The sequence below is a fragment of the Poeciliopsis prolifica genome, unplaced genomic scaffold (genome assembly GCF_027474105.1).
Source record: "Poeciliopsis prolifica strain line A6 unplaced genomic scaffold, Auburn_PproV2 SCAFFOLD014, whole genome shotgun sequence".
Classification (NCBI taxonomy): Eukaryota; Metazoa; Chordata; class Actinopteri; order Cyprinodontiformes; family Poeciliidae; genus Poeciliopsis; species Poeciliopsis prolifica.
The window spans coordinates 1,306,389-1,529,916 of NW_026562389.1; the positions used below are offsets into that span (position 1 = coordinate 1,306,389).

Below are 223,528 nucleotides of genomic sequence, written 5' to 3' on the forward strand. Positions count from 1 at the left end.
TGCCTATCTCCATTTTCTGTGCAAATAATCATTGGCTTCTTGGTCAATTCCCAACTTTTCCAAACATATTCACAGATCAAATGTTCATAAAATACCATTTGAATTCATATTCATTTGGGTCTGTCTAGGAGTAGCATTTACCTTAAGTCTGAGATTACTGTATTCAAGCAGAGTAATCTACTGGAGGTCAGATGTTAACGACCCACATTATAAGATCCTATCAGAACCCTTCTCTAAAATCTCTTCAATTAAGAGTTCATACCTTGGAAGGTATTCAATAAACCTCAATGCCTTCCAAGTGTTTTTGTTCATGACAATTAGTACAGAAAAGCACAAATGAAAAGAATAATCAACTTTTTTTTTTTTTTAGAAATCACTTATTTATTAAATAAATAAATACTGCACTTTATTACACAATAAGTTATTTAAGACATTGTTACCTAGGTGATAATGGCTCTTAAATGGTTCTAAAAAGACCTGGTATAATGTCATTCTACATAACCTCTCGTTCAGAGTGCTGAGACCATCTGTCAAATAAAGACAATAAGAAACAAATCACAGTTTTTTAAAAGGTAGCGTAATGTTACACCCCTCCCTCCTCAGACAAACATGTACTCATTTAAACCCTTCAACATCCACACCAGTCATTTCTTTCCACAGCTGAGATGGCTTGGACATACACTGTACATCATTTACAGTATCTTGCAGTCAAGCTCAGTTTAAAGATCAGAGCTTCGTTTTATGCTTCTGGAATCAAACCAACTTCTCCTAAACACCTAAGCTGGTGCCAGCCCAGCTTAGGAGCCTGAAAGCTCAACATGTGGGGTTCACATTCGTACCAACGTCCACGGTCCTCTCTCTCTTTTCCAACAGTACAAATCAGCCCTTTGTTTCCCATCAACATTCATTGTGCTACATTTCGTTTTCCCAGGGTCTTACAGTCTCTCTCTCCATTACACTTTCACCTGCACCAACGCTGAGTCATGACAGTGAAACGGTGCAGGAATGTTTATATATTTTGCTCAAGTCCAACGCTGAAAATTCCCCCGTTCTCTCGCAGGTTTCCTGTTCCTCTGCAGCACTGCAGTGACACAGTGGGTGGAATTTTCAGTTTTTCAGTCCAAAGCAATTTCTGTGGGTTTAGCTGCATCTCTGAAGGAGCATATTGAGGGAGTACACCAAGCGCTGCCGCAGGTCGCTGGGGCAGCCAGACGTCAGCAGGGAGCTGAGCTTGAACGTTTTAGAGACTCGTTCCTCGTTGATGTACGTCAGCATGTACTCATCCCTCTGGCAGCAAAGGATGATCTTGGTGTGATCATGGTAAAAGTTAACCTTTGGAGGGAAAAATAAACAGAAACAAATTTAAATATTTTACCTTTTATCTATATCTGATGTGCAATTCAGTGGAGAGAAATCGTCATGGCTTGCACTCAAACAGTTCCTCTGAACATGCCCAGTAACAACTGTGTTTTCTGCAACTGTGGGTGTGTTTACCTGGAAAGTGCCATCGTTAAAGAGCATCATGAGGGCGCGGTCTGACTTGAGCCACTGCAGCAGGTAGAGACGGGGCATGTGTGAATCTGTTGTAGTACCAAGGTCCCCACCCTGAGAAAGCAAAAAGACAAATACCTTGGGATTAGACAGGCTGCAACTTGAACATTTCTAATGTTCTAGGGTGTGGAGAATCGAGGAGAAAAAAATAACAGCAAGAGAGATACAGTTTAGCTTGAGGGACTGGTATTTCCACTTACATCCATGAGGTTTTCCTCCATGTAGTGGGAAAAGTACTTCAGCACAGTCACTTGGCCCACAAAATGCTCAGGAACCTCGCAAGTGGGAAAGACAGAGCGCTGGCCTAACTCTGCATAGTAATGAATGGTCCTGAGAAGGAAGAGAAAACCGGGTGTTACACATCCAATTTGTAAAACCAACAAAAACATGTAGCACATTTTGACTTTTGGGAACAATTTTTGTGAAAACAGGAGCTGAATATGCCAAAACTAACACAATCTTAGGGTAACTCCTCTTTCTCTCTGTAAACCTGACTGTACCACTAAGCCAACAGCTTTAACAACAAAGTATAAGTGTTATGATAGCATAGACTACTGCATACTTTCTATCAGGCAGGAGGCTCATGTGGGTGCCATTGTTGAAGAGAACGCCAACGGTGTGATCAGACAACTGGTAGCCGAAGCCGTACTTATTGGAGTAGTCCACCCATTTGGTCACCCACTGAAGACTGCAGCTGTTTAACGTCTGAGGAGTGTCATTTGCTGCAAGGAGAGAAGAAAAGTCAGGATCAGAAAACAAGTAGATGGAAGTTCTTGGGCAAGTCTCAAGCATGACAGGGCAAAGCTAAAGGACATAAGTTTCAATTTTACTCACCTTTAGGCATATTTTCTAGGCATCCTCTTAACACACTGGCAACGGTCTCAGCCACGCTCCCTGTTGTGTTGTCTTCAAGACCTTTGGAAACAAAGACAGAGAACCGTTTACATGGAGCAGAGGTAAAAGAAATAAAGAAACACATCCACTCAAGATTTATCACACATAATCTTTTCACTCATGATGTAACTTACATTCACTGCTGCTGCTACAGCTGCCCAGACTCCCCCTGACAATCAGACGAATGGTGTCTTGCGTTGCTGGCGACTGACTCTCTGTTGCCAAGGCAACGGGGCTCCCGGCAGATGGCGGAAGTAGACTTTCATTCTGAGGTGGGAACGAATGACGACGAGGCTTAGATTCTGCAAGTTTAGATCATCTCTTCCTACTATGACTCAGTAGTCACCCACAGATTTCAAAGTGCCTGTCTTTAAAGGTTGAGATTAAAGTGCTTTCAGCTAGTTCAGAAACTGTGCTTGTTAGAAAGTTTTGCTGCAACTACAAAGGGTGATTCATTGGATTCTCCACAGCAGGGTATCTCAAATCCACACAAGTTTTAACTGCTGAGTGACTAATGCACCTGCAAAAGTAGCCTACCCACGCCCTTGTAAATATCGGGCTGTTGCTTTCTTACCTCAGACATCTTCTTGCTCTGCTGTTGACTGATGACCGTCCTCTCCAAGTCGTGCTGCAGTTTGTAGATCTCCTCCTCCTCCTTAGTTAATTTGTCTGCAAGAGAACAACAAACATAAATCCTCGAAGCTGCACAAACTGACTCTTTTAAGGTTGCATGCAGCCATCATCTGAGTCAACTCAGTAGTTTTTATTATTATTATACTCACTGAGGGTCTCGTAGTATTTGACCTTATCTCTCTTCCCACCGAACAGTGCAGCAGCAGCTTTCTTAAAGAAGCTCTTTGCAGGACTGGAGACGTGGAAGTCTGGTGGTGAATGGCAGCAGCTAGGCGACAGACGCTCTGGACTGAAGCCCTGTGGAGAAATGGGGAAAGTGGGTCAGTGTGTGGACAGATAATTACAGGGCCAGAAGGGTCATCTCTGAACTCCCACTATCTGACATTTGCAGACGGAAAGCCAGAACAAACCGAACAGAGGTCTAACCTGGGTGAAGAAGTCGTGCCTCAGAATATGGTCTAGATTGGGTCTATCCTCTGGTATCTTGGCCAGCAGATTGGCAATGAGCTGCTTTGCCTGCGGTGACAACGAGGAAGGGAGCGAGTACCGTGCTTCTCTTATACACCGGTAGGTTTCCTTCAGGTTGGTGGTTTCAAATGGAGGTCGGCCCAACAGCATAGTGTACCTGAAATAGAATGCAAGAGTATACGGTTTAGAAAACATATCTTCTATCTTCAAGCGGTATTCACTTGTAATTTATGATTATGACAAAATTTACTGAAGCTTTTTGCAGTCCCTAAAGGTGGAATAATAGGAACCCAACTCACATTACACAGCCCAGAGCCCAGACATCTGATTCACAGCCATGACCCTGCTTGTTGAGGACCTCAGGGGACAAGTAGTTTGGAGTCCCGCAGATCGTCTTCCTCCTGTTTCCCGCCGGCTCCAACTTGGCAGCGAGACCAAAGTCTCCGACCTTCAGTTCCATCGTCTCACTAACAAAAAAGTTCCCTTTGGGGGAAGAAAGACAGTAATAACATGAACACTTGCTAAACCAACCAAAGATCAAAGGCATGGTACTACACAATTACTATGGATTTGAAGAGAAAAGATGTTTGGTTATAATAAATCACACATACATGTACAGATTTGCAAAGAAAAAAAATTTGTTGCATAACTTTTGTGGATAAAAATTTCTTACCCAGTTTAAGGTCCCTGTGAAGAATTTCTTGTTCATGCAGATACTTTAGTCCAGAAACAATCTGTCTCAGGTAATACCGCACTTCTGGCTCGGTAAGCACTTTGCGCGCCTTCAGAATGTGTGCCAGGGACTATGGAAAGACAAAATAGCAAATATTTAGATATATACACCTACTTTAAGACATGCTCCATCCTAAATGCAACTCTGTGAGCTTCATTAAAAAGTCAAAGGTTATTATATTATGCAATAAAATACATAAAACTGGTAATATATTTCCTTTCTATGCAATGTCTTCTTTATCTTTCTTATAATTGCACTCACTTTTCGACTGCAGTATTCTAGCAAGATGTAGATGTTCTCTTTGTCTTCAAAATGGTGGTAAAAATGCACGATATTTTTGTGGTGCAGAACTCTGTGCAGCTCAATTTCTCGGTCGATCTGCACACAGAGAAAGGACAACACCGTCAAGTCTGTAACCAAAGACTTTTGAGTAACAACATGCCCGTGGGTGCGCACAGACACCGCAGCAGCGCGCTTACCTTCTCCCGCTGGTGAGGCTTGGAGACGCGCGCATGTGGGATAATCTTTGCTGCGTAAACTTTGCCGGTGGAGAGGTCTGTCATCTCATAACATTTAGCAAATCCTCCCTGGATGAAAGAGGGGAAACAGCATTGTTAAAACGCCGTGCCGTCGGGATGAGACGTAAATTCCAGCGAGCCGAGGGCAGATGCCGAGCTGTGCGCTACCTTTCCCAAAACTTTCCCCCGGCAGTAGCACTTCCCCGTGGCCGGGTCGGTGATGATCCTCGCCATCTCTGACGGAGCGCTGCGCTCCTCCGTTCTCTTCCGCCGAGGCTCGCAGGACCTCTGCGTCGATTCGCACATGCTGCTGCTGTTGGTCTGTTGGAGGACGGTGCTTTTATGTACTTCCATTGGAGGACTGATTCTCTTCCCGCATACAGAATGCATCTCGGAGAGGCGATCTGTAAGCTTTTATACCCGCTCTCCCTCCCTCCTTGTGCTCTCCCAGCTTCCCTCCTCCTCCTCCCTCACCTACCCAACTCCTTCTCTCTCTCTGTCTCACTCACACACACACACGCACACACACACACGCACACGCACTCTCTCTCCATCTCTAACGTCATTGTAGGAAACGGGAGCAGGAGGTCTGACTTTTATCGATTACCTACCAGACACACAGAGACTGGCCGTTGATAGTGACACAGATGTAAAATACCAATGTAATAAAATAGTGATTTGATTTATTTATTTTAATTGCTACATCATAACCCCAATTATTTATGAGCAGTGGAAAAATGGGAAATGGCTTTTATTTTATTTACATTGCGATTTATCAAGTCCAGAGGACCCCAAAGCGCTTCTCACTGCGTTCACGCATTCATGCACACACATACACACCGATCAATGAAAAAAAATATTTTAAAACCGATCTGTTCACGGAAACGGTAAAGTGAAAATGTTAGAATCATTATGGTAAAATAAAAAAGGACATCTAATCCGTGTGTCTAATCCAAAATGTCTGCATGGCACACGTCAAAACCAATCTGCATTCCGAACAGCCTGGTTTTAGGCTGTGGGGTACCGAGGCCAGTTTAGAGCTATAGCGCCCTCAGGTGGATATTTTTGAGTGAGGTCGGAAAAAATGTGTCAGCATAATACACATATTAGATGTATGACCACTAACAGGTGAAGTGCATGGCTCTCTCTGTCTGGTGGGATATATTAAGTAGCTAGAGAACCTGTTGTCTTCAAAATGAATCCAAGCAACAAACTACATGAATATATCCTGTCAGAATTCACACAATCTCTGTAACAGTTGTCTGATGGATCAAGATTGTTTCTTTCTTAGACCGCTTTTGATAGATGAAGACCACTGTAAGCACCTCTTCAGATCTACAGTTTTGGATATTTATATATGAAATATGCGCAAGTCTGGGAAGAAGATAAGCCACGGGCATTTTGATTTGGGTAATGGTCTGCTGGGATACCCAGTATCCTACCATCCACATACATGATAGTTTGACAGATACCAAATTCCCTGTAGCCCAGTGGCAGACTATAAACCATTTCAAAGGAACAATATGTCTTGATGGATGAAGCCTCTTCCAGTAAGATAAAATGGTTCAGGAATAGTTTGAGGAACACATGGTTAAGATAGTAGCCTTACTATTCTCCCAAGATCTTGGTGAGGAATCTATGGGATGTGCTTGGCAAACAAGTGAGAGTCATGGAGGCCTCACCTTGAAATATACAAGACTTGAAGGATCTGCTGCTAATATGTTAGCACAGCTTTAGGGGAGTGGAGTCCATGATTTGACTCCAACAGACCCCGCTTCCACAGTTAACACAATTCACAGAAAAATGTCCAACGCCTTGAAATTCACTTTCTTGACATTTAGTGAAATAAGGCAATTACAAATGCCTTCTGATAGCCTTAGAGGTAGAACAAAGTCGAGCCATATTGACATTTAAGAACTTGCTTTATTAATATTCAGACAGTGTGCTGCATAGATAATCAGTGTTGCCTGTGCAAAATGTATCATTTTCAATTAGGTTATAAGTGTTCTCCAATGTAAAAAAAGATCTTTCCAGATATTTACCAATTATCAACAAAGTAAAGACCTGTCCAAGGTTTTTTGCCTCAATTTCCTCATGACAATCTTAGAACGTTTTGCATTCTAAGATTGTCACTTGCGATAATCGTAACCGATCACCCTGCAGTGTGTTGTGTGTTACGACTGATCGGGTCCAGTCAGTAGAATGTCGGGACCTCTCCCATCTAAAGCGGACATATTCAACATATTGAATTGTCTTGGCTGATTATCGCAGCTTGTGGGGTTTTCCCTGACTGGTAGCCTTGTGGAATGTGACAGGTAGCCAATCAGAAAGCACAGATTCCCCTCTGTACTTTCCCCCAGAAATTACGGAAGAGGAACCCCAAACAGCTAACTTAAAATAGATTAAAATGTTTTATGAAATACTGAACAACAAATAAATCATAATATTCAGCATTCTTCATAAACCTCCCCTCCCCCCAAAAACAATGCACTAAATCAAGGATGATTATCAGAATTAAGGGTGATTTAGTGCAGTATCGGCCACAGCATCCAACTCATTTCTTTGGTGGATTTCTCAAATGTGAGCGCACAGAGCTGATCTCATAAGCAAACGTCTGGTCAAGTCCAGAGCCGACAGCTGATTTTTGGGGCCAGTTAGGGAAAGGAAAACGGCAAGAAATGACCAGCGCATCTTGAGGAAGCTCCTTCAGCAGCTTCTCTCCCAGCACCTCCATCTGTTAACAGTCATACAAATACAATAACAGTACAACGATATAGTGGCAAAATTGAAGTAAGGAGAAGGTTTTCAAAAGAGAAATGTCTTACCACTCCTGGAGCAAGGAAAACGGTCACATTGTTGTACGAAGACAAATCGGTCTAAGACAAAAGATTAAAACACTTAGGACTTTGATCACATATTGTGACTTTCTGGATTCCTTTTTCACATTTAGGAATATTACAACCACAGTGTATTTTATTTGAACAGACCAAATCAAATTTGGGCATAATTTAAAATAAAAGGAAAATGTTGATTGGTGCACATGAGTCAATTTATCTACAATAGTGTTTGCCAAAGACCCAAGACCTGTCCACACAAACTCCATGCTGTGATTACAGTCAAAATCACAATTGAGTTGTAAAAGCAACAAGAAGAGTAAAACATCCAAGCTGGTGTTTCACTCTTGATACTGAAACACCATCTTTCACAGTGGAGGCCAGTATGTTCAGGGTGATGTGTGGTGATAATTTTCCTCTATTAAGTTTATTGCAAGTACAAAAAAAGATGTAGTTTGATCTTTGACCAAAACACCTTCTTTCACATGCTTGTTGGGTCTTCTCCAGGAGATGTGAACAAACTTTCAATATGACTTCTTGCTGCTCTCCATCAGCAATAAGTATTTTTCAGTAATCCTTCATAGAGACTCAATTTATCTAGGGCCTAACAGTTGTCCTGTCAGCAAATACACTAGCTGTGGATCTCTGCGGCTCCTCCAGAGCTACCATTGGCCTCTTAACTGTTTCTCAGGTATTTTGATGGATATTTTTGAAAGGCATGAGAAGATTGTTTTTGTCCAAGCCTTACCTTCCAGAAGTCCTTCTTAACAAAGGTTACTTGGCTGGAGGGGATTCTTCTCCAATAGGCTTTGCTCCTTGCATAAGCCACTAGAATTGAGTTGATCTCAAACCCTGTGCACTGAAAACCAGCAGAAGAGGCTGCAAATACCTGGAAAAACCACAACAAACAAGGCAACAAGGAAAGTGCCTATTCTGTTGCCATTCCAGATTTTGATAAACTTGTTTCAGAGAGCCCCTCTCCACTCACCAATCTTCCATCTCCAGCTCCAAGATCTGCTAAGCGCCCTCTTCTCCCCTGGAGCAGGTTCATAACGTTGTGTGCTTGGTCTTTACTGGAGGGCAAATATGGAACCTGACCCACATAGCAAATATTCAGATGAATTCTCTTTCATTTTTACTTGGCAAACTCAGTTTAATCTGTGACTGGTAAAAATCCACTTCTCTTTTTGTTTGTCTTGATTTTACTCTTACTCTATATTTTCAAAAGAAGGGTGGCACCGGCTCATAATGGTAGAGCAAGTGGTTGTGGGCCCATCGTTGCCCGGTCAGAATCTTAAAAAGCTTGAGTGAACTTATGCAATTACAAAGATTGGTTAAAGAACGGGTCATCACTGAATTCCTCACTGCTAAATCTACTAAATACTATGGTAATATGACAAAGTCGAAGTGATTGAAAACCCCAACGTAGTGAGAAGTAACAAGGTCACTTAAAATCATAAAGCTCATCATCACGAGTGTCTGACCTCACATTTCTAAAACATGTTGAAAGACTTCCTAGAAGAAATAAAGCTGCAAAAGTGTGAGTCAAAATTATATTGAACCCTATGGACTGAGAATATGATGTCCATCAAGGTCATCTGAGTGTAAAGGTAGACGTGCAAATTCTGTCGGCAGGATACCTGCTAACGTAAAAATCAAGTGAGCATTGGATAGTGAAAAATTTTAAAATGTTATAACATTTAACTTTGAAAATAGAAGCCATAAATAAATTACAGATTAACTTATTTGGTTGGTGGTGCAATTACCAATAACAAAATTAATAATTACAGTGTACAGACTTACCGTTTTTTTTCTTTTCCCACATTTGATGCTGGCATGGAGCACTATGCTCCAACATAAGCAGATTATTGTTAATCAACAAGTCAAAGTGTGTGTCTCTTTAACTTGTTTGTTAAATTATTATTTCAAGCATGCATGTTTAATAGATTGAAGGGGAAAAAAACACCAGGCAAAAGAAAAAAAAAAAAAGAAGCGCCATTTTGTACCTTAAGATGCCAGGGGATTTTACGGAAGCCAGGCACAGTGAAAACACTCCATAATCCATAAAGACCTGTGAGGACGGCGCCTGTACAGGCCGACACGATGGGATGGGATCTGCTGGTGGGAAAGACCCCACAGTAGTCCTGAATGATCAGCTCGATTGAGTCCTCCATTGTAAAAACTGTGTGAACACCTGTACAGAAAATAAACAAAAATGTCTTCTATATTTAAAGACTTATAACAACAATAGAGTTTTATAAGAATAACAGTAACCAAAAAGGCTTTGACTTCTTTGTTTTGATTAAATTAGCGAAATAAATAATATTTTCAAAGATGATGGTTATCTGCACTTTCTTTTTTTTTTTTTAAAACAGGAACTTTGACACAAAAAGTAACAGGAAGGATTTTCAGCAACTTAATACAATCCTAGAGCTTATTGATGTGATTAGAAAATGTTTTGTGTGGTTAATCAGAAATGTAGGAAGATGAAATTAAACACATAAGATTCCCACCCAGACATAGCAGCAAGAGCTTTCGACATGGAATTCACAATATGGCAAATATATTGGATGTCCAAACTCATCCAAATTTTATATATTTGATTAAATCATGCATTTATTTACATTTTTTAGTTGGAAAAATGTGTGACCAGGCTTTTTAAAACACATTTTAAAAAACATAAACCTACTAGGACAGCGTAAGCCTGTCTTACTGGCTCTGGGAAAGAAGCCATTGAATTCAAAGAAAATTTGAGATTTCAAAATAACTGGGGTAACATTGAATAAAAGGTGTTACACCTTGCTATTTTTTTCCCAATGTGAGGTAACAGACTTAGTTCTTGTAAGGACAATAAGCTGCAACAAACATCCGGGGCAGAATGAGTGGAAAAAGGGAAGCGTGTTATCTCAAATTGGCTGCAATTGAGGGTTGACCCAGATCCTATTGAACATTTCTGAAGAGAAGAAATTTCATTGAAAAGCTTACTCCTGCAGGCCCAAAAAAGTCTTGTCAATATAAGGGAAGTGCTGAATAACATACAAACAAGGCTCTCAACAGTACATGATAGGCAGATGCTGCCATTGTTGCGTAAGGTTCTGCAAGCTTTAGAGCAAAGCAACAATAGCATGAACCCAATGTTGATGCTGTCAAATAACGTGAATGCTTTATTGCTTTACTTTTCATAATCTTGTCCTGCTTTAAACATTTTCCACAACGCTGCCCCCCCCCTTCCCGGTGCCTTCGTTAGTCTTCTTGATACTTTCAGTTCTGTGATGTTCTCTAACAGACCTCTGTATTCACACTGTGGATAAATTACACATCCCAAAATTCTATTTACTCCAAAAATAGAGTAAATAAAGTTTCACTGAGTACAATGAATGGCATTTTACTGAGTGATAGGAGAAAGGGGGTACAAATGCACACCATGCACACCATCGTTTTTAAGATTTACCTCTACAGTTTCAACTCCTGTCACATAAACAATACACTTTGAATGCTTTGATTTTAATGTGACTTATTGCAATAAAATAAAATAAAAAATAAATCAATTCCAAAGAAAAGAATGATAATGAACTGCATCTACTGTTCATTTTTGTTTCATTGGCTTGTCCACAGAGAACAACGCGCAGAGCAGTCGCCATCAGCAGATGGAGCTACAGCGACCTTTGGTTCTCCCTGAAACCTTCTAGAAAAGTTTGGCTTAAACGCGTTGGATTAAACATAAATAAATAAAAATAAAACATCGACTCTTATCCTCGCATATATGTTCCCTCTTGGTGAAAAAAATAGAGCTACAAGGTGGGATTTTCGCAGAAGTCGCTTGTAAACAAAGTGAAACGTTCAGGATAAGAACTCGCCAGACGGAGCCGACCGATGCGGAACATGCCAACGAAATGCTACATGCAAAAGCGGTGCTGAACGCACACAGAAGCACTCTTCAAAGTAAGGAGATCTTTGTAAAACACAGCATAAAATGCATGAAATTGCGAGCACACATGTCTGAGCTGCCTACCTGCTCCGCCCCTCTTTCTGCTGCACACGGGTCGAGCAAAGGCCAGTCAGTCATGATAATCCCGCCCTGTGACAAACTAACAGGTCCTATCAGCTGCCTGCCAAGGAACGGAGACTCTCTGCCTGGCAAGATGAAGTGTATATTTAATCCCTGGCCTGCAGTTACGTAATATCTGATGTGCTGTGACTCTTAGGATCATTAAAGTCCACGTATTGTAAATCTGTACTTTAATGTCTGTGCATTAGCGCGCAGACGTCTAACATGTCATCTCCCCATATTAAACAGCATTTAATATGTTATCAAAATACAGCATCGATTTTCTATTCCCGTTTTCTAATCTACATACGAAATCCTGAAGTCTCATTTTAATTGCAAAACATGGACATTCATTTGTCTCGGAAGCTCTTCCTCCTGCCTCCATTGTAAAAACCCAAAATATTAATATTCATCAGCACTCAGGTCGCTCTTATTTTCTCTGTCCCTCTGAAGCGGCGCTGACTGCTTCAGGGGCGTGGGCACGCCAGCGAAACGGGCTGAGTGACGCAAACAGCGAGGGCCTATTATGTTTTGCTTCCTGGAAAAAAAAGGGGAGGGAAAAAAAAATCCTGTCCATGTTGGAGTTGATGTTCACTGGGGGGTGAGGGGGGGAACAAATAAAAGACATACAGGTGGAATATTAGGCTACTGAGGATCAAATGGACTTGTATGGGAAGGTAAGGTTGTTAAATTCACGTAACTGGAAAACTTTTAGACAGGGTTTTTTTTTTTTTGTTTGTTTGTTTTTTTTACAATGAGAGGGTGTGTCTCAGATAAACTGAAATCATTCAAACTGGGGCTGCTGTCTTCATGCGCTTTCCAAACTGTGTAAAAAAACAAAAACAAAAACAAAACAAAAAAAACTACAAGACCCGTGTTCTTTGTTCCCGTGACGTAGCTGATAACATGACACGCGCTTCCTTTCGCTCAGCCGAGCCAGCATCATCATCACCACCACCATCATCATCAGCAGCAGCAGCAGCAGCCTCCAGATCGGAAGCGGAGGGGACAGCTCCCAGGTGCTGAAACTGGTTCGGAGACAGAGAGAGAGAGAGGGGGGGAGAGAAATACCGTAAAATCAGCGTCTGCGGTATAGATTCAGAGAAATAAACCTCTATCCTGCTTATCAGGGGCAAATACAGGTCGAAACGAGGCCTTCGAAACAGGTTTGTCCACACAATGTCCTTTTAGTTTCACATATGTGGAATATTTTTTTTGTGAAACGATAGAATGATGTCCTCCTGCTCAGAACAGCCAGTCTATGTAGTTCTATCTGGCATGCGGCTTCTTTGCTCAGCAGCGCTTGATTATTATAATTACTATCATTTTTTGCATAACCGGCTTATTATGGCGTGAAAACGGTGTCCTTGCAAACACAGACACGCGCGCACACACGGGGTCGAACAGAAAGCGAGTGCAGGACGGGCATGATGGAGGTCCGGCATCTTTTATTTAGCGCAAAGGCTGCAGGGAGAGACGGTCGCACATGTTTAGGGACGGGAGCTGGACTGCCCGGTCCAAACATTCACCTTGGAGGGAGCGATGACCGCTCTCCAGTCATCTCCCCCAGTGCAAGGTGCATCCTCTGAGGTGGCTGACTGCTGACTGCTGGCGTGGAAAAGCTTATGTCAGAGTGAGAGCTTTCAGTACTCTGTGTACAATTGTAAACAAGTAGAATCAAAGCGACATATTCAATTTGATTGGGTTGGATTTTTATCCTTTTTTATGAGTTTAAAGGCATGGTCCCATTTTTTTAAGGTGAAGTCATAATCAGAAGTAGTTGTCTTACTCTTGGTTGAAAAATATTAGAAATAAAAGTTTTTTTTTGTTTTTGTTTTTTCAGAAGAGACCATTGTTCAATGCATTGCTGTTTTCTCCGCTGAACAACCTCTCTGTCATTTTGCTTATGTTGCCACAGATTGGAAATTAATCATATTTAACAGCTAAAATCAATTAGTAAACTGCCTGCCAGCTTCTAAAGTCTGCTCTTGTTAAATCCTGCTTCAATGTTTGCTGATCAGTTTTGTCTTCAGGATAGAAAGTAGGAATTGGTTCACAAAAAAGGCAGATTGTTCCAAAACCTGAGATGTGTCGTTTATTGGAAGAAACTTTCTCATGATTAATTCACTCAGCTTGCTAGCAGACTTTAGCAGTAGCACAACTGCTAAACTAACTTAAGCTGGATATGAAAATGTCAAAATCTATTTTATTGAGGTGGCATTTTTAACCTTCCCCTAGCACATTTCAGCTAAGATTAAATAGCAATCCCTGCCTAAGAGTTAAGGCTTAGTTTGCATTTGGCCTTTTCCCGTTGCAAAATAGAAATTTTAAGTTGCTGAAAACCAAAATCTTTCACAATAAAAATTCTTGACATTTGTCCAAATCAAGAATCTGATATTTTAATTTGTTCCCTTTTGAAGAAGTTTATGTCCTTGGGTAGAATTGACATAATTTTAATAACCGATTTCCAGTACTCTGAAAAACTAGTGATATTTTATGAGTCACATGTTGGCCTTTTAGTAATAACATAAATAAAGACTTATTAGTTTATTTAGAGATTTTCTATGGTGGGAAGAACTCAGCTTGTTATCTAATACTCATTAAGCCAACAGCTTGCTGTGTTGGTCATGCTGGTTTTCCTGACGCAGCCTTCTGTCATCTTTTATCTGTATCCTGTAAAACAAGCTTACTGTACTCTGCAACCAACATGTAGATTTTATAATTGTCCACTCTCCTTTCTTGCAACTGCATACAAACTGGTTACTGTTATTTTAATGACTTGCCAGAAAATCATTTTCTAAAAGAGCAATGTAGGAAGTTTTCATTCCCATTGTTTTTGATTTTGGCAGATGGCTGCCACTCAGGATGTCAAGGGGAAAGGAGAAGGAGGAGACCAAAATTTCGACTACATGTTCAAGCTGCTCATCATCGGCAACAGCAGCGTGGGGAAGACATCTTTCTTGTTCCGCTATGCTGATGACGCCTTCACGTCAGCTTTCGTCAGCACAGTGGGCATCGACTTCAAAGTTAAGACCGTATATAAGAATGACAAGAGGATCAAACTGCAGATCTGGGTATGAAATATTCACTAACACTGACATTAAACTTTCATAAGCCACAAAATGTTTCATAGCTGATTTCTGTCTGGCCTGCACTAGCTGACAAGCTAAGAGACCACAAAGCCAAGTTCTGGATGTGTTTCCGTCTCTTTTTCAATACACAGAGATTATTTTATCCAAACAAATTCCTGTTTCATTTTTACTGTGTAATATTTCATTTTATAAAGATCTGTGATAACAGTGGGTGACAAAGGGATAGACACCTTTTATAAACAGCAAGTATTTCTTTTGAATTTCCAAAGAAATAATCTCCTTATGTTTGCTGCACAATTCAACTGATCAAATCAAAGTAAATCAATCCTTTGTTGAGGCACCTTAGATTTCATTTCAGCTTTTAATATTCTGAATTTCCTATTTACATGTCAAAAATGCATTGGACCAAGCACATATTTCAAAATAAATTGCTTACATGCATTTTTTAGGATGGCAGAACTTCCCCACAAGTGTAGAGGATCAAGAAAAGCTCTTGCACAAATATATTACACTGGAGAAGTGTACGAAAGCATCAATAGAATCATGCATACATAATATGGCATGGTGACGATTGTCATTACTAATAGAAAAAAAAATACAACAAGAGAGCCAGTTAAAAAGCTGGATTGTCTGATAGAAGAAGATTAAATTGGTCATGGAGGCTGGTGAAAGGCTGATGGAAACACAAAAGGAGCTGTAGAAAATTCTGGTTGGTACTGGATTGTGTTTTACAGGTGAAAACTATTTCATATTATTCCATATTCTATTCCACAAGTTAGGGAAATGACTTACATCAGAACACGGTAGTGGCAGCCTCATGGCATGGGCCTACTAGTTTTTTAGATTTTGGATTTTGCTCAAGGGGATGCAGTTATAAACAGTCATTTCCAGCCCAAAGCCTTCAGGTGTCAGACAGAGGGCTCAGGATGAAGAGCGATTTAAATCCCAGCATCACAGTGAGCCCGCCTTATATTCAAAATAACTCGAACTGGATGTTCATCAAAATGAAGCTGCAGACAGAATAAAGCTGCTGAATTTATTCAGATCAAGTGTGTCAGGTACAGTGAGCACATATTGCCAAGACAATATATGGGATGCTGACAGGCTCAGTTTACAAAATCCTAACAGTAAAAACTATTCTTTGGCAGCTATCAATTTTAGCTTGTGTACGTGATGCAACCAGGCCTTTGCATCCGTTTTGTTTTAGATTTTTCCTTTTAACAGGGTTGTTCAGTTGAATCATAGAGGAGACACACTCCTTCCAAAATGGAAACATTTTTTAAATAATTTATCCCGGGCTCATTTTTAATCTGGTATTTTTAGATTCAGTGTAATTTGTATCCCGGTGGCCTCCAAGGTCTCTTGAAGAGCTTAGATTTTGTTTGGTTGCTCTTGCAATGTGATTCCTGTCGCAGAAAGGTTGTTGTTCTATATCAAGAGTCCATTTGATCCGTGTTTGTCCCATTCTCTGCCCACATATTTCAAAGATGCCTGATACATCAATGAGAAATAAGAAAAGTACACTTGGACCGTGTGAGTCAGCTTTTTGGCTTGGAGGGCAAATAGAGATTGCTTACATACAGAGAAAAATCTCACTCTTGCATCTTTTCACAACATTTTGCATGTTTTTTTAATGAATAATCCACTAATTGATAAATATAGGACTAAGATAAGAAACTATAATCCCCACATAAAAACGTAGCAAAAGCGCAAATGAGTGTCCTAATCCCTAGAGATCTGTAAATTCATGCATACAGCAGACATAGAGGATGATGTATTTCCTTAAAAAGTATTCTTTTCAACACTGATCTAAGTGTGTAGGCAGATGGAAATCTCAGCATTACTGACAGCAGACTAGTAAGTGTTAACGTGGCACATTGCAGGGAGGAACACAGAAACGACACCTTGCTCTGAACGTGTGGGAAACTGAAGAATTTGAATGTGATCAATTAGGAGTTTATCTGAGGTGCAAAAGCAGATTGTCTCCCTTTACCTCACAGACTGTAAATGTAAAACATCCAAAAGACTTCCGGTCTCTCTCTCTTCTTTTTTCCATGTGCAGGCTTTGCCCGTTTTGGGGAGCAGTAGTCACCTTCTGCAGCAATTATCCGTCCTCAGAAAGTGAAAAATTTAGTTTGAACAAGAAGATGAAAGCTAATCTGGATAATGTGTTTTCATCAGCAGCAAAGGCAAGCATAGTCTGGAAGAAAAAAGGATTGCCCTTGCATCCAGATAATTGGCCTGTCTCTTTTAATTGGCCTAAAAAGAGCTGAGACATAAAATAAAAGTACCTTTTAAGGTGATGTGTATTGGCTAAAGTCTTTGCACTTGTCACACGTCATAATACATTTGGACTTCTCGCTGCAAATGTGTGAGACTGTGGTGAATGAAACTGACTGATGGCGCTACCACAAAAAATGAACACTTGCAGAACAAGAAGGCTTTTGCACACAGCATATTTCTGCTCGCTGCCTAGTAGAAGTCAGCCACTTTGATTGATTTCTGCTGAGCACCAGACGACAAGCAGAGCTTTTTAAAGCGCTCAAATTCCATGGATTTAAGCAGATTTATTTATTTTTTCAGTTTCACTGTGTTTTTTAACAATGTCCAGTGAAAGAAAAACACTTGAAGCTATTGGGTAATGGTGAAGTCTTCAACTAAAATCTCAATGACGCAAATTTCAGACAGGAACGCAGACTGGGGTGAAATGTGCAGATGAGTAAAGCATGACGTGGTTTATGCACAATAACAAGAAAAAAAAAAGCTGAGGCATTTCCATTCTTTGCTTTTATACTGATTGGCAAAAATATCCACTCAGCTTTAGCTTGTTTCCACAGGCTCTCATGTGATAACCATTTTCATGACATTCAATTGAACATAACTCAAAGTCACTTATAATCATATAATGGAGGGAAAAGACTATATAGTTTACAGGATTTTTTGTGTAACATTCAGTTTTTACTTAATACCCCCAACTCAATATATTGTTGAAGTTGAATTACAAGTTGTTTAAAGCTGTCCCAGGTGAGCTTTTACGAGGGGTTTTATCTGTTCTCTGTGGTTTAGAGAACTGATGAGCTGACAGGACACGCCCAGTGTTTCCACATTGTCTGACCGTTCCTCGGGGCGGGGCTATTAGTGTATGTCTCTACTAGGTTTGGCAATGTATCTCAGACTCATTCACTTTTTAGATTTAGATGTAGACTTTGACTGGACCATTCTATCACAAACAAATCTATTATCTAAGCCATTTCATATTATTTCTGGATAAAGGTTCCTTATCCTCCTGGAGGATGGACTTTGCTCTCAGTCAGGTCTTTAGAGCTTCAAACAGGTTTTGTTCCAGGATTGCCCTGTACAAATCGCTATCCATCTTTCCATTAACGCTGATCAGCTTCTGTGTCTGTGCTGAAAAACAAAACAAACAAACAAACAATGCCCACAGAATTATGTTGACACCACTGCATTTCACATCAGGAATTTTCTGCCAGAAGCTTTGTTTTGCATATAGGTGAAATAGTTTTAACTTGAACTAAGGATTGCCTTAGGTTCCCCATATTCCTCTTGGATAACAGATTGAATATTGCTCCAAGAGGTTCAAAGCTTGGAGAAATTATTTTATGACCAATTCCCCACTTAGCTATTACAATCTATTTTTGTATGTCCAAATATGTTAAAGTTTGTGCTAACAACTCAACTAAAAGAGAAAAAGTTTTTTTTCCCCCCCAAGTCACTGTTTGTTGAACAGAACATTAGTGAGCATTACAGGCTGGTGCTGGTTTTGGTCTTTGCATAATCTGACAGAAAGTCCCAGCTGCAGCGAGGGACCTGAAACAGAGCTGACCGGCTGTGAGCAGCGTCTCTGCAGAGTGAAGGTCAGATGTGTCCTCTGGCTATAACAGGCCCTCTGTTGTGATGGTGTGCAGGCAAACAGAACACCAGATTACCGTGGCAAACACAATCCCGAGCTCCCTGTTTACCGTCTGTTCGTCAAGAGCCAAGAAGAGCAGCCAGTATTCCTCTGCCATGATTCACAGACAGCATGGAAACACACTTGTTGTGGGTGTAAGAACAAAGCTGTAAACATACAGAATCAGCATGAGGAACAGGAGGGATTTCTCATTATATAACCCATAAAACAACAAAACTAGTGTACAAATCCGGTAAGCCACCCCTAACTGTAAATACACTTTTTACATTCCCATTTGCTTCCTGAACATCTTTTGACTGTGACACATGGATCACTGTGTGTACACAAATACTTTCTTCAATTGAAATGGCCTTATCTCTATATTTGGAACTTTTTGGATGAAATGCAGGTGATGATCTTTGCCTCACTGAACACCACTGATTGATTCTTGTGGAAAGAACTAAATCAATTTCACCAGCTAAAACTGAGGCCACCCTATCACTGCAAAAGCCAGTTCAGCTATTGGTAAAGTGATTAGTTCCAAATAATGAGCACAAAAGAAGAGCAAACTTTAAAAAACTGCAGCCATGACACCAAGCAGATCAGGTTTTGTGTGTATTAATAGCAGTGCATTAATAATGTAAATGCCGGGTCATGAACACTGTGGTCCAGTGTGTGCAGCTTCAGCTGTGCAGGGTTGGGTCGGTGACACTAAATCATGATGTCTGTGTAGGACACTGCAGGCCAGGAGCGCTACAGGACCATCACTACGGCTTACTACCGTGGTGCCATGGGCTTCATCCTCATGTATGACATCACCAACGAAGAGTCCTTTGGCGCTGTGCAGGACTGGTGAGTTTGTCTTGTTTTATTCATTTATATTCACTCTCTAAACCCAGTAGACTGGATATTGACATTTCGTAAATTTTTGAAGTTATTATCTAATGTGCATCAAGTTATGGTCATCAGTACAGTGATGTTTGAAAAGCGCGCTCCCATTTTATCTGCTTCTGAATACTTTGTGTGAAATCTGACAGGCTTCCTCTGCAGTTTGCGTGTTTACCTTTTATGGAAACCTTTGAAGTTCAAATTTCAGGTCCATTCATGAGTCACATTTGCAGGCTGAACCGTAACTCTGAGCCAAACGTCTGTTCTGTTGACTCATTCATGTCTAGAACTGGGATAGTAACATCCAACTGGTCACAGAAATTAGGTTTCTGGGTTAGTGTTCTTACTTTGAAAAACAACACGCCAGAGACAGAATGTATTTTAATGTTCACTAATCAGGTGTCAAATTGTGATGCATTTCTGACAAGCCAAAGGTCTTGCCAGCTCAGAATTGGCATTTTGTTCGAGGTAATTCTGTAAGTAAGATTAAGTAAGATTACATCATTTGATATGACCTTCACAATGTGCCATAATATCCAGAGCCACCCCTCATTTGTATATTTAGCTTTTAAGGAGTCAAAAGTTATCCTAACCTACAAGAAATGTTGGGACTACTATACAAAACTGTCAACATGGTTGGTGTGTTCTGGTCCTCAGTGCTAGTTTTCCTTTTGGTCTCATCTGATTTATAAGGACCAGACAGAGAATTAGAAAAAAAAAAGAAACATCCATGAACTTTGAAATATCTTCCAAAAGACCATCACACTAGAGCCAGGGCTTCACCTCACTTTCTCACTTTTAGATCAGTCAATTTTACAGCTACTTACATGAAAGATGTGTTTTTTTTTTTGTTTTTTTTAAATAAATCAAATCTTGGAAGTCTCACCTTATTGCAGATACAACACTGTAGGTAAATGGCTGATGTTTTGCCCTAATGTAAGCAGCCAGATTTGAATCAAATCCCCGTGAACCAGGCAGGTTTTTCTCTTGGTCTACTTGTGATGGTTTCAGGACCCTCTGACTCTTTGAAGGTTTACCGGGAGCCGTGCTCACAACAGGCCTGGGTTACCTGAGAGCTCACTTAGCAGGGAGAGAGGACAGTGGAGTGAAATGCATAAATGCAGCGCTCCTCTTTTGTCTTTGCCGCCAGCTTTAACTCTTCTTTCTCTTGTTCCTTTTGACAAGGTTGAAGGGGGAAAAAAGGAGGTTACCATGGCGATGGCTGCATCCTAAGCTGTCGCTCAGTTAGTCTTTTGACAAGCTCATTTCATGCCTGAGTCAGAGACAACCCGCAGGAATATTGTACCACTGAAACTAAATGTTGAATTGAAAAGAAATGAATAAACATTTCAGATTTTGTTTTCTACTCGTGAACCAGCAGTGAGGAGACGAGCTCTAACGCCGTGTTGCCGTCTCTCTTTGTTACTCAGTCTTTTTGTCTGCTTCTCTCGCTCCTGTTTTCTGTTCATGGTGTGTTTGCTGCCCTACTTTCAGTAGGAGTGCAAACCCTGCAGCAGCATGTTCCTTAAATTCCTGCTCATGTTCCAGGGTTCAGAGAGGTCAGATTAGAGCAGACCTAAATAATAACTTTAAGCTGGGGAAATTTTTTGATATATAAAAACAACTGACATAACAGTAATGATCATTTTGTTGTACAAAGAAAAATCATTTTTAAAACGAATGGTGTTTTAACACTTCAGCATGAGCAAGTTTTGAGTGCTAATGTAAAAATCTTCACATTCACTACAAAGTGCTCCTTTTAACAATAATTTGTGTCAAAAATATATTTTTAACAAACAAATGTTTTCGTTTTGTTCATACTAGTACTAGTCATTTTACACATTTATAGTTATTCTAGTTCACGTAAGGGAATATCTTCACACATAAATTCTGTATGTGAATGAGGATAGTTACCATTATTGTTAGAGTGAATATGATAATGATGATGATGATGATGATGATGATGATGATGATGATGATGATTGGCACCAGGATTGTAAGCAAGATAAATAGTATGAAGATGCAGAGGAAGCATAATGTATAGGATAATGATGCAAATTATGTCATTTGATAAAAATGAGGATGTTAATTATAGGAATGATGATTAGGGTTGGTGATTATGCTGAATTTCAGTTGCACAGTGTTTGTTGATACCTTATCCTAAAAAGTGCGTAATGTGCAAGGACTAAATAATGACCTATATTTGAACAAGAAGTGGCAACATATTTTTGCTTGACATATATTTGAAATTGTCCCACTTTTCTGATAAAGCCATCGGTTGACTCACAGCATGAGATGAGCCAAAGAACATGAACGTAATCGCAGTTCATGACCGCTCCAAATGGCAGACAAACATTGCCTTCTTCTTCCATCTTTCCATTTTTGAAGGGTCCTGTCAAACAGATGCACAGCAACACATATCTCTTTGTTTCTCTTGCAGCAGACCCCACGGAGATGATTGGTCTCTGTGTGTTTGCTTCTGATTCTGTGCAGGTCGACCCAGATAAAAACCTATTCTTGGGATAATGCTCAGGTAGTGCTGGCTGGAAATAAATGTGATATGGAGGAAGAGAGAGTGGTCTCAGTGGACAGCGGACGCCTTCTGGCTGAACAATTGGGTAGGTTGTTCAACAACATCCCCAGCTACAGGTATTTTAAATTATTACGCAATACATAGAAAGAGTTGCATACAAACTGTATGCACCACTTGCAGAAGTTTACATCCGCCTGGAACTTTCTCACATTCTGCCATGTCACTATAACAAACCCTAGTGCACATTATTAGAAATTAACTGGATAAACCTACATAAATATACAATTTATCATTTAAGGTACCGAGAGAAAGTTGATCAATGGTTTTCAACTTCCAAAAAAGTCTGTAAAGTGCGGATAACTCTGTTTTCTTTTCTGTAGGTTTTGAGTTCTTTGAGACGAGTGCAAAAGACAACATCAACGTCAAGCAGACCTTCGAACGTCTCGTCGACCTAATTTGCGACAAGATGTCTGAGAGCTTGGACACTGATCCGGCTGTCACCACGGGAGCCCCCACCGCCAAACTGACAGACAGCGCTCCACCCCTCCAGCAGCCTGCATGCAACTGTTAGTGGCCGGCAGTAGAAAGCTGTCAGGGCAGGAGAGTGCAGGAGGTCTGCGCTCTGCCAGAACCGCCCTCACCGGACTGCAGTTCAAAGCCTGTTTAGTAGTAAAAATTGCAAAGGCTGCTGCTTTATCTCCCAAACGTTATCACCTTATATAATAAGCAAGTGCAGTCATTACTAATGTAAAACATATAACATCACAGGTTATCTAGACTATAGGGAATCAGCATCCTTCAGCTAGTTAGTTCAATAATAAACCAATCCTGTCTGGCAGGACTTGAAATAGTTCAACACTTAAACTTACACAAGTTGTCCTTCAGACCTTTAATATCTTTATGAATACCTATACAAGAAATAGAATCAGAGAGTGCTTTAATATGTCTATGAAGTTTTCTGTATGGTGTAAATCGTCCTTTTTTTCTGGGTAATTTTGACTCCTAGAGTGGCCAAATCTAGGATTTAGCGCACTAGGCGATGTAGCGGCTTTCCTTTGTGTAACGACTGTCATAATAAGCCTCTGGCTGTGACTGTGCAGTAAGTGAGCGTGGATTTGCATGAATGTGCCATGTCATGTTGCCATTGATTAATCAACTACCTTTTGGGGGAAAAAAGTGGCCTTTCAGCATCTCCAACTCGGCCTCTGTAAGTCCCTCTGTAAGTCCTGCTTCCCGTTGGAATGAACCGAGTCTGTGTAACTGATGGGAGTACAGTTTCACCCTTTGCTGTATGTAGATGTGTGAAGTCTTCAATAAGTATCTGAAAAGCAACTCAATCCTTATCCTCTGCCTTTGATGCAAAGAGCATGCTGCCAAAAGGTCAAACATGTGTGCTGTTTTATCTGAAGATAGGCCTTAGCCAAAGCTCCTCATCCTCAACTCCATTTCATCGAAGCACAGTAAAGCATTCTAATAAAAGTACATGATGCGTCCTGGCATGGAATAAACAGCCATAATTTCTTATTCAGCATGACTTGTGCTGCAAAATTGAACCCCTTCTTTAAAAAGAGGAGAACAAGATGTATGTTGCTTAAAAAAAAAAATCATAAATATTCACCACCTTGGTTTTTAATAAATCTGTGCCGTGTAAAAGTCGTAAGTAGTTCAAAAATTCAAAGTTTCGGAGTTCATCTCATAAATTCATAAAAAGTGCCAAAAACATTACGGTTCAACTAACCTCTTAACCGTCCGTGAGCAAACTGGTGTCCTCATGACGGTTAAGGGGTTTTAACATTGTTGGTTGCTTGTTGCATAGGGAAACAAAACTACAAAAATGTAAAAAAAAAAAAAAATGCATGAAGTCAGTCCTGACGTATCGGTGTAGAATTATACTCTGAGACACTGTAAATATCACTCTGTCTTACAGATTTAGGAGCATTGTCATGGCACTCGCTGTGAAATGCAATGGGCCAACAAGTGCAATATTTTATGGATGAAACCCTGTAAATAGTTTCCTTCTGTCATCTTGTCCAACAGCTCCATCTGCAGTTTGCGAGAGAAAATAGGATGGCGTAGTTTTGAACATGCTGTGTGCTCTCTGAAAGGAGTGGGAGCTTCACTGACAACCTGCAGTCACTGAACGTTTGGTGTAATGTGTATAGTGGACATAAAAGACTGCAGACCCTGTTTAAAATGTCTGATTTTTGATCTGAGAAGATGAGTCCAAGATAAATCCTTTCAGAACGTTCCACTAGAACCCAGTTTGAGCTGAAAACAAACAACCCAAAGCATCGTGCTGCCTCCACCATGCCCTACTGTGGGTATCTTATTTTGGTGATGTGCATTGATTTTCTGTGCCAAACAGAAAGTTCAACCAAAATATCATAACACATTTTTCTACATATTTTTGGTGACATTTAATTTTTTTTGTGCAAAATTTATATTGACTGGGATGATTTAAAAAATGCTTTATGTCCTGCCACCTTGTCTCTGTGTTGCTACATGCATGGCAGACAGCTCTTTAGCATATTTACACTTTATATAGTTCTTAGCCTGCCGAAGAACTTTTATTATCTTTTTATTATCTTGATCAGATTTAATGTTTTGCAAATTCTTTGTACCCTTCTTGTAACTGATGCTGTTTGACAATGAGCTCCATCTGACGCTTTAGAAGCTGTTTGCAACCCGTGTGGTTTTCTGTGGAAAAAGTCTAAAAGAATGACTGAACTTTATTCGATGTGGATCAGGGGGACTTTAAATGATGGCAGGTGTGCAATGACTCCAATTTAATGCGGGTTGGAATGTGGCCACATCCAGTGTTTTACGAAAGTGAGCAGACTGGTGCAGCCGTATTATGGGAGTCAGATTGTTTTTAATATGGTTTTTAAGGTTAGAGGTCACATTAAAGGGGTAAACATTCTGAAATCATCTATCTTGACTTCTTTGTTTAACATCACAAAATCCTCCCACTTTAACAGGGATGTAGACCTTTTATATTTACTTTTACTGTGTGGATGCGTGTACGCGTACATGTGTGTGTATATATGTCTGTCTGCCATCCTGAAGAGATGAATTAGAGTTCTATAGTGTATTGTTTATGTATACCTTTTTGTACAATTGTATTTGCGTACTGTATGCTGTTCCTGCTAACTGTTGGGTGTTGACTGAACTTCTGTTATGTCAGTGTTGTGCAAATAGTCAGGGAGATAAACCTAGTCCATGCCATATGCTGTACTGTTAACACAAGAAAAGGGATACACTTAAACTTGCACACAAAGTGTGTTTGTTAACATATGTGTGTGTCTTATAATATAACATGTTGGAATAAATTATAGTAGATCCCAAGAAAAGATTCATTTCATAGAGAAAAACAGTCAATAGGATAAATAAAATCTCATTTTAGAAACCTTTACATATAACTGAATATATTTCTTGGAGTGCAAGCAAAAATGAAATTGTATGTTTTTGAGATTATAGGAAATAAATTCAGATTCTATGACGGGGTCTCCGTTTTATTTGTCTTCTTCACTGACTGTTATAAAGCACGATAGGGGGCGCTGGAGGCTGGTGAACAGTACAGACCTCTGTTGATGCACTGGAAGTGGCTTTTTTGAGACAAAGTGCGCCACCTAGTGTTAAAATGAGATCTCTACAATTTCTTCCATTTGCTCTTCCTGTCAGACATTTTCATCAGTCAAAATTATAACACGTGCTCAAACACACGCGCAAACATACATTGACATATGAAATAAATTCACTGTAACCCTCAGCGAGCTTCTGGCATCTTCTCCTTATAACTGGCTATTGTCTAAGATGGAAGATCTCATTAAAAGTGGTTGATTTCTGTGTAACCTAAACCTCTGATCTTTAAGGAAAGGGCTATGAGAAGGTCATTTAGGAAGCTTAATGTAAGACTCTATTATTCTCATTTTCATGGCTTTATGACAAAACTATTGGAACAGCCCGTCTAAAGATTTCCGCACCCGTCTCAAAGTGTTTCTCCTCAGGTGACTCCAAAATGGTTAGGGTCATCGCAAACAACCAGGTTCAATCCAATCAAAAGCGACAAGATGCTGATACACTGCTGTCACAGTTCACATATTTTCTATGCTTTACAGAAAGAAATAAGCCCCTGTTCCACATACCTACTCTTACAAGTTGGACTAAAGTATGCTGCTGTCAAAATGAACAATCCTAATGACCTGCTTGAAAAGATTTTTTTATTGTCACAAGTGGCCTTTATTTGCGAGAGGTCAAACAGGAAAGCGGTTAATGAGACAGACAGAAAACGTGCAGCTAAAGTCATCAGGTTTGGACTCAAACCTGTGACAGCCACGTAGACGACTATGGCTTCCATACATGGGCGATGCTTTGCCGCCGCACCCTGGCAGCAGCCTCCTTCAAAAAATGTTTCATGTTCACCTGCAACAAAGATGAAGAGTTTTGGTCAAAATAACAATAATGAAGTTTATGAAAAGTTAAGCTTCGAAACCAAAAATAAAAGATGTATTATAAGACCAGATTTTTTTTTTTTTTTATACCAGTGTTTGTTATAGTCAAAAGAAAATGAGTCAGCCAAAATGGACAGTCAGAGAACAGAAGAACTAAATATAGGACAATAAAAACCCAGCTGCTGCATCTAGTTCTTACTTTATCAAATGTAAACATAATCTGCATAGCGAACATTTAGGACTAAAGGTTTGCTATGCATCTCTTGTATCCATAAAATAAATACAATTCTTATAACATGTAAACTTGAAGAAAACATCTAACTAAACTTATTTATACACAAGAAATCTCTTGAATTGATACAGAAATTTGCTTTTGTCTCTCAGACGGCCTCAAATAAAATAAAAACATTTGAAACAATAACAACCAACCAGTGAGTAGGCAGAATCAACCCATGCTTTTATTTATTCCATTGCATATAAAAACTTTTTTTCATTCTTTTTTGTTTTGTAGATAAAGTCGTATGATCTACAGTGCTATCCAATAGACTGCGATTAACAAGGAATTCGTTAAAATAACATTTTAATTGTCCTGTGAAACGTCCAGACAAGTTGGCATTCTAAAGACATAACCCAAGAAAATAATTGTCCTGAAGACCATTTCTTGTTTTTCTGAAGTTACAGTTTGTGTTTTCCTAGCACACCTTAAAAAAATAGAACACATAATGAGAAAAGAACCCACAATTTCCATTGGTCCAGGGCTGTTTAAAATCTACAGTATGTGTGTCAAAATAAGAGTCCTGCTTTCAGGACAGTGATGCAGTCCCCACTACCCCCCACCCATTTTCTCCAGTACAGAAATATAGCAGACCCCTCTTCTGTCCAGGCAGAAACATGTCAGTGGTCCTGGATATTGCAGGTCACGTGAGTGGAAGTGTGAGCCGAGCATGGATGAGCAACACATTGTCAAGTGTTTCAGCCAGAATTAATGCAGCAGTGGCTGAACGTGCAGATGTGTCCCAAAGCCTCTGTGCTTCGGATGGCCGTAGTCGAGCACCAACTACACACTGCTGTAACGCCCCATTCAGTGTTTGGTAAAAATTTAAGCTGTGATTCAATCAGAAATCTGACAGCAGAGAGTCATTCGACAGCTTGAGTCTCGTCTTTTGAGTGCAGACGTAGAGCGTAAGTACAGTGTGAGCCGTTCAGACCAGCAAAATAAGAGTCTTTGACATCCAGCTACAGGCCACAATCACTCATGTGGTGAATGTATGGCTTGTGGTTAACCTGAACGCCTCAACAAACCTCTGCCCCTAATTGTGACTAATGAAAAAAAGGCATCTTATCTCCACACGTCGTCAGGCCAACCAAAGCCAAGCAATTCACCCAATGCAGCAAAGGAGAACTAGAGAATAAAAAAATTAAAAAGGCTAAAAAGTGTATGATGTGTTAAATTTTAAGGCACAGCCCATGGGCCAAGGAACAGCTTCTTTTTAAAAAAACAATTTGGCTTTCCTCTCTCACTCGTTTTCTCTCTCTCTCCTTTCTGAGCTAGTTCTCAGGTGAGCAAAAAAAGTTTATGGAGCGTTTTCTATTCTTTTCTTCATCTTTTTTTTTTTTACACCGAAGCTCATGTTAATAAACATTCTCTCAACAAGAGGTACATAATACAGCCACGCCATCACCAAAAGGGATGATAAGAATCAACCATTTACAGCAAACTGCATTATGATAGTAATAACATTAATAATTATATATTATATACAGCACAATAAATATATGTTTGTAAACAGCAATAAACCAGAAATTCTTATTACAGGTAAGGGCATTCGGTGAGGATGAAAAGAATAAAATTAAATATTGGCACAAAATAAAAGTTAAATAATTTGTTTTCTTAAATGGCATATCAGTAAAACAAGACCCTCTTTGAAAAAGCAGTGTGCAGTATTTCAAGTTGTTGTTTTTTTTTACCTTTTGTTTTTTCTATTATTAGTTAATATCTTCCAAAATATTTTATTTTGTACAAGGGGAAACGAAAAAAAGTGAATTTAGGTGTAATAACTGGCAAGCTTATGTTATCTATGCTACAGTGAAGTATCGACTGTACCACCTTTATATTTCAAAAACAACTGTAACAAATAGAAAAATATATAGCAATAAATAATAGCTTCGAGTTAGAATGACAAAAAACATAAAAGAGGAGACAATGATGTTAAGCCTGCATTCAACAAGGAGTCGGTGTTTGAATGGGTTAAAAATATTTAAAGAGATGGTATGCAAATGTATTAGTGCATTTAAATACAAGGGAATCTCAATAAATTAGAATATTATTAAGAAAATGATTTAAAAATAATTTGATTTATTAAACAATAAATAAAATCAAATTTTCAGTCAATTTAGCTGAATATGCTTTACGGTTAATTCAAATCCAAGCGTCTCAAAAATGTTTTCCCATCACTTGTGCAGTTTTTCTTTCCACTTGAATTTTCTATCAATGTTCTCTCTGGCTCTCTGTGGTGAACCAGCTTATTTAAAACCGACCATTTGTGGCATAGGAGTAAATAAAAGTACTCCTACTTTTATTTATCTAATTAAATATGCAGATTTTTCAACAAACTAAATTAGAATTTTCCTAATATAATCAACAAAAGCAACTGAAATAAATACATTAAACTTATTACTATTTCACATTTTGAAGTGAATTGCTGAAATCAATGAACTATTCAGTGATACACTAATTTACTGAAATGCACCTGTAACAATGTGGAGAATGGTCTTATCTGATATTTATGCTGTGCAGCTGATTGTCTTGTTGAAAACAAAAACAGTAAACTGGACTTAATGGCAGGAATCTGATGAGAAATGAATCGTTGAAGGCTAAAGATAAGCAGCAGGTGCCGATGTATAAACCAAGCCAAACAGCTAAGAAAATAAAACTAATTTCTCTTTACTTTGTTATAAAATCACCCCAGTCATTTTCGACACCATTACTATTTCTAAACATTTGGAGCACTAGTCAAACCTCTAAAAAAGGTGCTTTTTGTAATAACTACAAAGCATTGCATTGTCTCAGGATGTGTTCAAAAGAACTATAGGCAACAATAAAAACATTTAAGGGCTTACTCCAGGTTATAAACGACTCCCATGAGAAGCGAAGCACAAGACCTCAGGATTCTGCTTCCTTCTCAGAGAAGATTTTCTCTAAAAATAACAGTTACCAAAAAGAAAATACAGATTTTAAGACACAGAGCTAATTGAATACAAGTATAGTGGTACAGGAGTATAAATGCTTTTGGAGCTCTTTTGAACAGCTTCCAAAAGCTTTACATCTGACACATGTCTCCCTCTACGTTTCTACAAGGTTCCTCAACTTCTCCTGTTTAATTTTGACAGCAAAATTAAACTCTAGAAATGGAAAATATCTGAATCTTACATACAATACAAAAAAAAAAAAAAAAAACTAGAGGGTTAGGACTACATCATGGTGGTTCAGATTTGAGTTTTTGTCAGTCAGGTTATGGAGGAAGACTTCCACATTGCAAATGTAGTTTAAAAACAGCATCCCAAATGTGCTGCACCGACCTGTCGGGTTTTGAGCAAAAGCATTCTTTATAATTTATTGTGGAAGGGGAGGAACATGATCAAGGAGATATATAAAAATAAAAGGGAGACTCTCTCCAATAACTGACCCTATGAAGTTATTGGCACTTCATAAAACATAAAGACACAGGTGAACTTTCTGGTGAGGCTGAGACAGAAGCAAAAAACCAAAAAAAAAAAAACAAACAACAAATGTGATGTATGAGCAGCACTGAGGAGACCGTCCGCATGTACAACTAAAGAATGTAAGGAGGAGGTGGAAATAAAGACACACCACTTCAGTACGAATGGGAATGAAAGAGAGTTCTTCCTGAGTGCAAAAAAACTTGAAGTAGTACCAATGGGCGTGTCTAAATAAAGGAGACGAGAGGAGTAACCCAGGGTGAGGAGCAGCGCACGCTTTGGAAACACAGACGTATAAAAAACAGATTTCACAAAACTCAAAAAATATTCTATAAATAATAATCTGTCATTACTAAGAGGAGCAGTTAATCAAAGGCTGTCCATAACTGCTATGTGTCAGGGGATTTCTTCTCCTCTTCGTCCTCTGCCACCTCTTCATCTGCAGCACACGGCTCTGAGCAGGGGGTCTCCCCCTCCTCTTCTGCACCCCCCTCCTCATCGTCATCGTCGTCGTCCTCCCCCACCTGTTCGTCCAAAGGTATCTCTGTTGATTCGGAGTCCTGCGTACAGAGTGTTTTAGAGTCAGTACAGCTGTTTTCCTCTTCTTCCTCTTCCTCCTCCTCCTCCGGCTGGCTGCCACTGTCCTTTTCAGTGTCGGACTCCCCGTCCTCCTCCAAGGTCAGCTCAAACTGGAACTTGTCTGCTCCTGGGGGTCGAGTGCTGTCCTCTGGCTCATCTAAAGCTGGAGATGGACTTTGGGGGATAGTGCTTTGGTACCACTCTCTATTGTCCTCCAATGTGTCCAAGATGTCTTGTGCGTCCGGATGGACAAGGTCAGCCCACGTCTCCCACAGGGGGTGGACGATATAGTCTATGAACCCAACCTGCAATAGAAATGAGGTTCAGTCAGTGTTGAATTGCTTTGCATGTAGGCGCATCTTTTTTTTTTTTTTTGCCATCCTGGAATCATCACCTGGCTCTTTTCTACAGAGGCGTTGTGTTTGTCACACATGGGGCTGATCTCCATCCCCCTCTCTCTTTCTCTGTCCCCTTGGCTGAAGAACTCCTCCATGATGCGGTCCGTCCACTGTCGGTACAGCTGAAGAGGCTTGGTGGGGTTGCTTAGGTCAGCACAGTGGACCATGTTCTGGAGAACCTGAACCCAGACAAAATCTGTCAGTTATCCCCTGATGGGCTCTGACTGATTATCACCAGCTTGAACAAATTCATTAAATCGATTAATAAAATAGTCCAAAGTGGACTATTTTTCACAATGCATTGCGAGAATTAAAGCTTAATTATAGTCATGATTCTACATGTTTACAGGGGAAGTATGAAATGATTCACAAAGTAAGACTGGGGTCCTGATGGAGGCATTTTGCTAATTGAATGAAGTGGAGTTTTCCCCCCAAACAATTTAGCTGTTTTGCAGCCTTCAGAGTGACATTTATAAAGAGGGAGAGGATGTATTGGGTATTGCAGTCTGTTTGGTTTGTCCTGTGATCTGCTCTGCATCTAAAACTCAAAAATGCCCACATTTACAATACAGGAGCTTTTTCTCTGAGTTAAACTGAAATAAACCATGAGCAGAAGTATCAACGACTCATACCACAACAAAACAAAGATATGCAAGCTTTAGTTTAAATCACAGAATAAGCAAGACAGAAATTAATTGATGTCTGTAGTTGTTTGGTTTGAATTAGATATTGGTTTAAAACCAAGGGATGAAGCTGTCATTTTAGCTTTCTTAACCCCAATAACCCATGATGGGAATTGACATTTCAGGGCTGTTATGAAGAAGACCTGGCTTTGGATAGAAAATAGATATCTGAATATCCCTGATAAGTGAATAATGCAAGACAAAATCACAATACTAATCTAAAGCCAATATCGTTATTTTATTGTTTTTTAAAGGTATCAAGTTCCAAGCTTGAGTTAATAGACTTGAACATACTATAAGACCGATACTGTCAGAAATAATAATAATAATAACAAAAACTCATTATTGTTTTATTTTACTTTTTTTTTTCTGGACCTTGAAGCTCACCTGTATCCTGTCAGAGTAGTTGTCCAGCAGCAACACACCGGAGCTGGTCACTTTCTTTGTTTCCACCATCGTCTTCAGGTCAGCCAGCAGATTCATGTGTTTGGACATGTCTGTTGCTAACACCTATAAACCCCCAGAAGAAAAAAAAAAAAAAGAAAACAGAGCACATGCAACTCAGTGTTTTTTTTTTAGGGTTTTTTTTTGGCAACAAAACAACTCCTTTTGTGATCATTGAACTTACGATGTCAATGACCATCTTTCGCAGTGATTGTCGCTGTTTTTTGGTCAAGTTTTGGAAGATGTCACAGTTCTCCTCTTGCAGTAGCTTGAAACCAACTGCTAAGTGGTGGTTCTCCAACACTGATGAGTCATTGTACATCAAGGCTAGCTCTGAATCTGCAAGGAAGACAGAATCAATTATTTTAGGTGTTACGTTTAAGTAGAAAAATATGTCTGATGCTCTGTGAAACGAGCACCATCATGTTTCATGCATAGCTTTCCTTTACCAGCTTCACTTGCTCTGACCGTTGGAACGCAATAATGTGAAAGAGGATCAGAGTGAAGAAAAGGGATCCTTATCTCTTGCTCTTTTGGTTGACAGAAGATCGGTCGGGTGATTCCTAACTAGGATGACTCATACCGTCTTTACTGCAGGGATCACCTATTTGGGCTTTCAGGGAAACACTGCACAGTTTGTGTATGTTCGTGTGAGGAGTACGAGACTGGATTGTGTCCATTCTGAACTGATTAGTAACAGTCTTTTGCAACATTTGCCTGGAGGATGGTTGTTTAAAGCGATGCCGCCCAGTGGACATAAACTCTGTGTTTTTGGTATAAATTGCCAAATTAAAGCGGCGTCCCCCGGAGCCATAATGAGGGTGAGTCAGTTAAAGAGGCATAGCCAGGGTTGAGATTGTTGCTCAAGGACACATTTAGTAACACAACACCATTAGCCCTCTATGTTAGGCTTGAAGCTCAGCTTACCCTTTCTCAACATTTTGTTGCACTGAGTCAAGCTTTTACTTTTCTGGCTTTAGAGATATTCTTTTTGTGATTTAAGCCAGTTTCAACTGGAAGACACCAGAAATTTAGAGCTTATGCTTCTGAGTTTTATTTGTAAAAAGAAAATTAGAGGTGAAGGATCATTTCCTTTCCACTTCAGAATTATACCCAATTTTGGGTTGATCTATTATATAAAATCATAATATAACACGTTAAGGTTTCTACTCTTTGCTTCACAAAATGTAAAAAAAAAAAAAGAAAAAAAAGTTCAGGCAGCATGAATACCTTCACCAGATGCTGTATGGATCATTTTAAATTGTAGAAAATTCTGTTTGAATTTCTGTATTTGTTAACCTGAGTTTCTATTTACACTTACTGGTGTTGATGAGGAACTGGTTTGAGACTCCGGGATGGTCCACATCATGAATTGCACTGGCGAAGATGGCAGCGAGGATCTCAAGGTCTGTGAACACAGCCTGAGAGGAGAAAAAGCGGAGCACAGGCAGGGGGGAAGGAGAGAACATTGATTAGACTTCGAGTAGAGGGGGTTTGATTGAAGCTACTGTAAAAAGCATGCGATGCGTGTTTATGAGCAGACATCTGAAAACGTCTGTGCACGCGAGTTTTACCTCAAGGGCAGGGGTGGATAGCAGCACGTGAGTTGACTGGGTGACGTCAGCAGCATGGATGTTGTTATGGTAGGCCACATCGGCATGATAATGGTCTTCTAAGGTCATCAGGTATGTTATGAAGGTGTCGAGTGGGATTTTGAACGTTTTTAACAAGTCTCTCTCCTGAAAGTCAAAAAAAAAAAAAAAAAAAAAAAGATCAAGAAACAGAAAGCGTTTTTTTAAAGGAAATAATTGTTTTCAAAGGGAATAATATTCTGAGGTAAATCTAAAAATATTTACCTGAAATATTGTGTACATCATGACTGTCAGTGGCCGATTCCCAGAGAATTCTGAGATTTTAAAAACATTAAGGCCCCATTTGTTCACATGTTCCAGCTCCTACAGAAAGATTTAGACACACAATCAGAACATGTTTAAGTGTGTGCCAGGCCGGGGCTGTTTCCACCAGTTTCTGTGAACATGCAAACACACCTTTGCCAGCTCATCCTCAGTCTCCGTCTTGACGCCGAAGCGAGGGATGTTTGAGTTTGTGAGGCTGGAAGAGTGTTGCAGCTTTTTCACTCCGCTGATCTGAGACATGGGCTTGTTCTTCTTCTCCTTCTCTTTCTGTGTCTGCGGGGACGGCATCTCCACCTCATGTTGTTTGTCTGCGCCGTAACAAATGAGTTGATTGTGAGAACAACTATTAAGAATTTTTTTTTCTAATCCAAGTAATTCCTGAGTCATCACTGACCGAGAAATGTGCTGGAGATGAATTCAGACACTTGGTTCCCAGATCGGCTCATCTCTGATAGGTGAGTCAGCTCCCGATTCAACATCCTCTTAAACTGAAACGAGGACACACACACAAACATGATGGCTTTGACAGCTTATAATACAGAAAAAAAGCATCAAAGTAATTTCTTTTCCAGCTGCTCACAAAATCTGAGTTCAGGTGCACCTTGATTAACAAGACCAAAAAAGTTTACTTATTTCACCGATTTCATTTGAAACATTTAAATGAAATGCGTTCATTTTAAAGATTGTGGCTTACACCTAATTTTCTGAGAAAGGCAGCAGTTTACATAAATCTAATAAAACTGATTTTGACTGATTTTCATTGCTGCTTTGGTATCTTTTCCCACCGTTATCGTTTTTCTTCCATTACACTTTTCATTCAACAAGATTGATAGCGAGCTGCCTGAACTGACCGCTTCTTTAGCAATGAATTTTTGTGTTTTAACCTCTCTGGGCGGAGTGCCATTGACTGCCTGCTGAACCTCCGTAAAGTGTAGCATAACATTAACATGGGTGGCAAAGTAATTTTCAATTGGTATGATGTCATTTTCTAATTTTCAAAGAAAATGAAGATGCAAAAAGAAAGAAAAATGGGAAAAATTAAATCCCCCACCTTGCGCACCTATATTGAAATACAAATATCATTAATAAGAATGAAGGGAGTGAAAATAGCATTGAATAGTCCAGTAGAGTTTATGTATTTAACTTCACAGAGGTTTGAGTCACTTGCCTGTTAAGTGCACAGAAACCGTGGAGTGCTAGTTACATAAATCAATTTCAGTTGAAGATATTTAAATTTTAGAAACGTCTAGCCTCATCAGAGAAGCAGCTCCCAGGAGTCATGTTTTTTTGGTTTAACACACACACAAACACACAGGATGATTATAGAAAACTACTCCAACAAGCACAAATAAACAGTAACCCAGATTGCCATTTTCTTTTAATTTTTCCACTGCCACACTGCCAGCCTCTTCATCTTGCTCCTCTGCATCCTCATTCCCTCTTCTTTCCCCAGGGCTGTGCCTATCTATAAACACAAACCCAAATTTAGCCCTGGCTTTTGATCTGGGGACCCAAAAGACATTTAAATCTTGATGAGATTGTTGTAATCTACGGATTTTCTAACGTAGCTGCAAAATTGAGAAGGATGAGCATGCAGAGCACTGCAGATCACAGAAATCTATCGCAGAACTGATATATTTTATTAAACAACAGTCTCTTTAACCAGGCACAAACATATCAATATAATTTATTATTTTTTAAAAAAAAGAATGTCATAACTATGCAAATCAACAAAATCATAAGAGAAAAAAAGCATTTGAGTTTTGAGATTCTACTGTGTAAAAAAAGAAAATTATTATTACTTAAGAAATATAGACAAACCTAAGCATCTTCAGTAATGCTGACCTGTAATAACCAAATAATAACCAAACATAAATGAAAAAAGAGAGAGATTCTCTATGGCCTAGAATCTAAATCCTATGCTTGTTTTCTGAGCTTTATATGTAAACCTTTCATACATTGTTGTTTGTTCTTCTCAAAGATAAGTCCCAATTGATAAGGGCTCCAGAACAGTCACACATACAAAAAATTATTCTGAGGTCGACGTTTTGGTGCAGTTCTAAATATAGCTGATTGTGTGTTCGTTAAAAGCATCATCCAAATCTGTCTAAAGCTTTAAAAAAAAAAAAAAAATCATAATCAAGCTCTCTTTTACACATACTGTATAGCGCTAATGTTGGTGTAAAAGATGAAACGTTGAACCTAAAAAAAAAAATAAATAAATCTACCTCGGGGTAACAATTCTTACCTTTATGTACCCCCAGGAAACAGAAAGAAGATAATTTGCTTCAGGCATTTTGACAAAGTAGATCCAGAAACAGAGAGGGTACAAATATATGTCCTTGTGAAGTGCTCACAGACAAAACAGAAAAACAAAAGCAGCCCAGTCTACTTTCCTCTACCAAATGCCAACCTTAGGAGCCCTCAGAGCTCAGTTCAGAGTTAAGCATTTGAGCAGGGTCCACAAATGAAGCTTCATGTTCCGGTCCTGTGAATATCCATAAACATGTGCCGATGTCCCAGAAAGCAGAGAAGAAACGCAGATTCTGGATGATAAACAGCGGGGATGTGGCTCAGAAGGTCCAAACACTGCATATTGAGATCACACACACATACACAAACTCTTGGATGTAGGGACACTGCTGGGGCTCTGAATAATTGATGATGGTGCGGAAACTTGGTATATGCCAAAGCAACAGGACAGTAAAAAAAAAAATCTATGAACTCCTCCCAAACAGGACGGGCTGCCTGCTTCTGTGTGTATGACACACTCTCCCATGTGAAGAGCACAGGCTGCCTCTCTCACCATGTCACACAACGGCAGCAAATCAGGGTAGAGAGCCTGAGCTCATCATCACCTCTGATTGGCTTGGATTGGAACAGACTTGAGACTACCTGCTGCTTGATTGGCCACCACTGAAGTCAGTGGAAAAATCTACGCTTTTCCCTTTTCCTCTAATTCCTACAGTGCAGCAGGATGTTGTTTCGTGCATGTAATGTGCAAAAAGTGCATCCATATTGCGTTAATCCTGTGAAAACAGTATGTGTGCTTGTGATTACAAATGAGTAGCCTCACCTTTTGTGCAGCATGATGTAAAAGTACAGGTTACCTCATCCAACATGTTGCAGTAATAATAAAATAATCTGAGGTCACCCTCCATCCGAGTGTCCATGGGCGGTGAGTCACGCTAGCATCAATGATGTGATGATGTAAATATGGAGAAAAAAGACATAAATCTTACAAAAAGAATGAGCGTCAGTTATCTGAAGTGGCCTCAACAATACAGAAACTGCACAATGTTTTTCACTGCACTCAAAAGGCTTAATTTCAAACAGATGTAGACATTTTAAAATATGGTATTTTCCTGAGAAGTGCACAAAACCTAGGACTTTAAATAACATATATTTGTCATATTAATATAAATGTGTTTTATCCTTCTGACCAAGAAGCTGAAAGAAAATTTCAGATCAAAATTCTTGAGAAAGAGACAGCTATTTTTGTTCATTGCAAATAAATTGGTGCTGTTCAATATCAGAGAATAAGGGACATTAAATTAATGTCGAAACCTAACTACATCATCCAAGGCAGCACTGTAGAACAAAAAACAGAGAAGGGCTGTTCTATGTGAAGTACTGGGGAACAATTTCAGGGGAGATTTGAAAAAAAAAAATGCTAATATGCACCAACATGCTTATGACTGAAATGTACTGAGAAAGTCTTAGTAAGGGCCGAGTATGCAGTTTTTCCACAAGTGCTACAAGAACCGTAATTCCTAATTGTTTTTCTTATCTATCTATCTATCTATCTATCTATCTATCTATCTATCTATCTATCTATCTATCTATCTATATATATATATATATATGTATATATATATATATAGAACTAGCATGAACTGCACTGAAAATATAATATATGCCATTTATCTTCAAGCTGTTAACATTTATTTCTCATAAACATATAACTGAATGGAAGGACATCATATTGTTTGGAAAATGTATGAGAAGGAAGTCTTTTTTCCTTTATATGTGTGCATACATGCATTATCTTAGTGAGGGCACAGCGGTTGCATGGATTGAAAAAAGACCGAGCATGTCTCTGCTTACTTTACACCCAGACTCAGCAGCCGGCCTGGTACTGTGAGTAATTTACAGCTACGCTGGAGCAGATGAGACCACCTGCTAACTGACATCCAGAGTCTTTGACTAACTCTGAGCCAAGCAGGCCAGCACAAGCTCTCCACACACAGACACACCTAATACGCTTGCAATTTATCTCAGGGTGAATAATACAGAAATAGTGCTCAGAGACACCCCTCCCTGTGTAACTCACTTTCACCGTCACAAACACACACGTACAAAAGCACCAGCTTAGTCAAGAGGTGTGAACACACACTATTGGGTAAAAATTGGAAAGTGTCACACCTATCTTAGTTGTGACTTGTGTGTAATTTGTTCCTCAGAGGAGCAACCAAAAATACCCATTCCCTGCTGTACATAGCCCTCAACACCTTCGTGTCTCTGTTGATTTTTTTCTTCTCACATTCAGCATTTAATCTGGCAGCAGACACCCCGTCTCTTCACAACACAGACAAACTGCAGTCCGCATCTTCAATGAAAATACAGCAGTCAGTTCTTACTCCATTCCACATAGTTGTTATAAAGAGGAGACATGAGGACATACATTGATAAACAAGCTACTTCTGAGCAACCTTAAAAGAAAGAAAGTACAAGAAGTTCAGCTGCTGTAGAATGAGTTTTAGATGTAAGAATAGTCACTAAAGAACACAGTGAAGGCCTGTTTTAGAGGCTGCTTTATTGTTCAGTCCCAACAAGCAGCTTTTTAAATATTCTGCATCAGTGCCCCTGCTAAATCATCTACAGATAGATGTTATCGGTAATTTTTTTTGTACAAAGGAAGAACCCGTTAGAAGCAGTTTTATTGATTGCAGCTTACAAAGTTGTGGTGGAAACCAGACCTCTGAAATAAGAAAATGTTTTTGAGATATACTACGAAAATTTCACAAAATGAAAATGAGTATGCTCAAGCATTATTCTTTAATCATTAGAAGAGCTAAAGAGACAAACACAAACAAATATAAGCAATATATTGGATGTTGAAGCGGTGTTGTCACTGCAACTCTGTTTATTGGATTTAGTTGAAATGTTGGTAAACTCAGTCTAATTTCAGTGCTTCTTGTTTTTATGGAGAAACTTTTATCAATAAATAAAAAAAAAATCCTAACAATCAAAATGGTTTTCACCCTTAATTTTCACAAATTGACTAAATAGACACTGTTGCTTCTTTGGCATCTCATTTCAGAAAATATAAACAGAAGTAAGAATGATCTAAAATGGTTAAATGATCTTTTAGATCATTTAAACCTGAAATGAAGTTGTTCATTTTTTAGTAACACAAAAACCAAAACAATCAATGAGCTAGACAAAAACTCAAGAGATGTGCAAAAAAAGCAGATAATGGCCTTATTCACTTATTTTGAAGTATTAGATGAAAATTTAAACAAAAAATGGGCAATAATATTTTCAAATATTTTTCAAGAACTCAGATCATATTAAATAAATCTAAAGTGGGCCATCCTTAGAAAATGTAAAATTTTCTTCCAAATCATTGGTTTATGAGCTTCATGATCATATGCATCACCAATTATGAAAAAAAGAGAAACCAAGCATTCAGTGAAAATCCCTGTTTATTCCTTAAAATAGCTCAAAGTGACACTTTTGAAAATCTCTCCCCTTTTATCTACAGTGACCTCCAAAACTGGCGACTTAAGCAGCACACAGTGTTCTCTCAGCAGAGACCGAAAAAGATTTAGATCCCTCATCAATTAAAACGATTTATTGAATACTTTCAAACAAATACAACATGAATGTAAAGTTCGAGTTTGAAATGTGAAAAACTACAAGAAGCATGCCCTTGAATACAGCCTGCCAAGTAACGCAACAGTTTCAGGTCACAACTTGCATCATCATGCAGGTTTGTTATTAATATAAAGATTAGAAATCCAAGAAATGAGGACAAGTTTTGCTGTAATTGTATGCATTCGGGTTGATTGTTTTCTTCTAGTCTCTAACGTTCCTTCATAAACATCTGAAGAGTTATGTTGACAAAAAAAACAAAAACAAAATAAAAAGTTTGCGGGCCTCAGACACCAGGTGATCACTAAAGATGTTACCTGTGATGTTTGCGTATGTATGCGAGTTAGTGGAGAGATAGCGGGGCGGCCGGGCCTGTGGCTGTTACCATGACAACTGGAGATAGCTCTGTTGGTGAGCGACGATGAGGCAGAGCTGTACTCTTGATTTCTCATCTCTTTTAGAAATCTCCTCAAGTCTAAATGAGGCCAAGTTGTGGATGGGCTAATGTTAGAGGTCAACACTGTGCAAGTCCTTTGTCTTGTCTGCCCTCGCCATCTCTCCTCATCTTTGGTCTTGTGACATCACGGTGCGTGACATCACGAGGACCGAGTGCTCATCAGCATTCAGAGCGACGCAGCAACCTCCTTCCACTTACACGAGCACGCGCACACAACACACACTGGACACAACTGAGCATGCTCATACCTGGACTCCCTGCCTGCATGACAATGCTATCCCTAAGAAAACAACACGAACGATTTAACTTTTGACGTTGATGTGCTACAGAGTACACAGCAGATGCAGGTCATGACAGCTTGAGCACGTTGAATTTCTACCCGAGAGGCTCACACTTAAACAAGAGGACATTATTTAAGTAATACTGCACTGATAGCTACCACACATACGACAATCAATAAAATCAACAGTGCATGATGTACTGGAGCTTGCTGTTCTTTTCTTCATTTATCAAGATGTGCTGATCGTGAGCATTATGCTAACAATTGAACAACTACATTATTGTCTATGACAACATACCAGCATATGCAGCACTCAACAGAGTACATGTAAGAGGAGTGTCCTTGGAAAAGGTGTCGGGTGAGGACTGACGGCAAATAAAAATGAATTTTCTTTCATAAATTATTTGAAAAGAATTGAGATCACCCTACGTTTTGAGCAAACTCAGCATACAGTTATCTAGTACAGAAAAAACAGTCTAATTTTAGGGTCAATTGACCCTGACCTGCGTCAGACGGTCAGAAACTCAGAAATCCAATCGTTTTCCTATCAGTGAACATGACACCAAGACATCACTAGTCTGGCTACACACTGCAGGGTGGAGGTTTGAGTGAAGTAAAGAGGAAACACAGAGATACTACATGATATTTAAAAAGGGAAATACATGTCTGAAGTTTATTAAGGCTGCAAGAGAGTAAGCAAGACTTTTCATTGGACAACTTGTTATGGAACAAGCAGGGATGCTGAAATGTTGGTTTCTTTTGGGAAACCTTGAATTTAAGGCAGTCATAATAATTGTATAACTTTAAAATTAAAAATGCCAACTTTTAATCATTTCGCCTTTGTTATAAAGTAGTAATAAAATCTTTCATTCCAGGACATTGGTATAATGCTGTTCTTACATAGTATTTTAGTGCCTAAAAAGAAACTGGGATCATTTAAAATCTGTATCCAGAGGTCAAAACTTTTCAAAATTAAAGTCAGCAAATTTTGGCCAGTCAAATTTGATCATTGGATCTTTGTAGCAGACCTTGCTTACATATATTTGCAACAGTGCAACTCTAATAGACGCAAAGTATGGAACACACTAATCCTGAATACCATCTATATATACCATCACACCCAACTTCAAAACTTCAATGGACAAGTTCAGATAGGCATTTTGATGACCAATAACAAACAAAAATATTTTAACTCTTTGAGCAGGTAACTCGGTGAGCCAGCTGCTAAGTTGTTCTGAACAACTTAGCATATTAATTTTTAAATTATTATTTGATCTTATCAACAGACATTGCAAAGAGGTAAATAACAAACAGCGGAAAAACATTTTTCACATCCTTACCTTGTTTGAGGCCATCTCGCTGACCGAGTGTCTTGTCTGCAGCGTCTCCAGCTGGTCCAGGCACCAGTCCAGCTCCTCCAGGGTCTCGGTGGCCAGTTTCTGGTAGGCCTCCTCTGCGGGGGCAAGACAGGAGGGCAACGGGTCAGTGTGGGCCCGCTTCAGAGGACGAATGGCTGGTCCGGGGCCTCCCACCCCACAAACGGTTAAGCTGGGATACCCCGAGTAAACATATGGGTGACTCTTCATAATGGAACAGGTGAGCCAGCTGTAACGGCCTGGGAGAGGGGCCTTCTCTGTCTTCGTATGCCACCTTGCAGCACAGCTGGAGCACACCTCGCTGACTTTTTGCAAAAAGTTCAGTTCTGCACTCTCAACCTTGGATTTTTCCTTGAACGCAAACTCAGCTTCAGGCCCCTGGAGTGTTGTGGTTGTCGACGGGTGGCGATCTGCCACCCTGTTAGTTCTTTGCCCAGATGTTAAGCCTCAGCAGATGTTGACACGGACTAAACACAACAGCAGAAACTTGTCAGACTCATTCATGAGCAGCCGTACACAGCGGGATGTAGAGAGTGTATTCTCTCATTCTTAGAGGAAGTGTAATTCCAGTCATGTAGCAGGATGAATAACAGTCTGTTTAGCAGGCCCATGTCTGCTATCGGATGGCCAGAGAGGAGACAGGGATGATGGGAAGAAGATGATCTGGTGAGCACCTCAGAGCCAGTCAGCATCCACAGGAGTCCAACGGTCCAGCACAGACCAAGCATGTCCACTGCACCAAGACATGGTCAAACAGCACAAAGACATTTCACACAAACACACACACTTGGAAGCAAGCAGACACACACACACACACCCTCACACCAGCTGAAAATCTACCCATAACTCATCCTGGTTTTGTCTCCTTTGCCCCCCTACCAATAATAAAAAAAAAACACAAACAAAAAAAAAACCATCCACAGTATCCAAGAAGCAAGTGGGTACAAGCTGGCGTTGTGTGTCTGTGCCGGATGGTGTATCCTACAGATGCTGTGTAAATAGGTGGGGGAGGGGGGGGTAAGGAGGGTGGGCTGCTGTTGCTTCGGCGTCCCTGGTAGCCAAACGTGCTGCTCTCCCCAAGCTGTACCTAAAGCCTGAGAGGACTGCGCCGTGGACGGGGAAGGGAGGCACACAAAACATGGAGTGGATAAAAATAAAAATAAGAAGAGGAGCCAGAACTTGCAGCTCCAAACGCTGTGTGTGTGTGTGCATGCATATGTGCTCCGTGTACAAACACCAGCAAAAACAAAGAGGTAGTTGACAAAAATATGATAAAAGTCTCAGCTTCACAAGCTTTCCACGTGACAAATTTCTCTGTTTTTTCTTTTTTTTGTCTCAAAACAGAAGAGGAAATGTCACCTTGCCAGACACCAGTTTGTACTAATTCCCTTCATAATGAAGAAAGCAAAGGATTTAAATAGTTTGTGAAAGGAAGTGGTGGTTAAAAGGTTGGGAGCTGTATCATTTCAGCACTGCAGCAAACATTTTCTTGCATGCCTAAATGTAGCAGCAGTGCTAAACATGTGGAATTTCTGTTTTTTTAACACTGAATTACTGATGTCTTATTGCTGCAATCGCATATGTACATTTTATCTCATGAATATTTCGAAATTCAAGAACAATTTCGGTTCAATTAATCTGAAATGTGTTTTTAGATTATGCAAAATGTTCAGAAAGAACTGCTCCATCCTTGCACATTTTTGAAAGGACAATTTTTGGTTACTCTTGACTCTACCTCTAAATCTTTATCATCTCATATGCAAAAGTCTCTCCTGCTTCACTGCCTTTAACACATTCTCTTTCCCTTTCTTGCATTTTATGCTTCCTCCACTGCTCATCCTTCCCTTCGCTCCCCCCCCCTTTTTTTTGCCTCTCTTCTTTCAACCTTTCAGCCTCCCTTTTTTTGTGTCACCGTCTTTCTCCCCCGGTGTGGTGTCAGTGACTCGGGTGCTACTCTTTCTGACAGCAACTGCACTGACGTCAATGACATTCTTCTCATGCTTAGTGCGACATCAGACACCGGCGCTCGGAGAGGCCACTCTGCTGCACAGACGCAGGGCTGGAGCCAAACTATGGAACAGCTTAACGGCGGAGTTGGAGTGGCAATGGAAAGGAATGACATTCAAAGAGTAACAGGAGGGGAGGAAAGGGACAAGCCAAGAAAAGGAGGGACCCTGACCCTTGATCAAGGTAAAAGCATGTGAACCCTCACACATTTTAACCACAAACTTCACTGCACTGAATAATGAAGGAAAATAAAACAGTTTTTTCCTTTCATCAACAGTTTGTAGGGTGCTGAATATAAAGGCAAAGCACACTTTTCAGATTTTTATTTGCAAAACGTTTTGCAAACCATGCATTGTTTTTCTTGCTCAACATAATCCTACCACTTTCTATGAATTATGGAAACACCTTCCAAAAACATGCAGAGGAACATATATTATTATAATTTAGGTTATTTCAGACTTAGGTAGATAGGTTTTTTTAAATTTCCTAATGTACTTCAACAAGTAAATCTAACAAAACTAGAAAACCCCAAGATCCTCAAATCAAATTGTAACGTTATTGCTCCTGGGAAAATCATTGAGATAATATTAATTATGTTCTTTTATTGCTTTGCTCTGGAAGCTGGCTTGTTGCAGAGTCAGTATGCGTTTACATATGATGATCGGTCAATACTCTGACGTAATGATGCCCATGACTCACAGCTGTCACCACTTTATGGCAGGAGCAATAATGACTTGCAGCAATAGGATTGTGTGCTAAAAATAGCACAATGTCACTGGGACCCCGATATGCAAGCAGGTCATGAACGATTTCAGATGCGACACTCAGAGAACTGCTTTAGATACATTTTTAATCTTGAAGGGAAATGTGACACATTCACTATTTTGAGTACCCTGCTTTGTACTTTCGTACTAAAATCAGTAAATATTTTCACTTTTATGTAAAAGTGCTTTTTTTTGGTTCTGTGGATGTCTTTGCTATCGTGATCCTTGTACTAACTGGGAAATGTGAAAGGTTTATCGGTTTTGAAAGTCATATGGAAAGTCTTGGCAAACATGAGCTGGGTTACAGCGACTGGAAGTGTTGTACTGTGAAGAGTGAATCTTTTTGAGCCATCTGATACAGTCTGCACAATGCCATCTTCAGAAAACCCATTCAGAAGAGGCCAGACAGGTTGTACAGTGAAAGATGGCTGTCTAACAGGTAAAGGACAGCTCTGAATACACATTCAATAATCAATTACTCTTATGTTGGCACTGATATGTCTATATCTGAAAAAAATATATAGTTGATCACCATGAATATGAATAATTGGTCTTGTTGTCTGTCTAAGCAGTTCTTAGAATTTGAAAAAGTAAATCAATAGTAAAAAAAAAGGAAATGTATTTTTTCAAATGAACTCAGAATATTCATAAGGATGGAAACAGAAGGTGAGAACATCTGCTCATGAAAATAAGTACAGTGTATAACAAGTAAATCTAATGAAATGAAGTAACATTTCTTACCTGTAAAGGTGGTCTTGGTGATAGGGGGTGGGTTGCACATGGGTGATCTCCTGTCACAAACAGGCACATAACATTAAATGTCATTTAAAATTCTAACATTTTGCAGAACATTGAAACACAATCCATAACAAAGAAAAACAACATCTAGCGTTGGCTCAGTAAATGCAAAGAACCTTGACTGTTTGGAGCTACTGCAAAGAAATCACTCAACAAGCTATTGCAGTACTAAAAACAGACAGCAGAGGGCAGACAGAGCCAACTGTACAAGGCGAGTGTGTTTGAGGAATCCATTGGCTGAAATACAACACGAATTTAAAAACTGTGCCTTCAGTGTTTTATAATCTTATGAAAATAATAACCACTGTGATTCACGTCATTGCACTACTGTATTTCTACACCATCCCCGACGAAACAAACTGGTCAACTTTTTGTAGGGTCCTGAAAATAAATACATTGGATAACTTGTTTACATGTTTAGAAGCTAGTAAAATATCTCCTACATGTTTAGATGTTTAAGGTTGGAATAATCTAGAAATTAGGGGCTTCATCATGCCTGATTTTATCTCAGTAATCACAAGTAATGAAAGCAACTTACTTATTAGATGCTCGGTCTTGCTGTAGATTGGTTAATGCACCAAAGTTGTTCCGTACAGTTCTCAAGCTTGCAAGAACCTGAGAGCAGGATATGATTAATTAGGATTTGATCAGGCATTGATCATCACAATTTGCAACATTAAGACAAATTCACATACCTGTGCAAATGGCGTTACAATCATATCGTCACCATGACTGAAAGAAATAAAGAAAGTGGAGTCTATGTTAGTGGAAACTCCTATATTGCTGAAATTTAACAATATGTTGTGCTCTGGAACCTATGAAGCTGTAGATAAGGGGTAGTAAAAAACTGTCACCCCAATGTTTGTACTGTGGAATAGTAAGTAACTGTCTGAGCTCAAAGACCTGCTGCAAACAGAAAAGCTCAACAACTTTGATAAATAAGGAAGAGCAAGGCCTTTGAGAGCTTTGAAAACAAATAATGAAAGTTTAAAATGTATTCTGTAATGGTGGGGTAGCGAGCGTAGTGAAAATACTTTAAGAAAAATATTAAATATATTGGAAAATATGAGAAAATGTTAACAAAAAGTAACATCAGAGCCTAGTTTTTTGTGCTTTTTTTGTGCTTAATCGCAGCAAGGCTGCTGTGAAGGATGTTAGCTTCTATGCACCTGTGAAAACATCCCTACATTTTTTCCCCCATTTTTCCTTCTCTTCTTTTAAAGGAAAAGTTCTTATTATTTAAAGTTGTTTTTTGTTGAGATGTCTTAATCAGACAACAATTTACTCCATTATCAGTTACTCAATTATTTAGTTTCTTTAGCTGTCCAGCATTTTAGTCAACTGTTGTTTTTAAATCTGCTCTTGAAAAAATGTGACTTTGACTTCAAGGTTTAAGCACTTTTGGTTGAAATGTAACTTTACAGATTAAATATTAAAATCACACATGTTTGGTTTACCTGCATTGATTGTCTTGGGTGTCAAATGTTTACCTAAAGTTTGAGGCTCAATAAGGTTTAGCTAAAAAGCCTTGATTAAAGTTGATACCAACCCAAAAGGGAAACTACAGCTACTACTGATGTAACCAATAAACTGAAGACAAAGATACACACAGACTGGCAACAGGTGCAGGGGAATGATGACAATGGCTATCCTGTTGCAAAAACACCGTAGCGACAACATTTCCTTCATTTGTACTTTCAGCATGTGAACTGATATTTGTGGGATAAAAATCTAATGAGATCTAAATCTCATTAGATTTTTAGGCCATTATTTCAATGTGCAGTAATATGATGCTACATATTGTCAAAATGTGTTTGTGCCACATGCTTGCTCAATTAAATGGGCATGAGTTAGTGTTAAGTTATGTGACAGCACACAACCATCTGCTGCTCATGCACTGAGGTCTAGAACCGGTCCTTAAAACATCCAGCTGTGACAGATCCACCAAAACACAAAAAGCCCCCACTGAGATTAACAGATGTACATTTTATTTGGGTGGACTGTCTAAGTGTTATAAATGAAAGGAAAATCTTTGTGCCACTCACATGTCACTGGCAATGGAGGAGTTTCGGGACATGGACTTGGGCGAGAGGTCGTAGTCGCTGTCCGAGCGGTAGAGGAACGACTCTCTCCGCTGGCTGTGGACAAAGTTGGCCTGCAGGATGAGGCCTGAGCCCGGGCTGGCCATCGGGTCCAGGGGGCTTCGACCTGACGACGTGCCATTGTCCACATCAAAGCTGCAGGCAAAAAAAAAGAAGAAAAAGGGGTATTAAAATCTGAACAGGTGTTTTTCAGAAGGTTTGTAAACGATTAAACTAAGAACTTTGCAATCCGTTGGTGATTGGGGATAAATATTTTACAAAGCTTTGTAGTTATCTTTATATGGCAGCACTGTTCAATATTTTGAATATGCCTGGAATTCAAGTGTTGAGTCTGACTTATTTATGATGTTGTATAAAGTTCTGGGAGATATAAAAAAATTCCACAGTTACATTCTTAAATGTAACTCTTAATATATCTTAATATATATAAAATAAAATCCCGATTGTGAATTATATATATATATATATATATATATATATATATATATATATATATATATATATATATATATATATATAAAAGACATCAAATCATTGTAATGTGATTACAAAAGTGGGTTCCTACGGTTCCTACTCTATTTTCAATCACTTAGGCTTATAATTTATCACAGCAGGTTTTCTCACTAGTCCTGGACCATATAAATCTGTTCACACAGAACCACACTCAGCATGCTTTATTCCAACCCTCCTCAGTACTACAGGGAATACCTTAGTTCTGATACTGCTAATGACTCACAGCTAAGCAGTGTTTTTTAACCAGTGACACCACTTCCTATTGGGATGTCATGCTGAGCTCCTTAGTCTCCAAGGTGATTGTGCACCCAAGTGATGACTAATGCATATCTACAGAGACGTCTCCCTCATCGCCAAGGCTGGGACGCAATCCTATAATCTGGTCTGGGGAGGATGCTAAGGTCAGTGTGGGATTCCCCTCAACACAATGCGTAATACCCAGAAGGGTGACGTCTTCTTATCTTATCATAATCATCACAGTGATACATAACAAATGAATGTGCAAACCTGTGCACATGTGACAGCCTAAAATATGCAGAGTGAACACTTATTGAAATTAAAACTTTAAAAAAAATTTGACGGTATGTAGACAGGCTATATGTTGTTGAAAGTCCCCCGATATTAAATGTACTTGTGTAAATAAAAGCATTCATTCAAAGTAATCTGGCTCCTTTTCTTTAACTCCAAGATAAAACCTAACTTCTTCAGATAAAGTTGCAGAATGCCTGCAGGTATGGAAAAACCCTGGCTTGGTTTGAAAAGACAATAGAATAAAAGTTGGCAAGTGAGACCCACAAATGTGCGAATATGTTGCCTACTTTGTATGAGAAAGTAGAGAATCGAGTGTATGGGTTTTACTTAAGTAAAGCCAATGTATCCAGAGTTACATTCTTAAATGTAACTCTTAAGTTCCAACAGTACAACTGCTATATTATCTAACAAGAAATAAATTGAGAAATTAAAGAGGTCAAGCAGAGTACAGCAAAGTTGCTCTGTTCTCCTCATGAGCTTTAATTGTGTTTTTGCCATTAAAATTTCTGGATTTGGAAATGTCAACTTTTTACTCTGTGTTAACGTTTACATTCTGTAGGGTATGAATCTGAAGACTGATGTTTTGCCATGTTAGCCACACCAAACACACCAATGTCTAACAGAGTCAATGCTATTCTTGTATCATTTGTTTATATCACTGTTCTCTTTATAAACATCGAAGATCAAAAATTAGTGCAATCTGTAAAATATCTAGCTGTAGTCACATCTTATCAAGCTCCTCGAAAGCCACACTGCAACACAGGACATGCCAGGCATATTTTCCTGAATACTTAAAGGGCTAAATGATCCACCTTCTTCCTGTGATATAACTGATGGCAGAAGCTGACTGAGAGTGAGCTTTTGTTGGGGAATAGGATAGTTTGGCTGCCTGCCTGGAGCAAAGGGCAATTGTATTGTCCTTCTTAGACAAAAAAGACACACAAAGTACTGCAGAAATGACTGGTAACTTCTCTCAAAAGTTGCTCTCTACCCTCTCAAAGAGCACCAATCGGTCTGAACCTCCCTCATATCACCCATTTTCACACTCTTATCAAGCCAAGTAATCATTCTGCTGTCTTTACTGCAAGTGTGAGAACCCCAACTCACACCAGTGAAAGATAAGTCATCACTGCTAACACAGGCCAGCTCGTCATGCAGCTGCTCTGTGTGGTAAGTGCACATGAATGAGTACATCCTGCATGTGAACAAGAAAAAGATTTCAAACTGAGACAGAGAAAGTGTTGACACAGAGCCTCTAGCATATGTTTAACATCTGATCACACTCTGACGTCAAAGCCCAATCTCAGTCTCACCTAAACTGCATGTGTGGTTTTACTCTATAGACACACCCTCCCTCCTCTGGCATAACAAATAAGTCTTGGAGCAAAGTTAGCATAGTATTGCACCAACATTGACATCATAGTTGGAATACCTGTTTTCCAACAAAGTAAATAAAGAAAAAAAAAGAGAGAAAAGAAGGCCAACACTATAGTAGAAATAAACAGAAGACTAAGTGAGTGAGCACAGACTAGCGGGTATTGACAATAAATGGATGGATGGATGTCAGATAGTAAGTGTTTCTGAGATTGCTACCTCTTTAAAAACTTGGAATTTTTTTCAAGAGTTGTCAGTCTTAAATAAATATGTTGCTAAAATTTGGTGTCAATATATCAATTATCATTCCAAAAACAACAACAACAAAAAAGAAAATCATCCAAATTTAAAAACAATGTGCTGTTATTTCAAAAACATTATAAAACTGTTACGATCATCCAACGTCATTTTTCTGTTGTTGGCTTTAGTACAACAAACGCATAATGAGAGCTGATCGGACTGTGGTTGTCGTAATAAACATAGAAAATACCCTTTTTCTTTTTAAATCTACTTAATCAAACTTTTAATCTACAGAACTCATTAATGGTTCCTGGGAGCTCACCAAGCCAAAAATATGTGTGGGCTGCTTTCTGAAAGCTAAGTTACTTAGTACTTCAGTGAGTGGGAAAAACTACAAGACTTTCTTTATCTCTTTAAAAAGATTTCGAACCATGGGAACATTCTCCATCACTTTTAACCCTTCAACCCTTCCGCGGTCTTAAGAAATGGGGTCATTTGGACCCCATTAATTTTTTTTTTGCACTGACATTGTGTGGGCTTTTACGAGTTATTTTTGCGTGTAGTTTCAAGAACTGACAGGGTGAAACCCCACTTTCCCAATGTCCGACAGTGACATTTGCCAAGGTTACAGCCTGATTAATAAAAAACAATAGCACATAGATAATATGTCTCACAAAGAAGAAATTGACTAAAATACAACTAATGCACTGACAGTCCAGTCAAACATTTTCATTAGCCGTTTTCTATGTCTTATTATTATAACTATATTATTAATTATTAGTTTTTGTAGTTTGACTCTGCGAAAGACAAAATTGTCACAGTTTCTTTATTTTACTGTAAACATTTTGAATGAAAAGTTTTGTATTCTGTGAAATTCTTGTTGCATTTAACGATCCTTGTTCTACAAACAGCCCAAAGGAGGTGCAGGGTTCGATGCAGATGTTATTTTTTGTTTGTTTTAAGTAACAAATTTTAAAGTGGAGTTCCCAGATATGAGCACATCAAAAATGATAAAATGATTATTGAAAAACAACTACATAACAGGGAACAACTCAGATTCTCAATGTAGCTCCTTTGTGACTCTTCAGGAATAACTATTTTTTCCTCCACAACTGAAGTACTGATTTAAACTGGCATATAATTTTCCTAAGTCTTTGTACATTCAGTGACTGGTTTTGGTTGACACATTTGCTGTTAAATTTCTCATCTTTATTCCTTTTCATCACCCCCTCACACATTTGCTCTCAAACACTGAATTAGTTTATCTCCTTACTTCCAAAACGCTGAGTCTACTCTGAATGATCCACTTAGTTAAAAATGGCAAAGTGGGGTACTGCTGTCAAATTATTCTGGGACACGACCTACATTTAACAGCTATTCTGCAAATGTGGATCTTAGTGATACCACTACGTAAGAACAGGACTTTGACATCTTTTTGTGTTCTAGTTTGGGAGCAGAGCCGCTCATTCCTGTAAGTGAATGAGCGGTTCACTTACAGGAACCGCTCATAGAAAACTAAATGACAAAAAATGAATATGCTGCTTATTGTGGCATATTTTTAATGTAGAAAGTGGCCTGTAACAATGTTCTGCTGAACTTTTCACTTTGTAACTGGAGTCAGGAGTTGACATAATTTGATTTGAGGGTCAAAACTCAGAGTTTGTGAGTCTGTGCCATCTTTATTCTCTTTCTGAGGTCAGCTGGTCCTATTTGACAAATAGACAAAAACAAAGCATTTCACTATTATGTCCCCCAACCATGCAGGGAATCAAACTCCATAATATACATATTAGTATATATTCATTAATCTTTGTTTTTACAGCTTTAATCTAAGCAAGATTAAAACTTTCTGAAGTTAGCTCAACAGTGAGGAGAGAAACATTTCTCTTCACCGTTTCTCGCTAGCCTGCTTCCTTTTGTGTCCATAGCTTTCTAAAAATAAAGCAAGAGTTGTCTTCCCGCTGTCTGCTTTTGCACACAGCTTGTAAACATTTGGGATTCTGGGTTTATAAGATCGTTTTCTATTATTTGTTTTAAAGCTCTTGGTTGAGTTAAATATAAACCGCACACTCTTTGCACTTGGTCGCACATTTAAAAGAGACACACAGCTATGTTTGTGTTATGTAATGTGACCAACATTGTTCTCATGGATACACCCTCAGGTGGGTCAGAATCCCATCTATCCTCATCCTTACTGATCTGCTTAAAAAGATACGCTATGCTCTGTGTAACAGCTCAGAGCTTAAAGTGAATCAGTGAACTAACCATTTTCTGTTTTGGTGTAAGAGGAGAACAAGGAAAAAACGAAGAGGTGAGTGAACAGTGAAAAATAGATGGAGACAGAAGGAAAGGACGTGAGCAAGGTGTTGCACTGCGTCCTGTGGCATGTCCATGACCTACGGTTTTAAAATGGCAGCAGAGTTTTTATTTCAGGTGTCCCAGAGGAATGAGCTGCTATGAGATTATCATAAAATTATTGCCTTGAGTGAAAATTAAACTGAAAGATATAACATGATATAATTATTTTATTACAGACAAGCAATGATGCTACTGCTGCTAAAACATTAGAACATATTGATTAACAGTTATGATATGGTTATTTTATTTCAATACAGAGACTCAAAGATTTAGAAACGACTCCTGAACTTTGTTGTTTTGCACCAACACAAGTAAAATGTTATACATTTCTTTTGCTGTGTTTTTCTTAAAATAACACCAATTATGGCAGGTTGATATTAACTTAATTATTGTTATAATTAATTATGTAGTTGTGCTCTCTCCTCAGGTAACTGGGCTGAGGATGACTGCTGAATATTTAGTCTTCAAATACAGGTAGTGAGGGTAAAAATTCACCCAAAAAATTATTTTAGATTAACATTCAGTGTAAATAAATACCTGCAACAAATCAAGCAATAGCAAGCTCTATATCTACCAAGATTTAGAAAATAAATATTTTTGCTCTGGAAACCATCCACTTAAATTGTTACTGTTCAATCAGTTGGATGCATTAAAGATTTTTCCAAAAAATTCCTTAAAAATATTATTTTTACTGTTATTATTATGATATAAGTATCTTGTACTTATCGAATTCTTGTATTTGTGACAGAGGTCGTCTTTTTGTCTTTTAGAAAATAGCAGTGACTGTGACACTGTTGCAGATCAAAGCAGATTGGCTCTAAGTCAAAGGCAAGCCATACCTACGACCTGCAACATATTATTCATGTTGGGGCAAATACTTTTCTTCTTTTGCCATCTTGTTTGAACAGACTGGAGGAGGAGGCAAAGAATTTGTGACAAGGCCATCAACCACAAAGCAGATCGGACCAAGCAGATAAGGACTGACCATTCACTGATAACGACGCCTGTTTCCTGTCTGCACTGCCCACCCACACAAACACACACACACGCACATGTATTCATAGAAGTAAAAAAAAAGTCAAGGCAGATAAATGCTGATTTGCCAATACCCAACAGCAAGGAATAGCCAAATTTGTATTTGGCTCCAACATTAGGAGAAAAATTGAACCATAAATTCATAAGTATGAAAATCATTCATGCAAATCTTCTTGAAATAAAAATCACCTTAAAACAGCAACATTTTTGCCATAATTCCTGGAACGTTGGTAGGAATTTTTACTGCTTGGGGGACGAGTACTCCTCAGTTGACCTTTTTTTACATAGCAGGACGCAATCAAATCAATTATTAATGGCAGTGTTTCATTCCCTGGCATCCTTTCTCCCGCTTTCCTTCAGACTCTGTGAGATAAAAATAATATGAATCGTTGTCTTTAGTCGTAACACTGCTCTGGCACCTATTGTTGCGGCTGCAACACGGAGAAAAGTTAGTCAATCATGAGACGCATAAAGAGGTCACCATGGCAAAGTGCCGTCTTCTTGGTTCATATGGGTAAAAGCAAAGCGAGCCACTTCAGCTCCAATACACACCAGGGGTCCACTTTGCTATGAACCTATTTTCCATTCCATTCATCATCTTAGGAGTGTGATACTTAAATGCTAATTTTAGAAAAAATATTAACCTACACGTTATGCCTTATGAAAGGCCTGATGTTCAGCCATTGCCAGAAACTGTTGAAACAAATTGCTAGAAGAAAATGCAACAGTTTTTGCATCAATTTGTTAGGGATAGGCTTTAAACAACATTCATGAGTTGAAATGAAGAAAGTTTTTCTGAGAACCTCAGTTAAGATGTGCTAATCACATCTTCCAAGGTTAAAATGTTCAGCTCACTAGCTCTGTGACTTTAGAGCTTTTTGCTCCACAACAGAAAGTTTCTAAACAACAAGACTTGGGACAATTTTTATACTTATCTATATTACTTTTAACTTAAGGAGTTATTTTAGTAAGAAGAAAATCAAATAATAGAAAACATCCTTCACAGGACACAACTCAAGACAAACTAGAATAACTAACACTTGACTTAGCTAACATCTTTGAATTCTTACAAAAATGCTTTTTGTATTTGCTACTAATTTAAAGTGTTGAACTTGACATTCAAATTATATGTTCCTCATTAACTTTATATCGGCAATACTTTTAGATAATTTAAATGCCAATGTTCATTATACCTTAAAATTTCTTACTAAACTGTAACGTTGGCTAGAAAAGTCAGATGCAAACAGTCTTTTCTTGCTTATTTCTCCCAATTTACATCTTCTAATGATTTGATCTATGTTTATTCTACAACACAATGATGGACACCGACACTCTGTAATTATAAAACATCTATTTGCTTAGTTGAGACAAACAGGTCTGTTTGGATTTCTTTATGTTGAGTCTTGTCATTGTCTTACATAGCAATGCACAGCCTCACACAGCTGTTCATGGGAGTTTGTGCAACCCCCCCCCCCAAAAAAAAAACAAAAAAACATGAACCTGAAGACATCTAATCAGACATGTAAAGGCATAATATAAGCTATCGTGATACAACACAGTTATGTTTTTACTGGACTTAAGCACATACTTTTGATCCTCTTCATAATACTGCCCATCAGTGATGTATTTTTCATCTTAAAAACACTCAGATATCTGTCATGAAAGAAAAAAGGCAATGTTAGAATTAAATGAAAGAAGCCTCCACAAAACAGTAAATGGCATAAAGGAGGGCAGGACAGATGGAGTAGGCGGTATGCCTTGTCCAGCTGAGTATTGCTTTTGGTAGACATTCAAAAAGATGGCTCATACAAACCAAACACTGCCAGATTCTCAGCTTTTACTGAGAGCAAAATAAAAGACATTTTGCAGTCAGCTCTTTTACTAAAACCAGTTTTATAACCACTCACTTTACTGTAGGTACAGTAACATGTCCCACCGGCAGAAGCACTATAACAGCATGAGACTTGGTTACTATGTCTTCATTTTACAAAAGCTGAGTAGGTTGAAGAGCAGACTGGTAAACTGACACGAGACTATAAGACTCTACCAGGTTTAAACACATGTCTCTTGTAAAAACCCCACAACTTTATGAGCCTTTTATTTTGAGTATTTTAATTGAGTACAAACCACAGTTATACTCAGTTACCATATTTCTGAAAGAGTAATGTAAAACATGTGGGTGCTCACCTTCAGTGTTGGAGCTTCAATTCATATATTTTTTTTACTGACAAGCAAGAACAAGCTGCAACAGGAGGGAAAAGGAGACAAAAGGGGAAGGGCAAAGCGAGTTCTGCCCCTGAGGATGCATTTAGCATCCTGAATTCAACTACAGATAAATTTAGCTCTTCAGTAGATATGCAAAAACTGTCTGTAGCCTGGACTCAGAGGACTTTCAACTTCACCGAACCCAAGCTGTGACGGTCTGGTTGAAAAGACTACATTTGTACTTTGTTTTTATTTTCGGTGAACTAACATCAGCTGTGTACTAGCACCAGTGCAAACAATGACAACAATGGTAAGAATACTAAAAGCAGGCCAGTTAAAGTACAATAAATAGGCCAGATGAAGAAAAGAGATAAAATATATTATTTAAAAAGAACTACAGATATGTCAAGACATTTGTTCAGGTTTTCAGACACCAAGGCTATCAACAGAAAACAATAAGATTTAATAAAATGGAGAAAAGTTGTGATTTTATCATTTTTGTTTCCATACATCAAGATGGATTTGTAAATTATTTCATAACCAGAAAGTTTCAAAGATGATGATGTACACTACTTTAGAAATACATAGCAGCTGCTGTATCAGTAATGCCAGCTGAGTTGGCATCACTGAATAACAAAATAAAATGCTAGAGTTTTAAATGTCATCTCAATAATTGTTTGGTCTTTGTTTCAAAAAAATAAAATACTTTTGCTGCTCTCTTAAAACACAAGGAATGTGCTTCTAACATAAAGCTCTGCCTCCAATGCAAAAACAATGACCACTAACAGAACAAATACCAGGAAACATATTCTGACTCAACTAAAAGTTATTTTAGATTTTGAAAAAAAAAATCAGAATTAGCTCAAATTGGATGTGATTTGTTAAGTCTTTACAAATAACAGGGATCAGAAGTCATCCACACTCTGACTGGAACGTCTCTATTTTTCTCAATGTAATTTGCTTCACTTGCTGATAGAAATGCTTGCATCATCAAAGTAAGTGTATGGTGATGTCAAAGGCAATCTCATCCTCTGACAGAAAAATGAGTAGTGCCTTGCACAGAAAAAAACAAAAAAAAAAAAAACACTCTAGTGTGCTCTAGGAGCAGGATGACAGCTTTTAGACCTAAACTGAAAAGAATGTGAATAAAAGGAACTACAATTAACAACAAATTAGCACCAAATAGAGTTGGAAGATAAAGTTTCTTATCAATTTACCATATCCCCTCTGTGTTCTTCAAAGAGCTCGTGGAGCGAGACCGAGGCTTAAGAATGATACTCATCTTCTGATTTTTCCTTCCACATCCACACAGACGACATGTGTAAACTCCTTGTGTGCATAAAGTCGCAGACACCTTCTCCAGCGAGCTACCGGGATCCCATTGACCGGCCGCCGCTGATCTGAGGCGATCCGGATGGAGCGTCCTTCCCCCAGCTTAGCAGAGTGGTCCAGACCAAACAGTTCTCCACACTGCTGCTCCTCCTGAAGCTCTGGTGGTTCGGCAGCAAGTCGGTTTGTTACCCGGCTCTCCCTCTCACTCACTTCCACTTATCGTTCATGCCAGAGCAGCATGTGATCGTCCTCTTTCCTAATCCAGCCATGCACTCACTCACTCACACTGCTGCTGCTCTCCTTCCTTACTCTGTGCCTCCCTTTCAAGTCCATGTGCTTATTTTTTCCACCCACCGAAGGGCTGAAATAAGATGCCAGTTTCTCAAGACGTACGTGACGGCCTTTCTGTCCGACTGTTTCCCTTGAGGTTCTGCCTGAGAATGACTGAGTGGGGAGGGGTTGTTTTGGTAGTAGTAATTGTTTAAAGGGCGGGCCTTCTCTTATCCGTGAGCAGTCTTAACAATCATCTCATGCGTCAGTCACTCGGCAACTGCTGTAACCTAAAACCAAGCACTAAGCATTCCAACAGTTCTTTAGAGCTGTGGCAAAGATAGCGTAACAGAAGCAGTGAATTGCATTAAAATAGAAAAACCAAGTGTCTTTTTTTTCCTTTTTTGGTAGAGAAACAACTCTACCAAAAGTTGTTACTCTACCAAAAAAGTAGAGCAACAACTCTCTGCTGGTTTAGTAATCTAAACTAGCAGAAATAAAACTAAGGATTAACCACAGGAAGAAAAGACAATATGAAACAAGAAAATTGTTGTTGATAGTGAGAAATGACCAGCCATTTAAAAGTAAAACGAGAGCACAAAATCCCCCATCTTTAAATTATTTTAATACATATTTGCTTTAGGGTTAAACAGGTCTCAGTGCAAACCATCAAACGTCTGAGGCAGAACACCTGCTTTCTTCTGAGATAAGCCTCTTAAAAAAGGCAGCAAAGAGTCTAGCACACTTTTTGAGGCCATTTGGGCTTCACATTTTCAAGTGTGCAGAGTCTTTAAAAAGCAGCCAGAAAAACTCAGATATCAACCTACTCATCTCCTTCAAGATTCAGTTATTTATTTTGTTAAAGTCTGGAAAATTGGCTGAACTTAAGAGCAGGCTTGGGTTCTGTTTTTTTATGTATTCTTGGAGGGCTTCACCCATCATTCCATGAGTTAGTAGTCATCACCTGTGATCTATTTTTGACAAGCAGTAATTTTAAAGCAATTTTCCATATTCAGCCCTAGCCTACTTTTAGGATATGTGGTTATAGGACTCCAGGAAATCATGTCTTCAAGACACAGGTGACTTGGATTTGTTTTGGTTTGATCTGGAATAATAATTTGGTCCAAACCCAGATCAGAACTGTGTCCCTATAAACAAGATAAAGAAAATTTTAAAGTTTTCTCACTGAAAAATTTTGATTTGGTTTATTTATTTACTTAATGTGGTTACCTATTGAGAATTAAATAAAACCACAGAAATCAAATAGGAAATAGATTAGACTCTGTACAAAAAATATTTTTGCTACGAAGAGAAGACATGTCAGCTCCAGATCTAGACAAATGGAAACGGATATTGTCAAGAAAAAAAAAATGTTCTTTTATTTTGAAAGCAGTAAAAATACTTGTCATTAACAGCAGTTATGAGAGGATAAATAATGAGTGTGTGAATTCAGCAGACTGAAGGCAGAAAAAGGAAATGCTAAAAAGGGTTTAAAGAAGTTTGGCAAATGCTGACAGTCTCTCCAAATGTGTAGTTAAATGCCAGCAGACTTCCATTACAATACATCCGTACATGCATCACTTTTTTATACTGCATAATCCTGTTTGGATTAAGAACCAGGATTAACCAAACTGGGGACAATCTTCGCTTGGACAAGTTGACATGTTCATCACAAGGCAATCCACACTTGCACCAATTTGGACAACAAAACTCAATGCCATTGAAGGAAACTCATTCATGCCAGAGAAATCCAATGCCTACATGCCTAATGCATTAAGTTTACAAAGTAAAAATGTCTAAATGTTACCCACTCAAGATGATATAAAGTCAATTGCACAAGCTAAAGGGTTGCTTCCACTGCACCATAGCCAACTGATGTACATTAGATCATCACAGACTGGAAACTCCACATGCTCAGAGAAATGCCTGGATAACTTTTTATTGGTGGGAATTGACCTTAAATGGGACACTGTTACTTTACAGCACAACCAAAAGAACCTAAATTTAATCACAAAAGATCGTTGACTTTTTTTCTTTTGTATTTCCTGTTTTTCCCTCTCAGACTCATGTTTACTTATACATCAGATGATGATATAAACATTTCAGACTGCTTTAATAAAGTGACCTATGTAAAAGCCATTCAACCTTATTCTGTTGAGGCAGCAGTTCAGTTTTGCACAAATGACCTGGTTTTTTTCCAAGACTTGATAGAGAGAAGTTTCATGCAGTGGGCTTACTGTATGAAATATAAAAGAAAAACTACACATATGTGCGTGTTATAAAGTAAATATTTGGAGTTTAATTGATATTTCAGGATCTGTGTGCAGTGATTTAGTAGATATGTATTTTACTACTTCTTCTTTGGCCATTCAAAAGACATCCAGGGCTTCAGCCACAAAAAGCCCACGTGTAAGGGGCACTTATTAAAAAGTAAGTTACACAAGCAGTCATAATGCTTAGGGTGAAGTAAGGCAGACTGAAGCAGTTTAGAAATTGGTGACAAGGGGGAAACTAATCCTATTACCAGTCTGCAAATTTCATGTGCTCAGTGAAATGACAATTGAGAAGAACTAATCTCTGGTATAAACTGAGCAAAATGGCAGCCTGTTGTTTTATAGTGAATTAAAAAAACCTAATAAAATTTCCACAAGTGCACTGTGACATTAACGTTGCATTTACTGTGGAGTTTCTGACAATGCATCACAGTCAGAAACATAGTTGGTATTTATAAAATAGATCCACGAAGCAAAAAAAACAAAAAAAAAAACAGCTTCATAAATTCAGGTTCATCTTTCTTCAGACTGGAAATAAATATGTTAATGTGTCTGAATGAGCAGTCTTGCTATTTTCTGAAATAGCAACAGCACTTTATTAAGATTAAATGAGTACCTTTAGCCCTCTCCAGGCAGATATTGCAGATTTGCAACAGCTCAGTGCTACTTAGCTAGACTTTGCAAGTAATTTGAGCCTGAGAGGGTTAAACACAGCTCAGAAACAGGGGTCTAAAATTCCAGGAGCACAATTCTGAATTCAACATGTAATCTGCATTTAATGTGAAGCAATACAGTAAAAACAACACTCTTCAAACTTTTCAACACAGGTACATTCACATAAAGAATATTTTAACATTGAAGATGCTTTACTGCCACCTACTGGTTGCACGGTTATAAGACGAGTCGAATATTGTACATGCAATATTGTTTCTAGAAATGATGAATTCATCATAAGATACCTCATGACGTTAAAAATACAAAATTTATTTATTGATTTATATTTGAGACATTAGCCGTTAACTGTTTTTCATCTCATTTCAAGTGCTTGTGAACACTAGATTTGACTTTTCCTCCTTTACGTTTCCTTCAGGTCAGTTATGAAATATTTTTGCTGGAGGTTTTAAGCCATGCAAAGATAATCTCTTTTCATCAGGAGCTGTCCAGAAAACTGAAAATATTAATATTTTAGCATTTTAAAATTACCGGTGTTACATTCTTATCAATTCTGAAACGTTAAATCCAAAAGAAACAGATAACATCAAGTATAACATAATTTTTGAATCATGCTCACTGAACTTTATTATATGTACAACTTTTCAACAAAGTCTTCAAAAAATCTTTAGGTACATTATAAACTAATTATTACATAGAAATAATTTTTTAAAAATCTAATAAGTAAAACCTAATGAGTTTAAAATGCTTTAGACAACAGTTGTTTTTTTTGTTAAAACATAAACACATTACTGCCACCTACTGTTTCAATTAGTTATTGTTATAAACCTAGAGACATGGGCTAAGTTAACAGAGTAATTGAGAAAGTTATAGATTTTCTTTTCTCCTCCAAGAGCCAGACACACACATATCCATTAAAGGCTGAAATAAATAGCACTTAGAAAAGGGACAGCACAGATGGCTGGTAAACATTATTGACCAGATTACATCCATATTTGTATGTATGGAACCGCCTGCCAATAAAGCTGCATCCAAATGCTATGCAGGTGCATATACCGGCGATTATTTATGTCAGACATAGAAAACAGGCAAGAGGGAACATCGAATGACAGCCACTTACTGGGACTGTGGACAACATGTTAGAGAAATGATGAAGAAAAAACAGGCATAATGAGCTCCTAAAATGTATCTTTGAGCTTTAATGGACACAGAGTGGTCTGATGATTAGCCTGGCCTCTGCTCATTAGTGAACACATGGTCACTTGTTGGAACCTGCTTATCTCTCAATTATTATATATTTGGCTGTGCTTTATCAAAAGCTTGGAGAATACTTTGTTTTCCTCACAAAGCACTATGGAACACAAACATAATCCTGGAAAAAAAAATGACCTGCACTTCAGGCCAACACGATGAGTTTTACAAAGCAAACAGCAAAACTGCAGAGCTGCAGCCACCAAGCAACGGCCGTTTACACAACTCTCCGCTCCAGTTCTGTGTTGTCCAGGTAGAACTATTTATCAGCATATTTTCTGATAAGACAGAGAACACATAAACACACACACTGTGCAGATAAATACCAGTAATACAAACACACAAATATGTTTGGGGCATATTTGAACCGAAAGAATACAAGCACAAAGCGATGAGCGAGTTCTTCGATTCTCATTCTTTTATTTCAGTTACCAAATCTCAACTTGTCACATGCGACCAAAAGCCATATTCCAACTATACTGCATGTTATAGGATGTTATAGGAAATAGCTCAACAGCAGATAGAAATCAGATTAAAGTCTGTTTACCAACACACCTTCCTGCAAATAGTTTCGGTGAGGAGCCATACCCTCTCCGAGCACGAGGTTTGATGTCGATGGGCTTGTTCGTGGCGTAGGGTGAACCATTGGAGCAGGCGTGGCGGTAACGAGCTATCTTCTCCAATGACAGATAATCCGAGTTCACAGGCAAACTCATGTTTTTCTTAAATGAGTTATACAGCACATGCACTTGTGTGTAGGCTCAGACAAAAGAGGAAGAATAGATGGAGTGAAAAAGCTGTTAAAGCTTCCCAACTTGACAGGAGGGAGGTGTGTGAGGACAGGAGAAGAGAGGGATCAGAATGGGTGTGACTTAAAACAGAAAAAAAAGGAGAAATATGGAGAGAGAGAGAAAGATGCAGACAAGGGAGGAGCAAAGTACAGAGGGAAAGCAAACTAATTTAGATTTTCTCTCACACAGCCACTAATAGTAGGTATTGATAAAGAAATCACATTCAGTGGTGTACTATAGATTTGGTGCAAACATATTCGGTGGAATCTTCTGCTTACAAGGCTTTATCAGCATGATAATTGTTACAGGGGTATGAAAATGAAATTACCAAAAAAAAAAAAGAAAAAGGTTTTGAAAGCCCACACCAAAAGTTAATCATGTTTCTAAAATGTGATGCGTGCTAAATGTTGACTGGTTCCATACATGAAAGCAAAATAAATTTGAAAAATTTACAGTTCACCTATAAAATCACCCCTTTTTAACTATTTCAAGCACCTCCGGCTGACATGCCTGAGGATGTCCCAGAGTGCTGTATGATGCATGCAGTTGTTTTAGCGCCAGCACTTCTACAAATGTCAGTCAAATACACTGTTAGTCAGGTATCTTAAAAAGTTCCTACACCTTTCTCTCGCGTATAAGAAAGACACACTTAGCTGGAAATGATGTCTTGTAAGGATCAGAGATTTAAAACCTTATGACTGTCAGCAGGAAGCAGCTGACTCCAGGTTTACTCAAACAAATAGTCTGAATGAGTGACCCGCTTATAACTACTAGTCGTACTTGTGTTACTTTATAAAAACAGAACTTCAAGAAGGTGCAACATGAGCAAACAGCATATAAAAATAATTCTAATTTTAAAAGGTCTTAAAAATATTCTTGCTTAAAATTTGAGCAAAAATCTAAATAAAACTTTTTTTGAAAATCTTGGATGGAAGGTAAATATGCTTTACTTTAAAAAACTGGAATTAGATCATGTTATATATTTACGTTTTAGAAGTTTTTTGGACCGTGAGAATTTAACTGTTGAATAAAAACCTGCACCAAAACCATTTTAAATTCTTGATTTATGATGAGGGTTAAAATATTTTTGAGATCCAAGAAAACAAGTCAGCTTTTACATACACTTTTAGATGAAGCATCTCAGATGAGCCGGTAATAGCTTTTTTGTACCTTCAGGGGGCAACATTGCTCCATTAAACATCAGAATCATTTGGTTCGCAATCAGAGCATTTCAGATTTAGATCACAGGCTTAAATTTTTATTAGAAAAATGTGTAGCATAAAATTTGTCAAATTAAGAGGTATAAGCAACAATACATGATCAGGAGAAAGATTCTTTTCTCTAAATAATATCAGAACTACTTAATGCCAACTGGTCTTATTTGTCACAGTTGCGTCCATCCATCGGACCTAAACCGATAGAACCTGAAGAGTTTCATTCTGAGCTGCCAGCAGGTGGCAATCGTTTCCATAGAGAAAACTCAGATGTAGGTGAGCAACAGCCCAAACCAGGAGCATCACAGCTGCACAAACACGCAGAGCAGCAAATCTCCTCGGAGCTCCAGCTCCTCCTCAGCTCTGACAGAAGCAGCCAGCATGTGACAACAACTCCTGCGTGGACAGGGAAGGCTGTCAAAGTCAAAGATATGCAGACAGATGATGACAACGCTCTCCATACTTCCTGAACATCTGAACACATAAGTTGACCACACACACACACAAACCACACAAGAGTTGGTAAACAGCAAGTATTAGAAAAAAACCTCACCACAGCATGTTAAACGCACACAGATCATCACACAAACACACTCTGGGACACATGCCTAAGTTTGCCCTGCTGCCGAGTCGGCCACAGACTGGTGGTTGTACTGACGTGCCGAGACGCAGTGCCAGGCGACTGTCGTCACTCAGACTCCCAATGGGTTAAAGCCATGAAAGCAGAACAACTGGATTTGAAAACTGAAACCTTTTCACACCAGCTGAGCAGCTTAGGTGAAAGGTTACGCACCAGCCTTTCAAATTACATGAATGATAGATGTGTGCAAGTTTATAAATTCTTAATTTTGAAAACACCGCATTGAACTATTTGAAATAGGTAAAGTAACTACTGTTTAGAGACTCAGAGCCCTTGGCAACACTGCAGGCACTGCAAAAAGCCTGAATATGATTACAATGATTGCATGTTTGTCTGCTGAGTATGTAAATAAGCCAATGTGACGTGATTGAAGAGGGGGAACAATTGAAAGCTAATTGAAATTCAAGGGAAACTGCATTTACTTAAAATAGGAACTGCTCTCATTTAAAGTTTTGTCACTTTAAAATGGGCTGCTAATATGTATGTCAAGGAGCAATTCCTCAGATAGAGTCACGCTCCATGCCTGCCTTCATAGTCCCTCTGCTGGATTCATGTTTATAATGTGGTTGCTATGGCAGAATTCAAAAGGGACAGGTAGGAAGTTACAACCAATGAGCCCTCAGTTGCTAAGGACATGAGGGAAGATTGTGTTATGAGAGATTGAGAATGACAGGGTCAAGGATGGAACAACCGAAGTTATACAATCAGGGTTGACTGTGCAAGGGAAATCTGTTTATGATGATGAAAAGCATTGTGGGGCAGGATTTCACATTGGGTTTGGCCAACAAATTAGTTATTAACAACATTCATTTAATATTGCACAATATAGTCCATGACTTACCTGAACTCTATTTATACATCACGCTGACTCAAAGGCCACAAAGCGGATTTAAGCTGTTCGTCTCATAGACTCAGCCAAGCACAAAGAAGAATAGAACGCACCTCTACTGCAGAATGAGAAGTGTAGAGAAGTGTGGAGAGCTGAATATCAATCCAACAAAAGCTCTTAGTCATGGCACACATGTGTGTTCTTGAAGTGCTTACACATTTTTCTGCAATTGGTGAGAATATGGCAATACAAAGAGAAAGAGACAGAGAGAAAGAGACAGAGAGAGAGAGTGAGAGTAGAAGGGAGCGAGAGTCGTGATGAGTTAAAGCTGAAGAGATGCTGGACTGAATGAATTAGAAAAGCATGTAGTGTGACCGGCATGGAGAAATCAGTGCTACAAGCACAAAACCACTTGTGTCAGGGTAGACCTCAGAGTCAGATCCACAGAAGAAATAACAAAACCAGCTTGACAATTTTATTTTTGATAATCCAGTGTTATGTGTGATCATTATTCAGAAACAAAACCCAACGGGCTGCAATTTATAGTCCCTCTAGCGAGGCACCTCAGTACAGAATGTACTCGAAAGGCAATGTTCTGGAATACAAAAGCAAATCCCCCCACAGACTTGAGGATTTGCGTCCCCAGGTTCAACACGGCGTCCAGGGGCCAAAAGAAGAAAAACATCTCTCCTTGCTGGCGGGTAACTGCTGTTAATGTGTAAGCAGGAGGGTGTTGATATCCCACAGCCATTTTAACGTTTAAACAGTGGTACACCAACAGAAGTCACACACACCACCAACTCTGAAAGCATAAGGCTTCATAATCTACTTTAATGACATTTTGTGGTTTTATAATCTGGAACAGTTTAACTCTTCCCAATCCCATGTCTGCTTGCTTCTCTAATGGCACAACAGAGTGAATGAAATCATATTAAAATTTAATAGAAGATTGAAGAAATACCTCTGATTACTTAAAAGCCAAATGCCAGGAATATTTGTCAGAAATTCCACTTTTCAAAATCAGTTTATTGGATTCTGGCAAGCCAACTTTTTTTTTTTTTTTTTTAAATCACCTTTATGTATTGGCTATGTGTTTCTGTATTTATCATATTTTCTGATCAAACTGACAGATTATAAACTTGAAATAATATATTTAAATAAATATTTAAAGAGTAAATTTTGGGAAAATTAGAAACTTGTGAAAGCAGGAAACACAATCGTGGACTTGAGCATTTTGCCTGAGAGGCTTTTCCATCGCACAAATGCACACGTAGTTGCAGCTCAAGTGCACCTCAAGCACATGGTGAAGTTAATAGGTTTAAGTTGGCAGCGGCCCCTGTGATGTCAGAGTAATCCTTCATTAAACTGTGATGACATCATTGGGCTGCTCGGCGTGTGAAACCTGCATATGGCCACATATTTACAGGCTGTGTGCAGGGGGGGATGCCCTACCACCTTGCACAAAGAATGCCCTGAACATGTAATCCAGATTAGGCTGTTCTTCAAAACACATGCAGAGTACCAGTGTCACAGCAATTTTACGAAATATTCTGGGATCTGATATGCAATTTAATAAGTACGACTCTGCAGTTGTGTTAACAGCTGTACCCCCTTCAGTGAGGAGGCAAATGGAATGGGTCGATTTGATATTTGTCCACCTTAAGTAATAAGAATGTGAGCTAAAAGTAACAGTGAAGATTCCAGTTATACATTCATATTTAATAGATTAGGATAATATTAAAATGTTGCTGCATTTCAATGAGTGTAACATTCTACCGATTAATTACAGAGACTGGTGTATTCAATGCTTTCAAATGGCTTTCCAAAAAAAACAACATTTGACATGAGAAGATAAAACAGAGGAACAGGCAAAAGCGGCTGGAGAGAAGGAAGTCTGGGTCTTTGCTTAGGCTGCAGCCCACGACCCATCCTGGGGTGAGAGTGGATGGATGGATGGACAGATTGACAGAGTAAATCGTGTGTCCTCACAGGAACGGATATTTTATTATGTTGAATGGGTTTGTAAGCACTGAAAAGGACCTGAAATTTGGCCAGTTATACTACCTAAAACTATCTCAACTTTTACACTGTGAGGCAGGGAGCGTTATTCTGAATGAGGCTACAATCATCAGCGAGTACTGTTTCTATGCCAGAGTGCACATAGTTTGAAACAGTATTTTGGTATGTGGACAACATCAAACTGACATCAACAAGCTCAGGGTTTTCTGACAGAAAATTGCATCAGATGATAAAATTGACCCATTACAGAATGATCTTCATCAGAAAAAATTAGAGGTTGCCTCGACTGAAAACATGTTACCGTCTAAATAATGCTCCAACATTACAAAAAATAAGAAGGCATGTTCCCCTTCTTACTGAGGGACATCCCTGTGACACTCAATAAGAAGCTTGCATGAGATTCAGCAGGGTTAATCACATTTTGCATGGCCAGAAAAAAAATACTGCAGATGTTGTCAAAGTCTATTAAAACCCTGTGACAGTGTTCATTTTGGTAATGTTTAGTAAAGCCTAATGTGACAAACTAGACTGAGACTACTTGGGTAGCTGGAATATTTAATATATTCCATGCACACTTGTAATATAATCATTTTAGTTATGTCATATCCATTATTTGCATTATGCTGGAGGGATTTAGTATAATGTGAAGGCACACAGAAAAACTGAGCAACATTGAGAACCAATCAGCTGTTATGTTTTCAACCCAATGCCGTTCAATTTTGGAGAACAAAAAGCTGAAAAAAATGCTAAAATACTGCAAAAATAAAACATGTACTTATATCTGTATGTTCATCTAGTTCAAATAATAAATGCAGTTGTTCAGTGTCCATCCATCCATATTATGTAGCACACAACACCAAGCGATGTGAGAGTCTCTCCTACTGTATTGGACAGGGAATCACAATTATGATCAGTCAAGTAAAGTCACAACGATAAAGAAAATTATGCAAGCTAAAAATTGACCATAAAAAGATCAAATCTACAGCACTTAAATGGAATGAACCAATGATCAGCGGAATCAGCTAAATTCAAAGTCAAACCATCCAATTTTGTGTATGAGCATAAGCTGGAGTTACAAGCTAGCAAAAGTCCATAATATTTCTAAATCCGGTGAAGTATGTGTGTGTAAGTGAGGGGACACCCTCTACAAGCCTAAGCCTTTTAAATCTTTTTCTGTGCCTCCTCGTACATGCTGTCGTCATCATGGCAATCCTAATCCCCACCTTCGTCAAAAGCAATTCCCTCATGAAAATGCACAGTGTCATGCCAGTGTTTTTGTTCTTATAAGAGATAATTCCCCTTACATTTGTGATGCTTTGGGCTTCATCTCTGAAACTTGCATCACAAGAGAGGTGGCAGAACAAAGAAGAAAACAGCTGAACAAATACGTGTTGAATCAGTCGATTTCTTGAAGTCAACAACTGTTTAGAAATTGTCATTTAATGGGCGTTGCTGTTCAAGCTTGAGGCTTCTAAAATAAAAAATAAAAAAATCAAAGCAGGTCCAGCCTCTCTATTTCACCGTCTTACAAAAAGCAGGGAGTGACACAGACACCCGTCATACAAAGTTTATCTTAATGAAAACCCCAGGGCCTAGGCCTTTACACTGCTTTAAAAAAGAACAAAAAAAAAATCTTTTCATTTCTTTACAACTGAAAAAAAAACATCTAACCATAGGAAACTGCTTGGTTTTATACAAGGAACCTGAAACCATCTGGGCTCGAGACAAATGGGGACGGACAGTACAGACAGTGCTGGTCCGTAAGGATATCTCATGGCTTCTTTTGATTTTCCATCAGCACACTTAAATGTCAGGAAAATTTGATCCCTTTTTAGTCAGATAACAAACGAAGTGTTGTTTTTAACCAATAAATATAGGTTAACAAGAACATAAAAATATGTTACAGGTAAAATACATTTTGCCAGGGATATTTCTAACACAAAAGGGGAGTCACGTAATAATATTTCTCAATTAATGCAGTGGTGTATGTTTGGTTTAGCACTATGCTGTCACTGGACACTGACTTTAAGACAGTTTGTGATTAATGAAACATTTAATCTGTCAAAAAATAAATTTGAAAAGGAAGCATTTTGATTTTGTCGTGGGACATTAAGCTCACCTTTTTGCAATGAAAACACAATCCATGTACTCATCACACTTGGACTGGATTGTTGTACACTAATTACAAATTTTGAAACAATGTATTGTGATGCTTTTATGGTATTTCCATCCATGCATTATCTACACCACTTATCCTACTGTTGCCTTTCAATCATCCTGAATGAGTCTGCCCATTTTGAGGCATTATTCACTGGATGGATATTTTCTCTTTCTGAGAGATGATTGATGTGAAAATCCCAATAAAGGTGCCATGTTTAAAGTGGCTTAAATCCCATTTCTTCCCATTTTGAAAATCAGCTCTAAAGTCATCTTTACCACATTTGTCTAAATGTGTTGCTGCCCTTTACTGATTCATTCAATATTTGCATTAACAAGCAAACGTACAAGTTTACCAAAGAAGGTGCCAAGGAAGTGTATATAACATTCAAGTTTTTAACTTTCTCCTCTAATTAACAGCAACATTTGTAACACCTACTTTCGATTTATACCAAGCTATCAGACGAACCACCAGCTAACCCCCCATCCTCCAGCGTCTGGTGTCCACAATGTGTTCTTATTGATCTGTCCATCTTGTTGCCTCCCTCCTGCAGATAAGACCATGATTGAATACCCTGTCCAGCAGCTGCTTTGCAGACAGAGAGAGTGGCAAGTAAGGGGACTAAAATTGGAATGAAATTGGTATTTAAAATGATCCCAAAGCCCCCTAGGGGTCTTTGTCTGGAACTGAAGCCCTTGTGTCCATTTCATATGCACTCCAGTGAGGCAGTTATGTAACTATAGTGCCATATAGTTATGCCCATTAGCACCACTCATACTGCTATAGCACATTCAACTGATGTCTTAGTGTTTTGTGTTTATTAATTATGATAAGTGAAAACAGAGTGGCTGTAAGAATTAAAGTGCGCTCCTGAGTGAATTCAGAGGAAACAACCTATGCACTTTCCTTTAATTTCAAGCAAAATAAGTAATGCAAAAGTAAATACTTCTAAATGCCAGCTGTATCACTTTGTTGATGACAAATATGCACAAAGGTCAGCTTATTTTATTCAGAGAGATGAATAAAATAATACGCTCAGTTATCTTCATAATCCAAATGCTGCGTGTGTTTGGACTACACTGGTCTGCCAAAGCTTGTTTTTGGCACACCGACCGAGGATAACAGAGAATGAGGACAATTCTCATTCTGCACGCTTGAGGTGCAGAACGAGCTCATCTGATAGGTCTCATGGAACACATGAGAAGTGACAAAGATGAAAAACAAGGGGAAATCTACTGTAGTGTAAATAGGTGGCACAAAAACACAATGTGAAATCCAAGAGAAGCAATGTGTGACACACAAATTGGATGATGAAGCAAGCAGAAGGCTGGGACAGAGAGGAAGGATAGGCATGCCAGTAATAACTGACTCACTACTCGTATGAATTAAAATATAAATAACACTGGACAAACAAAGAAATGACCATCAGTGGGAGTGCAGAACTAAGTGTGAAATGGTGAGCTGATTGTTTATTAGTTCAAAGCAGGGAATGAATCAAAGTCCAAAAGGAAAAAAAAAAGGTTACAAGAAGTGACATCAGCAGGGGCATACTTGTTATGCTTCAAGTATTTTCTAAATCAATTTAACACTGCAACACTGAGGAACACAAACCAACAGAAGCTTTCTTTGCCTTACTGCCTAAAATCTGACTGACTGAGGTTGAAATGCCATACAAATATTATTTTGAAAGGGTGGACACTTGACATGCTTTAATAATTAATTAGTGACAGACCCACTTATGTTGAAAAATAAAATAGAAAATTAAGATCCCCAACCTGTCAGTCAAAAATTGGGAGGTGGTCGTTAAGCTCTGACTCGAAATCAGCAGATCAAATATTGAAACATCTTTTTTCTTATTATTTACAAGATGCATCAAAACTAAAATCCCCCACAAGTTAGTGTATTAAACATATATATGTAAATATGCAAAATCTCAAAACTCAATTGTCAAAGGAATGTAGTTACTACAAGTTTTTCAGTCAGGTTTTGTTCCTGTAGTTTAATTGTTACTGTAATGTGCACGAGTACTTTCATTCATTGTGAACAAGAGCAAAGCAGCAGGACTAATGTGAGAAAACGAAGTGTTGAGAAAAGGAATGTGTGGAGAAAAAAAGGAGTGTTAGACTGTGTGGCCTTTTCAAGTGGGGTGAATTGCTAGCACCCTTAATAAGACTGCATAAGGCAGGCAGAATCTCCCCGGCACAGCAGGGTGGCAGAGATTGATGCTGGAAGTGAGCAGCAGACCTGTATTTCATTCCCACACATGCATACACTCTTGCTCATAGCTCACAGAGTGAAGGGAAAACGATGACAGATGAGTGCATCTCCCGAAAACCGACAGAAAGTCTCTGACGTCCCCAAACAGCACATTTTAGAATCTCTGCCTCAGTTACGACACAATGAGTCGGAGTGATGGAAAGCAACCGAAAACCCAGCTGAGGCTAACTCATCGGAGCTGGAATCAATGACAACACACCATGGGAGAAGCATCAAAGAAATGAGATAAAAAATCCATGCGTCTTGTTATCTAATAGATAAAATACATCTGAGGTAGCGACTGCCGGGGCCACCAGAAACAAAGAAGGATGAGGGAAAAATGAAGTAGAGAAAATAAAATCTGAAGTTCTTAAACACCTTGCATACAGCAAATTATCACATCGCAAACATCATGCTACAAGACTGTAGTAAATAGTAGAAGACGGGAAGAGAGAGGAATCGTGAAGCAGAGCATCTGCAATCTTTGTTCTAAATATAGCCTCTCCTTTTCCCTCTCCCTGCTCTCTGAGGCACTGGATTCACTTAAGTGGATTACTACACAGACTTTTCATCTCCTTTCTGGTTAGTGTTTAATGAAGTTTAGGCAATCATACATCTCAGTTTGTTCATTGCTCAGCTGGAGGCAACACCCAGTGTCAGAATGCGGGTTGAACTGTTACAACATAACTAAAAGCCAGTGTGCATCTGCATTATTCATGGAGACTGTAGTAACTCTGAATCTTTTTTTAATATTATTAAGCATCAGCCTTTCCATTTTCATCCTACTAATAACCAGCTGTAAATTTCTGTAGTGATGACATGAAATTAGTACATTAAAGAAGGTAACTGCTCCTGTGTCTGATGAAACCTGTAAACTAAATACTAGTTCTCTGTTCTAGGGGTGTAATGAGAGCTTGTAGAATGAAATTTTGCAAGACTTAAAACATCATAGATTTTATCTAAGAGGATTCAGTCTCACAAAGAGCTACTTAATTGATATCAACATGATTGTGTGCAATCTATTACTAGGAAACCATTTTATAAAGAGCTATGTTTGGAACTCTTATTTTGTAGTGAGAAAGGAAGTAGTACTGTGGTCTTGAAAGTATCTACAAGTAAAACGTTTCAATGGGCTGAATAATTTTTAGATGGAATCTAAAAATCTATCTCCGAATTTTGCTTGGCAGGATTTTAAATATTTTAGCGTATCAAATGTCAGACAAAGTACAAATGGTTTGACAATGGCAATGACAATACACTGAGTGGCGAATAGTTGGATGCTAATTAGGAGCTTCTTCTTTCTCCCAATAATCTCGATGGCAAATGGTACATTTTCTTAGTAATAAGAAATCAGATATTTCAAGTTGCCATATATAAATACAACAAAATGTCAGCATTTCTGTAAAGTCTGAATTCCAACAAGGAAAGTCGGTGGCCACAGAACAGCAACTGGTACAGAGTCTATGGCTGCTACACATGTAACTCTACATCAAGCCAGTAAACAGAGATTCTTTGAAATACAGTTTAGAATTGTTGAAAAAAAATGTATTAACAAAATTCATAGAAGGCTGCCTAGAAAACTACTGCAGATGCTGTAGCCAGAACAAACGTACAAAAATGAGAACAGATACTTGTCTTAGATTGGAGTGTAAAGCATTTGCTTGTTAGAAATCTTTAAATAACATTGGTTTTTCCCAAAATGGACCTTTTTCTTTCCATTTGGCATTCACATGCTCCAAACTAACCACCGTCCCCAAAGCCTGTTTGTTTGTGTACATGGGGAGCATAGAACAATGACCTGCAGTCTTCAAGTTCTCAGATGAAATCCAAAAGGGCTTGTATCATAGTTATTTTGTTCTGTTTTTAGAAGGTATTATGCTTTGTCTAATTTTACTCCCTAGTGAATGGTGGTTTTTGAAAATATCGTTTTAATTAAATTTGGCTCAAATTAGCCAGCAGTTTATATGCTGCTATCCCTACTAGCATGTAAACTACTAAGTTTACTTGCAGTTTATGTGCATGTAAACTGCATGCATATAAAAGAGCATTAGCAGTCCTTTTGCTGATGTAATGTTTTCATTTGTTTTAGGAGTCAATGTTAATAAATCTGAAGCTGTTACAAAGATTCTGTATTCATAGTAGAATGAAGGATCATGTTTATCTTTGTATTATTTTAGATTTTAAACAAGAGGTAACCAAATGTAAGTAAACTTTAAATCTTGAACTCGCATAAAAAATGTCTGCATCAGATATTGGGCATGTATAATGTATTTTAGTTAATCCACAATCCTTGTTCATTACATATGACAAAATATGAAAACAACCCAGTTGGGATCAGCTGACTCATGTGTTAATATTTTGATTTTGTTCTCTTCAATGTACTTGTTTTAAACTTTTAAGTGGCCTAAAAGATCAAATTTAGATAAAGTAAATTCAAAGCTGAGTGTAAAAATAACTACAATGCTCTACTGTTGTGAGGCTTGTTGAGACACAGAGTGGGCAACGTGTTTCAGAGACAACTGTTGTGGCCATCTGAACTTTACAGCCCCTGCAATAGTTTCTTTTTTTAGCCTTCAAAAGCTTTACCTTGCATATTTATGTGCAGAAGAGTGCATATACAAAAGCATTCTTTAAACTGAAATAAATTCTGTCTTACTGTAGTCCTTATGATCCCTTTCCTTTTAGTGCCGCACAGAACAACACAGGTCTGACAGAGAGTAAAGGATGGGTCCATTATCAAGGTGCAATGAATAATACAAGTCTTCCTGAGAGCTCCTTTTTTCACTTGCACACACAGATCTAAAAGGCACAAGGCTAATAGATTTGCTGTGTAGAAAAAATTATTTTCCAAAGTCTGAAGGAAAGTCTGAGAGCCCAATATTCAGTTTTTCAGACAAATGCTTGCATCTGAAATTTTTAACAGGACTGAATAGTTACTGCCAACTAGACTGAAAATAACTTGTAGTTATTTGCAGAACTCAGAATTCTTCTGAGTTAGAATTCTTCCAACTATATATTTTCCAGGCACATTTCATATAAGCATCAAGTAACTATGTTACTTTCAGTTGTATAAAAAAGTATGTATCAAACATAACTTAGAAGAAATTTGACTTTGAAATTTGGCATCTGTCTCTTTGAAAAGTTCCTACTCTTTCTGACTGTCATCACAACAGTGCTCCTCCATTAGGTTTGTGGGAGTAAGAGTTTGGGCACCTCTGAATTGCTGCAATGGGATAGTTAAGAATTCCTCAAACACATAAGGCCATATACTCCAGGCATGTTTCTGATGAGGAGACGTCATTATAACATAATGTGAAGCTCAAAAAAGTCGATTTCACATAATAAGCTCTCCCTCCTGTCAGGCCCCACCTCTGCTGACTGGTAACTACATCTTAGAGTTGTTATTGGTGACTTTAACCAATGGTTATACCTGCAAGAGCAAACCAGCATGTTGAAATAAAATAATTCCATGTTTATGAATTAAAAGTTTACTTGCACTCTGCTTCCATAATAAAAGGCCAGCTCTCTTTCTGTCTCTTTCTGTGTGCTGTGGTGGGTCTGGCTGGCCATGCTTATGCTTTCCACTCTCCTTACCATAGCTCTGAGCTGGAAAATTCAATAAACAATGCCGTATAAAATATTAAAGCCGCAATCTGCTCAGCTTGATGTAAACACTTCAATCCAATAACTGGCAAAACTGTATATGCCCTTCTCTGCAAGATGAACAGATGGCCCAACCAAATCAGGAAAGTAAATTTGCATCACATGGTGTACTTTAAGATGTGTCTGAGTCTAAGGAGAAACATAACAGGAAATTATGGCACAAGGCTTACGGACAGTAATAACAGGTAAAAGAAGTTTATACCAGTTAGGACAAAAAGCTGACAGCTGCGTGAGACAGGAACAGCATCGACTTGTTCAAGGAAATGACACATCGCTGAAAACCCTTTGTAAAAATTAAACTCACTGGAAAAACCATGTTAGGAATACAAACAATATCCACGTCCCAACATCCCCTCCATCTGACGTCACTGGCTGCTTTGCGTCCCGCCCAGTTTACAACACAGCTGAAAGACAGCTACTCCCAGTATATATGTACCAGCCTTAGGAAGAAAAACCAACGCAGGACAGTCAAAACAGTGTGAAAACACATGAACTAAATATCCTACTGCCGCCCCCGCTCCGTGACACCAGTGTGCTGTTGCATTACAACACCACGGTGTGCTTTTGCTTGCCATTTCTGAACTGCCTTTGAGTTTATGGATCAACGAGAACATTTAGTGTGGGGTGAAAATGACAGGAAATGTCTGGCCCATTTAACAATAAATTTTCTTGAATACATGTGAGCTGTGCTTGGGAAAAACATAAAAGGAAAACAGGGATAGGCAAGTCACGAGGAAGCGCTGTGCATACAATTAAAGCAAGAAGTCGCCATAGAGTCCTACAAAAAGTATTTTTTGTGGGACAAAAAGTATTTTTTTGTGGGACTCTTGTTGCTGTAAACTTACCATATCCACGAGTGTCGTCTAACAGGAAACTGACTGAGGTGCATCATGGACCTGTCACAGGGAACACCTGGAGACTGTCCCGGCTTCATTCCAGAGCTGTGTCAGGAATGCCCCGCACCCTTGGAGCCCTTCTTCTTCTATAAATTAAAGTCTCCTATCTATAGGTCCTGCACCATGCTATCTGCAGACCCCTAAACATGATATAGTGTTCCATAGTTGTGTGAAGTTCTCCTATGTGATGCATTCAGACCTGTCCTTGAGTACAGAACTTCTTGCTTCTTTTGTTTGGTCCCATCATTAGAATAAGTTCCTACTTGTCTCTCAAAAGGCAATCTTTTAAAAAATAATAATCAAGCACAGCAGAATCCATAAAAAAAGAGAGAAAAAAGCTGAAGTTGTAGTATGAAGACTTGAGCCTTGCATGAAGTCAGTTTCTCAGTGAAAGTGTCAGCGGTGCCAACAGGCAGGCGGCCACCCGGCAGGACCAACTAAGCTCTCCAGCCGCTGCTCTTTTTTCCGTGGGATTCTTCCTGCGAAGGCTTGGAAATTACTGTCCCACATCCACATGGTGAACTGGTTCAGGAACTCATTCTTAGCGTAAACATTCCTTTTCCTGAAAGCCAATGACGCCGGTTGGAGAAGGCAGCCACAGTCGCAGCAGCATGACAGAGCATGTTGCACACAGAGAGTCAGTCACACTCACAGGTTCGCTTTCACACTCTCAGCTCTGCCACCTCGCCACCCCTTCTCCTTTCTTTGTCTCTCTTGTTTGTCTCTGCCTGTCTGTTCTGCCCAGGGAGGAAATTCAGGAAGGAGGAAGGGAGTATAAAAAAAGAAAACAGTATAGCGTCTCTTCAGTTTCTCTCTTACTCTCTCTTGACTTGCTGCTGATCGTCTTTCTCTCCTTTCCTCCCTCCTCCCTCACGCTAGTGGGATGTCCTGACTCTGTAATAGGTGTGCCCGTTGTACTCAGTAAGCTAAACCTAATGATCCTCTTAAGGCTTCATTCAGAGGAACAGGTCTGCACAAACACAATTTGCATAAACAGAAGAGTGTATACGGTAACAAGAACACACTTTCCTGATCTTTCTTACAGCCTTCCTTTGTCATGACAACAACTTCTCCTGTTCATTATGTTAGTCTGTTTTGTTTTTATGACTCTGGGAAAAACTAGTCTGTCTCTGGCTTCTGCATGCCAGTCCATGAACCATGAAATTTTAAACCACACAACAATGCAAAAATGTATTTTTTATTTATTTATTTTTGTTCCAGTAAATGCATCCAAGTATAAAACATATAGTTGACGCATGTGTGACGAAAGCAAGCGGGGGTTTTATGAAGGCACGTTTGCTTCTCCAAACCAGTTAAACTGGATGCCTTTTTTCCTTGCAGCAACCTCATGGATAATTCTGGTTTTACACATGATGACTCTGCATATGTTGGAATCTGTTTTTGCATGTCGGACTTTGTACTTCTTTCTAAGAGTGTGTACAGAATGAGACTGGAATTGGCAAAGATGCTAAAAGTCGAGGTTGGAGTTACCACTCCCAGGTTGGGTCTGAGTTTTCTCATTGAAAGCCAAAGTTCCAGTCTTTGTGGTCTGAAAAACAGGATCCAGCGCTGCTTCTTGCACACATCCTGCCTAGCATACGCGTCACCAGCTTCTTAACTGCTGCCAAAATGTCCAGCCACCTCACCACCCTCTGTCTAAACTGGTACATTTCAGTTAAACCATCATGAGTGGTAGATATCAGGGCTGTGTGGTAACTTAAGACAGGCATGTGTCAGTTTGGGTGGGAGGTATGCAGTTAAGTCACTGAACTTCACACCTCAGGCAGAAGAAAATACAAGGTGAACAGAGTTCACTCATAAAACGAAACTCTTAACAAAACTGAGATCTTGATATCTGTTGCTGGTCTTATGTTTGCAATCAGGTCAGCCATACCAACAAGATGCAAAATGTTGATATGTGTGCATTTTTACAGTCACTGTCTTTTTCCTTTTCCTTTCACAACTATTACATGCCTCAAAGACGTTTCACTAGATGCACCTGTTTGGTATCAAGTTGGACCCCTTTACCTGCAGACATCCCTTAATTACTTGTGGTACAGGCTCAACATGTTCTCTGAAACATTCTTCCAAGATTTTGGTCTGTATTTACATAGAGTTTTGTAAGATGGAGTATTATTCTGCTGGAACTGTCAGAAAGGAAGGGCCGTGGTTGGCTGTGGTGGTTAAGTGAAGCTCAATTGGTACTAAGGGGCCTAACGTGTGCCAAAAAAAATCTCCTACACCATTATACCACATGTATCAATCTGAGCGATTATTATAAGGCAAGATGGTGATTCCTTACACATTGTTTAGTCCCAACCTTGAGCCTAACATCTGAATTATCAGACCAGGCTGCAGTTTTATTATCTGATATTGTCCAGTTTGTGTGAGCAGGATTATATTAGAGCCTCACTTTCCTGTTCTTAACTGACAGAGGTAGTCCTCAGTGTGGTAAACTACTGAGGACTACCTCAAAAACCATTGGTTTTTGGTTTATCCAAAAACCAATGGTTTTGGTTAAAGCATTGGTTAACTGCTTTAACCAATGATGAAAGGCAACACTGTTGCCTTTTCATCATCTCAAACTAGTTTAGTCATTCTCCTTGAATATCTGACATGGACATGCATTTACATGACCGCAACTCCCTCTTATACAGACCGTTCTCTGGAAACCCAATATGTGCTTGTGCATGAAAATCTGAGAAGAGCAGCAGTCTATAAAATATTCAGACCACCCTGTCTGGGAGGAACAACTATGCCACACGCAAAGTCATTAAAGTCATCTTTCCTTAGGATCTTGATCCTTGGCTCAAAATATAGGTTGTTCTGATTACATCAAGGGAAACTAACCACATCGAGTTCTGCGACTTGCCGAGTCTCTATTTGTGCTAACACGTGACCACAAATGGAGATCTAATAAAGTGGTCATTGATTCTGTATAGATCACTTTGTTCTGAGTTTTCCAAATCTGGCTGGATGTCCTTTATTGTTTGATGATGTTCATGACACAGTTTTCTTTCTGTCATGTGACCTACTTTGACAATTGCACTTCCAAATACAGCTACAGCTATGTGTAGCAAATGAAGCTACACATAGCATAACTCCAGTACTAGTTGTTATATGTTACAACCTTAAAAGCAAATGACTCAGCAGGAGAACAAATCTTCCTGGAAGTTTTATCTACACAAGATTAACTGGAGGTGAACAAACATGCACACAATAACTAAGCTCTTCAGGTAGGCTCTCTGGTTGTAAACATAGTTGACAAGAGGATGAGATGCAACTCAAATTGAGATAATATTCTAAGGAAACATTAAAAGATTAAAAATTAAATAAATAAATAAAAAAACTCGAATGAAGACTCAGACAAGGACTCTGCATCCACAGTGGCTCTCATCTTAATCAGCCATCTGATTAAAATGAGAGAGAATCTTTATCAGAACATCCCTTTAAAAATGTATCAAAAAAATTCTTCATTTGTTTCCTAGACCATGTTATTAAACCCATCTCACATACAAGCTGAGTATACACAGTATGTTTCAGTGCAAATGCATGTGCCAGTGTGTGGTATTGCATAACTGTTGTTGCCCCGTGTTCTGCTCAACACTTGTAAGCTGTCACGACTCATCCTGCAACCTGCGTGAGACCAGAGCATAGAGGAAAAAAGTCAACTGAGGGAAAATTTGAGCTTCCAAACAACAGGAATAAAGAAAGCAAGCGTCAGGGAGAAGCGGGAGAGATGGAGAGCGAAACAGTTGGAGGTTGTTCATAAGTCTTTTGAGCAAGATAAAAATCAGTAAAGACAAGGACGAGATGGAGGAGCGACAGTGTAGAAGCAGCAGAACAAGGAGGTGATTTATGAACAATAAAAGTAAATGCAGCTGTGACGGAAGGACACAGCAGCCTTGAAACAACAATATGTTCCCCAACACAGCTGACATCATAACTTATAGCAACAATAAAGTCCTAGAACAGCATTAACCTATCAACATCTGTGACCCCAGCTTGTAAGCACACAGTTTCCATCCAAAAAATATCACATCATACTCCAATCAGGGCAGTCTTTTCCATTACATTACCACTCTGTCTATGTAGCTGGGGCTCAGGGGGAGGGGGCCGGATTACACAGCGGCACAAGTATATATTGATTTCATGTGTACTGACATTTAGCAAAGTACTTTTCTTCATTTTCTGCAGATCGATTGTCCTGAGAACACAGGCTCAACACCCTCTGCAGAGATGGGTCCAGCTTAGCCCTGCAGCAATACCATGACAGCTGCAACTCCTGCTGCTTGCAAAACAAAAACATTATGTATGCAATGCTTTACATGACAAAAGCTCTGAAGGCACATAAAACTGGCAACACAAAATCGTTCCAGCTTCTATGAAAACTAATCACATTATCAAATTGCTGTTCATTAGCAGATTAACCAGAGAATAAATCAATCCCAACAAATGCACCTAGAATCTCAAGTCAATCCATTATTACATTGGAATAAAAATCTTACATATTTAGATAGTGAACAGCCAAGAAAGTCTCACAGACTGACAAAAAAACTAAACCTCATGCAATTATTCCCCTGAGGTAGGAAAACTGCCCATCAGTCAGCATGTTGCTGTGGAAATGCCTCGAGCCTGGTCCTCCTCCTTGCCATTCACAGATGGTAATGCAGTGGCATTTCAGCAAAAGGTTAACTCATTCCCTCCTTTTCAAATCAGATATTTGTAATTAGATTCCCACATCTAATAGGAACATGGCGGTTTCAAGGGCCATTCTGTAAAATGTGAAGAATGTTTAAGTAGAGAAAAAAAATTACTCACTCATTGAGTTGAGAGGTTTTTCTGACACTTTGATTTTAAAGTGGGCACAAAGACAGTGGAGGAGGGGATTAATTCATAAAAAAACTGGTACATTAAAGCTCAGTGTGAACTGCGCATGGTGTAGCAACAGAACATAAGCTGTGCACATTCAGACAGACATTGGAGAATCATAAATTAAATAAGTAATCATATACCCCATAAATATAACCTTTCACAACAGAGTGGCAAAAAGATTGTTACATTTTCTAAAGAAGGCTATAAGAATACCCCTTTTCAGTTTGTCGCCATAGATGGAGGAGACACAAAGCATGTGCAAAAATAGGTCTCAGATGAGACAACCTTGAACAATTTTGGTCAACATGCAAAATATGCCCTAAACATACCAGCAACCCTGCAATGAAATGGCTAAATAAAAGGAGACTCGTGTGTTAGAATGGACTAGATTTAAATTTTATTCAGAATTTGTAGTTATTGCGTGTGTTATGAAAATAATAGTCAAGGTGACAAAGCTTTCTAAATGTGCCCCGAATTTACAAGAGATTTACAGGTCAAAATTACAGCAAAGAAAAGATTGAGTGTTCAAATCAGATGTTAACTGTATGGGAAAAGAATGAGACAAAATCTGAAAGCGCAAAACCCATCATCGAGATAAGAGAACAAACCTTAAAAACACTTGATGCAAAAGTATGTGCCATGCTTTTTACATTGTCTATTGCCAAAAAGAATATCTTGCTATATGTATCTCATTTGCATTGCTTTTTTGATAAAAGAATGAGTAAGCTGCCATCTATTTACTTTACCACAGTAACAGTTAAAAAAAGAATTTTATATAAATATTTCCACACATCGATGTGTAAATTATGTAAGTTTAAGATTTTTTTTTAAATAAACAAGATGTAATACCACTGTGAATTTGAATGGAATATAAAAACTCCAAATCTTCCTTTTTCATTGTTCACAGCATAGAAAAAAAAGAAATTTGCAACCATTCATCAATCAGCTAGGCTGGATTATAGGCCACCATCTGTGCTTTATTGCATCATTAATACAAAGTTAAAAACCAGTACTCCAAATGGCGATGTCTGCTGTGAATGCAGGCATCGCCAAGGCAGTTTTTTCCCCCCTCAATGAAGGTACAGATGGGAATGTACAGAAATATCAGTGATCCATTACCACAGGCAACTTTCACTCTAACACCATCTGGTAACGGTGACTCTCACTAACAGTTGGAACGATCAGCTTCGTTCTTCTTTATGATACCTTAATTACCAGATTGATAGTTACAGGAATCATAACTTGTCCCCAAATAAGCTGACAATAGCAGGTGAAAACATATTGTCTGTTCTACACAAAATGTAGGTTGTTGAGTAACAATGCTCAAAATGTTAAAACCAAGATTAATGTATGACCTCTTAGAACTGTGTAGACATATTTTTCTCTTATCAGTTGGATTCATTTTTTTTTTTTTTTTTTGGTTGTTGCGAGGTCCATTGTGAATTCCTCAGGACGTTTTAGCACAATAGCCTTTAGGTAGGTATCTTTGGTATTCCACAGTTAGACGTCACAACTTCTAGAGACGCGGCTGAAAAATGTTTGCTATGTTTTAGGTAAAATATTAACATGATTAACTTATGGACCTTAAAAAATAATATGTGAAGCTATTTTATAATAACAAAAATTCCAAATTAAGTGGGTCAGGGATTTTAGTGTTAACTTCTGACTATTTTGGTGATTTTAGCTTATAGGAAAAGAAAACTTAAGTTTAAGTAATTATAATTTTTAAAAAAAATACTTATAATACAATGATGCATGCCTACATAAAATGGCATTTCCATGTACAATGCACAAAATATACTAAATTTCTGGATTTTGGAAAAAGGTTTTTCATTTGCATTATATATACACCTATAAAAGTCCTTTAGCTATTCAACCTCATTCTGTCATCCATTGCTCCTTTTGCTTATCACTTTATTTATGGAGTTGGTAAGAACATCATGAAAGCAAGTTTTCAAAACAGGACGTCATTATTTACAGGCAGCAATCGTTACTTCCTTAATTATTCCCAAAACTGACCTGACGGAGACAATCATTTGCCATTTTCCAGTTAAATACACTAATCAATGACACATTTCAGGAAACTCTTATGTAATGTCATGTTCAAACTGTACTAATGATAAAAGCCAACATTTAAATTCAATCAAGATATTCTTTATATGTCCCAAAGGGAGATTAAATATGATTATAACTCATTTTATGCACGCTTTTTCAAAGAGTTGTAACAGGCAAGGTGTAGGAAAGATGTGTTGTCATGGTCATGCCAAATTTAACAAAAATGATTTTTTAATTTTAGTCATTCTTCATGACTTTGCTGTACTGGTTTACTGTAAACGCGTCTCAAAATGTCAATCCATTTTGAGACGCGCTCAGTTTGCTTATCCCTTTCTGTATGGAGTTAGTAAAACCTTCCTGAGCATATGTTTTCAAAACAGTGACTGCAGACAGGAATTATTGCATTGCTGGTATTCCACAGTTTGACGTCACGACACTCAGAGGTGTGTTGACACGTGACACAGTAAAAAGCCACAAGCCGCAAAGTCTAACTTTTGAATTTTCATTGCTGAACAAAAACTATGCTTTAATGAGTTTTACAAGCGAAACAATAGAGAAGTGCTGCATCTTTTTTTTGTGCACGTCTCTGATTAGTTAAGGGTAATAAGGAGGAAATTTGGCAGTTAAGATACAAATTTTATCTGGCATTAAATACCCAGTTTTAACTCTGAGCATCATCATGCAGATTACATACAATTTTATATCTTATTTTTCACATCTGAAATTGTTTTGGCTCTGTGCAGCACAGCGGAACATGTGTTCAGTTCTTACGCAGTGAAGCATTTGTCGGAATTTTGTTCGGCCTCATTGACTTTTTGGCAACACATCCTCTGAATGGGATCGGACACTGACCCTGCTCCTCATTTACAAGCTGTCAGAGACCTGTGAATATGCCAGTATGGGCTAAAGATGACAATGATTATCAAGTGTTCTATCAATTGCCAGCATTGTGCTGAGAATCTGCTGCTATCAGAGCATAAATGCTCCACTACACACTTGAATGAGAGCTTTGTGCCTGGGCCATCAAATTAAGCTCAACCACTCACGCGGTTGGGGTGAGTGCATTTTGGAAGCTTGACACTCTGGGAGCTCTGTAGTAAAATCATAAAATTTCACTTCTCGCCAGCTTTCGTCTACTTTATAATTTAAAGTTCTTCACTCGTTCAACAGCCTGTTGCTGAGATAGCAAAAAAAAAAAAAAAACCTAGCTAATACATAGGTTTGTTACATAGAAAGTAATGTATTTGGAGTACTTGGAATAATGCAAGACTAATAAAGAATATTTCACATAAATGTTCACCAAAGTGATGTTAACTTGACTTCTCCATCAATGACACCAACAACAAGGGGTGTTAGCCACAGGCGATCATTGCTAGTGATCTAGCCAAGGAATATGATGGAAAAATGTAGTGGAAGGACGAAATGTATGCACAAGCTACAGGAATACGCCCAGCCTTGACAGGACTGTGAAACAAAGTTGATAAAAATTTTGTAGAGCTTCACAACAATGGCTGCAACTTTCCCATTTTTTTATTAGCTGGTCATGAAGCAAAGACAACAAGGTTTCATTAGCATTCAATTATTTATGCAATAGTTGCCTACATCAAATGCTGAATTTATGTAATATACAGTACCAAGACTGATATTTCACTGTATTCAAAATATTTTTTTAAAATCAGAATTGCTTCATTGCTCAAGACTGTTTGAACAAAAAATGTGACTTTGGTTTTCTGCTGGTCTGATGTAATACTAGAATTTCTTTAAAATTAGCAGAAAAAAATGCTTGAATTACATAACATTACCAATTTGATATGCAGATTCATATGTAATGTATATATATATATATCAGTTTCACTAAAAGTTTAAAAGACCTATAGCCTCTTTTGCTTATTTTAAAGAAGTATGCGTTTTTAGCTTTCACAAACGTCAGTGAATCTAATATGCTATAAAAAAGAGGTCTAATGGAAATTTATTTTGCTGGAACAAATTTATGATAGATGTACCAGATTAAAACAGGATCAGATTTAATTTTATGGCTCATTAGATGTCCTTGGACATATTAATCACCTCTATAATGGCGTTTTGTAAACAGTTTCAGTCTAGTACCCTCATGTTTCATCTGTTGTAGTTGTCATGTTTCATATTTGATAACATTGCTTCAAGCCAATTAGATCCAACAGATGTAAAGAAATGACTGGATAAATTCAATTTATGTGCTGCACAAACTAAGGTGAGTATAAACCTGTTGAAGACATAATCAACAACTGAAAGCAACCCGTTAAATAATCTACACACCCTCCATTTCTAACCATGGTCTCAGCTCTGTTGCTCAACAGCTCCAAAAATAGACTTTTCCTGCATTGCACCATCGCCATGTCACTGTTGCTGCCAAAGCGCTTGACTGGCTCCCTCTGGACAGTCTGACTAGTCTGAACCTTAATCACAGGACTGGATGAACCCAGTACATATTGGGTGTGATTAGATGTTCCCCTGAGAATTTATATGACCCAATGATGACCTGCAGTGATTAATTGATAATCATTGGCTCAAGGGACAAGAGGAGTCTGTGGGTTGCAATGACCGTTACGTTTTTGCTCTCAGTTGTCAGTTTTTAAATTAAGGTTTTGTTATTTGTCATTAAGAGCTGGAGCAATAAAATGTAAATGCAAAAGATTACCTTGGGATTTGCCAAATTGTCCATTTTACAAGCGTTGGCATATAACTGATGCATTAATTAACAGGCATTATTTATTTATTTGTTTATTATACTACACAGAAAGCACATCAAATATTTTATTTCTTTTGACTCAAGAAACACTTATTTAACTTACACAGAAAAATGTCTGGAGCAGTTTAATCAGCTATTATTAACTTATAACGATTTATGCACTTAATCAATGTGTTTCACTGGAGGGCCAAGTAGCACTGAAACTTTCAGCATTTGTGGATTCATTCTTCCCAGTGGCACAATTGCTTATTTTCACTCTCAGACAAAAAAACAATAATAATAAAAAATTCCAAATCTTCATAACCTATAGTTCCAAACTGGTGAATAAAAATGTTAAATGGGCCACCAACTAAATACACCCTTACATTAAAAATCCTAAGACATATGGTTATTTAAAATAATAGACACTATTTAATAGATACATAAATTTCCTAATACAGCAGTTATGTAATGCAGCTCCTTCATGTCTATTTTCTCTTCAAGTACTTGAGCTACACCTTTTGAGCACTGAGCTCTGGATGCAGAAAAAAGGTCAATATGCAACTTCACTGAGTAAAAATTGATTTTTTATTAGTTGTATGTTTATGGAGAACTAGTAAGCAACCTCCATCACTCTGCTCTTAGGACCCTGATAAATATCTAACATCTAACACAAAACTGTGCCTCCCTCATAGGAGAATAATTCAAACACAAAGAAATGTTTGAGGCCTTAATCTTGAGAGCATATTAAAAGCTAGACAGATTTCTTTCATACAAATGGGGATACCTATTTTGTGTTTTAAAAAGAGCAAGGGTAAATTGGTCTCATGGACATTTGTTTCGTCTTTCTATAAACAGGTTTACGATGCATCCAAACACCACTCAATAATTTTCTGAAACATTAAGAGTTTGTTTTGTACATCGCATGTTGATTGGGATTGAGGATGTGAAATTTTGTAAGTAAAAATAATGTTATGCAGTAGAAATAACAAAAGTAATTGTTGACTAATTTCCTGCCATGTACACAACATGGGACGTTTCTGTCATGCAAATTTCAGTCTGGATGACAGTAACAGCAGTTACTGTAGCTGAAACCAAATAAACAAATCAAACAAAGAGATAAGAGACTAAATATTATGGTTCTGAGTGAAAGAAATACAAAAGTGACTTATCTGGTTGAAGAAATCATGTGAGTGACTACATCAAGTTTTCTTTATTTTTCTGAGGCTGCCCTAAATCTCATTAAGGGGTATGAATTATAAAGGAGAACCAGCATGTAGGAAAGAGCTCTGTGGGGGATTTGTCTGACATTAACCTGGTGAAGTAACTACATGTTATAGGAGAGATATACAGAGTGTCAAAAGATCTTCCCCTGAAAGCGACTCATTCACTCAGCAAACCGCAAGCTCATACAAACACTTCTTCAAATATTTAGATATTTGTCTCACATTTCAGTTTGGATGTGTCCATGAAACAAGCAAATGCACAAGCAAATACATACAAATAAGATATCAAACTGCTGGGACACGGATAATTATAAGATTGGAGGAGAGACACATTAAAAAAGGTTGAAAAAAAATGGAAAAAAAACAACTTTAAACTAATTTTAAAAAGAAATGTGCATAAAGTTTGAGATATGCCTTGATTATCTGCTTAATCTTTAACTGTGTGACTATTTTCAGATTTCCATTACATTTAATTCAGTATATTTCTCTCTTCATTTGTTCTCATACATATGGAAGCCCGTTTCCGCCACTCTGTTAAAAAAATTAAATAAAATTATCTCATTATAATGAGATAGTATCTCAAAATAATGAGATAGTATCTCATTATAATGAGATACTATCTCAAAATAATGAGATACTATCTCAAAATAATGAGAATAGTATCTCAAAATAATGAGATACTATCTCAATATAATGAGATAGTATCTCAAAATAATTAAATAGTATCTCAAAATAATGAGATAGTATTTCAAAATAATGAGATAGTATCTCATTATAATGAGATACTATCTCATTATAATGAGATAGTATCTCAAAATAATGAGATAGTATCTCAAAATAATGAGATAGTATCTCAATATAATGAGATAGTATCTCAATATAATGAGATAGTATCTCATTATAATGAGATAGTATCTCAAAATAATGAGATAGTATCTCAAAATAATGAGATAGTATCTCAATATAATGAGATAGTATCTCAAAATATTGAGATAGTATCTCAATATAATGAGATAGTATCTCAATATAATGAGATAGTATCTCAATATAATGAGATAGTATCTCAATATAATGAGATAGGAGACTGTGGAGGTTGAACCCCCTTTCGAATTGGTTCAGTCCACCTGGACCGATTTGACGGTACCATCGGTCGCGCCTGCCGCCTGGAATCACCTAGCTAAATGTAGCTATTTACAACGGTAAGAATTGTGGTTTTGTTAATTTAAATTAAGTCTGCAATATAAGCTAGCATAGTATAAAGTAATCAATTTGTTATACTGACGACGGTAGCTAATTTTGAAGATATCAAAATTAGCTACCGGTTTCTGTTTCTTCACTTCGTCAGTGCACAACTGACTTTTCGTTGATTGTAGTTAATATCTGAGGATTACGTGGTACGTTTATTTGCTGTAATGATACATGTTCAGTCTACCACAAAGTGTAATAACTGGTGAGTAGTTCCTAGATGCTGCATCACGCTCCCAAACCATTGCGACGCCAAAACGATACCTCTAGCCTATGTATTTTTTTAAGTTAAACTAAAATATGTCGTGGCATTTTATGTCACGTACTCTGTCAGAATCTCTCTCTTTTATTAAATTTAAATACTTTATGTACCTGGTCCCCAAGCAAATAATAAAATAATAAATAATTGTTTTGTCTGTTTGCAAATCAATTTCTTTGATTAATCAGTAAGTTCAAGTAACAAACAAAACATTATGTGCTTGGTTTTGTACAGTGCAGGTTGTTTCAGAAAGAGAAGAGTGGATGGTGTGCACCAGCTGGATTTTCACAAGCCTTAACTCATCACACAAGCGGTATAAGTGACTTCTCTGCTATAGTGTGTTTCTCCAGTTCTCCATTGAAAGACCTTTATGCTCCTCAGACAGCTTCATTTTATTTTCTTTCCTTTTCTACTGCTAAAGACATTGTCAGTATGGAACGGTACAGTTCTTTGTTATTACCAATAAATATTTTCTTATCTTTTCTGTGAATTTAAAGAGGTTTCTCAAGATGTGTCCATTTAAACCACTGTATATGCATAAATTTGTGTAATTACACAAATAAAATAACTGTGGTAATAGTTATTATAAAACAAAAGTTTAAAAAGATGCATTCCATTTTCTGTTCACCCTTGTTCCTATTGGGGTTGGGAGTTGCTGCTGCCTCTCCAGCTTCGTTCCAGGCGAGAGGTGGGGTCACCTGGACAGGTTGCCAGTCTGTCACAGGGCAACATAGAAACAAACAGGACAAACAACCATGCACACACACACTCACACCTAGGGAGAATTTGGAAAGACCAATTACCCTGACAGTCATGTTTTTGGACAGTGGGAGGAAGCTGGAGTACCCGGGGAGAACCCACCATGCACAGGGAGAACATGCAAACTCCGTGCAGAAAGACCCCGGGCAGGGAATCGAACCTATGACCTTCTTGCTGCAAGGCAACAGTGCTAGTAACTGCACCACTGTGCAGGCCCCCTAGTAAAAATCATTTCACAAAAAAATAAATAAATTGCGCTTAAAGGAATTATGAATGTCCCGGCCCGGGGTCTTTCTGCATGGAGCCTGCATGTTCTGTGCATGTGTGGGTTCTCTCCGGGTTCTCCAGCTTCCTCCCACAGTCCAAAAACATGACTGTCAGGGTAATTGGTCTTTCCAAATTCTCCCTAGGTGTGAGTGTGTGTGTGCATAATTGTTTGTCCTGTCTTTCTCTGTGTTGCCATGCGACAGACTGGCAACCTGTCCAGGGTGACCCCGCCTCTCGCCCAGAACGTAGCTAGAGATAGGCACCAGCACCTCCCAACCGCACTAGGGACAATGGTGTTAGAAAATGGATGGATAAATGGCATTATGAATTATAATTAATTTTTCAGGAAAATTATAATTTGTAGTATGACTTGCTTTACATTTTATTGGAAACATGATGGTCTTGTGTATCTTCACCTTCCAGTGTATGATCACAGAATGGATGACCTGAGTGATTTCCTGAGACAAAGAAATATTCCTGAGGAAACTATTGAGACCATGCTGAGAGAGAAGGTACAAGCTAAAAATAAATCAGTATTTCAAAAATTACAGTTTGTTTAAGGCATGTGTCTAGCAATGTTATATAATTGAATTCAAATAATTTGCATGCAATTCTAGTTCCATAAGTTTTAAAATAAATAATTTTTTATTCTTCTTGTTTAGATTGATAGCAGTGTCATCCAACTCATGACAGATGAAGAGCTAAAGAGTTATTTGCCATCATATGGAGACCGCATCGCCCTATTAGGATACTGTAAAAGGAAGGAAACTGGTCCCCCAAACAGTCACAAATCAAAACTGTTTGAGCGCCTGAAATCAAAGCTGGGTAAAAGGAAAACTGCTCATCAAGATGGTTGTGGTCTGGAAAAAGAAGAGCAATCTGAAACAAACGTTAAGAAGAATGCTCTGAAGTCAAAGAGAAAAATAGAAATAGGCTGGCTGCTTTATGATGAAGACCAACAGGCTTTTAAACAAGTAAGAGCAAGAAGAGGTGGTGGAACAAGGAAGGTTGATGTTTCAAAGGATGCTAAAAAAAAGTGAGTTAATCCAAATAGCTGTTGGCATTTTCTTTCCAAATGGAAGAATAGAGAAGGGTCCATAGCAGATTTTGAAATAGATCTGAAAGATTATCAGGAAGTGGCAGTTGATGACAAAATCACTGTTGGACAAATGTTTCATGTTACAAAAAACTGACTATTCTCAGGTTTTACCTGACCACCCATAAAAAGAAGGCTAACCAGTCAGTCAGTCAAGATGAAGTTTTGCCTTCACCATTTTTTCAGGATCAAGCCAGTTCTGTGAGTCAGCCCTCTTCTTCATCTGCTGTTAATGTTGCAATGACCAGCCAATCCACAATGTCCACAGAAGTAACTCCTGACTTTCTATTTATTGGAAACATAACAAATCATGACAATATAAACTTTTCACTTCAGTCTACAGAGCTTAGGGAGGAGGATTTGGATAGCAGTGGCATAGTGTTTCTAGGACCATTTTCTGACAGTGAGCCACAGATTTTGGACGATACTTTGCCAACTCCCCCCAATCCACATCATCTGCCAAAGCAGTGAAGGAGATACTGATAGTTCACAGAGGACAGGTACTTCCTGAGCTCATAGCACATTTCTGTGATGACAGACTTTTAGATAGAGACTTCGAAATCCAGCTAGTACTGCCAGATGGAACTCCTGAGATGGGATATGATGACGGAGGAGTCGTCAGAGACTGTCTTTCTGAATTCTGGAAAGAATTCTATGACCAATGTACTACAGGAAAAAACTTACAGAGTGCCTTTTCTGAGACATGATTATGGACAGAGCCAGTGGGAGAGTGTAGGCCGAATAATTGTTTTTGGATGGACAAGAGAGAAATATCTTCCTATGAAGATTGCACCTGTCATACTAGAGCAAGCAGCCTTTGGACAGGTAAAAAGTGATGTAGTGGAGAATTTCCTTAAGTGCATGCCTGAATCTGAGCGCTTTGTGTTTCAGTCATGGCAGTCAGACTTCAGCAGTGTTGACCAAGAGGAATTGATAGAGATTCTTGATAACTACAGTTGCAGACGAATGCCAACTGCCAGCAACGTAAATGAAATCCTCCAGGAGCTTGCACACAAAACACTTGTCCAAGAGCCTGCTTATGTTATTGAACAGTGGGCCAAAACACTCAGTAACACCGGGAACAGCTTCCAGGATCTTTCTTCAGTGTATGAAAACTTACAACCAAATGCAAGAAAAGTTTTGAAGTCCATTGTCTTTCCTCAGGAAATGAGTGGTCATCAGAAGGACATTCAAAAGTATGTTAGCACATATATCAGGAACGCAGATTTGCAGCATCTGTCCTTGTTTCTAAGGTTCTGCACAGGTTCAGACCTGTTCTTGGATAAGAAAATTCTTATTGATTTTACAAAGATTCAAGGGTTTCTCAGAAGACCTGTGGCTCACACATGTAGCTGTGTCCTCGAGCTGTCAATCTATTATGATAGCTATCCAGATTTCAGTGCTGAAATGAACAAGGTTTTGGACTCTAATGTATGGGTCATGGACATTATTTAAAGATTTAAAGTGATGGAGGAAGAGGAAAAAAAAGAGATTAAGGTGGCTATTTAAAGTAACAAGTTGCCTATCAAAATCTAAGTAGATGTTTTCCCCCAAAATTTCCTTATCAGAATTTAAGGTTTTACAGATAACAATTTACCAGGGTGATGTTACCATTCCCAAATTTCTACAGATGTTATAAAAAGGGATCACCTATTTGTGAGAGGTGAATGTTTGTTTGTGCAGCACAGCTGTTAGTTTGTTTAAGGGTAGATTGTCAAAACTCCATATATGCACAAGTTCTGCAAATTCAGATCTGTTAACTGTCAGTGGAATGTCAAAATAATGGATTTTTGTTGAAAGAATACAAAATAAAATATTTTGAATAAAGTGTAGGGTCTGTTATATTTTGCTGTTGCACTGTAAACATATTTATTGGCCATAATACTGAAAAACATATATACGGTACAGACCAAAAATTTGGACACAACCTGCAAGAAAGCTCATTTACTAACCTGACAGGTCACACCTGTGAGGTGAAAACCATTTCAGGTGATGACCTCTTGAAGCTTATCAAGAGGTCGTCTGTGATTACTGTGATTTGCATTAATCATATTTACCTTTTGCAGTAATCACAGCAAAAGGTTGCTACTTTTGAAGAAACTACAATATAAGGCACATTTTCAGTTGGTTTACACTTTTTTGGTTTAGTACACGTGTCAAACTCAAGGCCCGGGGGCCAAATCCGGCCCGCCGTAGCTTTTTATGTGGCCCTCCACAGACTACACTAAACACTAAGTGTGAATAAATATTATATTATCAATCCTATCAATGCAGTTTTTTATCTGTTTACTGCCAATTTATATCAACCAATCCCTCCAATTTCTTGAGTATTTAGTTGATGTATGATTATAGTCCATGATTTATACAGCGAGTAAATAAACAGTCACATTTATTATAAGTTCCTGAAGGGAAATCTTCAATAATATTATGTAATTTTAAGAATTCATTGACATATTAACCGTTTGTGAACAAGTTTTATCAACTCATTCTGGCACAACCAGCCCTTTAAGAGCCTTCATGATCTTGATTTGGCCCAAAACAAAAATGAGTTTGACACACCTGGTTTAGTCCATATTTCCACATGTGTTAATTCATAGTTTGATGCCTTCAGTGTGAATCTACAATGTCAATAGTCATGAAAATAAAGGAAACTCATTGAATGAAAAGGTGAGTCCAAACTTTTGGTCTGTACTGTATGTCAAGAGTAATGACAACATTTGTACTCTTATCGAATTAATACCAACTGCAAACAATCATGTTGGTAGGAAAATTGTCACAAATGGTTATCTGTTAGTAATAACATGATTAAAACATTGCCTTGTACATATAACACTTTCCCCGACTAAGTAAGGGTAAGAAAACAGAGAACCTGCAAATGCTGTCACTATTTAGTGCTGTTTTGAAGAAGAGGCTTGTATTTTTGCAATAATAAAGAAGATTTAATACATAGAAATTAGTAGATTGACCTTGACCTCAATGTTGAAGGAAACTAAAATGTATTAGTGTTTTTAAATAAACCATAGAAACAAATTGTAACTCATTCAAGCATTTAAGTTTTACAATCGCAATGTTTACACAGGACATACTGACATAATATCTGACTTGTTAACCTGGGCGATTTAGAGAAACTATTCCCTCAGCCCATCACTGATCATTTGGCGGAGTCTTACATAAAGATTAGTAATTTCATATACATCATCTGTCATTACCAGTCTGTGCTCTGTCATGAGTTCAGTGCATAAGTGAAATACATCGACATCACAGGGAAAGTCCTTGAAATGACATTCTTCTACACATATTTCCAGCTTTGTTAGATTAGCAGACTGTAAAAAGTTTGGAACCCCATACAGGTTGGGAACACCATGCATTAATGTGGGACGACCAGGAGGAGCCCGAGGATTATTTGTAGATCGTATTCGATGGTCATTCCATGTATGAACAACTTCATCCAGCTCCATCTGTATGATAAAAAAATTGAAAAAAATAAAATAAAATAGTTGTTAAAAAAATTCATGCTTCTGTATTATTTGTAACTTATTTCAGATTTGTGTGCTAAAAGTAAGAAGTAAATTTATAGTACCTGTATTGTTTGTAAGAAGCAAAACTGGATCAGTGATTTGTCCAGAAAACTGTCAACAAAATAGCCATCAGCTTTAAGCTGGTCGAAATGTTCCATCCAAAACTGGGTACATTCACTTCTTAAAGTGCACCACCATCGCTCTATCCTTTGATTTCCTGTACTCGGACCGAGAATAACAGAGTCAAAACCATTTTCATTCTCGGTGTTGTGCAGAAATCTTTGCATCGCTGCCACATAAGTGTTCTCTGTGCCATGATCCATTCGTATCTTTTGAGGAAATCCATTATACTCCATCACAGCGTCAATGAAATAGCCAGCAATAATGTGAGGATCACTATTAGTCTTATATGCTTCGAGCCAGATCATTTTCCTTGAAAAGCCATCTATGCATCCATTAATACATATCCCATAAGGCTTTAATTTATCGTACCCATCGATGTGCCAGACATAGTTTGGTCCCCGACTGACATATAAGCGTCGTCTCAAGCGATTTTGTGCACGCAGGTCAACCCGGTTGGGATCCAATAGGCGCATCAAAAGACGTACTGTTTCTCTGTCTGTGACTATGCCAGCCATCCAACATTTCTGGTGCATCCACCTGTAGCCGTGCTGTCTCCCAGATCCTTGTAGTTGATGCTCTATAAAAGAGGCCACTTCTGCAACATCTGTCTTATTTTTTCTACGCCAAAGGCGCTTCTTTTGCAGTCTTCTCTCCAGCGTCCGGAGACTTAATTTGACATTATGGGTTTCTTCCAAAACTCCCAAAATTTCAAGATTAGTAAAACCACTTCTGAAGTATTGCTCAATGATGTTATCAATATCCATTTCTTTCTATCAAGCTGAGCATATTTCAAACTATAGGGCCAACTAAAGTTATCTCATTATAATGAGATACTATCTCATTATAATGAGATACTATCTCATTATTTTGAGATACTATCTCATTATAATGAGATAGTATCTCATTATTTTGAGATGCTATCTCATTATAATGAGATACTATCTCATTATTTTGAGATAGTATCTCATTATAATGAGATAGTATCTCATTATTTTGAGATACGATCTCATTATAATGAGATAGTATCTCATTATTTTGAGATACTATCTCATTATAATGAGATACTATCTCATTATTTTGAGATAGTATCTCATTATAATGAGATACTATCTCATTATTTTGAGATACTATCTCATTATAATGAGATACTATGTCATTATTTTGAGATACTATCTCATTATAATGAGATACTATCTCATTATTTTGAGATACTATCTCATTATAATGAGATACTATCTCATTATTTTGAGATACAATCTCATTATAATGAGATACAATCTCATTATAATGAGATACTATCTCATTATTTTGAGATACAATCTCATTATAATGAGATACAATCTCATTATAATGAGATAGTATCTCATTATTTTGAGATACTATCTCATTATAATGAGATACTATCTCATTATTTTGAGATACTATCTCATTATAATGAGATAATTTTATTTAATTTTTTTAACAGAGTGGCGGAAACGGGCTTCCATACATACACAAGAAGTGCTCTAATTGAATAAAATTATCCAATGCATAAAACAAAAAAACGACCGCACAATCACATTCCTACAGTTTTCCAAACGTATGTAGAAAAGCAAAACCACAGCACAACAACCTCCATGAGTTCAGCTACTTGACAGGCAATCCTTTCTCTCACCAAGTAATGAGCAACGAATCCTTCAGCGTGTCAAATCCGGCCTTGAATAGATGCATCTATGTTTTCACACGCTGCATTCATTGTCTGGAGATTTGGCTGGGTAAAAGGGTTTGGGTTGTCCATCAAACACCACTAAGCTGAGAGAAAATGTTCAGCAAGAGGGAATGCACGACGAGATGCACACATTTGTAACACATGGTTTTACCATTTACCATGGTTTACTTTTAAGGCATAGATGAATTTCTTGTACAAAGTCCCAATGAGAATCCAAAAGCTTTGGAAGACACCTGGAAATATTTATGTTGCAAAATGATGAACACGCTGACATTTGTTTAATGAGTTGTTGCTGTTTATTTTGTGTCATGGTGGATGGGTGTTTAGTGTTTTTCTCATGAGGTTTTATGTTCAATCTTGTTCCACAGGTTTCTGCTATTCGTTGTTTTGTCTGTGGGTTTGAGTTCTTAGTGTCCCTGTGTCATGTTTTATTTCAATTAGATCATGGTATTGTTTCCGTTGGTCTCAACTAGTTCTCATGTCTGGTCTTGTACATATTCGTTATCCTCGTCTCCCTTGTCTCGGTTTTGTTTTAGCCTTGATTATCTGCATGCTTCAGTCCTATTATGTTGTAAAAAGTAGAATCAGTGATTCTTTAGTTTCATTTGTGGGTTTTTTATATCTGTTAGTTTGGTGAGCCCTCATGTCAAGTGTTAAAAGCCTGATGTAAGTTTAAGAACATTTTCATCATGTCTTGCCTAAGTTGTCGTTTGCATAATGGCTTTTCCTTGCCTTCACCGTCACCATCATGTATTATTCTTGAGGTATGAGGAACCTTAAGAATAATACAAGACTCTTGTTGTATGAATAGTTTTATTATGCCCTTATGAGGCCCGTTTCCAATTCCAAATGCAAAAGAGACGTACCCATCAACCACCTCATTACTTATGCCTGTTCCATCTGCTCCAACATAAATAGTGAATCAGCCAATCACATTGCAGCAATTTGAGGCTTTTAAGAGTTTCTATGTGGAATATACTATTTGCTGAAGTTCAAAATGAGAATCAGAATGAAACAAAGGTGAGGCATGGTTGTTGGTGCCAGAGGAGACATGTTGAGTGTTTCAGATTTTCACTTCTACACTGTCACCTCTTATCTATAAAGAGTGTGGACTGAAGAGACTATAGGATCTTGTGAGTGGATGTTGTGTCGATATAAATGCCTCGTCGATGTTGGAGTGTGGAGGAGAACTGGTGCACTGATCCATCCCTTTATGACCGCAGTGTGCCTGCGTTCTGCTGGCTAATTCCAGCAGGATAATGAACCATGTTACTGAGTTCAAATCATCCCATCCTGGTTTCTTCAGCCTAACAAGTTCACTGTACCCTAGAGGCTCAGCAGTATCAGATTTAAACCAACCAAGATACTTTAGGATCTAATGGAACAGGAGAATTGCATAATAAATATGCAGCAGACACATCTGGAGCAACTGTGCCATGCTATCATGTGAATATATACCTAACTTACTGATAAATGTTTCTAACAAGGACAAATAATTAAGTCAAAAAAGTCTGATGTTGAAACCATGATCTGTACTGCGTAAGAGGTGATAATATGGAGGTCCAGATGAGGCAAGGGGGGCACTGGTATAGAGCATGACAATGTGTGAAGAGAAGAGAATGTGTGAATTGTGTCAAGCCATGAAAGTGTTTCTAAGTTTTCCAAATGTGTGGATGATCATATGAGAAACAAGTTAACTCTTTTGGTAGATTTCATTATTTTCTGAGAAACTATCATTCATTTAATACTTTTTGTGAGTAGGAAGGATCAACACAGAACATTTTTGTCAAGAAGAAAAAAAAGGATTCGTGGGTAAATCTGGTTTCAGTTTAATAACCAGAACAATAGTGCATGAATAAAACGCCTGCCAAAGTGATGAATCACTGTGAAGTAAACTGTAAAATTGACTTCCGCAATCAGAAGTAGGCTTATAATTACAGTGTTCTAGACTATGTATATTCACTTCAAGTGTCATTTATTCAACAATAATTAATTCATAACTTTTTCAGACATACAAATACTAAAATATTTATTTAACACTAAAGCTGTGTGCCAGCACAAAATTTTATCCTCAAAGAGTCAAATTTAAAGAAAATACTTTGATTTTTAAAATAGCATTAATACAAACAATCCTAATTCTATGTGTGATATGTCAGAGGACATTGTACACCTGAGTGAATCTGATAGACATTGCCAAGGATTAGACAGCTGTGACCATGACTCCGTTGTCTGCTGCAACGGGCCTTGTGACATTTAAAAGTCAAACTTTCAGCTAAATCTCACCATCACCACAGGAAACCTGTCAGCACAGCAGAACCCCCAGGCAGGAGGGGACTGCTGTGAGCCCAAGACATCACATGGAACATTTTTACTGCGGGTTGAAGAATGAAGGAGCATTTAATTGAGTCAGTTCCCCTAAATATTTTAAAGAGTCAGTGTTGCAACTATAGAGTTTTAAGATGTGTTAAGAGCCTTAAAAAGTCTGAGGGTGGGTGAGAGGCTCTGTGTGTGTGTGAGGTTCATTATATGCATGTGAAATCTGGGGGAGGTTGGGGGCAATTAAGGTCGGTGGAATGAACTTCTGACATCATGCTAGACTGGAAAAAGAAAGCAGTTCTCACAAACAGTCTGCTCTGAAATCAAAAATATTTTGGTGGAGATTTTTCAAGTGAGCCGACTACTGAAGTGAAGAATAGTTCACACTCAAACATAAACAGATGTTGAGCACAGGAGGAAGGAGAGTCGTTTGAGATGACTACGTCTACGCCTTCCGGTTTAGCGTTTGCACAACTGTGGTTAAAAACATCCGAGTCGTACTGGGTATGTAGTCCACAGCAGGCTTGCATGTGCGCACATGCGCTCATTTCTTGTTATGCACCTGTGCGTTTCACATGATAAGACGAAAAAACAGGATGGGATCATGAATCCAGCACTAAATCTAAAATTGTATATCTACCACACTGTCTTTGTTGAAAAATAAATTACCAGAAAACTCAAACAGAAGAGTAAACTAACTACATATGAGGCTACTGTGATTTATATGTGTAAAAGCACATATTTTTAATCAAGAAATAATTTGTTTAAATGATTTTTATTGTTTTTAAGTTTTTGTTTTTAGCAAACCCTACAACTGTTTTCCACCAAACTAGTAGTCTGAGTGTTGTGACCAACATCACCATGTAGAAACGGTAACTCATTACGGATATAGTAATAATGCATGTGAATTAGCACATGCATTGGCAGTTACAGCAAACAATAGTTCAGTTTCACTTCATCCAGCCTGATAGGTATGGATGATGTTAATATCTAGATGAATCTTTTTTGATCAAGTGTAGCTACTCAAAGAGTAGCTACACTTAAAAGTCAATTAATAGCCAGGGTAGCTACTCAAAGAGTAGCTACACTTGATAAGACCTGCATGAAAATATATTAACATATTTTTGTTCAATTATTCCCACCAGCAGATGTTGATGCTCCAAGGCACAATGGCTCCTATCGACCCTGATAAAACTGTCATTAGATGTCCAGCAGTTTCTGTCCCGGCATGTTTCACCAGGGGATGTCCACTGTATCAAGGGAGGCATGACTATTTACATGTCGTTTGTGTCAAAGGCTGCCTCAGATTTTTTTAACATTATAAAATATTTCACAGCAATAGAATCACAGCTCTGTGACATTAGCTGTACTACCTATAAGTGCACTTGAATGTGAAATCAGTGATCTAATAAGAAAAAAATGTAAAGAATCTCATGGTGAAAAGTTCCATCTAACATACTCTGTCACTTATTTAACCAGGAATGTGAAATAATTGGATTATTGATAGAGCATTTAAGCTTGATTATAGATTATGAAGTATATAAAGGGCAAAAAACAAAGGCAGCATTTCAAAAATACCGAATTTAGAAATGACAGGATTTTACGTGCCACAAAATACTAATTTCTTCAAATTTAGGAAGACAAGGTAATCAGTATCGACAGGTAATACATCTGTTAGAATCATCAGTAACTTCACTGTTTTGATTGCGTTTTTAAAATGTTTAAATTTTCAGCTTATTTTGAGTTAAGTAATTAAAAATAAAAATAATCTTTAAATGTTTTCCCTGTCAAAGTAATAGGTATGAACCTACCTACTGGAAATAACTCAAAGGTTTGACTCAGACTTTCATCAAAGGGGGAAAATTACAGTTGTCCTACTTCCAGTCTACCAATATTGTGAAACCAATGACTTCCACGTCTACGCCTGGAACTACAATTAGCAGCTATAATTGGAGGAATCACACTGAGGATACAATTTTCAGCCCCGCTGAGTGTGACTAACTCGGAAATAGTGATATAATTGACACCAAAAGTGACATCAAACACATGAAAACAACAGTATCAAATGTATGATGGAGAATTATGTCACCAAAATAAATATTTGTTGTAGGGTTTTTTAATCCAGACAACAGATGAAGATTTAAAAAGATTAAAAATAAACAAAATACAGGAAAAGTTCATTACAGGCAACATAGAAAAAAAAAATCAATATAAAAAAAAAAATTCCACTTGAAAAAAAAAACACAGAAAGAGGTTTGAAGGAGTGAAACATGAAAATATTAAAGATCTAATTCATTTCATAGCAGTCTAAATAAAGCACGCCTTTGAACTGAATGCCATCTAAAGTGGAAAAAAAATTACATCTTTTGTGCCATCCTGTTTGAGAATTCTCCATTCGTGATGTTCAGCAAAGACATTCATGCTGCAGAGAGCTACTGCCTGGAAAAAGGAGGAGCCATTCCAAAGATTGACATATTTCACCAAAATATTTATACTAGGATTTTACACATCATAGAAAAGCTGGAAGTCCTTGACGTTACAAGACAAAATGGCATCCAAGCAGTAGTATTTCCATGGATTATCCTCAACACACTTTGAAACACATTTAATTTACACAGAAATAATAATATTACTATTACAATGATACTATAATACTTTTACAAATAATTAATTAATTGTGACTGTGAATCCCATCAGTTCAATTTGCCACAAAATGTCACTTCTGCATACTTACCAACATTTAGATCATTGACGGATCTGATATTATAATTCTATGCCTTTGTTGCTCAACTGTTACTGAGTAACATTAATAATTATACATCTACTGCCTCAGCAACACATCTCCCACCTGGCAGGGAGTACAGAAGCGTCTCTGAACTCGTAACCCATGGGTGGATGCTGGGGTGTTGGAGGAGCAGAAGCAGGACAGAGCATGGTAATTCATTACCACTGCATACTGAAGCAGTGGTAATGCTTCAGTATGCAGTGGTAACCTCACTGCATACTATACTCCATATATGCGGCCATATATAGACTCTCCAGAATCTATCTTTGAGAGTTTGTTTGATGTAATATAAAAAAATATTCAAACGTGAAATAGGAATTGAGCTGGAGTTAATCGTCATTTGTCAAAGGGAAAAGTATAATAAAGGTTCTCTATCTGTGTTATATAATTTTTTTAGAGGCAACATAGAAATTAAGATTTAAATAAATTACCTATACATGTCATAAAATTATAGAAAAGTAAATTTACATTGAGTTCAAATATATATAATATGAAACCTTCACATTTTTAAAGCATGAAAACATTTTTTTAGAGTGTACTGCAACATATGCTGGTGAAATGATAATATGCATTGGCGGGACTGTGCATTATCTGTTCATATGACATTGTAAGTGTAAATTAGTCTATTGCATTAGAGACATCACTGGCCTACTGATGCAAACTAATGGGCTCGCTTTTCAAAACCCTAAAATTGTCTAGCTTTTCCAAATCATTCTGCAAATATATTTTAAGACAATACCAAATAATATTCTGTACTGAAAACAGATAACTAAAATACCAGACAAGGTTTGTGTATGGGATATTTTCCAACAGATAGACACCAATGTTTTTAGGGTAGTTTAAGCATTTTTATGTCAGTCACTGTTCCAAATTTTCTCTCAGAAAAGCACACATCTCTGCAAAGTGAGAGCAGCAGAGATGGGCAAATAAACAACAAACCTTTAACACCAAGATCATTTAAATGTCAGGTTATAGGCATTATTAAAAGTGTCAGCAGTAATAATGGACACATGCACCTCTTCCAAATGCAAATCTGTCATTACTGTAACAGAGTCATGTCACCTACAGTATAGAGAAAAGATAGCTTGTTGCAGACGTCAGTCAACTGTTGTAAATAAGAGAAAGTTTGCTTGAGCCATTGTGAAACAGACAGCTCAGCCTGTGAAAATAATGGCCTCTAGTCATTCAGTTGTGAGTTTGTGGTGATATGGCTACAGCTTTGGTATACCTATACATACTGCTCAATGAATAAAAAGAACTGCACATAAGAAGGAGACTTTAGGCAGCTGCTGTTTAATAAATTTACTCAAACTATGCAAAATAGACGTATTTCACGGTTAAAATTAAGTGTTCAGAAGATCTTTAGGTACATCTCAAAATATTCGAGCATGGTCAAAAAATACTGTACTTTTTGGAAGTAATTTCTTAAACTGAGACACAATATAGAAATTCATTATATATGGAGCAAAATATATAATAAGACTTTATTTTTAGTGACTTTGAATGATTAGAGATTATAGAATTACACACTAAAATAACTATCCTTCAATAATAATTTATTGAGATGACCCAGCGATGACATTATAAATAAATGTTTTTTCTACAACTTCGAAATCTTGTAGGTTTTTTTTTTGTCTGATATATTCGTCATAAAAACAGGCAACAGAGTAGCTGCAAAGTGTAGAACTGAGCTGTTTTAAAGTGACTGGTGTGGAGGGAGTACTAATAAGCCTCTATAACTATGCGGCAGCTATATCACTGGGAGGAAGGTATACTGCAGAGAAGGAGTGGGTGGGGATCAATGCATTGAGAGGGCACAATTATACAGAAAGAAGGTACAGATAGAACAGAACATAAAACGTCAGAATAAAAAAGTGAAAATGTTCGACTAGAGAGAGCTGGAGCCTGCTGGCCTGCTGGAACATCACGCTGAGCTCTGCATCGGCACAAATAATCCCTTAAATCCCACTCAAACACCACGGCTCCAAAAATATCTATACTCTCTCCAGTTACAGCATGCATACACACACACACACACACACAAAAACAAGTCGTGAGAGACGAAGACAGAAAGATGGGAGAGTGAGAGAGGGGCCAGTGGTGAGAGAATAGCATAGTTGCATAACGGCAGCAGCATGGGAGATACCAAAGGGGAGCTCTGGGGCCTTTGCAAGTTGCAGAATGACGCATTGCTGTCACACACTCTTACACACACGTGCGCACACATGCCACCCTCATTGCAGTCACACAGTGACACTGATGTACTTTATACGAAAGAGGCCACTCCCACACTTTTGTCAGTTAAAACTCCAAAAACACAGGATTGACAAATTACCTTTTCACTACAACACTGTTGGAAGCAGAAGAGAAGACATACAACAGCTTTTGTCAATATGGCTCATGAACTCTGCTGGGATCAGAAGCGATAGCAATCATGGGCAACTAAGCTAATAAGCAGTTTTAGATGCTTTTTGTTTGTTTGGTTTTTTCATGTAGACTACTACAATGATGTTATAATCCCTCTCCCCATTTTCTCCACAAGGGTTTTGCTTCCCCATGCAGCTTATTGCTAAATGTTTATTAGTGGATTTTTAAACTTTGCAGCAATGAAAGGTTGAAGGTAAATATCTGACAAAAACTCCAACTTTGTCATGCATGTACAATTATGCAGTTGTTGAAGAACAATAAGGTGAAATGCTGCAAGCGCCAAAATGAGAGGTGCTGCAATGGCCTGCCTGAAACAAGAGAGAAAAAAACAAAAACAAAAAAGAGTAGTGGCAAGTAAAACTCTTTCAGCACCATCAATCTTTGTCTTTCTGTCAACCGGCCTTTATACGTAAAACATGCCCGTCTAGCAATCAATCTCCTTTAGTAGCTATTTTCACATCCAGGCATGACTGCGAGCATACAAACCTGCACGCAGAACACAACAACCTCGAGCTGAGGCGAGGCGGGATCGATTGATGAGCTATGAGGAAGGCAACGGGCATTCTTCCCATCTAGGAATGTGGAAATGGGCAACTGTAACGTGCTCCACTACAGCACAGGAAATCAATATCCTGCAAGTTAATGAGATAGACCCCCCACCCTAGGCATCTGATTAGATAAACAGATTAGCAGTGAAACACAACATTGCCATTAGGTGAAAGCAGCACAGGCACATGCTGCTTATGATGGGGCTATTATAAAGACACGCAACCTTATGGTTTGTGATTAACTTAAGATAAATTAATAAGATTTCTCTATGTGTATTTAGACTGGCTAAATATTACAGAAGAAACGCCAACATGCACTAATACCAAAGAAAAGGAATGGCGATGATGATTTATAGTAAATTACTTAATTGATTTCCGCAATCCACAGACGCATAATCTCACTAATAGGCACATCTGAAAAGACAGTAATGATGCTGGGAATTTCAGTGAATATACAGTTAGTATTCCTATACCTCAAACCATTGATCTCAATATAATCAATTTAAACCAACATATAGCAATGAACAATTGCTCTAAAAGGTGTAGCATGCATGTTTTTTGAGAGACCTAATTTAAAGGAGCAGACAAAGAACTTCAATGAACAAGCAGCATAAAAACTACAGAACACACTATGCAGATTATGAATAAAGTTCTGGGAACGCTTAAAGAATGCTTCGGTAATAAACATTTATAAAGCTTTGAACACCACACAGAGAACTGCTTAAGCATTTTACTGACAACTTAAAGAGTATGGCCCAACTACAAAATATTATTGCTAAACCACCTCAATGGACAGATGAGGCAACAAGAGCATCAGTGAGAGAAATAACTAAGCAGTCCATGGCAAGTCTGGACAAGCTACAGAGATCCACATCTCAAGTGGGAAAATTTGTCTCTATGCACTCTACAAGTTTGTTTTTTGTGACAGAGTGTTAGAAGACATTATTCAAAGAACGTCATAAGAATTTGTGTTGCATTGAGAGGAAGCTCATATATTAAGGTCATCTGGTTTGCAGTTGCAGCTAATTGCTGCAAGCTAGTCTGAAGGAGCAGAGTGGGTGAGTCGTAGGGCAGGGAGGGATGTTCTGTGAGGCAGAAACTTCATAAATCATGAGACTCAACATTACCTTTGGGGAGATTCATCATATTTTCTGATACAATCACAGCTGATTTGTCACTTACCTAGAAAAAGACAAGAAATGGAGAGATACAGAAAGACAAGGGGTGAGGGGAGACAAAACAAAGTGAGTTGTAATTTTAATAAAAGAAAATAATTAGAAACACTATTCCAATCATGCTTTCTCTTAAGACTGCCTCTTTAGCAAAATGCATGCATAAACACTTGAAATAGTTTATTTGGCTAGGGATGGTTATCAATACCCTGCAGTGGTAAGAAAAGCACCCCCTCTATATCTCCTTGGTGCATCTCAATGCAAGCCTATTGATCCATGCCAAGTCTCAAATATTCAGCTCAACTTCACACTCCAACACACTGTGTGCTCTCTTTCTTATCTGTTGACATAGGCCTAGAACCTCCTCCCTAAGGAAAAAACATGTCTGCAAATTTATGACAATCTCTCAAAGAGCATCTGAAACTGGAACGATATGGAGAGGGATGCGGCAAAGCTGACAGTCAGAGAGACTGTCTTTATGCTCTGACAACAAGGCCAGAGCATAAAGAACAGTTTTGGAGTGCTGCAGTGGCTCAGTAAACACGGCTAGAAGGAGAGCAGTGCTTTTTTCTGTTTGCCTTGACTTTTTGGATAGAAATGCATGTACTTTTCAGCTTCACTGGACACCAATTAGAGAAATTAGAGACAATTTTAATCAAAAATAATTGTAACTATTTTCAAGACACAAAATTATTGAGTACTGTATCTTTCATTGTAAGATATCGAATGAAGCAATACATATGTTTTGGTGTGATTTTGTCAGTGAAATTATTTCTTCCATCAAATGTCAGGAGCTAAAACAGCCCTTTGGATCAGAGTAGATCCTGTCACATCACTGGACCCCATTGAGCACCAGAAAGATTTGTCTCAGAAATAAGTGTAATTCCTATATCCATCCAGATAACCGGGACTTCTTGGACCAATGGAGGGGTTGTAGTCCACAAAACTTTATCACTATGGTTATTAAGTCTTTAATGTTACAGAAACACTGAATTAAAAAAATATATAGTCAGATATGAAGAGGGAAGATAAAAATTTTACATTTCGCACTTGTTGCACTATTTTACATTAATTGTCTCCATATTACCTTATTTATGAATCTGACATGATAAATAATTTAAATTAAGCATTTTTTTGCATTATATAATAATGATTAATATTCTGATTTCATCCAGAAGAACATCTGATCTATCATCATACAGTAAAAATCAATACCATTACAAAACTCAGCATTCTGTTAAGCTGAATAAACACCCACTTCCCCCGTTCCTATTTTCTACTTCTATTGCTGTTCTGATGCATTGTAGGACGATCGAACCAAAATGTCATGTAGGCAGAGAAAGTTGGAGGGGGGCATTGAATAAAGAAACCCTGTCTTTTACAATACCACCTAGCAAAAAGGTGAGAACAAATTGATACATTAAATATAGCAAAATAAAGAAAATAGAGACTGAGGTACTTGCTGATTGAGGAATTTATTAAATGATTGGAATCAGATTAAATAAGCCTAACCTTGTTTAGTTTGTTGTTGGTGTTCAGTCTGTGAAATTATGTCCGTTGCTCATTAGCTGAGCCGATTTAAAAGATTTTTTATAACATTTTTATTGATATAATTAATTAATCTCTGACATTTTTTTCCTCTCGATTGTTTTCTTTAATATTTACAATAATTATTATTTGTCTGTAACAAGTGTTTTTCTCTGCTCTCTGTGAGAACTGCACAGAAGTAGTCACTACAGTTAACATTCAAGTAAAGCTTTGAGTTTATCAAGATGGAGAACTTCTTCTCAGTTATTTCAAAACACAGAATAAACATGCAAGCAACAGACTAGTGAGCACATCAGCAAATTGCTTTGTTAAAAGATACCAGCACTCACAGGCAGACATTAGTTTCTTTAAGTCTGCAGGTGTGCGTGTCAACAAAATAACTAGCAATGTCCAGAAAAACACACTACAGAATCTGAAAATTACTGAGGAATGAATTAAGTTAATTAATAAAAAGCAGCATAGTACTTCAGAACAACTGAGTAGTAAATCACGCATAGAGTTGATTTTATTGACGAGTCAGACTTGGAAAAGAGAAATCCTGATCTGGACATCTCCAACAGAAACACATACTGACTGAACACCAGTGGGGGTAAAAATAAACGTCCAATAGGGGGCGCCTTAAGGCTAAGTGGTATTTAGACAGTGGTCCTTAATGCAGCTTTTATAGATACTGTACATCTTCCTCTTCTCTCACTCAGCACACTTTCCAATACAATCTCTAAAAAATGTGGACATTAAATTTTGATTTTAAATGACTTCTTCATATGAGTTACCTTACATTATCCAATAACAAAAATAAATTAACTTTAACAATGACATGAATACTTTGGTTTATACCATGGACGTCAAACACATTTTCATTTTGGGACATGTCAAGATCCTGAATGTCCTGAAAGAGCCTATTGTGGTAGAATGAGAATGTATTGATAAAACTACCTGTTAAACTGTTAGCTAAAATGTGAATAGATAGCAATCTCTACTTTTGATAAGTGCTTCTCAAAGTTTAATATCAAAACTTTTCACATTGATGTAATTTGGCAGCATGAAGATAAAAAGGTCCTTTTTTGTTTGATAAAATATTCAAGAATTGTTACCTTGAAGGCTCTATTCATATGTCCTTCTGTAGCATAGAGGGACACAAAAGTTGTGACAGGCACAGATTTGTTTCTCAGGCCTCGAGTTTGATACATGTGGCCAATACAATGGAAACCTGGTCTACTTTTGCTTATTGACAAAGTACAAGTTAATTTCCTTTTCTCATCAGGCTACAGTATTAGATTGTTTTCTAATAAAATGGACTAATAAATTGTCACATTGTTTTCTATTTTTCAAAGACTAATTCTGATGACAGATTTCTCAAAATATATAAATAGATCAATAATTCTTCGTTACCATTTTCATCCCCAGCATCAGTGATTATTCTTTGAATTCTCAATATAAAAGGGGCAAAGAGCCGCTTAAAAGTGGAAGCCAATAGAGATGTTTCCCCATCCAAACTGTCAGCGGCGACATTTATAGAGATATAGCAGATTTACAAGAAGGGAAGAAAGCCGCTGAAATGAGGTTAAGGTTACACAAGTTCTCAGATCTGTTCTTCAATATGGAAAACCAGGGCTGAGTGTTTGATGCAGAAAATGCCAAGTATACCATCTAGAGTAGAGATGTTTGAGTTTACACAACATCAGTATTCACTTTTAAACAAGCACAGTGATATCAGGAAATGAACCTCAGTCTCCAACATGTAATAATCAAAAACTATAAGCTGCTGCTGTCAAAGTAATTCAAAAGTAAGCATACATACATCATGCATCAACTTGCCTCCAGAAATTATCACACTAAACTTGTGTGAACAAAATTAAGAAAATACAACATATACCAATGGCATTTCAAAAAGGCTCAGACATTATTTTTCATGAACTAAAGCACTCCTTCCATTTCTGAATGCAGTGCCTTATTTCCTGTTTATGTTGGATACATTTTCTACAAAGTAAAAAAAAAAAGTTTCTCGAATTGTATTCTTTATTATACAATTACTTAATGTGAACACTCAAAAATCTTGGAAACACTTTGCCACAAGTTGAAAAACAATGTTCTGATTGGATATTTGCAAGACAAAAACATGTTTCTTTATCAGGGAGGTCCTTCGTCAAGTGTTGACTCCAATATAGATGATTTTAATCATTTAAAACTAACATTTTTGTATATTTTTTATGTTTTTGATTATTAAAATTAACTATTTGGTAAGATTCTTCTAGATATGAACAGAGCTGAGCAAAAAAATGCTGAATGAGTTTGATAATTACCACAACACAGTCCTAAGGTATCAATCCATTATTATTTATTTGTGATACTGAACTCAAATAAAATAACTCTTATAAATAAAGGAGATTTATTATAAATAATTGAAGAATTGTGGCTCCACATACTGCCTGATGATGAGTCACATGTATTGCTTGTCTAATAGAAATAGCGTAACTTTACTATTATTGTAATTTTTTGCGTTTAGATAAAATAAGATGTGCTTTTTTTTGTTTTTTCACACTAGTTAGCATTTTGCTATTGGTATATGGTTTGAGATAGTAAACTGTATATAAAAATGATAAGCCTCAACTACAGTCTTATGACTGAACTGTTTTCCAGAATAGATTAATCTTATACGCTTTCTTTCGGCAGCCATGATATCATTTGAATTCTTGCATCTCAGCAGGGACAACATGCACAGTGGAATCACACTATACTCGTCCTGCATACATTTATTGTCAAATATTAAAATTATAGCTGAATAAAGCAGTTAAAGATTCTTCAGCTCAAGGTTCTTTAGAGCAGGAGGAAAAGCAGAACTCTCTTCAGTTCACCGTTTCTAATGAGGCATGTTTCAGTGGTGGTTGAACTCTCATTAGGTGATTTATGGCATCACACAGTCATAAACTCTGAAACTTCTGGTCCTACATTGAAGGACGACAGCTTGTGATCGGGAGCAGATGTGGAAAACAGGTGTGTGCAACTTTAGATACAGCCGAAGCGAGATAATGATGGCTTTTAATCAGCAGCCCCCAGCAGGAGGCTGCAAGTCTGCAAAGCTGAAGATCTTTCAACTAAGCTCTGTTTGTGTTTTATATCCATAAAAATGTGCCTAACTGCTTATTATTGTTTTAGAGAGCATCTCTGAATGAAACTATGCAGCAGTAATGAGGGAGAAAGATCAACAAGGAACCAAAGTTTATGTACCAGCAACACTTCACCACAAAATACTGTTCCATGGATAATTCCAATATGAATGCACCAAGCAAGAGAGTGTGACGCAAGTGATTCCACAGCCACAGACCACTGTACCACAAAGTGAAAAACGTTCTCTTTACTTAGGTGATTTTACATGTCTTTAGTTGTTTTACTCAAGTTTCTTAACCATGAGAGAAAAATATCTCAAAAGATTACCACAGTGAATTCAAATTTGAGGTTTCACCTGTAAGATATACACAAGCACTTAAGCTGCAAAGTAAACAAAGGCAGGTGATGGCGGCTGTAACTAACTGTAGGAGCTTATCCGCAGTGACTTTGTCTACAATTGGAAAACCACTAATACAAGCCTTCCCGCCCTTGGCAAGCATCGCAGTTATGTTTGCCCTCCCACAACAAACTGCCGACACGCTCACAAGATAAAGCACACACTGGGGAGAAAAAAAAGTTTCCAAACAGTTTCTGAATGCAAACTTCATCTTCATGAATGTTTTTGTGAAGATGAACAGCGTCGTTTTAGAACATCAAATTGGGAATGAACAAAATCCAGATTTCATAGCTTCTTGGCAGTGTTTTTCATCAAACTGCATAGCTCACAGTATGCAGGCGTTTTTTTTTTTGCTGCATCACACCAAAACATGCAGGTCAGCAGCTTATAAGAAAATAGCCTAATGCAGTGGAACCTGCTGACGCTTGGAAAATAAACAGATTTATGGTGGATCCTCTATCACTTGCTACCTCAGCCCTTATGGGAGATGAATGAAAATGTTTATCTTGTTTACGTCTAAATACGTGATGAAACTTTGCTTAATATCAGCATTTATAATATAAAGTGCCATGATAAAGTATTTGCATAGGTCAGGCCTATTTACTCTCTGACCTGTAGAATCAAGAAGTCACTTACTACTAAGTAATTATCATTGCTGGTGTCACATCTAAAGAGCTAACTGGAATGTAAAAGTCTGAGGGAGAATTGGTGACACCAGTATATCACTTTTGTTACCTTTATTTATCTCATCTGTGGCAATAAGCCAATAGCCTCTTTCATGTCATGTTTTTATGCCAGGGAAACAGAAAGATCATTAAAAATGTGGGATTGATGCCACTAAAGATTTTGTTAAAGACATCCATTTCTTAATATGGGGTGTTTACACTGTGGAATAAGTTAACTTAATGGCTGGACTTTTCTAAAATGTGCAGTGTTAGATTATACTAGTGCAACAACAGATTAATTTAAGAGTTTACAAATGGTGCCATTAAACTTGGGTGCTAAAATAGCTAAAGGGATAGCCTGCTGGCGTTAGCTTTTTGGGAAGCCCTGAGGCAGGTCCCAAGACTGGTCCAGCATATTAACCATAAAGTTAGCTCAAAATCCAGTCTGTCCATTTGCATTCACTGTACATTATTCCTCCTGTTTTTGTTTGAAATAATCTGTCTGTCAAACACCAATGTTAAGACAGGATTTAGCAGATTTGCCCATCAAATCAATTTCACCCTTGTATTGTAACATGGAGACAAATTCATGCACACATAGACATGACAAAGTCTGCACACGCGAGATGCCAGCAAACATCTCTTCCTCTGAGAATGGCGTCATTTCGCCCGAATCAGGAACACAACAGAGATAATTAGGTGACATTGTGTCTCATGGCTATTTAGACATCAATGAATTAGTTCTTGGCATCCATCTTAGAATAGGATGCAACAAGCAGAAGTTAAAATCCAGTGTGCTGACTGGCTTTTTTGCATGAACAACACAGCTCAGCAGGAACACTGGAAATCTGTGTGCAAATATTTAAAGTCACAGAAAAATGTACCCACATGTCAACAAAACAACCTCGACACAGCCTAAAAATAACCTCTTCACAGTAAGACTTCATAAAATGGATGTAATCAAGGTCCACAGTGGGCGTGCCTGAGCTTTGAAATTGATCCATAGGTACTCATTAAATTACGTTGATTAAATAAGGTATCAAGTTTCAAGACAAGAAAGGCAAAGGCACACAAACATAATCTATTCACAAATCACAGGAAAGCCGAGAGGTGTTTTGATCGCAAAGCCTTTCAGCATGCCTGATGCTGCCTCGAGGCTCTGTTGATATGAAGTGTTCATCTCAAGACTACCTGCTTGTTGTCACGGAAACTAATGATTACTTTGACGTTCAGTGGCAACTGGATCAAAATTGTATCTACCTCAAAGTGCATGACAACGTTTAAAATAAAAAATACAAATTTATGTCTGCAACTTCAAGATCGTGAACACGTTTGTCTCCACCTCCATTTCCTAAAGACATGATACTCAACTGTGTAATTTGTCAATCCCAAGTTGTTATTAATGCACATCTTAGGGTGAAGGAAAACAAAAGAAGGAAGATGTGTGAGGAAGTGAAGGTATATATATTAGTTATGCCACCCAGGTGAACATTTTCAGGAGGACAAACCAGACTGTACTTTTTTAGAAAACATGGGTTCTTGTGAAAGTCTGCCCTGGAAGAAAATCAGTTTTTTATACTTCCTTAAGAAAATATTAAGATGTCTTTTTGCTTTCTAAAAATATTTACACATGCTAGATCGTTATCTGCACAACAGAATCTGATCCAACATGACACTGATGCTGCATTTTTACAACTGGGTTATCAGCAAATTTTTAAATAGTAAAGCATATTAAATTGTTCTAGATTATGGCACATTAAATGCCACCACAAATTTATAATGTAGAGTATTACATGTGTATCTGTTTGGGGGTATTTTTTAAAAGCACAGGAAAAAAACCTCTGAAATAATTCAAAGTAGAAATTCACAAAGAGCTCACTCACGCCAGCCACATTTATTTTGCACAAAGAAACAATGGCTTAAGGCCTTTTAAGTAGACAGTGGGCCATGAAAATGAGCCCCTGTTTAAGCCACCTTTGTGTTTCAGATGCCAGCAACTTCATGTCATTGTGTTCTTACACAAACGACACCAGAATTGTGGCAGCATTATTGTTTCCCTTTCTCACTTACTCCCTATTTTGCAACATGATTCCTTTCAGAGAAAAAAAACAGAAGCAGGTCGACTTCAAACCAGATCATTCAATGCATCCCCGGCACGGTTTGAAAGAGTATTATCACAAAGGCTATTAATGTCAGACTGTGGATCAAACATGCATTAAAAAGATGGTCTTTATGTATAAATGTAAATGCAAAAATGAAAAAATAAAAGAACATTTAAGTCCCAGCAACTGTACTGCCACTGTGTGGTTCAGTTTGTCTGTAGATTTACTCATCTCATCACACATTCATCTTTCACCTCAAAACTTTTCAAAGCTCATTCACTTGAAAGTCAAGTTAATCAAGTTATCTATATTGGAAAAGACCATAACAGAAGTCACTTAAATACCTTTAAGATCTGATTTATATCTATTTGTGTTAGATTCTGAATTGAGAGACCAGTATGACCAGTAGGGGGCCTGTGATGTCCAGAGAACAAAGTAGCAAGATCTTGAACGTCAAGTTCCATTTAAATAAAATATGCTTATAAAACATTCTAGAATAGGTTTGCTTAAGCTTGTGCCACTCCATCTGACAAACCTTTTTCTGTTGATGCGTCTGTGTGGGTATTTATGGAACCAGAGTCACAGAAAGACAGATTTGCAAAGAACAGGACATAAATAACTTCAAACACTGAGCTTCATGCCCATCATTAAAACAACAGGGACATACAATCTTTTCATCATTCATCTACTTTGCTTAGTGCTTCTCAATTTTCCACATACAAATAGGGAAATAAAGCACCCCTAAGTCAAATTGAAAGTAGAGGCAATATTTGAGATTATTGACAGAACCAAGGGTTTGTATTCCAAATATTAGTGTGAAGAAATTTTGATTGTGCCACTATATATGTATTTTGGGGGAATTAAAACAAAAATTACCTTTGCAGAGTCATGTCTGAATGCTGAATGTGTGCTTGTATTTGAGTGTGTTGTGGGGGAAGAGCGATGCAATGGTTTCCCTGTGTCTTTCCTGTTTACACTTTGTGTGGGCATTAATGGTGTATGTGTTGCCTAACTGCAGTGCCTCCAAGAGTGCAGAACACATTTATCTATTTGCTGCGAAAAAGAAGAGATGGATAGTTGAAAAAACATTTCTAGAATTAAGAAATGTTCTCAGATTTTTTTTTTTTTGTTAAATTATGTGAATATGAATCTATTATCTAAAAGGTTTGTAGGCTTTAGTACAAATATTTTTTTGGGAAAAAAAAATAATAGAGACAATAGCCTACAGTTTGTGGAACAACAATTTAGCACACCAGAACATGGCCTGGTTGTCACATCCAGAGACAATCTTTTCTTTGCAGAGCGGTCTGACGGCTGCTCTGGGCCAGAGCATCCATTTAAAGCCATGAGAGGCACTCTGTAGCTGTGATCCGTTTAAAGCACCTGTGCTAATCCCTCCACTCGAGGTCAATAACCAGACACTCCCTGAAAGCTAACAAAAAAAAAATCTTTGTTAATGCAGCTGACAGATAGACACTAAACACAGCTGTTGCTGACACATATTCACAATGGTGCATGTCCTCTTAGTATCTTACAAAGTGCCTCTGTTAACTTTCTAAATCAGTACAATTTGGAAGAGTTTCAAGATTTCCAAGTATTTATTGATATTTTGCTACTATCTTGCAGTTATTAAAGTCTGTATAAAAATGCTTGCTCTAAAATTCTAAACACATATTTCAATAAAAACTAAACAATTTTCTTCTTGTATTTCCCAACAAAGGGCTACTGTGGCTTGAATCTAACCAGGCTGAAAAGCTGGACAAATTGTTGTTCTGTGGTGTGAAAGTAATCACTAAATTCATGCTAACCACCTGTTGAAGGCCTGTTATTCAAACAGTTGCCTAGTTCACAAATAAAACTGCCAGTCAACCATATGGCACACAGCAAACTGATTGCAAAACAAATATCAGTCTTTTTATGTTATGCAGATGTAGTGGTTTTACAGCTGCAGGTCATTCAAAAGAGTATGTAAACCCCCTTTACATCCCAGGACTGCAGACATACACTCAGTAGTCACACCATCTAGTACATTGATTAATTGCTTGTTTACAGGAGGAACAAGCAATTAATAGATGGTAGCAACTCCATCTATTTGTCTCCATAGTTGAAGGTGATCTGATAGGGATAAAAAGGGAAATAAGCAGCTTTGAATTTCATAATGGTTTGTTGGTGCTTGATAGGTTGATCTGAGCATTTTACAATCTTGTGATCTGCTGAGATTTTCATACTCACCCATCTCTCAGGGTGACAGAGAATGGTCCGAAAACATAAAAATACTGTAAAAAGTGAGCAACATGGGAAAATGTGTGTTGTTTAAGACTATATAAATTAACTTAAATAGCCACTTAAATAGCCACAATGTATGTAGTAGCAAGCTGTATCTAATAAAATATCCTTCAGAATATATAAACACTGAAAAATGAATTCTCGTTATAAACAAGTCATAAAATGAGGTAAGTAAATCGTAAAATAACAACTAAAGGTTTCATACTGGGATGTGTGAAGAAAACCAAATCATCAGTCAAGCGAAAGAACCGTAGAGAACCTTAGGAACCCTTGCATAGTAAATAAGAAGTTAGGTAGAAACTAGGTCTGGTTTTCAGACATGCCTAATTAACTGATGATCTGCAAGAGTAAGTTCATTTATCAATGTAAGGGTCACCACTGTCTGCTGAGTATTTGGGGATTTCAACTCATGAAACAATAAATGTATGTGTGTACACCATACTGACGGTCTTTTACCCCTCATTAGAATGTGCATCCCAGAAAATCAAACCATTCAAAGTTTAATAAGACTGTGATTTACCTTTCAAATTTGAAATACTATAGTTAGCAAGTAAATTCCACATATATAACTTATTGAACATTATCCACGCATATAAATAAGTAAATAAATGCATATTTATAAATAGATATGCATTTATAAATAAAAAAATAAATACAGATATTTATAAATAATATAAACAATATCTAGATTTTTACATATGTAAAATAACATAATTTGACAAACAGCAAATGGCAAAGAAATAAAGAAATAAGTAGATAAAGAAAAAAGAACAACGGAAAGAAGGAAACAAAAGAAAGAAAAAAGGAAAAATTCCAACTCTGGTCAATAAAGAGATCACACCAACATGTGACATGAAAATAGTGTTATGCCAAGATGCAAAATACCAAATTTTGAGAAAATTGTGAAAAGCAAGCTGCATCTCACCACAACTATGCTGAAATGCAAGTATGTTCAACCAACATTGAAGAACTATCTATGTGTCTTAGGGAGGCACCAGCAACAATTATCCACACTGCTATTAAAATTATGTAACTTTGTATCTTGCAGCCAAACAGCAAAAGTACACCTTCTTTCAGCTTGCTGTTTGGTATTCAATAGAAATAAGTGGGGGAGGAGCAGCACCCACATATTCAGAGACTACTCCAGTCATTTTTTCTGGCATTTTTAAACTTTGCAGACACTTGCCTTCGGTGAGGGTCAGAGGGCCCAGTGGCACCAGTGCATGGCAGCCACAGCCACCAGGTCAACTGTGGCTACTATCCAGTAGCTTGCCACCATCACTCACCATCATCCACCATTGCACCATCTTGCACACACGCGTGTGGGCGTGTGCGTGACTGGGTGAATGACTGCAGTGTGAAGTGCTTTGGGGTCAAATGAACTTGATATGGTGCTCTACATGTGCAAAGCCAAATACCATTTCTACTTTGAACTATAAAAAAATGCATGATGGTAATTTCAAAGGATTTTTAAGTTATTTCTGACCTCCTGGTATACTTTGATATAGTCACCCATGCCTACCATGGAGTTTTATATGCTGACTTAAATAATAGCCAGGTAAAACCACAAACAGTTTTAATTCTTGACAAAGAGCAACAGGGAATTCTGTCTCACACTGCCTACATTTCTTCCATCTTCCTCACCTCGTGGCTTCCGACAGTCATGGGAAGCTGGGTGCAGACCAATTACCTCACACTCAGACCATGCTGTTCATTTTTTATGTTTCATTAAATCACTAAATCAATGCAATCAAAGGAGACAGCCCCAGTGGTCAGGCAGACAGCAGAAGACAGATGATCAGAATGGATGATAGAAACAAGAACACGTAGTTGTAAAGAATATTATTAAAAAAAAAAAAAAAAAAAAAAACCCAGAGCTCACATATGCATTCAAATTTATGTGTGTATTTATATAAAGGACACACACAGAGACACCGCCGGAGCCACCAGATGTATTTGCACTGTCTGTATTTGCACATGCATAACGCACACAAATGCTGGTACATAAAAGATGAAAACCGACTCTCATAAAGAGCAGGATATTGGAAGCAGCTGTGAAAAATGATCAAGGGGTGACATCAATAACAGGACAGTCCACACAACACAGGAGGCAGCTGCATATTAATTGGACAGGCACCCCATTAGAATTGCTCTTAGCAGATATTGTCTCTTTAGAGTGCTTCCATTCAGACACACAACACAAGGTTGGATTGGAGAAGGTGGCTTAGTAGGATGAAGGGAATGTTAAATAGTTGAATATCAATCACTATGAGCACTAAAGTAAAGATAATGTTTTTACCCCATATGTTCAACAGAAGTATCCTAAAAAATGTACATATCAAAAAGTGAAACATATGTCACTGATATTTTTCAAGCATTGTTTATTAGTTTTGATGTTAACGAATGTTGGCGTAAAAGAAAATCCAAAAAAATGATCTTGTCAGAAAATTTCAGTGTTGCTTATGAGTAATGAGAAATGTGTGTTCTGATTCAGAAATATAGCTCTACTGAAAAGTATGTCCATATATGTCAGAATACCTGTAAGTAAGTCAGAACTTTGCTCTATCAGCAGGCAGTGATGGTTTTCTAGTCCAGTGTTGGTGTTTTTGGCACTATAAGAAGGTCTTGGAAAATAAATCAATTTCTTGTCAGCAGGTAATTTAGTTCCTAAATTACTATAACATTACTTGGTGTCATAACAGTAAGGAATAGCAATGTCTGTTGTGGGGTTTACAGTTCTCCCTTTGTTCTTCATAACATGTTTTATAAGATGCAATTTCAACATCATTACATTGCTACAGAATGAGTTTCTAGAGGACGTTTTTAGATGGAAGATTTTGTGTACGGATATTTAATGACAGATCAACACATAAAAATGACAGTCTGAAAAACCTAAGAAAACTGAAGAGATAAAGCACTGTGGAGAATATATATTAAAAAAAAAAACAAAAAAAACAATCAACTTTGGACCTGCTGCACAGACCTGAGGTATATTTCTAAAGAATCTGGAAAATTATTGCCGAGAAGTGGTCTCATAACCCCAACCTCCCAAAGGTAGAGATGGGTTACATTCAAAGATATTGTAGTACAATAGTCTCAGAAATGATTAAGTTTATTGCCTTTTTCACTAGGGCACATTTATATTTCTCTTTGTTCAGTTTGTCTAGAGTTATTTTAAGTTACTCGTAGTGTTTGCTTCTGCCATCTTTTATGAGTCTATATGATCAATTCTAAAATGTAGCATTGCCATTTCCGAAAAAAAAAATAAAAAAAAAAATAAAAAAATCTCAAAGTTTCTGTTTTTGAATGTGCATATTTTTAAGAAACTTAAACAGAACCCTAACTAAAGAGTGTTTCTGTTCCAGTAAAGCATGAAGACTTCAGAGGATATTACTTTTAATTAGTGCTGAGTCTGCCAACTATAATCACGTATGACTAATGAATTTATCACAGTTTTGCAACATTAATGGATCTTACCTCAGGCTAATGAGACTCTTGCCAGAAATAAAATATAGAGAGAATACATCTAAGACTCTTTAAAACAAGGGGGAAAAAAGTTCTAAAATCTTCATGTCTTCCTGAGGAACTTCTAGAACTTCTAGAGGAACTTAAAGAAAGGACAGAAACCAGCTATCTGAAATCCACTACAAAGATTCTGGAACCATTAAAGGCTTACTCTTACACTTCTTATCCATCTTCAGGCTATTCTGCTGCCTGCTAATAGGTCACTGAGTTCTTCTTTATTAATAAAGTCAAAAGGTCTGGTTGGTGTAATGACATGAGGTTTGCAGAGAAAAGATACAAGCAAGACGACTAAAGACAGAAGCAAAGACGTAAAGGGAAAAAACCCACAGAGTGACTACTTTAACAAAAAGATGCCAATGAAATTGGAGACATACAAATAAGAAGTAACTAACACAATTAGACAAACAGGTTTGTGAATGGTGGACATGTTGCGCAAGTACAAGCAGAATCTTCCAAGCATTTTGCTCAATCAAAAACATCAGCATATCAAAAGGCCTTTGATGATACACTGCAGCTGCAGCCTCTTCAGAAAAGATGAATTCTGCTTGTTTAATTAAATCTGAAAGTGCAGCATCTACCACTAAAATACATCTTAATGTGTCTGGACCTGTTGGATGCAAATGCTTATCAAAATGCACATAAGCTCTCATATTTCAGCTCACTGGCAGACCTGATGAGACGAGCTGAGGGAAATCTATCCTGGATCAGGAACGGGAACATTCAGACTGGGTGGTCTTCATATCTACAAACAAACTGGACGCAGCATACATCACTGGAGCTATTCACAGCATTATAGGATCTGGCATTTAGTAGCTGTGAGCTTGACAACCTCTGGCAAAGTGCCAGGATTGATGATTATGTTGTAAGGAAAATAAAAAGCAGAAGGAGGATTACTGAAAGCAAAAAATAAATAAATACTTCACAGGAGTTTGGCATAACTGGGATGTATAAATATTAAAACATTTTGGAGGAATTTCCCCTTTTCTAAATTAAGGAAAGCAACATAATGAGTAACAGCAGTAAACTCAGCATCAATGTTTGTTGTTTAGATAGCTTTTATACCTCATGCTTGCATGGACGGAGAGTCTGGGAGAGAAAAGTTCTTGCATTTTCAAATTTCAAAATGATCCACTTATGTAGTTTATTAGCAGACTTAAATGCAAAATACTTATGAAACCCAACATCAAATTTATCAACAGAAGTCTCACTTCCATATTGTGCTGATAACTCCTGGTAATGTAGAAAAAGGCTTAAAATAGATGCATTGTTTATTTTATTGAATCACTGGTGATATATTCTATTGGATTATACATGTTTAAATATGAATTGCATATTTCTACCAAGTAGAACTGAATTCAAATGAATAAAAAGAATGGCATCTTACTCTCTCTCTAAATTATCTTTATCAGTGATTCAGATAATTGTAAGGAGTGCCGCAATTAAACATTTTTTTTTTTCCGGTTCCATAAGCTGCGTGTCATATGTGTAAGAAATACTGAGCTACAGCAGTGAGTCCAAACAGCGAGACTTGAGTTTAAAAATATTGTTCATGTAATTTGATAAAAAATCTCCAGTCGATTACCATAAAGTAATACCCCCTCATCCTTACTCATCCATCTTTGTTTCACACATGCTGTCACACAGTTACATAATCGCTTTCTTGCTCATGTCATCCATTTCTGACTCTGCCATTACCTCAAAACACAAAGACAAATCTGAGTCATATCATCAGAATCTCATCCAATCTGTTATCGGATAAAACACTGAGGGTCTGCATCAGATGCATTTGCATGCCTTTAATTAGCGTGAATTTCTTTCTATGCAAATAAAGTCTCTACTGTGCAGATGTATTGTGAAGATTGCACCAGCAGTGCACAGGCGGCACAGCACATAAGCTCATATGTATGCAAATCAGAGGCATTCCATTCTGGCAGCTGGAGAGGAGTGTTTTGGATGTTAAAAAGTAGAAGAACCCAGCTTATGGCATTGCAGGACAGAAACACAAGCTTCATAATAATGCAAGTCAAAGAAAGTGAAATCACCAAAACATAAAATATTAATACAGGACTAATATAATAATTCATATGATAATTTTTTTTATTTATAAATAGAGGTTTTCTTTAACCTGAAGTCCCAGTTAGCAGTGGCTGAAAACTCTCTGTGGACTCATGTTAGAGAGGCTGTATGAGATTTTCATTTGTAACAGGTGAACACACTGATGAACAAATCGGTGCTTCAGGGTAGAGTGAAATGGAGTTTCTGAACCAGCACATATTTCGTTTGCGTTAACCAAACTGCATCTGGAATCTTTCTGAGATTCTGCAGCAGTTATTGAGCCTTGAGGTTATTTACCACGGGGTATTTTGGTCCAGATGTGTCATAGATATGTTTATTTTAAATATGCAAGCATGCCGTTTAAACCTTAAAGATATTATTCCTTTTCCGTTTTCTTTCCAGAAAACATAACATTCTATACATCAATTAATCAATTCCTGTTATAGTAAAAAAATAATTCAAGAATTGTTAAAAAAAAAGTGCACAATACCTTAAAGTTTAAATATTAAAAATCTTACTTAGAACACCAATTAAAATACTTAGAGTTGGTTATTGTAATATCAAATACAATTGTTAACCAGAATTTAAATTGAAATAACTTTTTAATGTGTAAACTGTTTTTAAATGTGACACTAAATCTAAATCAACACACAAAGAACCGAATATAACAGAGAACTAAAAATATAAACTTAAATCAATGAACTGACATAAAACTCCATTAGTAACAATCAAGTCCTACAAATATTCCAAATTTGAACCAGTGAAACCCCAAACATTATTTTAAAAGTGTTTTTCCAGAGTTACAGAAATTCTAATAAAAAAAACAACAACAAAAACAGCCTGTAGCTGTAGCAGATTGTGGCAATAGAGCAGTCAGTTGTTTCACTGGTCCATTGATTCCCTTCAAATGGATTCAAATGCTTTTATCCAACATGTCAATCAAATGCTACATCGTTTTTAATGTGCATATAAGAGATCTTGAACAGCGGCTGTGAGGAGTTTTTTGTGAGATTTAATAAAAGAAACAATAACAGCAGAAACAAGAGTGAAACCAGTGCAGACATACCACTCAACAGAGATGATATAACCAAGTAAAAAAGTGAAGAGATTCATGCTCTGCTTAGATTAGCATTACCGCATTTAGCTGTAGGTCCTCTACTCCCACACTCTTACAAAAGCTATCTCACATCATTCCACTCTTTCTACATCTGTCTGTTATTCTACAATCTTTGAATTATTTCTTTCTTAACCTTTTGCCTTTAACAAAAGTGCTGTACTTGGATCACTTAGTTACAGCAGACCCACTTCATCCACCAGTTGGAGCCACCTGTTCTCCCCCCTCTGTGAATCTTCCCGTTTCCTCTTACATAAAACAGACATTGCAATGTTGCAATGCACCATCAGGCACTGTTGTGCAACAACATTAAAAATACCTCAGGGTCGGTGAGGAGGAAAGTTGAAAACATAATATCAGAGTTATTCCAGTGAAGAGAATGGAGTCGTGAGGAACTGTGATTTGAAGGTAAAAAAAAAAAAAAGTGCTGTTCAGTCTCGGCTTTGTATGCATACTGCCACTAAAAAGCTTAGAGAGCAGTCAATAGCTTTCAGAGTGAAAACATTTTTTTTTTCAATCCTGTCTTTCTAAATAGGCAAAGTCCATAACAGCTATATGTGGACATACCTAAAATGAATATCAAACATGTAGGAAAAGAAGATATGGGAGAACAATGAGCATGTGTGAAGACAGAATGTTATTTTCGTTCAAGAAAATAAATATATACAAAAATATAAAATTTTAAGTAACTGGCCTCTCAATGTATTTTTTGACTGCTTTCCGATTTGACAAAATTCATTTGAAAGAACGTGTTATTTAAACCATAATTCTATCACCGTAAGTCACCACAAGCCACAAATACCATCCTGATAGGAAAGCTGCAAGATAAATTACTAGGGAATATGTCTGTATGTTTCATGTGGGTTGCAGTAACTGTGTACAAAGGGGAAATGTCCCTCTCCCTTTCAAACATACTCATTTGGACCCTCATATTTACCATAAAAACTTACTTCCCTCAGCACTGCTTCTATTGGTTTGTGAAAGAGTATTCTCTTGAAAGACAAGAGAGTACTCACATGATTAAAACTCCACTCCGTGTTTTCCTGGATACCTACAACAATAGACCGCACAGCTGGTGTAGGCTGCTGAGAGCTGGACAAGATAACATCAGTTTCACTGACTGCAATTGAGATGATTGAACTACAGATGTGTGTGAAGTGTCTTTCCCGAAAGAAAAAGTTAAACTGAGTCAAGAAGTAGGATCAGCCAAGAAGACAATTTCCCAATCTTTAAGCATCTCTTGGATTCCTTTTTAATACACCGTCTGATCATGGCAAAATCATGGCATCAATGCAGACATGCCAAGATATGGGTACCCACAAACCAACTGCCCAGGCAAGGATAGCTTAAATCAGAGAAGAAGCCAAGAGGCCCAAAGTAACTGGAGGAGCTGCAGATATTAACAGTTTCCCACAAGCATGTAGGATGAAGGTGCTCCACTAAGATGAGACCAAAAGTAAGCATTCTGGCCTACATGCACAACACTAACATGACGAACACCTCATGACATAAAATAGTGTGGTGGCCACATCATACCTTGGGCATGCTTTTATTAGCAGGGTACAGGAGGCTGGTCAGTTAATGAGACAAAGACTGAAAGAAAATTTGTTAGTGGGAGCAGAAAACTTGATATTGGAAGAAGAGGTTTATCTTCCAAGGGGACAACATCCCTAAATACAAAGACAGAGATAAGACTTGACATATAAATGAGCAAATATTTTCAATCACGATTACAATTTTCTAGCATTACCAACATACAAAGTAGCTGACGAAACTTGATATAACTTGAAAAGTGATTTTCACCTATGCTTTCCATGCAATCTGACTAAGATGGGTTTTGCTGAGAAAGAATGTCCAAAGAGTTCAGTGTTGATATTTGAAAAAGCTAGAACGTACAATGTCAAAGCTTGCACTTCTGTACACCTTCCGGTAACTGCTAAGTCCATGACTGAATAACTATATTTTCATTAGTAAAATATTTCAAAGCCATGCATCAGTTTCCCTGTTGTAACTCAACAATCATGTTTGAGGTCCTATCTATCACAAAAATATGCATTAGGAAAAAAAAAAAAAAAAAAATGATGATGTTGTTAAACCTATTAGGAAAAAAACTTCACATCATCATTTTTAAATAGTATATGTAAATATGCAACATAATATTTGTTGCATCAGTGCTAACAATTACATGCAATTAATTTATTTAAGGGGAAAGGAGCCAATTAGTCTTAGAGATGCTTTCTCCAAAGCATTCTCCGAGGAGCTGTAATGTAATTTGTGAATAGTTTTCAGGGAGTTGAGTCCATAAAGCTGTACATGAGGCCAATCGGCCCATGGAGAAGGATTTTCTTGTTAATGAAGTGTGGAGCAGAGCCACTGAGGACAGTGTATGTCACCAGATTTACACCACAGTGGTCCTGTGATTTCCTGCAGCTGTAAAACAATGAGGATGTGATTGGAGTAAATTACACTGCAGTTGTCAACATCCACACCACTCACTGGCGTCTCACGGTGGATTTTATTTTATTTTTTCCTCTGTCAAATTGTTTCTGTCTTTTCCCCCTGGCTTACACATGTACTGGCTAGTTTTCTTCTAACCTCCTACACTTACTTTATCTCTCTGACATTCACTCAGTCACTTTTTTCAAATGTCAAGAGACAACACAAGGGCATGACCACGTCACTCTCTGATTAAGTGCTCTTTCTACTTCCTTATTACTCATTTTCTACTGTGCCCTCTCTCACATATTGTCCTTTTTTCAACAACCTTTAGAAAAGTATTATCTAAAAATATACCAAGATCTGCCTACAGAAACTTGTAGCATATGTATGGCAATTGTCCCTACTGTCTCAAGTACAAAGGTCATTTCTTCAGGAAGATCAAGTGAAAGGTAAAGTAAACACTTTAATAAGACTACAAACTAAGCATGTTTTTGACTTAAGAAATGCCAAACGATGTGGCGTCTGTCAGATTTTCAAAATGCATACAGTTAATCAAGACATCATTCATATCTTAGCACATTCCTTAACCAAACATGCTAGTACGAATAAAATTACATCTTCATGATCTTGTGTACTGAAATTTCCCTGAAATTTGGAGATGGATGGAAGTAAGATAATGTCGCAAAAACACTCATAATATAAAATATAAGGAAAAACCTGTGTATGATTGAGACTGAAATAGGACATTCTGTCAGACAGCATGTGTGCCGAGATAAAAATGGCAGATAAACCTCGAAAATGTCTCTTGTGACAAATTTTTCGCAGGTTTATTGGTGCTCTGTGTAAGATGTCGCAGTCACAGCGGAAGGTGAAGGTAATGTCTTTTTTTTTTTATCTTGACTGTTATTTATATCTGACTGTGATATGCTTTTCTTCAGAAAATAAATAAATCAAGATGTCGATTGTTGGTAGAAAATCCAAAGATTTCCAGTGAAAATATAAAGATTTGTGTCTTGCTGGTGGTATTAGATGCTCTAAGTGAGTTGCATTTTGAGTTGCCAGTTTTCTTTTCTATTCTTGAATTTATTGAATCTAATTGTCTTCTTTCGTTAATTTTATCCCTTGCTGTCATTATTTAATAATTAAATGACAGTGATGATCACACAATGGGAAAATATTAATATTTTATTTATATATATTATTTTTTAATTAGAATAGTGCATATTGCAAAAATGTTGGCATGCACCTTTGTAAACAGGCCCCTGTACTCTAATGCCCTCACACAGTCTAGTGCAACCAATTGTTTTTAGCTTAATTTTCACAAATATTTCACCATTCACAAATGTGTAAGTTATTCTCCATTTTTACAACCAATCCAACTCTACTTATAAGCACTTTAAAAACAGCAAGACCGACCAACGTGCTAAACAAACATCATAAAAGCATCAGACATGAAGCAACCAGACACATGAAAGCTATCATGTGCCATATGTGACCTAAAAGAAGCACTGTTTTCCACAAATAGAAAAAAATAATGTGTAAAAGGTGCTCAGGTCAGATAAAAACAACATTGGGCTGCTTGACCTTCATGCCAACCTTTTTGCGGTAAAAAATGGTACAAGACCCTACGTAGGCGTTCTTCCAGCTGCATGATCTTGCAACTCAGACCAATCAAATGGGCTTGGAAAATAACATTGGAATAACGCTGATGGCAGTATCATGCTTTGGGAATGAGCTGCTTTAGCACACTCAGAGAGCTCGAGTTGATGGGATGATGGATGAAGCTGAACACTTGGCAATACAGGAAGAAAACCAGTTACGAGTCCGCAAATGACTAAGGGGAGGTTCTCCTTACAACAGGCTCTCATTATGTAGCCAGAATTACAATTGTTTAGATGAATATTCATGTGTTGAAATGGCCCAACCAAAGTCTAGACCTCATATTGACAGTCTGTTTTAAGACTTAAAATTGGTCTTTTACATCTCGAGACCATTTTAAATCAGACTCAATTTGAGGTGTACAGAAATATCCTCAAACACCTGCAGCTGCAATTTAATAAAAAGTTGCTTCTGTAGATTGTCTTAGGGGATCTGAGGGAAATGCATGCTACTCTTTTCAAAAATGTATTTGTAAAAAGGGTAAAATCAAAACAACAAAATGTCCCTTATCCTTAACAGAAAACAGCTGGTGGTCTGTAACCTGAAATCAACAACAAAGAAAAAACAAAATTAATACCTAACCCTTCCATTTTTGAGTGCATTTATAATTAAATGACCTCCATTTGTGCTGTGGATATAACTACCAATTATACATTTCGATTTGATCACTGTGCTGAAATAACTGAGTTCCTGATGTGTTTGTGAAGATAGGAATTTCTGAATTGCATCAGGTCTTAATACAGATGCCAGAAGGAAGTCGTTATTTTCTGGCAGAGGAAGAAGTGGGACACAAGACATACAGTAAATGAGAGAGGGAGTAAAAATGGAGGGGGAAAAAAGAGATGAAAATGAAGAGGGATGTTGAAAAAGGAAGGTGTTTTGGAGGGAAAGAAGGAGACATAACTGGTTAGAAGGTGGAAATCAGAGCTGGGAGGAGGGGAAGAGTGCAGAGAGGAACAAATATGACTTGAAGAAAAGGATGACGTGCGGGCAGATGCAACAGAGGCTGACAGACAGCCAGGAATAGACGACTAATTAATAGTCAAAAAATGCAGGCTGGCAGGTGTGGAGAGAAAACCACAGCGAGGGGGAATACATGTAGTAGGTTTCTGTTCTTTACTATAATACGATTTTTTTTACTTTGACTGAAAGAGACCACAACTGCAGAAAAAAAAAATACAGAAATGGGGAACAGGGGAAGACGTAAAAAGGGAAAGACAAGTACGTCTATTAGTATGGCTAATAGACACACAGAGCAAAGAGAGGGCGAGACACTGGAATAGAAATGAGGTGAGAAAGAGCAAAGCAGAAACTCATTATCTAAAGGTGAGAAGTGGGTTTCCAAGGAGATTTCAGAAAAAGGAATTTAGAAGAGGTATTTGCTGACACTGTATTCTTTCGTTCCTCTCTGCATTCAAGCTAAACTGCAAACAAACTTTAATGACTCATAGGGGTTATTCCACAGTAACTTCCCAGTCACATAGTATTAAGTAAAGTTATATGCTTGGAAGTTTGCAATGGGTGCAGTTAAAACCACACATCATGCCAAATGAAGAACAGATTCATGGAACTCTGCATGCAGCCACCATGCTGGACATTTAACCCTCACCATGTATGTGCAACAGTGAAGCGCCTCTGCTTGTGAATGTTGTTGTTGAGCAACATGCGGCGGAGCAGTCGTGGCGAGTTGCGTGGAGAAAGGCGTGGGGAGATGGAGGACGGCGACCGCCGGTGTCCCCGCGGCCTCTCCGGCTGCAGTAGGTTCTCCCGCAGGATCTTCACCAGGTCTTCATTCAAGCCGGAGTGTTTGGGCATGGGCGGCACTGCCAAGGTGTCCTGGTGGGCCACCCCTGTGCCTCCCTGCTGCGCCATGCCTACCCCGGCTTCACCACCACAACCTCCACCAGCAGAAATGCAGATGGGATGTAGGGCGTAAAGAAAAATGGCAAAAATAAAAAACAAATGCAGTAGAGGTGTGCGTTTTCTAAGAAAGTGTCAGCTTAAATGATAAAAACAGCAACAATCCAAAAGCACTCTCTCTGATAAAGTGGGAGGAAAAAATCTGCTGGTATTTTCTCAAACAAGCATCTCCTTTTTTTCCGAAGGCAAATTAATTAAAAGAGAAGGGGAGCTCCCTTTTCTCCCTTATTCCCCATGAACAAAAAAGAAACACAAAAGCCAGCTGCCTTTGTCTGCTCAACACTGGATGTCTGCAGTGGAAGTGTAAGAAAGAAGATGAAGGCAGGATGAAAAAAAATTGAGAGAGAGGGTGGGATGCAAAAAAGCAGGGAATTCCATGTCCAGCTCTTTATCCTCCAGACCTGCAGGAGAATTCCTCCCAATCCGACAACATAAAGCCCAGAAAGAATAGAACTTTGCTAATTCAGTCTATTCGAGCCCGGACCTGCCTGGCAAAATTCATTAGAAACACAGTAAAGAAAAAAAAACAAAAAACAAAAAAGGAAAAAACACATCCCAGAATGACCCAGTCCAGTTAGGTCAGCAGAGTTCTGGTCCGATCAGTCAAAGCAATTTCTCTTTCCCTCCCTTCTCTCCCTTCACTGAGAGAATGACTGCTTACTGCAGCCAGTTTATAAGCTACCGCTCCTTTAGAGCTGAGCAGAGCATGAGTGTGTGTGTTTTTCAGAGAGGGAGGGAGTGAGGAAAAGAGAGAGAGCGTCAGAGCGGACTTGTGTGTGTATGCAGAGAGAAGGGAAGCAATAGGGAACATGGAGGAATGGATGAAGAGATGGTGGGCATGAGTGACAATTTGAAAAAATATTGTATCCAAGAGGTAGATGCATCTTTAAAAGCATGTTTTCTTCACTGAATTCAGTTCAGTAACCCCAAACAAGATTCCATGTGCGAGAGGCAGGACTTCCTGTATATTCACAAATTACCATTTCATTTGAATCAGTATTTGCACACAGTACAAAAAACAAGAACACATGCAAATGATCTGCCAAAAACAATAGTGATATCCACCCCAGTTCTGCTACTCCCTCAGTTTTTTTCTGGTTGCATATAAAATGTCTGAAAGAGTTTTATGGCTTCTATGTTGTAAATGAGATCATATTCTCCCTTAAACTTGGTGTCTTGATATCCATAAAGCATCCGTTAAGCCATAATTCTAACTTTTTGAAACTTTTTACATCCTTAAAAAAATTTTTTTTGTTTTTTTATGGAAGGCATATAAATATAAGATTGACATGACAAACTTTACTTAGGGGGCTTGGATCTTACCAGATTGTTACATAGTAAAACTCCAAGAATAGGTATATATACCTATTAGAAAGGTATATATAGTCCAGCAGGGAAAAAGTAATATCAAAATGAGATCAAATGAAGGACAGAGATGCAAGACGCCATTAAAAATTAAACTGCCTCTTCTGTGACATGTTAAGATTTTCTGAATTCAGGTGCAAGACAACTGAAGGGAGCAGAATTTTCAGCAGATAAGAAGTCTGACTGTATTAGAATGGAGTTTCCCTTTCTTTATCTTTTGAGGTTCCAACCTTTGGAAATATTTGAAGTATTTTCAAAATTTTTAAGTTAAAATAATGATTTAGGGAAATTGTGCCTTTAGCTGTGTTTATGGTGCTAACTAGACTAAAGAAGTATGACCTTCAAAAGACAACTAAAATGTAAATTGACAGAAGATCACAATCACAAAGAACTGCTGAATGGCAATATTTGATAGAATATTACAGTTCAGAAGTTACAGTAATATATTTATTTGGAGAGTTAGCTGGATGCCAACGGAATTAACTGCTGTAAAACACAAGTCATATGTTTTAGCAGGTAAAATGTAAAAGTTCACTTATAGTTATGGAGACTTTGTGTGATTGTAATTGTAGTAAAATGTAATCATGATCAAAAATATTTGCTCATTTATATGTCAAGTTTCAACAGCCAAAACTATCAAAACTGTTGTCCTGTTTTAACATTTTGTTTTCAAGGTTTGTAGAGCATCTAGTTCAAATGAATATATTACCCTCTGTCTTTTCAAAAGAGCAGTACGATGCTCCTTCCTGCTTAGTCTTACTCTTTGCAGTATTTTTGGGAAACTGTCAGATATTTTTTGATGAGTAAAAGCAACTCCCAATGAAGCATTCCAGAGAGAGCTAAAAATATAGATGTAAAAACATAAACACTGAATCTCATTGAATACCATTTGCATTCCTAGGCTTTGTGGAAACAAGACTAATGTATTCCTTTTGCTCACAGTGGAAAGCACAGTGGTGATGCCCTCTACACCATCAGCGCTGGTGTTTACATGGTCACAACAATGTTAATGCACTGTAATTTGCTTATGTTTGTGTTCACAAATGTAGTTTAGCGTGATAAAATGTTCACATCCGGAAGCATCGCCACAGTTCAGCTGATGTCAGTGGGAAATGAGCTTTGGAGGCACTTCTCTTCAACAAGTTTATGCAACAAACTGAGGAGTCAAGAAGGGAGCCAAGGTTTAGAATCTGCCCTCTAGAACACCTTAAATATTGCAGCAATTCATATAGAGATATTTCCCTGACTGATTTTGAATTTGCACAAGTGATTATACATGATATTATAGATGATACTTGCCAACATCAAAGGATTCCTTTTCTGTGACTAATAGCTCTCAGCCTGTTCATGGGTATTCTATTTTATCAATAAATGATGAGGGTGCAGCATCTAGAATTTTTGTGAAATTTGCAAACAGCATATTTAGAGGACAGGAATACTTATTTGATCCATGTGATACATGCTGAAATATTTTCATCCTAAAAAGTAGTTTTGTAGTAAAACATCGGGTTATGGTGATAAGCTTAGCTTTTATAAGCTACAACTTCTGTTTGTACAACATGACATGCAAAAATCTTTGAAATACAAAGTGAAAAGTTGAACAGAAACCTGGAATTTCTCATAACATTACATCATTACAACAGTCTCTGGGACATTGCCTACCAGATTAATGTTCTGTTGATTCAATATTAAATTGCACAAAAATTTCCTATTTTTATGCAATAGAAAGATAATATGAGATAGGAACACCAAGATGAACGAGGGACACACTTAGAAAGGATGATTTCTAAAACATCCAACACACTTTGGTAGAAATTTGTCAATACTACAGTGTTGGCAAAAGATATATTGGCAATATTGTAGACTCTTCCACATCGTTCCTTCTTCCAGGAACAATGTGGAAGAAAATAAATAACTTCATTCACATTGTAAAATTGGACTTTTAAATCCCTCATCAAGAAATAACTGGCACAATTATGTCTGGTGGCATCAATAGTTCAAGTACTTTTTGCCAAAACGACTCTTAAATGTTCTCCTATATCATTTAATGCACAGGTGTCCAACTCCATTGCCCTGTAACTTTTCAAGGTAGGCTTTAAGTCAGGGCTTTTCAAAATATGGGGTGTGTTCTGAGGGGCCCTTGAAAGGTTGGTGGGGTGCACCTTCATGGGAGGTTGTGCGATGAGGGGAAAAAAGACATACCAGAGAGCAAGAGAGATAGAGTATACAGGGGACTAAGAAATCAATGTAATGACTTGACATACAGAACATAATATAGTACTAGGATATCTAGACACAAGAAAGAAACATAATAAACTAAAATCACTAATACAAATTGAACTTAAGTAAAACAGAAACACGGATAATCTAATCAGATAGACTAAGGAACACAGAATAATAATGAAACTAGAATCAGTGAATTAAACCCCAAAACAACCCAAGGTCCTGACAGAGAGAGTCTGAATCAAACAAACACAAAAAAGAAGCAAGTATGACCATGAATACTTGAAGCTCAGACTTTCATGGGCTGGATCCAAACATGCTCCACTGAGGGAGTTTTTTTTTTCTTTTTTTTTTTTTACAGTAGGCTACATGAATAGTTTTCAAAGAACACACTTCACACGTATAGCATTTTAAATGACAAGGCAACTGAAACATAACATGTGGTGCTACACATATCTAAACTCCACAGAATCATCAAAACATACATGGATCTTTAAGCAAAGCAATACCAAAATATTTACATAAATAATAGTGATGTGGTTTGAAGGAGGAGGACCTTGAAAGTCCCTCCTTTAGCTAAATCTGCATTTTCAGCTTTGAAAGGTAGAACAAACTAGACCTTAGAGATCACATTTGCCATCGCTCCTAAACAACTGGGCAAGTATAGCATTTAGTTGTTATACTATTGGTAACATCCAAGATCCTTACAGTGGTTTTTGCAGATGAAGTTACATCTCCTTACATTCTCCATGAGTAGCAGTAAGATAAAAAAAAAAGATAGAGGCTTCTAAGTCATGTCATACTGATACTTTAGGGAGACAGGGAGTCATGGATTACTAATCATCAGGTCCAAGAGACTGATTAACTTCAAAAAAGTAAAGTATTTTCTTACATGCTTTACTGCACTAGTTGTCTGTTTTGTATTTCACATTTAGAAGAAAGAATGTCAGCTATTTCGAAATGACATGGAAAACAAGGCGGGATTCTAATAAGCATCAGATTTCAGGTTTTCTACATCAACAGTTAGCTTTGGAAGTTATACAACTATTAAAGGTTTGTGATGATTCCACTGTTATAATAGATATTTATTTAAAAATGACTAAATTAAGAAGCTATATGTTCCGAGTTGTGTTCGAGTCTTTTACCTTGTTTCATCTGCAATATTTATATTATCAAAGCCAGGTATACAGAAATCCCCATACTCTCAAGCTGACACCAACATTACACCTATTTAATGAATAATTCTATCTTGAGTCATACTTTTTTCCTTTGGCATAATGCTGGTTAAAAATCCTTCCCTATTTACCTAACTGTTTAACTATTATTACTCTGGATAAACTGCAGTTTTATTTGACACTTTATGAGGGAAGTTTCACATAGTCAAAGCTGCGTTTGTGAACTTTAGCCATAATGTGGACATTCTGTAGGATCTTACTTTCAAGCTACATCAGTGAGACTGTGGAACCGTAAATGGAGCAGATTGATTACAAGTCTTGTTATGTCTGAGTGAGGAGAGTACGATAAGCTCCTCAGTGTCACTAAAGGATAAATTTATAGGAGGAGCTGTGAAAGAGACTCACATGACTCTCTAATCTCCATAAAGAGTGAGTCACTGTTGGCAATGATCTCTCATGAAACCATCACTTAGATAACCCAAGGTACACAGAAATATGTTTTCACTTGTAATCTGAGTAAACACTAATGATTATCATATGGCAGCTCATGCTATAATCTCCCAATCTAAATTAATATTTACTTTTTTGTAAATTTATTAGTCAACATAATCACACCAACATGTTACATTAAAACCCAATGACAATCCGAAAAATGACCACCCTCTTTTCACAGCTACTTATATCCATTACTCTTTATCAGCCAGAAAACATCCATCACTAGACATAATGTTTGTCAGATTTTTTTTTTTTTTGCACTTCCTTTCCACACTTTCCCATTTGGCTTCTGCTTCCTGGCTGATTTTCTCTTCCCCTCCTCTGCTTTATAAAATATTTCTCATAGCCGTCGCTTGTTGCTGTGCATGACGTCCATGAGCATTTCCCCCTGGTTACCAAGGGCAACATAGCTCGAGACGGTCAAGTGGATTTGTCAAGAACTGAAGGCTGGAAGAACAAAAGGAAGAAGAGAAAAGCCAATCGGCAGAAAGTGAAGTAGATCCATACACTCAAACATAGCTGTACAATGGAAATGCAGCAGAAGAAATTATTTCTTGGTGCTATGGACTAAAAAACTAAGTTTAGTTCTCTTAGTTAAAATGCTTTTGCTATGGGACTGAAGTTAAATAAATGTTGCTATAAAGCTGGAGTGATGCAAATTAGCACAGTGGGTCAGAAATCTTCCATAAGACAGCTCTATTCATCGATTTCAGGTCAGCAGTAACATAATTTGACAGAAATTCAAATCAAGGCAAGACAAAAAACCTCAGGGAGAAAAACAATGGCCAGAGTTTCAACAATAAAACCAATTTCAACAATGCAGCATCGTATGAGGGAAAGAAATTGCATTTGCAAATATTATAACTGTTAACTTTTTGAGTAATTTCAGATCCCCCCTCTACCTCCACACCCCTAAATAAGCCCATGAAATTTCTAATATGTATTTATCTTGCCTTTGATTCAATTTTATTTCCCTCTCTTGATTCTGTAAACTAAACCAAAAACCTCAACGTTTCAGTGTTTAACTAATAAATGAAATCTGCATGCGTATTCCACAAGTTCTGTGCAAAATATTGTTTGATCTCAACAGATTGGGCGGCTCTCTTTTGGCAGCACACAGTATGCCGTCACCTCAGTGAGCACAGCCTGAAGTCTGGTTCGCTACTGGCAGAGTTCACTCACAAGGCTGACTAAGATTTACTACATTTACCTGTTGCTATAGTTACCATTTACAGACATGTGATGGGTTATGTGACAGTGCTGATGAATAAGTATAAACTGTGTCACACAGTATAAAATCACACTGAGGATATCACTAGAAATTCAATTTTATCAAGTATCACTTGACAGGTAAGGGCTACTGCAGGTTACTGCAGGCCCTAATGTAATATCACTTACAGATAAAATATATCAACTGTCCTGATGTAGCTTTGTCTCCCTCAAGTGGACATCCTTAAAAACTCCCTATCCAGGAAACTGGAATAATGTATTCAGACACAATTTGAGTTCTTTTTTTCTCTATTTTCAGAAGGTCCTGGGTTCGATTTTTGGCCCGGGGTCTTTCTGCATGGAGTTTGCATGTTCTCCCTGTGAATGGGCGTGTTCTGTCCAGTTACTCCGGCTGGCTCCGGCAGTCCAAAAATGTTAGGCCTGTCGCCCATTGACAGCTGTAGATAGGAACTCCTCCTGACCCCAATGGGATCAGGGTGTAAGAAAATGGATGGATGGAAGTAAATTCAGGAAGCACAGCAAAGCATATTAACAAAATAAAAAAAACAATTTAGCAAATATTAAATTCATTTAAGAAATAAAATTAAATTATAATTAAAGCTCAACTCAAGTTGAAAGCCAAAGGGAAGAAATAGGTTGCATATCACATTTTAGAGGCAGAAAATTATTTAAATGTGAAACAAATTACCATCATTGTTCCAACACGTTAATAAAACTCATGAGTCACTTTAAAATTTAAAGATTTTATGTTAAAATTTCTTATAATCTAAGTCATTTTAATATTAGCCAATACACAATTTTTGCTAAACTGATTTTTTTTATTAAAATAAAACTAAACAAATTATTTTTTTCAAACTGATACTTCTGATATTTTTAAATATTTTGCTAAAGACTAAAATGCATGGATGCAAGAGAAGATGTAAACTCCTCGCAGCAAAACCACAAGCTGCCATACAAACCCAGAGCTACTGGAAACCTACTGAGACACCATGCAGCACCAGCAAAAGCTGTTAGTATTTGTTATATTTTCTGAAAATGAAATGCAACAGCAACAGATTAACACTGAGCTGTGGAACATGACATGAAAGTTATATTGCAGCTGACAAATATCTGAATGTAAGTAAATAAAATTACATTTGAGAACACTGCATTGTTGCTAAATCTCTTCTTAAAAAATACATTAAAAGTCAAATTCTTTATGAAGGGAATCAATCACTTCAGAAGCCACAATTCCTGTGAAATAGGTTTACCGCAGAAAATTATTAATACATCGAAGAGGTAAAATTCTGTTAGGGCCCAGCAGTTTTTTCAGATAACAGAAAAGTAACATTTCAGTGAATGAGATCATTAGTTTGATGATGAAACCCTCTCAGCTGAGTAAGTGCAGCAAATTAGACAGTCCCACAGAAATCACCTTTTCATGTCTTGATTAAGTTTCTATATTTGGCCAACAGATGGCAGCAGTTCAAAAGTGATCAGAAACGTGTACAGCAAAACTTCTCATCCATGTCGAGGCAAGCTGTCCCTCATCTGCTGTGCCCAACAATTATGCGGATGTTTATAATATTGCAACTTCTGTTACTCTTTGTCATGTCAAAATGCTGCCCTATTTAGATCTTGATCAGCCATACCTGCTATTTTGGACAGAGAAATGTAGTAACATCTCTATAAAATGGCCACTCATTATTTAACATGAACATGAACAAACATGACACCGTTTCATTTTAATTTCAGAAAAAGTGTGAAAATGTTTACACATTTAAATGGGGTTAATTTAAGAAATTTTAAGCACAATTGCCAAATTAACTTGTTTTCTTTCAAATGGAGGAGGGGGGTACTGCAAATGACAAACCGTGCCACAATAATTATCAGCAGTCCCCAAGGGTTTCATGCAGATAATAATGATCTCCATGACACTGGATTCTAAAAGAATTACAGCAGCTTTGCATCTCTAACCCACAGATAACTGCCTAGCAGAAAAAAGAAACAGAATTTAATCATCAAGATCATGTTGGGTGCAATCGCACAAAATGTCACCTGAAAGCAAAGAGAATGTGAGAACTGCCACCGTTTTCACATTTATTCGTATGAAGGAACTGGTTGTCTCTTTCTAGGTCTGAAACTCTATACCTGAAGGGTATTTTGTATATTACTCTTAATACATGAATATATCTTATTTTTCACACTTTTTTGCATTTCCGCTTTCTATGCCTCCATCTCTTCGTTAAACAATGAGCTACTATTCTATGCAGCTGGCACCTCTGGCCCAACAAGAATATTTTTTGGACAGATTTTTGGCTGGAGCAACAGTACCCAGCCATCAGAGGGACAGTGGTGTGGTCCCTCGCCCATTGACAGTTAAAGGTCACACCCTTTGTCTCCGCAGGCTTAGAACACACATGCATTTTGGCAGATGTGCAGAGGTTCATGTCTACCAAAGTAATTATGTAGCAGTGATGGAATCATTTGTTGCTCTAATTTCCAAAACATTGTAAATTTCCAGCTTTGTCCCTAATTAGCCAAATCTGTAAGTTATCCGTGAATTGTGAGAGAAGGAAAAGAAAAACTATTACTAATGTAAAGCATGCCCACTCAAAGTGAGTGTGCATCAAGACTGAATAATCACCCATTAAGCTAAAAACTTCAGGAAGTTTCAGGCTTCACTGCCAGGAGAAAATGAAGAAACAATAAAGAGCTTGACGGGAATTAATGCAAAGGATCCACCAAAATCTCCTTGTATACTGAATGATGTCTCAGGTTCGGTCATCCTTGTTTTAGAGGACGGTGAGAGTTGTTAGTGAGTGACACAGTGCCATGATGAACCAGCCAGTCATGATGAGAGAAAATGAGCAGGGCGGGGGAAAAAAACTGAAGGGGAGTGAGGGGGGCGAGGGTGGAAAAGTAGCAGAACAGCTTGCCAAGCGAGAGGGGAGCTCAGAGCACGTTGTAACTGAAGCGGAGTGACAGCAAATGAAAGTGGATGAATACAAATGACCACAGGGACGTGGAACAGGGGTTGAGAGGGAGCAAGGGTTGAAGAAAACACAAGAAGACCATGGTGGCTTTGAAAATAACTCATGCTGTTAAACACAGTAGTTCCTGAAAGGATGGAAGTTCTGTGCTGAAGGGGGAGAGTCGGAAAGTGTAGGAGGTCCTTAAAGTGACAGAGGTCTATTTCAAGGATGTGGACATGATTTGAAGTCGGACGTCTTTTAAGTTTTTCTTGACAAATGCACCATATTAACTGCAACAGAAGGTGCTATAAAACCTTCTGTTATATACATTTTTTTTGTTTGTACCTGAAAACAAAAAATACATAATACTCCACCTGACAACCTGTCCTGATTCAATAGGCCAGGCTGTAATCAGCTGTGTGTGGGTAATCAAATTGAACCAACTAATAACAGGTTCAAGGAAACATGCAGCTCAAAATGGTTTCAGAAATAGATTAATATAATGTCCTGTGTGTTTGTGCATCTATCACTAGATTTGATCTTTCTGAACAATGCAGTACAAGAAGCAGCACGGTGGTAAATCAGGTAGTTGTTGCTTATCATGACCTTCCAAGGTCAGATTTGATGACGCATCAGTCTATTGTCCAGAAATGGAATCATTTCTTCTTGGTGATCAGCAGGTCAAATACTGAAAAGTGTTGATTTTCTTCCCCTGCTCATGAAAATAACAATGAATCCCTGCTTCTTTTTTTTTCAAATTCTTTGATGCTTTTTCTTTTGAGTATATGAAAAATCAGATTAAGGTTAGGGATGGATGCTTTGATCCTGCAGACTTAAGCAGCAGCAAACAAGCACTTTTTAAGTGAATGTGCTTGTTTCACAAAATTTGATTCTTTTTGTTGTTCTGCTCTTTTCCAAACAGTGCTGGGAGATTAAAGCTGGTTAAAATGAAAGACAAAAAAAGCATTTTCCTAATAAGAAAGATGGGTGGTGCTCCTATAGTTTCCTTGCTATGACTTTCAAAACAGATGACTTTTCTATATAGCTGTGAAAACAACTTGTTCTGAAACAGCCAGAAATGTACAATCATCTAGAAAAAGACTGGTCAATACATCTTTAGTCACAACAATCCAGCTTTTTTGTTTCAGCAATGATTGAATGTTGCACTTTATATCTACGACACACCTATCTCAAATACATTACTAAAAAACAGTATTGGAGGCCTCTATAACTTCAGAGTAAAAGATTAAAAATGGCAAAATTAAACTAAATGCTTTCAAGAACAAAAAATAGATATTTTGCATACGTTTATCCTTTGTTGAAAGTCCTTAACTTGACTTTTTTGTTTACAACAAAAAAGTTGTAAACAACTTTATTATTGCTGGCATACATAGCTGACATACATAGCTGATTTATAAGATCTAAAGATCTTATAAATCTTTAGATTTACTTAATTGTACTTACGATTGTTTAGTACAATCGTATGTTTCAATATGTGTAATCCATTCAGACAAGCAATAAGCACCCTTCTAATGGTACTGTGATCCTCACATATTCATAGCAATGGACATTTCATTTATATTCAAATTTGCTTTTTTGATCAACTCCAAATATATTTCGTCAATGTTTTAACATACCAATGGCTATTTCAGTCAAATTCAACTATTTCTGTGCAAATAATAGCCACTAGCCTACAGCAGTCCTTGAGTAAAAACCGCCTGCAGACGCATCAAAAAGTTAGACTGAACACATGCCCCACTGGAGACATACAGAGAGTGAATAAAACATCATGAAAGGACATGTTGGGTTTTTCTATTATGTATTTTTGTGTGGAGCTTGCGGCTAAGGTATTGTGAAGCTGTCCTTCTGATCATAACCCTGATCAGGGTTATGTTAAAGCTATTAGTTACACTCCTGCCTATCCCATGATGGCAAGTCAATGTGTTAGTTGTGTTTCTATAAGGAGTTTTCAACTGGTTGCTCTGAGGCAGAATTCAGCGATGTCATAAATTACAATGGTCTGATCTTTTTAGTTGTTTTATAGGAAGGTCAAACTTAAAATGTCAGGTTTATCTTAAAGGTGAATAATACAACCAAAGGTTATCATATAAATATTTCCCACTGTAACCAGAAACCACAGATTTTCCAACAAAATGCTCCAGAAATCAATCAATCAATCAATCAAATTTTATTTGTATAGCACATTTCAGCTACAAGGCATTTCAAAGTGCCTTACATCATAAACACAAAACACAAAGGCATGGAACATAGAATAAAATACCAAAGGAGGTCAAAAAATCATTTACAACCTCCCGTCAACACACCAGACATTTACCAAACAAAATTCCCCCTGCACCCAGCGTGTTCTTAATTACTCAAATTAATGGGAGGGTCTAACAATTAACATAGTCTAAACAATTCCAAATACAAAAATTATTACAAATGTTGATCCTAAATCAACTTAAATAAACTACCCAAAAAAGAAAAATAAATTGGTACAAATTATAATTCACAAAATTTAACATAAACGGCCACGACAGATTGATTAGGAGATGTTGCTCGTTTCAAGAATGAAACTCATCATTGGTAAAAACTGAAAACAGCGACTGAGCGTATTCTGAGCTATTAGGGAAATCAACAAAGTGGCCCAATGGTAGAGTGTAAATGTTTTTGTGCTGTTGAAAAAATACAGCAAAACCAAGATGACCCCAAATGACAAAATGTTTACCATTATGTAGCTGTATGCATTTACTGCAAATCTTGTCATGCAACTTTGCAGACCAACTTGCTGTGATCTTAATGTCTGCACCTGTGCTAAACTCAGGATGATTGGGATAACTCAGTCTTCCAGGAGTAAGCTTAATCATAATTTTATAAGTTCAGTCAAGACACAGAAACAGGCAAAAACTCTATGGAACATTTTTTTTAACAAGAGCTTCTATCAGATTTTACACCATTGGAACAAAGAGCAAAGTGGTAAAACATGTGAACTACTAAGTGATGGGAATAAAAGAGAGCTGAACATAAAAGCTGAGAAATTTATGTCTGCTGATCTTATCAAGCTCAGAAAAGCACAGTAAAAACGAACAGCAGACATCAACAGACTGTTTAACTGAAGATTTCATTTTATGTGAAACTATGAGGTTTGAATTCAGAAAACATTATTAAAATACTTAATATTTAATCATTTAAATATCTAAGGTATTTAAATAATTAGTTGATCCACTAATTGCAAGTTGTCCACCCACATTTGGTGAAGGGAAACTTTTATATGCTTGTATAAAAACAAAAACGGATTTTTTTAACGTATATTTTTCAAAATGCTCTATTAAGAGAACAAGACAATCAACAAGTAAAGGGGAAAAAGAAAAGAGGCTTAGCATTGAACTGGGGATGTGTGAATGGGAGGAGGGCACCATGTGGTAGCAAAGAGTGTGAGTTATGCCAGCTGCCATGAGAGGATAATTCATAAAATGAATGAGACAACTGGGACGCTTAGAAGAAAAATAGATTTTCTTCCGCCCACTTTAAATCATTGTATTCCTCCTGAGGCAGAAATATGATAACATATGTAATGTTCATCTGTCGAATTATTGAGCATAAGCCCTTCAAGGACAGCACTATACTGGATTCACTGTATAATAGCATTGTAGATAAATGTTTTAATCTCATTCCAGGCACACACACATTCACTCACTGCAGTTGCCCATCAGTCCCACATCATCATGTGCCTTTATAGATGCAAATGTCCTACTCTTTGTTTTGTTTTTTCCACAAAACAAAACAATTTCAGCATCCAACTCCTTGGAGAGCAGCAACATTTACCCCTCCACCTCCCACTGCTCATCTACTGCTTCCTTTATTTGTTCTCCTCGACTGTATGCTCTGCCACTGTTGTGGTTGCAGAAGACGTGGTGGGCCTGACCCTATCTGAACCTCATGATAGTAAAAAGAGAAGAGGGATGGGGAGGAGGAGAGGGATATTTATCCTTATTTCCTCCTCTATTGCTGCCTTGAGGCAAGGTCAAATTTAGTGACTTGATGCACATATCTGCTCTCACATGTAACCAAACTACCAGAAACAAGGCAGTAATTACTGAGCTTCATACCTGCTGTAGTTTAACTTTTGAGCTTTACATTTCTAGAAAGATAAGAATACATTTTTTCATAATTCAAAAAATAGGTGATGCTCTAGATAGAGAATACGTAACAAACTTGTATCATAAAATGTTCACAAATCTACGCAAATATTTTAAGTTTACCGTAAAAATAAACCAACATTTCAAGGTTCATCGTAAGATTAGATATTGCACTGAAACCACAGTATCGATAAAAGAACTGTAGCCAGCAAGCACACTGCAGAGCCTCAGTATTACCTGATTATCCTGTTCTTATTTATAACAGATCTCTTTCAGCAAAAGTTCAGGGCTGTGCATGAGAGACTCACATGATCCAAGTATCACAGCTCCCACAGGTTGAACCTTGATGCAGAGAAATCAATACAACCAAATCAGCTCTGTCTTCTATGCTTAACATGTTTTGTCTCACATTTGTTGGTAACGGAGAATTTAATGCAAAGGTAACTGGAAAGTAAACGTTCTTTGAAAAGAGCTCTGGTGAAAATTTATGGGACAGGAGTTGTGATACTAACACGGTAATGTAATAAACAAATTTTTGTTCCAACCATTGGTTCAAGCCATCAAGGAACAGTCCTCACATTCAAGTCAGAGAGCCATCACACAGCAAGTAGGGTTTTCATATCCAATCTAAGCCTAAATGTATTCACACCCTAGCACTCAAGATCTTTGCACTTTCTTTCTTGACAGCACAACGTTTAAGCCATACCTGAGAAGATTGCATGGATTTCAGAGACATTTAGAAGCAGTGAGACACGTGGAGGTTGTCTTTAAGGAAAGAGAAAAGAGCAGAGTGGAATGACAAAATTTTATCACCAAATAGCTTGAGTGACTGTTTTGAAAAGAACTGTGTATCTGAATGAAGCTTTCCATCAGTTCTCAAATCCCACCAATCTTTCCTGTTGAACTGCTGTATCACTCCTACATCTCCTCCAAAAATAATCGCCAGGTCGACCGACTTATTATGAGCCTCACGACAACAGCTAGCCCTGAAATGAATCCAGGTGCTGCTCTCGCTATATCATTAGTAAACATCAGAGAGAAGAACTCAGAAAAACCTATTGCTCAGCAGTCTGGAAGAGATAAGCTTTTTTTTTAACCCCAGTAGCATCAGTTGAGACCTCATGCAAGTGTCACTGTGCTGTAAGATCATTATACTATCCATGGCAATGTCCAAAACGGTTTGTGGCCTGGCGGGTCATAAACTATGACTCAAACATGTAAACTGTTTGCAACTCAAATTCTGAATGTCTCTCAAAATAGTTATTCACTTGTCACACCTCTGTCATGTTATTGACCCAATTACAAACAAAGCAGAAGAAGAAGAACCATTCTAAGTTTATATTTGTAGGAGAAAGAGTTCACCACTTCATAATACCTTTAAAATAGGATTTAAAAATAAATTGTGATATACACGACAAGTCAATGTATGACTCAATGATGCATTGAAGTAGTTTTATGAACAGTACATACTCAGCGCAGATCGAGTCTACTTGGTTATTAAGGTTTTCCATTAGTGATGATTATGTGGTACTGGTTCCTTTTTAGTACCTACTTCGCTGTGTAATAACCAATTACAGACTGATGAAGTCTTTATTGGATGAAACTTATGTCAGAATACGGCTCTGTCTGAAATGAAGACTGAGCAGCTGCCTCAGACCCATCAGTTGATCTATTACAGACATTAATATAGACGTTGCAAAGGCAGTAGCTGGCTTAGAGTTTTCTTTGTACATCTACATTATGCCTCATGTGGTGGAGAGACTCCCTTATCCAGCTTCATTTATTAAAGCCCATTTCATTTGACCCTGACAGAGACCAGTTTTCTATTCCTTCTTTGGAGATGTCTCGCTGGCAGAAAAAAAAAAAAAAAAATATATATATATATATATATATATATATATATATATATATATATATATTCCTTTTTTTGAGATTCAAAGTCCTAAAACAAGCATTCTGAATATTCTGATTAAACTGGATAAAGCTGTAAATTTAACTTCTCTGCGAATGGTTTGTTTACCTGTCTCTCACACTGAAATATAAACTTGCTCACCAGTGCTCGTTTAGATATACAGTGCTTTTCCCCCCTTCCCTCCCCAATTACTTACAACTCTGACATCTGCTCCACTTTCTTCTCATCCAATTCAAAGCTATGAGCCATTTATGCTCTCTAGCAATACTTCAAACAACCACTGTGGCTCTCATTGAGCCTTTCTCTTCCCCTCTGATGTTCTGCTTGTTCGTGTACAAGTAGTAATAGGGTCATAACTTATTCATTTATTTGCTCTTAAGACCCTTTGTGAATATACAGTTCTCATTTGTAAAAAACTTTTCATTCAGCAGTGAAATATTTGCAATAAGCACACTAAATTAGATTTTCTTTGATCAACTGAAAGTACGAAACACTGTTTGACTTTCATATCAGACCCAACTTAGGCAATTCTAGACTGTCAACAAGGACATATTTAGGAATTAGTCATTTAATTTTGCTCTACAGCCTCACCTCATGACTAAAACTCCTAACTTTAAAGCATATGAGAAATATTTGATCATACAAGAAGCTAAATCTTTGTACATTCATAATAAAACTGGAGAAAAAATATATATTTTTCAGGTTCCAAAAGACTGGTTCCAACTGAGGCTCATGCTTTCAGGTGGTTAGTTTAATCAGCCAGACCAGTACAAGGAGGAAGAAAACAATCTGGAGAACTTACTGGAAAGCTCAGGTGCTAAGTACATGTTGAATCACCTGAGCTGCAGTTCACTACAGAGTGCCTGTGTGGTTGCAGCTCTCTGTTTGTGCTTGCTTCTTGGCTGGGGAATTGGTTGTGTGGTTGTATTGCAGATTAACTGATTGGGTGTCCCTTTCTAAGAGAGCACAGCGCTTGTGAATACATATGCACATTTAAACTTCTTTCTTCCTTGGCACCTCATTGAATTTATTAGCACCCCAAACAGACCTGACAAATCCCCATCAAAAACAATGATGGGGGTCTAATCTTTACGTTATCTTTCACTAAAGTAAAGGTTAGAACATCTTGTCATTCAATAGCTTGTCTTACTCCTTGAGGCCATTTATTGACATTGACTTTCCATTTCTTCTTTCACACTTTTGTGAGCATTTACTAACACGCAAAACTATAACTGGGAAACTTTTAGTTTAAATATATCTTTTTAAGATAAATCCTTAGTGGATTTACTGGTACATTTTGGGATTGTGCCCTGTGACAGACTGGTGACCTGTCCAGGGTGTACCCCGCCTCACACCCGGAACATTCCTGACCCCAATAGGGACAAGGCTGTTAGAAAATGGTGGATGGATGGATTTTGGGATTGCTGTAATGTTGTAAGTTCCAGTTATCATTATTAGCATTATTTTATTTATTTATTTTTGTTTTACAGATGGCCCTTCATTTTTCTCAGGCATCCTCTGGTACAGGGTAGTCTGTGGAGGTGATCTGTTAGGACTTCCAATAAGTATGAGCTTATTTTACAGGAATGCTGTAGTTAGTTTATGCCACATATGCGTTTTCTCTTCTGGTATCCAAATCCAAAGCATACTCATTTGTCCAAAGAACAATCAGGATTGTTCTTTGGACTTCTAGAAGTCTAGAACTTCTAGAAGTTCCACAATATAAAAGCAGACAGGGCTTTCTGGTAATAAAATAAACAATTTAATGGGATACTATAAACTCATGTTATCTCAGAGCTAATACTACTTTTTAAGTAATGTTGAAGATTCACAGACAACTTTCAGATCCACAGCTGAGGGTAGCTGTGTCATATTGACTCTGCCATCAATATGAAAGAGTCAAATCACGCAATAGTTGCCCTGCAGCTCACTATGGCTTCGGTTTTACCTACTTTTTGCCATTAGTGGGCTTTAATGAGCAGTAATTTGACAGGAAACTCTGAGGATAATATGTGGTTTCTGCTGATGCTGTGCCCATTCTACTGACTGTGCCATATAGTGCCCCTGTATCTTCAATGTAGCCCAAAAAAGTGGGTTCCTGTTGGTTATACAATTGTTCACTGTCTCGCACAAGATTCAAGTTAATCAAATACACTTTCTGACATTTCATTACCAAATACATCTTTATTCAACTGAAAATTGATCTTAGTATTTCTACAAAAATGTATAAATTTAATTTAAACAATATGGTTCAGTACCTGACACAAACTGTTGGATAATAAAAATAAAAATCTCTGCACATTGCAGCAAAGTTTAAATAGTGAGCAAACAATTAACTGGCCTGTGTTCATCATCATGGGAGTGAAGACATATGTAACAATTTATAGACAGTTTCTTCACTGAAACAAAGCATTTTAAATACCCTTGGACAAAATCTCAGTAGCTCGCATATTTCGTTTCACCTTCCAGCTTCTTCGACTACTTCTCCTCTTTGTATCCATTTCTCTTTTAACGTTTGACATTTAAGAATGTCAACCACACTCTAAAAACAATTAGAACAGAGTGAAGTCAAACGAATGAGGGAAAAACTCATTAAATCAGCAGAGGGTATGCTTTTTTATGATGGGAGCGTCCTCCAGGATTTTTTAATGACATAACCAACAGCAAACATTTAGCTCAATCAACAATAGAAAAAGACCCAATAAACTAATCACTTCCTGCAGGATTTATGCAATTAATCAAAATACTAATGGGATATTTGCTTTTAACAAGTGTAGGAACTACAGCAGACATTTGTCCACAGAGATTTGGATGCTTTGTCACTCATGTTAATTACCAAAGTTCAATGTGAGTGTTGTGCAATGCTTTTCACTGCAGTGCATTAAAATCATTCCTTTGATTTTAATGCACTGCTTTCTTCAACATTGGTCAGGGGGAAACAGAGAAACTAATTACAATGTTTGCTCGAAGAGCTCAAGCTTTCAGAAGCCGGAACGCTTTCAGTTCCACAGCTGCTTTTGATGACATTTACCAATTGTGTCTCAGAGCAGCTTTAATCTGAAACTATGGCCCTCTTAGGTACCCATCAAGCACACAACACAATCAACAATATACCTCTGTAAAAATCAAGCAAGTAGGCAAATCACTGGATTTGCATAGTGATTTAAAACAAAGCTAAATGCAAAGTGATTCTCAGATTAATGTAAAAGAAAAATGCTGAGTAATAAAACCTTGAGTGCAATTTTCAACAAACCTCATATGGGTGCACACATTATTCTGTAATTCTGTGATTATTAAAACAGAAGATAAATATTTATCATTTAGGTAAAAGCTAGAGCAGATGAGACATTTTTTTAGTTTTTTTTTTTTTTAAATGTAACATTTTGGATTGAATGAAGTTGCAAAGTTGTCAGAATATGGTTCAAAAGTTAGTTTTAAGAGATTAATTTTCACCAGCCAGCAGGACAGTGACTTCAAACATGCAAACATAAATCTATTCTTCTGCATGTGTTGAACTTGCCTAAATACAGGTTCAGAATAAATTGAATAAAAAATTGACCTACATCCTATCTGAAAGAGAATGAAATATTTTGAGAATAAAAAAACATGTGATGGTCTGTCATGAGTCTGGTAAACACAATCCCCCTGCTCTACGCTACTTGTTTCGTACACAGGTCTGGGATTAGAAAGTGATGAGACTTTAGTGTGAGCAATTACACCATCCTGTTCAATCCTGTTTCTATAAAAAATGTGCAGTCAGCATTATAATCTTAGAAATCAGGCTGTCAGTTTAAAAATAAAAAAACTGTCTTCTTTGAACTTCCAGAAAACTGCAAAACTGAAGCACAGCGTTTCTTTAAAACAAGGTTAAAAACCCTGCTTGCATATCATTAATGGGCTTATTCCTCTGGATGTAGGCTCAACACAATAGACAGCCATGCCTCAGCCACGCTGCTAAAGGCCACAGAAAGTATTGAGAACAAACGTGGGAAGAGAGGGGAGAAAACCAGCAGGAAATAGACGAGGTAAAAGTGAGAAACAGAAGGAAGAAATTGCTTCACAAAATAAACTGCCGACTTGCAGACTTACACCTTTAGTTGCTACCCAGCAAGTCAGATTCATTTTGTTTGGTCAAAAATAAGAGGTAAATCTGAGGGTTATTCCAAACTTTTAGAAATTTGTGAAAATTGTTTTATTTTTTGTAAGTATCAATACCAATTTTGGTTTTAAAATAAGACCAAATTGATTTATTCTTGATCAACAATGGTTCTTTAATACTTTTGTCTTTAGCGCTGAAGAAATCCCTCCTCACAGATCAAAACTACCATCAGGCCACATAGTAAAATATCAGTAAGAGGAACTCTTCTCTTCACTATTGATAATATATGGAGAGAAAAAAAAAATTAATATTTTCCTCCAGAGAAAGGCTTGCCCATATTTTTCTTTTTTTACATTTTATCAAAGCAAATTTGTAGTTCATGACCATTATTGTTTACAGGCTCAGATGATTACATACCTTGTCATAAGAACAGTCCTTTTTCTTTTCTTTGTCTCACAAGCCATGAGTCACCAAGTTGCACAATAAAGACGCACAAGAAAGAAAAGCTTTACCAAGTGCAACGCTATCTTTTGTCAAGTCTGTCTACATGCTTCTGTTCAACAACAACCACTGACAAGACAGTTTCCAATTATAGCAACCAGACACTCATGAAGAGAGGCAAGTTTCACTGTTCACTCAGAGACTCCAGGGGCAACTTCACTTTGCCATCACAAAGCCACAAATTTACTGGCATCAAAAATGTCATCTCAGTAATAATTCTTGATTTTCTTTTAAAGTATTCAGTTTCTTTAAAGCTGCAGTACATAAGACATAAGATGAAGTTAAATTTTAGGAAAATTTTACCCACATAAAATAAAGATATGGAAAAAATTAAAATAAAAACATAGCTAACATATCCATCCACTGTCTATACCCACTTACGGTCATCTGAGCATCTTTTGAACACCATATCCTACTTGAGTTGTTTCTGACCATGTTCATCACTTCATTACTACTTCATTTGATAGCTACTTTCAGCAAGATAATACACTTTGCTATGAAACTCAAATCTTCTCAATCTGGTTTCCTGAACATGGAAATTTGTTCCACAGTCTCCACAGTCCCACATCTCAGTCCAACATTGCAGTTAGGTTGTAGAAGAATGGGAGATTTGCATCATTTTTGTGCAGCCAAAAAATTTGCAGCAATGTTGTTATACAATTAAAAAAATCTCTGAGGATTGGATCCAGTACCTTATTGAATCAAGACAGTTCTGATGGTATAAAGTGGTTCATCTCAAATCCAACCCAAGACTTGCAATAAGTATCTAATAAAATGGCCTATTTATACAGGTGGAAACATTTGTATCTGCAAGACTGTAGATCAGCAAAACTTTGAAAACACAACTGTGTAACAATCATTCTTTCATCAAAAGACTAGTTTGACTGAATAAATGTGACGTCATAAAGCTCCAACAATCACTACAACTTAAGAAAAATAGGATAAGATTAATTATTTTGCACACATGATAGAAAGCCAGAAACTGAAAGGTGCTCTATTCAGAGAAATAGCTGCAATAATAAAGATAATAAGGAGTTGCTACTTTAAGAAAGTAGCTGCTTCTATCTAACCACCATTAAAAACTATCAATCCCTGTTAAATCAGCAGTCACAAGCTATGGTAGAAACCAGAGACTCATTATTTGCATCATGTAAGGTCCTTGTGATAAGGACGCTGCCAAAAGCAGGCAAGGACAAAACTTGCAAAAAAAATGTGAGTGGAAGAACACTTCTTTTTTATTCAAGTTAGCAATAATATATTTGTTCATGTAAATTAAACACAGACACCGGGGTTTGTCATTATTTGTTTCAGCATAAAGGACAGACAACAAAAAGTTAGCCTTTCAGAGAGACTTGTTTCTGCTGTCAGTGGGCAAGAAAAGAAATACTGCCCCAATATGAAGGACAGTCTCATTAAACAGTGACTCCAGGGAAATAAGCTTGCTTGCATACCTAACCCAATATGGAGCAGAGCATGTGAAATGTTAAAATAAAACTGCTGCTCATCATCTTACAGCCATATTGTGGTGCAGGGAGAAGGAAATGTTGGGAATCATTCCCATTTTGGATTTTATGGCAAAGTTGTTGTAATTTGATAGCGGGTTTAAAATTTATAACAATGGCTAGAATACAAATGGATGCCCTTTCTCTGTAGTACAGGCTCTGCAGTTTGTAGCCAAACAAAAATTGACGTGTGATGAACGAAGTCGGATGTGAGAAGATCAATGAGTCAAGATACTGGTGGGAGTTCAGGGTTTTATGGTGTAGAGAACAAGTTGTGCAAACCCCAAGCTGAGCCATGTTATGCATGTACACACTATGGAGGGATATTCTACATTAGCATTTTAATAGGGTTGTGTTTCTTATTCTTTGTGATGTTGTTTATGTACGCTTTCTTCATTGAACAGCAATATTTATATTGAGAACAACAAATTAATAGGCTGTACTGGTTTGCATTTATGGATCTCATAATAAACCAGGACAAGCACAAAAGAATGCCACACTTTGCAGATTTTTAAATGTAGAAGTAACAATGAGAAACCCTCATTGTTTGTGATTGTAACATTACAAAAAATTAAAAACTCAAAAGGGTATGAGTATTTGCAAGACTTTGTACAGAACAGTTAAATTATCCGGAAGCAAAAGTTTTGTCAGCAAAGAAAAATAAGCAAATTGAAAACCAGGTACAGAAAATAATAGTAGCACAAACCTTCTAATTACTAATCTCTTGGGGATTATTTAATCCGTCATTAATAAACATTTATGTGAACCACTGACAGTTAAAAGCAGTGATGAAAAAAGTTTTGGTATTATTTTATAGTATTATAATGTTCTCCTGTAACTTTTCCAACCGTAACTAATATGTCAGCTCATTTCAGTCGAGTGCTTTGGGAGCATCACCAAAATTGGGCTGATTTGTGCCGAACAGTTTGGAAGAGTACATATTGGTCTTCAGTGTGGTACACTCCGTCATCTCAACTTAAACTGCCAGGAAAGTCAGGAAGACTACACATCAACAAGAACTCCAATAATAGATTTTTTTAGAAAGGAAATCTCATCTCAAACTAATTTTTTTCCGCCCTGGATCTGGTTCTATATTGTTGTCTCGGGTGTTAAGATAGTTAGTAGTGCACATAAAACGTTTGCATTTTCAGAATAACTGAAATAATTCTATTTTGTGCATTTCCATTGCTTTCTAGGTCTAGTTACTGTCAAAACTAAGTGAAATATTTGCTGCAGAGCATTAAACTCAGAGAAAAAGTACAGTAATATGTGCTGCTGTGAAGATGCAACCCCCAGCACAGCTTAGGAATGCACCACTGAATTTTAATGAGCTCCTTCACCAATCCATCCTGCTCCTTCAGAGTCAAAGGTCCTTCAGACGTGACTTTGGACATGGTTTAGTGGTTAACCACATAAACAATTTCTAAAATATAGCTAAGGTGCCACAACTAAAAAATCTACCTCATACCATTTTGACAGTTTTAAAGGTCCTTTTTGTGATATGCCAGAAAAAGGAATTGGTAAGTAGAGATTTCTCCAGCGTTGTCAAGGGTAGAGTGACCACTCTTCACCCTCTCTTGCACACCCAGAAATATTTTATCATGAAAAAACAAACATTCACAAGGAGCAGAAACTAAAGAAGCCACAACTGTTAATCTAATCTTGTTGGTAGGTGATTTTAAGTGAAGGCATTAACATATTGATACAAATTATTTTTCTTTGTGTTAGTTTTGTACCATGAAATCCTGGTACCTATGGTAATCATACGATAAGAATCGTAAAGCAACCTGCAAGCCATCAGTACAAGATCTATGTGTACGGGATATTGCAAAAACATCTCTCATAGTAATTATTAAGTTTAAGGAACTATTTTGTAACTAAATTGTTTATAAATACTCCATTGAGTTAAGTTTAAATAATTTGACAAATAAAAATCAAAATTCAACCTGCATTATTTTATTATTTTTTGAAAATTTTCAAAATGCGTTTTAAGGGTAAAACACCACAAGCACAAGGTGTATTCTTGTTACATAAGAACTTGTTAATGGAGCTACTGGTAAAATAAGAAAATATAACAACATGTGACAAAAACAATTCCAAAGTCTCACTTCTTTGGCAGATTGTCAGCATAGTCTAATCCTTCGTAATCTATTACTTTCCTGATATCAATCGACATTTCCCCCAGTTCCCCCAGTTCCTACTGGAACTGCAATGGTAAGATCCTAAATGTAATAACCAATATATCCCATCACTTTTTCAGCAATAATGACAGTAACTTCTCTGTTTAAATTAAAAGCAACACAAGGTAGCCCATGCATGACAATTTACCATAATGGTTCAGTTTAAAAAATAAATAAATAAATAAAAGACAGCTTTGTCTCCATTGTGAGGCATTAGTCTTATCCTAAAACAGAGTGGAACCTTGAGGAAAATGCACCATTCTGAAGCTAATGGTCGATATTTTTTTCGCTTCAAAGGGAGAATTCTCCACAGCAGATCAGCTCAAAGTAGGCCACAAGCACTTAAATTATAAATTCAGCCACCATTCCCATTAGGCCTCTAGTTTTAAAAAAGTATGCCCTGAAAATGTGAGCACCTACTTAACAGAGAAGGAAACAACTCTATGCAAGTTTGTTTCCATTTTGCCAACTCTCTGCAAGTATTCATCTTAGTGCACTTTCTTCCCTGTCCTTCAAGCATTCTCATGAGATCTCATCAAGAAATGAATGCACCACTCAAATCAAGGTGACTATGGTACCCATTTCCTAAAAGAGCAAGGTGACCTTCTGTGAAGGCATTTAAGGGAATTCCAACAGATTATGATTCCCCTATAACTTAACATAGCTATATACATTTTTTTTTTCTAATGAATCCATTTTAACATAATATCAGCCCCCAACTGAAAAAAATCACATCAGCAGTACAAGTCGAGGTCTGGAGTTCCTGGAGGGAAACTACTGTCAGTAATTCATCTAATGGTTACTTATAGGCTGGGGCGATTTCTAAACTTTTTCCCCCCATCAAGACATCTTCAATTCTATGAGATTGACAAATAGGGAATCATGTTCTGCACATTTTTAAAGGCGGTTGATGGTGTATTGTCAAGTGTAACAGTCTGAAGGGGAAACGCTTCAATCTGGGGGTTTTAGGCAGTCAGCAAGAAAGAAACTGACATTGATGGCAAATGTTTATCTTCAGTTATACTGAATAAGGAGATAGAGTCATTATATCACATTTACTTTAACACATACCCAACACACCAACTGCATATGTGAAACATAAAAGTACAAACAATAACAATTTTTACTTGTAGTACTCAATCAATTGAAGCTTAAAAGTCTTGGAACTTAACAGCAAAGCATCTTGTGCGAAGACACTGCCTATAATTATTGATTTCATGTTAAAATAATGAAAAAAAAACTTTAAATCTACAATTTCACATTTGCCAACTTTATGATGCAGAGCATCAAAGTGTCTTGAGTGAGTGTACTTAAGTGATCTCAGCCCCTAAATCTGACAAACAAAATTACCCATAGCGGTTTTCATAAACATATTATTCAGCAGTAATAATTTTTTACCATGTTACATCGGCGGTATCGCAGTCACACAACATGGTTCTTTTTAGATTGAATGTGATGGAGGAAGGAAAAGAAGGGGAGTCAAATAAATACCCTGGCGCTAGAAGAATACCGCAGATGGTGCATTTCTGATTGTTAAAATGGCATAACCTGCAGACATTATCAAATTTTGCTGTTAAAAGTAACAAGCAAAATTTAGTGTTGTGAATAGTCAAACAGGAACTCATTTGAGGACATGAAAAAAATTAAATTTGCAATAACAAGCAGCATGGGAGGTAGAGTGGCCACCCCATATAATGGCAATTAGTTCAAAATGCAGTCATCCATTCAATTCCCAACTCTGAGACCTTTGCTGCTTGCTTCCCCCTGTCTCTCTCTACCCATTTCCAATTAGATCTGCTGCAAATAAAGGCCACTAGTGCCAGAGAGACACATAAAAAATAGAGAACTTGATAATATTTCTGCAGAATATATATATATATATATACTGAATAATATATAAAGATATATAAAGATGTCAACATCTGGACTGCAAGTTTGGTTGGTTTCATTTCTAACATTTCAGATCTCTCCCCCTTACTATAAACCAAATCAACCAACCAAATTCAGATGTCCCTTGCAGGTGACACTCAATTTTATTGTCTCTGATGATGATGATAATATCTAGAAAAAGACAGGGATATAATCTGAGTAGATTATCTACCAGCAGAGAGGCAGTATCCATCAAAACCAATTCTTCATTCACTCATTACAATGGATGAAATCTATTTCCTGTTAATAAGACTATAAAGCTATGTCAATATATTAGTCATACCCTCATCGTGACCTGATGAGGATATGACTGATGAATCTTACTCATCAGTTATAATATTTAACTGCGTCTCCAACAGAAAAACCTTTTGAAATTAATACTTGCCTTTGGGTTGAAGGTTTAATGAAAAGGGAAACTGAAACCTTTACAAAAAGCATGACTTGGTCATTTTAAATTCAAGTATTCAAGTTCATCACATTTACCACAAAAATTTCAGCAACTTTGTTTTCTTTTTAGAGGTCATGGTAAAGTTTTAGTTTCTGTAGCGCCTCAGCAAAGGAAAAATTAGAAACAGTATTTCTATTTTTTTTTCAGTAAATTTCAACATTTGCTTTAATAAAAAGAATTAGAAAATGTGATTGCTACCTGAAATAATTTAACAGTAATGGCCATGTGTTTTCTGCATTTTTTGTGTCTGTCGTTTTGCATAATGTGGAGATCATTGAGATAACCTTCTAGTTCCCACTTTGACATTGAAAAAGGCAAGGAAGAGGCCACATTCATTTCACCACACACATGCTAGCATATACACATGAATAAGATCACTTTACAAACATGTAGAAGGCTAAGAGCTATTCACCCCTGACCTTTGGTCCATAGCTTAAGTATCTCTCTGCTTGCTGCCTCATAACTAGCAAAACTGCCAGTAGTGCTAAAATGCTGCATGCATTTAAGGAAACGACCCCCACCTCAATCCTTTCTAATGACCTCAAAGAAGTTTGTTTTTTGCCTAACATGCAGTTAACCTTTTAAGCTGTAAAACAAGTTCAAACATTATATTTATTGAATTTTATGACATAAAACCACCAACTGACAGTGATAGACTTGACATAAGATTCACATTGAACAACTTAGTCCCCAAAATAAACAAATAATAAGAAACAATAAAAAAAACTCAACAGTACATATATCAGAACACAAAAACAGAAATAAAACAAAAGCACAAAAAGACTCAGCAATCTGCACTATTCTCTTAATTTCCTTTGTCGTGTTTCAGAAACTGGTGACCAAGTTTCTTCAAATTTCACTCCCTTTCCTGTGAAAGGGAGCGATATAAGTGAGTTGCTCCAGAGTCATACATGATGTCATCTCCTTCACCCAGATGTGGTTTAACGTTTTTGTTTTGTTTTTTCCAGTGTAGAGATATTAATCTAATGGCCTTCAGGAGTCCAAAGTCAATCAATTTAACTGTCTGGAACTAAAAACATAGTTCTCTGGATAAATACCTAAAACACACATTTTAGCCTCAGCAGGTACATTCACTCCAACAATCTTCGACAAAGTTTGCATAACTGAGTTCCTATATTGCTGTAATTTTGGACACTCCCATACACAGTGAAAAAAAAGAGTACAAAACAATAGAGCATTGAATACTACATTTTGCTTCACCTCCGCTATGTTATTCTCCAAAGTGACGATGGACTTTATTTCACCCATACGGTTATCTTTGCTATCCAATTTGTTTCCAAAGCCACTGAACTCTGAATGCAACAACCCAAATTCAGCTAGCACAGTGCTAAGGTCACACATGCCACCAGTGTGCCACCAGCAGTCCCCTCTTTGTCTTGATATGTTACCAAAATATCAGCTGTAGCTGGTTTTTGGGAACAGCGTTTTTGTGCGAATATATCACAGTCCTTGAGAGCGTTTGATTTTGAGATTTTTGGATCCAGTTTAAAAAAATGTTTTCCAAAGTTTTGATGCAGGCCACTCGGCGCATCCACTTTAAGTTGCCATCTTGGCTCACGGTTCCACAATGCCACCTTAGAAATAGTATCAAGTAAGGTTTATTAATTTGACAGAATAGTATATTAGTATAAATTTGCCTTGCCACAGTCAAATTTATCAATTTATTAATTTTTTTTTATGTGAGCTGCTTCAACCTAGTCAAATTGATGAAGTAGTTTATTTCCCCTGTAAGTCCCTGAATGAGAAACAAAACCATATCTATATTTTTTTGGAGTATCCCTTTGATTGCCTCAAAGCAATAACGTTTAATTCTAAATTGCAAATAAAAAGTTGTGTTGGTTATTGACATTAACGTAATTAATGTAGAGTAAAACAGATGCTTTTATAACTGATGAATTCAGAATGAGGAAAGATTATTTTCCATAATTCTTATACACAATATTATATTCCATTTGTCACACCGAACTTCAACATTACTGATGCACAATGAATCATGCATGCACTACAAGATTAGCAATTCATCTCCCACCCAGCCGACCACATCCATACACACACACCATCCACACACACAAACACACATCTCAAAGAAAGTATCCAACATGCAAATCAAACATGACCCTGTGTTTCTTTTGGGGAGTATACTGTACACCACAGAAGGTTTGGCATAACTGCTGGCAATGGCTGGCATTCAGTTATGCATAATTCTTCCAACATGATTATCTTCAAGTGAGATTTATTCCGTAAATAGATTTTTTTTTTTTTATTATTGAATGTTGCTTTCAAAGCACTAAAGCTTCATTTTTAACAATTGTTAAATAATTGTTCCCACATAGCCATAATGAGTTGTGTGATGTAAAGCTGGATAATAAAGTGAACACAGGAAATCAATCAGGGCCTTGACACTAAGATTTATAACTAAAATTAACAGATCCCAAAAGTTTGCAGCAAACATGCACTAACAAAGTGTTTAGTTAATTGTTAACAGGTTCTGTATCATGGTTTCAGTTAGCAAAGAGCAGTATTTATACAGTGATTGAATGATTTATTCATCCTTCCATGCATCTTATTCTATCTCACTTTAACTAAAAGTGAGATTATACACAGATAAGATCATCCTTTCACTTTTGTCAACCACATTACTCTGTAGGAAACATGCAGATAATCTTCAGAGTGGAATATGTCAATGATGGAAGCCTTTTTGAGATAGATGTTCGAAAAATTTTGTCAGGGAAGTACAATAAACTGTACTTTCTCTGACATGGCAAGACATATCTGCAGTTCAGTCAGGCTATGAGAGAGTTAAACATTTGGCGGATAACAGGAAGGCTGAGTAGAATACAATATAGGTATCAAGATTTGGATGTTTCAACCAATGTCTGTCACGGCTCAAGCTTAATTTAAAAAAATCTTGTTTTTTTCTTGAGTCTCAAAGTGAAATAGTGGTTGGCCAGGCACAACATCAAAGTAGAGACACACAATGTTAAAAAACATGTTTTGAAATAATAGTAAAATCCTCTTCAACAACGACCGCTTTCACACAGCAGTGTAAAGTAACCTTTACTCCAAATACAAATTATTTACTGCAGATGGCAAAAAGGCAAGATTAGTTTTTATTTTTTTTTTTTTATTTCTTTTTATATTGTAGCTCTCAAGGAGACACTTGAGTCACCTGTAATCTGTATCAAAGCTTAATAAAAAATAAAAGATCAAGAATCAGTCAGATCTGTTCATTTCCAACTGAAGCACTTCTTTAGCCCTCTGGTTTAAATTTTGAAAGCTGTGTCTATGCATCTCTGCTCACTGTTTTCAATAATCTTTAGCCAGTCTCAATTCATGGAAAGTTTTGCATCATCAGTGCCTGCAGTCTACCAGCACTCAACCATCAACTGAATGTTGTTAGAAATAATAACAGCATTATTTATAAAAGAGGTCAGCAAGAGCATAACAAGCTGTCAGACAAAGGTTCGAAGAGGGAGATTAATTCAGCAAAACAGATTTGTGGGTCCACTTTCCTCCCATCTTTCTTACATCCTTCAACATCAGTCCACTAGTACTAAAAACATCTAAACAAAAGATGTTTTTAGTTGTTATACGAGTAATAACAGGGTTTGCAAATGCAAAATTGATTTGGTTCTGATTTTTTTTTTATGTGAAAATAGTAACAGAATAATGCTTGGTGAAATATAAAAGCAGTTGATAAAAATTAGGCCGATTTATTTGGCTTTGTTAACATACAAGCAAAACCTAACAGAAGCAGATGTTCAGGAGGTGAGCATCCACTGCAGGGCTGTTTTCATGACCAGAGAGGGCCAGTTGACATGAGTGTGTATGGCAGTGTTTGAAATGAGAAGAGACAGATATGACAGGAGACATGAGGCCCTCATCAGGAAAGCATTCAGCAGAAATGCACAGGAGGACGAGGAAAAGGATATGTTCGTGGGGAACAACTCTGTTGGCATGGGGTGATGTGCATCAACCAGTTATTTGCAAGTATGAGTCAGTAAATCAAGAAATTTTAGAAAAATACATTAGGGGAGCAAAATGATTAAAAGAGAGAACGAAAGAGAAAGAGACAGAGCAATTTGTTGTTGGGGGGGAAGAGGGGGAGGAAGAATCAGAAGCTGAACAAATATTTAAAAGCTGAGGGAATTATTTTGCAGATTATTCACGATGCATAAAGTGTGAAGCTGTTTACGGCTGACAACATTTTCATCCTTCATTACACTTTAATATGAAACTCTCCTGTTGTTCAAAGGCTGGTTATTGCATGTTTATGCCATTTAGCTAATATGTATATTAGGGTCACTAAATTACTCCAACTACTGATTTAAATCATATGCTTTAAAAGCACCATTAATTTATATGTGTAACTAAATCACTTCTAGAGAATTCTACTTTAATGGCACAGAAAATACAGACAGAGCAAGACTATTATCAGTTCTCAGCATCTTTATTACAATTATCTAAAGACGCACAATATTAAAACAACTGGACTGATTATGAAAAATGTACCTTGTTTAGTTTGATAGTCCTTCAATGGTGATCAGCCATTTGAAACCTACAAATTTTGTTAACATTCAGCTATTTACATCCCAACCAGCTATTTGAATCCCATTATTCTGTTGTCAAACTAAAGACAGACTAATACAGACTAATACATAAACCCTGGAATCTTAGAGCTAAGACACTCTTTTTGTCATCAATTGTTGTCAGTTTGGATAAATATTGATTGAATAAGCCAATGTAAGTTGCTTATGTTCAGTTTGAAAGACTTTCTATGAAGGCTGTGGTGCTTTATTATGTGACATTCCAGTGAGTGAGATGAATGCAGCAGTCTTTATGATGCTTAAAATCTCAATTAGATTGTGTTCATTTGACAATTTCTGCTACTGTAAGCCTTCTGAATGAAGAGATCATGTTGAACTTTTTTTTTTTTTTTTCAAAATCAGACTGGGGGGCAAGAGGTGGGTTGTACTGAAACCACTCAGTGGTGAAGGAGGTTGAGAGAACTTTTTTTTGCAAATTTCTACCATATAAATCACCACAAAGACAAATCTGAATCAGTCAAAATTGGTGTCAGAAGCGCCAAGCCTTACAAAAACTATATTAGCCACAAAGTCAGAAATGGTGCATCTCATTCAGATATCCTGAAAATAAATCTTATCTGTCTCAAAGCCATTAGTAGACCTCACAACAGACCAGTTGCCCACTCAGCTCCAGTCTTTATCGCCCTGTTGAGTGTAATATGATCAGAGCATCACAGCCAGCCAAGAGCTAAGGGAATTACCCGGCATCAAGCGGGTAGTCTACAAAGCCTTTGGCTCAGAGCCGCTTACAAGAAAGGCTGTCCTTCAAAAATGGTTTTCATGCATTTTATTAGCCCAACAGATGACCAGTGAGAGAGAGAGAGCGCCAGGAGAGAGCTATGAAAAGCAAATGCCTGTTCCTGCTGGTAAAAATGTCCTCTCTGCTTCACATACACTGTCGGAGTTGTGAGATTTCACCATTTCTGCACAGTTCCTCTCTTCTAACAGACAATAATGTTTCCGCAGAGCCCATTACACACTAGCTTGTGTTAGGTGCTGGACATTGTGTAGTTTTGACATTTAATGGATTTGTTCCCCAGGCAGAATTCACCTGCTCCATCTATCAACAGCTATAAACAGTTGATGTGTGCATTAAACATTAATTTTCCTAGTTGTTGCCCCTGATTTCAGATTTATTTGGTTTGGTAAAAGATGACAGCTTCTCAGTGAGCAGCCACACTTTTCCAGTCATGCAAAGTAGGTTTCTCCCACACTTGTGAAGATTTGCATGGACATAATTGTTTATTAAATAAAACATGTGTACAACCTCTTTCACTGACTGAAACGAAGCCAATTAATATGGCATCTTTCCAACACTGAAACTGCTGAAAATGAACATAATTTGTATCAATTACTGCTTCACAAACATGTATCAGAATCAACTTGCCCATTAAATAAAGGCACAAGAGTTCAAACGAAAGCTGTGGAGTCAGATTTTCAACACAGTTTATTGATCAAATGTGTTCAGGTTTAAGAGATGATAAAAAGCCTCTCTAAGTACCAAAGACATTATGAACAACCACTTGACTTGTAACACTTTAGATGTAAACCAGGAGCGAAGTATTGATGTAACATCTAACCCAGAAAAAAATAAGTGGATAACATGTGCTATTTCTAGGTCAGGCATATGTCACTCAAGCTGGTTGCACTCCATTTGAAAGAAACCATCTAAACTGTATCTGACCAAGAAAAAAAATATAAAAAAATTCAGCAACTCCATCAGTAACTGTTACATCAGTAAACCAAAAACTTGCCATGAAGCCTAAACATAAATGCAGATTGATAATAATTAACTGCAGCCATTTCCTGTCAGGTTAGCTGAAGAAAACCAAGTGAAGCTTTCCAAAGGTTGTTTTTGTGTTGAAATCAATATCAGGCAGTAGAACAGACCACGATTTGCAATAAGTGAGGGAGGAAAGCAACAACAGCATTTCTTAGACAGCCATTCAGAGAAGTAAGAGCTCAAATGGGAACATTATTGGTGGATTATCTCACTCTTTCATTTTGCAAGATAAATGGTGAGACGGTTTTCCATCTGTCTCTTATGCTGTGGATATTCAGTAATGTTTACTGTATCAGGAGGTCTTTCCATCTTACTTTTGTGTTGATTTCTTTCTAAACATAGAAGGAACAATACAACATCTTAATTAAAGGAAAAGAGGCACATGTTACCATCCTAGAAAATAAAAGTAGGACATGCATTTGGTATGTGTTGTGTATATCATATCTATATTTGGGTCACATATGCACAATAGTTGCTGACTTTTCTTTAATGTTAGATTTGTTCACTTTCTGTGCTGTCCTGAACAGATTTCTAAGACTTTTCACAAACAGGAGCCAAACCTGAAGGGACTGTTACTCAGGGATCCACAAATCCCTCGTGTAGCTCAGAGATTACATGCAGCTCAAACTGTAATATTAAATAACAAGAGCACAAATCTCAGTCTACACTGTGTTTAAATAAGATCCGTGAATATTCAATAACAAGTTGTGTGTTAGATGTGTACTTGCTATGCCATTCTACATGCACAATGAAATTTCTAATGAGAAATGAGAATGACTGCAACCAGTAATTTCTAAAACTAATTCAATTTCTTTTAATAATTCAGTATCAGTCAGGAAAACTTCAGCTACGGATCAAAGAAAACAAGGTTCCAGGCCTGAAATAGTTTCTAAAAGTTACAAAGATCTTTCAAGCTACAACTTTCACTCACTCACATAATGGCATGCTGTTCAGGTATTCACCGTTTTAGGAGTGCAGGTACTGTTCTAAATACATATTTCCATTTATTTTAAGACAGCTGATGAAAATATGGGAGGTTTTAAGAAGAAAATCAATTAAAGAAAGAAAAAAAGCCTAGAAAGTCACAAATATGAAACAAAATAAACTACACAGAAAGTCTAATTAGCTTAAGCACAATAGCAAAATATGAGCATGTAATTTTGCAGACAGATGGACTTCTGATACTTGAAATGTTGTTACTCCTGGACAAAATCAATTTTCACTACTAAAGCAAAAAAGAGGTGCAGTGTCCCAAATCATTATGCAGGCACTGGAGTACAGGCGTGAGTTAGACAAATTTCACACAAGGACCTGTAATAATGTTCCCCACAGACTGAACAGTTCAGTGGCTCTCAGCATTTATATGAGCCTGGTTTTTCACAATGTCGAAGAGGAAATGGTGACTGCTAGGAAGGCTGACACATTCTCACAAAGAAATCACAGCATCTTAGAATATATACATGCGAGGACTCTCTACGTATTCCAGCTATTAAAAACAGCCAATTTGGCTTTGGTTTTAAAGAAATATTTTAAAAAGAGACATTTAAAATTATCAGTGGACATACTGCTGCATTCAAAGATAAACTAGAAGTTTTGGGTTATTTTCTTACCTGCCAGAAAAAAAAAAACTAGTGACAAGAAACAAAACTTGCTACTAACGACATACAGACTGACCGGGGGATATGTACATGCGTAGTGTAGCACAGTGCTGCTCAAATGGTCAAAGAAATACACAACAGACTTGACATTACATGTAGTTACTGCTCCAAAACTTATTTGGTGAATGATGAGCTGTGAAAGTTAAGTTATTAGATGCTTAAAGTCACATCAGTTTAAGATGTCATTTGTTTTGCACAATTTAAAAGTTAAGCAAATCCTTATGTCAACAGTGGGTGAACAGCATGCATATAAGATTTAAGAGGTGTTATTTTATAAATTACATCTGCCATCCTGATAAGGACTAAGCTGTCAGTTTAGTCCTTATACATATATAGATTTAAATTTATATATGTATAAATAAAGATGTCAACATCTGGACTGCAAGTTTGGTTGTTTGGTTTCATTTCTAACATTTCAGATCTCACCCCCTTACTATAAACCAAATCAACCAACAAATCAGATAAGGACTAAGCTGTCAGTGGTACATTGCTGGTCTAACAAAACATGGCTAATAAAATTCCAAAAAGTTGCTTCTGTGATACATGTGGAATAAATGCCCATTTGGGTATACGACATCAATCATGAGGTGGTTTATCTAAAGATAAATTGTGGTTGTTATGGGACAAAATTTGAAAAAGTCCAAGAGGCATAAATTATTTTATCAAGGCACTGTCATCTTGTACTAACATCCCCCACGTTATTTATTCAGAAGAAAAGAGAAGACCAATCCAGCCTTTACTTAGTGAGGTGTTTTTACAGTCCTGTTATGATGTGACTTCAAGTTGGCTCTTTGATCTGAGAAAATGTTTTCTTTAGTACCAGAACTGGTTAAGCACTGGAGTCTCTTCCCTGGAAAAAACCTACATAAGCGCAAATAAAAAAATCTTACAAGAGGCAGAAATACTATAATAATTAAATTCCTTGTCTTAAATTCTTTAGTTCTCTGGCAGAAAATCTCACAAAGTAAGAAAATAATAGCTCCTCAGCTCATTACCCAGTCTACATAATGTTTGCTGATGAGCTCAACTAATGGAAAGTTTATGACTGCAATGTGTTCATTAGACTTTTTGAACTTGCTTCTCTCCAAGTGCTGCCATACAATGTATCTGAACTGAAATGCTCCAGAAGCCTGTGCCCTATGTCTGTGATTAAGGCAGTGACTACAGATATTTATAGCTTTGTACCCAATAGCAGTTCCTGCCTCGCTCATGAACACCCTAGGGATCTAATGACATAGCCAGGGGTTATTCTTCGTACTGGTTAAAAGCTTCACTCTGCAAATGCCATTCAGAGTAGGAGGACTGGCTGAAGTGGAAAAAAAAGAAAATTCAGAAGCTGATAAATCCAGTACAGACTCAGAGTGGCGGAGTGGCTTCCAATCTTTATGTGAAGGGATACAAATATTCAAATACAATAAACATTATCCATCCCGTCTTCTCCTTTTAGATGCTTAAATCATTTTTGTTTTGATATTTTGCCTCCCACCGAATCACCCCATCTTGAGTTGTGACTGGACGAAAAGGAAAGCAACAATAATCTTCCTCTTCACTGACATCTCCAAAGATAATGAAACTCCCTGCAGCTTCCTCATGGCAGGAGCAGTCAAGTAGCAGGAGAGGAATGGGAGAGATGGCCACCTCCACATCAAATGATGATCCAGATTTTAAACTGAGGTCTCACCGGAAGCCTGGAGCAGAACCATGGCCGGACTGTGACTGCGACATGTCAGTCCATAGACCTCAGGACTACCGATCTTTGCACCACACCAGCTACTTCACCGGCAACAACACAAGTACCTTCCGGGCAAAAATTAACTGTCTCTCCCAATAGGGTAGGCAAATATCAACAGCATGTGTTAAACAAGTAGCTGGCACTTCTCATTAGCTTTCTGTCAGGGTCCAGCCTCAGAAGTTGTTTGTATCTGCCTGTTATAATCAGCGTATATGTCTTATTGGGATGACTTGAAGCTATAACTCGATTGCAGAGGCTTGCATGTGAAGACGTGTGACCTTCTCATGTCTTTTTAATTGCAGCAGTCGGTCAGAAACTGGATTTCAATGTAAACAACACGTGCATCACACACCAGCAGTGTGTAGGTCTAGGAATAACTGAAAGCTGAAAGGATTTCAAGCCCTTAAATGAAGAGAAAGAAGCTTCCCTTCTCTTGTAAACACACAGTTTTGATTTTGTGTTCTGTTTGGCAGCATTTAAACAAAATGTGTTTTATTTTAATATTTGCACTTACTGGCCATTTTTTAAGACAAATAATGAATAACCCAATGATATCGGAGTGATTTTATTCATTTAAGCCTGGTGAAGATGACATGTAGAAGGATTAAAATAGGAAAGAAAGAGCACTTAGCTCTTATCTTAGACAAGAGCTAAGTGGAACCCATTAATCGTCTCCCTCTAAATGCTTACATGTAAGTCAATGAGTCCATAAGGAGGCCAATACCATAACTGTTACGAGGTTAAACATAGCATGGTTGTTGGCCACAGATAGGCTGGTCTGAGTCTTTTAAAAATTGCTGATCAACTGTGAACTGTTACAGGGTTTTTCCAAGGTTGTTTTTTTCAGAGAAAAGACTAAACAAGAAAAAACACCTGGGGAGCATCAGTTTGTGGGCAAACAATGCTCTGTTGATGCAAACTGGTTTTAAATGATAGGAAGGCAACTGTAGCTCAAATAAACTTCCTGTTATAACAAAGATATGCAAAACGCCCTCTCCAACCCTCCATCATTTAATACTTAGAAACTGTTTGACAACAGCAGAGGAAGATCATACAGACTGTCAAGTCATAAGAAAAAAAAAAGAATTTCCACAGACACCAAAGTTGGACAAGAGGTAAGTGGAAAAGTTTTTTCTGGTCCAATGAATCTTTCGCAGCATCATTTACACTGTCGGGTACCCACACATTATTTGTCACCTCTTTCCCTTAACTGCCAGCTGAAATCTTCCTTTACTTACCCCTACTGTCTGATTTTCCTCATAATTTTATGATTGTTCTATGTTGTAAACTTATGTATTTACATTTCTATGTGTTCCCATATTTCTTTACAATTTCTTTGAAGGAGCTTTGGCAAGGTCATGCTGGTAAATGAGAACCGGCTGGCTAACATTTTACGTGATAATGTAAGGATTATTTGTGGCAGTACTAGAACTAATGAAAGATAAACACATAACTGGTGCACATAAAAATAAAAAAAACAACTAATTAAAAGTGTGTTTTAACAGTGAAGAAAGACATGCTACACGGGGCCCAAGGTTTGAATTTAGTCTGGTCTTAGTACTGGAGAGCAATGTGTGCCTGTTACACAATTAGCCTCCTGTGTGAAATCTGATTTGTTTGGGTTAATCTAATTGAAGCCTAATTTACCTCGTGAAGCAAATGTTAATGTTGTTTCTGTGGTCCATACTGCAGATGAACTGCATTCCTTATTTTAGAAATATCTGGATCAATTTAAAGATCATATGGGTGTTTTTAGTTCAGCACATCAATTTGCGCTTCCACCCTGTGTCCCGCTCCCTGTGTAGCTGTTCTGCCTTTGTGACAATAGATGTTTTGTCTGACAGCCAGGGAAGCAAGAGGAGCCAGTGACACGCTTCCTATAGCTGACTTCCAAGATGACTGGACTGGCGGGCAGGCATCACTCATGGAAACCTGCATTTATGGAAGAAAGAGCAACCGCAGGAAACGGCGAGCCATCTGCCACAAACTTCCATCAGTAGTGTTCACTTCAGCCAATGAGCTTGAGGTGGCCTTCTCAGATTTCATTACATTTGGTCTTTTTATTTTCTCCCTCCTTTCTCTCCCATTCTTCCCTCTTTCCCAGAACAAGTAATTAGAGCAGAAAATTTTTCCCCACATACCCAGGCTGTCTTTTGTGTCAGCCTGTATGTGCAGTTTCACTATAACAGCTGTAACTGCATGGAAAGACCCAGCATATGTTATAGGTGTGCTGTTCTAATCCGCACCGTCACATATAGTCAGTGTGCCCTCTCAGGAGAGGTTGTGGTCATTGCGTAATTAAGGAAGCAATAACACCTCTCTTTATAGCACATAGTGGCAGCCCAGGGACTAAGTAACATTTGGCTGCATAGAGATTCTAAACCCAAGTAGCATCAATCGCACAACACATTTTAACATTATTTTCACAGAAAAAGGAGACAAAATGTGATGGGTTCAGGTGCCAGCCCATTTTAATCTTTCCTCTGACCTTTTACTTTTCAAAGCCAGACAATTACTCTAACCAATCTTTGTCACTGCAGAAGAAAAAGCAGTAGAGAGGCATCATTAAATGAACCTATAAAGATATTTATGGATGTCTTCATTTGAAATCAGTTAGTAAATTGATTTGAGATCTATAAGAAAACTGATAAATATATATATAGTTTTTTTCAACCCCTGTTTTTGAACTGATTATTTTGTTTGTAAACATACTTGCCAACAGTATGTGCTCTGATGTACTTTTTTATTAAAATAAAATTGAGATGATCCAAGATTGAGATGCCTCAATCAAGCTTCTTCTTGGCCGATACTTGACTGTCGCTTTCTTTAAGGCTTGCATGTTGGTTCATATTTTGATTTTTTTTTTCTAAAGGACTAACACATAAAGAGGAAGAGCTTCTCTCATGAGAAAAAGGTTGGAGGACTATCTATTTTTTGTGTGTACTATGATGGATGTAAAAGAAACATGCACTTCAAAGTACATTGATTGGTTGGTTATATGGACTGAAAATATACATGATTTTTAGAGGGTACTAATTTTCAGTATTTAAAGTGCATGTATAAAACTATACGCAATGCATTTAATGTTGTATGTTGCAGTCATTAAGAAAAAAAAAACTAAATCAGTCAAAATTTGAATCCTTTGTAGAAACTTCCAAAATAAAAAAACATTTTAAAAAATTTGATCAGTCAGTAACCGGTCGGTGCAAGATTCTCAAAGAAAATCAATTCAATTTCAACATTTCCTCGTTTAGGACTCTGAGTCTTTACAGGGACAAAAGTCTGAAAACACAGCTACAGATATGGATGTTATAATTCTTAATCAATTATATATGTTTTCTGATTATAACCCAATGCTCATAAGGCTGACACGTCATGGCTGGTCTAAATCAAACGGCCAGCTAAGCATTTGAAAGCTTCAATGCTTGGAATACTTCAAAAGGGAGATGAGCTTAATTTATCATCATTTTAAGTGGGTTTGGGTTGATAATACCCTATCAGTTTATTTATTTTGCATTATTTCGTATGCTATCGATCGAACTGCATGTGACATTTACTAGTTTAACCTTTGTCCCTGCGTCTTCAAAGCTTTGCAAATATATTTTCTTTTTTTTTTTTTCTTGGTGCATTAAAAAAGTCATGTAAAACTAAGGAAGCGTAAAAAGAAACAAAGCCAAACCTAGTCCTCTAAAAGTTGCTAGTAAATACAAGCGCATCATTTTAGCTCCACAACGCCCATCATCTCCAGCGCCGGAGAGCAAAGAGAAACAAGCTGAGGAAGAGCCGTTTCCTCTGCTGTTGTTGTTGTTGCTCCTTACCGTCGAAGACCTTGAAAGGAGGACGGCCACGACATCCTGGATTTCTTCAGCCCGGGTCGGTGTCCGGTGTCCACGGCGTAAGTCCGGTCCATGTTCCTCGCGCTGAGGTACCGCTCGGTGTCCGAAAAGCCTCTTTGTCTCACGCGGTCGTTCTTGCGCACTGCCAGCGCGTGGCGGAGCGGAGAGAGCGACGCCTGGTTCTGCTGCCTCCACAGATGTTTGGGCGCCTTTGCACTCACGCCTGTTCCGCCGGCGGCAACCACAGGAGCCGTCCCCACCGTCCCGCAAGCAGGTTCCATCCTCCCTGATCCCGTCGGTTTTAAAAAAATATATATCTACCTATATTTTTTTTCTCCCCACCCCCCAAGTTAAAATACACACTTTCTAAACATGAAATCGGAAGAAATCAAATATTGAGAGATTTTCTCAGGTCAGGTTTCCCCCCCCTTTTATTAAAAAAACAAAACAAAACAAAAAACCCATAGAAGCAGCAAAGTAAAAAAAAAAAAAAAAACAAAAAAACAATGTTCCTCGGTTTCACGTCCAGTATGTTTTGAGTTTAACTCCATCAACTTTGTCCTTAAAACCACGCGCAAACGGGACAGAAGGAGCCCAAATTGAATCCATTTACAAATTACGAGGCAAAGCTCTGTGGCTGCAGTTTGGACAGGGAGAAACTGTCCCAGAATGAGCTCACAGAAAGGAATTTACAGCTGAGCCCGGTGTCCATGTGCTCCCCGCATTGTCCGTGCATCTCTGCAAAGTGCATATGGTCATGCGGCAGATGCTCAGCGCAGGACAGTAGTCCCCCAAGAAACGTGCAAAACTTCTGAGGGTGAAGCCATCCGGACGTGTCACCATTGCTCCTGCTTCTAGGTTTGTCGAGCAGGAACGAACAGCCGACCGGAATATATGCAACAGGAAAATACATTAATCATGAGGGACCCACCCCGAGGTACCTCCCCTAAAATCATCCCGAGTACACCAGGATGTGGGATCGGGCATGGAGCCAGGTGGTTAGATGGTGAACACGTTTCTCAAAACAGTAACAGTTTCTCTCTCTCTTTTTTTTTGGGTGTTGCAAAATTGGATAGAAAGCGAAATGCTGAGCTTATGTGTTCCATCATACAGGTAACATACATACACACACACACAAAAAAAAAGCTGATCAGAGTAAATAATTAAACAGACTGTGCAGGATATGTGTCCATCGCTGCAGGTTACAGGAGTGCAAACATCCAGTCCATCTCGTTAAACCTCCCCTCCTTTGCTGTTTGCCATCAATTCCAGGGCAAAGGTGGACTCGTCTTTGCTTCATGTCGCTCTCCCCTTACGCTCATGGTGCAGCTCGAGCCCATCATCCTGGAAGCTATAGCATTGTTGGCAGTGCAGTGGTACATGTTCTAACAGCAGAAATGTGATCCTCCAGGAACAAGGTGAGGAATAACGGAAGTGGCAGGTATGTGTAATGGTGACAGGACGGCTCAAAGCACACAGAGAATGTGAGCACATCACAGCATGCAGGTGGACTCCATGTTAGAACTCCCAGACAGAATCAGGTTATGTGGAGTCCAACCCATTGGTAGCAAAACAGCAATCCTTCAGTTAACTTATTTTGTGTTCTGGGTGCCTGCAGCAAAACTAGCAAGCAACTTATGAGAACATTGCATACTGAGCAAAAGGCTGAATAACATTTTCCAGATTTGAGTTTCAAATACCAGATATCCTGCTGCGACTTGCAAAATTGCTGAATAATATGCAATGACTACTAAAAATGATCTCTTGATGATCAAGAATGATAGAGATAGGTCCTTTGTTCTCCTTATGCACTTTGTAGCATGTCTAATGCATAATGTTTTGGATTTCTATGACTGCTGTACTGGCATGCAAGACAACTAAGACTATGGCATCAGAATGCAATGCTTATGTTTGGCGAGCATAAACAGAAATCAATAACACGCTAAACTCGAGGAAGAAGCAGATATAGATTGATCCCAGTTTGAGTGCTAAAGAAATGTATCCTTACTGCTGTTTCAGTTTCACCAACCAAGTTAGACTTCAGCATCTATAGGTTTTCAGAAATGTATTCTTATGCAGACATACCCTCGGATCTTCCTCGGTCTGATTTTTATTTTGTTCATCTCCGTCTGAGTGGCATTCCTTGGCGAAAAAGTGCTTCAGCATCCATCTGGGAATGTGTCATAAGTCACTCTCTGTGCGTGCTGTTCACTAATGCCAACCGATCACCTTGAAAGTTCCTTTTTGCATCAATCCTGGTTGATTTGAAATTTTGCCATCTATCATTAATGTTTTACAACACCCACTGGCCACTAAAAGGTTTCCTTTGCAGAAATATTTTTGTGCACTTTTAAAATTTGGTTAGCGTTTTTAATCCTTTTTTAGAAAATCAAAGTTGTATTAATCTGCCCTTTTTCTTTTCTAATTGATTTATTGGTAAAAAAAAAATACAATAAAATAAAAAGGGGGATACACACCTCTTCTATGTGCTTTAAAGTCAAACGTATGCTTGCTGTAGCAACATGTACACTGAGAACGAACACTTCTGTAACTGAATTTGTATATGCATTTCTTTTCTGTTAATTATTGCAGAAAAAGAAAGGTATCCAAGTCAATGACACATAAATAGGTATTGTTATTTTTGAAACATCTTTAATTTCTTTTTTGTGCTATATATTTTATCAGGAGTTTTTCTTTGTTTATGTTGTGTTTGACCGTTGTAGTGAAGATACAGAGTAGTTAGTCCCTGTGGCAAGTATGGTTGTCAATAATTAGTGATTTCCCTTGACTGCTCCAATACAGATCTCATTATACTCACAGGAGATATCAGCAAAGCTTGACTAATTCAAATAAGCAAGTTGTTTGGTTGCAAAAATTTAGTGAAGATTTACAGACATAATTATGATTGGCACAAGTCAGAAAAAGAAATATTTGTGCAGAAATATTTTTGCAGCATAAATTATGCTTATTTGCTGCTATATGTTCCTTTACGCGTGGAAAAATGAACCTAATAAATTCCTCACACTGAGCAGTGCAGAATTTTAATTAAGAGGAAAGGGGCGGGGGAAAGAGCTGGTATTAGACTGGTGTCAGGGGAGAAGAAAGATTTGTACGTCAATCTGAATGATCGTGAAATTGTTCTCTTCAAACTGACTCCTAGTATGAAACATACAATCCACATGACTTTTTCCGTTTTAGAAAATTTACACTGCATTGAGATGAATCTTTCATTGGCTGTTCATTTGGATCAGACAGTCTTAACACATAGTTTTGCATAAGTACTTTTTTCTTGGTTTATTTGTTGAAACTTGACTATGATGCAAATGCAGAGTCACAGCTGTCCGAACACAAAAACGTTCATGTATATGTAAACGGAGCAACGTTTCATCTACTGTTTATCAGCGTCGCATCATTTGTTGTGCCAGCGAACCAACGTCTCTTGGGACTCGTGTCTGGCAGCAGAGTCGACTGATGTTTATGTGGGACTCTGCTACAAGTCCAAACGCAGAAAACACTTCACAGAAATCTGAAGGTGTTGGTGGTTGCAGAAAAACAGTAGAATAACAGCGATTATCCTTCCAAAAGTATTCACACTCCTTTAGCTTTTGGATTTTGTTATATTTCAACATGATTTACATGGATTTCATCTGCCTGTGAATAGCTAAAACCCACAAAAGTTTGAGCCCTCCTCTCAAAAAGCTTGTACCTGCCTATTTTAATTGTTCAAGCAACAAATATATATTGATATGCATACATATCCACAGTGGAAACATTCTTTTGTAGTAAGAACAGATTTTTTGGCCTTACAATAAGCAGCTAAGATTCTTATTCAACTACCTGCATGTTTAGTGTCACAAATTTCTCTCCGAAGCTGAAGATGGTGCATTTAATGGCATGTCCGCCATCCAGAATGCCATTCTCCAGTTCATTGATGAACCAAGGAAGTGCAGCTAAGATGTATACCCCTTGTTAAACACCTTTTCCATCACCAGTTTCCTCTCTGCATGTGTTCTGACTTGAGCCAGTCAGATTTTATTTATGTGATTTTTGTTTGACTGTTTGACTAAATTCAAAACAACAGATTCATGAACCTCATATTGTAAATGGTGAACTCAACAGAGCATGAGACATTGTGTTTTTTTTACACATGAACTGGCCACCTTTGAGTCTTAACCTTATTTTAACTGAAGAATTTGATTTGCAGCACAAAATATGACTTATCTTAAAAACAACTGTAAAATGAAAAAGAAGCAAAAGTCTTACTTGCTCAGTCAGATTAAATGAGTGTCAGTGAATATCAGTTAACTTTTGCCACAGATTCTTAATGCTAGTTTCTCCACCATGCGTAGCATTTTACATGTAGGCAAAAACGTTTTGTTCTTGACATTTTGGTTTTCTAAGTGTTTGCTTAGAAAACCCGACATGTTTTTAATGGGAATTCTTACAGACTTCTAACAATTCTTCTTACCAATCTTCCTTAAAAGGTCAAATATTGTCCACAGTCTTGCCCCCCACTTCTCTGGTTTTCACGATGCTGTTCTGTCATCAAAGTTCTTTAAAAAAATGTCAAAAGAACAACTGTATTTACATTGAAATTGAATTACAAATATGTGATCTTGCTGGATATTATTAGAGGGTGTTAGAGTAAAGGCACAACATGCATCATCAAAATACACTGAAGATTACACTTATGTGGAAAAACAAAAACAAAAATTTAAAATCAACACCTCAACACTCAAATACTTTTGCCTGGCATGTCACACCTGCTTGTTTGTATTCCAGGTAGTGAACGTATTTAAAGAGATGACAAAATCCAAACCAGCTTTAAAATCACTGAAAAAAAAATCTATTGCATCTATTTAAAACTAAAACCTCTAAAAGATCCACATTATATCGAGGTATTTCTGTAAATATGAGAGAACTCTATAAATGATAAAATGCTTATTCAGCTAATACAACTTAATCTCCAAAGAGTGCTCTGAAACACATTTTAGGAAAGCTTTCCACATTCTGATCAACCCATCAAAGTTCACTGACAGTCGGATGGAGGCTGAGCTGCCTCTACATCAAATGCCCTATGCCTTTTTTCACATAATCAGAACAGCAAGATGAATTATTCAGTATAGACAATGTTTTTTCATGACGAATGGCAGGCTCCGTCATAGATACAGGTGAGCGAACAATGCAGATGTTCAATGCATCTATGTGACAAGCAAAATTGCCGAATTGAGAGAACACCTTCTTGTAAATCAAACAGCAATTACGAGGAACAGGAAACAGTTTCCACGGATTTATCATGAAAATAGCTCTGCCCGCTTGAAATTTAACTGCTGGCAACTTATTTTATGTTTTTTGAAGATTTTGTCATGCTTTATTGCCATTTAAAATGCATTTGCAGAAGTGTAATAGTGTTTTTTTGTTGTTGTTTTTTTAAATCATGGAATTAAAACAGCATTTTGCTATATTAAACAGAAACTAATAGCTCATTTGCTGTACCTAAGGTCCTATCATCTGAGGTAAAAGCACAGAGGGAGAGCTGGAAATGTGAAGGATGAAGTTGGTGTATTTATTAGCAGCCACTGCACAGAGGTATGCAGGTAGCACTATGTGTATAAATAAGATTCAGAGCCCTTTTGAAGACTGCCATCAAGATCAAAGTCGAGTCAGAGAGGACCATCATCGTCCCCTGGGTAAATGAGAGGATTCTGTCATGTTTCAACGGAGACAATATGGGATTTTAGGTTTGACAGACAGCTTTGACCACTGACTTCACAGGCTGCTTTAAGCTTACTGGCTGTACTTCGATTTCCAAAATGCATCATGATTTCCCCACTGGACCGCCAGCTCCGATTGAGAAGGCTGGTGGGTGTATATATAACCCTGCAGGGGGAAAAAACCAAGTCGGAGAAATTGTGTTTTCCTTTGCCAAAACTGCGTTGTGCTAGAAGGAATCCCCAGACAGAAGCTGATTATTTTCCCAGATTTGTTTTCCAACACACCCAAGGGTCACAGACACAGTATGTATAAAACTGCTTTGTGTTTTACTTTGAAATAAAATCTACTGATTTCTGGTTGCCTTGGCTTGTTACGTCTGTAATGTTCCCTCTTTTACTGTTAGGATTAGTAAGTCACAGAGGTGAGGAACAGAAATCTGTTAGACCTCAAATGTTTGATGAGTCACCCTGTCTGATGCCAGATGGGGAACATTTAAATACCAATGCCTTGTGTGTCATTAAGCCATTAACAGCAAGGATACTTTCCTTTGCTGCAGACTGATTTCATATTTTGCTTTCCGCCCTTTCTGATGCTCTCTGTTCCTATCCAAGGCCACCCAATTTGTTACAAAGCTGACATTCTGTGAATACAGACATTCTGTCACCTTTTTATGCCACTCTCTCTTGAGGAATAAAACAGAAAGTGCAGATGTAAAAGCTAAACTAAGACTTCTGCTCCTCGTCATTACTGCAAGAGCATCGCTTGGAGGTGCAGTTGCACCAATTGATTTTTTCCAAATCAATTGTTAATGTGGATGTAAATATTGGCTGTTTGAAGGATGTGAAAGATGATTGATTGATTCTTTCCATTCAGTAATTCATTATTGGATGAATTATAAATGAGAAACGCCTCAGTGGACGTACTTTTTTATGGAGGTAATGTAAGTAAGCGTTGGTTATGTCCCTGTACTTGCGAAGCAAATCTTGGAGCATTTCAAAACCAGAAGGTCAGTTTTCTGAATTTACAATCCAGAAAACAATTGATTTACAACAATGACAAGACCTCAGTAAAAAAAAGCACTATTTTTAATATCACCAATTTAAATCTCAGATTTTGATCAATTTGCGATTCTCTTTGCCATCAAACCCCACATTTTACAAAACAGACTGGCGTCTTGATTGAAACTCCCTCAATACTATGGTGTGTTAGGTTTACTTAAGACTTTGGTGCATGCAGCAGTAGCGGACACTCTTAGAAGTTTGTAAAGGTTTATTGAGATCATAGATGGTTTGGCAGGAGGAGCTGGATCCCCACTGGAATAGAGGTAAGAAGCAAGTCTTTGGTCATTGAGATTTTGCAGGAGAAGGACATGGACAATGGAGAAAAGAGTTTATCTTGCTGTTTGGGAGGAGAGATTAAAATCGGAGAAGAGTTAAGTATATCCACAGAAGAGTTTGTGGATATAAACTCTACTGATTAGAGTAGTGATTTTTATCCGTTCTCTGTTCCAGTACTAGGAGCGGTGAATGAAAACTGGAAAGGTAAGTGCATGACAAAGATCTCTGTGGAGAATCTGGAGAGGTTGAAGGAGACCCTGGAGCTTGTCCAGCAAAGAGGACGAGCGATGGAGTGAGCAACCATTTAAAAAATATGCATTACAACAAAAGTCAAGAAAGGATCATCACAAATCTGAGAAAACCTTTTGCCATCTACTTCAGGGAAACCACTCTTCTAAATACCCCTTCGTAGTTTTGGTCACATGAATTGCAAAAATGCAAGTGGCACCTCTCAGAAGAAAAAACAAGAGAAACAACAAACATGCACAAAAAACCTCTTCTTCCTGCACAGAACATTGGGAACAAAACACAATGTGCCCATGCTGAAAACCTGAGCAACACAATTCCAGCTCATTGTGACACCTTCTTCGTTTGGTCTTGTCTGTTTTCAAGTGCCCTCTTCAGTGTTCAGTGGAGTCAGGTTTAATTAACTGCGGTCAATGATTACATATTCTTCTTCAGTCAGAACTTCAATGCATATTTTGGCCTCTTCATTGTGCTGCAGTTTGAGTCAGGGTCTAGGTGATTTAGTGGAAGAAAAAAAAAAAAACATCTCCAGTCAGTCTGACCACCACTACTATTTTCTATTCTGTTTGACTTACTACACATGCAGTTCTGGAATTGCCAGCTCTGATAATTTTCTGTATCTTTCAACTAGTGGAATCTTTTTTTCTTCTGACACTTAACAGTGCAGTCTTGTGGGAAGTTGATGAAACATTGTTGAAATAACAGCAAGAGTAACTCAGAAGTGTTGGACATTTTCCCACCAGTGTTGGACATTTTCCCACCAGCTGTTGATCATTCATAAAATAGTTACTTTTGCTGTTTCTTCCGGCCTATCCATAAGCCTTTAGCTATGTGTCCTGTTATAATCCCTGTGTAATGTCATCTCCTCCACATCGTTATGGGTTAGTTCTCCAAGCAAACACAGACAACATCAACTCCGATTAAAGGAATAATGAACTTAATTTTGTGGAATTTAATTGGAAAACACTTAATATAGTGAACTCTTAGTTATCACTCAGGACTGCCAGAGAAATGCAACAAACAAACCCTCTGCCTCAAATCATAATATTTCATCTTTTATTGCATCAAGTTTCTCTCTAAATGCTAATGACATATAGAGTTTAAACTCAAATGAATAGGTTCATGAATTTTAACAGGAGTGGACTCCTGTGGCTTGTTCAGGACTCATCTGAACAAGCCACAGTGCACAGCATGAGGAGCTTCTGAAAGATTGAAGCCAGTAAATAAACTATCAGATTATCAAAGGGAAAGCAGATCGTCATAGGAGCTCTCGCCATCTAAGTTTCTTCAGTTATGAATGGACAGGAAGGATCTCCTGTTGTGCTCTGTGGTTTTTGCAGTGCTGTTATAGCCAGACATGTTGTGTTGTAGAGCTACAGTTTTATGAAGTGGCTGCTTAAGGTTTTCCATATTGAATTTTCATTTTAAGAAGCACTCTTTTCCAAAATTCAGCTCCAGAGGGTGTTGTGTGGTCTTTAGAACAAAGTGGTCTTATTTATCAGCTTTTTGAAGGAGCTTGCTCTGATGATAATACCCTAACAGATGGCTCTAGATGAGATTGCACTTTCCTCAACAGACCGAAGGATTATATGCGACATCTTGCTGCAAACACTGAAGAACCTGAGCTTCCTCAACAAGGACTGTCTGCAATATCTCTATTTAAAAAGGCTGAGCAGAAATACTGAAAACGCTGGAAAGAATCCAATATATTTCTTTTTTGTGAGCAAAACATCTTTTAGTTTGGGAGTAAGATATGTCAAGCTCAATATGCTATACTCTACCCCCTTATGTTATACTCTACCCCCTTATTATCTGTTTCTAAGACATATTTATGTATTTAACACAGCAGAAAACAGTATATTTTAAGGTACAACGCAAGTATCTGGAGTTGTTAAATTATGTTATATCTCAAGTTGTTACTTAATGAAAGTAGATGTCTCCCTAAATCTTATGTCAGAGCTGAAATGCTTATATTTGATTACAGTTTTGTATTTATTCCTGCTTTTGGTGGAGAAAATGCGGATCTGACATTTGAATAAGGAAGCACAGGACAATAAAATATGCCAACTCATTTTGTAAATTTGCACTCTTACAAAATGCTCTCAAATTTGCAGGACAGTTTCATTACAATGTGAAGAGGCAGAATATCAGCTAAAAATCCAGAAATAAACATAACATCAAAGTTAAAACTGATTAAAATAAACTAAAACTAAAATACTTATTTAGTCTCTGTCTTCTCATCTGCTCAATCAATGACTGTGTGTAAAGCATACCAAAGACAAAGAGCTGCAGAGAGGCGGAAATGTTCTAAGACTTTCTTGGTGAGAAGTGTGGGTGCAATCTTTGGAAAATGGAAGAAATATAAAATGATGATTCTCCTTTGAAGCTCTGTTCAAGAATTTGTCTCAAGCAGTGAGAATTTTGAGAAAGATGGAGAATGAGGCATGTTGTTGATCTGAAGACAGTGCAGACCAAAGTCATAGATGTAACAATTTTAGAACACATAGAGGTCAATGGGTGGTACTCTGTACTAAAATTAAGCAAAAACATTATTTTCTCATCCAGAATACAAAAGATGGGCGATGAATTCAACAGTATAAAATCCTGCATTCTTTGTACATTGAAGTCGGTATCTTTGACAACCAGGCTTTTCTCCGTCTCCCTGAATAGAATATATTGATATTTTTGATTGTGTTTCCACTTCTGTCTGGGAGAGCTTTGAATACAACTGATCATGTTTCTGTTCTGCAAGGCAGAATAATGTCCACAGAATTCATTAGTCTAGTTATGATTTTAATATAATTTTAAATGTTATGTTCTCATTAGATGGGAACAGAAAATTATCAGAGTTAACAAAGCAACGCTTTTAAAACATTATATGTGTAATTCATCCATATGAGATATTTATCTGCCGGTTTTGGTCATGTGACATCATTGGGCTCCACTTATTGTTTCAGATTGGTTATATTGTGACTGATCTTTTCAGGTTTTATTCATTTTATACCATGTAGGGGTCAATATCCTCCTACCTGGTGTTGTCAGCAGAGGTGATGGCGATGAGTGGCGGTGCTCGTAACGGCAGTGTTGTGGGCCGAGGTGGAACTGTGACTGTGTCCGGCTCTGGCTTCCGGTCGCAGTAGTACTGTTCAGCCTGTCTAAAGGCCAAGGGGGGTAGCTGAACTGTCCGACAGGAGAGCCTCCGTACCATAAAGGGCTCCATGCAGGTGACGGGCTCTGGTTCTGGAGAGTCAGACGACTCATCTGACACCTGTGGGAAAAGACATGGTTGTTAAAATCTGACATTATTCACAACTTTATTTTGATAGTAAGATATCAAAATAAGAAAAATGTATAATTTCTCTTCCATCTCTCGATTTTAAACTACTTTGCATTGATTTCTAACAAAAGAAAGGCAAAAAAATCCCATTGCTACTGGAGTTTGTTGATGTAAAGTGAAAAAACTCAAAGGCTATCAACAATTTTACATGGAATTACAATAAACAAAAGTATACAAAGTGAAATAAACACCAAATTGCAGGAGTAATTCTCAGAATGCTTGCAAGAGCTTTGTTGAATTTTCAATATGGATAAGATTGTGCTCTTACTCAAAGTACTACAGGAAGCCACTAGAGCAAGTCTGCCCATTTTGAATTTAATTAAGAAAAGTTTTTCTTTGCTGCATCAATAACCTTGCAGATATGGTTCCCAGCAAATGCAAATATAATAGTCGTGCATTTAGGAATACACATCAAATAAACAGCTACTAAGAGAAATTACACATCATGAATGAGAACACCATACCCCATTTTTACTTGACAAAAGGTTCAAACACAAAGTGATTCACTTGAGAAGAAGTAGAAGCTTAAAGTGAAAATGACACTGCACAGACAAGAGAGGAGCAGAGGGGGGAAAAAATACAGTTAAGAGCTCCAGCTGAGGGCAGAGACAGCCGCCTGAAAAATGAAGACTTTAAACATCTGAGATGAGACAAGAGTGAGAAGACAGAAATTCATTTTACAGTGGCAAGTTAACCTGGAGGAAAGACATCGGGTGGTCAATAAACCATTAAGTGGTTATCAGAAAAGTTGATTCTGGTGCAGTAATGGCTGCAGCAGAGCCTTCCCTCTCAAAACATTCTTCTGAAGCAAGGTTAGCCTCGTTCACAATTAAATGCAACTCTTTTGGATTCTACTTTTGTAAATTACTTCAATGTTTTATATTAAACTTATTGAAGACAAATTTCTATTCCTGATGCTTTCAGGGGGTTGCAAAATTATTCAAACCAACTGAATATTTATCACTTTTTCTCTCCTTAGACCCACAAGCTTCTCTTGAAATGGATTTTAAAGTGGAAGGAAATGATAAATGGTTTACAAAATCTTTTCCAATTAAAAGCTGGAAAGTCTGGCATGCATTAGTATTCAGCCTGTTTACTCTGATATCTGAAAACCAAGATCTAGAGCAACTAATTGCCTTGAGAAGTTGTCTAATTAGTTAATCGAGCCATTCTGTGTGTATTCTAGCCTCAGCATAAATCTAACTGTTCTGTGATAATTACCATGAAAACCAAGCAACATGGCAGACAAGAAAGGGATAAAGTAATGTAGTAAATTGAATCAGGGTTATAAAATGAGAAAGCCTGTTTGAGTAGTTTAGATCTGTGGTGTACAAAGTCACTTCTCAAGGTCTGGTAAACTGCAACTGGTGGACCAACATACCTGAATTAAATGACTGAATCGTTATCCTCTTTCACTCAAATCTAACAGACTCTTGCTTACAGTTTTAGATGTAGAGACAACTCTAACAGTTGCAGGACAGCAGCTGTTTCCCTGCTTCCACACACCTGAATCAAACGATTGGCTCGTTAGCCAGCTTCTGCAAACGTACGGTAACACCATTCAGCTGAAGTTAATTCCAACCATCTTCAGGGAACCATCTTCACTGAACATTGAAGGGAATGATGATCTAAGTCAGGGGTGCCCAAAGTTGGCCCTCGAGGGCCACCATCCTGCATCTTTTAGTTTTCTTCCCGGTGGCAGTAACAACCATTTCAGCATGTCAGTGTTCTTCTTTGCCCTCTCATGAGCCATCATTTGATCCAGGTGTGTTAAACCTGGATCAACTAAAACAGGCCTCGATTTTGGGCACCCCTGATCTAAATCGGCACCAAACAGAAGTTCAATGTCATGTCAATTTTGTGATCTTTGGCCTTGGGGGAAACTCTGACAGTATCTTGCAGGATTTAGGACAAACAGCAATACACCAGCACACACCAATGTGTACTCGTGAGGTAACATGATAAACTGATTCTGTGCTATTAAACTACACAGAGTCATTGTTCTGCATGGATGAAAAATTATTTCTTGGGTCAACCGTTAACATTCTTATTCTACTCAGAGCGTTTTTAAACAGCGAAGTGCCACAACATCATGGACCTTTCGAGAGAGTTTCTTTTATTTCTGCACATCCTGACACAAAGTGTAAGTAGTACAGTCATGTCATTGCTCTACTGAAAGGGAGTCCAACAGCAACATAAATATCTGCAGATACGTTGAAAAACAGAAGGAATATTCTCAGGTGGCCATGCTTTGGCTTTACTTTAAAAGTTTGTTTTGTTGATTTTGTTTTGTTGATTTTGTTTTGTTTTCTTGCTTTGTAGCTTCTCCAACTAATCTCCAGGCTACAATCATGATAAAATGTCAGATTCATGGCACCATATATATTTATGTGAAGGAGATTTGCTCACAGAAGACATTTTAAGCCATTTTAAGACATTTGAGGCTTGTAGCTGTGAGTGTTTTTTGAGCCGTATGGATTTACAGGATCAGGAGACCACAGCTCGCCCCCTAGACAGCTAAGCATTTAAGGAGTTATTTCCTGAGAGGTGCAGGTATGACTGGAGAAGTTTAAACAAAAGGTACTTTATGGCCATACCATAGTACTTGCTGTTACTGCTGCAGTAGAATGATGCTCCTCAGGCTCAGAGGAGACATTTTGCCAAGAGCTACACTGGATTTCACCCTATTTGCTTGGAAATCAGCTTCCTGGATCACCCATTTGAAAGACATATTCCTTATTATGCATTAAACAGTAATTAAATTTGATTGCACCGTCCACATCTATACAAAAAAATCTAAAGAACTTCAGAAGGAGAGAGCATAAAAAATTTGAAATGGAAAAGGCAAAACAAAATGGAAAAATGAGTGCAGATTTGATTGAACTGACTGATCAGCATGCAAGCTTTTTTGAATCCATAACCGTCTTGCAAATGTGCAAGTATATACACCTTTATGATCATTTCTGCTGGTTTTTGCCTTAATTTTGTTCCTTTGAATTTCTCTTGTACTTGAGAAGAAATTACTAATAAAATCAAATTGACTCAAAAATATCTGAACTACTTTAACACAATCTGAATCACCTTGAACTAAAGAGAATTGAAACAAACTTCTGCAAACTGAATAAAACACAAATCAATTGAACTGAAATGTACTGAACTGAAATTATTTGGGGATTCTACATCAAGAGATTCAACAAATTCTTGTAAAATAGCAAGCAATGAATACAATTTCTACAGATATAATGAAATAAGTAATTGGCAACATCAAAGAACTAACAAAAATGAATGAAAACTGATTTTAGTTATTTCCTGGAGCATGACTAGACATCATTTGTATGCATAGAGGTGGAAAATGAAAGAATAAAATTCCAATCTGGTCTTGCTAAGAAAAATTGAATGTCAGACAGCAAAGATAATGCCGAGTTTTTGATGCTTAGATGAAAGATACTAGATACTAGAGGAGCAGAAACTCTGAAATTAATTAGGGTTTTAGCAAACTAAATTTTACATTTATGTACCAATGACATTAATAGCAATGACATTCCCAGGGCTAACAGTAGTAGTGTTTTCTGTCGTCCAACACAATACCAATGATGATAAAACTAAATGAGACAGACTGTATTATTTTGGTTTTATTTCACTGAAATATAGCACTTCTAATTATTAAGAAGTCAGAGCTAAAGATTTCTGAGGTAGGTTAAACAGCCCATGTTTCAAGACACGAACAGCAGCTCTGATCTGAATAGTTCATGTATGCCCTGCAGCAAGTTGTCAAATAAAAAGCCCTTTGGCTGTAAACAAATGCATTTCCTCAGTAGTTTGTGTTCCACTGTTCCCTGCTCCTCACTGCAGCACATGTCTCTATCAGCCAAGAAAATTGCCCTAAAGTACCGACTTACATACGTGTATGTGTGGCTTTATCATCTCTCCCCTCTCTGTCACGACAGCTCTGTCTCACCCGTTACGGCTGACACACCTCAACCCCACCCCCACCACCCGTCCACCCCTGCATGCATCAAGATGCCAATCTTCATCCAGAAAGTCAAGCAGCCTTTCATTTCCACATAATTACCTGCATTAGACTCATTGGCAGACGGTGGCTTACAGAGAGGAACGGGGGAGCCAACATGATTTCCCATCACTTTTCAGTGGGCTGTAGGTAAAGCAGGTGGGAGGTGGAGCTAATGACTCATTGAGATTCAATTAGTACTAAGCTTAAATTCCTTTCATGACACAATCACAGACCACAGAATGAACTTATGTAACGGCTAGCCGATCCCTCTCTCCCCTCGGTTATGCTCCCACTTGACCTTCAGCTGGCTCTAATCCTCTGTAAAACATTCATTAATTCCCCAGTGTCTCTCCTCCAGCAGCTATGATATTAATTAACAAGGGAAATATTTGCATACTTAAAAAAGTGAGCATTCAAATTGGTGCAGCTCAGTAAATTAGAATGTCAGCCAAAAAGTTAACGCACAAATAAACACTTAATTGTCACTGAGTTAACTTTGATGCTTATGACGTCTAGCAAAAATCAAACTTCAAGTACTTGAAAATTTTAATCTTACATGGCGTCAATTCAAAAAGTTATTGTATTTTTCCTTTTTTAGCTAATTATTTCTACTTTTTAGACATGACAGATGTCCAGCTGACAGTTCTTGACACATTCCCCGAGAAGGTTAAGCTTCAAAAGGGCAATGCTAAAGGAGAAATAACCTTTAGCATTGGGTTTTCAGTGTTGCATCCAAGTATAACAATGGAAGGTTTAGAGGGAAGGGAAAAAAAAATATTTGGTAGAAAGTGGTTCACAAGCAAAAGGATCAAATATTGTGAAACAAAATTCATAAAATAGTTTGAGGGAAGGTTCTAAAGTCTAAACTTCAAGACCTTGAGAGTCACGACAAGCAAGATCCTCCAAGAAATTAGCTATAACCGTATTATTCATTGTGTTGGGCCACTCTTGAACCAGAGACACCAGAATTGTCATATCTGGTCCAAGAAGAAGAACTTGACAGTTACTTGGCATTTGAAATAGAAAATTTTGTTGTTAGCCTTTTTTCATCTTTGATGGAACTGATTGACACTCTTTTTTTTTTTTACCATTGATTTACTCATTATATCTGCTGTGTTTTTGTATTTCTGCAAGATATGTTTTTCCATTAAAGAAGTTTTCAGATAATGTTTAGATGTTTCCGCAGCTGTGGTAGAATGAGAGACCTGTAGACATCTTGGGTAAAATACTTAACCTGGCAATTGTCTTAAAGGACTGACATGTCGAATGTACTTTGACCCTGCACCCATGACTAACTGACAAAGAAGAATTAGAAATTTCTCCTGAAATCCTTATCGGCTCTCTTTCCTGCCATAAAATGATCTCCTCCGGGAGGTGAGGGATAGTTCATGAGGTGGGGGTAAGGATTGTCTGGTGGTCCATCTGGCAATTGAGATAAGATCAGACTTTGGGTGGGTCTTTTCCTTGCTGTTACTATATAACGATGTGATGTGTGTTGCTCAGTTTTTACCTTCGAATAAAGAAACCTAAAGACAAAGATTAATCTTTATCTTATTATTGAAACAGATTCTCCTTCTTTGATAATTGAAATTTCCATAACACAGTCTAAGGTCAAATGAAGGTAAACCTGGCTATTAGATGAAAATCAAACTCCCAGAATCTGGAAGAATAGTGAACAGAATCTACTGAAGGGCCAGTGAGGAGGTACCACTGCAGAGCAGCTAACAGGTAATTTGAGACCATGTTATGCTTCCCTCTGATGGTAAGGTTTATAGAGATGTTGACTTGAGTTTCCAGTAGGACTGGACAAACACAGCCAGGTTTAATAACAATTACTCAATTTGATTGCAGCACATTTCTCTGACTCGAAGTTTATAGATCATCTAGGCAGCATCAATGGACCTGGGGTCCATAGATGCTCTACAGAGTATTGTTAAGAGAAACAGGAGACGCACCAGATTCAATAATGCCGATGAGATAAAGGTCACTTTTTGAACAACTTGAGCTTGCTTAAGACCTCAGTGGAACCACAGGTTGATCACCTCAATACGGCTTATGCAGCAGCTGAGGCAGAACGTATCAGGGCCTACACTGTATGGTATATGGAGATTTACCAAACTCCTTCAGTTAGAAATACTGGACCTTTCAAGTGTCCAGTATTTCCTGTGGGCCCGTGTGGGCCCTTCAGTGCAACATCGGTCTTCTATAAGATGCTGTTTGGCGTCCTATAGCAATGTAAAAAAGTACCATAATTGGCTTTAAGAAGTTATGATTTTCCAGATTAGGCCAATGTTTAGGCAAGTCAAGTCAGGTTTATTTGTATTGTACATTTTAGCAATAAGGCAGTTCAAAGTGTTATGTGGCATCAGAGTTTGGATCCCTGTTTTTGTTTTCTGCAGAACAATGAATAAGATGATCAGTTATTTGTTTCATCTCTGTTTTTATCATTTGGATACTCAGTATACATGTGTGTGTTCCTACTGTATCATGATTATGCACATGATCGATTCATTTTCACTCACTTGGCTGTCCCTCCTAACGCCTCCAGTGTCTCTCTATGATAAGTGGGATCAGGGAAAGGTTAATTGGTCTGCAATGACTCTCTTGTGCTCTCAGTGGACTTCATATTATAATCTGTGTTGTCAGGTTGACCTGTTCCAGTGTGGCCAATTACATGGTGTGACCCCAGAGGATGAATTTTCAATAAACAGCGAACAAACTTTAATTTGTGATTAAAATGGATCAGAAAGCATTTAAAATAAGAGGAAGATTGATGATTTATAGAGGAAATCAAGAGCATTGTCTGAAGCATATGAGTAAATATTTTCACGTTTGCAATGAATAGATGTCTATCCATCTATTCATTGCCTATACCCACTTTCCTTGCAAGGTCCTGGAACAGCACAACAGTTGTAGAATATTTTCTGCAAAGAAACTGCAGTTACCTTTAAAAAGTTTGAAACAGACAAATGAGATCATGGGGAAGTGATTATCAACCTTGTTTGTGGAACAGATTTTATCAGCTAAGTTTGCAAAATCTTTACCCTCTCACCATAAAATTAATGCACAATTTCTATCCTGATCACAAGGTTAGTCACTATTTTCAGCTTGACATCGACTCAGTCAGAACTAATGTATGCATCGGCCAACCAGCTCTCTTAAATGTTCAGGTCTGAGTTAAAACATACAACTCTTAACACGTTGAAAATATAGTCTAAAAAAAATTATACCTCACAAGTGAACATGATAAAGCAGTGGGTGGCATTGTCGGCGTGCAGCCAGAAGTTCCTAACTAGAGGTCTTGGTTTGCATGAACTTCTGCATGGAGGTTGTATGAGTGTGAGGTTTCTTGGTCTCACTAAGTTGCCCTTAATTGAGAATGAGTGTGCATGATTGTTAGTTTTGTGTGCCTCTTTGTTGCCCAGTGATGATCTGTTGTACTAATCCCATCCTCTCACCCAGAGAGAAAGATTTTTGAACTACTATTCTAGCAATAAATGTGTGTTTATGAATGATATTAGCCCAATATGTTTGAGAATTTTTTATTATTCAAGAGTAACAAGAGTTAAATACCAGCATTTATATGTGATTAGCTGCTTTTGTTAAAATTGCATAAACAGTGCTGATTGTTTAGAGAATATTTGAGAATACATGCACCACATATTTGACATTCTTAGCCAGATGCTGTCACCATGAACCATGAACTTTAATGGTTGGGTTAGCATTATGACTGGGAGTAAAACTAAAATAAGTTTTGAAGAGTTTATTTCCATTCTTTTATTCAATGTTGTCATGCCATATTTCGCTGGAAGTGTATGGACAATCTGGTGAGTCACCCAATGTGATGCAACTGAAGGAGAAAAATACAAGGAACATCATCCAGACAGAACAAAAGTAGAAGCTATACAATATAAACCACAGGAACAACTCAAGGCACAGAGCTCAAATGAAATAAATCTCAAAGTCTGACAGATGACAATAATGTGAGCAGCTTTAGTTGTTTGAAATTAACAATTTAATTAGCAAGATGAGCTCTTTAAGAATCATGTACAAGAAAAACACAATTTTGAAATGAAACTTGAAGCAAATATTTTGCAATCACCTATTAGTAAAGTGCTTTTTTTTTGGCAAATTGAAGGTTAGCTGTTCTATGATGGCAATGCATCTTCCTTTCAGGAAACACATCCCAATCAGCTTTTCAGCAAAGGCTAACAGTTTAAAAGATCCAGAAGAGTGATACTTCAGGTCCTTAAATTAGCTCTGTGACACAGTGAAACTCTCTTTTGGTCTCAGTAAAAAAGTACCTAATCCAGTTGATCTAATTTTAGGGGAACAGGCAGTTTAAGAAATCGATGTAAAATGGATCAGACTCTAAATTGAGCCCTTACCTTGCAAGATTCCTCAAGATAATCTGAGTCATATTTCATGGAAGTAGTCTTGCTTGACAAAAAGTTTGCATGCACACCCGGATACAACTCCTTGAATTTGTCATTTTAATATCTGCCACCAATATGAAAATGCATCTTACAGAGCAGCAGCTGAGAAAAAAACAGACATCTCACGCTCTGCTTTGATTTACGCTTTTATTATGGAAGTGGTTAAAAATGGATTCAGAATAAAATTTATGAGACAAAAAGAAAAAATAATTCATCCACTGTTTCTGTAGGGGGTTGTAGCCTTTGATGAAAACTCTTGATGTGAGGCTTCACAGAGAAGCAGGTGGTTCAGTACTGGCACCATTCAGGTATTTTTCCCCACATCAAACTCTTCCATATCTGAGGGCTGAGATCCCGCCTTATTATCCTTCATTTTAGAATATTTTCCCCATTCCGTTTGGTCCACTTCTTGCCTTCCACACACAATCTGATGAACTCATTTGATATGAATTCCTTCTCAGAATTTCACATTTTAAGGGTCCTGTTGCACGTCAGACATTACTCATTTCTTATCATAATGCAATGCCGTTTCCAGGCTCAGCCACTTGAGATCCAAAAGGCTTTTCACATGTGAATCTTTTCAAGTTACTCACGCTTATGTTCACGATCGATGAATGAATTCATTTCACTTAGATTCCAGCGAATGGGAAATGCATCAGTTGAATCCTTTATGAGATTGGTTTGACAGCGCTCTCTTTCTTCTTTTGACCTTTTCAGAGATTAATAGGCCACCAAAATTCCGATGGTGTTGCTTGACTTTTGGATGATTTCTGGACAATGTCTCAACTCCGTGGTTTTGTTTGGTTTTTATGACAATTACTCTCACAGACACAGAGTTGGTGAATTATTAGTATGAGGTGTCTGCACGCTACAAGAAGTTGTTTCCCTGCAGCTTTCCCTCTATTTTTTTAAGCTTACATTATCAACAGCATCTGCAAAGAGTGTCTGAGTGAAACCTGAGGCGACGCTAAAAGGCATTCTGTCACTTTCCCACACAGAAACAAATATCATCACCTTTTGACCTTCACCTTATCACAATAACTTCATGGATTTATATATTTTAGACTGTATACATCATAAGTTTAAAAAACAGAAATATTTCCACATGAAAGTTAAAACTCTAGGTCACAGAAACCACTTAGACAACAAAAATATTCACACACTGTCGTTCTTCCATAAGGTACTTCACAAAATATCCGTTATCATGAGATGCTTCAAGGGCTGGATCAAAAAACAGGAATGCACTCTCTTAATTTCCACCCTGAGGGCAGAGTCAGCTCAGTCTGCGCAACTATTCATGATCAGCAACATCATTCGTCTCTGTTCTCTGATTTTATTGCTGCAGTAGATGTTTGGTTTTTTTCTACCAGTGAAGAAACTGAAATGGATTCTGGGGAATACCCTGAGGTAAGAGGAGAAGAGGAGTGACAGAAGCAAGAAAGAAGTTAACATAAAAAAGAAAGATAGATGTCAAGGAAACAAGCGAGGTAATTAAAAAAAACCCGAAACTGATTGGTTCGAGGGAAGTGCAGTGAATCACCGGGCTGAAAAAGACATTTAGTACTCCTGTTTGTCTGAGAGTTCACTGGCAGTTTTCACTTCATTTTTTCTCAAAGCTGTGACTGCACTGGTAACAAATCAGAACATTTTAATTCAGGGTTATTGAATTGGTTGTTTGGGTTTTTTTCCAAGTTTTTGCCCTTTTCTGTTTTAGAATCCTTAAATTGCAGAGAATAATTCATTTACAATTGTTTTTTGTTACTCTGCTGTAACAGGAGTAATTTCTCATAAAACTAGATTTTCTTGCATTTTATGCAGGCACTGTCGGGCTAAAAAATCTGATAGAGGCTTCAGCTTTATTTCATGGTGAGAGTTTCTGGTATTTACAACCAGTGTGAGCATCTTTACTGCAAAAACAAAGCTGTAAAACTGTGGGGTCATAAAAGAAGAGCTCCTTTTGTCTTCTACATTAGACAAATCACAGGGCTTACCAGCAAATTACATTCTTGGCTTCTATCTATCTATCTATCTATCTATCTATCTATCTATCTATCTATCTATCTATCTATCTATCTATCTATCTATCTATCTATCTATCTATCTATCTATCTATCTATCTATCTATCTATCTATCTATCTATCTATCTATCTATCTATCTATCTATCTATCTATCTATCTATCTATCTATCTATCTATCTATCTATCTATCTATCTATCTATCTATCTATCTATCTATCTATCTATCTATCTATCTATCTCTATCTATCTATCTATCTATCTATCTAAAGGTTCAAACTTTTTCTTTAAGTTTACCTGTATAATCCTCTTTCGAACACTTCCTTGAGGCTGTTATGAGTCTGTTGCTACAGTCATATCAAGTTCCCTCTGTATTTTTAGCCTCATCCTAACATATACATATAAAGCCATCATATTTGATCAACTTCTTCTGCTTAAGTAAGTCTCCTGCAGATCCTTCGTCAATTTGTAGACAGCATTTGAATACTCATGCATATTCTGATTTTGATGTAGTACTTTGTGCACATGTCTGCACTCCCATCAAGGTTGCAGAACATCAAGGCTCACAGCATGGTAGCTCTGTAATGTATGTTTCAAAGGCAAGGCAAAACCGTGGACACAGCAGCAGAAAACTCTCCGTCTTTTTTTTTTTTTCTTACACTGGTGTTATTTGGGGAAAATGTGACATGAGAAATAATGGCAGGAAATGTGCGACATTCCAGGCTGGGGATTTGCTGTCTGTTATAAGAGTCATGCGGTCTGTGCATTATCAAACCCTGAATGAGAAGGAAAATACTCTATGCATCCTCATTACAGAAGAACAATCATAAACATGGTAGCTGGGACATTTTTTTTTTCACATTTCAGTTAAAAGTAACAAAAATATGCAATATGCATAAGTATCTAAATGTATTTCAGAATGAACAAACATTATGAAACACACTCCTCTACAATTAGAGGAGTAAGCTGTGCCACCAGGTCTATTGAGAATCTGTGGCAACCAGTGAAAAACCATGGTCAGATATTTTCATTTCAAAACCATTAACTTCACATCGGCAGCCTGGATTGACATATATTCAGCCATTATGGCAACAAAAAATGGTTTAACAAAACATTTACTCATGAAAATGAAAATAAATGCACACTTTTAGATTTTTCTTCATTAAAAAAAACATAAATAACTTTAAAAAATGTTCCAATTCATAATTGCAGTCTCATTGTCTTGATGTTTCATATAAAATTGTAAAACATGAATAAATAACTTAATAAACAAGGTACTGTATGTGGAATAGTGAAGCCAGCAGTGACAGTACAACTCTTTGGGTAATGTTTTGCCTGGATTCAAAAGAACATGCTATTCGCCAGGAGGTTACAGTGACACAAACCAACTGCATAAAAATTGGCAGTGTTCCTTCCTAAAGGATAATGTGGCCTTCAACATGACAAAAATAGTTTGAGGACGCTCTGGGGATCAAATCAACCGAGGCATGTGGGAGTAAAAGAAGCTGCTACTGAATGCATCACAAATGAAACAAATCTGGGAAGAGAATAAGAAACCACAATAATAACTAACAAAATGATTTATACACTAAAATTTAACCACTACTCTGTTTAGTAAGAGCGTTACTAAACAGACTTCTCCCCAAAAACTACATTGCCCAAAGATTGTGAAGCAATTCTTGACTTTAGTCTCCTAATCCTAAATAAAGCACAAAGTAAAGCTAGTGGTGAAATGAGCTTCTATTTGATTGGGAGATTATGGGATGATTTTTCTTCCAAGTTCTGCCCTCTGAATAGCTGTAACATAATCTGCAGTGCAAACACACGACAGACAAAAAAAAAAGTGGTTGGCGGTGTGTTTTCCTGGAGGGATTTCCCCTGTCTTTCTATTACAAAGCTGTGCAATATCACAAGGCAAGAATCGGAGGTCACTCATCAGTCCGATCATGGTAAATGGCAGGGACATGACCTAGAGTTTTCCGCAGCTTCAGGCATCAGTGTGTGTTGCTTGATGCATAACAAAATAAAAATGAGATAAAATGCCAGCAACCATCAGGGGGAGGACAATCTTAGCATCAGAAGTAGAAGGGGGAAAAAAAACAGGAAAGAAAAGAAGCCTGATTTCTTGGCTGAAGCTATTAAACTAGACAAAGTACATTTTCTTTTATTTCATCATCTGGGCAGATGGTCATTATCACTGTGCTGTAATGTGGAAATTTCAAGATATATCGCTGAGCCTGCTAGCAGTTTTAATAAAGGTGTTACAAAGACAAACAATTACAAGCTGCTCTGCTTCAACAGAAGGAAGAGCCAGAGAGATGCCACTTCCTGGAGTAAATCTTCACTCTAAGAGGTCAGCAAACATCTCTGTATCCTCACAAACGACCTTTGCAGGCAATTGTTTAAACATCACTCTTCATTCATCAACCTCTGGTCGTGGAACGAGCACACCGCCAAACATCTCGTGCAAGATTAATCACACTTTAAACACAGGCAGTGAAATGAGAACGGTTAGCGGGGAATAATGTTTTTTCACACACGGTGTAAATTAGAAGATTTAATACAAATCAGACTCTGCATAACGTTTTACCTAAGCAACATTTATATGCAGGCTCAACACAGAAAACTGCGTGAAGACCACACTGATAAAAAAAAAACATAATAATAATTTGGCCCAGAGAGATATTATGAGTGCCTGAGGACATCCCCGTTGTTTGGTGATATAAATTCAATTACATGTTTTGAATTTTCTGCAGATTGCTCCACTGACCTGTGAATAAGCACGTCAATAAGCAGAGACTGAAAAGCAATTGACAATGTCTGGAACGAGTGGTGAGTAGACGGTTCTTATCCACAGTTATCGTGTCGCTGACCTGTTCTGTCAGTTCTGTCTTTCTCAAACTTTTGAGAAACACTTGTGGCAATGCTCAGGGATCACAAAACTATTCAATCAAATAAATTGCCCCAAATAAATACTTCATCAACCATTTTTGTTCAGTAAATGTCTTCATTAGACCAGTCCTGTTTGCAAATGGACTTAGACAAGGCAGTTCAATTCTGATGTTCACAAAAATAACAGTTAAAAACAAATTACATGACAAACAATTTTGAAACAGTCAGCCACCAGAATTTCCACCAGATTTTAAAATTCTTGCAATAAACTTGAAGTGGAGCTAGCAATTGCCTGGACTCTGCCTCCAAGATCATTCACAAACAAACCATTTGATTGTAAAAAACAAACAAAACAAAAAAAGAGTTTCTGTAAGTAGTTCAATTAAAATCAAATGATCAAGTGTGCCAACAAATTTAAAGCTGTTTTGCTTCTTTCACATTTCATCAAGCTCATAGAACTGCACTTTACAACTTTTTTAACAATATAAAAAATTTCATTACATTTTATCGCGTTACAGAAAGCAGAAAACATTAATACTAGTATATTGTTGTCCATTTTCTTTATTTTGTTTGCTCCAGCTGTTCTTTTACCTTTTCATATATCGCTTCTCTCTGCAGAACTGCCCAATCCAATTTTGTTGCTCTTTTATTAAATATCTCGTCATCCGCTTCCCATCTCCTCTTCCTGTCAGCCCTCACCTGCACGTGTAGCTCGGCAATTGGCTTTATCGTTAATTAATGTGATTTTAAGTCAAGACAGATCAAAATCTCCCGCCTCCCTGCTCTCATCAAGCCCATTCGCCTGCTGTCTTACTGTCATTTTTCCTCATTTCCATCTGTTGACTTGCCTTTTTTCACGCCATTCACCTGATCCACCAAGCAAAACCCTTGGTCTGAACGCCTCCCTGCCAGGCTCTAATTGATGATCAAGATGTGCACAGGGAAAGAGACAGAGGAGCCTTTTGCCCATTTCTCTTCCCTCATCAAGTTCACGGGGCCGCAGCCACATCTGCGTTACCATGGCAATGCTGATAAGGTGACTCATGACTATTCATCAATGGCACCGCCTGATTGGACAGCCCCCGGGAGCCTTGGGAAGCGTATTCATCAGTGCAGCTTGTGTCCCCGCTCTACCTTAATGTGACCCTTGGAACGGTGAGGAAGCCTCTCTGCTGCTTTCTGTTTGTTTTTCACACTCACCTCTTGTCTTAATCGCTTCCTCTGGCTTTCCTCCCATCTCTCTAATTAGCTGTCCTACCCATTCTCTACCACTGTTGGGAGGTCAAGTCTCATAGCTGCAACCCAATGACCTGCACGCTTCACGCTAGTGAGGTCACCAATCACATCCACGTCTGACATGAGCTATTACTTTCTTGGCTAATTTAATCATTCATCGTCCTTGTTATTTCACAGCACAAATGAATGGTAAATTTCAGAGATATTCAATAACAATTCCCCAGGACACTTTCTTTCAGAACATTCTCTTCTAAAGCCGCTTCTGAGACATCAAATGTGAATCATCAAACAATTTTCGCTCCGTTGGTGCTGTTTTATTCCATTTTAAAGGTCATTTGCTCTTGTCTCCAACAGTTTTTGCAGCAACCTTTTCTGTTTGTACAGTCTGCTCTGTTCTGCCAATAGGAGTATCTATTTTTGTTTTAGCACACTGGCATGAATCAGTTTGAGCAATTCTTAGAGGCAAAAATGTCATTTGATTTTTTTTTTTTTTTTCCAAACAGCTGACCTTTGGCTTTTCTTTCTGGCAGGAGATTTGGAGAAATTATAGTCATCAGTGTTTTTGAAGTTTATCCGAATGCATTTTCAGTCAGATGTTTATCTGCAATGCAAAAACATTGAAAAAAATAAGGCACGCAGTTTTACATTTTTTGTGGAATTATTCAACCAAAATATTCAACCAAAATAGGAAGAAAAAATGCATGCATGTTGAAAAATATCTATACACCACCACTTGCATTTAATTTATATTTATATATTATTGTATCTGGATCACTCAGTTTTTGATACAGGCTTAGTGTGAAGTCTTTTATTTTGTTTTTTATAGATTGGTTAAGTTTTCTGATGAAGAACAAGATTTCACAAATTTACAAGTCAGTTTAAGTCCAGGTTTAGAAAAGGTAATCCAGGAATCCAAATCTATGTCTCATGTTTAATTGGGATCCTTGGCAACCTGTATCTGGATTTTATCTCCATTACTAAGTTGCAGTCACTGAAGAAAGAAAATAAGTTAGGATTTTCAAAAACAACCTGTGTCCTCCTGGTTTGATGCAGCAAAGCTTCATAGTTTGAGCGGAAGCCGCAACACTGTTCAAAAGAGTTTCCTCCACCTGGCGGACCTGCTGCCTTCACACTATACTGCCCCCTTGTGGCGTACTCCACAACCGCGTTCACCTCAGGATCAATCAAAAATAGATAATAATAGAATAATAGAATAGTTTTTCCTTCTCGCTGATTTTGCTCCTAATAAAGTGTAAATAAACTATTTACAATATAATTGTGGCTGCACAGTTTGTGTGTGTCAAATTAGCAGGTAGCTGATTTGGAAGGAAACATGGAGAGATTATTAACCTCGATACCATATAAATTAGGTGAAATTATTATTATTAAGACAAAACTATGTCCAAATACTTCAACTCCATATCAAATCAAAGCCCAGGTCAGGTAAAATTTGCTTGGGTTCTCATCAAGACAAAACACACATCTAACACACAGAGAAACAGATATGTAGGAGCATTGTGTCTAACTGTGTAATTCTCTTGCACTCAGAAGGTTGTGAGTTGAATTCCTCCTCCATTTCACATGTTACTGGGGGGAGGTGTAAAGGCACTTATCCCCAAGTAATTTTAGAGTGAAGTTTCTAGTATGGTCCTGTGTTTGTGAGAAACTAGGTGGAGCTGGCAAATATCAAAACACCAACTGCCCAGCATGGTGGTGACAACATCTTGCTGTGGGGCTGTTTTACTCCGAGTGGAGTAATGACAGCAGCAACCTGAATTTGGGGCAGAATCATGTGTTTCAGCAGAACCATGATCCCAAACACTCATCTGAACTGATTTAAGAATGGAGAAAGAAGGTTAACACACTCAATTACTTTCTCAAAAATGACCAAAATTGTATTACTCTTCCACCTTGAAAAGACACAATTCAAATAATCAATTTAAAAGATTATTTTAACTGTTTGAATCCTGATAAGTAGTGGATGTTGATCTTACACTGGCACTGTCTTCACATATTGGTTCAATACCTCCTTAAATAAACTACATATAGTGTGATGATATGTTAATGTCCCTCTACACACAGAGGGTTGAACAGAAACTCTCAATTTAAAGGCTGTTTTATATATAGATGTTGAAATATGAAACAAGTGTCAAACAGCAGCAGATCTGTTGAAAGATATTTTAATAAATATATTTAAATATCTTTGTCATATTTGGCCAGACAAATAAGATAAAGATCTGTCTTTATGTCTTTGTCCCTCTCTCTGAAATCATCTCATGAAGTAGACCTACATTTGGACTCGCAGTCAAGGTCAGGAGGATGACTGGATATCTTATTTGTCTGTTAGATTAATCCTGACAGAGCCTGCTGCTGCTGTATCTGATATTCATCCTTCTACTCTTATCTGTGTTGTTTTTGTGAGGGTTTGCTGGGAACCTGCCTCGTCCATCCAGATGGATAGAGGTGGGTGATGGACAGCTTGCACACAACTCTGACAACATCGTGTGAGAGACGATGCGGTGAAGCTGTTGTGGGGGATGGGAGGATGTGATGAAGAGAATGAAAATACCAGCTTTGCACTTCTGCTAAATATTTGTAATTTTGAGCTATACATCTTTCACGAGGCAGAATCTCACCAACTGAAAAGACAAACAGGCGTTAGATGAAGTCACTCTAAACATTATTTTCTGTATGTTTTAGTCAAACAAATATTTAATTGAATTGTATATACTTGAGATATTTATATCTCTTCAGCAATAAAAAACTTTAATCAGCAGCTCTACTGCTGTTTGAAAGTAGTAGCTCAAAAATAGCCTTTGTTCACTGCAGCAGCACAGGAAAATTATTACAGATAGAATAATTACTTTTATATTCACTGTGGTATTGTGCATTAAAATGTGTGTGGTTTTTTTCTATTACTGGTGAAATCTATGTTGTTTTTTGTGAGGGTTTGCTGGGAACCTGCCTCATCCATCCAGATGGATAGAGGCAGGTTTAACCATGTATAAACTTACCATCCGGAACTCCAGATTCCACAAAAATGACTTTTCTGGAATTCACAGCCTTGGAAGTAAAATACTTGAATAAATATTCAGGTTTTACACAAAATAGATTTAGTAATTGCTTCTCCTATTTGAATACAACACTCACTTATTATGAGGAAACAAAGAGAAATCTCTATTCATATTGTTTGTCAACTGCTGATTCTTCGTTCACAAACTACTGTGTAGTTTTCAAAAAAAAAAATGTGGATTTTTTTTTTCCAATTTCCTGGAAATAAAAATGTCAAGGTGGCCATCAACATATAAAAAGTCCAGAAAAATAAGATGGTTTATCTGCTTGAGTAGGCACTAGGCCTTCAGATAAAAGGAAAATATATTTTGAAAAATATTTAGTCATAATGTTGTTGTTTATAGGTTTGTATCAGAAATAAGCACCACTATATAACCTTGCAGAGAAATTTGTGAACATCATGTGGAGCATTGTTTTGGAAAATAGAAAATAAACAATTCACTCAGCATATAAATTGTGCATCAGTATTCAGGGATGTGCATGTAAAATATTCAAGTAAAAGACCTTTCTGCTAAATGGCAGAGTCAAACTGTCCACTCTGAATAGCATGCTCAGAATTGCAATCTTCCTACTACGACATGCATCACAGTTATTGGGTTTCAATGCAATCTCACTGTACCGCTTTAGATGTGAACTGTGGCCCTTAATGGGTTACTCTGAAACTAGTACATCCCAAAACTATAACTGAATTCTGATCTATCCTAAAGCACATTTTACAAACTATAAAAACTGGTGTTAGCTTACACTTTCCCGCTGGCTGTCGTCCCCGGACCGGTCATCCTTTTGCATGTTGCGAGCCACCTCTGGCAGGCCCCGGTCCCTCACAGTTAACTAGAGAGGGAGCTAGCAAAGAGCAAACACAATAAACTGTATACAGATGCAACACTTAAAAACCATACAAAAAATGTTCTATTATATTCAAATTAGTGAGCAATTCACATGGTGTCTACATATCTGTTTGGCACCCCTTTACACCTGGTAAAGATGTGTAAGAAGCCTTTAATTTAATGCAGAAATATAATTTAACATGGAACATTTCTAGAGAATGCCAACCTTTCATCTGAGCACATTTATTCACCAGAAGATAAATTCACAAGTTAAGAAAAAGAGGTTTTAGACAAAATCCCCAGTGGCTCACTTATTGACTTTCCTGCTGGGTGTAATTTGTCTCCAGTAGGATGCCTCCCTCATACAGAATCTTTGATTATTCCTTTTTGCACAGTCACTTTAAATCAGGGATCCCAAGCTCTGGTCGTTGAGAATGGGCCTCCTGCAAAGTTTAGATGTTACATCTGCTTCAGCACAAATGTATCAATGAGTAGCTCATTAGCAAAACTCTGTGGAGGTTTACTACGTGCTGAAGAGGTAATTCAGTCATTTGACTCAGGTGTGTTGGACTGGGGATCCGTATTCAAGATCCCTGCTACTAAAAGTTGCAGGGTGGCCCCTGAGTCCCAGGTGGGATGAGTTGTCTTCTCTGCAGCTCACCCCACTGATTTTCTACATGATTTATGCTGAGGGAATGAAATGGCCATAAATGAACAGTGATGCACCATTGTTGGGGTGATTTGAGACAGTGTCCTTCAGAAAATACCAATTTTCTATGTAAATTACATTTTATTGAAATACTCACTTATAAGAGTATGAATAAAAGATGGAAGGGCCCTTATATTCCAGATAAACATAAAGACAGGGGTTTCAAATTTAAAGTTCATGCAAACTTGACTCAATAAAGAAATATAAAGAATGAAAACTAAAAAATACTTTAGTTCTGCTCCAGGGATTAAACAATACAGACAAAAGCATCTCCCCTGACCAGAGAGAAAAAAGTATTCTGAGTTATTTTTTTTATTTTAAAAGGATTCTAAGAGCAACTAACAGTGCCGCTGATCATTATTGTTTTGTAAATGACTTTTTCTGTATTTTTTTGTTGTGGATCCTGCCCCTTTGCAAATTCCCTCATTTCGTGGATTTCTCTCTGTAGTGTAACTTCAAATTATTCTTTTTTTTTTCTCAATCATTCTAAAAACAATGCAGCTTGCAATGGCAACATACCCAATATCACTTGACATGCCATTGAAGGCATCTGTAAAACTGACTATCCAGGAGTGCCATTAATTTTCCTTGGCACTAATTGGTCAAGGAAAATAATATATTTTAAACAAGAACATTTATTGTCTCCTCAGTTTGCGTCCTTTTCAGTAAGTTAGTGTGTCTTTAACAGATTGAGGATTTCTCCTTCTCTCAGGGGCTTTTAGGTAGAGGAATATAAACGCTTTGATCTCCTGGACAACAAGATAGGTGTGTGTACATGTGTATGTATGTCATACTGTGATAAATGGCCATCATAAAGCGTGTGTGTGTGTGCTGGTAACAAAGGAGACATGCTGGGATCTGCTGGCCTATTAGAATGCATTAGAGTGTAAAAGGTAAAGGTCAGTGAATTATCAGCCAGAGTTACACAAGCGTCTTCTGTTTACCTGGCCTAATAACCCAGAGCCTACACCTGCCCCGTGTCTGTCTTCTTTACCTGCTGTCCACACACCCACACACACACACGCACGCAGACGCACACACACGCACACACACACACGCACACACCCACACACACACACCCCCTCCATGGGCTGCCACCTTATCGTGGTGGGGGGGTTTGCGTGTCCCAGTGATCCTAGGAGTTCTGCTGCCCGGTGCAAATGGGTTCTAGGTGAGGGACCAGACCAAGTGCAGCCCAAAGATCCCTTATGATGATACAACCATTGGAAACAGGGGTTGTTCTCTCCGTACATGAGGTCCCACCCTGGAGCCACCCTGGCCTGGGGCTGGGGCACGCTGGGGAGCCCCTGGTGGCCGGAGGTGGTATGACAATAAAAACCCTTGAATCCCTGAACTATATCAACAATATGTGCACCAAGCAATACATACACTTAGCATTCCACGATAAATGCTTTTAATCTGGTTAAGAATAATAATTGTGCTGTCAATAAATGAGGCCTAATCGATGTTCTTAGTGACCAGAGGAACAATAAGGCCTTAATCAGCCCAGAGGTTCAAACTGATGAAACATGAGGATGGATGCTCTCTATCAAAACATTCCTCACCATCTTCCATGTTCTTTCAGCAAACAGTTGCACACACACATGCACACACACTGTAACACTTAGCCAAGACCAGCAGTGCTGAAATGCATCTGCAACTCCATTTACTGAGTGGAAGGTGTTGTGATCCTGCAAAAGCTTCAAAGAAAGAAAATATTCAATTCCAATTTATGCTCTAAATAAAATCTGAGCAGAAACTTTGGGAACAGTGCCTGTAACAACTTTTGTCCAACCAATATGTCTGTGGTGGTTGGGAAACAAAGCGTTTTGTCCTGCAGCCACATTCGTATTATCTTGGCATGCAGTGGCTTCATCCTGTTTGGCCCATACATGACAACATATGTAAACATGCCTCTGGCGATCACAACCAGCGGATCAGAGACAACAGCAGGCCAAAGTTTCTCTGTCCCTGCGGAGAAAAAGAAAAACTTTCCCCACATCATCAAGCTGCCATCGCCATGCTTCAACATGTATAAGGCGTGTTCACGGTGATGTCTAGCGGTAGCTTCCTGTCATAGATGCGGCTTTCCATGTCAGTCATGATGTGTCCATTTTCTCTCCCCTGACCAAAGAGAAAAAACATTTATTTACTGTGTTCCTTACAACTTTGAAAGCAACGTAAATGTTTCTTACAGAGATTGTTCCGTTCTTAACATTTCCAGAGAGGAGGCATTAAAAAGGCACACAATTAATATTTTGCTTGCTTTTGTCTGTATTGGTTAATCCCTGCAGCTCTGCCAGAGTCAGCATGTGATTCTGGCTGCTCTCTGATTAATCTGTACCAGATTTCCTTCACAGGCGCCAACATCAGAAGGCAGCTGGTTGAGTTCAATTTCTTTTGCGTGTATTTATTTGTTCATCTATTTATTTGTTTGTTTCACTAATTGATTGATTTAAAAAAAGTAATGTTTTAATTCAGTTTCTGTCTTTGTTGACTCAGTTACGATACAACTGCAAGATGTTGGTAGATTTGTTGTGCTTTGCAGATTCTGCTCAGTTGCTCTTTTTGTTGGCCTGTAGGAGCTGTCTGAAAAATCAGCCAAATATTTTAAATGTGCTTATTCTGAAAAAAAAAAGGTGAAAAGCCTTTCATCAGCTGGAACTGCTTTTCTCTGCTAGCGTGTAGCACTTGGCAAATAAAGGTCTGGCAATGGCATGATTTGGAAGAAAGCTGTTAAAGATGAATTAAATAAATTCTCCTCATTTTCATTGGCATTCGAAGAACATCAGTCTTGAAAGCACAAGGCTAATCTAGCACAAATGGAATCAACAGCAGCTGAGTCTGAAAGTGCACAGAGGAGGGAAAGTGGAAAGCATTACACTCCTCATCTTAGTCAGCCGCCATTATTCACCATCCTAGACGCGTCACTGAAAACTGCACTCACGAGATAAAAAAAGTGATTCCAGTACCTAAATTTTCTTACAGTGTTTTTGGATTTTGATATTTAGAAGACACAAAGCATTTGGTAGCTGTGTGTCAGTGTGTATGTGCGTACGTACGTGTGTGTACTTGGGTGTGTGTGTGTGTGTGTGAAGTAGATCATCACAGGAGTTCCTGGAGTCGAACCACAGGAGGCTGATTTCGGTCTGAGCTTACAGACTTCAATCCTGGTCAGAATCACTAACAATGCTGGAAGTGTAATCACAGCAGTTAAAGCACCGACGGAGAAAGAAAATGTTAATTATGTTGTTTTGTGTTGTGTTGTTTTGTTTAGAAATAAAAAAAAAACAACCTTTTTGTCCTTTTTAAATTAAAAATATCTCTATTCCTGTAAGAAGATAAAAGATATATAATTGTCATGCCCCTGCAGGGAGTTTCAAATGGCAGACATAGACTAATAAATGATCTTTTTGACATAATCAGTCTAATTTGCAAAGTATCTTGTAAAGTTTGTAATTTTCAGTTTTTATGATGTAACGCACCTTGAACCACCTTGCTGCTGAAATGTCAAATTATTCAGTCAATTAATTGACTAATTGATCATCTGAAAGGATAACCTCAAATAAATATAAGATTTCTAATAGCGGAGACAAAGTTGTTCCTAAAGATACAAAACAATTCCTAGAGATTTTAGGGTAAAAAAATATACATATGCTGCCAAAGAAATGAGAAAACATTAATTTAGATGAAATGAAGAACACACATCCATCAATGACATCTCTCCCTTATCCCCTGCTTTTATCTCATATAATAAGTTTTGTTTTTACTATGAAGTCAGATTTTGCAAGTGTACTGTTCAAAAAGCAACAATATTGCTTGTTTAGCTTATAAAGGTTCTGAAAAATAAGTTAAATTGATATTATGTTTGACAATGTGTGCATATTCCAATATTTAACCATGAACAATGTACAGTAAAATGCATTTTATTTGCCAGAATGTGTCAGCGGGGAAGGGTGGGTGGACCTTTTCTTCTCCCATCAGAGGAAAAATGAAAACTGCCCTCCATAGATGTGATTTCCTCATATGTCCTTTCGATATGATGGGATTTTCAATTAACTTCCTGCCATTTTTTGGAGAGCGATGAGAGTTTATCCTATTTGATCACATTAAAGGTGAGGGAGCAAAAGGGAGTCCAGCTATGGCTTCTCCTCATCCAGCAGCAGAAGGTCGCGGCTGCTCTAAATTTCAGCTGCTGTTTGAAACGTCTTCTTTCTCTCGTTGAGAACCCACAGCTGCTTATTGAATAATCGGTCAAAAGTATCTCAGCCCTTTATTGTGCCCATTCAATCAGATGAGATGAGCCGGCCTCCGTGGCTGTGTTGAAGCCCGTCACTTTCATTCCATTTGGCGGAACAGTGTGTGCCACGTTAATGAATAACCGTTCCTCTGTTTAATTTATCAAACTAATTATTTGGAGACAAGCCACAGGAAGATTGTACATTACAGATATTAATATTCAAACTTGAATGTCGAATTGGGGAAACACATCTTTTAAAGCTGCCGCAAAGTTCCATCTGAGATTTTATCCAATTAGAATAAATTACAGTTCATTACGTGCTTCATCACAGTGTTTTAGTAAATAGGCAGTGACACTTATCTGAGAACTCCCCACGTACCTTCCAATTATCAGTCTGGTTGACTGAAGTGGAATTTTTTTCGCCTGGTGGCGCTCATTCAAAACACAAATCATCAGCCTCTCTGATTCAGACTGACTTTATTTTAGTCACTGATTGCAGCTTTAAGGCCGCTGCTGAACCAAGTCTAAAGTAAGCTGGGCCCTCGCCTGGCTTATTAACAAACAGTAAAGTAGTCGGTGTTCACAAACATCAGTCTCAACTGCCACTGACTCAAAGAGGGGAACTGAAACTAAGCAGGGGCTCCTCCAGATGATGCCGCCAAATTTAGAAATGGGAAGAAGTTTTTTATACACCTCATTGAATATTCTAAAAATTGCAAATCAATGTAAAAAACTTGAAGTAGACTCGACGTTCTGTGGAGATATTAAAAACTCGGTGATCACTAAACTTTCCAAGGAGATAACGATTCCAAGTACAACTCCAAGTCTCCCAGGGATAGGTTGAAAAAAAGATCCTGGAGCGTTCTAATTTGGTCTTCTGTCTGCAGGTTCAAAACAAATTGAAAATGTTTGGTGGTATGGAGACCATCAAGCATCACTGAAGTTGAGTGTTCAAGTGTGAAAAATGACTAAAGATTCCAATCAAGAGGTCAAAGATCCTTCTAAGCACTAATTAAAAAAGAATTATTACAGCTTTCAAAAGAAAGTGAAGTGACATGAAAAGCTGTAGTATTGAACAAAATGTTTTGTCTTTTTCTGGAAGATATGGCAAAACATGGTTAGCATGTTTTGACGTGTGTGAGCACAAAAAAAGAAATGTTACATGAGGAAATAAAGGGAATTCTGTGGAAGATGAATTCTCTGTCTGCAGGTCTGTGTTTGAAATAAATGTGTTACGTTTGATGTGCTCACTGGTTCCACTGTGTGTGTTTGCTGGGATGAAGGGTGGAGAATTCATATTATTAAACTGCGTTATAGCAAGACGCAACGCTGTACGTAGCATTGCCGGGATCCTGGAGCAACGTTTTCTGCAATGTCCAAGAAAAAAATGTATCAATTCAGATTATGATCAGATTATATTTGCTACAGTTTTAAATGGGGATGCTGAAGAACTATTTATCTATGATAATTTCTCCTTGTAGAAATTACAAGGAGAAATGCATAAAAATATGATTTTGAAATAATGTGAGTATTTATCAGTACCATGTCATTCAAGTCCAAATACACTATAATTAAAAAGCATGAAACGTGAACAAATATGACTTTATTTTAAAATGCAATGAAACCATAACAACTACACGTGTTTTAACCCAAAGTCAGAACAGGGGTTTCCATGTGAAGGGATTTGGAGATTTAACTGCAGCAGTGGATTCACCCCATTTCAGTAAACTGGCAACAGAAGCTACCCTCGCAAAAATAGTTATTATCGTTATGTCTGTAAAGAAAATTGCTAACAAACCAGTATGACTGTGAACCTGCCCTGGGTGAATTCTGGATATTTTTGGACCCACAGGCAAAAAGAGGCCCACAGCCACAACCTTTGCTTATAAATCTTGCTGACACAGCCAACCATTAACTTCCACAGAGATTCAGTTTTAGCATCAAGCGACTGTTGGGAGTTTAACTTTTCATGAACAAAGAGCATTTCTTCTTCCGCCCACTTCTGCAGACGGACTTTATAAAATTGCCAATAATCAACTTTTAGAGTGTCATTCTCAAGATAATAAGCTGGTTTAATTTCAAAATAATGTGTTTTTCTGACCTTCCAAACTGCTGTTGTGCTGTTTTGCTTATGCAAAAGTCTGAGTCAAGCCAGCCAGCTGCACATCCCTAGGAAAACATTATGCATGCGGAATATTACTGCTATCATTTCATACACTCTCCATTTCAGAAAATTACAAAGGTCAGTACTTAAAAACATATAGGTTCAGTGCTTTGCAATATCAAAAGTTTACTGCCGCGTATACTGGCAAACTGAGCATGACTGCAAAACACCCAATTTTATTTATTATTTTTTTGCTCCTCTGAGCATTTTGTCGGTGGGAAAAAGCTTTAAACCATTTCACTGCAAGCCAAGCAGGAATGATAATACAATAACATTTGCTTAGAAATGTAAATTAGCTCTCACACCTCAAGCTCCTTGAAAATAATGGTCTTATATTCAGCTCATTGTCTACCAGACCCAAGAGTGAGTTCATTGTTTTTCTTTTTGTGTGTGAAATCGGTGCCATCAGAAGTGGAGTATTTTGAAAACAGCCTGAAACGCAATAGCAAAACAATAGAAAATTTCTGTGCTTTTATTTCTGCAATGGATAAAAAGAATAGATTTGTCACAAAAAAAAGGACATAACAGTTATTTATTAATAAACACTAAACACAGACCTGGATGTTCAACATGTTTCAGAACAACAATTTTTTAGTGCATTGACAAAAGACAGTAATAAAATATGTGAACAAACACATGGGATTTTAGTTCTTTCACATGATGTGATATAATCCACATTCACAGTGTCTCTTAAAATGCTTGGGGAGTGATTATGTTTTAGACATAAGATGCAGAAAAATCCATAATTTGTACACTTAAAATTTGCACACACCGTGCCACCTGTAGGAATTCCACAAAAACCAGTGAACGCCTTCTACATCCCGACTGGCTGTTTAGAAAGCATGATAGGAAAAAAAAAAAAAAAACTTTCTGTCCTACCATCACAAACATAAAATGGAATAAAATGGAACCTCCTAGAGATTTTATCATGAATTGTGTGCTTTGTTGAGTTGAAAGGATTTTTAAACTTCCAACAGCATTATGTCCACATGATTTGTCTGTGGACATAATGCTGGACTATAAAAGGATGACCATGTGGTAAAGGACCTTATGCTCATTGTTATGTATGTCAGAAGTCGATCCTGTAGGATTGCATCTGTGCTCAACTGTCTGAAAACTTTATTAAAGCAAAAAGCACAAAGTACATTTTCGATAAAGCTGTGATGGACAATACTGGAAAATTGAAAAATGGTTAATAATAACATGTTCTTCAACAGGACGGTGACCGACTACATAGAACGACACTAAAAGTTTACTGAATACAAAGTTAACCTTTTTACATGGCCATCTCAGTCATGAGACATAAATCCCGAAGACAACTTTGAAGGTGAGTCAAATAGAGGAGCACAGAAAAGATCCAAGGACTAGAAAGATTGTGCAAAGAAGAATGGTCAAAGAAGACACTGACTTAAGTCCTTTATTATTACTAAATTAACATTTGCCATTTCACCCTGCTGGCTTGATTCACTCTAATTTTCAGTTACATTTCTCTTCTCTCAATACCTTCATTCATAACATTCTGCACTTTTCTTTCTTTTTCTTTTTTTTAAAAGAAATTTTATAAAATGTCATTTAAAATGTTCTTTCTATTTTTATTGAAAAGCAGCAGATTGCTTTGACTAATCCAAGATGTCTGCTAGTGCTTGTTTATCATTTGCTCTGCTGCCCCCATGTGGTTGAAATTAACAACATACCATAAATGATGTTGCAAGAGTGGATTTATAGCAGGCATTCTAAGTCGGGTCAAACAAAACAGACTGACTGTGCTACTGATAAATTATGTGACATAAATCCTAAACTAAGAGATATACAATTTAATGTCTGTCTCAAACATTAGTTTTGTATTTATAAGTCTGCAGATATTCTGTTTCCGTTTGTGACTCGGTGGCAGACACAAATCAACTAACGGTGCAGACAAACATTTAGAAGAAATGATCCATAGTACTTTTTAACTTTCTCCATAGATACATTTCACAGAGGAAATTGCTGCTTTGTCTTATACCTCCACCAGAGGGCTCTAAAGAGCCACAGTTGTTTGGATGTTTAACAACTCACAATAAATCATTGTTGCCTTTCCGAGCCTCCAGTTTCATAGTACAGTGAAATCATTGCGCTGGTACTGTTTTAAATTTACCTTTCGTTTTCTCACATTCATTCAAAAAGTTGCAATCCATCCATCCCAAACCACAGCACTCTTGCACAAGGCATTGTCGGCTCACCCTGACACACATGGCACCCTGGCTTAATGACTTCACTGACCCGAGGACTCAGTGAAGCCCCGCAGAGCTGCTGATGAGTCACTCCTGACCATACCGCCCGGCAGAAAACAGCAGGCACATGGTGCGAGCTAAATCTTGGCCTGCATCTCTCTCATCATGTTGTGATTCAATATTCACAATGATGAATGGCTGAACATTGCAATTCTGCCCAACATCAAGGTCACAGAGTCTGGTTAGGTCCTCATACATACTGATCTGGAGAGAGAGTGGAAGACAAAGCAGCAGTGGGACCCCCACACAAGAAAGCACTGCCATATGTTTGGAAAATCATAGCTTTTTGTGTTTATGTAAAATTTTTACAAGAAAAACAAACTGTATGCCTCTTCCTCTCCTCCTTCATCCCCTCCCGAAAAAGCTTTTATCGAGACACTTGTGATAAAAAGCTTGCATTAGAGTGTTTTATGTGCAATATAATCCACAACACAGTTGCATTCACTGTGAGGCTAACACTAGAGTCATGCACACCTGCAGATAAGGGAAAAAAAGCCCCACACCATGTCCAACCACATTTATACACTCTTGCCCAAAGCCTGACATGATTTTTCCTTTTGCACAATAACTTCAGACTCTGTGAATGTCTACTGTGTCAGTGTTTCACAGTTTGTTCTGGTGTTACTGTGTTTATCAGGGAGACTTTCTTCCTGAGAAGTTTGTGTTTGAAGTTCTGCAGGACAGACTGTTACAGCATCATAAATTATTTAAAATATCACACCTTAGTGAACTGAAAGGAAACTGAGACATGTTGTCACAACCTATTTTACAAATAACATTGACATTGTTGCTGTTTACTTGCATTTAGCCTCTAAATGCATCACTGCACTACACTTCATCCGGGGCAATCACTTGTCCGACAGATCAGGAAAAACATGGCGAAGTTTGAATCTGGGTTGATTAATGAAACAGTTTCCCCAGTTTTACAATATCTGCAGTGCAAATCTGCAAATTGAAAAAACTATCAAGATGAGTGTCATGGCTGTTTTTCACTTGGACCCAAATGCTGCAAGCTCTGAGGTTGAGAGGTGAAATAAAGAGTTTTCACAGGACATGGAAGCTGCTTGAGTGTGGCAAAGAAGAACCCAGGAAAGAACAACGAGAACTGATGAGGATACACTGAGGCCGAGGTGGAAAAGAGAAAGGAACCGGATGAACTAATCACAAGAGATGTGGGACGGTAACGACAGAATGAGAGCAGGGAAACTGGGGAAAAGAGACTAATTACCAGGGAGGGAGCTGAACTAAGACTCAAACTACAAACCAAGAGGAAAAGATAAAGATCAATGAGATGATTGAAGACAACTAAATACAAATGCACAAAGAACAAAACACAAAAACAACTGAGGAAACCGAACCCAAAGAAATAAACTTATATGGCAAACCATTCTAACAATAATGAACACAAGATAATGAACCTCAAATGGCAAGACATATTGGACATAAATAAACCACCAAGAAATGATCAAAAAACAATAACACGAGAAAGCCAAATCCCAAACACCACAGAAGAATAACAAAAACATTTGGCCTGAATTAAAGAAGAAAGTCGCTGATTAAATTAAATGACACAACAGTCGCACTGGCAGTTTGCCCAAAGCAGCACAGAGGACACAGCAAGCCTGTGGAGGAAGGCGCTCTTGTCATGGTAGAGCAAAGCTAAACATTTTAGACAATATGCAAAACGTTAAGCGTGAAGGAAACCTAACAAAGCAGCCAGAATACACCATAAGATATGGAGGCATCAGCACCATGCTGGAGGGAGGATTTTCTTTCAGCAGGAAAAGAGAAACGAGTCGATGGGAAGTTGGACTGAGCTAAAAACAAGGCAGACCTGGAGGAAAACCAGTTACAGGCTGCAAGAATAGATGTGAGACTGGGTTTACCTTTCAGCAAGACAACGACTCTAAGCATATAGCCATAGAATGGTCCAATCAAAGTCCAGATCTAAATCTTACCAATAATCAATACTTAAAAATGTCATTTAAAATGACTGACAGCATCTTGACTCTAGGAGGGCACATATGACCCACTTTATAGATTTTATTTGTAAAAGAATTTAGAAAAAATTAAAACGTGTGTGATACTGTAGGGTTTAAGAGTTTGATTTTGCTGCCGGTGGTTTCTTTCTCTCCTGTTGTCAAGTTTTGTGCTGTTTTCGGATTTGTGCTTTGTGTTATTCCTGCTATCATCACTTGTGTGTCTTGCTTGTTTCAAATACAACTTCATTTTCAGTTTATCAGCCTGCCTCTTGCCTCTGGTGTCTTGAATGAGACTTCATGCCCTCTAGAGTGAAAAGTAAAGAAGTGCAAAGAGAAACAATAAATGTCCATGTATACTTTTGCAGTTGCAATTGTGGAACATTGCTTTTCTCCGCTGTGTCACCTGAGAAAATATACAGTACACATGAAACCTTGCTGCTTTCAGGTGATTTGTTATCTCAGACTCCCCTTCATATTACGTAAGGAAGAGCTGGCCCCTGAGGCTTAGGTTGGCTTTGGATTAAACTAGAAGAGACGTGAACCTGATTACACATCCGTAATCTTATTTTTATGGAAACATTTCCAGTGGCAAAAACACAAAGCGGTTCTGACTACCAAAGTGATATGAACAAATTGGGGAGTGTGTGGTCTAGAAGAGTGAGAAACATGTTTCCCACCAGACAATATAATCTATCTAAAAATCTCATAGCAGCTTTTGTCTTTTATGACTCAAAATTCAGAACTTGTATAGATTTAAAAAAAAGACTACTGGGATAGCCTGGTATCATAAAATAATCCATCTTGAATCTCTCCTAAACTAAGTTTTGTAAGGCCAACTTACAAAAACACACTGATCCACCTACTCCAAGTCAGTATGTTGTGATGCTTCAAATTCATTTTTGGTTTTCCTGAGGCTTTTGACCCAACATCCCTTGGTGATTTTGCTGGAAACTTTTACAGCCACTGTATAAAGAAAAACTAGGTGAGAGTGGGTAAGCAATACAGTAACATTTCTTTCATTTTGCTATTTCCTTTTGCACTAAGAATCAAAACCATCTTCATATGTTACTATTAGTTGACAACATCAATATTGTGACAGGTGATGAACAAGTTGGTTTTACCAAACCAACCAACCAACCAACCAACCAACCAACCAACCAACCAACCATCCAAACCAACCAACCAACCAACCAACCATCTTCTCACTCAGAATCCAGATGTCAAAATTTGTTATCATGTTAATAAAGGATATGCCTACAAAGAAACAGCCTTGTCTTCAGATGTAAATTACTGCCATTTACTGATAAAATAATTGAAAATTTTGAGAGTCGAGTAAAGTCCAATCTGTGAGTAAATCGATGAAGTCACTGGCTTGAGATTCGACTTGTGTTAACGTTAAACGAGACGTTTCCACTTATCCCATCAACCAGAATAACATCCCTCATTTATGGTTTCATATTTTGATTAACAAAACTTGAACAATTGAACACAGAAGGTCAATGATAAATTAAATTGACAGCATAGTGTTTGATTCATTTTTTCAGTAGTTTCATAACAGTTCCCTGATCTCAGAAGATTATATGAAGTAAAAATAAGCAAGCATGATATTCAGTGATCTCGCTAAAGTTATGTAAGTAAAAAGGACCTTCAAGTAATTTTCGGTCAGACAATTTATTATCTGGTGCTGATTAGTTAGAACAAAGCTTAGCCAACCACAAACTCCAGGATAATTTACAGATCACTTGGGTCATCTGTGTCAGATGTTAAAACTAGTTTGGTCATTTGAAATATTTAAGTATTACAGAAAAACAAACCAGAAGAAATCTGTGAGGCAGGCAAATACTTTTTCACAGCATAATGACAACATTTCAAAATAACGAGGCTGAAATCAGGTTTGAATCTGGAAAAACAACAAACCTTACAACTTGTAGATAATTCATAGCAGGCCCTGACCTAACAAGAACACAGAATGCTCTTGTTTTTGCATAACTCCTGGGCCAGCTGGTTTGAAAAAACAAAAAAACATATTCACCAAAAAGGATTCAGAGGGTGGAGGCTCTTTGCAATTATCATTATGGTTCTGTTTCTGGAGAAATGCATGAAATAATCAGTGTCCAATTCTTAAAATACATTCAGCCAAAACTCTTGCTGTCAGAAGTACTTAACTGCACTTCCTCTGATTTTATTTAGTCCAGGCAATGCAGTCATAACATAGAGAAAGTTCAGCTAATATGGTGCGGGGTAACTCTATCCATCTGTGTCTGCTGGAAACTCTGTAGTCAGGCTTGGAATCTTTATTAAGGGCTCAATGAACTCCTTAAATCTTGTACGTATAGTCTGTTTGTATATATATAGCCTAGTGATTTGTGTAATGGTGACAAACATCTCATTTGATAACATTCAATCTTTCACACACATTTAGTCACCTCCTAAAAGACCTTGAAAAAGTCTCATATAAATAAACATCTTGCAAATAGATTATTGTAAGTTGTTTCACTGCGTGTTCTGGCAGTGAAACGAGAATGGATCATCTTCATGTCAACGTCTGGCCAAGACAGGCCACAGCAGCCTCAAAGTACACGGAAAATGTTGTGTACTTCTGTAGCACTTTATCAACTCCAGAAGACTCAAAGCGTTTCACACAACATTCAGTCATTCACACGCATATAGACACACTGACGGTGGCAAGCTACTGGATCATAGCCGGAGCTGTCCTGGAGCAGTCTGACAGACGGGAGGTTGCCATGCACCAGGGTCTCCGACCACCATCAGCAAGCAAGGCATCAGCAAGTCTCTCCTAAGGACACAACAATGGAAATGGACAGAGTGGGAGCTCAGATGGCAAACTCCTACCACCATCACCACTGTCAGTCGCACACTAGGACGAGACAGGAAAGCTATGAGAACAATAAAAATCCAGAAATATTCTTAGCAGTCATTGTGTTAGGCTCCTTCTGAACCACAGGAGGGGCCTAACACAGAAGTGCCGTAGCTGGCCCAAGAAGACGAACTGGACGGTTACTCAGCGGTCTAAAGTCCTATTTTCAAACGAAGGTAAACTGAGCTGGCTCAGATATCCAGTTGTGATTAAGCATGAAGCATTTTTATAAATATTGTGACTATAGAATAGAATGGCATTTTGTCTCTGAGTTTCAAATCTCTGTCAGTAAAATAATCTACAGACCTGGTACTCTGGAGATCAAAGAGATCTGGGTTAAATTTTACAATTGTTTATGGTGAAATAAACACCATAAACAATGGAAAGGTTTTTTTTTACAGTTTAGGGGAAAAAAACTGTATTATTCTCATTATTTTTAATTTGTTAAAGAGCCAGGATTTGAGATGACCAAAGATAAACATCATACCACTTTTCTCCAGGGACATCATCTTCCCTCTACAGTTCAGGCCATCCAGGCCAGATTGTTAAAACCCATAAATGTGCATATAAAGAAATATTTTAAGTCACTGCAGTTTGTTTTTTTAAAGAAGGTCACAAACACAATGACAGGACATCCAGACCAACAGAGGAAGAGGGAAGGCCAAGTGAATTGTATCCACAGCTGTTTTTCTCTTCTTCTTCTCTGCCCTGTCTCTTGGAGGTCACTCTTCCTGTGTAACGTCGCAAAGTCAACGCACACGAATACTGCAGCTTCTGCGACTGCATGGCCAGAAGTCTTCTCAAACACTCTTCTGTTTCATCAGCCGTTGACCACGTTTGTGTACAGTTCTCTTCTGCTGGTTATAACAATACAGCTTAAGTTGTACTGTTGTGGTTCTCTTGATGCCATCCAGCTGGACTGTGGATCTGTATTTATTGCACTGGATATGGAGAAAGAGAGGGAAGAAAGACTGGGAGGCAATCATGTTTTATCTTTTCATCTGCTCTGACTTCCATGTCTGCATAAGTCGCTCTGTCGTGGAGTGTGCCTAAGATGCTTGCCTTTTATGGCTGTGCAAATAGGAAAGACTCCTTCAGGAGTTAAAAAGTTAAGCAGCACACACTGCACCGAATTTATGACAATGAAACCAAACATCTGGAGTCAGGGAACATCTTTACCCAAGCAACTAATCATCCGCAATTGCCAAAACAATGTTTTTCCTCACTCTAAAACTGAGAAACAGGCAAAACACTAACAGGCTTTTGAGAATCTGCATCAGATTTCCATACATGCCTAGTAAAAGTTAGAGGAGCTCAATGGTCCAAGAATGACCTAAGATCACTGAGTACACAGAGATTTCCTCTCTTATTGTTATGAGAACAGCCTCTCCAATAAAAAGAGGCTTGAGTAAGTGTTTGCGTGTGCTTGTGTGTAACATGTGTGCGTGTGTGAGTATGCATTATGCAGTGCATCAGCGTGAGAGCTTTGGAAGACTTATGCATGCTCTGCCTTGCCAGAAAATTTGAGGAAAACAAACAATGTCTTTATTATAGTAATGAATATGCTTTGGGAAGCAAACAGTTTAATTTTCCATTAATCCCCCCTCCTGCCCCTGCAAAACACTCATAAAATACCAAGAAAGGCTAAGGGAAACCTGTGACATTTCACTTTGCTGGCACCAAACACTGCAGTCTTCCACTGCTGCTTGACCCTTGAACCCTCACCTCTGGAAAATCTTCACTAAGAATACGAGCCCCAGCTCATTTATGTGTTTTTTTTTTCCACAAAGAGTCATCTCAGTACTACAAATTTTGACAAACATTTGAGTTGACACTGTCACTTTAAGTTAAGGTCATGCAGAAGATCAGATTTGTGCACACGGCGTATACGTGGAGACGTTCAAAAAAACGAACCACAGAGAATAACCTGGTTTTTAAGAAGCATGGGAGCAGAGAGGGGTGTGAGCTCTCGTGTTGTGTAGCCACTGCACAACAGGTCTAATAGCCACAGCGCTCAGGTCAGGTGTGCTCACCTTAAACAAAGAGCTTATTGTGCTGCTTGCACCTCATTGATTCACTCACGTGGAGGTGGAGTGCAGCAGCGTTATCTTACAGTATATATTTGCATAGTAGAGGTCAGCCACAACACAGGGCTTTCTGTGTTTCTCACTGCAGTTAAAGACAATCTGGCTAAACGTTAGCCTACAGATATTGTAAACTGTAGGCTAACTCACCTGCTGGAGCGGTACAACAGGCTTAATATGTTGTCAAGTAGACTTAGGTTTTGAACCTTTGAAAAGGTATTGCTCAAGCCTGTAAAATTTTCCGTCAATCCATTCCCATGATTTAAAGTTTTTTTCTTCAGATACCATAAAAATTGTTGGAGTGGCCAGAGTTTTATTTCCAGCAGAATGGGTGATGAAATAAACCACCACATTGCCTTCTAGCTTGCCATGTGTGCTACATGCTACATGGGTCTAAATATGAAAAAATGTCATTTTTGTGGAGCATCAAGTGATGTAACTTCTCTTCAAGTCTTCATGTGAAGCTCTCCATGTTTTCTAAGTCAAGTATGTATTGGGGTGAAAGTTGTAGTATTGATCATGTTCTGCTGTATCAGGATGGGGCTCTTTACTGCGATGTCACCATATTGTTTTATTTTGTTTTCTCCACGCTTATGGATCAATTGGCCATATAGAGATCAATGTCAAATCAGCTGCAAGGACCCTAAAGGCTTACATAATAATTAGCTCAATTAATCAGAAAGTAATTTCTGATACAAAAAATTTTAGCAAGTTCAGCAAGTTGAAGTAGGAAAATCTTCATCAGTGCAGACACAGTGTCTGCAAAGCATATCACAAGTTAAACAATGTTATTGTTGGGTAGTTGCTGCCACATTTGTGTGACACTTTATCTTTTTCAGACAGAAGCCTTGTATTTTACTTTTTTGTGAATGTTAATAATGTTTATCAGTCTTCAGATCATAGCAATATTAGATACATATCCAGTAAAAAGTAGAGTTCAGAGTAAAAACTTTTTGATATGTCCTAAAAAGCCCTTAGGTGTCTGCTGGACATCAAGTTTTTCATATAGGAGTTTGATGCTGAAGCTTTATTTCCTCAAACTTATTTAAAATTCAAGGCATGTATGCAATAGTGAGGATGGTGTAACACATCGGAGCTCCACCTGTTGCTGTGCACTACTGTTCAACTGAGTGAAAAAATGGTTCCAACTTTTTTTCCTTTGTTGCAGGGAAGCTTAAATCTGCAGCTTGACATTGTTTCTGTCCCTAAAAACATCTAGAGAAACACCACACATAATTCTCATTAAGGTAATAGTGTTTAAAAACAATTGGAAAGCTGCCTGTGGCAGATCTTAGCCGACTGCAGGCCACAACCAAGCAAACAGACCAAATAATGACTTGGAATTAAAACAGAATGCTAAAAAGTTATAATCTGCAAAATACAGAAATGAAAACTAATAAATCTATCATCAAAATCCAAAATTATAATATATAAGCTTAATAGTAGTTCTACAGCTGTAAGAATAAAAATAACATTTTTGCCATAGTTTCAACAATCAGTGGATTAATTCATTTTTGTTTTAAATAAATGCCATCAGATCATGCTCTGCATGTTTGTTTAAATCTCCAGAGTAATTACAGTGATGCAGCACTATTTTTAATCAAGGCTGTCTGTGAGATTCTCATACCATCACCAGACTAAACAAAATGCTTTGTTTGCTGTCATAAACAGGACTATGAACTCTACTTCTCATGTGGAGTCAGTCTTAAATTAAGATGTGAAGTAAAAGTCTGGATGATCTCAGAAGAATGCCACAGAAACATGTATTGTCTGCGGTCTTCACATTTGAGAGCTGGCTGGGATGTGAAACAGAAACGGGTCCGTGTGGTTGTCAGAGGATCAGCTGGCTCAAAGATAAAACCTCATGGGACAAATAAAAGTCATGTCTGAGAAAGATGCATATTTTTATCCTTGTTCCAAATTACCTAAAAGCAAGGCCATGCTCACTGATGTCTGCTTTACTTTGCAGCCAAGAACATGGGCTGAAGAAATCTGAATTATTAGTGAGGTAAACATAAACAGAATAACTGTGATAAGTCAACAAGTTCAGGTGGTTTCTTATATTGGATTCAATTTAAAATTAAAGCCTGAACTTGGGAATGACATTGCCCAACCCTTACCTGTTCCCTTACCCTATATTAAACCGATGCCAAACAAAGATGTACTTAATCAAAAGTAAACACAGTCTGGTGAATTGCTAAAAGACAGTCAAATAGACCAAATTTTTATCAAATTTAGCTATTAAAACAGCTGAAACTGTAAATGTTAGATATTATATTAGCATTTAGAGTTCTTCAGTGGGACGACTCCCATGATACCATGCAAACTTTATGTTGCTTGACTCTGTGGGTAGTATCAGTCCACCTGGTCATCTGCAAATCGTCAGTCCGCTCTAGCTCTGTCAAGAGTGGTGTAAACTTTCAGATTTTCCAACACGCTATCATTTGTGTAACTAAAACAAAGATGGTTGTGCTCTGGTGCCTCTTCTAGGTCTCAGTTCTTTGGAAATGGTCCCACCTTATAAGGTGGACTAAAACAGTTGACACCATCAATTGGTTTAACTTTTCATGAGGCATTGCTTAAATTGGCACAAAAAAACTTGACAATGCACTTAATTCCAAACTACAAAAAGCACTTTTTTAATCCAAATGAGAAATGAAGAATTAGAGTTTGTGTAGGTTCTGACAGGAGTAGGAAGGATCTCCAGTGGCAGTCAGAAATACAGTCTGACAAAGTCTCTGTCTGAAAACACTATTATTTTATGGCAGACTGATTACGAGGATGCTCTGGATTGTCTGTAATTTTCTTAATTTCAAAAATATTTTTTTTCAATCATCTCCAAAGTTTGCACCGAAGTTCTCAGAACAGAACCAGTCTTCTTTGTCAGCTAAATTCACTGGTTCTGATGAATGCTAGCCTGAACAAATGACAGTAGAATGGATTGTACACTTCACAAGATTCATAGCAAATATGCAGAATCTTGCTACAATCACAAAGGACTGAAGTTTCCTCAAGAAATGCAGTCTGCTCTATCGCTCTGTGGACTTCTTTACCTTTCTTCTAATATCTTTGGATATATTAGTTTGGATATATTAGTTCTAAAAACAGTGAAATTTGCTGAGTAAAATGCCAAGTGACCAGGCTAAGCATGGCCCATTTAAATACCAACATCTATGGAAACTCAAGAGACTAAACAGATTCATCTTTTTTACTTATGGCAGCCTAACGAAAGAAAACTTCATTTTTACAGCTAGATCAACTCACATGCCTCATCTGTATTGTAGCGTATTCTGCTAGTATTTCCCAAAGAGTCAATTGCTCTGTTACATGCAGAGGATTAAATCACTCTAAACTACAAAGCAAACACCAGCTGGGTTGTTTCTTGTCCACTATGAATTTATGTGGGACTGCAGCACAATTTGGAGCAGGCCTATTTATAGCCAACTATATACCAGCAACGTCCATCACCAGCACCCTGCAGCCTGAAAGTCACAGCGGGATGATTTTTGGGAGGGGGGAGTCCTTGAGCTCCTCTGTCAGTGCGAGGCATTGCAGTGACAAGTTTGCTGATGAGGTTGGTGACTGGGAAGTCGCAGTGCACCGGTCCCCTCTCACAACCCCATCCCTCAGCTGAAGAAGACTACTCCAAGTGTAAGCTTTTACACCCACAACATAAACACACACACGCAGCACGAAAGCTCATATACGGCGGTGTGTGTGTGTATGCCTGTACATGCAGGCGTGAACAGAAACATTCCCTCGCACACTCCACGTGCAAAACTGTACAGAGGTAATGCTTTGACTTTGTGTTTTACAGACGTGACATCAGTCCCCCACATGTTATTGATAGTTGTTTAGTCAGAAATTTTATGAAGCCACCGCTGTGTTGAAATACAGCACTACCACCGGATATCACTTTTCCCAATGACAAAACAAGACACTGAAGCAGCTCACCTTAAGTGATTCAAAAATATCCTGGGAGATTATTTATCCACCTCCAGCTCTTGTCAAGTCTCCCCCTGTGTGTTTCCGAGAGTCCTAATTGAACATCACCAAACAAACAAAAGTATCTGGTGTGCATCTGATGCACAGCAAGTCCCACTCTGCTGCTCACTGATGCTCTCTAAAATAAGGAGGGAACTTTGCTCACAGCTGCCAGGTTTTCAGCCAATCATGTCACATTGCATTCCTCTTCTTGGCCAATCGTGTACCTCTCCTGCTCCACCTTCTCTCCCCTCCTCCTCTTTTGCCTCCTCCAGCTCCTCCTGCGGCTGCTGGGAGTTCACATTGTGGTGGACAAGCCCAAAATCTCTCAAAACTGAGATGACCCTACTGCTGCAACATTCACAGGCTAACACAGCAATACAAGCATTGTGCAAACAGAAAATGAGACAAGGGGAGAAAATGAGTCTAATTGGGAGCGTTTTACATGTTCAAGTTTCTTTGTGAAGAGGTGATTTACACAGCGGTTTAAATTAAAGAGCTGTTTTCCTTCTCAATGTTAGCGTTGACAAATCCCTACATACGAGCTGCCAGTATCAGACATTAAAAGTATGGGATTATATAAAAGAAAGGATGATAGGGGATTACTTTTGGAGACAGCAAATCGTTAAATCCTGTTGGGATTTCTGAGTGTGTCTTTCACCACCAGGAAATAACTCATGACTTAAGCGTAGATAATTCTTTTTCACCTTTATGTGTACAAATTGTGTCGTTGAGACCCAACATCTCATTTACAACACAGACTCGTTTTGAGAAAACAAACAAAATTATAAATCTTAAATCTAGTTTGGCACTATTCTCTCATATCACAGGTTCCAGAGATGAAGAGTACCTCCAGCTATCTGCAGGGAAAACTTTGCTCCCTGAAAAGTGCTACAAACAGATTGTATTCGACAATACATTGGCACATTTTAGCTTGCCTTGTTGAACCCAGTTGTACTCTTCTTGCGTAAGGCTGAAACAGGCTCTGTCATATTTATTTAGCCATAAAAATCTTCACTGATAACTCCACCGACGCAGCCATGCAAAGTGAGACATCTTTGTTTTTGCTTTCTAAGTACAAGAGCACTTTCCCTTTACTTTCCAAGGCACATTTTCACTTCTATAATGATGAATGAATTCCCTCACAGGAGCAGTACATTTTACATTAGGAAGAAAAGCTTAAATATAGGTGCTCAACACATTGCAAATAATAACATAGAGGTTCTTTAAACAGAGAACTTCAATCACACCATAATAGGATATATAATGATGTTGTAGAGAATGCAAAGACAGCAACACATAATATATGCATAGTGAACATCAGAAATAATTCAATCTTATGAAGAGTGCACCCTGTAGGCAGCAGGATCCCATCTTGTCAGTTGTCATGTTGTACGTCTGCAAGAGTTTTAGGTCATTCTTGTCACCCATACAAACAGAAAATCTCATATCGTTAATTTGGTATTTTGTATCAAATACCGCTTTTAACTCAGAATTTCACTGAACGATATTTGTCCGTTCATTGTCTTTCTCTGCAACTGAGATGGAGTAACAGTGATCACAGGTCCAGGACGTAGATATTCCTGGTCTCTCAAGTTCATGTGGGGGGATCCATAGGTGTTCCCAAGCTGGAATAGACACACTGGGTCTTTCCTGGTCCTTCCAGGGGGAAGTGGCTGGAAACCCTTCAAAGAGAGGTGCACCGCAGGGACACTGATTAGATGCCAGAACCCCCTCAACTCACACCTCTCAACCTTTCAACCCTGAAAAGCGGTGGCTCAACTTCAAACTCCAGCACCCTGTGAGAGGGGCTCATTTGCTTTTTATCCTTTCACTCATGTTCCATATCTCATGACCACATCTCATGACCACAAGGGAGTGTTTGAATATAGACAGATGAGCGCATCGACCGCCAGGTGGATGAATACAGGCAAGATTGGATGACTGAGAATATAGTACGCAGAAAGGTCTCCCCTTGCAAGAATAAAGATACTTTTCGTAGAAAATAATGGTGAAGTCCTTTTTTAAATTTCTCACTTAGTTCAGTTATTCAGGCAGCAGAGTTGGTAGGCCATCAGGGAGCAACCAGGCAAATGGGCAAAAGCAAAGCAAGCAAGCAAAGTGCTGCTGCACCAGTCTGTCTGGCCCCGAGGTTTGTCAAACTCACAGGAGCGGAATGGGTATTACGCCTGCAATATTCAAATAGGGTACAACTTGTTCCTTTTTACGCACTATAGGTGTAAACACTAAAAAATAGACATTGTTCTAACTTGATTGAAAGTCACAAGAATGGGGATTCAAACTGAGGTTACTTGAATAAAAAATAAACTTTTCTTAAAAGAAAAGCACGGAGACGAAAGTCACTCAACTGAAGCCTTCGAGACTGATCAATAAGTCTCCTATGGGACTCATAATACATGGCTGGTGCTGCAGAAGCGGACTCCGTCCACTGGGCCAGAACACATCACATTTGTTCCACTGCTCTGCACGCAGAGAGCCTGCAGAAGTTGTTGACGGCAACCACCTCCGAGGAGGGGAGAGAGGTGTTCTTCATGATGCGAGGTGAGAGGACACCATGTTCTGGAAAATCCTGCCCAGAGGAGCAAACACATGCAATTATTGCATCTAATGATGTAAAAGTGGAGGTAAGCAGTTAATGCTTGCGAGGCCTGCAGAACCCACACGGTTTGGAAAGCTTAGACGAATAAAAAGAACCTCGTGCATGTAAGGCTGGGGTCTAACGTCACCATTGTAAGTGTTATGTAAGAGGTGACGTACATTAGAATGTCAAACATTAGCACGAAGTTGAAATAAAAAGGAAAATGTTCAGACTTTTTTGTACTGAGAATGTCATGCAGTAGTCACATAAGCCATGCACTGCAACATCTCCAATTTAGAGACATTATAAAAGAAAGCAGACTCTGTCGGAATGGTGCAAGCCGTACTGGGAGTATTTCAGTCTCCCACCACAGATTATACCTATCCTTTACTTCTAATAAGCCAAACTACATTGAAAGTTGTTTTTTACAAGAAGAAGAAGGTCAGGTTACCATTAGTCTAATCATCTGGAACCTATGATTATCTAAAAATACCAGCAATTTCTGTCACTTCAAAGTTCCTACGTCTCAGTTCAGCAATTCCACACAAACTCCTAATGTATCTGGAGCTTAAGAAGATCCTTAGTTTGACCTGCTTTTTGATTGTTTGAACTTTTTACTCTTTGCGGTCTCCAGCAGCTGTTCTCTCCCACATACTTGGTACTTCTCATTGTTCATTGTTCTCCTTGACGTGCAAGTTTCCAGGGTGCTGTCAACCCCTCTGTTCAGATAGAGGATCAGAAGGCACACCTTTTTCTTTTTCGGACATACTCCGTCCGAAAAGAAAAAGTGGTCACAATTTTGTTCTAAATCACAAAAGGAACTGAGCTCCTGACAGTGGCGCTGCCTCGGAGAATTATGATCTGGTAAATTACAGAGTCCACAAAGACAACAATTACTCTCTGCTTTTTGTTTTCTCTCTTATCTGCAATCACTTCCTCCTCAGAGCAACAACTCTGCCTTTTAATATTGCAACCCGACTGTCATCAGAGGACAGGTCAGGAGACAGATGTGTGACGTGTCATGTAGAAAAAAGAAACATTTGCCATAAAATGCACAAAAATTATTATGATATGTGATAGACCATGTATTAGTACATGATTATACAGTGGAAGAAAATGAAATACATGACTTCTGAAAAATGTTGCATACAGCTGTTCTCAACCCCTTTTACTCTAATGCCCCTAAGTAAAATCCAGTTTAGCTAACTGCATTCACAAGTTGCCTGCTTAATAAATGGAGTCCACCTGTGTTCAATCTGAGATGTTTGTCGGAGAACTCTTAGTGAACAAACAGAATCCTGAAGACCAAGGAGCACAGCACACAGCTAAAGGAGAAAGGTTGTGCAGAAGTGCTACTCCCAATCTAACAACCTCCATCAGAGAAGCAGCACATACAGTATGTCCATGCATGGTCACTGCAGAAGCGTCAGGGATCCTCAGCTAAGGTAGAATATATTGACAGGAAAACTGTAATACTGCAAATGCTCATCACAAATCTATCAGAGGGGCAGAAACAAAGTCATTGTTGAAAGAGCGCCATGAGAAGTCCTGGTTTTGATTAGCCACAAACCACTCAGGAGGCACAGCAAGCATGCAAAAGAAGTTGTTTGAACCAGATACAAGCCAGATTTAAGCCAGATGAATCTGGCTTGTATATCATCATTTTCTCAGTTGCTGATAAACATGGTGGTGGCAGTGTCATGCTGTGGCTATGCTTTTCTTCATCAGGGAAACATGCAGCTGCTAAGACTTTATAGAAAACTTGCTAAAGCTAAAATAAAAAGTGAAACTGACAGAAACCAAAGCAAAAGACATCAAACCGGCAGCATTAAACATACTGCCAGTGCCAGTATGTTTAATTGTTTAAACAAAACATGTTCCTGTGGCAGAATGATCCAATAAAAACCAAAACCGAAACCAATTGAGGATGTTTGGCAAAATCTGAAAAGTTGAAATATACCCTGACATGCAGCTTTAGCTTATAGTGAAAGTTCTATGAATAACAACTTAGTACTGCTGAATACAAATTCAATTCTCAGAATTGTATCTGTTATTATTTTTGAAAACCAGAAATCACCTTTTCTTCCATTTCACAATTATGCACTAATTTGTGTTGGTCCATAGCATAAAATCACAATAAAATACATTCAAATCAGAGGCTATGAAAACATGGGAAACAAGGTGTGAATACTCGAACTCCTAATCCAGTAATTGGTCCAATATAGATTCAAGTAAACCAAATCTGTAAGTAATATGAAAATCCTCCCCTTGGTTAATCTGACCAGACAGTTTCTGGACAGAATCCCTTTATAACACAACAGTGATTAGAAACTGACTCTTTATCATTTTGTTGGCTTCTCCAGCTCTAATATGCTGAGAAGGTGACAGTTCATTTGGCTGGAGCCTCTCATCAAGCAATTAACTTGAAGCCTCTGACAATTAGATGAGACAAAAATGTCACTGAACAAATACAATTAGAGCAAGTGGCACTTATTAAAGCAATCAGTTCAACAGACAGAAAATAAAGCTAATTTGAAAATAAAGCTATTGAAACTTAACTTAAGTCTGACATGGGATGTGCCACAAACAGACAAAACATTAATTAAACTGTGACAACATTTTGAGGTGAAAAACAGTAAGCGATCGTGCTCATTGCCTCTTCTGTGGGCCTTTCTATAGATTCGCTGTGATAATGACCCAGTTCTCTTGCACTAAAACCAGGAGAGGAGCTGCAAGGGTCGCTCGAAGACAGACAGCCGTTGTTGAAACTCATCATTTTATGGAGCGATCATCCATGCCCTTACAGGGCTGAGTGGTCCTGCTGTCGGTTCTCATCCCATGGCTTGAATCCTTTGACCTCTGCACTCAAACTCAATGTTTAGACATATTTAACATAAAAAACAAGGTGGGTCTGGCGTTACTATGAGTTTTTTTCATGCATGAACGGAAGCTCAAGTTTAAAGGACAGGTTTTTGTGTCGCTCTGTTGCAGTAGAAGACCATGCGCGTAAAGTGTCGTTCTTTAAATTTTTGACTTAGAACACAATTTAATGAAATATATTTAAATGTAATCAATAATAAATGTCATTAAAATCTTTCAAACCACTTTCTGCACTGGTGGGTTTTCTGGGACTCATACAGCTGCATGGAAACAAATCTGTTTTGACAGTACAAAAAGAAAATATGTATTAAAGTTATTGCTAATAAGTCAAACATTAAAATGCATTTTAAATTGTAGGTACAGTATAGAGAAATGCATTGCATTGCAGCAAGTTTAATCCAAGATAATAAATTGAAGCTTTTGTTCATTACGGTTGTAAAGAGTATTGAATCAAACCAAGTTTAG

The 223,528-nt window shown here is 37.8% G+C and overlaps 5 protein-coding genes across 13 annotated transcripts; 1 reads left to right on the forward strand and 4 right to left on the reverse strand.

The window, feature by feature from the left end:
- Positions 1-353: 353 nt before the first annotated feature.
- Positions 354-6,606, reverse strand: plk2b (polo-like kinase 2b (Drosophila)). Its single transcript, XM_055039691.1, has 14 exons — positions 4,966-6,606; positions 4,759-4,866; positions 4,541-4,657; positions 4,220-4,349; positions 3,846-4,029; positions 3,505-3,703; positions 3,228-3,375; positions 3,020-3,114; positions 2,580-2,712; positions 2,386-2,466; positions 2,114-2,273; positions 1,752-1,881; positions 1,495-1,605; positions 354-1,332 (listed from the first exon to the last, which is right to left on the reverse strand). The coding sequence occupies exons 1-14, from the start codon at positions 5,185-5,187 to the stop codon at positions 1,141-1,143; spliced, it is 2,010 nt and encodes a 669-aa protein (XP_054895666.1). The 5' UTR covers positions 5,188-6,606; the 3' UTR covers positions 354-1,140.
- Positions 6,607-6,700: 94 nt separating this feature from the next.
- si:dkey-190g11.3 (uncharacterized protein LOC567059 homolog) lies at positions 6,701-12,119 on the reverse strand. Its single transcript, XM_055039697.1, has 6 exons — positions 11,644-12,119; positions 9,638-9,825; positions 8,620-8,724; positions 8,380-8,520; positions 7,623-7,673; positions 6,701-7,531 (listed from the first exon to the last, which is right to left on the reverse strand). Exons 2-6 carry the CDS (start codon positions 9,803-9,805, stop codon positions 7,352-7,354), a joined length of 645 nt encoding a protein of 214 aa, XP_054895672.1. The 5' UTR covers positions 9,806-9,825; positions 11,644-12,119; the 3' UTR covers positions 6,701-7,351.
- Positions 12,120-12,262: 143 nt separating this feature from the next.
- rab3c (RAB3C, member RAS oncogene family) lies at positions 12,263-25,601 on the forward strand. 3 transcript variants are annotated; one of them, XM_055039693.1, is made up of 5 exons: positions 12,263-12,356; positions 14,529-14,753; positions 19,415-19,533; positions 22,063-22,187; positions 22,483-25,601. In XM_055039693.1, the coding sequence occupies exons 1-5, from the start codon at positions 12,339-12,341 to the stop codon at positions 22,671-22,673; spliced, it is 678 nt and encodes a 225-aa protein (XP_054895668.1). In that variant the 5' UTR covers positions 12,263-12,338; the 3' UTR covers positions 22,674-25,601. The 3 variants fall into 3 exon arrangements, with proteins under 3 accessions (XP_054895668.1, XP_054895670.1, XP_054895671.1); XM_055039695.1 differs by lacking the exon at positions 12,263-12,356 and adding an exon at positions 12,632-12,845; XM_055039696.1 differs by lacking the exon at positions 12,263-12,356 and adding an exon at positions 12,632-12,698.
- A 1,381-nt stretch (positions 25,602-26,982) lies between these two features.
- On the reverse strand, positions 26,983-217,681 carry pde4d (phosphodiesterase 4D, cAMP-specific). Of its 7 annotated transcripts, XM_055039685.1 has the most exons (17): positions 217,555-217,681; positions 197,191-197,289; positions 178,474-178,712; positions 47,898-48,089; positions 46,548-46,584; positions 46,391-46,467; positions 45,796-45,845; positions 42,248-42,360; positions 34,688-34,781; positions 34,426-34,601; positions 34,234-34,332; positions 33,952-34,116; positions 33,699-33,798; positions 32,562-32,716; positions 32,321-32,443; positions 31,247-31,429; positions 26,983-31,157 (listed from the first exon to the last, which is right to left on the reverse strand). In XM_055039685.1, exons 2-17 carry the CDS (start codon positions 197,233-197,235, stop codon positions 30,663-30,665), a joined length of 2,343 nt encoding a protein of 780 aa, XP_054895660.1. In that variant the 5' UTR covers positions 197,236-197,289; positions 217,555-217,681; the 3' UTR covers positions 26,983-30,662. The 7 variants fall into 7 exon arrangements, with proteins under 7 accessions (XP_054895660.1, XP_054895658.1, XP_054895661.1 ...); XM_055039683.1 differs by lacking the exons at positions 178,474-178,712; positions 197,191-197,289; positions 217,555-217,681 and adding an exon at positions 168,129-168,960; XM_055039686.1 differs by lacking the exons at positions 178,474-178,712; positions 197,191-197,289; positions 217,555-217,681 and adding an exon at positions 128,068-129,167.
- Positions 94,023-95,392, reverse strand: LOC129366087 (uncharacterized). Its single transcript, XM_055039692.1, has 2 exons — positions 94,544-95,392; positions 94,023-94,421 (listed from the first exon to the last, which is right to left on the reverse strand). The coding sequence occupies exons 1-2, from the start codon at positions 95,366-95,368 to the stop codon at positions 94,092-94,094; spliced, it is 1,155 nt and encodes a 384-aa protein (XP_054895667.1). The 5' UTR covers positions 95,369-95,392; the 3' UTR covers positions 94,023-94,091.
- Positions 217,682-223,528: the final 5,847 nt, after the last annotated feature.

Coding starts and splice junctions, on each gene's coding strand:
- plk2b (XM_055039691.1), bottom strand. CDS start 5,187: ATGCATTCTGTATGCGGGAAGAGAATCAGTCCTCCAATGGAAGTACAT. Junction 4,867..4,965: donor GGGGGAAAGTTTTGGGAAAG/GTAGCGCACAGC, acceptor TCTTTCATCCAG/GGAGGATTTGCTAAATGTTA. Junction 3,704..3,845: donor TGGGCTCTGGGCTGTGTAAT/GTGAGTTGGGTT, acceptor ATTCTATTTCAG/GTACACTATGCTGTTGGGCC.
- rab3c (XM_055039693.1), top strand. Junction 19,534..22,062: donor TTTGGCGCTGTGCAGGACTG/GTGAGTTTGTCT, acceptor GATTCTGTGCAG/GTCGACCCAGATAAAAACCT. Junction 22,188..22,482: donor CCTTCTGGCTGAACAATTGG/GTAGGTTGTTCA, acceptor TCTTTTCTGTAG/GTTTTGAGTTCTTTGAGACG.
- pde4d (XM_055039683.1), bottom strand. CDS start 168,427: ATGGAACCTGCTTGCGGGACGGTGGGGACGGCTCCTGTGGTTGCCGCC. Junction 34,117..34,233: donor TGATGTACACAATATTTCAG/GTAAATATTTTT, acceptor TTTGACTTTCAG/GAGAGAGACTTGTTAAAAAC. Junction 33,799..33,951: donor TATCCACCCCTGCCCTTGAG/GTAAAACTCGCG, acceptor TTCTCCTCTCAG/GCTGTGTTCACAGACCTTGA.
- LOC129366087 (XM_055039692.1), bottom strand. CDS start 95,368: ATGGATATTGATAACATCATTGAGCAATACTTCAGAAGTGGTTTTACT. Junction 94,422..94,543: donor GCTTCTTACAAACAATACAG/GTACTATAAATT, acceptor TTTATCATACAG/ATGGAGCTGGATGAAGTTGT.
- si:dkey-190g11.3 (XM_055039697.1), bottom strand. CDS start 9,805: ATGGAGGACTCAATCGAGCTGATCATTCAGGACTACTGTGGGGTCTTT. Junction 8,521..8,619: donor GAGCTGGAGATGGAAGATTG/GTGAGTGGAGAG, acceptor TGGTTTTTCCAG/GTATTTGCAGCCTCTTCTGC. Junction 7,532..7,622: donor TTTTCCTTGCTCCAGGAGTG/GTAAGACATTTC, acceptor GACTGTTAACAG/ATGGAGGTGCTGGGAGAGAA.